This window comes from Lynx canadensis, chromosome B2 (assembly GCF_007474595.2).
Source record: "Lynx canadensis isolate LIC74 chromosome B2, mLynCan4.pri.v2, whole genome shotgun sequence".
NCBI classification, from domain to species: domain Eukaryota; kingdom Metazoa; phylum Chordata; class Mammalia; order Carnivora; family Felidae; genus Lynx; species Lynx canadensis.
Genome location: NC_044307.1, coordinates 38,523,908 through 38,812,265, shown reverse-complemented (window position 1 = coordinate 38,812,265; position 288,358 = coordinate 38,523,908). Strand labels below are relative to the sequence as shown.

The window sequence follows — 288,358 nt, the reverse complement described above, 5'->3', positions numbered from 1 at the left end:
TGGGAAAACCCAGAAGATCTCACTGTCAGATGGCTCTATATGCTCCCAAATCATACTTGGCTTTCCACATTGTGGACACAAGGCTACCAAAGGATAATATCTTATCTTTATCTAAAAGCCAATAGACATGTGACATTAGTGACAATGACAGAGTAAAGCCCTCCATGAAACTTACAAAAGCACTATCCTCCATAAACCAGAACAATAGGAAAAAACTTGTCAAATTTATTTCAGAACTCCAACTAACAAATCCTGCAGTGATTTGGGCGGGAGGGGGGGGGATCTCTAATGGCAATCTTTGTGTTATTTTAAAATGTCCTATTCCCATCCACTACCACCACCCTCAACCCCAGTTCTGTAGCAAACTTGAAAACCAGCAGCCTGTTTCTTTCAGTGAAAGACCCCATTCATAAGGCTGTCTTTATTTGACCTGCTTCCTTGATCACTTAGTGCATAACACTTTTTCCTGGGGGAATTTGTCAAATAATTAGAGGTAATACTTTAACATGGCAGCTGAGATGGTAGATAACATTTGGGGGAAACGCTAAGCTAACCAAAAAGCTTAAAAGGAAAAGCCAGAAATCAGGTGCAGAGAGGGCCTTTGAAAAATTCCAATATATTCCTGGGAACCTAAATGGGCCAATACATATGGCTGGCACATGCTAGGAAATACCTGAGAAGGCTCTAAGCTCTCCCCTCTCCTTGATCTTGAAGTTCTACACAAGCATGAAATTAAGGCTAAGGCAGTTTCCAACTGAGTGGATGAGTTCTGAAGGCATGTCCTAATACATGTACAGAGATTCTCAGCAAAGATGGGCAACTTATGGTCCCAGGTGTTTAAGGAAAATTGTCCTATCAGTAGCTAATCAGATAGCTGCATAGACTTCAGTGGTAACCTATGATAAAGTGTACTGACCTTACATAATTCAGTAAGGTTACTAATTAAGCAAACAACAAACTGATCTTTAGAGTTGCCACATTATATTGTCCAACTTTCAACAAAAGTTGACACATAAACAAAATATTCCTATCCACGAGAACAGCAGTTAACAGAAACTGTCCTGGAGAAGCCCAGATATTGAACTTCCTATACAGACTTTAAATCAGTTATCTTAAATATATTCAAAGAAATGTAACCATGCTATACAACTACAGGGAAATATAAGAGGGCTCATTGAATAGAAAATACAACAGACTTCCTAAAATACCCAACTAGTAATTCTCAATGTAAAGTGTAACTGAAAAAATATTAAATCTGCTGTTGAACCCCTCTCTGAACAATCAGTGAACTTGATCAATTTGAAGATAGGGCAAAATGTCCTAGAATTAGATAGGGGTTGTGGTTGAACAATCCTGTAAATACTAAATTGTATAGTTTAAAAGAGTGAATTCTATGGTAAGGTAAATTACCTCAACTTAAAAAATTAATGGTCCAGGGACCACCTACCTCACAAAGTTCAACAGGTAAAAAGACCTCTTCAACTTCATGAGAACAAATGTAAAACTTGAGCAAGCTATGGGTATCCAACCTGTGTGCTTGTACTTCACAATAGGATAGGCCCAAGTTCATAGGATACTTCTGAGAGGCAGATGGACAGTGTCAACCATCAGGTTTGTTCTCTTTATTAGCATCATAATTTTAACTCTAAAAGTAGAGTCCAAAAATACCAAATATTGGAGAAATCTATTTTTTAATGCACACATGGCTTGGGAAAATGCTGAGATACTAAATATTTAACCATGCATTTATTCAATAAACCATAGTACAGCCACTAGATAGGATACTGTACAGTCTAAGTAGCCATAGAAAAATGCTTGGTTGAAAACCATAATATAGAAATATATATAGCACCCATAATTGAACTTGTAATTACCTTGTATTTCCTAACTGCGTAATAAGTAGTACATAACTTCTAACTTCTCATGTTTTGTTTTTTTATGGACATACTTAGACTTTTAAAGAAAACCCAGGGATTTAGCATAAATGCCATAGTTATGGCATATTACTAATATCACAACTTATCTTGCTACTAAGCTAACTGTCCTATCCCTCTAAATCCTTTGTATATGAAATGTTAGGTCCTGGAGAATCCTAACTTAAGTGTTCTTACACTGATCTGAGACTTCCTCAGAAAAGCTATGCTGACAATGAGGAGTCCACGAACTTAAAATGTTGTGATGGCTTTCATAGTTTCTAAGTGACCTTACAAAGGCAGGTTTCATATATGACAAAACAGGTTCTCCATTCTAGTGGATTAGGCACCACCCAAATCAGTTGGATGAGGGGATTGTTTGAATGGATTTAGAGTCCAGCATCTTCAGCTTGCCCTGCAAATGGAGAAAAGACTAACATGGAAGCTGCAGTAATAGGTTCCATTACAGATCTTATTAACAAGAAGGCCAAGGTCTTTGGAATCCCAGAAGCAGATGTCCTAGGGAGGTAGTTTACTTGGCTATGTATTTGTTCATCTGAATCCTGGAAGTCTGGGTGGGAGGCAAATAGTTTTGTCACCCTTACCTTTGAATCAGGTTGTCCTGTGCTGCAAAAACCTATGCAGGATCTAGGCTCTGGTGTCCCCATATTTGCAGATGGTTATAGAGATCACCAGCTCTCCTGATCTCAGTGGCTAAAAGATTCATTTGGGGACAGGACTATTTGAAAAATTGTCTCACTGGCATATAACAGATGCTTGAGTAAGGATTTTCCCCCTAACCCTTCCTTTCCTGAGACCTAACCTCTTACACACTTCATGTGTGGAACTGCATTTGTGCTTTAAAAGTCCCTGGAGAGGTGTCCCTAAATACTGTGCTCCTATATCTTGATTAACCACCTCAGAGAAAATGGCTATCTCAAGTCACCAAATTCCAAAGCCTTTTCCCCTGTACTTGAAATAGTTGGAGTGCATCCTGTCCTTTAGGAGTTTGAGGCCTTTAGGGAGGTTTTTTTCAGGAGTAGCGTCTGTCTTTTCGAAGAGGAGTCTGATTTTTTTTTTTTTCTCCAGGGATAGTGCTACCTAGATCTACTGTAAGCAGAGATCAATGCCCTAGAAAACTGGTATTTGACAGGGAGACCCTAAGATCAAACAATGAATGGATACTTTTTTCCTAGACCTTTCCTAGAGAAAGTTGCCACTTTCTCTCCTTGGACCTAGCAGAAGGATGAAAGAGCCTCACAGGCTGGCATTTCAAATTTTCTTCAATCGAAGTCTACCTCTAGGTTCCCCCCTGCCCCCCCCCACACACACACCAACCACCACTTGGGAAACCAATATTTTCCTATTTTCAGGTTTCAGTGAGATGGTCTTCAATTTCTAGATGAGTGGAATGTGAGAGACCTTCCCCCCCAGGCAACACATCCATCAGTCTAGAGAACATTTGAGCCAAGCTATCAGGGTATCAAGCATGTATCAAGTATCCTAGTATGTATCCAACATATATCACTGTATACCCTATCACAAGCTGAGGCTCGAAAGATCACTGGAATGAACAGAATGTAATATACAAATGGAGAGGACAAGGGTCAGTCTGAGGGTTCATAAGTGAAGTGGATTTGGGTAGCCAAATAAAGACTTCAGACCAAAGAGTTACCAAGGCTTGCATCAAAAGAATTACATTAATCTAAGGCCCATGAGTTTGAGTCTGGAGATCAAATGGAAAAAGTAGCGCCATGATCTTGCCAAATGACTCAAGAACATACAAAGTGCAGGAGCGATAGACTGGCTTGGTAGTATCAGAAAACCTGGTTTCAGTCTCAAAGGATGCTGTGTACTCCAACCCTTTGTATCAGTCAGGGTCCAGCCAAGAAAATCTTCCAATGATCATACCTAATTCACAAGGTTATAATGAGGGAATTGTATCCAATTCATCATAGTAAAGATGTTAGACTAAAGGCCAAATGGGAAATTGAGGCACCCCAGAGTCTAGCAGGGGAAGCCTCTACCATCCCTGTGGCTTAAGGGTCAAGGAGTAGAGGTAGCATTATCAGAGCCACAACTCCAGTGGGAGCTGGAACCAGAGATCAGGGAGGCAGGCAGATGCCACCCAAAGCAAATGTAGAAGTGGAGAAATGTCATGGCTTCTTTCTCCCTTTCCCACCTACCCCAGTGCCTCCCATTAGACAAACCTTACCTAGAAGCCAGTTTACTAGGAACTTGAGAAATGTAGCCCACCAATAAGGGTCAACTCCTATTGAATGGAGAAAGGCAGAATAGCACAAGAATGGATCTGTACCCTTTATCCAGAAAACTTCTCATTAGGATGGACACAGGCAACCTTGTAAAGTCTTCCATCTTTATTAGGACTATGTTGCCTGCCAGACTAACACCTCTACTCCTATGTAGACTTTATTAACTGAGGTAGCATGCATGAAACAAGGCCTATCTAGTCTCCCAGTCTTTTCCAGCCTGTGACTAGTTTGGAGTTGGTCACCACAGAAGTGAACTGTTCATTTAACCCCAGAAATCAAGCCTATAGTGGGCTTTCTATAATGGGTTGATGTCCATGGTCAACCCAGTGAGGTATGAAGCTATGGATTCCCTTTGCCACTCCCCATCATTCTTCCCATCCCCTGACAGTCTCTGGCAGAGAATCCCATTGCTGATGTGGATCAGGGCTGGTACCTATCAAAATGTCATACAAAATTGTGACTTCTCACCTCACAAGACTTGTCTATCTGTCCTTTTATCTCCCTACTACTTCTCTGTCTGTAATATAGAATCCTACCTGAGTTGACCAACCATTAAAAATTCCATAGTAATAAGCCCTGGTAGCTTTATAAATGGGAAGGTTGTGGCCCAGTGAGTCAAATGATCTTGACTAAAAGAAACACAAGTATTAAGATTTTACCAAATACTTCTGAGCCTGCCTCTTTGGAAATCAACTAGATATTTTTTATTCCATTTATTGATATTTTTAAAACTTGAGATACCTATCAAATCTAGTTGAGAGCCATGTTGTGGGAGAGTAGACCCCATCTGTTTTTCCTCTACCCCTTCTCACCTTGGTGAGAGAAGGAAGAAATGACAACATGCCCTCCCCCAGACCTGCTTAAGCCCTATCTCAAATGGCCAATTTCCATCATAAGACCGTCTTAGATGTGACCCAGGTACTTGATTGGCAGTTCCAGTCAGTCTCTTGATATCCTGTGGTCAGTATTCAGGCACTGACAGGTCCCAGGAGTTGCTTTTCTATTGTGGATGACCTAATCTTGCTCAGAACCCAAGGGATCAGTGCTACAATTCTGTTACTTGGGCTTGCCAAAGGCCACACAATAGCATGCCCATATGCTCCTGAGGCCTCTATTACCACTGGGATTGTTTGTTAATATGGCGCAAGTTTGTATTAGACTGGATCTTCTGTAGTACTCCCTATTTCTCTGGGCTCCACTCAAAACTGGCACCTTCAGGAACCCAAGAAATAGGTTAAAATATTGCCAAGTGTGTAGTATATGCAAATCTGCATTCATGGGAATGGGGAGGAAAGCCAAGAATCATATATTAGTCTCCCAAATCTAAGAGCTGTGCTTCTTTCTTAGTAGTAGGTGGTCAAAATAGAATACTTTTACCTTAGAAAGGATCTTGTGGCATGCCCCCAGACTATTCTACCCCTGCAGACTTATGTGGAAATCTCCTATGTCTTTATAGTGCTTATCACCTACCTTCTGGCATGCATGTCTTGGAGCCTCAGCAAACTTATTACTCCTGGTCCAGTTAGCATGTCACCAAGATGGTAGACCAGTGTTCTGGAGAATATCAAAACTTCTGTCCCTCCAGACTGTTGGAACACCACGGAAGACCTTGCTTTGTGGCAAGACAAGCACTTTGCTTTATGGACAGAGTTGAGAAAAATGCATGTTATAGATTAATAGCTACATACAACAAGTGTCACAGCTAAGTTGGTATGTTTCCATAAACATCTGGCATAGCAGCTGTGATTAGATTTATCACTTAAGTTTAAAATGATCCATTGTCATCAGCCACATATACTTGGTTTTTGTAGGGATCAGAAAAACAAAATGATGGGGGTGATAACTGACCACTGTCCCTGCATCCTTTAGGTGTTTGGTGCTAATCTCTGCAATTCCTCCGGGGAAGCTATATTGCATTCGATAACCTATCCCAACCTCCAAATGTTTAAGGTGGTGATCAGTTTCAGGGGATTCTACTTGGCCTTCCCTATCTTCATATCTTTAATTCCACCAATCAATGAGCCAACATGAGTTAATAAGCTGCTAAGCATTCTGTCAAAAATCCCTTACTCAAGGAACTAGAAAAGCACAGGATGGATCTCCTCTGAGCAGCATCTGATTAGGATCATCTCCAGATATCCTAACCAGGATATTAGGTCCTGAGTCATGGAGAAGTGTTCTCATGTCACACACTCTTACCCAGTCTTATATTCCTCTCAACCCTGTAACTCAAACATCAAAGCGAAAGTTCTATGCATGTTCTCACAGGTACTACAGTATGAATTTATCCGGGTTTGCAACCCTTTCAGTGGGGAAGTTTTTCTTTCAGGGAAGAAACTGAATTCCGGACTTGGGGGACCTGAATCTATTCACTTCTCCTAAGATAACAAGCAGAAGAAAGGGATGGATTTTTAGGCATTTAATACGTTTCAAGGTATCTGCCTTGTGTGATCTTTTCATAATCTCTAGGCAACAGGAGACTGTTACTTCCCAGTAGAGAGGAGGAGAGGGTCACTCCAAGTTTGGAGGGCTTAGAGTATATCAGATTTTGAATCGCGGGCATTCACCCAAATACACCTATCCTGACATGTAGGTCCCACTTTTTGCCCTTCCAAGGGTTTGAATCTAGAAAAGGAGACCTCTCAAGTCCTCACATCAAATGTCTCTTGTATCCCTGCCACCTTTAGAGTCAATTCTTCATCCTGATTTTCCAATGTGCTCTATCATCCTGCTACAGGAAATGAAGATCTCCTTAAATGAAGTCTTTGAAGTTCTGTCTTCCAGCCTATTCTGAGTTGGTAGTAGTCTGTCATTCCATCCTCAGGGTTTCTAAATCAGTTAAAAAAAAAAAAAAAAAAACTTCTACAGTCCTTAATTTTCATTATGCAATACTGTTCTGGTACCAGAGTCTCTGCATTACCACGTGCTTCCCTTTCTATCTATACCTCCACTCAGGAAAGAGAAGTCTTAAATGGTGATGCTATATGATCTTGGTTCTGTTGAGATCCCTGAACAACACAAGGAAGGTCTTCCAAAATCATTTATGTGAAGGACAGGTATCTGGAATCATTTATCCACAACTTATTCCATGTTAGTGGAGCTATGCCCTGAAGTTAACAACCCTTACTTCCAAAATGTGCTTTCACATGTGCTGTACTAACTTTGGGGGCTTCTCCAAACAGCACAAAGACCCAAAGCTTACTTGTGGCCTGACGCTGTCAGCATAAGTTCAATCTCCTTTAGAAGTGTCCAAAGCATCTGCAGCCAAAATTAGAGGTGAGCCAGGGAAGTGGGACTCAGAAAAAGTACCTATTACAGTCAGGGAAAGGAGAGAAATAACAGTGCAACTGTCAGATCCTCCTCTGAGACTCTACATGATTTGTGTCCCTGACTGTTCACTCACAGAAGGGAAGTATTGATCTGCTGGTTTCTGTCTCCCATGAGTCAGAGGCTGGCTCCAGTTAGTATTACCTTTCCCTTCCACCCAATTCCACATACCTGGGCACTGTGCAAAGATCTGGGCCTTCCTATGTCCCCCATCTGAATAGGGAAACCCAGAAGGCAGAAGTTGAGGTATTGGCATGAAGGTGACATAATATGCTGTTAGGTTATATCACTGTGAAACCAGCTGCTAGAATGGAACAGGTGATAATGAAGGGATCTGAAGTGTATGCAACAGGTGTCCAATACATGCTATGTACATGCTATGTACATGCTATGTCAAATAGGCAAAAATAGGTAAGAATGTTGAAGACTGATTAGGTTCTGATCTGTGACATCGTGATCAGTGTGTTCTTTAGGACCTATCTGAAGTGTTTTTACTTTTGTTCAGACTACATGCAGTTTCAAGTACACAAAATGGCTGACACTAGGCCACAAAGTTTGAACAAACTCCAAGACAAACTCACTTTGTCTTGGTCTGGTTATCCCGGAAATTTTAAGCCTGAGAAAACAACTTGGGTGCAGGGGACTTATTTGGTAGGTGATCACTTAAAGCAGGAGTGGAGAGAGACAAGAAGAATAGGCAGCAAAGAGCATGATTTCAGGTGCCTGGGTGGCTCAGTTGGTTAAGTGACTAACTCTTGATCTCAGCTTGGGTCTTGATCTCAGGATCACTAGCTCAGGCCCGGAGTTGGGCTCTGCGCTGGGCATTAAACCTACTTAAAAATAAAGTAAAACCCATGTGATTTAGCTGGTTACTGCCATGGCAAATGGGGCTTGACCCTACTGGGGACCTCTGAGGAACCCTGGAGAAAGTGCTGCAGGTGTGCAGGATGGGAGGCCAGAGAATGTATCTGTTACCTCCAGCCTTGTTGAGGGCTGCCTCCAGGAGCATCAACTCCCTCACTCTGAGCTACCCTGTGTGTAGACCAAATGAGTTCGTGGGTTTCAGAGAAAACCCTGAGGAAGTGGAGAGCCCTTGAGACAGGACATGATTTGCATGAGATCAGGTGTGCCAGGAGGTTAGAGGTGAGCCACCAAAACTACCTGCTACACATGGATCACCTTCTTTGACTCAAATTTTGTTATCTTTGTTGATTTCAGTTTAACACCCCCCATGTTTGGAATTTAGGAAACATTGATAAACTCTTGGTCTAAGAACAAATCCTAATGTAAGGTAGATACTACAAATGAAAGATAAGTGCCATAAATCAAAACTTATGGGATACAGAAAACAACTTTAAAGAGATTTTAACTATTTTTAGCACTTTTTATGTTGGCGAACAAATGTCACTTCTACATTTTTGGATTTTCTATGTAAATACATCTATAAATACACATACATGTAAAAATAAAACTACATGCATACAATAGCAGAACCCAATGAAATGAAGTGATTCTGTGGAAAGGCCAAGAAAACAAACTTGGTGAAATGGGTATGGTGGGCTCTATTGGTGCCCGCCCATACCCCCTCGGGTCTTAACACATCAGTGTTTGACTGCCAGTGGCAGTTTGACTGCCAGTGTCGCATTACTGCCTCATGGCTTTCCCTTTCAAAGCCTTAGAAGACCCCTTTGCCTTTGCATAGGGCAGACCTAACATGCTGGGGGAATTAACACATCTCTGAAGTTAGTCTGTAAAAATGTCCCAGTGTGTTTACCTCTTATATGGGATACCTTCAGGTTTTCCCCCATGAGATTAACTTCAGTCATTCCCGGTGATAAGAGCCTTAGTAACAAAATCATGTATTGGCTACCTTCTGTTGTCTCCCTTCCCTACTCTGCCCACTGGTGTTTCCCAAATCTACTTGCACTTGAATTCTTAAGGTCTACTTTTGGGATAACTCAAAATAATTGGTCAAAAAGAGATGCTCCAAGTAAACATTTGGATTTTTGAAATGGAATGTAATTAGATACAGAATAAGAATTTTATGAGCCACTTTATGCCAATTTTGAAAACTTGGATGACATGAACATTTCTAGAAAAACAGTCTTCGCCATAATGAAATCAAGAAATAACTTCTCTGAATAGCTCTATAAATAAACTCAGGCCCAGACTGTTTCTTAATTAAGCTCTCTCAAACAGTTAACTCCAATCTTACAAAGTCTCCCAGAGAAAAGTGAAAAGGACATTTCTCAACTCATTTCAAAGCCTGAATAACATTTGTGAAACGAAGGATAGCATAAAAAGAAAATTGGGGATTGGTACTCCTGAACGATCTCAAATAACCAACTATAGTTAATTGAGCCTAGCAACACATACATATATAAAAACACTATAAAACGGACTTCTCAGGGATGTAAGTTTGGTTCAAAGTTGGTATATCCATCAAGGTCCAACCAGAAAAGCAAATTTCCTTTGCTTGAAATTCCCACAGTGCTTTCTAGTACAATTGACTTTAATGTGGGTGATAGAAAATGAGAAAAGCTTAACAGGGATATTGAAGAAATCCAGAGATTAGCAAGAGAATATACTTTATAATTCTGTTTAGTTTTGACTGTTATAGGACTCCATAAAATCTGACAGGTTATTTCCTGGGGTAGAAAGAAGATTTCTCAGGTAATAGGAATGTTCTATTTCTTGCCCAGGGAAGTCAGTAGGAGTAAACATGTCAAAACTCATTGTATACTTACAAGGTACACACAATAAATGCACATATTCTATATCAAAAACATTTTAAATAAAATAACAAATATTTAGTTGAAAAATGAAGTAAAAACCAGCAGCAATGGACTCCCAATTCATTGTGGCTCCAATACCCACCTCCTTGACTCCCTCTCCAGAATTGCTCATCAATTCCTTGTTTTCATATCTTTGAACCATAACAGTATATTCAACGTATTTGTGGTTTTTCAGGCTTTTAGATGTAAATGGCTAGAATTCTTCGGTTTATTCAGTCATTGTTTGTGATACTTACCCATGCATGTTCCCATAGTTTACTCACTTTTCATCAAACTATTCCAATAGAAAAGTTGTGAAGGTTCATGTATTTTCCTGTTGGTACACTTTGGGTTCAGATGCTTTTATGACTAGGGATGCATTGAAAATCCTTGGACAGTTCTTGTCCAGGTATATAGTATCTCTTTGTATGGGTAGAGCTCTCAAAGGTATATACTTGGAAGTGGATTTTAGAGCCTAGATATTTTAAAATTTATTTTTGAGGTTCCACCACTGAATAATGCATTCTTACCAACAGGATATAAAGATTTCCTTTTGTTCCACATCCTTGCCAACAACTCTGTATCATGACCTTGGTCAGTCACTGGCTGGAGGATGTCCAGAGAAGAGCTTGCCCTTATCTACTATTCTGGTCAAAGATCTAGCTATTCTGTCCATTTTGGACCTCCCCTCTAGAGCAAACTTTTCTCCATTGCTGACACTGCCAGTTCTAAACTGCAATCTGGCAGACTCTTATCTTCCCTCTATTCCTTTACAAGATTACTCCCTCAACCCTTTTGCATCCCCAACTCAACATATGCTTCCCAGAAAGCTTAAGCTGGCAAGTGATCTATGTCTATTCTCATGCCAGTATCACTATCTTGACTATTATAGCTTTTAGTCTCAAGTAGAAGTCCTGACTTTGTTCTATATTAGAATTACTTCAGCTATTCAATTTTTATTTCCATATGAATTAGTGTCAATACTACAGAAAAGTGCTGATATCTTGTTTGGTATTGTTAACTATATAGCTCAATGAGGAAAATAGGCATCTTAACACAAATTAGGTCCTATTTATGGACTGGATATCCTTCTTTTCTCAATAACATTTTAGATGTTATACTTCATGAATAACAAATCTATTGAAAGGGCCTTTTGTCAATAAACAATGGCTTATTTTTACTGGACTTTTATTTATTTTTATTTTTATTTTTTAATATGAAATTTATTGTCAAACTGGTTTCCATACAACAAACACTTCAAGAGAATTAGTTTCATGAGTATCCTAAAACAAAAGCAAAAAAAGGATCAGTGCAGTAACTCAAGTTGGCAACAGGCAGCCATTAGCACCCTAGGCTAAGGAGACAAAGGGAAGATGTAGTCCCAGAGCCCAGGAACCAGGGCCACTTGATGACTATCTGGCAGGGGCAGGCGATGCAGAGGGTACACATTCACTGCGGGCTGGTGCTCAAAGCTGAGGAAAGGTAATAAGTATCTGAGTTTCTATTTCTCTATTGTCCAGTATCCTGTTAACGTGCCATTTGCTGAACCAAGCCAGAAACTTGTCGACAGAGGTTTTAGCTATCTACTACATAAGAATATTACTGAAGCCTAAATCAACCTAAATCAACACACATCTATTATCTGTTTCTATGGATCAAGAGTCCACACACAGTTTAACTGGCTCTTCTTCATGGTCTCACAAAGCCATAATCAAAGTGTTGGTTGGACTGCATTCTTATCCAAAGGCTTGACTGGAAGAGAATATACTTCCAAACTCAGATGGTTGTTAGTAAAACTCAGTTTCTGGTGGTTTTGGTGTGAGAGATTGTTTCTTGCTGGCTTTTGGCTAGAGGCCATCCTGTTTCCAGACATTTCTGACTTCCTTGCCACATGGGTTCCCCAGATACCAATGTCTGCTTCATAAAAGCTAAAAGGGAAAGAGTATATCTACAAGATGAAGGTCCCAATCTTATGTAACCTAAGCATGGAAATGACACATTTTCAGTTTTGCTATATCCTATTGGTTAGACACAGGTCAGGTCCTGCCCATACTTGAGGATCTTCACAATGTGAATACCAGAGGCAGGGAACATGAGGGCTATCTTAGAGGTGATCCACTAGCAGGGGAACCTGGAAAGTGAAGAATAAATTTGGCAAAGGATCTGAGAACAAAACAACAGACTTACATGAGCCTGATATTTTTAGGTGCCAAATATCAAATGGTTTAAACCAGAACTATTTTAGCCATGTCTATTTTCTTCTCTGCTTATTGACTTCACTCCTATTCCAACCTCCCCCAGAGCCAATCTCTCTAATGTGTGTTAAATGTCTGAAAACATGCATTTATACTTGGGTAATATAAGATGTTATATGTATTCTTAATTTACATAAATGATATAGTGCTATAGATCTCCAATTTTCACTTAACACCTCAAGATTGGTGGTGGTTTTACTATGTGCAGTTTATGGCTTCTAACTTCTGTAATTTTATTTCTCATTTCCTGTAATAAACATCCAGATTCTTTGCCAACTCAACTCAAAAATGAATGTTCTAGAATATTCCCTTTATGAATCTGAGACTATGTGGGATAAATCTAGGAATGTGACTTGTTGGGTTACACTTCTTCATATACCTGACCTTATTAAAGTAGAAGAAAATCTGGAGCTCCATGCTAAACTGATAATTACACATTGAACTCTGTACCCTATTAACAGCATACATTTCCAAGCATCCATGAAAAACTGCTAGAAATCAATATTATAACAGGACAGATAATCCTAAATTTCAAAATGTAGAAATTACATTCACAAGAGAATCTTCTGCAGCAAAGAAAGAAAACATTTCCATACCCTTCCAATTTAAAGTGCTTTGCGTCATAACTACTGGATCAAAGAATAAATCAAATACTCAGACTTGAATGTTTTTTCAGATTTTTAAAAAACAGGTGTTTCAAACTTTACAGTTATAAGCTTATACCTAACCAAAGATTTAGCCAAATTCCATAAACACTTTTTTCTGTTTAAGTCACTAAAGAATAAGAAAATATTAATGTGTTGACACACAGCTGATAAATATAAGTTCCTCTTCAAGGAACTGGGATGGGTGGGGAATAGACTTCCACTAATATTCTTTGAGGTTATGAAGTAGATGTGTTTTAGATAAATGATGGGACATGGCCACTAACTGGTCACTTAGCTTTGGAAAAACTTTCTCTTCTGTTTAAACTTACCATCTCTAAGCAAAAATGAGATTGGGGAGAAGAATGGGAGAGCGGAAGGTTTGACAACATACAATGTAAGTAAATACTAGCACTAATTTTGACTTCAAAACTAATGAGCCGGTATATCTGAGCTCATGAAAATCAACAGACTGCCTGAGCACCTGAGTCTATCTGGTTCAGTGGAGATCTCTTTCCCACCCCCCACCATGAAGCTTGGACCATGGGATGTTGTTTGTACCCTTCCCTAGGGGGATGGAGGTAGGTGTCCATGGGTGGTGTTTTCTTTAAGCAGAAGATAGTCCTATTCACTTCTCACAACTAGAGTTAATGTGCCAGGGATCCTTCACAGAGCATTAGCTTAAGTCAAGCACTGCTCTTGACCTCCCATATCAAGCATGGCTATGTTGTAGTTTATGAACTTCTTTCTAAAACCTTGACAAATAAGGTAAGGAATAAGAATGTTTTCAGCATGTGCTCAGTTTACCACCTTGAACTTTGAAATATGATCATAGCTACAAATACTTTTCTAACATCAACATTACTTAACTTGCTAGGACATTACAGTGGTGAAAATCAGGGGTAGTAGTAATACCATTTTTCTAACTAAATTGGATGCTTCTAATGATCCATCATTAAATGAGTTTTGCTCTAAGCCTTTGGAGGATTCCCTGTATCAAGTTAGATGTTTCCTTCTATTCCTAGCTTGACAAAATCTACTCAAAGTTTGCAAATACTTTTTTGAAGTTTGAGATAATGTGGTTTATCTCCTTTGATATGTTAATGTAGTGAGTTATTGATATACACCCCCCATATTGATCTATCTATGCATTCTAAAACAATTTTGCTTGTTCCCTATATTAATTTAATACACTGCCATATTTGATTTTCAAATATTTTTAGATTCTTTGCATCTTTGTTAATGATGTTGACCTATAGCTTACTGTTCTCGTTTTCTATGGTATCAATTATGCTAGCTTTATAAAACTAAGCAATTTTTATTTTGGCATTTTCTTTGTGCATTGTATCCTTTTATCAGTCAGGGTCTAAACCAGGAAAACAAAACACTTCAAGTATTTACTACAAAAGGAATCTGATCCAGATAATGAGTTATTCTGAAGATGAACATGCTGGCAGCCAAACAGGGGACTGAGACAGTGAGAAAACTGAAAAATGAACAACTACAAGGATTTAATGGCCCCCCCCCCTAGGCTGGAGAGACGAGAAAAGCATGCCAGGAAGTCCAGGTTTGAGGTACCCAGAGAAAGAAAAGTCAAAGTGGGTCTAAGACACAGAGAAGCTGCTTGAGACAAAGGGGAAAGAATATTCTAGATTCCCTCCCAACTTAGAATCCCCCACCAGCCTTCTCACTTGGCAAAAGCATCTAAGCACCAGCAGGAAAAAACGCCTGGGAAATGCGGCCTGCGAGTACAAGGTCAGCCCTCCTGCAGTACACTGACCAGAACAGAAGGGCAAAGACTGAAACTGGGAACAAATGTCAATAGAACTTTGGATTCATTCCAGGTTCTTGCTATTGGAACAATGGTATGAACATCCTTGAATGTGTCTCCTGGTATACATATTTAAGATATTGTTCATGGTATAACAATATCCAGAAATCATTGGGCATATGGAGCTTCTGTTTTACTGGAAACCACAAAACTGTACTCCAGTGTACGTGTAGGTTTTCTGTTCCCAGCTATGTATTAAAGTTCTTTGTTCCTGTCCCTAACAACAATGCCGGAGTTTCAGGGATTCTATGTTTGCTTCTTCAGACTCCCTTCCTTTCTCCACCTTCTAAGCTCCCAGAGGCTGACTTGAACACTTGATCACTCAGGCTTCCAGCCCTCTAGCCTTCTGATCTCTGGTTTGGCCCTGCCAGTGAGGAACACTGCCAAGAGATCTGAAGGAAGGGAACTACTCTTCCACCTGGCCCCTCTGGGGTAGATAACTGCTTCTCCCCTTGGTTACTACACTATCCAATGTGTTCCCTCTACACACTGCCGACATCATTGTGAAGAATACCTTTGCAAATGGCCATATTTTAAGCTAGCAAGCCACTTGTCTCCTGTTGGGACTCAGAATGATAAAGCCAGGTACTCTTTACCTTTTGAATGGTTGCCAATCTGGTGCTTCTATAATCTTCTTTAACTTCCATCCCCAATCATTAGTGTCATTGGCCATCTTCACATTTTTCTGCTGACATGAAATTTATGTTCACAACTTGCTATAGTGTTTTTCTTCCTGAGTTACAGGAGTTCCTTTATATAATCTGGATATTAGCTGCTTCTTGGGTTTATATGGTACATATAATTTTTCACAACTTGATGTGTTTTTTTCTGATGCCTCAATTCTTTTATACAGCACAAATTAATATCTCTTAAATACCAAAGGATTTCTACTTTACCTCAGTCATAAAATAACTTTAGAAGACAATAGAGTAAGCTGACTTTTACACCTACATCTTCAATATATCTGGAATTGATATACTTTGTGCACATGGTGAGAGGTAAGGTCCATACTCTTGCTTTTCCATATGAATAACTTCCTGTCTTAGACTCATTTATGGAAGCATTCATTCCTGACTCACCCCCTCCCTGCTGAGGCAGCTGTGTCATTTTAGACTTCCGCATACTTGAGTCTATTCTGGGTTCTTCATTCTGTTCCGTTGGTCTTCATTACCACTTTTAAAGTCTTTTTCTAGTAGAACATGCCTCTACTTTGTTTTTCTTTAGCAGTGTTAGCTATTCTTGTCCCTTTGCTTTTTCATATAAATTTAGAACGAAATTGTCAATTACTAGAGAAAACAAAACTTTTGGAGTTTAATATAATCCTGTTAAATCTGATTATAGATGTATTTATTTTGGCATTCTGCTTGTGTTCTTAGAGCTTCTAGGATATGTGGTTTTGTTACTTTTTTTAAAGTTTGCAGCCTTTCTATCTTTTCCCCCTAGTTTTTAAAATAGATTATTTTAAAGCAGTTTTAGGTTCATAGCAAAATTGAGCAGAAGTTAGTGTTCACATGGTACCCCCTGGCCCTACCATTCTATCTAAAGATTTCTTCCCTCTTTACTCTCCTCTCTCTGGGACTTTCATAATGTTAAACCATGTGATACTGTTCTATAGATCTTGGATTCTGGTGGGGGCGGGGGGTTGTTTCAGTTTGGGTCATTTCTATTCAAATGGCCTCAAGTTCAGATTTTTTTTTTTTCAGCTAAGCTCAGTCTTCTGATGAGACCCATGGAGTCCATCTTTCTCTGATACTATGCCTTCTGCTAGCTTTTCCATTTAATGTTAGTTTCTATTTTTCTGATTCTCTATTCATGCATGTTGTTCACTAAATCTTTTTATCTAATGGTTAAAAGTCCCTGTCTGATATTCTAGCCTCTGAGGTGTCCCTGAGTTGTGTTGACTATTTCAATCTTTACAATAGGTGGTCCTTTCTGTTCTGAGTGCCAGCTACTTTGAACAGATAAAACTCCCACCTGGAAGTGGGCTACTACTTGTTAATATGGGTGGAGGGATGGGGTGGCGAGTCAATCTGGCCTGACTTGGGTTAGGGGTTTTGTCAGTGCTATTGCCGTTATGGATTTCAGTTTCTCTACTGCAGTCTGCTCTTCCCTTATGCTAATGGTGCCAGTTTTTTTGTGTTCCTACCCATCCCCCGCTTTTAGCTATCTCTCAATGCCTGAAAGACCCAGAAATGGTCTCTCTCCAAGGTCTTGCACTGCCCCTGTAATAGACTGCTTGGTTTGTTACAAGTGCTAGGCGTATGGTGGAGGCAGAACTGTCCTCTGTTCTCCTTGACCAGCCTTAGTCTCAAGCTGGTCCTGTGTGCTTGAGCCTCTAGGGGGATTTCTGAGCAACTCTGCTCCAACCCCATGGCAGCCACACTCCCCCTGGTCTTAGCAAGAAAGCAAACACATCCTACTCATCCCCCAGGTGTATCCTGCCTCTTTGTATTGGTGTAAGAAGGGGGTCAGACTATGGGATTTCCTGCTTTTTGTTTTTCTTCTCCCAGAAGCTATGGCTCTTGCCTTTAGTCCTGGAAATGGGGGAGAGAAAACGCTTTCTCTCTGACAAAGGCAGATGAGTTTTGCTTCTCCACTAGAAGCTTTGGGCCTTTGCCAGGCTCAGAGAAGAGCATTTCCCTCTCCTCTCCGAGTGGCATAAGGCCTCCCCTCTGAGAGAAGGTCCAGGAAATGGGAAGGTGTTGGTACCTGGCCTCCAGCAGGAGCCAATCCCATGCTGCATGCCTGTGCAACAAAGCACAACTCTCTGGTGTCTGCCCCAGTCTTTTCCATGAACAACCATAGGAGACCTTTGGCAAAGATCTTGCGAGTGAACTTCTCTTCTGTTTGGGGAACCCAAACATCTCAAACTTTGGCCTAACTTTTAAGAATTCCTAAACATTCCCCCTGATTTCTTCTTACCCATTTCTATGGGGGTCGCCATCCCTTCTGTGTTTGACCAGATGTAAGACTGTTCTGTTTCTCCTCAGAAGAGGTGGATACTCTGGAATGTAACTCCCTTGGTTGCTTTGCAACCTCAGCTCTCTGGGTTCAAGTTAAAATTTTGTACATCTGGCTTAAGGGAGGAATGTTCTCTCGAAGCTTCCTACATTCTGAATAGAAATAATACCTCATTCCCAAATTTCTGATCTGCACTGAGTTTTTGACCTGTGGATTACCTTACAAGTGACTCTTAATTCCCAAATACAGGATTTTGTCACTGTTAGTACCAATTTCTAGTCTATTTGCATTTAATTGGCACTCACTATAACTTGCCTTTGAAATTTATTTTGTAGAAATTCTGCATGTGCTTCAAAGTGTTTTGCATTTACTGGGTACAGTGTTTGTATGTGTTCCAGTTTATTAATTGTAGTGGCCAAATCTTTAATTTCCTTATTGATGTGTCTACTTTTCTATCAGTTACTAAGGGACTATATTAATATCCCAGTGTGTTTATGGATTTTTCATCTCAAAAGAACTATAAATTTTGGTTGACATATTTTGAGGCAGAAAAACCATTAGAGAGTCACTTCAAAATAGCATTCTGTTTGAGTACACATAATAACTTGATCTCCATGTGTTTTCTGACATGTTAATATAGCTTTTGAGTTTAATTGGTATCTTTCTCTCCTCTTCAACTTTCCTACATCCTTATGGCTTGTGTGGGGGTGTGTGTATAGCTAGATTTTTTTGAAGCCTGACATCTTAAGCATTTAGTCCTTTGTTACTAATACTTGAGATTTATTCCACAAGTTCTGATTCTTTTTCTCTCCCTGCTTTCTTCCTTTTGAATTGATTACACTTTTGTTCCATTATTTCCTTCTAATGAAGTTATTCTATAATTTTAGTAGTAATGAAGATTACAAAATGCATTAAAGGCTAATGATCAATACCTTAGCTCTCTACCTAGACAAACGTACACATTTGAGGTGTTTAATCTACTGAGGTTGTATTTATTCTATCTTTGGCCAGTGAAAGCCTCTGCTAAGAGTTAAGAGTTTAGAATTGTTCTCCTCTACCTTATGATAGGAAGACCACATTGCAGGTATTAGGGGAGTGGTAATAACTCCCAGCTTACTATACCAATGACACCTGAATTTTGGTGGGGATCAGAATTGCCTAGAAAACTTGGTGAAAATATTAAGGCCAGATACTTTCGTGCCTCAAAGAACCTTGGCCTTTATGCTTGACTAGCATTTCAGGGGATTCTGATGCTGAGTTTTAGTAAGTATGATGTTATAATACAGAGGTTCTCAGACTTCTCATCTGTGGTGAATGCAGATGACCTAGAGATCCAAAAGGTATACTGGCTTGTATAATTTCTCTAGCATTTGAGAGAGAGGAAGGCAATAGTGATTACCAGGATTGAGAAGTTGGTTGTTAATGACCATAGTAGCACTGGGAAAAGAAAAGGGAAGCTCAGTTCAGCTCAGCTAACTACAAACTATGGCATCATCTAAAAACTCTCATCTCCTATAGCTGAAGTACACACGTAGCTAAGAATCAGGCCCCAGCATATGATCAGGACAGTAGCAGGTTACAAGGGATGCTAGATTCTTACCTCTGGTATACTAAAGTCAGGTCCTGGTGAAGGAGCTAGGATACTGGTATAAGGACACCTGGGCAGATGCACTTCACATCCTGGAACTACTCATTTCCCTTAATCCTCTGGGCCTCTCTCCCTTTGCTGAAGGGTAATACAAAAGCTTCATCTGAGGCACATCTCACGGTAGCTGATATTTACTCCCTGTAAGGGATGCCCCACATCTCTCACAGCTTTAACCCAATTACTAGTGTCAAGTCCAGCATGGCCCAAGTGGGGCAGTGTTGAGACAAAGGATTATTCACCAAAGGATCTATAGGACCTGGCTACTCTGTCAGTAGGAACTCAGAACAGACTTATGAATGGATTTTTAAAGGTGCTGGAGCAGAGAGTATAGAAGGCCAGATATGGAGAGTTGATTATGAGGTGCCCTCACAGGACTAACGACTGTCCTAACAGACATGGAGCCAGTCTTAATATGCTGCTGGTATAGTGATCAGAAGCTCTGGATAAGGGTGGGGAGGTGGAAAATGGCCTATAGCAGCTGTCTTCAAACTTTGCTGTACATTCAAATCCTGTAGGGAGACTTTTTTTACTCTTGACTCTTAATGTTCCCATAATCTCTTACAAATGGATCAATCTCAATACATAAGGCATAAGCATCAGTGTTTTTAGAACTCCCCAGGTGATTTTTGATTGCAGCCAAGTTTGAAAGCCACTAACATAGAGCAAATAAGGAGGAGATGGTAGTTACATTGGCAAGGTTTTGAAAAGGGCTCAGAGGTGAGCCTGCTACAAGATTTTTAACAAGATACCAGGATGTTCCTGGGGTGCCCTGAGGTGGGGGGGGGTCTTTTCCCTAAAACAAATGTTCTACACTAGTGATAGAAGGCACAGCCTCACTGAGAAGCAGGGGTAACTATCATCTACAGGCCTGGATTGGTAGTGCTATAGGTTTATATTGAACTGGGCTCACTAGTGTCCATGAGAATAATAGGATTCAGAAATAGCAGAAGTCAGGCAGTAGCACTTAATCACATCTACATAAAGCCAGAATAGCAAGTATAAGTCTCGATCCACAAAGCAATTAGACCATGACAGATCTAATGCAAAAGATTGGCAGCCACCAAGGTATTGTTTGACATGTCCAAGGCAATCAACCAACAGCAGGTGAAAGGACTTAACCAGCTGCCCCAACATGAAGGAACTATCTTAGTTCTCGTACCTAAGCCAATCCTAGCTAACTCCTCTTAAGGGAAGAGCCTGTAATATTATAGCAAGTACATAGAGTAGTAATTTTCCAAAGTCCATCCCCTTTCTATGAGGAACTATATACAGAGGAAAAAAATACTAAGATCCTTCAGAAAGTGTTGGAGAAAGGGTTGTACATGTTAATGATATGAAGGATTGAAAAATGTTCAAGAATTTACAACTAGACTAAGGATGTATGGGGCCAGTTAGGCAAATCCTCCTGGTCTGAGGACTTAAGTCTCGGGAAGGAACCACTCCATCGTTGCCCAGTCCATGATGACTAAATGTGAAGGTATAGTTGGAAAATCCCTCATATACTTTTACTATTCTGGGGGCTATGTTGTAAAGCCTATGAGGTAGGTGGCCTGAATGTCTTGAATATTTGGTTAGGGAAGTCAAGTGCTGTCTGTTCCCTGGGATTCCCCAGTAGTCACTCCTTTCTCTAGAACTAAAGGAACACTAGTGAGGATGACACCAGCCACCATGAGACGCAGTGTTATGGAGATCCTCTGTAAGCCAAATTTGGTGGCAGGGCATATATAGAGCTAGGTTCCTTCGTGTCTATGGGGGTGGTAGGATTCGGAAAAGCAGAGGCCTGGCGGCGGCATGTAATCACATCCACATTGTTTCTAAGGGTTGCCATAAAAAAAAAAAAAAAACATGAATCCAGAGTGGCAAGGAGAAACCCTGACCCATAAGGCTACTAGACAAGGATCTATGGGGTTAATAAAGATGGACGGCCAACAGAAGTATCACTTGATTTACATAACCAAAAAGGATCAAGAGTGGATGAGCAGAAGATTAAGACTAGTTGCCCCAGTATAAAGTCCACTATCACTTGCCCAGTACTCACACCTTAGCTAGTACTGGCTAAATCCCCCTGAAGGAAGACCCCATAATAGCATGGCAAGTATACAGTAGTGACTCCCCAAGTCCTTCCCTGAAAGCATCTATGCTCACTTAATTTGAGGAACTCCACATCATGGTAATGAAACTACTCAGACCTATCAGAAGTTGTTGGATACAGGGTTAGATAGGTCGCTGATAGGAGGGGACCGAAACACTCGTGACTTTTCTGTTAAAAGGTATAAGAGGGTAGTTAGCCCCCACCCAAGTTGGTCTTTCTCAGTCCAGTGTTTCTCTGATCCTCTTTGTGGTCCTTTCCCATTACACTTGAAGGCCTGTAAGGGTTGGGCCCACCTGGCAGTTGGTAAAACCATGTTACTTCCTGTATGTGGACTAACGTTCTACAGGCAAGAAAGACCCACCTTTCAACCCTAACCCTTCAAGGGGGAAGCCTGTGAAACTAGACCCTGTCCAAAACAGAAAACTGAAATACTGTATGTTGGAATGTATACTAGAATGGTAGGTTCTACTGTTCCCTTGAAGTGTTAAAGGATGTGGGAGTCAATAGTTCTCCTCAATTATATCCCCACTCAGTGCTGTGTATGGTACCTGCAGCAATTGCATGGACTCATGGGAGATAATGAACAAGCCCAACATTAGACACAAAAAGGAACACAAACTGCTATTGTATATTACATCACCTAGAGGCTGCTGGCATGACCTGAGTATGGCCTCTTACCTAGAGTTGGCACATCAGCTTTGGTGCACATGACACTCTGCCATTCTGATAGATGAGTACATACTCTGTGCTGACAGCCACTTCTTGATGCCACCAATAGAAGACTTTCATGTTCTGCCACCAAAGGGTAGAGGTAGGAATGGCCACTCTCAAGACCCACTTACAAATTTCTTTCCCCTGACACAATCTTATGTTTTGTTGGGAGTTTCTGACATTTTTCAGTAGAAAAGTGGACTTTTCCCATCAAGGACACAAGAAGAAAATTACTTATAACTTTGGCTGTGGTAAGGAGCTAAGGCTACTATTAGATAATGATGGGAGGTAGGGACATATGTGGGAATTACTGAGCATCTCTTGGTGTTTCCAGAGCTATGGACAACCATGAATTTAAGTAGCTGAGAGGCTGAAGGCTAGACCAGTCAGGAATGAAGGCCTAGGTAATCCGTGGGGGAGTAGCATCTGAGAACAAGGGAAATCTAGAATGGGTGGTAGGCAAGGAATATCAGTTGTGACCTATTGCAAATTGGTCCTTCTGAAACAGATGCCAATACAATTTGGGGTATAAAATTTAATAGGGACCAGCATCTGTGAAAGGAACAGGAGGATGCAGATTAAACAGATGGAGAAGTCCAACTGAAGCATGCTTGAGAAAGCTTCACCAATGTGATGAGGTGCTCTGGTGTGAGTTGCCCATCAGTGTCCCATATTGTACTTTAAAATGAAATTACCCTACTCCCCTTATTTACTCAGTGTGCTGCCCCAGGAAGAACTTTACATTGGGTGGTGAGGCTCTGGTGCAGACCCTGAAGGGCTGGTGAACTGGCAGATTCCAATTACAGGCTGGGCAGCATGTGGAAACAGCTATGTTGGTCAGGCTAGGTTGCCATAGTGGCAGGTAGAGGGGAGCTGATGTCATGTGAATAGGCTGAAATATATGTAGATCACAGCAGCTTTGCCCATGTGCTTGTACTTCTAATTGCCTACCTTCCTGACAAGTGGGGCCTGGTCTCCCCTACATTACCAAGGCTGTCAACTTATAGCTGTCCATCTTTTGTGCGGCCTGGTAAGTATGAGGCTGCCATCTTGTTATTTGGTATGACCTTGGATCATACCAAGGTTGATTTTCTCCTCACCCAGTAGCAGTCCTATTCCTACCTTAGTGTATGGGCTCACTACAGGGCCCAGTGTTAGCAGAATTCTTTAGCCTGACTACATCAGGCCATTCTGATCACTGGAGTGGGTTGAGCTGGTAGGTGGCCTGGATGGTTTCTAATAGTAGAAACTAGAGTACCCAGCTTTTGGCCAGGAGCACCCAAAGTTGAGCAACTATCAATTGGGTGCCCTGATGTCTGGGAAAGCTGAGATCAATGTGAAAAGTATAAGATAGTCAGCATTGACAAAACTTACAATGAAGGATTTAACAAAATCTTGTGCCATAAAATGATTCTAGAAAAGAATCATCGTTAGAAAGACCCAACAAGATACTAGTGCCTTCTGATTGAAGTTCACAGCATGGCATTTCTGGATTTAGACATGTGCCATTCTGAACTTCACCTGACCTGAGCCTGGTTCCAGTGGCTCTTTAACACTGATTAGTACTTTTCCTGCAGTCTGGAAAGAAAGGTAGCTGCTGCCTCAGCTATTGCCACAAAACAAGATTTGTGAAGGCTGCATTGTGAGTCTTCAGGTTGCTCGTAGCCTTGCCTTACTGTGACTCACTTGGGGTGTGAGACCATTGGAGAACCTCTCAATGCACATCTGATGTGCAGGGGAATTAATAGTCCCTGGGGCAATTTTGACAGAGAAAGTAGCTGGTGAATATTCTCCATCACTTTAGAGGACTTGTAGGGAAAATAACTTCCTTGAACTCTATAAAGACTTTCAGGCAGACTGAGAAATCAGCTTTTTAGGAAGCAATGACCAACTCAAATACTTTGCCCTTTTGCCATCTTCCCCTCTCCCCCACCCTCTCCCCCCTCCACCCTTTCCCTCCTATTCTTAGGATGGTACTTCATTACAATGAAGTATCAGAAAAGAAAAATTGCTTCAGGCTCTGTCCTGGAATACATGGTCTAAAACTACCCCCTATTTTACTGTTCTTGCTAAAATACAAATTTGAATCTGAAGTGCCTAGATCTAGCTTTCAATTTATAGAAGACAGAAGGGACAGAACACAAATGACACCATGGGAATAAAATCTGCAAATCTAGATTCTGGAACCATTCACAGAGCAGATGATCCAGTTTTAAGGAACCGTAGAAAGAATCTAAATGGGTTTGGATTTGGATCTTGGTGGAAAATAGAGGCTTCAAGGGTATTGGTGAAACTTAATTTTTTGAGATGAATTGTTTATAAACATAGATGTTTACCAAGTCTTTAAAATTGCATAGGTCATAAATATTTCAACTAAAACAGTAGCTAAATTGCAGGGGTAGGGGAACAAAGTTGGAAATGACACAATGATTAGGTTTTTAGTTAGGATTCCAAGGCTTCAGTAGTTGGAAGAAATGTACCTCTAACCAATTCTATACAACGTTCATTAGTGACTTGTTGAGGGTTTGAGAAAATGGTCATCTTAAAGATCCCAAGACCTTCAGAAGTGCTTAACTCAGATGATGGTACCTCTTACCAAAACAAGAGGCAAGGTGAGAGGAAGAACTTTCATTCTGTTGGAGCTTGACTCCTACAGGTCATCCAGATAGAAAGACATTGGAAACTAGACTTGACAGAACCCTGGGTTGAATAGGGAACCTGCAGATGAGAAAGCACAAGATGGTTAGTGATTGAGCTTACCCCGTGTTTTTCTCTTGGACCCTATTTTGGGGGACACCCAAGCTGAGGATGAGTCCCAAAGTTAGTGGGAAATGAGAGACCACAAAGATGCATTGAGCTGGTCATCTCTACAGATGACCAATTGCTTCATCCACTGACTACCAGGGGAAGAAAGAAAAATTTATCCAGGAGGTTTCGTGGTCCCTATTGATCAAATATTGCCAAGTATAACTCCATGCTTTTCTGGGTCACATGTGCATAAGTGCTGAGCAGATTTTCACAGCCATCTATATGATAGTGTTAGAAGCTCCAGGACCAGGTGCCAGGTGGGTGACATGATATTGGGTTGCTCTCGGGTGAAACTGGTGTCTGTTGCAATGGCTTAAAGGATAGGTGAGGTTAGCATTTGAAGTGGTACACAAACATTTTCAACCCATTCCAGGGGAGTATACAGAGAAATAAACATAACTGAGTCCCTAGGCAATGCCAACTTTTAAGGGACAAGTAGAATAAGGTGACTTTAGGGGGACTTCAAGGGTTAATAGTGACGGAAAGAAGAAAATTTGCCACAGAAGTCAAGGGAAAAGAGTTTTCAAAAAAGATTAGAAAAATAGTATCAAACATAGCAAAAACCAAACAAGGTAGGTTGTGAATAATTCGGGAAATCATTATCTGTAGTCTAGTTCTGGAATGAAATTGATAAAAGGCTGCAACATACAAATGGATTGTGCTCTGGACCAAGGACAGTGGTATGTCTGTATACTTCTACCATATGTATACACTGTTGTAGTATGTACATTTTTAGACACTCAAAATCATAACATTTTTTAATACAAAGCCTCTTCACTATGAAAATATTAATTTGTCAGTGATGTGAATATAAGTACTCTATTTGCAAAAGCTTTTTTTTTTTTTTTTAACACCCTTTGATACAGCATTCTCAGGATCTAGGTTTAGCTTTGTTTTGATTGTTGATTTTTAAGGATTGTCATAGCTGAGAAAGATACTTTACAAAGATTGGTAGCTCCAAATGAAGGAACTACACCGTTGGTGGTTTATAATGAAACGCGGTGTTTAGTTCTATTTTCAATTATGCAAAACTTTTTTTTGTCATTTGTGGAAAACTCCCATCCTCCATGGCAATTGTTGCAAACTAATTGGAAGGTGTTGGATTTCTACATCTAACCAGTTAGCCCAAACCTGCTGAAACTGTTTGAAAACATAATCTTTTAATCTGTTGAACTCTTCCAGATTTCATATGCAGGCTCAAGAGACTTCAGATAACTTGTTTCCATTGTTGAGACTTTATACTGGGAAAAATGTCAAAATGTGCTTTTAAAATACTCTGTACATAACATGAATTTCTTCAAAAGAGGTTGTCCCTGTATCATTGCTATAACTTCACTTTTACCTCCTGTCAAGGTCTGCAAATGGTGAACATATAAAGGTTTTCAGACAAATGCATAACTTCTCAAGTACATCCTTTCCTATTTGAGATAAGGAGTGATTAATTTTTTCATACTAAGACATTTGGTTCATAGGGCAAAGTATCCTAAAGAGTTGACTATGCTTTAAGTCTTGTTTTCATGAAATTAGTTCCACCAGTGACCTCTTAGCACTATGTACATTGTTTTCAACTTCCTCCCGGCAACTCCGTCTGTAATGATGTGATGGATGCATTGCACGTGGTGTAATATCTGTACGCTTACTCTGGTATCAACAGCAGTTACTTATATTTTCTATGAAGGGGTCATTTAACGTTGAATGTGGCTTACAAAAGTAATTTTAGGTATATATCATTTTTGAAATAGAACCTGGCAGATACCACAATCTGAGACATGTTCAAAACATTTATACTTTCATCCAACAGTATAGCAACCTCTCCCACGCTATGTAATTTGTTCTAAACCTTGCTTTTTCAAATCTGCAGTATTTTCTGTGCATCTGCCAATAGTATTTGGTGATAACAAAATACATTTGGCTTATTCTATTGTTTTGGGGTATTCTAGCAATTTCTATAATGGTAGGAAGAGCCAAGTGTTTCCCCAGTGATAAATGGATTTTTAGCTTTCACTCTTAAACATTGATGGCTAAATTTAGTGAAATCTTGTGGAGTACTGGAAGCATTACATAACTCTACAGAGCACTGCTATCAGTGCAAGTTCCCGATGTTCTGCATGCTTAGTATAAATCTATCAGGATCAGCAAGACTTCAAAAATAACATTAACCTATCAAGTCACTGTATATACTTAGGAAATGGGACTTTTCTATTACTGATGAACATTGCCTTAATAGTCCTGGTAATTTTAATTCTTTTGGCAGATTTCTTGAACTGATTATACTCCTAACATGGTTACTAATTCGTAGTAGTAGAAATTATCAGCTTTTATGCTCTTAGGTGCTTGTATCCATCTCTTAAATCTAAAATTGTAGCAATCTGAATCCCATGCTGCCCATGTTGTGAGGATTGACTTAAATAATTTCCATTGTTCAGTGATGTTTTGCCCTAAGTGGATTGATGGATGAGCCATGCATGAGGGAGCCTTGGTCAGCATCTCCAGATTGGGGAGTTCCCTCTTGTGTCCCAGGTACCCTCTGACCAATTCACAGATGAATAGAGATCAACCTATGTATCTATTATCCTTATCAGAATTTAGACATCAATGTGAGAATCTGTATGCCCCAATAGGTTTACTGGGATAGGTTGTGGGTATATCCACCTCAATTTGGAGACTCCTGATACAATGAATATTTTAGGGAACTGATCTGTGAGGAATTCAGTTTAGGAAACAAATTGAGAATTCTTTTTCCTTTTCTTTTTTTTTTTTTTTTAATGCAGGTGACAGGATTATTACACTAAGGGAAAGAAACACTGGAAGAAAAGTTGAAGGTGCAAGAGAAGAAATAATGGAGTAAGTCAGAAATAAGGGAAAACCTGGGATTTAGGAAACATGAGGAAGGATTAGCTTTCTAGCTCAGAAAATGCCATTTCCTGATAAGTAAAGAAACTATATGGAGTGGAAGATCCTAAGTAGTCTCGAGAGGTGTGGGAGAGCTGAGGGAGTTCAGAGGCTAGGGGCAGACACAAGTGCTGGAAGCCAGGGGCATTAGAAGGTTTGTGGAGAGAAACAAAAATGTTGCAATAGCCACTATATGTAATGAGAATTAAGGAGGGGTGGATGTTAATTTTAGGATATTTACTTTGCTCTCCCTCAGAGAACTAACTCGTTTGTGAAAACAAACTACAGTTGGGGTAGCCAATGGATTGCACAACCAAAGGAGTGGCAGAGTAAGGCTCTGGGCTCCATACAGGCACACTAGTACCCTAAATACACAAATACAGAATAGTAATGAATGTAAGGCACTCCCACCCTCCACTGAGAAGATGCAAATGTTCTCTGGACACTTGAATATACAAATACTTGAAGCTGAAAGAAAACTATCAGATACTATATATATTTCAAATCCTCAAACATTTGTTAAACTATTGCTTTTTCTAGTCCTGTTACATAACAATTCACTCCTCATATGTAGCTTTAATAACCTTAGTGTTGTGATCACTAGCAACATACCGAGTCATCCAAATCTTCCAGAGCTCGTGCTCACATAACAATATGTGGAACAGACACAGCTTCAGGAGATTTGATGCCAGGTCACAAGAACTCCTTTACATAATGCAATCAGCCTTTTCCCTTAGTCTTTCAATGATCAGATTTAACAGAGTGTAACTTCCTCTGATGCTTTTAAAAGGGATCTCTAAAAGGCTTGTTTATAATTGACATCTAAAATTTGGTTGTGAGGATGCGGGGCATACCCAGAGGAACAACTAACTGGTATCACTGTGTATACACAACTACTCACTGCCTTTGCTAATTCCATCAAGTGACCTGTAGCACAGTTCTGAACCAGTATTGATTGGAGTATTGTGATTGATGCACCCCACACTTTGTATTCAAAATAAAACCACTGTGAGACTGCACCAAACATGAGTCTTTGTGAACTCCATTGCAAAGCTCAAAGTCAGTGTAAAGCCTCATAATCGGACCGTCTTTGCTGAGGGATGAGTTCTTGAGGGAAAATTCTGATATCCAGGCATACGCCATATGTTCTTCATAACCCACAGTCCTGGCAGCATACTGCATGACACATGGCTAACTTTTAACAAACAGTCACTAGTGTAATAGGGTCAAATGATGAATGTAAGAGCATTCTCTGCCTCCTCCCCTTCCTCCAGCATCTCTGCCATCATCTCTCAAGCTCCTGAGACTCATTCAGATTCAGGTAATCAGTTAGAGGAAAACATGAGAAGTGGGGAAGTTGTGTTTGTAATAGAAAGAGTCACTTTACTGCCAGGAGAGGAAAATTATTGCAGAAGTTAAAAAGGGAAAAACATCCTGGTATGAGTGGGAGTGATTCTGGAGGCTGAGCAGAGTTTAGAGCGCTGCCTCCTGTGGGGGATGGTGAAGGGCATCAGTGGGGAGAACGTTTAAGACGTCTCACTGCATAAAAGATTTCAGTTTACTTTTTGGGATTTTACTCCGTCACAACACATACTTTGCTCTTAAAGCTATGTTAGATTCTCTTCCTTTTGAAGAGACTCCAGGACCTCTAGTACCCAGGTTGTCTTTGGGGGCTGTGCTATGATTACCTGACAGTACGACCTCCTTGATAGGGATTCTTTCAATCTGCTGCAACACTGAGGCAGGTCTTCAGGTGAGAAATATGAGGGTCATCAGTTGACTTGCCCTAGATCCTGGTTATAAGCAGCAGTTCATAAGAGGCATGCCCAAGATTGTGAAGAGGAGGAAGGATTTGTCCCTTTCACTTTAGGTTCTGTGACTGGGCTTGATGATTAAACTGGCAAAAGACAGATTAACAGAAGCAAAGCACATAAACTTTATTTGATAATGCTTAAATGTACATGAGGGACATCATAAGAAATGCAAAGAAGCAGAGGGGCCCTATATACTATTTTAACAAAAAATAATAAACCGTGGAGACAAGGCAAAGGAAAGCAGGGCTTGGGTTAGGGGCAGTAAACTGTAGGAGAGTGATTGGAATATACATGGAGGAAGCTAATGAAAAGTAAAGGTTACTTTAGTGGGTTGGTTTGTACAGATTCTTCTTGATGTTGACTGCCTGTCTCTGGTGGTAAGAACCTTCTCTGCTTCCTGGAGCAGAAGGTACCTTTCTCACAGGTAACCTCATGCCCTGCTTTTAAATAGAAAGGGGGAGGTCTGCCCTTCCTGTATCTGCTTTTTCTCAAGTGCCTTCAGCTCCACTATCAGTATGTCAACTGGCATGTTTTGGGGGTGACCTATTCTGATCCCCTTTAGTTGTCTCAAACCATTGGGCCCTCTTTAACCATTTTCTAATTCTTCCTTTTATCTCAGGAACCACCACCAATGTAGCATGATACCATCTCAGGTAAATGATGGTAAATAACTCAATGTAAATGTCAGGGAGTAGAGGGAGAAGAGGCAGGGGTTAAAACTTAGAGCAAGATGGAATAGGTATCCAAGCTGTCCTGAGCTGGAGCCATGGCCAGATACAAGTTTAAAAAGGTTTAACTACAGAGGCTCTGCTAGAACTCAAGTTACATGGAAGGGGAAAGAGGCTAGTAGGTATGGGCTCAAAGGTTGATGGGCAGAGAATCCAGGGGAACATGATGTGCTAGAGCTTGGTGATAGTTGTGGAAAATGTTTTTATGGGGGTGTCAGAGTGGTGCCTGGACTCCAACAGGAAGGGGCTTAGTATCTTTCAGTGCTGGAGTTAAGCTTGTCTGATCAACCTGTGGTGGAACGGATTAGAATACTAATCACTGAAAATATATTTATCCTGTATTTTATTTGCTTGGGTCACTAAAATATATGACTGGTTTAGAGTTCCCTCTAATACTCATTTTTGTTCAAGAAATCTAATGTCTACCTCTTGAGGCTGGCTCCAAAGTTAATTGAGAGCTCTGGGAATAAGTGTAGCCCTATGAAGGAAGGTCAGTCCTGTTTGTTCCTGCTAGTTATTTCCACAGGGTGGAGCTCTTGAGGATGATTCTGTTCCAAATCCAGTCAATGCTGCAATGGGATCCTGTTCTATTACCAAAGTTACAGGTTCTTGAAAAATCATTCCTGTGTTCAACCATTGTTTCTAAAACACAAGGGATGTATCGAGGGAGCATCCAGCACCAGTCAAATGTTAGTCTGATCCCAGACTATCAATCTGAAATTTCCTCATACCCTGAGAGATCCTATTTCAGAGACCTCATTGTACTTTTCCAAGACCCTCCTTCTAATCTAGGGAAGGAGCAATAGGGACATTGAGAAGCCCAGGGACTTCCAAAGATATGTTCTCAGACTTTATGTCCCAATTATGCACACCAAAATAAAAGTGGCCCTTTGCAGAAGGTCCTGTAACAAGTAAAGCCCAGGGCAACAGGTGACTATCCTAAATTGTTAACTACAAAATCACAAAATGCCTTTCACAAGACTCTTCATAGGAAAAATTCTTAAGTATGGTGACACTCAGTGCTCCACCCAGATTCTCCATTCCTTTTATTAACTATAGCAAAAATACATAATATAAAACTTACCATCTTAGCCATTAAGTGTACAGTTCCATATGTGGTTTCACAACAATGAATATACTTATCTCCAGAACTCTTCATTTTGCAAAACATTCTATACCTGTTAAATGACCACACCACTCCTCATTCCTTTTCTCTTTGCCTCTTGTAACCACTATTCTTCCTGTCTCCATGATTTTGAGTATTCTAGGTGCCTCAACTAGAATCATCTTTTTGTGACTAACTTATTTCACTTAGTGTACTCAAATTTTGACATGTTGAAGCTTGTGAACTTGTCACTTGTCAATTTCCTTTAAGGCTGAACAAGATTCCATTGTGTATATATACCACATTATGCTGAGTCATTCATCTATTGGGTACTTGGGTTGCTTCTACCTTTTGACTATTATAAATAATGCTACTTTGAACATGGGTATACAAATAGCTCTCCAAAATCCTGATTTCAACTGTTGGGGGTATATACCCAGAAGTGAATTGCTGAATCATATGGTAATTCTATCTTTAATTTTTTGAAGAACCACTATACTGTTTCCTGTAGTGACTATGCCATTTTACACTTCCACCAACAATGCACAGGGGTTCCAATTTCTTCACATCCTCACCATCATTTGTTTTCTGGGTTTCGTTTTGCTAGTAACCATCCTAATAGGTGTAAAATGATCTTATTGTGGGTTTGAGTTGAATTTCCTTAATGATTAGTGATGTTAAGCATCTTTTCATGGGCTGTTGGCCGTTTGTATATTATCTTTGAAGAAATATCTATTCAAGTCCTTTGCCCATTTGTTAACTGGGTTGTCTGTTTTTGTTGTTCTTTATGTATTCTGGATATTAGCCCCTTATTAAATAAAGGATTTGGAAAATACTTTCTCCCTTTCTCCCTTTCTTCCTCAGTGAAGTCACCTCTTCACTGAGTTTGAGTCTTTTCCATACAAGTCTTAAATTTAGTAGTTCAACTTCTCTATTTTTGCTTTTGTCCTCTACAATAAATCATTACCAAATCCAGTGTTACAAAGCTTTCCCCTTATGTTTTCCCCTGAGCTTTACAGTTTTAGCTCTGAGGATGTTTAGGTCTTTGATTCATTTTGAGTTATTTATGCTGTAAGGAAAGGTTCCAACTACACTCATTTGCATGTGGATATCCAGTTTTTCCAGTACATTTGAAGAAACCGTTCTTTCCTCCATTGAATGGTTTTTGACATGGTTGCCAAAAATCATTTGACCATATATGTGAAGGTTTATTTCTGGGCTCTCTATTGGTCTGTAGGGCTCTTTATGCCAGTATCTTACTCTGGCTTTGTAATGTTTTGAAACTAGGAAGTGTAAGACCTCCAAATTTGTTTTCAAAAATTTCTTATTCAAGTATAATTAACATACAGTATTAGTCTCAGGTGTATAATGATTCAACAATCCTATACATTTCTCAGTGCTCCAGATAAGTGTACTTCTAATCTCCTTTATTTCACCCATCTCCTTACCCATTTCCCCTCTGACAACCACCAGTTCTGTATTTAAGAATGTTTCATCTTTTTGTTTATTAAATTCCACATAGGAGTGAAATCATCTGGTATTTGTCTCACTCTGACTTGTTTTTTCAAGTGGTTTTGGCAATTCAGAGTACTTTAACATTTCATATGAAGTTTTAAGTATTTTATTTCTATAAAAACACCATTGAGATAGGGATTGCATGAAACCTGTACATCAAATTATGAATATAATGTCTTCTAATTTATGAATGTGAGGTCTTATTTTTGTCTTTCATTTTGTTTTAGTATACAAATCTCTTGCCTCATGTTTCTATGTATTTTATTCTTGATGCTATTGTAAGTGGGATTGTTTTCTTTCTCAAATTGTTTATACATAGAAATACAACTGACTTTTTATCTTTTTATATCCTACAACTTTACTATTCTATCATGTTTTTGTGTGGAATCTTTAAGATTTTCTACATACATGATTATTTGCTAACAGATAATTTTCCTACTTCCAATTTGGATGCCTTTGACATTTTTTCTTTCCTAATCGCTCTAAGATTTCCAGTATGATAAATGGGAAGTGGTAAGTGCAGGCATCCTTCTGTTCCTAATTGTGCTTTTGTTATTTCTAATTCTATTTTGAGAGCACACATGAGTGGGGGAGGGTCAGAGAGCAGGAGAGAAAGAATCTTAAGTAGGCTCCACACCCAGTGCAGAGTCACATGCAGGGCTTGATCTCAAGACTGTGAGCTAACCTGAGCCACCAAGGTGCCCCTGTTCCTAATTTTAAAGGAAAAGCTTTCAGTTTTTCCACAATGGAGTATGTAGCTTTCATTATGTTGACAGTTCCCATTTATTTCTGGTGTGTTTTTATCATGAGAGGGTATTGAATAGTGTCAACTTGTTTGCATCAGTCAATGATTGTGTAATTTCTCCACTTTCATCCTGTTAATGTAGTATGATTTTTAAGATGCTGAACCATCCTCGAACTCCAAGAATAAATCCTGCTTGATCATAGCATAAAATTCTTTTAATGTGGTGTTGAATTGCTTGCTAATATTCTAAGGATTTTTACATCAATTTTCATCATATTGGTCTATAGTTTCTTTGCAGTCTTTATATGGTTTTGAAACCAAGGTAATCCTGGCCCCCTAGAATGAGTGTGGGCATTATCTCTCCTCTTCAATTGTTTTGGAAGAGTGTGAGGAGTATTGGTGTCAATATTTCTTTAAATGTTTGGTAGAATTCACCACTGAAGACATCTGGTTCTGGGATTTTCTTTGAGAGGTTTTTGATTACTGACTCCATCTCCTTGTAATTCATAAGTCTAATCAGATTTTCTATTTCTCCATGATTTAGTTTTGGTGGTTGTTTCTAGTAGCTTACCTATTTTATTTAGATTATCTATTCAGTATACAACCGTCATATTTTTCCAAACAATCTTACAGGTGTAAAGATTATAATATCCCCTCTTCTAGTTCTGAGTTTTAAAGTTCTTAAATTCCAGTCAACAGTTTAAAATTAGTTTCAGGTGTACAACATAGGAATTCACTACTTCCATACAGTGCTCATCACAACAGGTGTACTCCTTAACCCCCATTCACCTATTTAACCTGTCCTCCTACCCACTCCCTTCTGGTAGCCATCAGTTCTCTTAACTAAAAGAATCTATTTCTTGGTTTGTCTTTTGTCCCTTTACTCATCTGTTTTGTTTCTTGAATTCCACATGAGTGAAATCATGGTATTTGTCTTTCTGACTTTCATTTAGTACTCTCTAGTTCCATCCATGTCATTGCAAATGGAAAAATTTAATTCTTGCTGAATAATATTCCATTGTACATATATATACTGCATCTTTATCCATTCACCAGTTGATGGATACTTGAGCTGTTTCCATAACTTGGCTATTGTTGATAATGCTGTTATAGACATGGGGATGCATGTATCCCTTTGGATTAGCATATTTGTATTCTTTAGGTAAATACCTAGCAGTGCAATTGCTGGATTGTAGGGTAGTTCTATTTGTAACTTTTTGAGAAAACTCCCTACTATTTTCCAGAGTGGATGTACCAGTTTTCGTTCCCACCAACAGTGCAAGAGGATTCTCCTTTCTCCACACACTTACCAACACGTTTCTTGACTTTTATCATTCTGACACATGTAAGTGTAGTTTTGTATTTCCCTGATGATCAATGATGTTGAGCATCTTTTCATGTGTCTGTTGGCCATTTGTATGTTGTCTTGGGAAAAAGGTATATTCATGTTTTCTGCCCATTTTTAACTGAATTATTCATTTTTGGGGTGTTGAGTTTTTGTAAGTTCATCACATATTTTGGATACTAATCCTTTATCACGTTAGCTATTTGCAAATATCTTTTCCCATTCCACAGATTGACTTTTAGTTTTGTTGATTGTTTCCTTCACTGTGCAGAAAGATTCCACCAAAAACTGCTAAAACTGAAACAAATTCAGTAAAGTTACAGGATACAAAATCAAGGTACATAAATCTGTTGTATTTCTAAACAATAACACAGCATGAAAGAAAAATAATCACAGTTGCACCCAAAGCAATAATATAAGCTAGGAATAAATCTAATCAGAGGGGTAAAAGATGTGTACCCTGAAAACTATAAAATACTGATGAAAAAAAATTGAAGACAACACAAATGAGATTTCATGCTCAAGAACTGGAAAAAAATATTAATGTCTATACGACCCAAAGCAATCTACACATTTAATGCAATCTCTATCAAAATACCAACTGTATTTTTCTGAGCTAGAACAATCCTAAAATTTGTATGGAACCACAAAAACCCTGAATAGCCAAAGCAACCTTGAAAAGGAAAAGCTGGTGGCATCACTATTCCGGACTTGAAGTTATATTATAAAACTGTAGTAATCAAAACAGTATGATACTGGCACAAAAACCAATACAGATCAATAAACCAGACTCAAAAATCCAGAAATAAACCCACAACTATATGGTCAATCTTTGACAAAACAGGAAATGATATTCAATGGGAAAAAGTCTCTTCAACAAATGGCGTTGGGAAGGCTGGACCACTTTCTTCTCTCTGTCTCTCTCTCTGTCTCTCTCTCTGTCTCTCTCTCTGTCTCTCTCTCTGTCTCTCTCTCTGTCTCTCTGTCTCTCTCTCTGTCTCTCTCTCTGTCTCTCTCTCTGTCACACACACACACACACACACACACACACACACACACACACACTCAAAATAGATTAAGGGCCTAAATGTGAGACCTGAAACCATAAAAATCCTAGAAAAGAGCACAAGCATTAATTTCTGACATCAGCCATAGCAACATTTTTCTAGGTGTGTCTTCCGAGGCAAGGGAAACAAAAGCAAACATAAACTATTGGGACTTCATCAAAAACCATTTCTGACTTTAGCTGAATCTTTTTGCTTAATCAAAATTGACAAACCTTTAATTAGATTGACTATTTCAAAGAACCAACTTTTGGTTACATTGACTTTTCTATTTTCTTTTTCATTTATTTCTGTTTTTATTTTGAGAGCAAGAGAGCAGGGGAGGGGTAGAGAGAGAAGGGGAGAGAGAATCCAAAGCAGACTTCATGCTGTCAGTGCAGAGCTAAAACCCATGAACCATGAGATCATGTATGGCCTGAGCTGAAATCAAGAATTGAATGTTCAGCTGACTGAGCCACTCAGGCACTCCAATTTCTGCTTTAATCTTAAGGAACAAGAAAACAAATTATTTCCTTCCTTGTGCTAAACTTGTGAGGTTGTTTTGAAATGTTTTTAAAATATATTTACAGCTATGAATTCCCTTATCATTCCTTTCACTACATCTCATTAGTTTGGGCATATATTTTTTCCAGATATTTTCTGGGCACATATTTGTCTTCAGATATTTTCTAACTTCCCTTGTGATTTCTTTGAAATATTAAGATTGTGTTGTCTAACTTCCACATGTTTTTGGATTTCCAAGTTTTCCTTCTGTTATCACAAGGGAATGAAACTAGAAAATCTTAACATTTCAATCTCTTCAAGTTTATTAAGTCTTGTTTTGTGGCCTAACATATGGCCTATCATGGATTATGTTCCATGTGAGCTTGAGAAAAATGTGTTCTTGGATAGTGCCCTATAGATGTCTGTTAGGTACAATTGGTCTATAATGTTCAAGTACTCTACTTCCTTACTGTGGTCTTATTCTATCCATTATTGAAGTGAGGTATTGAAGTCTAGAGCTATTTCTCCCTTCAATTCTGTCCATGTTTACTTCATATATTTAGGATTTCTGATGTTTGATGCGTAAGTTTATCATTGTTAGTGAAGTGACCTATCATTCATTATACACTGTTGTTGGTTTCTTGTAACAGTGAGACTATCTTATATGATATTACTATAGGTATCCCTGCTCTTTTGTTCCTATTTGGATGGAATAGCTTTTTCCATCCCTTCACTTTTAACTCATGCATGTACTAGATCTAAAAGGAGTCTCAGGTGCTACATGTCAGGAGTTTAGAAGTCACTACTCTGTCCTTATAAGAAAAGTTGAACAGATGGGAAAAATTGACATTTTCTCTTAGATCTACAAGAGGGGGGAAGATACAAGGTAAACTGCCCCAAGATTGAAGAAAGCAGGAAAATACAGGCTGTCATGGTTTACCAGGGCCAATACAAGAAAAACTGTAAGAACCAGTGCTGGATAGGAAAATCTGAACTGTAATTCACAAATTTCTGGAGGCTTAGTGCAAACAACTCTGAAAGTTAAACTCTACAGGGGCACACTGCCATGAAATTTACCTCCTGAATTCAACCAGGTTTCCACAGGAAATACTGGAGACAAATTCCCTCAGGTTTCCTGCATGAAGAGGGGGAAGAGGCATCCTTTTGAAACATGCCAGAGAACTCTATTTACTAGCAAGGCCTACCCTCAGGGGAAACTAGTTAACTAGAGCCTAGCCTTCTGGAGTACTAGCAGAACCTAACTGACCTGGAGAAGGGAAATCTCCAACTCCACACATTCCAACCTGTTCTACCAAAGGGTGGAGAAAAACTGAGAAACATTTGAAATCTTGTCCAGAGGTTCACTAAAAGACTTAGACCTAATGATAGGACTATAGAATATTCCCTCATCTTCCCCCACATTTCACTACCATGTTACTAGAGTCCTATTTACTGTGCTTTTTACCTGGTACATCAGTACTTCCTATCAAAAAATTGCAGTGATCATTTCACAATATATATAAATATTGAATCCTTGTTTTGTTCACCTGACACTAATGTGTTATATGTCAACTATACTTCAATTGTTCCAAAAAAAAAAAAAAAAAGGTGGGGGAGGCCTGGGTGGCTTGGTTTGTTGGGCATCCAACTTCAGCTCAGATCATGATCTCATAGTTTGCGAGATGGAGCCCCATATCGGGCTCTATGCTGACAGCATGGAGCCACTTGGGATTCTCTCTCTTCCCCTCCCCTGCATGTTCCCTCTGAGAATAAATATTTTAAAAATTCAATAAATTACAAGGCCTATGAAAGGAAGAAAAACAGTTTGAAGAAACAGAGCAAGCATTAGAACCAGACATGGCAGGGATGTTGAACTGGGGATATCAGACTGGGTATCTAAAATAACTGATTGATATGCTAAGTGTCTAATAAATCAGGTAGCATGCAAGGACAGATAGACCGTGTAAGCAGAGCTAGAAGAACAAAGAACTGCTAGAGATGGGGCGCCTGGGTGGCTCAGTCGGTTAAGCGGCCGACTTCGGCTCAGGTCATGATCTCGCAGTCCATTGAGTTTGAGCCCCGAGTCGGGCTCTGTGCTGACAGCTCAGAGCCTGGAGCCTGTTTCAGATTCTGTGTCTCCCTCTCTCTGACCCTCCCCTGTTCATGCTGTCTCTGTCTCAATAATAAAAAGGTTAAAAAAAAGAAATGCTAGAGATATAAAAAAAATAACAAGTGAAAAATACCTTTGGGATTACTTATAGACTAGATACAGCTGAAGAAAGAATCTGAGCTATAGAATACATCAATATGATCTTTAAACCAAAAAGCAAACATAGACTTAAAGTCCAAGGACTGTGGGGCAACAACAAAACTACAACACATGTATAATGGGGCTATTAGAAGAAAAAGGAACAGAAGAAATGTTTAAAACAATAACTGAGAATTTCCCCCAAATTAAATTTCAGACATCAAACTACAGATCCAAGAACCTCTGAACGCAAAGCAGAATAAAATCTCAAAACTTACACCTAGGCATATTTACAAACTATAAAAAATCAGGGGCGCCTGGGTGGCGCAGTCGGTTAAGCGTCCGACTTCAGCCAGGTCACGATCTCCCGGTCCGTGAGTTCGAGCCCCGCGTCGGGCTCTGGGCTGATGGCTCAGAGCCTGGAGCCTGTTTCCGATTCTGTGTCTCCCTCTCTCTCTGCCCCTCCCCCGTTCATGCTCTGTCTCTCTCTGTCCCAAAAATGAATAAACGTTGAAAAAAAAAATTAAAAAAAAAAAATCAAAGATAAATCCTCAAGCCAAAGGAGGGGGGGAAAACCTTTACAGAGGAACAAAAAATTACACCTGACTTTTCCTTAAACTATTTAAGCAAGAAGAAAATGGAATGAAATATTTAGTGTTGAGAGAACCTATCAACCTAGAATCATGTACCCTCCAAATATCCCTCAGAAGTGCGGAAGAAAGAGTCTGACAAGTTAAGGGAATTCATTGCCAGTAGTTCTACCTTTTTGTAAGAAATGTTAAAAGTTCTTTAGATCCCAAAGTTTTCTCAACTGACTTAACAGTCAAAGTTTAGAACCCTAGTCCAAGGAGTTGGCTGGGATGGGGAAAAATCACCATTGCCCTTCTGTCATCCCAGAATTTTCAGGAATATATAAGCTCTTCATGTACCTGGATGGCCCTCAGTGATCCTGAAGGAGTCTGGAAATAGACGGCACAGATGAGACCAACCTGAAGTACTGGAAGCAAGGCCAGCCATATGACTTGCATGGGCTGGGTGAAGGTGAAGATGGCATTCTGATGACAAGTGAAATGACCTCTGCCAGAGGCCCTACCCTGAGTCTGAGGCTGGCCTGGGCAAGGCCAGCTAGGAGCGTTGGTCTACAGAAGCAGCTCAGCATTCAGCTGTGGAAATAGCAAGGATGGTAGAGGGGAGTCTTTCCCAGAGACCCCTTATAAGACCTCTGTGAGAGGAATAGCCCTGGGAGATTGAAGCACTATCATTAAAGATTTCTCTAACTTTAAAAAGACTACATAAAGTTCCTAAGGTTTCTTTTTTTTTTTTTTAGCTTTATTGAAGTATAATTGAAATAGAAAACCATAAGACTTTAAGTTCTTTAGAGAAGAAAAATATAGGTCAAACTCAAGTCTATATAAAAAGGGAAGAACATTAAGGAATAAGTGAAGGTAAAATAAAGTGAGTCACTTGTAGACAGCATATAGTCAGATCCTGTGTTTTCATTCATTCTAATCTTTCAACCAAGTAGTTTAATCGATCTACACTTAAATTATGGATTTTATTTTCTGTATGTCTTAGTTTTTCTGACTTCCATTTCCTTCCTGCCTTTGTGTGCCTTTGATTTTATTTTTTGTAGTGACATGTTCTGATTCCCTTCTCATTTCTTTTTGTGTATACTTATATAGATACTTCTGTGGCTACTATCAGGATTATATAAAACACCCTAAACTATAACCATCTATTTTAACTGATAACTTCAGTGGAATACAAAAAGTACTTTACAGTTCCATCTCCCATACTTGATTTTCTATCATAATGACCTCTAGATTATATACCAATTAACATAGGTTTAGTTCTTATGCTTTCATCACTTATATTTTATAAAACAAGAGTTATGAACCACATTTAAAATGGCACAGGCTTTTATATTTGTCCATATATTTACCTTTACCAGAGAACTTTATATTTTCATAGGGCTTTGAGTTCCTGCCTAGCATCCTTTCAATTTGAAGGACTCTCTTTAGCATTTCTATAGGGGCCAGTCATGAACTCTCTCAAGTTTGTTGTTGTTGTTGTTTTTATCTGAAAATGTATTCCTCATTTTTGAGGACAGACTTTCTGGATAAAGTATTCAATTTTTTTTCAGCACTTTGAATAAATCATCCCATTGACCCATTGACTTCTGGCCTATAAGTTTTCTGCTGAGAAATCCGTGATAAAGAAGCTCTTGTATGTGGGGAGTCACTCTTAAGATTCTTTGTCTTCCACTTTTGGCGGTTTGATTATGTCTCAGTGGAGAGTCTATCTGATTTTTTTTTAATTTTTTTTAACATTAATTTTTGAGACAGAGAGACAGGGCATGAACAGTGGAGGGGCAGAGAGAGAGGGAGACACAGAAACTGAAGCAGGATCCAGGCTCTGAGCTGTCAACACAGGGCCCGACACAGGCCTCAAACCCACAGATGACAAGATCATGACCTGAGCTGAAGTCAGAGGTTTAACTGAGCCATCCAGGCACCCCCAAAATCCAGTTTTCTACTGTTTGGAATATAGCTTTTTGTTCTTAGCTTGGTTGCTCAGCTTCTTAACTGGGTTCTAGAGTTCTTACAAAGAAACTTTGGCCTATATATTGTTTGTTCAGTGTGGTACTCCCGAATTCCTTTTTACCATTTCTGTGCATCTCTCTCCAGCTTCGAGATTTTGCCTCCAATAGCCTGCGTCTGTACCTCCTGTTTGGACAATTGCCCTCAAACTTGGAACCACCTCATCTGCAGGTGCAGAGAGCCAGAAGAAACTGAGTTTGTCTCCCTGGGGGCAGTCCTTAGCCAATGACTGTCCCTACCTGAGGCAAAGGAGCTGGGTTTTCAGATCTCTGCACCCATAAAACTTAGACCTAGCTTTTGCCCCAGAGTTCCCCTATAGGATCAGGCTGCAGCCTGCCCTCGGTGGGACTTTGCCTGAATCATATACCTGCTTTGATTTATTCCCTTTCTCTCTCCTGCTTTCCAGACTCCCTCATTATCTTCCTTGGAATTTTTCCTTAATAAACCATTCATCTCAGGGTCAGTTTCTGGGGAAGATCCAAAGTATATATTACATTTCTCCCTCAATAAATAGCAACTTTTAGCCTATCAAGATTAAAGAACAAAACAAACTGCATGCTACTCTGCATTAAACACCTCACTATAGATTTTAAAAGTAGGTTTTCCTAAACTCCTATCTAATTTGCAGAAGATCTTAGGTACTACACAGGAATTTGGGACCAAAGAAAACCAGCATGGAGGAGAAAATTCCTTGATTACTGGTCCAATCAGATCCTAGCAGGAAAGATAGGGTACATTTCATGGATTTAACTAAAGAGTAGTTAATAAAGGGACTACTTAAGGAGGCAGAAGTAAAGTTAAGGGAATTAAGAATAGTGAGGCACCAAGGGAACATCAACAGATTGAGCTGTTACTACTGCCTGGACCTGGAGGGGTATGAGGTTGGGGAGAGGGGTAGTTGTTACTGGAGCCCAGTACAAGCTGTAGCCATGGGAGAAATGACAGGAGTCATGGCTTTTGGTAAAGAAACATAGCTGCTGCTAAAAATGGCCTGTGAGGAAGGAAGCATGAGGAATCTACACTCCAACCTTGTGTTCCTCTCACCTTCTGAACTCCTATGGGTGCCTTCTGTTGGCTGAGTCTATTAAAGTCAGAAGACAAGTATGGAAGACAAATACATATTCCAAGGACCTGCTTGCTGCCCAGCTGCAGAGAGCCATACATTCAAGATCATGCCTGACTGGAAGCAGCCCACACCCAGTGGCTAAGCAAGGTGGGTTATAAAGGCCTAGCTGGGTCATCCCAGAGGACACTAAAATAGACAAGGCTTCAGAAGTCCCAGCCAAACTAGTCAAAAGCTGTTGGCCTGTGTTTCAACTTGGTTTCCCTCTGCTTTGTCCTGCTTCCTCCCCTCCCTTTCACAGGTGTTGATACCAAGTAAATATCTTGCATCCCAAATCCCATTTCAGTGTCTTCTCCAAGGGAAATCAACCCATGACAGCAAGGGGGATGGATGTTGCAATCCATATAGATCCACCTCCTGTGTACAGAGCAAGACAGAGAATAGCTCTGGAGATGTAAACACAGAATAACCAATAAATAACGAATAAGCTTATACGTACCTCCTGTGCTTTCAACTGCTTTATCCCTTCCCTTAAAATGTAAGTTAGTGAACCCAGTGCCCTTTGATCTGAGGGAGCCTAGGCAGTTTGAGGACATGTGCAGGGACTAGGGAGCTGTAATAAGGTATGCATACCCTTACATCCCATCTCCATCGCATACTCCCCACTGTGTGTGTGAGAATCTGTCTGTACACTGTCACCATGTCTCCAGTGGCATGCGTGCATGTCAACCCTGTGTGCAGCTCCCCGCTGTGTGCTGTCAGGGAAAACCCCACGATGATGCTAAATGATGCAGCTCTAAGTGAGGTGATTAAGCAGTTCAGTGACAGCACTCTCCCAGGGAGAGGAGGAATCTTCTGAGGGCATGTCTGAGTGCGTTGGAATGAGGTTCTAAGGCAGGGAGCTGGCTGACAGCCTGTGGGGGTGGTGAATGCCCCTTGTCCTGGGAGTGTGGCATCCTGGCCCACTCTGGGTCAGGAGAAAGCAGTGTTCAGACCTGAGGGGCAGTGAGAAGCCCCTGAGACAGATAGATGTTTGACTAAAGCAAGCTTAAGACAGAATCAGTTCTCACTACCATGTCATTTGTTCTCAGTCCCCTCTGATTTGAGTAATTCTGCATTTCATACAGACTTTCTCGCATTTGAACAGTTCTTGTTTGACTCTACTCTGAGCACATGGAGAGCTCCTTTAAGGATGGGACTACATCTCCTTTGCATCAAGTTTCTCCATGTTGCAGGGACATGCTGATGCAGACTTTGGGGTGCAAGTTGTTGATTAGGCATCAACACCTATGAAAGAGGAAGCAGGATGGGGCAGAGAAATAACAGACTGAAACTCGACAAAGTCTGGAGCAACACTGGACGGGGCAGCCACTGTGGAGCCCATCAGTACTAGGCTGGAATGACCAGGCCTCTTTACCCACACTCCTGTCCCTGGGCACAAACTTCCCCCAGGAAGACATGGCATCAGGTCCCTTCTTGATGGGAGTCTGTGATGCATCCCCATGTCTGACCTATTCCTGGATGAGGCTGTTCCTTGCCAATTCTGTGCTGACTCTAGGCTGTGGAGGAGAAGGATGATAACCCCTGAGGCCTTTGAGGAGGGGGAAGATGGGGCCCCACAAGGGATCACAGTAGGTACTATTAGACATGGGTTTCATGTGTTCTGGGTCTATGTGTAACTTGCAGTTGTCTTGAAAGGTTGGGCTGGAACCAGACTCACAGCCTCCTCTGGTACCTCTACCTCCTTCCTCCTTTCTTAAACAGCCAGATTCAGGGGTGCCTGGGTGGCGCAGTCGGTTAAGCATCCGACTTCAGCCAGGTCACGATCTCGCTGTCCGTGAGTTCGAGCCCCGCGTCGGGCTCTGGGCTGATGGCTCGGAGCCTGGAGCCTGTTTCCGATTCTGTGTCTCCCTCTCTCTCTGCCCCTCCCCCGTTCATGCTCTGTCTCTCTCTGTCCCAAAATAAATAAAAAAAAATAAAAAAAAAAACGTTGAAAAAAAAAAAAAAAAAAAAAAAGCCAGATTCAGACTGAAACAGCAGGACAGAGGCCTGTGGGAATCTAGCTGGGCAGAGCTAGTGATTACAGAAAAATAAATGCATTAAGGAACTAGATAATGAGGTATATACCAGTAATTCAGAGTTAGCAAGAATACAGTATTTCCTTGAGGAAAGAATGCTTTCCCTCTCTTGGTTACTTTTTCCCCTTTATGATCATCTAGAACAGTAGTTCTGCAGTTCTAGAGTACCTTTCTGTCCTTTATCCACAAGCATCTCCCAGCCCTCATGGATTCCCACACTTGTTTGAGTGTCAAGAGCAGTAGAACCCTTTTAGCCCAGTTGCCTGGTCCAGAAGTTGAGGAATGGCTCTAGAGCGGTTGCAGTCACTTTAGGATTCCCATAGACCTGCTCTCTTTCCACCTGTGTGTGGTTGGTTGAAGGCTGTGCTGTGGCAGGGATAGATGCCAGGGCCAATTTGCCTCTGTCTACTACATGACTTCAAATGTAGCCATTTGGCTGCCCTGACATTTGTCTTCCTGCGATGCTGTCTGAACAGGTGAGGCCCACCTTGCCACCTCCTTCTGCCCAGCTCTAGTTGGGAAGGCAGGAGTCTTGGGTGAAAAGACCCGCCCCCACAACACCCCTCAGGACTGAGATAAGCCCATTCCAATGGGCACTTCACCAACTCTTGGGATCCTACCTGGCTGGGGATGCCCAGGCTTTGGCCACAAGAACAAGTCTTTCCCAAGACCTGCACTTGGCCATGCCATATGCCACGTCTCTGAGTATGCCCTACTCTCAGGGGTTTCTTACATGGCCTAAAATAGTGCTTATCAGAATGGGATGGTGAAACAGAGGCTGGCAAACACCAAAGCTATTCCTGTTTCATTCTAGGCACCTACCAGTAGAAAAACCACCAGCTCCCCAAACCTGCCTCCTACAACCTCTATCAGAGAACAGACTGCCTGCTAGGTGGTGCTGCTGTTGCTAACAGAGCTTGCAGTACCTCAGCTCTCTGGATCTGTGCTAGTGGGGTCCCAGTAGGGAGCGAGAAGCTCACTCAAATTTGGATCATTTGGTGAGGGCTTATTTCCAAAGAACTCCTCAAAGCTATGGGTGAAGCATAGGGGGAACCACAGAAGTAGTCCATAATCAGCAAACTTATCATCCCTGGGCCCCAAAGTGAGGACAAGGGTAAAAGATTACCAGAATTCCAGGAGCAAGTCCTGAAGACAACATTGCCTTAAGAGGGGCAGTGCCTTTTGGCCCTCCTACAGCCAGCTGGAGTTGACCTCTCAGCAGGAATAAATCCTATTCTCCCTTTGTTCCCCTCCTCTACAATGATCTCCTGCTTGGCCTCCCCATGGACTGAACTCAACCCAGGGGCCCAGAGAGCAGCAGCAGAGCCTGTCCACCCAGTTCAGCCTCCCAGGGCAGTGAGAGGGTAGGGAATGGTGGAATGGAACACATGGAACCCATCTGGTAGAGTTTCCCTAACTTCCTTTGCATTTAGTAAGTATAGACTAGCATCAAAGCTCATTCCCAAGAGTTAGCTGAAAGGCTGGTTCTTCATGTGCTTGTATTTGATATCTGTTGTGGTGCAACAAATTAAAAGTTAGCAGCTTAACATTCTATCATAGCTTCTCTTGGTCAGGAATCTGAAGCAGCTATGCTGGGTGGTTCCAGCTTAGGGCATCTCGGGGGATTGCATCATCTGAAAGCTTTACTGGTGCTGAAGAGTCTGCTCCCAAGGTGACTGACTCACACCTCTGGCTATGGTGACCAACTCATCCTGGTTAACTCAACACTGTTTATATATTGTCTGTGGCTACTATGGTATTCTACAATGGAAGCATTGAATAGCCCAGAGACCAGATGGCCCTCAAATCCTAAAATATTTAGGATCTGGTGCTCTATAGAAAAGCTTACCAATACTTGACATGAGCCCGTGGTGAAAATCAACTCCAGAGGAGACACAAAACCTTTCAATATCCACATTTGTAGTAAACCAGGTAACTGGGTGACTAGACACCCCCAAACACCCCTCAGGACTGCATTAAGCCTTTCCTCATAGGTACTGGGGCTGGAGTCTGAGAGTCTCAAGTATGTTGGAACTAGGGATTCCAAAGTTCTGCAGCCTGGATATCTTAAATACATGATACAGTGTTTGGGGGGTTTTTTTGAGAGGGAGAGAATAGGGGGAGGAGGTGGGGTAGGGAGAGAGAGAGACAGACAGACAGACAGACACTCAAGTAGGTTCCACACCCAACTTGGCATTATAGATGAGAACCTCATTTAAGTCAGATTATGTTGGCTGTCCACACTTCCTTTCTTCTACCACTTCTGTGCCCTCAAGCTTGACTTCAACGGTACCTGTAATATTTCACCTCAGGATTTTCTCTGGCTGTTGAAATCTGGTACATGGTAGTCTTGTAGAGTCAGGGAATTAATGCCACTAGCAGCAGTCCTCTGTTAATGACTAAGGGGAAGTGATGTATGAATACCCCACCACCTTGAGGTGCATTGCTACACTGGCTCTCCAGATTCCCTGGTGAAACTGCTTCAGTTACCCACAGAGATAAGTTAGGTAACTTGTAATTTGTTGGATGCCTTTCCTCCTTTGTCTCCCTTCCCTTGTCCCTATGGGTGTTTTCCTGGGCTCACCTTCCAAATAATTTATTATCCAATCTTTATCTTGTGGATCCAGCCCAACCTAAGACACTGGGAATTTCAACTTGAGGTAGCCTGAACAAGTTTGACTTGGCCCAGACAGCTGATTCCAATGGCTTATTTTGCCATTTAGTTTCTCTGTCTTTGGCTTGAAAGCAGAATGATTTTGTCCAGTTTTCATCTATAAAATGGGACTGTCAAATCTTGACAGAACAGGAATAGTCAAAAATTCCCAAGAGTTCTTTGGTATGAATCCCCAAGTCTGGACTCCTAGCTGGAATCTTCTGCATTTGCCCCTGCTCTGGTCATAATAACCAACACATCTTTACCTTCTGTCGATGCTATGGTGAAGAGTACTGCCCTGAAACTGCTTAAGTAGATTGGTGAAGAAAGGACGATGATAGTCCTGGAGCATTTTATTCTGAGGATCCTGAGCCCTAGGCTTACCTCCTCTCTACCAGGACAAGTAGCTGGAACCTGTGGTATATATGGTGTTTCCTCTTGGATTCAAGATACCAATGGGCACAAATGAGGTTCTCTTGGTGCCCAAGCCTGGGGGCAACTCCATTTGTTAAATCTATCAGTTTTTGTTTTAATGTATGATGATGCTTAATCTAGTGGTTCTCTCTTTCTAAGGAAGAGGAATGGAGACAGGGTGTTTCAGGGGATTTTAGAAAACAATAGAGACAGATTATATGCCAGTGCACAGGAGATATCTGTCTGGAATATAATGTACCTTTAATGAATTATTGGATCTTAATTTCATTGTATCAAACAATCCATAATACACACTAATTTTCTTCTGATAGATGATCTAACATTGCTCCATGACTTTGAAGTCTAATGGGCCAAACTACATAATGTCTTTTCAGCACTGAGATTGTCATCTCATCCCAGGAGCTAGGGTGAGGGCTGGAGAGAAGGGAGTGGCAGAATAATAGCTCTAACATTTCCTACTATGTGAGACTAATTAGGGAGGCAGGATGGTACCAGATGAGAATTCAGGGTAGAATATAGTCTCAGAAGGATTTCTGGAGGTGAGGAATATTGAATAAGGCTGTGATAGAGAGGGGTGGGACTGTGGGAAAAAGAGTAGGCTGGCAGAAATAGTATGTCCAAAGGGTTTATAAAGAAGAGTTCAAGAACTTCAGGAATATTTTGGAAGAGAAGATTGGATGGCAGCATAAGGCACATGGCTTTTGAATCAGTCTTGGGTTTGAATCTGGCTCAACCACTTACTAAGAGAACTTCAGACATTTTCCTGATATCTACTGTAATCATCAGATTTTAAAACCTATAAAATGGGAATTCATAACTACCCCCTAGGGATGTTAGGCCTACAGTAGCTAACATGGTAGACAGTCCAGCATGGTGCCTGGAAAACAGCACATGATCAACAAGTGGTGGTCACTGCCATTATCATTCCATGTTTGAAGGCTGGCCTGCAGAAGAGGCACAATAGTTGCTCTACATGGCTTTGACAGAAGTTATAAGGAGACATATTTGTTTTGGCTTTAGAAGAAAGCTCCTAGCTCTTAAGGCTGTGTGAATAATAGAGTGGATCTCCAAGGAGTTAGGGAACCTTTTCCATTACGAGTACTTGAGTAGCAGGTGCTGCAGGCTTACTCCTTGGCTAAACTGCTAAAAGGGTTTTTGAGACCGTCTTTGGGTGGTCAAATGAGAGACTGAGGTCACTTCAAATTCTGTGACTGATGTGCACTAATCTTGTTTTCCAGACTTGGTATACTTCGGGGGGACCCTGTTCTGACCAAACAGTCTGGAAACAATTTTGTTTCTTAATCTTTCCTGTTTAAACCTTGCTGTATCTCCTTGCCTGATCAGGGACTTTTATTAGAAGTGAGGGAGATAATAGGTATGAAAAATGTTTTGACCTCCTTCTTTAAATCTAAGAAAAAATGAAATTACATTCCAGCAAACTTATTACAAATTGAGATTCTGCACATAGTCATGCCCACCCTAGACATGGTCTTGAACCTGTAAAAATTAAATCATTCTTAAATGCACCAGGAGAGAGCTTGCTATTTAACTCCCACTGGAGGATGGTTCTTATGGAAAAGGATTCATAATAAGATGGCTGGATCTATACGTATTAGATTTAAAGTGACTAGCAAAAACCATGTTCCAATTACTTATTATAAAACGAGAAATGTGTTATTGTGGGGGATTTCTAGGATCGTTGGCTAATAGTGGGAGAGGGAGTACAAAAACCAACATCAAGCCCTGTAGATCCTGCTTCTTCCATACAAGGTCATGCTATCCCTTCACAAGCAGTGTTGTCTGATTATGTATGCCTGACCTACAGCTGAGACAGAATCTGTGCCTTTCATTTCCCTAGGACTTTGAGAGTATCAGGGCTGACTTATGACTTCCAGTATCAGTCTCTGTGCCTGATAGCTTTTTCTCAGTTCGTAGGACAATGTACAGCAGACTGAAAACACTAGACAATTAACATTCTCTAAGAGCTGCCCTCAGTGACTAAGGGTATAAATATCCCAATGCTTCTCTCTCACACACACGCACGCACACACCCGGAGTGGGATAATTCTGAGGCATTTGTTTTGCACCATATCCAGGGTCGCCAAGTGGAATTAAGTTCCAGTTGCCTTCTGTGGTTTTATTGGCATCCTTCCTTTCCCCATATCCCTTCCTACACCCCTGTCAATTCCTCTGGATTTCTCAAATAAATCCTTGGTTTAGGGCCTGTTTCCAGAGGAATGTAAACTAAGACCTGAGCTTTGTAAATCTCTTGTATGTCATATATTGGATTATTGAATATGGGGTATATGTGTATACACACATTTTCTGACTCCAAAATTTGTGAGGAGAAGTGCAGCCTGGTCATTTTCCTACACCAGCCCTCAAGCTGAACATGGTGGAGTCATGAGAGCTGGGTCAGGCTGGAGGCTTCAGGGATCTGCACTCTGGTAGTAGTAAGGGGTCCATTTGACAATTCCTTGAAAGCTCACCTCTTAAGAACATAGAGAGGTGCAGGGGGACAAGGTCTTGATTCTTTGTCTCCTTACCCTGAAAAATACCTAATAATCAGCCCCAGAAAGTTATAAGGATTATTCTGACCTTTTAAGGTGACTCTTTAATGTCTGTGTTCTTGTGTAGTCCATCTGAGGAGGCCTACTGTATGGATGTCTGCCACTGCCTTCTTCGGGGAATTTTCTGGTTTCCTGCCTCTCACTATAACCACAGAACTGGGAGCAGTGAAGGGTGTTATTTGTTGTTGACTGAAGGATTAGCAAGTTATGCCTAGCTTTAAATGCATTGTTTCTCTCAAGGGAGGTCACCGCCTATTGGGAAGAATTGAGGGAAACTCAGGCAAACCCAGAAGGCGTATTGGCTACTCCATCTCCACAGAAGTAAAATTCAGTCAGTGGCAAATTAGTTTCTCCAGGATAGGGGTGAGGTTGAAGTTCAGGAAGAAGATCCTAGGACCTGGGCCTGGCTGAGGTTTCACATAGTATGGACGGATTCTTTTTACTTCGCTTGCCCCTCACACTCCCATCCATAGATCTGCTGTAAAATGCCTGGGGCATTTAGAATTTCACATTTTTGAAGAGGAGAAAGTGATGGACTCTCAGACAGTATAACAGGCCTGTTTTGTGGGCCCCTTCTCACCCTGTGTGTAATCACTGGTGTAGGCTCAGTGGTTTTGTGACACAGAACTAGTAAGAAGGAGCAGAGAAGAATCCGGTAAACTTCATGAGGCAAAAGTGAATTTTTGATTTGAAAATTGTGTCCAGTCCTTCATAAGTAAATATCATTTATAATTTGCTACCCGTGTATCAAGTTCTATCCAATGACACCAGATATATCAATCATTTCCCATTGGTTTTTTGGTTTTGGTTTTCATTGGCACTGGGAAGTGCCATTCTGCCTGCCTTGATTGGCATCTAGGGGATTTCTAATAGGTGGCATTTCAGACGGTCTTGTGCAGAAGGGAAAAATGGAGATACATGGCATAGAGAGAATGCAGAGGGTATAATAGGATTACATAAGCTTGGAAGCTTTCATTTAATTCAATTTCCCTACCTGTTCTTATTTCTCCCTAACAAAGACAACTTAGGGGCACCTGGGTGGCTCAGTTGGTTAAGTGTCCAACTTTGGCTCAGGTCATGATCTTGCGGTTCATGAGTTCGAGCCCTGCATTGGGCTCTGTGCTGAGAGCTTGGAGCCTGCTTCAGATTCTGTGTCTTTCTGTCTTCCCTTCCTCCGCTCATGCTTTCTCCCTTAAAAATGAATAAACATTAAGAAAAATGTTTTAAAAAGACAATTCATACCAAGAGTTGTGGGAGGGAAGGAAAGAAAAGATGAACTTTGCTGAAGGCATACCTCTCAGGACCTGGGAGCAAATTGTGCCAAATAAGTTTACCATTTGTCCCTAGAAAGATATATGAACCAGTTATATGTGACCAAGGTCACAGGCTTAATATTTAGCATCCATGCCATCATTGAGGGGGGCTCTGGTGAAGCTCTGTGGAGCTTAGACTGGATGACCAAGTCACCAAATCAACATCAGGAAGCTGGGGCAGGTTGCAAACTTTAGTGTGAGACTATAAGCTGCCTCAAGGAAGGCAAGACTGTCTCATCCATCTTTATTCCCTACTGATGAGCAAGACTTTTTGACAAATATGATACCAGTTTGTATTTATAAAATACATGTTTGATTGAGTAAAAGAGCTCCCAGGGACTATCTGGGGTATTGGAGGCAAGCTCAGAGCTGGGCTCCATAAATGTCAGGGTCCTCAGAAGGAAGAAGTAATTACAGTCCTGACATTTAGAACATTAAAGCTCATGAAAGTGCATGGCTCTGTGAACTATTTTGGAAGCTACCAAGTACCATGGGGAAAGGGGGAAGGTCTATTTCATCTTCCTGTTTTTTCTTTCTCTCCCAGCCTTCGCACCCACAGGTGTGCACACTCTTGGCTCTCATCATTCCAGACCTGCCTCAGTTGCAAAAGGAGCTTTCAGCTCAAAATGACTTGGAGTCTTCAGGGTACCCTAGCTGGATACATCTGGTTATTGGCATACCCCTGACTCTTGTGCTCAGTTTCTAAGCCAGTACTTCGCATCCTTTTTTATACAAAGTAACACACAGAAAACATTCATTGTACTGAGCTCACTGAAGGACAGTGGCCTGGGGGCTCTGGCTGCTCAGGCTCTTCCCAACTATCCCAAGAGCTGAGGGTATCTCTACTCCATTCATCTCCACTGGTTCCCACAACACCCCATTTCCACGGAAAAAGAGAGAAAAGGCAACTACTTCTGCAGACCATACCTGGATGAAATAACTTCAAAGCTCATTCATTCAGCAAACATATTAGGTGTCCTTAATGAGCCAGACACTATGCAGGAACTGGAGATTAACTGATGAAGTAGATGGAATGGCCCTCACAATGAATAAGCAGGCAATCACAATATAATGTGAATGATGGTGAAAAAGGAGCTTCCAAGGGAGCTGCATAGAGGGTGGGGGTTTAGAGTCTTAAGAGAAATTCATGTGTATGCAGAAGAAAAAAACCTCCTGAGTTTGTTCTACACCAGAGGTCAACATATCTTAAGGGGCCAGATGAACTCTATCACAAACATTCACTGCAGCTCAAAAGCGTCAAAAGACAACACAAAAGAATGGCTGTGGCCATGTTCTAATTTTTACACAAGTAGGTATCAGGTAGTGACTACATTTACACTGAAGGCCAGTTTGTCAACCTCTGCTCTAAAAGGAAGAATAATCCATCAATAGCTTGTGATTTAGGAACCACTAGAAGAAGGTATTCTGCTGGAGAATTTTATCTAACCCAAGTTTGGAAAAAATGATTTTTAAAGATTCCAGATGGCATAGCTGCAGATTTAGAGATGACTCAATCTACATTGTATTTTATATGCGTGAAAATTAACATTTTAATATATTGAGTGGCTGAGATTTCAGAGTTTGTGACTAATACAATAGGCTCGGTAGTGGTGCTTTGGGAAATAAAAAATATATATATATTCATGGGAAATTCAAGTTAAAGACAAGGATAGCCAAGGAAGTAAGATGTTGAGTCATCCATACATAATTAGAATATTTGGAGTTGAATACCATGTATTAGGCAGGATATGCTAGATTATGCCATAGTAACAAAGAGTCCCAAATTCCAAGCATCTCTAAACAATTTTTTTCATTCATACAAAACCCAGTTTGGGGCCCAGTGACTCTCTCCAGAACAGCTCTCTTGCATGTGATACTGTAGCTCCACATCAGCACTTGTTTCCACTATTAACTGAGGTATAGGGGAACAGAGTGTTGGGTGGTGAGTCAGTGATGGGCACGTAAACGCTTCTACCCAGAAGGGACACACATCATATTTCGTTGGCTATATCTCGTCACATGGTCACACTTAACATCAAAGGGATGAGAAAGTAAGAGTGTCCTTACAGATATCAGTGAATAGTGGTAATATCTGCTACACATTGCTTCACAAGCTTCCAACATTTTGGGTGGAACAGATTTCCCAGAAATCTAGAAAACTTAAGACCTGTAAGATGTAGCAGTAGGCCAAGGAAAGAGGGTTGGAGGGAAAATGAACGTGTAAAAAATGAATATATAAAGATCTGTAAGAATTCAAGGAATAAGACATTCAGTGTGGGTGGGGAAAGCAGTCTAAGAGTAGGAATATTAACCACACATTTGGACAACTGTGCAAGACCATTTAAGGCAAAGTTCTCTTCTGATGGTTTGGTAATATAGAGTGTCTGTGGCTATTTCATACGATCTTTTTTCCAACCTGTCATCTGTATCCATGTTGGAACCTGCTATAGTAAGGATGGAGAGCCTAGGCTGAGGAAGCCCAGGGCATTCAAGCCCCTGATTTTTCTGTTGGAAAGTGTGAGGATTTTCCAGTATCGCCCTCCAAAATCTTTTTTGATAACTTAATAGATCCCTGAGCTGACTGTAACTCTCTAAGGATTTAGTTCTCCAACCCTCAACGAGGGACAGCTAGGTAGGTCTTCACTATGACCTCATCTCCAGTGAGTTAGGTAGTATTGATTGCTATTTTTTTCTTGCCTGAACCAGTTGTACAACAGGATCAATGGGCTGAAGTCATAGCAGAAGGAAACAATACTTTAGAGCTGAACTCTCTGATTTGGGTTCAGAAAATAAGGCCAATGTTAAAATGACTGAAATTCTGACAACTTGAATTCCATGAGCTCACCCAATCTCTTAATGTCTGATCATACTTAGAGGACCCCTGAAATAATTTCAGTTGGAGCCCCATCTACAAGTTAAAACAATGGAATGGTCTAGATTTTATAAAAAAACATTAATATATGTTCAAATTCCATTTAGAAATCATAGGACAGGATGTACCCTTAAGATTTGTCTTCTGTGGTGCTTTTATCAAAATACACTTGTTTTTATTGGAGTGGGCATCAAATTATACTAACTAGGGCTTCACCCCAGCCATTTCTTAAATACCATGTAACTCCCAATATTTTGTGGTTGTCCTTGTCTTCATTTGTCCCATTCTATGTTTCTACTACTTCCAGCACTCCCATCTGGATTCTATGCCCAGATCATAACTTAAGGTAGAAATATTCCTCGAGGGTTAATTTATTAAGTACAACATCCTGGATATAAAGCTTTAGTTCATAGGAACAACTATAAAGTCAGGAAATGGGGCATGATCTGTGATGTGAATGTATGTATGTGGAGGACAGGCAGTCATTGAATTCTTTTTCCCTATGGACTCCTAGCTCCTGGAGTGTTGGAACAGTCTTTCTACCCTGTATCTAGCATATATGAACTCAAATAATTAAACATCTTACAATGTAACGGGTTGCCTGTCAGTTGCTTCTGACCATAAATAGAGCTGGTCAAAAGATGAATGAGCCCAAAGTACTTAACTGAACTTCCCACTTTCCTTTGCCCTCACTGCTTTGACCCACCTTGTGCCCATCGCCCGAATCCCCTGGACCAGATTAATCTTGCTAACCTCATTGAGGAGAAGGAGAGGAGTTACAGCTGTGACTGAGTCCACCAAAATACTACAGTCTATTAAAAGCATCAGTTCATCAAAGTCCATGATGTTAATTTGCCAGGAAAGAGTCCCACTGGATTAGACTTTTAATTGGTATGAAATGCAGCCCAGAATACGGGGGTCTTGGGGAAATTTCATTCTGTAGCCTGGCAGTAATTAATCGACCTCCTCCAGAGTTAGTGCCCCCTGGTGTACTGGAGTTGTTAAATTACCAGGCAGGGGAAAATTCTATTATCCAGAAGCTCAACTCTTACAAATTCCCAGTTCTCTCCTCTGTTCCTTCCCAGTCTTTCTCTGAAGGAAGTTGTAAATGAGCGACCTCTGACCTAAAGCTTCCAAAAACTTAGTCCCTCTAGAACTGTGTGTCCCTGAGCAAATCACCATCCCCTTGGGTGTTAGATCATCTCCAACTTATTTTCAGGGCCAAAGATGTGGGAGTCCTTTAGACCAGGATTTAAACATTTCCCTGTGTCTTCTCATAAATTGTAATTGTGGGGCAGTGATACAAATTGTGCTATAGTCCTACAGTATAATAAAAATATTAAATTAAAATATTATATTTTTCATGCAATGAAAACAGTACATAATAAAAATATACAAATTAACAAATAATACACAAGTTACCAGATAATATAAAAGCAATTTAAAAATGAACTGGAGTCACATGTGACAATATAGATGAATCTGAAAAACAGATCTGGTGAAAACCCAGACACGAAAGAGTAACTGTGAGCCCTATGAGCCCAAGTTCAAGAGCAGGCAAAACTAATCTATTGCAAAGGAAATCAAAGGTTTGCCTGAGGGTTGGGATAGGGATTGACAACTAAAAGGCATGAGGGAACTTTTTTAGGTTATAGAAATGGCTTATATCTTGAGTAGATGGTAGTTAAATAGGTGTATTCTTTTCTCAAAATTCAATGGATTGTACACTTGAGATCTATAAGTAATTTCACTCTGATAAAATAAAATTAGGCTTGAAACGGGAAGAAAAGACCTACCCCTTTTAACTTAGCAAATTTCACTTTGAGAATTTCTCATGTACTTAGACAAGTATAAAACAGGAGTTATTGCAATACTTATAATAGAAAAAAATAAAAATGTAATTTAAATACTCAGTAATGTGATTAAATTATAGTAGCTCTACAGAATAGAATGTTCCGCAGCCATGAAAAAAAACACCAAAACGTACTTTGACATGTAAAATACAAGACATGATGAATTAAAAACATTATAGAATGCAATCTCACTTGTGCAAACATTAAATGTAACAGTGGTTTTTTTTGGTTGGTTTTATTATAGGCAAAACTTATGCTTTTCTGAGTTCTATAGAGTATGTAGCAGTATATGGGTCTATAATCAATGTTTGTTACTTTAGAAACTCCTAATTTTGTTACGCATTTTTCACTTAGAGTTAGGATTGTACCCACCACAATGCCTAATGGCTAGATTGCCAATGCCCATGGCCTGTTCTTTCTCCATTTCTTTTTCTTCCATCCAGGCTATCAACCTTATACTCTTTCTCTCTGGACTAAACTCGGAGTCTTGTGTTTCCATCTCACTAATACACTGCCACCATTTATTCCAGAAGACAGTGACTGCGTACTTTTTTTGAGGCTTGAATTTTGAGCCTCCCATAAGTTCTAACCTGCCCACAGCTGTCCAGCCTATACTCCCAGGCCTGTGCATTCCATCTTCCATGAAGGTATAAGGTGGTCTGGATGGGATCTATTTACCCTGGACACTTTAAGGGACAGCTTATTTGGGGTCTCATTCCTGCTTGCAGGACTTGGCCTCAGGTTCTACATGAGGTGTCCCCATACCAGTCATATCTGGCTTCTCCCCAGCCTCTGATTTTGCCTATGTCTGTACACTGTACCACCTGGCTCTTCTCTCTCCAGCACTTTCTCTGGGCTCACATCTTTTCCTGGCCCACCTTCTATTCTAGTTTTTCAGAGCCTGAGATTCTAAGCTCAAGATGCCTGCATGTATACCTCCAAATCTTGTGCAGAGGGGTAGTATAGTAATTCAGTAGTGGGCCCCAAAAAGATAAGTCAAAGTTCTAGGACCTGTGAATGCTACCTTACTTGAAGATAGTCTTTGCAGGTGTAATTAAGTTAAAGATCTTTAATGAGGTCATCCTGGATTTAGAGTGGACCCTAAATACAATTACTGCTGTCATAAGAGAAATAAGAGGGGAGATAGGAGGACATGTGAAGGTGGAGGCAAGGTACTGTGAGCCCAGTAACATCTGAAGTCACCAAAAGCTAGAAGATATGGAAGATTTTTTCTCCCTAGAGCCTCCCGAGGGCACATGGCCCTGCTGACCCATGGATTTTGGACTTCTGGCCTCCATAACTGAGAATAAATTAGTTGTTCTAAGCCACTAGGTTTGTGGTAATTTGTTACAACAGCATCAGGAAACAACTACAGGTAGTAATTAGCAGACCATCTGTATCAGTCCTTCCCCTACCAGTTCCATCTGTCCTGGCAGAAGGAGGAGTCATGATGGTCTTAGCTTGAAAGACACCAATCAAAGCCTAAAACCAGAGCTTATATGTAGGCAATTCAGTTTGAGAAGAGAATCTGAGAAATTGAGAAAACAGATCAAGTGAAACAGGAAGGGAGACCCCAAAACAAGCTTGTGATTTCTATCAGGCCGGTCATCGCTGTGGGCAATGCAGGCATGTTCTCACTGGGACTCTGAGGAATAATGAGGGAGCAGAAGGCAAGCTGACACTCTGTAAACCCCTCCTCCCACTCCCTGCCCCTTACCCCCAAAACTGATTTGTCTGATATTCTGCAGGCATTCCTGGCTGCCCAAGAACAAAGGAAATGGTTAACTGATTGAGGTCAAGTCCTGCATGATTGTGATCTCTATCAGTTTACATATATCTTCGTAAGATTGCCTTTTTCTTATAATTTATCAATAGACTAATATCCAAAAACCTATATACTCAGTTTCCTGGAACTCCAACATCACCCTCCCCTCCATAGTGATGTGGGGAACAAGACAAGAAGGAATCGGTAGGTAAAGTTAAATTTCTTTACAACCTGTAGCCTATTGACCAATACAGTAAAACCTTGGATTGTGAATAATTTCTTCTGTGAGTGTTCCATAAAATGAGCAAATACTTCTAATTTTAACTTGATAAACGAGCAATGTCTAGCAATACCAGTAGTATGTGATGCCAAGTGTCACATCATAACTGAGCTAATGGTTCTCCTCTCCCCCTTCTCTCTCTCTCTCTCTCTCTCTCTCTCTCTCTCTCTCTCTCTCGTGCACACACACACACACCACGAGATTGTGGGTGATTGTCTCCCATGCTTGGATGCCTGGTCTCAGGCTGTGGTGACCATCAGTGAACTGATGGATCTGCATCACAAGCAACAGTAAGAGGTTATGGAGGAGATCTCTTCTGCAGAGTGATGTGGGAGCATAAGGCAAGCTGAGGGGAAAGTACAGGCTAACAGCATCCCACCCCCACCCCCGGTGGAATATGTGTTATATTCCTCAGACACTCCTGGCTACCCAAGAACAAAGGAAAGGGGTTTAACTACTTGCCATGGTGATGTGAGAAACTAAGGCAAATGAAAAATTAAATTCCCTTACTGCCTACAGCCCATTGACAAGTCCTTGAGGTTGGAAGAGTGACCTCAGTAAAGGAGCTCAGATGCCTCAATGATGACATTTTGCTAGGGGACAAAAGGGAATCTTGAATTAACATTATTCTGATCTCCAAGGATTCTATAGGTCTATAAAAATTCCTTTAGAAACTTTATCTCAACTCCCCCAAGATACATGCTGGCAACCATACTCCAAGCTTAATCCCCCCTGATCTACATCTGAAGGGTCTCATGACTGAGGTTTTACTAAATGGTAGTAAATGGCCCTTAACAATAGCCCCCTAAAGATCCTGGAAAACTTGCCTCCAAAATACCTTAGAGACTTACTCTATCTCTAACCCCCTCCCAATCTGAGGGTATATAATCAGTTACCCATCACAACCCCAGTGCAGCTCTTCCTGCCCATGGGTCCTGTCCCCATGCTTTAATAAAATCACCTTTTCGCACCAAAGACGTCTTCAAGAATTCTTGGCCATTAGGTCTGGACTTCCTGCCCATCACCCCAAAACTTCATCACAGAGGAAGAGGAGAAAAAGGTGGAAGAATCTTTCACTTCAAATGAGATTAGGGAGATGTGTAAAATGTGAGAAAGAGTGCATTATTTGTAGAAAAGCACCACCCGAATAAGACTGTAGCAGTGCGAGTGACGAATATGTTTAAGGACAATGCAATGTCACATTTCTGCGAAATCCTCAAAAGGAGGCAAAGCAAGTGTCATTGGATAGGTTCCTTGTTAAAGTTGCATGAAAAGAAAGATTCCATTGAGCCAATAGACAACAGTGATTCCGTTAGTGATGGTGAAAGTCATCCTACAAAATAACCCTTCTCTTGTGTCCCTCACACACCAGCTATGAAGGTAAGTGCAGGTTAACTTATTTTTCTTTATATTTTGTCTTTATTTTGTATTATATTACAGTATTGTAATCCTTTTTGTATGAATATTTTTGGGTTGTGGAACAAATCATCTGAGTTTCCATTATTATAGGGAAATTCGCTTTGATATACAAGTGCTTTGGATTACACGCATTTTTCCAGAATGAATTATGCTCGCAGACCAAGGTTTTACTAGAGACAAATACAGAGTATAACCTTTCTCCAGGAACTCCCTACTGTCTTAATGTTAATGCCTTAGTGGAGGGAAAACAACCTTATCTTGACAATAGCAAGGCCTTCGGTATCTTGAGTCTTCTTGAGCATATGAAAGTCCTTCTGGAGACCTCCCTTTTGCCTTTACCTCTCCCAACTCCATGGTATAACTAGCCACTCTTTACAACCCCAGTGAAGCTCTTTCTGCCCGAGGCTCCTGTCCCCAGACTTAAGTAAAATCACCTTTTTGCACGAAAAATGTCTCTCTTGGCCATCAGCTCTGGAGCCCACCACTCTAAAACCCTATCAGGAGCTTCCAGGGCCTCCCAGGATTGCCCATCCATGGGGCAAAAGAGGAGAGCATATATTTCCTGGCTCCTTCCTCCATCAGTCAAATTCTCCCTTTGGACATTAACTGCTCAGTGCCCATGCTTCCAGCTGTGCATGGAGGAGTCAGGAGTTGGAGAAACCTTGGCACGAATGATGACAGTTGAGCAGTGGCTGGAGTCTGAGGTGGGCCAGGAGAATGAGGCAGAGGGTCCCGGGTCATGGTCTAAGAAGTATCCTCAGACTTGGAGTACCAGCTCTGAGACTTTGGGGAAATGCTCTCAAAACTCTCATTTGATGTGTAATTAATAACCTGACCTTACAGGCCTGTTGAAGATCCAGTACAAATGAAGGTAAAAGTGTTTTTTAAACTGAAAAACACTAATAGACATCAACTACTATATCCCCAATTCTGTACAATCAGCCCGAATACAAAAACCTGTCTTTCCATATCTCCACCTCCATCCTCCACCTGCAAACAATGCCCTTTCTTGGCTGCCTTCCTCTAGTACATGGCCCTTCCCCTTCCCCCATCCATCTCCATCAGGCCCAAGAGCACATCCTGCAGCCAGTTCCCCTTCCCAAGCTACCAGTAGGTCCAGTCTGAGGGGGAAACCAGAGGCTCTGGAAGATGCTGCACTATGGAAGGGAGTACACAGTACCCCAGACACTTCTGAGTAGAGCTAGTTCTTCCCGTATCTTCTCTTGTGAAGTGTAGCTTCCCTCCTGATCCTGCAAATGAAGTTTAAACCTTTTAACAAAGATAACAGCACCATTTGGGTGGCCATGGTCCCCCGCAGATGAAACCTCAGAGGGAAGGAACCTGCCTGGGGCCTGTACAGTCCACAATCCAAACAGGCCTGCTCTTCTCATTCACATGCCCAAATGACCAAGCACTCAGAGCCAGTTACCTGGGTGGGGGCTGCTGCTCAGCAAACTTGCCACAGAGAAGAGCGTATGTAGGCTGCCTGTGTTGTTCTGGCCAGGTGATGGGCCATATGCCCCAGCAGGTGCCCAGCTCCTCCATCAAAGCAGAGAAACTGCAGGCACTCAGCCCTGTGCTCTGTGGGTTTTGGGGCAAGGTGATAACACTGCTGCTCACCACCCAAGAAACAGGGCTGTTTGTCCCTGGGGTGGGGTTAACACCCTATAAAAGGCCAATTGATTTTTCATCTTCTTTCTCCCAAATGCTATGCCTGATTATGCATCCCCTAATATGTTATTTTTCAGAAGAAATATTTTATAAACATAGTAATAAAATAGTAAATCAAATTTATAAGATAACTGTTTATAACTTAAACACAAAAGTATGTTTATAGAATTATAAACTTTGGAGGTTACAAACATCAACTGAAACAGATGGCTCACTCCTATTAGATTGGAAGGTTTATTTGTATGGGGGCTCTTTGCAAAGTGAGGGGGAGGTACAAGGCACTCGGGAAGGATACTGACCTAACTACCAGGACTGGGTGACTGTAAAGAGTATCTTCTCATTCTGCTTTGCTCTGAGAAGCACAGGGCAAAAGTTAACTGGGGTTTGTGGGTACCTGGAACACTCCACAGGAGAGGTGTTCCCTCTATGACCCCAGAACTCTTTGGGGCCAACATGGACTGGAGTTTGGCCTTTCTTATAAGCATGACTATCACAAGAGATGAAAGTTCCAGAAGAAAAGTTCATAGGTTAAAATAAGTTTGGGGAGCCAACTATTGAAACACACACACACACACACACACAGGATTACAAGTTTTATCAAGAGCAGAAAAATTAGGGGTGCCTGGGTGGCTCAGTCACTTAAGCATCAGACTTCAGCTCAGGTCCTGATCTCGCAATTCGTGAGTTCAAGCCCCATCATGGGCTCCATGCTGACAGCTCAGAGCCTGGATCCCGCTTTGGATTCTGTGTCTCCCTCTCTCCGTTCCTCCCCCACTCGCACTCATTGTCTCTGTCAAAAATAAAGAATGAGAAAATTTTTAAAGCAGAAAAATTAAAGATAAGCCAGGAATTAAAATTAGCCTAATAAACCTAATAAGAGATTTCACAATTTGAAAGCAGAACAAGAAAATGCCCAAAAGAGCAGGCAATGATGGTTCTGAAAAATATAACTGAGATAATAAACACACATAACAGAATAGATAAGGTAGCATTATGGGTAGAATTGAGAAATTATTTAGTAAATTGGAAGAACAGATTAAGAAAACATGAGAAATACAATTCTCAAATTTTTTTGGAAAATAGAAATAACATTCCAGAAAGAACTCAATGAAAAGGACAGTGGGGAAAATATTTGAAGAAATAAGAGAGAAATTTCTCCATGAGACCTCTCAGATGGAAAGGTCTATACAGTGCCAAAGAGAAGAGAGGAGGGAAAAAGGCATATCCAGACCCATTATAATGAAATACAAGGCTTTAAGAGACAATAGAAGATTCTAAAGTTTACAGAAATCTCTTGTATTTGTTGAAAAATTTGTTAAAATATTAGATGTCAAAATATTAAAAGAAAATAATTTGTATTCTAGAAACATATTTCAGTCAAACATTCAAACATTCTCAGGCAATTGAAAACCACTGAAACATAAAAATCCACTGAAAACAGTTTTGGACAAAGCACTTATATAAAAGATGAAACTAGGAATTGCAGGAGAGAAATAAAATTATCAGTTGCCTTTGGTCTTAGATTTTTTTTTTTTTTAATTAAGATAATAGCCTTACAAAGGAGAAAATATTTTGGAGTGTCTGAGTGGCTCAGTTGGTTAAACGTCTGACTTCAGCTCAGGTCATGATCTCACAGCTAGGGAGTTCAAGCCTCACATCAGGCTCTATGCTGACAGCTCAGAGCCTGGAGCCTGCTTTGGATTCTGTGTCTCCCTCTGTTTCTGCCTGCCTTTCTGTCTGTCTCTGTGTTTCTCAAATAAACATAAACATTAAAAAAAAATTTTTTTAATAAAATATTTAACCCAGAATTAAGTCTTTATGACATTAAAATGATACAGATTGTGTGAAGAGGGGGAGAAACAAGGGACATAAGATCATACTACAGCTGTCATGTTATAAAGAAGATGTAGATTAATTACATAAAAGTTGGGGTATAAAAGATACTGAAAAAAGATGGAAGAAATAATACAAAATGGTAGAAATCGGCATAAGTATCAATTACAAAATAATGTAAAAAATTCACCAGCCAAGGGAAATATTGACAGGATTAAAAAAAATAACAAAATCCAGGCGTAAGTTATTTACCAGAGATACATCTAATACCTAAGAATAAAGACTTGAAAGATTGAAGAAATGGGTCAAGCAAAAAACTACTATAGCTTATTGGTAGCAAAATAGACAAAATGTGTAATTAAGGATAGAAAAAGTTCTACATAGCCCTAAAGGATTAAATTGCAGCATTATTTATGATAGCCAAGATACGGAAACAACCCAAGTATCTGTACATCAATAGATGAATGGTTAAAGATGGGTGTGTGTGTACGTATATATATACATGTGTGTATATATGTGTATGTATACACACACACGATGGAATATCAGCCATTAAAAAAAGATCTGATTCATCACAACATGGGACAGAGTATTATGCGAAGTTAAGGGAAAGACAAATAACATACAATTATTTCACTTACGCATGGGATCTAAAAAAAATAACTCTAAAATAGAGAAAACTACCGATTGGGTAGCGGGATGGGAAAAATAAAGGAGATTAAGAGGTATAAACTTCCAGTTTATATTTTGGATTCTGTGTCTCCCTCTCTTCCCTGCTTGTGCTCTATCACTCTCCCAAAAATATTAAAATATTTTGTTAAAAAGCTGTTTTTTATGGAGATCATGGTGTCTGACCATAACAAGTTAGAGGCTAATTTAAAATATTTCTGCACATTTGAAGTTAAAAACACTAAAAACTTAAGCAAGAAATAAAAACTTTAATAGCTAGAACTAGTGATAAAACTACATATTACAACATGAGATTGAAGCTAATATTTATAAATACCTTTTTAAAAGGGGATGTTCAAAAGCAATCAGTCAAGAAGTTGGAAAATAATACACAAATTAAAAATATATTTAAAAACAGAAGTGAGTAAAATAGAAAACCTTCAATAAGAGAATCCAAGAAAGCCAAAATGGAATTGTTGAAATAACACAGTACGCACCTGTGCTATGAATGATAAAGATGAGGAAAGACACCAATAATATACAATAATATACATAAAATGGGGGACATAGCTACAGATAAAGTAGACACTCAAAAAATAAAATACCATCAATTATATGCCAAGAATTTTAAAAAACCTAATTGTATGTTTTAAGAATTTTCATTTTGGGGGTGCCTGGGTGGCTCGGCCAGTTGAGCGTCTGACTTCGGCTGAAGTCATGATCTCACTGCTCATGAGTTCAAGCCCCGCGTCGGGCTCTGTGCTGACGGCTCAGAGCCTGGAGCCTGCTGCAGATTGTGTCTCCCTCTCTCTCTGCCTCTCCCCCACTCGCGTGTGTGCTCTCTCTCTCTCAAAAATAAATATTAAGAAAACTTTTTTAAAAATTTTCATTTTGTCTAACCAGAAGGGACTTAAGAACTAAAAGTCTCAAATGGTCCTATCCAAGAAATTGAACAATTATTCAAAATAGCTATCCAAAGACAAGACCACCAATGGATGATTTACAGATAGAATGATCCGTCCCTTGACATTCTGATGTAATTTACTTAATATTAAACACAATAGAAAATGAGGTAGCATTTCCAAGCTCCTCCTAAGAGGTCAGCTTCTGTGCCAAACCTAGTGAAGATGTTATGAAAAAAATTACAAGCACATTACCCTTATAAGCATGATGCCAAAAATCCTAAAAAAAAAATTAGTAAACTCAGTGTATAAAAAGATACTATGTTCAAGTTGGGTGTATACAAAGACGGTTTAATATTAGAAAACTCAAATATACTCTGCCACATCAACTCAACAAAACATTTTTGAGAGACCGTTCTCCATGGGTCTCGTAGGTTTCTGCGTATCTTGTGAAAAGCTCCCATGACCTTTGTTCTAGACTATATTCTTAAAGATTATTGTATAGAAAATAGGCTTGAAAGATATTGTGCCACTTTCTAAAGTAGATGGCAAGTTTTTTACTGTCCAGTATAATAATTCACTTCAGGGAAAACGTTGGACAAGTCTGCCTATAGCCCATTTTAAAAGATTCAGTTTTTTTCAGCTATAATGCAAATCAGCTGTATGTACAGTATCCACCTGGGCTGCCCTGTGTTGCTCCCATGGGGCTTTAGAGGGGCAAGGGGAACTGATGTGAACAGGAAGATCATACTGTATGTACAGCATAAGTAATAATCCTTTACTTCTTACCCAAGAGTCTCCCGTCTTCTGCCAGAATCTATAAAACTATGTATGGCGGGCTGGGACACTTGGATGGCTCAGTTGATTAAGCACCTGACTTCTCGAGTCATGATCTTGCAGTTTGTGGGTTCAAGTCCCGTGTTGGGCTCTGTGCTGACAGCTTAGAGCCTGGAGCCTGCTTCAGATTCTGTGTCTTCCTCTCTCTCTACCCCTCCCCCTCTCACACTCCATCTCTGTCTCTCCTCTCTCAAAAATAAGCATTTAAAAAGTTAAAACTGGCAAGCTAACTTACTAGTTTACGAGGAAGGTAAAATCTGGAACTCTTCACAGTTCTTGACAATTATTTCAAAACATCACAATAAAGCAGGTGATAATATTTTGCAACCATTTATGATAAAACTCTTGAATGGAGGAACATTAGAAGCATTCATTTTAAAATTCTTTCAAATGAAAGAATTTTCACCATAACTAATTTATTCAATATGATATTGAAGGTCCTAGCCAGTGCAAGAAGAGGGAAAACAGTTGTAAGGATCAGAAAGGAGGAAGCTGTCATTGTCTATATAAGATAAACCTAAAAGAATATAGACAAGTTATTACAAATAACATGTATTAGGGTATCTGGGTATAAGAATGGTACACTTAAATTTGTTGTATTTCCATAAACCAGCAGTATGTCACTGAAGAGAAAATACCATTTACAGCAGTATCAGAATATTAAAGATTTAATAAACCTAAAATATGAAAAATCTTTATAGGCAAAATAAACTTTAAGACATATTTTTAAAGATCTAAACAAATGAATTACAGCATGTTTACTGTTTAATTATGGGATTTTATAGAACTCAAGATGATTATAAATCTTACATGGAATAATAAATGGCCAAGAATATTTTCCAAAAACAAAAAAAGGTTTAACTATTAAATATGCTATTTTAAAAAGCATGACATTGACAGAATTGATGAATTGGCAAATGGAATAGAATAGGGAGCCCCCAAAACAGAACATCATGGTGGAAGTTATGTCATGGGTGGAAAAAAATTTTTCAACAGTTATATTAGAAAATTTTAATGATAGCAGTTAAAATTTTATCACACAACTCACACATGCACATACATACATATATCCAATAACTTTGCATGAACTAAAGTGACTCCTATTTTGTACTGCATTTAGTTTTATTTTTTAAACCTGGAAGTTTGGAAAAGTTTAAGACACAAAAAGCATCAACCATGAAAGAGCTTATAAACTTGATTCTTACTGAATGACAATTCTTAATTTTAACAAAAAATATAAGTTATAAGCTGAAAAGATTTCTGGAATACATACTAATTTAAAAGATTAGTATTCAAACTATAGAAAAGAACACCTATAAGTAAATAAACAGAAAAAAAGGCAAAGACATAAATGGGCATTTTACAGTAGGTGAAACCTACGTAATCAATAAAATAGGGAGAAATACTTATCATTAATGATCATAATGAGATTCCATTTTGTACTCATTCAATTGGCAAAAAAATTAAATTCTGACAATAGTAAGAGTTGGAAAAGCTATGTGTCCACAAGATTTCTTTTATCTTGCAGGTAGAAGTATAAATTGGTACAATCATTGGAATATAGCATTGATAAATTCCACAATGCAAAATTCTTTGCATATATGTACAGGGAAGGAATTGCTGGGCTGTAAAGTATTTGGCACTATCTCTTAAAACCGAATATTCAAACTCTTCAAATATATCTGGTCTCCCCTCTTCTATGGAAATGTACATTTTGGCCCATTGTGGTTGGTTGGGGCCATAGGTTTAGTTTTTGGCCAATGAGTTATGAGTGGAAGTGATACATGTCACTTCTATGCCAGAGCACTGAAATGCTGATACCAGATCTTTCAAGGCTCTTTATTTCCCTCTGGCACAGCTACTGTTGACATTTGAGATGGTGACTATTTTGTTGGACTAGATCCTTGAGTGACTATAATAAGCAGAACCTTCTTCAACTGATTGCAAAGGACATACAGCATGAATGACAAATAAACTTTTGCAGTTTTGAACTGAGAATTTGAAGACTGTTACTGCAGCAGATTACTTTATTCTGACTGATACATGTACAACAGGAGACATGAAAAAGATTTTCATAACACACTATTCACAATGGCCTTGGAAATCAACCCAGATGCCTGTCCCTGGAAGAAGAATGAGCAAATTGTGGTATATTTACTAAATGGGAGGTTATTCAATGAGAGCAAAATAACTACATTGACCTATAACAATACATATAAGCTTTACCAATGTAAATAAAGTGAAAAGTAAATCCAAAAGATTTATAACATATGTAATTATATCAAGATGACTTTCCCATAAAATTAAAAACTAAAATGTAAACAAATGCTCCTTAAAAACATGGGTATACAAAATTTTCTAAAGAGGAAAACAGGAAAGTAAAAACCACAGGATTCAGGATGGTGGTTACCTGAAGCAGGAAGAGCCAGGACCATGGAATGGAGGAAACTGCATTGTTAGATGTAGGCTATTGTCAAGCTCCTAATTTTGGGAGGGGGGATGGAAAGTGAAGAACATAAGTGTTAAGAATAAGGGGCGCCTTGGTAGCTCAGTTGGTTAAGTGTCTGACTCTTGATTTCAGCTCAGGTCATGATCTCACAGTGCGTGGGATCAAGAGCTGCATGGGGTTTTGCACTGACATCCTGGAGCCTGCTTGGGATTCTCTCCCTCTCTCTCTGCCCCTCCCTGACTCATACTCTCTCTCAAACTTAAAAAAAAAAAAAAGGATAGCTAAATAAATTATGGCAGATTATTCATGGATTGATAATGCTTTATAAACCATAGTCACTAATTCATAATCTGATTCTATACACCTGAGATTTTTAAAAAAACATGATAAATGATTCTATTCTCCCTACTTTTATGAAAAAAAAAAGGGCTATACATGTGGAGTAATTCTTGGTCACCCAGCAGAGTTAAGTTAAAATATGGTTGTGCACCATCCATCATCAGTAAGCCCTGTAAGTAGGGTGATGTAGGACAAAAGGATCATTTTTCTTTTCTTTTTGATAGGATCCCAATCAGCCTGAGAGTTCATGTATCTATCATATTTCTTTGCCTATAAAGTTCTTAGTTATATACCACAGTTAAAGACTGAAAAGGAGATAATTTGTGCAAAAAACAAGAATGATGAACAAATGTCATGGCCACTGACCTGTTGGCCATCTTACTCATTTGTTCCTATTCCTGTGCCAGGCATGGTTTCCAGAACAGAGGATAGAATGGTGTACAAGAGCATTCTGGAAAACAGGGAAATCATAATTTGCTGGGATACGTATGCAAATAAAAAGGTACCAGTCCTAGTGTAGGCTGTCGATAAGGGAAGAGGTGACCTCCAAGCTGATGCCTAAGGTATAAGCAGGATCTATCCAGGTAAAAGGTTGGAGTTGTGGGAATCAGGGGTGGAAGACAAAGGAGGAAGAGGGCATGTTTCAGGCAGAAAGCGGTACATGTAAATGGTCAAGGGAAGGAGGCTTTCAGCAACTATAAAGTTCAGTCTGGACTGAAAAGAGCAACAAGGAGAATGAGAAGAGGAAATGTAAGAAAAAAGAGATGGGAGGAGGGGGAACTGGGAGGAGTTTGGACTTTGGCCTGAGGGCAATTAGTCATTTGGAGTATGTTAATCAGGGGAGTGACAGCCTATTTGCATTCTCAAAGAATGTGCAGAATGGATTACAGGGCCTACTACAGGGAGATCCTTTAGAGGCTGTATCAGGGTTCCCGCAGGAAACATATGGCACACTCACAGGGTTTTATTGAAGAAAGTCTAATGAAGGGTTATTTACAGAGGTGTGGGCAGATTAAGGCAACTCAAAAAGGACAAATTTGAGGATGAGCAAGGGTGAGAGAGCCTTTGCCACATCAATCCCATAGGGTCCTGGAGAAGGTCCGGAACCATGGGAGAGGGGCCATGGAACAGACCCCTTAGCTAACGACTGATGGGAGTAGGTGTTAGCCCCCTTGCCTTGTAAGTAGGATGATTCTGAGATACATTTCCTGCAATGGGTCCCAGCATTCCTCACCTGAATTAAAATTCAGGGCCCACAGTGGCAAGAAACACACCTTTCATCGGCTGAACAGTTAAGACTGGTTGCACCATTGCCAAAATCATGCCCAGTAAGTAGGGAGAAGGGGAGACCCTAACCCCTATCACCTCAGCCCATGATTCCTGGTAGCCTAACCTAACCAGAGCACAGATGGTATGGGAACCTGGGTGTGCAGTCTATAGAGGCAGCCTCCTGGTGCACAGAGAAGAAGGTGGAGTGGTTGTTCACACATGCTGCCGGTAACATGGACTTCTGACTGAACCTGCTAGAGGTTCACCATTCAACCAGCAAATGTCCTGCATATCAAAGAGAACTTTTAGATAGTAGTAAGTTGTCTTTCTACCCAAAAAGGAGAGCCACAGTAGAGCAACACCATCACTGGTGGTTCTCCCTCATCTTACAAAGTATATTGAAGGGAGATATATTCTAAATCACAGGGGTCTGTGGTAGCAAATTATGGATAGACTAGAATTATAAGAGTATAGTGGATGAATGCTCTGAACAATTACGTATTGTGTATATGTGGGGGCATATAAATAACCACTTGTATGTGCAAAGTTTACCTTACCTTCACTGCAGTAGCATATAACTTAGACCTGTATGGGGTATGGAAGAGCATGGGATGCAGACGAGAATCTGCAAATAATGCAGACCAGAGTGGCAAGGGAGAGGACCTGGATGGGATTCATCAATTTCCTAGCACAAAGGATCAGCAATATATATATAAAATATACAATATATATATATAAAATATACAATATAATATACAATATACATATATATACAATATATGTATATATATAGTGTATATACATACACTATATGTATATATACAATATAATATACAATATAATATATATATATATATATGTTGTAAACTAAGCTTAATTGGCCTACCAGCCACTTTAGATTTATTCATGCCTGCTTGTTCCAAAAATGATTGAGTGACTATGCATATCATAAAATATTTGCAGTTTATAAAACCATTCTCTTGTCTTTATATAAAGGCTAAAGTTCAACAACCCCTTTGAGTATTCTAGACGATTAAAGGTGTTTAGTTCAGATATTTGAGCACCAAAACCCTCTCTGTAACTGAAGATAATACGTATTTCTATCTGTGAACATCACATTTAAATATGCAGAAGTAGTTGAGCTATAGATGTGGGGGATTAGTTACAAGAAGCGGGCAATCCCAATGTCTTTGTCTCAGCATCTGTTTATGGAGGAACCCAAAGGAAGATTTGAGTGCAAGTAGTTTATTTTGGATGTGATCCCAGGAAACATGGAATGAGGAGGGAAGTGAAACAAGGAAAGGAAACAGCCGATGAAAGGTGTGTTTCTTGCCACTGTGGGCCCTGAATTTTAATTCAGGTGAGGAATGCTGGGACCCATTGCAGGAAATGTATCTCAGAATCATCCTACTTACAAGGCAAGGGGGCTAACACCTACTCCCATCAGTCGTTAGCTAAGGACTATGTGTGCATATTACTGTTTGAGGATAGAACAAGAGTAATGGTCATCAGGTAGAGAAGGGGGCTGGGAGATGAAAGTCAGGCCAGCATACATTGAAAAGGAAGGGGATAAAGGGACCTGGGCAGGGCACCAGAAGCATCTGTTATACCCAACCAAGCACCTTCGGTCCTTTCTACCATTATTTGGGCAGCCCAGATGGATCGAGTGTCCCAGATGACAGAGTAGGGCACTGGTGATTATGCTGACCAGACCACGAAAATACAGCTTGTTAATTTTCCTGATATGAGTCTACCCAAGCAAGGAATATGATGTTGTGCCATAGTTTACTGCAGGATGTTCCTGAGCACTTATGTCTAAAACTTTGAAAATCCAGAAATGAGTAGTTCTTTGTGAAAAAGAAGGGATGTCTTGAGCCCCAGATACTCTAGCCTATGGTGTGGTCTCCTGTGGCCATGTCTTAACTGTTCAGATCTGGACCTTTTGTTTTCACAGAAGATTTCTTGTAGTTGGAGGGATTTTCCCACTCTTGGCATATTGCCTTAACAATGTCCCTAATTTTCTTAAAGTAAATTTCAATGTATAATAATTGCAAAGAAGGACCCTTTGCCCAGTATTCTCACCCTCCCCCAATTTCCCAAAGCTAGAATCCAGTTTGGAGGAGCCGTTCTTTGAGGTTAGTCCCACTTATTTAAACCATAAGAGTGTACCCAAGAATTATCATCTAAAGCAGTGCTTCTCAAAGTGTGACTCTGAGAACCCCTGCATCAAACACTGGAGGAACTTGTTAAAAAGGTATTGTAATAGCGTTGCATGGTGACAGGTGGTAGCCACACTTGTGGTGAACATAGCATAACATATAATAGAGTTGTTGAGTCACTGTTGTATACCTGAAAATAATGTAATAATCATGTCAACCATACTCAAATATAGACTTATAGATATCAATGAAAGTTAAACTTTCTGGACTTCATCCTACACCCACTGAATCTGAATCTCTTGGCCTGAGCATAGCTATCTCATACCTTATTAGGAATAGTTGGGTTGCTTCTTGACATAACCTACAGCTACACATTAGAATCACCTGGGGAGCACCTCACCTCCACACCCCACCCACTTCCCATCCTTCCAGTGCTCAAGCCACACCCAAAACCAGTGAAATCCAGAGTCCAGGAGTAAGATCTGAACATGACATGATTTAAATCTTTCCAGCTAATTCCAGTGTGCAGCAACTTTTGAGAACCATGAACTGATCTATAGCTAATGGAGATTTAACTGTTCAATGGTTAAATGAGAAACTGGAAGCTCTAATCTTTAAAGAGTTTTTAAAAACAGTCTCTTCTGATCTGAGACTCAATTCACAAATGAGGGAACGGAGTCCTAAAAGGTGAAACTTTGGTGGCCAAACATCTGATTGAATTTACATTTCTTTCTCTTCAATAAAATAAACATTCTTGAATATTTAGTACCAATACCCAATCAGCATTTAAGAAACCATCTGATGAGAAATCAGATATGTGATCCACATATACTAGGCACCCTGTTGCCTGACATAAATTTTTTTATATGAACTTACTAGGCTTATTTCCTTAATTTCTAAAAACATTTCAATATTTCAATGTCCTGACCAGCCTCTTCATAAAATGAGCAAGAATAAAAGCAAGATTTGGAGGTAAAAAATGTGTGTTCATGTGTATCTTCAAACAAGAATTAAGTGTCCTCCAAACCACATATTTTTAAAATTTTTTTTAACATTTATTCATTTTTGAGAGTGAGAGAGACAGAGCATGAGCGGGGGAGGGGCAGAGAGAGAGGGAGACACAGAATCAGAAACAGGCTCCAGGTTCTGAGCTGTCAGCACAGGACCCGACGTGGGGCTCGAACCCAGTAACTGCGAGATCATGATCTGAGCCAAAGTTGGATGCTCAACCGACTAAGCCACCCAGGCGCCCCCAAACCACATATTAAAAGCCACAGTCTTTTAATCATGAGTAAGAGAATCACATGCAAAACTTTGCATACACACGAATAGTAGAAGATTGAAATACTTTTGACTTTTAATCTCAACATTCTCAAGTGTATGAACACATTACCAACTGTAAAACGTGCATTTTGGGACTTGTGAATATATATATATATAACCAAAGTTTTGTACATTTTCTCCTATATGGAAATAAAGAAGTAACTCCAGTTTATTGGTTTATTTTAATTTTTGAGCAGCTCATGTGAGGTAGAACACCACAGGGCAAATCTCAAGAACTGTTTTGTTTCCGTGACATTTTGCTTTGCAGAAAAACACTAAAGTAAGTGAAATGTTCAATGTTTCCCTTCACTTCAGCGCACCTTACATCATTTTCAAATGAAGACAGTCCCACTCCTAGGGAAGGATGAGACCAACTCTTCCCTACAGCAAACACAAACTTGGTTCTTTAGACGTACTATATATGCACATGAGAATCCCAATTAAATCTGTTTCATCCAATCAAATGTACTGAGGAACCATAAACGGGTTTTGGTATTAGCAATAGAGCTTTCAACTTAAGATTTCAATATATGCATATATAAGTATATGAGGGGGAAATAAAACCACCTTTTAAAATGAAAATTATAGGTTTCCTATAGGGGTACTTTCTAAATTATAAAGGTAATTCAGTTACACTGAAATCAAAGTATGCCTAGTCTGATTTTTCTTGGGGCCAAGAATCATTTTCTTCATGGGTTACACATTCTTTTTTTTTCTTTATGCTTCAAGACTGTGAAAATATTAAATATTCTAGGTAATAGAATCTGTTTTTGCCCTACCCTAGGTTTAGCCTAGCACAAAGGAAACTGTCACCTGGGACATTATTTGAAATAATCCCTAAGCAGGGAGTACAAGAAATTTTTTACAGTGTTCAGCTCTGCCTAAAGCGACTCCTTTCTAAAAACATTTCCCATTTCCCTCGCTCTTCCATGAGATGAGAGTTGATATGTGGGATATATCCTATAACCTAGAATAGCCCATTTTAGAGTCTTAAAACAGTGGACTCGAGTCCCAGCACTATAGCCTCTGTATGTATTCCTGGTGAGGTTCAAAAGTTGCCCCAATGCTTTTCCACTCTATTCTACAGTCTCAAAGTGTGGTATAACAAACATTTGATTGTCACAGATCCCTGGCTCAGAACTCCTAAAACCCTTGGAATTTGCTGGTTTTTTTGTTTTGTTTTTGTATGCTAATGAAATGACTCCTAAGTTAAGGGCTGGGTCACTACATAGCTTTTGGATGGGACTGGTTGCCACAAAAAACAACCACATAATTAGAAAGTTAAAGATTTAGTCCCACTCCTCAACCTCCAGGGATGGGTGAGGGGCTGGAGATCAAATTCAATCAGTGATGGCCAATAATCTAATCAATCATGCCTACATAACAGAACCACCATAAAAACCCCTAAATGATAAGTTCAAGGAACTTTTTGGTTGGTGAACACATTGAGGTGCTGGGAAGGTGGCAAACCTAGAGAAGGCATGGAAGTTCTAGACCACCCCCACCCCATACCTTGCCCTATGCATCTCTTCCATTTGGCTCTTAGTGCCAGAATTAAATTGTTGAACACCTAACTGATGTCAGAATTGGTGTGAAAAAAAAATGAGATACCCATGTTTGTTCTGTTTTTTTCCTCTTATGATTTCCTAGGCTATAGAGCCTGCATTAGTAAAGTTCCGGTTAAGAAAATGGAAACTATTCCAAGTATTTCAAAAGGGGGGACTTAAGTCAAGGTGAGTCTCAGCTGTTTGTTTTTAGTGATTTAATCCAGCCTGACCCTATCTCTGTGAAGGATACTGCCTGAGGTGTGCATAAAGGGCATGCATCCTGGGTTTTCCAACCTAGAGATACCTGAATTCCTAAGTTATAGCAGGAAGAGGGAGAAAAGTATCCCCTCCAACTCCAGAGTGACTGATACTCCATGGGCCCAGAGCCTCATTCTGTTGGGGCTAGACTAAATTCAGACCTCTACAACCTTTGTCGTTAGGCTTTCTCCAACCAAAACTGCTTCTCCAAATTCCAAAGCAAAATCTCTCATCTTGCATCTATGCACATAGTCAGGTACATTTGGCCGAGAGGGAGTATAGGTGTTGCCTGAACAATGAGCAAGGCCCAGTTCAGCTAACAATAAGAAATTAAACAGATAAGAAAAGCATCAGTATAGGTATGAGTAAAAATAAAATCTCCAACCTCCTTTCTCCAGGTGTTTATATACCCATTCCCTTCCTATTCCCTTGCCCCTCTGTTCCCAAAAGAATAAAGAGTTAAAAGGTAAGCCAGGTTTACTAGTGCCTAGGGCCATGTCCCTCAACCCCAAAATGCATAACCAAGAGGCTAAATGTTGCTTCAAGTTCCAGTACAAAGCAGGCCACCAGAAGTTTGGGAGGGTCCTATGATTCAGAGTCATTGATCTTTTATCTTTTGCTAGTTGTCTATCGATATGTAACAAATTACTCCAAAATCTATCCGATAAAAGAACAAACGTTGGTTCATGGTTTTAAGGGTCATGAATTCAGGACTTTGCTTGGTGGTTCTTGCTCACGAATGTGCAGTCAAGCTTTGTCTAGGGAACAAGGCATCTGGGGCTGAAGGATCCACTCCCAAGCTTGCTCACATGGGTATTGGCAGGCCTTGATTCCTCCCAGGCTGGTGGAATGAGGGCCTCATGGGCCTTTCCACAGGACTCCCTGAGTGTTCAGAACGCATGACAACTGGCTTCTCTCAGCCAAAAGGGAGATTCAAGTAACCCAAGAGTGGGAAGAACTCCCCCTGCCCGTGCCAAAAACAAAAAACAAAACAAAAAAACCTACTGGTATCTTAAAATCTAATTTTAGAAGTGGCAGGCCATCACTTCTGCATGCTATTGGTCACGCAGAACTATCCAGATACACAGAGGGAGGATACTGCACAAGGGTATAGATACCACTAGGTGAGGATCTTTGTAGGCCATGTTTGAAGCTGGCTACCATGCCATCTTAGACATCCTACTAGCTTTTTCAAAGAATAAGTATGGGAAAAAAGGTCCTAGTTCATCTAACAACCAGTATTTGCCTTTCAGTTCAGCTCCTTTTCCTTGTGCTTTTCTAAGACATGTTGTGAACTGGAGGGATGACTTCCATTCTGAAGGCCCATGGAAATACCATCTAATGCTATTAAGTTCCTCCTCCTTTATTTATAGCACTTAGGTAATCATGACAGTTCAAATGGCTACATTCACATAATTTGAGACTTAATCACTCTATTAGAAGGTTGAAGTCTCTGGTATATAGCTGGTTCAAGATCTTGAATAAGTTTGGGTCTTTTCTTTGCCTTCATTAGAAATGTCTTTCCTAGGGTCAAGGCAGACTCACTTGGAGCCTATTAGATTGTGGAAGTAGCTGCAATGTAATAAGTCTCTGCTGGCTAACCCCACTCCAAGTGTAGAGGGCAGGGCTCTTGCCTCGGCCAGAGTAAATGATATTCAAAACAAGCCCTTTAATCTCTGGTGCCTAGAATAGTTTTTGCTATTACAACTCTTCTTCCTCATCTAAAAAAAACTCATTCTCAAATGCTGCTGAAAGTTTTTCCTTTCCCAGAGAAACTGATGCTGTAGGCCAACTGGTAGAGGAAAGAGAATCAGGGGCTGCCTTTGAAATAATCAGCCAAGGCCTCGGTGATCCAAAGGCTAAAAAAAGTCAAGATTTTAGAGAGTCAGCGGCAAAGGCCCTAATGTATTTGATTTTGGTTTCTGAGCTATATGCTAGGGACAGTTTCTGTAATTGTTCAAGTTGGGCTGCTACAAGGCTTAGGAAAGAAGCAAGTGGTAAAGGTCATTGAGTTCACTGGGCTTCTTTGATAAAATATTTTGTAACCATCAGGAAAAGCTAGATTGTACTGTATTAACACACACCTCTCAAAATTTTGTGGCTCAAAGATTTTTCTCTTCATGCTCATAATGAGTTAACCTGGGTGTTCTGCTTATTACAGTCACTCAGGGACCTAGGCTGGTGAAGCATCCACCATTTTGAGCTCAGCAGGTCATAATGCTAGAAGGAATGAGTGCTCTAATAAGTCTCGCTCCAGGTATTAAATGCTCAGCCACAAATAGACACATATAATTTCCAGTCATTTCCAATCATAATTTATTGGTTGAATTAGTCTACAACCCCACTCAATGACAAGAGACCAGGAAGAACAGCCCTTTTCTGTGCCTGGAATAGGGAAGACGGGTGAGAATTTGATGAACAGCATTATTGATGACCACAACTGGTATTCCAGTGAAGCTGAAACCCAGATTTTCTCTTTTGCTTTCTTGTCTACCTTAATTCCCCCAGATAGAACTTTGCCTGTGTTAATGTTGACAGCTGGCAACAGCAATGTGGGTCTAGAGACTGCAATAAGCACTGTGTTCTGGAAACATCACGCTTGTTTAGGAAATGCTATTGTTGTAACTAAATAGTATGGTCTAGAATTGGTGTTATGACATCGGTACATCCTCTTATCCTTTGGAACTTTGGAAAAGTGGAACAGATGAGACTTCAAGTTGGAATTATTTCAACAGTGCAGGTGCTGAAATGACTCCATTCATGCTGGTGGAAGACATCCCAGAATGCTGCTATTGGAGAAGGGCCCACCCTACCCAGGCTGCCTTGTGCCACATATTTAAGTGAGAAGTCAAGGTCACAGCAGGAAACCAGATGTGAGTCCAGTGGTTCAAAGGAAGAGACCTTAATTAAAGGACTGTCAGAGGTATGGACAGAATTCAGGGCATCAACAGAGTTGTTGAGGAGCCCAAGACTGGCAATAGCAACCTGTTAATACCCTTAATAAGAAAGAAGTAGAAAAACTTAGCCCAGTGAGTGCTAGAACTGCAAAGAAAGAGTTACTGGACAGAATCTGTAGTTGTTCAAGCACACAATCACTGCCAGAAATGTGTCCCAAAGCAGGGAGGAAGCTAAAAGAAATATCACAACCATTCTCTTCCCACATGCCAATCTCCTATTAATGTCTGTTGTTGGCTAAACCTGATGAGAAGCTAGCTAGCAAGGGAGCTCCAATGATGCAGTTCCCAGGCACCAGCCTTCTGGATAGAGAGAAGGAAAGGAAAATATTGGAGGAAGGTGAGGGATGGGAGAGGGGCAAGCAGGGGAGTAAACAGTCAACACATTGAGGCTGTCTCTAGCTGGAATTGGACAAAATAAAGGAATTACGAGACTCCTGGCCTCTAATTTCTTTGGGACTTTAACTTCCCCAAAGGAAAAGAGATTTTATTTTCTCCATGGCAACAAAGAAAGGGAGAGTTTGTTACTAGAACTTAAATATCTCTGAGGGAATTTAATAAGGGAAGGGGATTCCTATAGTTTCAATTGGGGATATTTTTTATATCGTGGGTGCTATGCATGCTACTGTGCTGCTCAGGGGTGTAGTGTGCCTGTGAACCAGATTTTTCTATAAGGCTAGGAATTATTTGAGTTGAGAACTAAAGCCGGAGGTCATTGTTTGGTGAATCTACGTCCTTGGGCTAAATGTCTTATTCTATCCACTTCAGAAATTACTAGAGTCAACAGCAGAACTGCCCATTTCTCTGGTCCATATAAAAAGTAGTAGTAAATGCTGGGAGCAGCCCCAGAGGTTTCCCTTGATGACTGCTGGCGTCTCCCACTGAAGGGCGTTATCTCATTCCTAGTTGACCATAGACTTGAGTGAGGACCATAACCTTGAGCTCACTGAGCCAACAGAACACTAAGTGGATGAACGCAGGGGAAGAAAGATTTCTACCATTTCTATCAATCAACCCACCCCTTCCTAATTCCTACCCACCACCCAGGGATGACCTGTTATCTATCCAGATTGCTGAGATTTTGATTGGATCTCATTTACTATTTGGGGCACAGCTAGGATTCCTGCAGGTTCTAGATTCTGTCCTCTGGAATGAGAAAAGATTCCAGCAATCTTCATGGTCTTTATTGTGTGGGTGACTTCACCAAATACCTCCCTCCCTTTTCCTAAGCATGGTGACTACTGATATATGACTTCTGAGTTTAGGGGATAGGTAGCAAGCCCTGCTTTAATCTCAAACTCAAGCCTTGTGCATAATTCAGACCTCTGTGTTGAGGGCTACATGTCACTGACCTGGCTGGTAATAAAGCCACTTTCAGTTTATTCTTGCCCCAGTCATGCAGATGGAGCAGGAGGCTGTCAGTCATAAACCAAGGGTGGGCACATGACCCAAGAAGGACCAATCAGGGCTTCTGATCCCTTGATGACAGTAATGATTGGCCCTGCTTTGATCATATGCTCATTTTTGCAAGCATCATTCCTTGTTGTTTAACTGAACCTTGGTTGAGAAGAGCATTTTCCTTTCTGGTAGTGAGGTTGGCAAGAGATAGCATAAAGCAGTTAGGATCCATGTCCTCCACCAGTGGGAGAAAGTCAGTCTTCCACAGAAAGAACAAATTTGACATTTAAAGCAACAGAGAAAGCAAGAATATTCTAGAGAGAGAATGTAAACCCTTCTCCCAATCTTCCCAAGCTACACCTGCACCCTTTGTGAATCCAATATTTCTTTTTTTTGTCTAGGTTAGAACTTTCTTGGTTGTGACAGAAATCCAATTAAGTCCTGACTGATTTAGTAGGGGATTACTGGGGGAGGATGTGGGAACATTTCTGGGTTCCTGGCCATTATATGACCTCCAGCCTATAAGCTTAACACTACAGATTAGGTAAAGTAAAAGCACAAAGTCAACAGTGATCAGATCTCCTAAGTGGGCCAGGAGATGCTTCCCAAAGAAGCAATTCAACAGCTGTTAAAGGCGTAGGTTTCAGAACACAAAAAGTGCTATGCAGATTTTAAGGAGCTTCAAGTAACATAGACATTGTAGTAAAAGTGAGGAGGTTCTGTAGTAGGGGGAATATCTTACAAGCCAGGCTATAGCACTTGAACTTTATTCCACAGGCCAGGAGGAGCCACAGTGTAGCTGCCATCCAAGACCCCCAACCTCGCTTATTCAAAGCATTTCTTTTGTTAGGTGGTAAATAAAGAGTAGAGGTTAGATATTAAAAACAAACAAAAAAGCCCAGAAGCAGAACCTGAGATAATCACTGCATTGTTCCTAGAAGCGTGAGACAAGGAGAATGGAACAATGCTAGTTGTTAGTGTTCTTGGACCAAGTTGCCCTGCCTCTCTGATCCTCCATCTTCTCATCTGTGAAATGACATTCTCCATTCAGCCCAGGCTCTGATCTGAGAAACCTTTGTAGACTCATGTGCTGACTGGCACCGCCATCTAGTGGGCACCTTTGGAAATCTTCTCACAGGATCACCCCCTACTGCTAGTGTAACTCCTCAACCCTGGAGGCAAAGCACCCCATCCTCTCTTCCTGGTCCCTCAGGGATTGTCTCTCTCAAATTCAGGCTCTTTGCCCCTGGTCTTTCTACTACCATGCACATGAACACAACTGCCTTCATGGGAATATGGCCTTACACCCTGCAAGCTATACTCACCAGGCTGTGTAGAACTTCCTTAAAAACAGCACTGAGAAACATAGAATGGCAACACTGTCAAATAATGGCACTTCCCTGGATCCCTCACTGTCTGTCTTGAATGACTTCCAGCCCTCTCATATTCTTCCCAAAGATTTTGGAAATTGTCAATGCCAGTTGACAACTCCTGTCGTCTTGGTGATTGTAATATCTACCATGTTTGCTTAAAAAAAAAGAAAGAAAGAAAAGAAAAGAAATAAAACTCTATTCTCACTTACTTGGCTGATGTGTCCTTTGCAGTTCATTCATGAATAGCCTATCCCGCCCTATGTTTAATGAGATACCAAAGCCATATGAGATCTTGGGGGCACTGGTATCAATGCTGAAAAGAACACCATCACCAGATGTCCCCTAACAACTGGGCTACTAGTGCCATTGTCAGGGATATGGCTATGCCAAAGTGGCTATTACCAGGACAACACCCCCTTTCCTTGTCTCCCCACCACAGCTGTTGTCATCAATGGAACTCTGTACAACCAATGTTCTATAAAGACCTCAGAAGACAATGTTCCCGCTCTACAGCCAGAATTTTGGCAAGACAGTCCTAATGGAGAAAACTATGCTTATTTCCAGTTCTATTTGTTTCTGTACCCCAACTTCTCCCTTCTTTTCAACATTGGGACCAGAATAGCAATACCTCTGTTAGCAACCCCGGGGCACAGTTCCACCAAAGTAAGTTGTGATTTTTTTCATTCCCCAAAACTTAAATTGGAACAAGGTTAGAGACTGAGTAGGAGAACAACTGGAGGGCCATGCCTTAGTGGCCCTGTTCCTCACTGATATGGACTCCTGGAGCCATTATTTATGGATTTCTAGAACTAGGAAATTCCTTGAACAACATCTATTTCAACCTGGATCCCAGGTGAAGGAGGAGGGGAGAGAGGAGTTTGACAGAAGGGAGAAAGAGATAAAGAGGATATAATCAAAATTCCATGAAAAGAAAAGTAGAAAGTGTCCACATTTTCTGGTCATTTCGTATCTTTTAGTATGACTCCCATTTCTTTCATGTAATGTAGAATTAAAATTGTTTACTGACTTGGTCTCTATTCAACTCTGCCAAGGGTGAAACAGAGGGAAAGGGTGTTTTTGTTTTGTATCTATTTTTGGTAGTGTGTTTTGCAAGGTTGCTGTTGTCAGAGTAAATTCCAAGGATTGTTTATTCTCTTATGTCAGCTCAAGATTCTACCCTACTACTCTGTGAAGCTGGGCCTGTCTTCATCACGTGGGAAAGAATCTGGAGGGAGGAGAGGGAAGGCTGAAAGACTTTCCAGAGGTGGAACTTGAACTGTCCTGAGAGGAGGCAAATGGCTCAGGTACATGGAACAGAAGGCCTGGCTCTAGCTCTTCTCTTGAATTGCCATCCTGGTGTTGAATACTGTTCAATTCCATTTAGCAAACTCTCATTGCATCCCTACAGTATGGCAGGGCATGTGTTGGCATGCAAGGAATCTACAATTTAGCAGAGAATGTCATGGTTATGGAGAAATACCTAAAAATTAATCTGGATACAATATACAAGACCATAGGAGCAATAAAGGAGGAAGCTATTTGGTAGTTGAGAGGAGAGGTGGACTAAAACAGCAGAAGTTGGAAGGACAAATACAAAAAAAGGAAGTACTTCAGATGCATTTAAAACTAATGTGAGTCTGAAATCCTACAGTGTTGGAAACAGAATACGGGGAAGCTCACTGCCAATGAGGTAGCTGAGTCTTGATTCTGACACCAGTTTCTGAGCAACGTCAGACAAGTTTTTCTGCCTCTAACTCAAATGGCCTGATTTGCATTGCCCTAAGTTGCTGTAAGAAGGGAAGAGCCCACATGGCAATGAAGGAATTAGTTATTGTAAGACAAACATGGCATAAAAATATTCTCATTGTACAATTTGGACAATACAAGGAACCAGAATAAAAGTGTGCATTTGCAGAGTCTGGAAATTGGGTCCCCTCATTCACCAATGGATTGAGTGCCTGGTATATACTAAACTTTGTACTGAGAACGTAAGATAAAAGTGAGTAAAATGCAGCTCCTATTCTTAAAGATTTCATAATTAATCAATATAGTCATGCTTTGTTTTTCCAGAATATCCAACTCCAGCATCGCTTTTTTGACTAGAGCATCTTTCTTCCAGTCCTCCCAATGCACCCACTCATTAACGTCTAACCACCCCCACAGTTCACCCAACCTTCAGACCCCTTTTACCGCTGTATCTGCCTTGGGATCCATTCTCACCAACACCCTCAAATCCCTAGTACCCTTGGCTTTTGATTACTCTGCTAGTTTCTAGTTTTGATACAACTCTTGCTTCCTTCCATCTTTTTTTTTTTTTTAAGTTTATTTTGAGACAGAATCTCAAGCAGGCTCCACACTGCCTGCATGGAACTTGATGCGGGGCTCAAACTCACAAACCGTGAGCTAATGATCTGAGCTGAAATCAAGAGTTGGATGCTTAACCAGCTGAGCCACACAGGTGCCCCATTTTTTAAAGTTAATTCATTTATTTTGAGAGGGGGAGGGGAGAGAGAGAGAGAGAGAGAGAGAGAGAGAGAGAGAGAGAATCTTCCTCTATCTTTTGAATAAATGCTCATTAAGGTCATTAACCACCTACCTGGGGCCAGAAACTTTTCTAGACAGTTTCCCAGATTTTGAGGATATATTAGTAAGGAACACAATTCCTCATGGGGCTTAGTTTTTAGTTTTATTTTCACATAAGGAATAACTATATAATAAAAAGTAAATGTATAATGTCATATAGTGATAAGGGCTACACACACACATACACACGGTAATAAGGGTGGTCAGGGAAACTCTTTGACCTGAATGAAGTGACAGTGAGGAGCCAGGACATTATCTTGGATAAGAACATTCCTCAAAGAGGCCCTGAGGTGGGAAACATGAAGAACGTGCGCAAGAGACAGCAAAATGTTCGTGGCTGGTTGAGATGATTGATAGGAAGAGTGGTAGGAAGTAAAAGCCAGGGGCCAGCTCAGATAAGGCTTTGGAGGTCATGTTGGACTTCTATTCTAAATGTGATAGGAAACCATTGAGGGAATGTTTGAGTAGGACAGTGACAGAATCGGTGGAGAAGAACAGAGCTAGCCAGGTGCTATTGCAGGAATCCTGGGGAAAAGCATTGGTGGCTTATACCAGGATGGTGGCACTAATTAGAAATGATAAGTACTCAGGTGCAGGAAATAGATTCACAGGTAGAACTGACAAGATTCACTGACGGGCTGGACATGACTCATTAGGAAATGGTAACAAGACAGACTTGGAGATGACTCCAGGTGAAAAGAGTTGTCATTGAATGAGATAGGGAATTACAGGAGAAAGTGTGGGTTGGCAGAGGGTGAAGAGGGAATGAAAAGTTCTTTTTACATGTTTGAGATGTCTATTAGATATCCAAGTAAAGATATTAAGTAGGCAGTTTGACAGACATTATAAATATGAAATCATCAGATTACCAATGTTTAAAGCCAAGATGCTGGGTGAGATCATCTAAGGAGTGGGTGTACATAGAGAAGAGATCCAAGGACTGAGCCCTAGAGATACCCTGATATTTAGAGGGCTGGAAGAGTGGAAGAACCAACTAAGGAGATGAGAGAGGTAGCCAGAGAAGTAGAAGGAAAATCAGATGAACCCATTGTCCTGGAAGCAAAGAAGCAGCATGTCAGAAAGGAAAACTAATTTTCTGTACACCCACTTGCCAGCCACATATAGATCATATATCAACTCACAGAGCCAGGGAGATTGCTTGTCCCACATATTGGGATTTTCCTTCTTCAAGTGGGCCATAACCCTCGTGAGTTCTCCCCTTACTCTTCACTGGGTAGTGTTCTTGACCAGGCCACAAATTCCTTCCACTTTGCCCATACTCAACCCTTCACATCCTGCAGACAGTCTGTTCCTTCAGTAGAAAGGAAGAAGATCACCCAGTTTCCTTCACTTCTTTCCCCTTTTCTGTCAGAAGAACATATTGGTGTTTTCCTAGGTTTTTTTTTTTTTTCTCTTGGCCTTTCCCCATTTGCCACCTTGATCCTTGATTCTCAGTCTCCCTGTTTAGTAAAATCCTGGACAGAGTACCCCCTTGTCCTCAACCAGCTGCCCAGTCCCAGCCTTGGGCCAAGTTAATTCCTACACCTGAATTTTGCCATGAAGTCTTCAGATGTGAATCCAATCATCATCACTTTCAATGTTTTCTAGAACATCTCTCAAAATAAATCTCCAGCTCACTAGGTCCTGAAAAGGGGTGGGCATGGTAGGTTTCAAATACAGTGAATTTCCCTCATTGCACAATTACATTTTCTCATCTCTGTACACTTATAAAAGGTAATTTTTTTCTGAAACAAATAACCTATAACCACAAAGGGCTTTAGTGTGTTTTCAATTTCACAGTCTTACCTGGTGAGAACCCAAAGTTACACACACCTGGCCTGGTATCTGCTTTCCTGTGGTTCTCTTAGGGATTTCCCCCCCTCAGGAAAATCCTGTTCTGGTTCTACAACTTGGCCTGGGCTTCTCATATTCCTACAACCAACCACCACACACACACACACACAAATTAATAATAACTTAGATCTTTCTCCAAAACACACAGTTCTCAGGAGTTTAAAACTGAGGTAAGAGTTTTAATAGGAGTCTCAGAAAAACAGAGAAACTGAGGGTAAGACAAGAGGAAAGGAAATAACTAAGAAAATAATATCTAAGAATGTCTTTACATTGAAAGAGCCCATCAAGTATTAAGCAGGAAAAAATTCTAAAAATACACATACCTAGGTATGTACTAGTGACATTTCTGTATCTCAAGGATGAAGAGAGAATTTCAAAAGCTTTCAGGGATGAAAAAAAAATATTTTTATAAAGAGCAAGAATTTAAAAAAAAAAAAAAACATAAGACCTTGTCAGCAATTCTGGATGCTAACATACAATGGAGCTCAATGCCCTCAAAAATCAGAAAGAAAATGCCTGGGTATAGAATTCTAGGTGCAAAATACCAAATCAAATGTGAGGAAAAATAGAGTGCAAGTCCAGGCCCTGTGAGAAACATGACAAAATGGTATTGTGTGTACAAGAAATGTATTAGGGCAAATACTTGTAAGAGACCAGAGAAACTGAGAGGGTGGGTGAGGCTAATCTGACTCCAGATAAAGGAAAGAGGGAGGGAAGAAAGTGTAGATGGGAGTGTCTTAGACTTCAATTCAAATTTAGAAGAGTTCAAAGAGCTTTGAGGAAGTCCTCAAGCCCAAGCAGAGTCTTGGTCTCCCTGTTCATCTTTGTCTAGAGGCAGCCTCTGAGAAGATACACCATGAACTTGCGATGGATCTCAGAGGCTGCAGCAGGGGCTGCAACTTAGTGCCACTCTTTACAATCAGAAATGCAAGGAGTGCGCGCGCGCGCGCGCGCGCGCACACACACACACACACACACACACACACACACACACACAGCAGCCGTAGGTATGTTCCGAACGAGCAAGGATTACAAAAGCTTGCCACCCCATTCACCCTGTATGTTAAAAATGAAGGATATACTTTACAAAAAGGAATCCAAAAAGAAGTAAAATATGAGAAATAGTAGGAGCTGAGTACATCCCAGAACCAGCAAAGGAAGCTGAGCTGGATAATTATGAAAAGAAAGCCATGTAACCTCAGTGCCTGGTCCAGTATCCTTTCAGTAATCCAGATGATAAAGCATCGCACTTCCCTTTTACTAAGGGCTTAATACACTACGTGGGATTCTGCTACAAATAAAATCTAAGTGACCATAATTATATAAATAAATTGATTTCTGAAAACTGAATCCCAGTCAGAGCACAGAAGGAGTAATTTTAATTAAAGGACAGAACAAAAATGTTGTGAACCTTGACAAAGTGAAAAGGATCATAGCAAGTCAAAGAGGGGGGAGGGGAGAAGGGAAGTAGAAAGAAGTGTAAGCTCACTCATTTTCTCACCTTTCATAACATAAGTATGTCTAAATGTGAGCAGCCAGCAATACTTTATTACTTAAAATGACTTATAGGCAAGTATCAGAGGTAATATCAGAAGTTTAAGTGGTTCTCTTTGGGAAACAAGACAAGGGGGGGAGATTTTAATTTGTTTTCTGTCACTCTATATTGCTTGGGCTATACACATGGATGACTTTAAATCATTTTAAGATTTTAAGTATTTAAAGGACCCTCTAGATAAAAAAAAAAAATCCCTCTTATTTGAGAAAAAGTTTAAGAACAGAACCTTTAGTTACAACTCATCTATCATTCTTAGGTTAACAGTGACTTCTATTTTTTTTTTTTCTAAGTGCAAAAATTTTAGGCTAAGTCAGATGGTTAGTGGTCTGTTTAGTATTGTTGGTTGGGTTTAACTTTTTCTAGACTGTATACTTAGTATAATTAACTACTTATGAATAAGTTATCTGCCTCTCAACTGTTCTTGAAAGGTTTGCTTATGATTTCCTATAGGCAATTCCTGGAATACGCACACAGAAAATAGCCTAAAGGATCAGAAGGCATGTCTTTATCTCATGCAGTCAGCAAAGCCTACAAATAATCACAGGTGAAAGCCAAAGTTCATCCCTGGACTGAGGTTCCAAGTCCAGTGTTGTTAGAGAACATTACAGGAGTTTCTAATATTACTTTGTCTTGGGGATAGAGACATGATCAAACTATACGGAGAGGATATTGCTGTCAGTTATCTAAGGCTATAAAAGATGGAGAGGCTCTCTTTCTGTTTAATATTGGCATCCTTACTTCCAATCCATGAACATAGTATATCCCTCCATTTACTCAAATCTCCTTTGATTTTTGTTTTCATCACTGTTTTCCTAGTTTTCAGCAAACAAGTCCTATACATGGTTTGTTAGATTAATGGCTATTTCACCTTTTGAAGCAATGATTTTTTTAATTCTTATCACATGTTCATCGCTATTATACAGAAATACAATTGAATTTTTCATGTTTGTCTTATATCATATAACATTGCTAAATTCACTTATTCCAGGAGTTTTTCTTTTAGATTCCTTAGTATTTTCTACATAGACCATCACGTCAGATATAAATAAGAACAGCTTTATTTCTTCCTTTCATATCTGTTTGCATTTGATTTCCTTTTCTTTATTTCACTGACTAGAACTATAAACACTATACTAAGTAAGAGTAGTGGGAGAGGACATTTTGCCTTGGTTTTGATCGTGCAGAAAAAATCACTCTTTCACCAATTAAAACCTTAGCTATTGGTTTGGTTTTTTTCCCCATAGATATTGTTGAGGTTGAGAATGTTCCTTTTGTTTCCTATTTTTCTGAGAGTGTTCATAAAAAATATGAAAACTTTAGCATCTTTTATATCCTTTAATCTTCCCCATTTATAATTATCTTTTTTTATTAAAAAAATTTTTAATGTCTATTTATTTTTGAGAGAGCAAGAGAACATGAGCAGAGGAGAGGCAGAGAGAGAGGGAGACATGGAATCTGAAGCAGGCTCCAGGCTCTGAGCTGTCAGCACATAGCCTGATATGGGGCTCGAACCCATGAACCATGAGATCATGACCTGAGCCAAAGTTGGACGCTTAACCAACAGAGCCACCCAGGCGGCCCAATAACAAATTGTCTTAAATATTTTTTCTATATACATTTAGAACTCTATCAATGTTGTTATTTTTACTTCAAATAATTTAGAAAAATCGAGGGAGAATGTATTATATTTATTCACATTTTTATTGTTTTTTCCTCCTTCCTGATGCTCCAATATTTCTTCTTTTACCATTTGCTTTCTGTTTAGAAAACTTCCTTTAGCTATTCTTTTGGGTAGATCTGTTTGATAATAAACTTAATTTCCTCATTTAAGGATGTCTTGATTTCCCCTCCTGAAAAATATTTTTGCTGGATATAGGATTCCTATTAACTGTTTGGTTTTTTTTATACTTGAAAAATATTGTGCTACTTCCTGCTGGCTTCCATAGTTGTTAATGAGAATGTATCATTCAAATTGTTCTTCCCCTATAGGTAAGTATCTTTCTCTCTTGCTGCTTTCAAAGTTTTTTTTTTCTTTCTCTTTAGTTTTTCTTGTCTTTAGTTTTCTTTTAGTTGTCTTGGTGTGGATTTCTGTCCATTTGGGTTTGTCTGTTTAAGTTTGCTCAATTTTTTGAATCTGTAGCTTTATGTCTTTTGCCAAATTTGGAGATTTTTTCAGCCAATATTTTTTCACATGTTTCTAGCCTCATTTTATCCTCTCCTTTTGGGACACCAGTGATATAAATGTTATATATATATATATATATATATATATATATATATATATATATATATATATATTTTTTTTTTTTTTTTTTTTTTTGCATAGTCCCACAAGTCTGAGGCACTGTTCATTAGTTTCAGTCTATTCTCTGTTCAGATTGCATAATTTTATTATTCTACCTTAAAGTTTATGATTTTTTCCTTAATCCCCCCTTCCCCTATTTTGCTCTCAGGCCCACTTCTTGAGTTTTTTATTTAACTTCTTTATTTTTCAGTTCTAAAATTTCCATTTGATTTTTCTTTGTATCTTCTATTTCTTTGCCAAAACTTTTTCCATTTGTTTCAGAGATATTCATGATTGTTCATTGACCCTTTTTTCTTCTTCTGGCTTTTCTCATTTTTCATTTTGGTAAAGTACATAAAGCATAAAATACACCATGTTAACTTTTTTTTATTTTTTAATGTTTTACTTATTCTTAGACAGAGCATGAGCGGGTGAGGGGCTGAGCGAGAGGGACACAGAATCCATAGCAGGCTCCAGGCTCTGAGCTGTCAGCACAGAGCTTGATGTCAACACAGGGGCTCGAACTCACAAGCTGTGAGATCATGACCTGAGCCAAAGTCAGACGCTTAACCGACTGAGCCACCCAGGCGCCCCCATGTTAACTATTTTTAAGTGTACAGTTCAGTAATAAGTACATTCATATTTTTATACAAATATCACTACCATTCATCTCCAAAACACTTTTTATCTTGCAAAACTGAAGTTTTCTACTCATTAAAGACTAACTCTCCCTTACCCCCTCCCCTAGTTCCAGGCAACCATCATTCTAATTTCTGTGTCTATGATTTTAACAACTCTAGATACCTCATATAAGTGGAAGCATATAGAACTTGTTTTGTTGTTGTTACTGGCTGATTTCACATAGCATAATGTCCACAAGTTTCATCTGTTAGAGTGTGTGTCAGAATTTCCTTCCTTTTTAAGGCTGGATAATATTCTGTTGTGTGTGTTTATCACCTTTTGCTTATCCATTCATCTGTCAATGGACACTTGGGTTGCTTACACTTCTTGGCAGTTATGAATAATGCTGCTATAAACCTGGGTGTACAAATATATCTTTGAGATCCTGCTTTCAATTCTTTGAAACATGTATCCAAAAGTAGAATTGCTGGATCATATGGTAATTCTATCTTTAATTTTTTTTTGAAGAACCACCATAATGTTTTCAATAGCAGTTGTACTATTTTGTGTTTCTGTCAACAGTGCACAAGGATCCTAATATTTTCACACCTTGCAACTTGGTTTTTGTGTGTGTGTGTGTGTGTGTGTGTGTGTGTGTGTGTGTGTTTATAGTAACCATCCTAGTGGGTTTGAGGTGATATCTCACTGTGGTTTTGATTTACGTTTCTCTAATGATTAGTGATGTGGAGCATCTTTTTCATGTGCTTTTGGCCATTCATATATCTTCTTTGGAGAAATGTCTATTCAAGCCTTTTGTACATTTTTTAACCGGGTTGTTTTGTTTTTCTTTTTGTTTTTGATGATTCATCTTTACAATGACTACTTTAAGATTGTCAGGAACTCTAACAACTCTGTCATTCTGGCATCACATTTATTGTCTTTTTTCATTCAGTTTGAGATCTTGGTTCTTGATATGAGTGATTTTTTACTGTAACTTTGACATACTGGGTTTTGGGTCAGAATCTGGATCTTGTTCAGACCTTCTGTTCTAGCTGGTTTCCCTCCGAAAATGCTCTTGTAGGGGAAGGGGAATGCCATCTTTTTACTGCCAGGTGGGGGCAAAAGTCCAGGTTTCCCATTTGGCCTCCATTAACACTTGAGAGAGAGGGTTCCTTGTACTGTTAGGCAGAGATGGGAGTTCTGGCTCCCTATCAGGTCTCCCTGATTGCTTTTTTTTTTTTTAATGTTTATTTGTGAGAGACAGAGTGTGAGTGGGGGAAGGGCAGAGAGAGAGGGAGACACAGAATCCGAAGCAGGCTTCAGGCTTTGAGCTGTCAGCACAGAGCCTGACGTGGGGCTCCAACTCACAAACTGAGATCATGACCTGAGCTGAAATCGGACGCCCAACCCACTGAGCCACCTAGGTGCCCCTCCCTGATTGCTTTATGGGTGTTTCCCAAATGGTCTCCACTGACCCCATGGGGTAAAGGGTGGCTTCATTACTATTGAGCAGTGTTGTAAGCCCCAACTCTCCACTAAGCCTCTCCTGACAACAATATGGTAGGGAGGGGGATTTTTTATGCCTGGAAAGACTCCCCATTCAGGTTTTGCTAGCATGGGTGCGGTGAGGCCACAGTTTTTTCTGTAATGTTTGGCTGGGGTAGAGTGATTATTGACTAAAAGTTCTTCTTGCTAGGCTGCCCCTTTCCTGGTTCTGTGGCTACAGAAGGCATGATATTGGGACTCTTTTTCTTTTTGTCTGTACCCATTGGTTTTTTGGTTTCTAGAGTATTTAGCTTCAAATCTGGGAGAGATGCGTGCACACGCACACACACACAAATACACACATGCACTCCTTTCACCTTTCAGAGTCTTACGTTTGCTTTATATTTAATGTTCAGGGTTTTTAGTTGTATTTTAAGAATAGGGGAAAATGTATTTACCCCATCATCTACTCCATCAGAAGTCTAAATTACTAGTTCATTTAGAGAGTAGTTATAAGTCTATTCAGATTTTTTATTCTTCCTTCCCTTTCTCTCCCTCCTTCCCTCTCTCTTCCCCCTCTTCTCTCCCTCTCTCTTTTCTTTGTTTCTTCCTCTCTTCCCCCCCTCTGTCCCCATACTCTTCCCCCCATCCAAGTTAGTTAACATACAGTGTTATGTTAGCTTCAGGTATTATGTTTTCTTTTAGTTGATATGGATGAATTGCTTTTCTAGGGCGTTGTCTAAGTCTTCAAACTTGTTGGCATGAAATTGTTCATGGTATTCTTTCATTTCAAACTTCTCTGATATATCTGTGGTTACATTTCCTTTTCTGTTCATCATTTTGATCATTTGTTCCTTCCTCTCTTTCCCCCTGTCCCCATCTCATCCCCCACCCTCAACCTTCCATTATGTTTGGCAAAAGCTTGGGATAGTTGTCTTTTCAGAAGATCATATTTTAGGTTTGATAATGCTCTGCTGTATCTTTTGTTTTATAAGTGAATTACTTACTGCTGCAATAGTCCTTCATAACAAACAAAACTCAGCTTTTAAAAAACAAGCATTTATTTCTTACTAAAGAGTGTATGAGTCAGCTGCACAAACCTGGACTAGACTGCAATTCAGTCTCCAAATTGCAGGTTCTATTCAAGTCTTCTCCTTGGACCAGAAGCTGCCTGGGCATGTTCTTCTCGTGGTGAATGGCAGGCATACAAGAACTAAAACTAAGTTGGGCAAACATGTTTAGGAATAGGGGAAAATGTTGTGTCAAATTTACTAACATTCCTTTGGCTAAAGCAAATTGATGGTGAAGCCCCTTTTCAATGGGGGCAAGGAAGTATATTCTGCCTGGTAATGTGGTAGTATTCTCCCATTGTGTGTAAAGGGTGTGGATATATAATCCTAGTATAAGAGAATGAACAACAGAAACCAATAATTCAATCTAGCATAACTAATTGTTGGTCTTATCTTTATTAACCCCCATTTAATTACTATGGACTCTGTTCTCTAATTTCTTGAGTTAGATGATTAACTCAAATTGTCAGACTTCTTTAAGAATATGAGACTAAGTTTCTCTAAAGGTACTGCTTTAGCTGTACCCCATGAGTTTTGATATGTAGATTTTCATTATTATTCAGCTGAAATATTTCCTAACCCCCCTTAAAATATTGTCTTTGGCCCAAACTGCTTCACAGCATGGTTTTAAGCTTCCAAATATTTTTGTATAGTCTTTTTGTTATTCCTTTCTAACCTAATTGTACTATAGTCAGATAATGTAATCTATATGATATTGATTCTTTTAGCTTTTGGGGATTTGTGGCCTAATATGTGACTAATTTTCATAAATGTTCCATTTGACTTTGAGTAAAATTTTTATTAATTTGGGGGATAGGGCTCAATATATGCTCATTATATCACAGTTGTTACATTTTTAACATCTTCTGAACATTTATTAACTTTTCTTAATCTGTCAAAACTATGTTAAATGATGGGGCGCCTGGGTGGCGCAGTCGGTTGAGCGTCCGACTTCAGTCAGGTCACGATCTCGCGGTCCGTGAGTTTGAGCCCCGCGTCGGGCTCTGGGCTGATGGCTCGGAGCCTGGAGCCTGCTTCCGATTCTGTGTCTCCCTCTCTCTCTGCCCCTCCCCCGTTCATGCTCTGTCTCTCTCTGTCCCAAAAATAAATAAACGTTGAAAAAAAAAATTAAAAAAAAAAAAACTATGTTAAATGAAAAATCCCCTTCTATTGTAGATGATATTTTTCCTTGTAGTTCTCTAAATTTTTTGCATTGCGTATTTTGAGCCTATGTTTCAGGTATATAATATTTGGGAACATCCTATCTTCCTCATGAAATGAAATTTGATCATTATAAAGTGACCCTCAAAGCAAAGGGCATTTTTTAGAGATATAGTCTTTGTCTCATTTTGAGATACCTATACCAGCTTTGTTTTGGCTAGTATTTTCCTGGTATTATCTTTTTCAGTTATTTTTGGTGTGACCTTTGTATTCTTTATGCCTGAAGTAGGTCTCTTATCAACTGCCTACAGCTAATTTTTAAAAATATCTAATTAGACAATATGATCTTTTAAATGGTTTTAGCCCTTTCATCTTGTGGTAGTTTTGCACTACCAGATTTCATCAATTATAAAACACACATTTTCCCCATATTTTAACATCTTTGAAATTAAAATACTCTCAATTGATGTTGTAATTAGCAGCTTTTTTTTATTTCTTAGCAGCATGTAAAACCTAGGTGTATTTTACAGGTTATGTCAGCTTAGATTCTAAGAAATGATATTTTGTCTTTTATATCCTGTTTCTCTCCCCACCCCCATCCCTTTTCTATCTTTATCAACTTATTAAAAGTGTTTTTAAACTTCCTTTTTTTCACCTACATTTGTTTGGAAGTTACACATTCTATTTGTATCATTTCTGTAATTTCTCTTAAAATGTAACAGGCATACATTCTAAAGCTAACCAACATCTTAGGTTGGATTCTCCTAAAGGTTGCCCTTGAGAACAGAACTTGGGCTACAGGCATTTGGGAAGTGACATGAGGAAGACAAAAGAGGGAATGAAAAGTGAGGCAGGAAAAGAGAAAAGACGGTATGGGGAAAATACTCGCAAAAAGGTTATTTTTGTGGGTAAGAGGAGCTCAAACCCTCTGAACAACCAAATGAAACTTAGAATTATCCTGCTAGGAGATAAAAATTTATCTACCGACTCCCTCACTGGTTGAAAGTTATCTCTGAACTTCCAGATTAATACCTGCTTAAGTCAGAGAAAGGTCTGTGGTGCAGGATAAAGACATCAGGCATAGAAAAGAGATGTGCTTAAAAATGGTCTCCAACAGCTATCCATGAACTTGGGTAGGCAGAGAGGATATGGGTGGAATATCAATCAGTATTCCTAAACTCCTGCTCTCTGCAGCAACCTTGAACTTTTCCATTCCCATCATCTAGCCTACTTTACATATTCTCAGTATATATTCTAGTTACACTTCTGTATACCTCCAAAAATAATTATTACTTTATATAACCAATGATTACTTCAGTTTACCCATATATTTATCAATTTCCTCAACCATCATTTGTTCTTGAGCCTCATTTCTTTGTGGATTAATTTCTTCTTCCTTTAGTATAAATTTTCTTCACCATCTGAATCTTTAGGTTCCTAGATTTGGATAATAAATTTGGATATTGAGATTGAAAAGTATACTGTTATGCAAATCTTTTTTATTCCTGAGTTTTAGATAGCAAATAGCAAGAGATTTCACAGAGTAGTTCAGCAATGTTTTTCCATAATTGAATTTAGTTTTTTCTTTCTAAAAATGACTTTGATTTCCCCATTTCTGAATAAAATTCAGACTCATATAAAATTATAGGTTCATTATTACTTTCAGCATTATTACTTTGAGCAAAGATAATATTCAAGTGATGTTGATTAGAAATCTATCATTCTACTTTAGTAATGTTATTTTTCCATTGCTTTTTTAACATAATCTCAAGATTTTTTTTTTTATCTTCACAATAAAAAAGAGCTTAGGTCTGACCTCTTGCCCTTCTTTTTTTGTTTTGTTTTGTTTTGTTTTGTTTGTTTTTGAGAGAAAGTGTGCAAGTGGGGAAGGGGAAGGACAGAGGGAGAGAATCTCAAGCAGGCTCCATGCTCAGCACCTCAATGCAGAACCTGATGCAGTGCTCAATCCCATGACATGACCCAGCGACCATGACTTGAGCTGAAATTAGGAGTTGGACGCTCAACCGACTGAGCCACTCAGGTGCCCTGACCCTCTCTCTTCTTAAATCCTCTCATTTCAAAATCCTTGCATCTCTTAGTAGCAGAATTATCTTAGACCTGCAGTTGGGCTTAATGTATTCAAACCTCAGCATAATTTTCTTTTTGGCTTTCACTTGTTTCTGGAAAATGGCCTTAGTCTGCCCACCATAGCCACTCTGTTCCTTTCATAATGCTGCTTTCTCTGGGCATATGGAGAATCCTGCTCATCTTGTACCATGTCACTGTGGGGTTGATTCTTGCCACACTTCTTGCAGAAAGTCCGGTGTGTTTTAGGAACATTCACCATGTTTACAGGAATTCTATTGGCTCAGAAATCTCTGGTTGTTCTGAGATGTTCTCTTTGTGGTGTTCTTCTGCACCTCAATGTGTCTACATCTGTATGTACTTTATTTATGCCTTTTGAGATTGTTGTGATCATAGAGCCAAATAAAATAAGCAGAACATGCCTGGACTCTACCAAAACCTTGTGCCCCAAAGGCATAGGAAAAAAAAATGAAAATACAGAGTTTAGTTAGATAGTAATGAGATGAGTGAACAAAATCATCTGCAGCCTGGTTGGAGGTTCTGGAATTTAGATGATCAAATCAGGTAATTAAAACAGAAAGTTTACAAAAAATGTTGTATGATTGTGTATTTGAAACATGAGGTAATAATCCAACCTGAAGGATATAGACTGAAGGTCTCCTTTAATTTCAAGATTACTAAAACTGGACTCAGTATGTCAATCTGTGATGCAGGAAGAATCACACTGGACATAGGTAGCTCCAAGCTTGGCATCCCTGTACCAAATGTGTCTGTCCAATAAGTAACTCCAACTTACCTCAGGTGACCATTATTCTCATCATGAATCTAAAGTCACTGTAAAGCTTAGTGGATTGTGTCTCATAACTCCAGAAATGTGCAGAAATTATAAATATAGAAACTATAAAGTATATCAAACTCATGGCATTATTTTGTGTTACATTTCAACAAAATAATCTGGTATTTAAAATACTTGTAAACTATAATTGAATCTGGCATACTAACGTATATGACAAATTGGCCTGTGATTCCAAATTAAATGCTTGATTGAAGTTGAATGGCATAAGAGGAAGTGACTCCATTTATAAACAGTGTGGAGTGGTTAAGAGAACACGTATTAAAGAGTTGCTTAATAATGTGGGAAAGATTAACCTAGTGGGTCATGGGTTTGTTGAGTGCAGGCATTCTAAGTTCTTAAAGAAAATGAACATATAAAATTTATAAATATTATTTAAAGTATTTAAAGGTAATCAGTCTGTTAAACTCAAGTTTATTTAACATTAATCAAAATCAAATTCCCTTAAGTACTCTGTCCAGTTTAAGTTCAAGTTTCCATGAAAAGTACTTCTATTTTATATGAAGCTTACCAGATTTAAAATAGTTTAATAAAATGTATAAGCTAAATTCAGGGGGTTAGACAAACTAGGCTTTTAAATTTACAATTTTAATAGGTTTTAAAAATCAAACCCAAATAAATGAAAATAACCTTTTCTGTATGTAAAAGCTATCCTTAGACATCAAAAATCTCACATTGAAACTGAATGCAAGGATTCACCTTCTTAATGTAATCCTTGCTCCTTCTCTCTAATGGCACCTTGCAAAATTCCTATTGGGTAGTAATCGGACCTTTTACTTTGTCCTCCAAGTCTCTCTCCTTTTCCCGCCTTCTCTATCTCTTTGGCTTCTTTATCCAGAATATAGCACAAATGTAACTTTTTAGATTATCTCTTTCTAAAATCTACAATTTTAGCTTCGTCTGGATCTAGCATGCTCTTTATCCATTGGGAAGTGTTTAATTTCAATGACTCTATTTCTCATTCCACATCAGACACAAACCTTGTTAACCACCTTAGAGTCGCACTGCCTCACTTGCTTTCAAAGTTCTTCCAACTACCAGCAAGTCACTGGAGTGCACAGGCATTCTGCTACCTTTGCTAAACTCCCTGGGCTGGCCAGAGGCTTGGGATTACATGTCCCTCACGTTGCACATACCAGTGGTATCTGCACCAAGTTGCCCCTCTACTTCTAGACAGAGGATCTAGTTTCCTGAGTGGCATCAAAGGATGAATAATTCTGGTGCACCTGGCTGGTTCAGTCAGTGGAGCATGTGACTCTTGATCTGTGGTTGTGAGTTTGAACCCCACGTTGGGTGTAGAGATGGCTTAAAAATATAATCTTAAAAAAAAAAAGAATGAATGAATGATGCAACACTTGTGGGTTAGCTCTCCTTGGGGAGGAATGTGAGCAATGGGAAATAGGAAACAGGAAGGAGCTGGTCAGATAAAATCTTTCCTTCCAACCTGAGGTGGTGTTTCTTTTTGGAAACTCTCCAGAAAAGTCCTTGCACAAGGATACACAGCAAAACGTCTGCCAAGTGACCGTCTCTTCATGGCTTCTCAAAAAACAGTGGCAGCCCTGTGCTGCATTATATTACATTGCTTCACATGTTTCTTGACCCTGCTTCCTCTTTTATTTCTTGCCTTCACCTCAGTGGGCTTTATCTCCTGGACAAAGTACAGTATCAGCACCTGAATCCTTGCCTCAGGTATTGCTTTCTAGAAAACCTCAGCTAAGAGAATCTTTAAAACTTTTGGTTCTTTTCGAGAATCCCAATATTTCCTCATGCTTTTAAAAAGTCTCTTTATTATTAATATATCTAACAGCCAGAGATTATAAAATATGTTTAAAATAAGTGTATTAAATTGTTTTGAATAGAATTCTGCTCTTCATATTGCAACTCATGGTGGATTATTTCCTTGTTTGTTCTGTGATTTTTGGATAGTGAGTTTATCTTAGGGCTATATTGAACGGCACCCTGAGAATCCTTACCTGAGGGTTTGTCCCTCTGGAGAGGACTTGTATTAATTTTGTCACAGATATTATCAGGTTGGGAGTTCTCAGTCATGAGGGTCGTATAAATGCCAACTCTGCTGTTAGGGATTGCAGGGGCCTTGGGAGATCTTTCCCCCCTTATCCAGATACAAGCGAAGACAGATAAGCTTCCTTGATATCCCTCTTTGTTGATGGTTTGACTTTGTTTTTAGTTTCCATCCTTTTTCTGAAGGTTTAGTAGCTCTTTGACAGTTTTCAGCTTTACATGCAAAAGCTTCATCAAGCCCTCTGGGGACAGATGCAGTGTGAACTCAAGGCCACTGGTCTGGTGTTTACATTCCTTCATTTTTGCCCCTAGGGTTTATATTATTTTATTATAAGCTCAGCTATGCATTTAGAAGACTATTTTCTATATTTCATAATACTTTTATGGGATTTTATAATGGAAGGTTTTTGGGACTTAACTAATTTGCTACACTGCTAGAAATGTAAGGTGTGGTCTGTCTTTAACATAGTAACTAAAATGCAGTGAGTTATTACTATTTGTCAAGCACTGTTATAAACACATTAAATGAATTAACTTATTCATCTTCTCAACAACTAGATGAGGTAGGTACTGTTCTTCCCAGTTTGTGTCCACCAAGAAGAAGATGCCAGGACCAGAATAAATGTGAAAGAATTCTTTTAAGAAAATGCCTGTGTAAAACAAAATAGGGGTGGGGTGGGATAGAGCTGGTAAAGGCTGGGAGAGTCGTTAAACCATAGTCCAAGTCTAACCTTGGGTGAAAAAGAAAGAGGGAAGGTGGGCCAAAGGGTCTTAGCCTTCACAGAAGTCTGTAAGGTTTAGCAAAGCTGTTGGGGGTGTCTTTGAGCTGATACTGGCTGACAAAGAAGTCCCAAATCTCCCAGGAATGGATCCACTTACTGTTCCTGCCATTTTTCAGTCATTGCTAGAGAGAAGGCCATGAGAGATATGGCCTTATAACAGATGCCATGATAGATTCCAAAGTGCAGCAGCTGGGGCCCTCAGCCAGTCATACTCCAGGGACTAGAAGGTCTGCCAGGTGTATTTTCATGACCACCACACCCTCTTTATGGAGGAGAAAACAAAGAGACTAGCTGACAGCTAACTTGCACAAGGACACGCAGCTGGCACATAGTGGAACCAGGATTCAAACTTAGGGAGTTTAGCTGTAGGACATGACTAAGCTGCATATATAGAGAGGGGTAGAGCAAGAAAGAGTTTATTACATGGGATCTACATACAGAAAAAAAAAAGAGTTAAATAATTGTGCTTATAATTTATGCACATATTTTCAGAGAAAAAGTTCTGTTTTTAATCAAATTCTACAAGGGACTCTATGACATGGGTTGGAAACATACTTAGGGGCACCTGGGTGGCTCAGTTGGTTAAGTATCTGACTCTTGATTTTGGCTCAGGTCATGATCTCACAGTCTATGAGTTTGAGCCCTGCATTGGGCTCTGTGCTGACAATGTGGAGCCTGCTTAGGATTTTATGTCTCCTCTCTCTCTGCCCCCTCCCCAGCTCACTCTCTGTTTCAAAAATAAACATTTTAAAAACTAAACTAAAATAATAATAAAAATAAAACAAAAACCTTCAGGGGTGCCTGGTTGGCTCAGTCATTTGGGTGCCGGACTCTTGTTTTCAGCTCAGGTCATGATCCCACAGTCATGAAATCAGGCTCTGCACTGATCATGGAACCTGCCTAACATATTCTCCCTCTACCCCTTTCCCCAGCTCACGTGTTCACTCTTTCAAAACAAAACAAAACAAAACAAAAATAAAACTTTCAGCAGTTGGGAACTTCAAAGGCAGAGGCTTATGAATTTGACAGTGAAATTTAAAATGTGACTATTCCTAGAAATCCAATGACAGTTGATATATTTCTCTCCTCAGTCTGGTTAGTTACAAATTAATATTGTTTCTCACAAGACATCTTTATTTTTCCTTATATTTCCTCCTGTGACAGAGACCTCTAGCTGCCCACTCAGTATCCAATCTTCCTTCTTCATTACTAATTATTGCCCTCCCCCAAGCCAACAGTAAGCTACCTGTATATCCCTACCTCCCTATGTCACTATGGCCATCTGACTAATTTCTAATTGTAAGTAAAAATTGTTGGGTGAACTTTTCAAGAAGTCTTCTTAAAAGGGGCTAACTCAGCTGACCTGTGATTTATATCATTCAGGGTCCCAACAAAGAAACAGATGGTATCCTGGAATTAGAATAACTTGGGGAGGTTTTCTATGGATCGGGACTATTGCTAAAGGTGTTGGCAGAATGTATGGAAATCAGGAAGAACAGCATAGGAGTATGAGATTAGAATAAACTGAGCTGCTATCATCTCTGAACTGGTAAGGAGAGAGGTAGGGCAGACTTCCCTGAAAACAATGACCTTAAGGTAGAGAGATACAGCCAGCCAGATGTGACTGTAGGAAGGGAGTCAGAGGAAAATATCCTGAGCTCATTCTTTTCTCATACTCTATCTCCTGTCATGGATCCCTGTTGGCTGGACCCATTTAGGAAGCCAAGGACAAGGTGGTCTCTGACGTAGACCACATAAGCCAGCCTGCTGAAACAGAGTAGATCAAGCAGGAGAAGAGCAGAGAGTCGATATGAATTAGAATATATGGGCAAAAGCAAGCATATGCACTTTTGCCCCTCCTTTTTTCTTCTCCTTTGGTATATGCATGTGATGGCTGGAGCAGCACTGGCCATTTTGCAACTTTAAAGCAACCTTGGGGGCGCCTGGGTGGCGCAGTCGGTTAAGCGTCCGACTTCAGCCAGGTCACGATCTCGCGGTCCGGGAGTTCGAGCCCCGCGTCAGGCTCTGGGCTGATGGCTCAGAGCCTGGAGCCTGTTTCCGATTCTGTGTCTCCCTCTCTCTCTGCCCCTCCCCCGTTCATGCTCTGTCTCTCTCTGTCTTAAAAATAAATAAACGTTGGAAAAAAAATTAAAAAAAAAAAAAAAAAAAGCAACCTTGAAGATAGAAGCAACCTTCCAAGGATACTAGAACAGAAATATGGAAGAGGCCTGAGCATTAATAACATGGAACAACTACAATCAGCCCTGAAATGCCTACCCCAGATCTTGTTTTATATTAGAAAAATATAAACCTTTGTCTTAGGTCACTGTTTTTCAGATTGCTTATATTTGTAGCTAAATACAATACTCAATGATATACCTTCATAGGTATGTACTCAATACATGACTTTATTGACCCTCGACTATTGTCCTTGATTTTAGTTGACAAACGACATTTTGTTCCTCCTACTTCTCCTGGCTCTGCCTTGTTGCCAGAGTGACCTTCCTCAAATAGTTCTGACATAAGGGGCCCTAATAATGGTTCTCTCTTAGGTGGGGAACTTGGTGTCTGAGGGCCAGACATTGGAGGGAAACTTACTTTTTACTGTATTCTGTTTTGCATTTTGGATTTTGTATCCTATATACACATTACCTAAAGTAATTGTGGTTCACAATAATATAACTCAGAGTGTGGTTCTCTGGGGAAAAAAAAGTAAAGATTAATTTAAAATATTCCATCATGTCACTGTCCTCCACAAGATTTTCGAAGACTTTTTTTCTTTTTAAATTTAAATCCAAGTTAGTTAACATAATAATGATTTCAGGAATATAGTGATTCATCACTTACATATAACACCCAGTGCTCATCCCAACAAGTGCCCTCCTTACTGCCCCTCACCCATTTAGCCCTTCCCCCCACCCAACACCCCACCAGCAAACCTCATTTCGTTCTCTGTATTTAAGAGTCTCTTATGGTTTGTCTCCCTCTTTTTTATATTATTTTTGCTTCCCCTCCGTTATGTTCATCTGTTTTGTATCTTAAATTCCACATATGAGTTAAGTCATACGATTTCTTTTTCTGATTTATTTCACTTAGCATAATATACTCTAGTTCCATTCATATTGTTACAAATGGCAAGATTTCATTCTTTCTCATTGCCAAGTAGTATTCCATTGTATATATAAACCACATCTTCTTTATCCATTCATCAGTCCATGGACACTTGGGCTTTTTCCATACTTTGACTATTATTGATAGCGCTGCTATAAACATTGGGGTGCATGTGCCCCTTTGAAACACCACTCCTGTATCCCTTGGATAAATACCTTGCAGTGCAATTGTGGGGCCGTAGGGTAGTTCTATTTTTAATTTTTTGAGGAACCTCTATACTGTTTTCCAGAGTGGCTGTACCAGTTTGCATTCCCACCAAAAGGACTTTTGGAGTCCAACTTCTCTATGTACACTTTTTCCAGTAATAATGTGCCTTACCAATTTGAAGATGAACATTCTTCACATTTTAATACTTCTGAAGCTGACAGATTCTTATAATTGCTGTTATCCAGGTGGCAGCCATGACATTGTTGTCTGCCCATGCACAAACTTAGATGTCAGCCCTCATTCAAATTGTCATTAAATGGTTTGTTGACTAAAATGGAGAAGCATTGCAGTGGTCCAAGATGCCACCAAAAATGAGACCTGTTCTCCGCAAACCTTTTGTTGACATCTTTCAGCAAGATAAAAAAAAAATGTCAGCATCAAAACAATGAACACCAGCAACTTGGGAAAAAAATCCCAGAGACAATACTGGAGCACTCTTAAAAATATTACTAAGGCTCCTGGTCACCCAGTGGCTGACAAAGCATGGAAAAACTCTGACATCAACTCTCCATTGAAAGTAATTCAGAGGACTTGGATTCTAGGGAAAATATAATTTAATGATACTTTACCCAATTTTTAAAACTTTGTCAGATTTATTGAGGTAAAATTTACATAGAGTAAAATTTAAACTTTTTGAATTTTTTTAATGTTTATTTTTGAGAGAGAGTGTGTGTGAGCAGAGGAGGGGCAAAGAGAGAGGGAGACATAGAATCCAAAAACAGGCTCCAGGCTCTGAGCAGTTAGCACAGAGCCCGATGTGGGGCTCGAACCCACTGACCACAAGACCATGACCTGAGCCAAAGTCAGACGCTTAATCAACTGAGCCACTCAGGCACCCCAAAATTTACACTTTTTAGGTGTACAGTTCTATGCATTGGTTAAAAAATGTATGTCCTATAACTACCACTAAAATCAAGAGATAGAAAATTTTGAAAGTTTCTTATGCCTCTTCATAGTAAATCCTTCACCCATACCTCTAGTCCTGGAGGCTTCTTTCACTTAGATGACTGTTTTTGCATTTATCAGTAGTTGATTCCTTTTTATTACTGGGTAGTAAGTATTCCATTGTCTGATTATACCATAGTTTATCCATTCACAGAAGAATATCTGGATTGTTTCTAGTGTTTGGCAATTATGAATAAAGTTATAAATGTTCAGGTATCGGCTTTGGTATGGATATGTAGTATCATCTCTCATAGGTAAAAACCTTAGGAGTAGGGTTGCTGGTCATCTGGTAAGTACATGTTTAACTTTATAACAAGCTGATCAATTGTTTTCCAAAATGTCTGCACCATTATACATATATTCCCACCAGCAGTGAATCAAAGGGCTAGTTAAACTGCAACCTCACCAGCTCCTAGAATGATTAGCTGTCTAAAACTGTAGTCATTGTGTAAGTTTGTAGTGGTCTCTCACTATGGTTTTAATTGGCATTTCCCTAATGGTGTTGGGCATCCGTTCATAGGCCTATTTGCTGTCTATATATCTCCTTTGATAAAAATGCCTGTTCAAATCATTTTAATTGGATCATATTCTTATTGGGTTATGAGTGTCCTTTGTGTATTCTAGGCACCCTTTATCAGATATGTGTTTGGTAAATATCATCTTAGTCCGTGGCCTGTCTTTTCATTTTCTTACAGTGTCTTTCAAAGAGAAGACTATTTAATATTTATGAAGTCCAATTTGTCAAGTATTTTTCCTTTGTGGCTCATGCTTTTTGTATCCTAGGAAATCTTTGCCAAACCCAAGGTCACAAAGATTTTCTCTTGTTTTCCTGTAGAAGTTTTATAGGTTTTAGATTTTTACTAGTAGATAGTCTATTTCAGATTAGCTTTTGTATATGGTTCAAGACATGGATTAATGCCCAATTGTTTAATTATATTTCCAGAAAAACTTTCTCCATTTAATTGCTTTTCAACTTTTATTGAAAATAAATTGAACGTATGAGTCTATTTTCTGTTCTGTTCCACTGATTTATTTGTCTATCCTTTTGTCAATTCCAAACTATCCTGATGGTTGTAGCTTATAGTAAATCTTGAAATCAAATGTTTTAAGTCCTTTGTTCTTTTTTCAAAAATTATTTTGGCTACTGTCACTTTGTTCTTTATAAATTGTAGCCTCAGCATTTCAATTTCTATAAAAATAAACCTAAAATTTTGGGATTGGGAAATTGTGTTGAACTTAAGATATCAATTCTCCTCAAATTGATCTGTAACAATAATCTTCCAATCCATGAACACAGTATTTCCCTCCATTTTATTTAGGTCATCTTTTTATTTCTTTCCCTGCTGTCTTATAGTTTTAAGAATAAACCTTGCATATGTTTGATCTATCTCTAAATATTTCATGAGTTTTTGGTGCTATTATAAATATTTTTAAAGGTTTATATACTTTTGAGAGAGAGCGAGAGTGGGTTAGGGGCAGAGAGAGAGGGGGAGACACAGAATCTGAAGCAGGCTCTAGGCTCTGTGCTGTCAGCACAGAACCTGATGCGGGGCTCAAACCCACAAACACAAGATCATGACCTGAGCTGAAGTCAGACGCTTAACTGACTGAGCCACTCAGGTGTCTCTTTGGTGCTATTATAAATGGCATCTTTTTAAATTTCTAGTTCAATGGTAGTATATGGAAATAAAATTGATTTTTGTGTATTCACTTTGTATCTTCAAACCAGGATACATGCACTTGTAACTTGTTTTTAGATTCTTTGGGGTTTTCTATATAAACAACAATGGTGTCTACAAATAGTCTTATAATTCTTCCTTTCTAATTTTTATATCTTCTGTTTCTTTCTTGCCTTATTGCACTGGCCAGACCCTCCAGTGTAATGTTGAATAGAAATAGTGATTTTCCTCTCTATGTATATACAAGGTTGATAGATGATAAATGTAAGTATAAAAAAGCTCTTTTGATAAATACAGTAGGAAATTTTAAATGAGAGCATTTTGTCATGGTTTAATTGGCAGCATTTTGCTGTGCAATGTCACCTAATATGATGGTGTATCTTACCACAGATGATGTTAGATACAATGAAATTTTGTAATAGAGCAGCCATATTGCATATTCATAGACTATGATGTGAATAGTGCCTTGGAGTTGCACAATGTTGAGGCCCTGATATTAGGTTACATGTGCCTAGGGGCTTCATAGTTTATATTCTTCTGATACCATTTCATTTAACTGAGAATAGGGTGCTCATCTTAAGCCTGAGCCCGGTCTACTACTTAGTGTTTCTTAAGGCTACAGATGGTTGATGAGCAGAATGCATCTACTAGGTGTTAACTGTGATACATTTGATCAGGTAACTCTCAAAAACTGTGAAGGGTCTGAGATTTTACCTTACTTGCAAGCTAACGAATTAGTCTGGCACAGTTTGATGGATGCTTCCAGAAGGCACAGAATTCTTGGACAAGAGATTTTATTACTCATAGCACAAGAGCCCCGTGTTTGCCTTGGTTCTCCTTGCCCACCAAGTGCCATGGGACAATGCAGGGCTGGGCCCAGGTGAATGCTGAGCCCAAAATAGATTTGTGTTACCCTCCCACCTCCATTAAACCCCAAACTTAGGGAACTTCAGTCTTCAACTTCAGCTGCAAGCAAAATTGTTGAATCTTTGCCTTAAAAGGAGACATTATTTTTATTATCCTAGACACCAAACAAACGTGTGCTCTACTCTGGAGGGAGATACTATTCCCCTCTTCCAAGGATATTTGCAAGACACGAGTGAGAAAATAGCTCAGAGTGTTGTCAGTGCCTCTGCTCAGAAGACGTAACCTAGAGAGAATTGTGTCCCAACAGTAATTCAGTCTCAATTGTCAACTGGGAAAAGTATTTGAGTAGAGGGTAATGCTTCCACTTAGTTTGTCTCTAGGTGTTTGTCCCTAGCTTCCCATATGTTCAGCAAACCTTTCTTCTTTGTCTAGACCCACAGTTAGACTACATTTCCCAACTTGCTTTGCAGTTAAGTATGGCCCTATGAATGAGTGGCCAATGACACATAGATGGAAATGATGTTGCCATCTCCAGACATGGCCCATAAAATCTCCCCACACAATTCTCTATGCCCCCTCTTTTCCCACCCTCTTCCAGCATTTAATGCTGGTGGTGGTGAAAGGTGGTGAAGTCACATAATGGGAGGCATTTGGGTCCTCAAATAATTACATAGAGCAGAGATTCTCTTCTTCCTGCTCCAATATGCATCAAACTATGACATAACTGAAAAATCAGTGACTTTTGTGTGGATTGACAACAGAAGTTTATCAATTATCGTACCTAGCAATACATACTCTAGCTAAATACATCATCCTTTCCTTCATGCCATCCCCAACTTAAATTCCTCCCCATTACATCAGGACTAAGTGGGCACTAATTTATCTGATATTTCTTAAATAGCCCTCTATTAAGTGTTAACAACATTAGAGAGGCTTTCAACCCTGCTGGCTATTGTGTAATTTGGGGCAGCACATGGTACCGCTGTCCAGTGGTACAGGGTTGTACTGGGTACCAGGGTAGGGACATCTAAAGGGCAAAGGGTCTTTCACATCACAGAGCAAGTCTTGGTTACTAACATCATGAAGGTGGGAGTTGGGGAGATGATCAGGGGAAAATTAGTGTCTGCTGCATTTATTAGCATCTTTGTGATATCCATTGGGCCTCCCAGAAATAGCTAAGTGGGAGGCTGGTTCAGAGGTGACAAGTCCCCATTAGTGGTAAAAGGGACTCAAGGAACACAGGCTACATGTTCTTCTTCACAGCCCTTTTTAAACTTCAGAGGTCAAATCCTGCCTACCTGTTTTAAGATTCCTTTTTAAAGAGCAGCTTTAGTTCACAGCACAATGCAAGGGAAGGTACAAAGATTTCCCATATGCCCCCTGCAACTTTCCCTATTTCCATCTCCCATCAGGGAGGCACATTTGTTATAATTGATGAACCTACATGGGCACATCATAATTACCCCAAGTCCATCGTTTTAAGTTATGGCCCGCTCTTGGTGTTGTACATTACATGGATTTGGACAAATGTATAATGATATGTATCCATTATTATGGTATCCTACAGAGTATTTTCACTGCTTTAAAATTTTTTGTGCTCTATTCATCCCTCCCCAGCTCCTTCTCTGCCTCTCCCCCAACTCCTGGCAACCACTGATCTTTTTCCTGTCCCCATGGTTTTGATTTTTTTCAGAACATCATATAGTTAGAATTATACTATATGTAGCCTTCTCAGATGAGCTTCTTTCATTTAATAGTACTTATTTAGGGTTCCTCTATATCTTTTCATGGCATGATAATGCATTTATTTTTAGCAGTGAATAATAATCCATTGCATGGATATACCACAGTTTACCCATGCACATACTGAAAATTTTTGGTTGCTTCTAAGCTTTGACAATTATGAATAAAGCTGCCATAAACATTCACGTTCAGGTTTTTGTGTAGAAATAGGTTTTCAACCCCTTTGGGTAAGATAAGGAACATGATGGCTGGATTGTGCAGGAAGAATATGTTTAGTTTTGTAAGAAACTACCAAATGGCCTTCTAAAGTGGCTGTATCTTCGTGCATTCCTACCAGCAATGAATGAGTTTGTTTCTCTACATCCTCACCAGCATTTGGTGTTCAGTGTTTTAATTTTTGGCCATTATAATAGATGTGCAGTGATATTTCACTATAGTTTTAATTTGCACTTCTTTGATGACGTTAGATGTGGAACATCTTTCATATGTTTATTTGCCATCTGTGTATCTTCTTTGTGGATGTGTCTGTTAAGATTTTTGGCCATTTTTAAATTGGAGTGTGTGTTTTCTAATTGAGTTTTAAGAGTTCTCTGTATATTTTGGATGACTGTTCCTTATTAGATATTTCGTTTGCAAATATTTTCTCCCAGTCTATGGCTTTTCTTCTCATTCTTTTAACATTGATTTTTAGAGAGCAGCAGTTTTTAAATTTTAATGAAGTCTAGCTCATCAATTATTTCCTTCATGGATCATGCCTTTGGTGTTGTATCTAAGTCCTCATGGCAACCTTAGCCATACCCAAGGTCATCTAGGTTTTGTTCTATGTTATCTTTTAGAGTTTAGTTTTATATTTTAAACTTCAGTGTGTGACCACCTGTTTTTGTAAATAAATTTGTATTGAAACACAGTGACACTTATTCATTGATATATTTTCTATAGCTGCTTTCATGCTATGGTAGAGTTAGTAGTTGTATTAGACTGTATGACTCACCAAACCTAAAATAGTTATTCTCTGGCCCTTAACAGAAAAAGTTTGCTGATCCCTGGTATGAAGCCATAATTAAACTCATTGTATATATGTAGAAACTGAGGGTCTGTATATTTAATTAATTCCATTTAATTCAAAACATGTCCATGGTTGAGCCAATTGGTCAACTAGGACTTCAGATTCCATCCAAGTGTCCTTTTGCTTGTTCATTCTATAGAAATTCTGTGCAGATCTCCTTATCCAGAGAGTTTGACTTAAAAAAAAAAAAAGGCATACAATATGCTGGATCCCTAGCATCCTCCCTTTCCATTCTATCTGTCCCAAGAGCCAAGGTGGCCTAACCCATCTTTGGGAGATAAAAGACAAAATAACAAACCATATTCCAGAGCCCCTGGTTAAAGGAAAACTGTGAAGTGGTCTCAGAGTTGTATGGACTCTGATTTGAAGGCAAAGGAGATGGCCAATAGCCCTCAGTTGTCCTTCTGCCCAAAGAGCCCAGCTGGGCTGACAGGGAACATGACATCCAACGAGATGAAACCTCGAGGACATTTCTGATTTCTGAGGCTAGTGAGGGCTTTTAGCTTGTGTTGCCATCAAGCTCACTATAACTTGTTACATGTGTATTATGATGTGTTCAATTAGAAAATAGAACCCAGGAAACCCCTCGCATCACTTTCTCCCTCTGAATTTTAAATGTCAATATTTTACCCTCAACCTTTCTCATTATCTTCTATCTCTGGCTCACATATCTTGCTTGCTGTCTCCTGTTTGTGCCCCGCCCCCACTCCACTCTTCTATCCCTCCCCCTCTGAGTTCATCCGAACATTCAGTCCCTGAAGCACTCCATTTTATCCTAATCTATCAGCTCCCTTCCAAATTCCCTTCTTTCCCCATCCATCACTTCAACCACTCTATTACCCTCAACTCCGATCTTGCCCACTTGTCCTTACACGTACCTGGCAAGCATCCAATTTTGGATCAATCCCATTGTTCACTTTCTCCTCTCTCTCCTACCACAGCCTACTCTGAGCTGTTGCAGACAATTATAAAACCACAAGGTCTGAAGCCACTACAGATTTCTCTGCTCCACACTCCTTAGAATCCCACCTCAGCACAAACATACCTTCTTTCAACAGTTGCTTCTCACATTTCCTCAGAAACAAACTATAGTGGACATTTATTGGTTGACTTCCCAGCATCCACTCCCCCTTTTCCTCCCCAAAGCACCCAGATTTTCCTTTGAGGGAATTCCCTACCCCCATTCCCAATGATATTGTTTGGGTGGGTTTGACTTCATTTCCAGTTCTAGGAGTGGGCTCTGATGAGCTTAAGCTAATCAGCTCTCCTATTCTTCCTTCCAGAGTGATTGGTTCATCACAGATGAGCACACTACCCAGTGTGGGCCCATGGGCCATGAGGAGACCATCATAGGGGCTTCTGGGAAATAAGCTTTCTCTGCCTTCTGCGGGAGCCCTGAAGGAGACCTTCCCTGTCTGTGGGTTGTAGCGTGGATATGGTGTCTCTAACTTCTGAAACACAGGGGCAGGGTAGACAAGATGATCTCAGGAGCCAGATGGAATCCTGAGTGTCTGGGTCAAACTATGCCTGCATTCAGTTCTGCCTTTAGACTCAAGTTATATCGATCAGTCAGTAAATCTCCTCATTGTTTTTAAAGCCAGTTTGTGTTGAGCTTTTCATTATTTCCTTCTAATTCATGTCCCATTCCAAAATTTTACCTTTGCCTTCAAATCTCCTCCATTTCACTTCAAATAATCTTGCCTCCTGGTTCAAGGAAACAACAGAAGCCAACTCACAGGAAGGCCATCAACTTCTTTTCCTGTCACCTGCAAGCGTTTCTGAATCTGAATGTACCATCCTCCTTCCTTCTAGTGTTTCCCTCCACCTGCTCAGAAACTCAGCTTCTCCTTATCTTTGCCTTCTTTCTTTCCACTTGTTCCTTCTGCTTGCCTTTCCTCCAGTTTAGAGTGCTTTCCAATGTAAAAACAGGCATAGTCTTTCTCAACCCCACCTCTTCATGTCCCGCCTCTCTTCTATCCTTCTCTGCCAAATTTCTTGGGCGGGCAGGGAAATTTACTCCTATTTGGGGGCATGCCTAAATAGGGATAGTGTTCCCACCTAGTAGGCAGGTTTGCATAGAACAAAGAGGTGGCTCAACACAGAGGGCTGTGCGGCAGACCTAGATTGGAGCCTCACTGGCCTTTGTTATAGTGGAAGCCACTGAAGTTGTTGGGATCTCCCAGTGAGTATGAGGGGTAAGAACAGGAGGATTAAAGTAAAGCTTTGGGGGACACAGATGCTTAAGGAGGAAGTGGGAAAAGCCATCTTTGAATGAGACCATGGTAAATGCTCAATGGTAAGAGGAAAATGAGAAGGCTTCCAGAAGCCAATAGAGAAGCATGCTCCAAGGAAGAAATTTTTGGCTGACTGCTACCAAAAGGTCAAATATGATAGGACAGAATCACCAGATTTGGTAGTATCTAGAGTTTCAAAGTGGCAGGAGGAACAGAAACCAGCTTTCAGTTGGGTAGGAGAGTAAATGAGAAGTAAGAGGAGGAAAGTACACCTAAAAATGATGTTTTTCCCCTTTCCAACTGCCTTAGTTCAGATTTCTCCGAGAACAGACCCTGGATGAGTATTTAAGCACAAATAGCATACGTGGGATATTAACTCTGCAAGTGCAGTGAAGTAAGGGAAAAGAGACAAGGAAAGGAGAAAAGGCAGGAAATGTGGCACTGTTGGGCAAGGCTGTGCACCAGGCCTCAGAATGGTTCCCCTGAACATGTATCCACTGACTCCCATGCCCTGTTAGGAATGCCTCTGGAGGCCTCTTCCCTACCAACACTCAGACCCTCACACTTGCCAAGTGAGTTCTTATGGCATCTGAGAAAACCCTCCAGCTCCAGGTGGGAAGAATTCACTGTGCTGGACCTGAAAACCACAGCTGCTGTGAACACTGAAGGGTCCAGGGAGTGCAGGGTGGGACATCAGCCCATCGTCTGCCATACCAACCCCACCCATGACCCCTTTGCCAAGTCACCTAACTAAGGTAATAAAAGGGGCCTTTTGAAATGTAACTCAAGGAAGGCATGAGGTTGAGACTTAGCCTAACAGAGAAGATGAGAAATTCACTATGCCAGCAGGATATTACTCTTTGCAGAGGTTTGAGAAGTCTGATTGAGTTATAGATAAAAACGTTTCTCAGCCCCACGCTCTGTTATTGAAATGTGGGCCAGAATTAGGGGAAGGAGTAGGGAGAGGTAGAGATGGTATCACAATGTTCTTCTGCCCTTGGATTCTTTGTTGTAGAAAGGTGGGAAGGGACATAGCCAACCCCTGGTCAGGTCATCTTACTACATTGTTCCTCTGTGACTGAGCTCTATATTAAAATAGAAAGCCCAATGACTTGACCTTTCTCTTCTTGCATGTATCTGTACCATCATTGTTCCTCAACAATTACTGACCATGCACCATATGCTAGGTAGGACCTGGGGAAACAGTTTGCCTTAAAGGTGAGCAATGAACCTTAGACTGAGCCAACAAATGGCTGGCTATAGGACTGTGACCATGCAGTCTCAAAACAAGAATGGACGTAAGATGAACCAGCAGGCGAAGACTACTCCCACTCCACTCCCTCTCCACTCTCAGCCGTTTCTCCAAAGGTAAAGGGTGGAAGAAAAGCAAGGTGTTCTGGGGAAAGAATAAAACTGAGCGGGCTAGAAGAGACTGGCAGCGCTTAAAGCTGAGCTAAAGCTTGGTAGAGTTGTGGGCACCATGAACAATCTCCAACTACACAGTGTTAAGTCTCCCTTCTATTGTATTATAGAGGCAGAATTGTGAGGGTACATCCATGCCTCCTGAATCTGCAGCCTGGAGGGAGAGGAAACAGCCAAAGAATAAAAATCCAGGTGACCTAGGGGTAAACTCTTAGGAAGAGTGATCCCCGTGTTGGCCAAAGGGAAAGAACTGAACAACTGAACGCCTGTAATCTTGGGTCTTCTCTGGATGACATCACCTTTGGTGGCTTTGCCCCTCACACATTTCTGGGATTCTTCTTGTGTCTGGAAAAAAAAAAAAGACCCCATGGATAACAACACATGGGGAAGAAGCATGCATATTTACAAAGTTTTACATGCTGGGAAACAGGAAAGGGGAATCACGGGCATTTAGGACTCCTGAACAGTGGACTTGTTTTAAAAGTGGAAGATTATGCCAGGACTAAGTTCCATGGTTTGAGTTGGAGACATTTTGCTTATTGTCACACTCTCACACCCATGACTGGGATGGCACCACTCGCTGCTCTAGGACATACTCCTCTCCTTCCTTAAGCTTCTGGTTGAAGCCCCCTTCTGGCTCACCTTTCTTTCTCCAGGGAGCAGCCCTGCCCATTTGCTCAGGTATTGACTTTGCAGCTTTTCCAGCCTCAGTTTAGGCTCACGGTGTCTGTTCCCTCTAGTTTTCCAAGCTCTCTGCCTGTCTTCATGAAGAAACTCAAATCTCAGCTCTGAAATTTTCTTTAATGAGCCAGCAAAATGAGACAGGAATGTGGGAACTGTGTGTTGGTAAAGAGCAAATTCATTGTTGCTTCTCTCCACTCATTGTCCTTCAGAACTGAAGAACAGTCTCTACCCTCCCTGCAAGTTCTTTTGAGGTCTCTATATTATTATTTTTAATGTTTATTTTTGAGAGAGAGTGAGAGAGCACAAGTCGGGGAGGCGCAGAGAGAGAGGGAGACACAGAATCTGAAGCAGGCTCCAGGCTCCAAGCTGTGAGCACAGAGTCCAATGTGGGGCTCAAACCCACGAACTGTGGGATCATGACCTGAGCCAAAGTCAGACACTTAACCAAATGAGCCACCCTGGTGCCCCTATATTATTATTTTTTTAATATTCTTTCTGGTTTGTGCATCCCACATGGGAGATGCCCATTTTTATAACTACAGGGAACAAATTTCAGGGCTCTTCCTCAAGCAGCTGACTAGCCTGCTTATGTACTGGCTGCATGTTGTACAGATATCATGAAGTATAGCTGAAAGGAGTAGCTGAAAGGTCACCCTCAGAAGCACTTACTTAGGGAATTTAGAAGGAGCTAGCAGCCAAAATATGCCAGAGAGGTCAGCAACCAATTCCAATAAAGTAGCTAACAATCCTAAGTGTCCAAAGTGCCTCTAAGCCTAAGCTCTCTGTATTGAATCATTGGACCTTCACACATCCCAGAGAAGGTCCATCCTGTTGTTTGCTTCTAATTATGAAGAAATGGAGATATATACCACTAATTTGCTCAAAGTCAACTGGTAAGCAGTAGGAACAAGATCTGACCCAGGCACCCTGGCTCCAGAGCCCATGCTCATAATCCTTGCCTTTCTACCTTGGAAGGGTCTCAAGCTCCCTGTCCCTACAAAGCCTTGCCAAGAATAAGAGCATTCTCAGATCTTCTAGAAAAATAAATTGTTCCTTCTAAGGGCCAGTCTTACACACACCAGGTCAGGTTAGCCCTTACACACTTATAATCTGTACATGTGTTAGAGACCTACTCTCCTGGCCAAGTGTGCCTTATTTTTCTTGGGATGATATAAAGTATGTATGATTATTAAGGACACTGTACAGATAAGGCACCATACTCAGGCTCTGTATGACAGTACAGCCTGGTCCAAGCACTACTTTCCTGCAGTAAGAACTTTTGAAGCAGAACAAGGGTCAGTTTCCCAGATGTCTCCAGAGCCACCAACAAGCCCTTAAACCACAGTAGGGCTCATTGTACATCATGCCTCTATCCTACCTTGTACCAAAAGGATTTAAAACTAAAAAAGAATGAAATCTTGCCATTTGCAGCAATGTGGATAGAATCAGAGGGTATCATGCTAAGTGAAATATGCCAGTGAGAAAAAGACAGGTATCACATGTTTTCATTCATATGTGGAATTTGAAAAACTTAACAGAAGACCATAGGGGAAGGGAAGGAAAAATAAGTTACAAGAGGGACGCAAACCATAAGAGACTCTTAGATACAGAGAACAAACTGAGGGTTGATGGGGAGTAGGGGGTTGGAGGGGTGGGGAAAATGGGAGATGGGCATTAAGATGGGCCCTTTTTGGGATGAGCACTGGGTATGGTCTGTAAGTGATGAGTCACAGGAATCTACTCCCTAAGCCAAGACTACATTGTATACGCTATATGTTAGCCAACGTGACAATAACTTATTTTTAAAAAATAACAAAATAAAAATACTTTGCCATTAAAAAATTAAAAACAGACCATGCGTGAAGTCAATTTATTCTCCGGGGATAGTAACATAGGAAGGAGCTGAGGGACTAATAGACTCCATTCTTCTCCCCACTAAGATCTCCTGCCAGGGCTTCCTACTGGACAAATCCAGTCAGATGCCAGAGGGTGAGTGTCACCTCCATAGAGCAGCCTTCTGAGGCCCAGAGCAAGGTGGAGAAGATGGAAAAGGGGGTTTGGTGGTGCAAAAAGAAGGTATCCCCCAGCCAAAGCAAAAACTCTCATTTCTTTCTTATGGTCAGTATTACATTAACATGGACTTCTCCAGTCAACCAAACCTCAAGGGGGAAAAAAATAATATATTTGATCTTGACAAAGGGAGCTACAGCACTCTATCCTCTTCCCCAAGGAGGGAACTAGAATTAGAAGGGGAAAGTGTGTACTCTTCTCTCTGAAGAAAGATTATTAAGATAATTAAGTTACTCTTGTCCCAATTCTGTATTACCTCATGTCCACAATTCATTATCCATAGTTCCAAAATCCAAACCACATCTGGAAACTACGGGTTTTTTTTTTTCATACTTTGTCAGCAAAACACAACCCACTGACATGAACTCTTTATAACCATTATTCCTCTTAGCAGGAATGTCTGTTTTCTTGCAGGACAATTGTTTGATTACTAAAGACTTCCCTAGATCCTGTATTATGTAACATACCCATAAACTTTTATATACACATACAGTGTATATAATTTATATATAGTCTATGACTTCAAAACTCTGAAACATTTCTAAATTCCAAAATCTGTCTGGCCCCTGGGTCTTCAGATGAAAGATCCTGGACTTGTGTTCTCATTTACTTTAGCTCCATAATATTCTTTGGAAAAGAGAGAGGGAATTTTATATTCTTCATTTATAATTAATAGACTTTCCTTACTTGGACTTTGATATAAAGTTCTTTTAACTCAAAATTAGTTTATCTCCCTGCCCTTTTTGAATGTTACATAAAACTTTGGAAGACAGTAGATTATGGTACAGAATCATAGCAGGAGGGAGAGGAGAAGCTAGAGGGATGCTCAGAGAATTTACTGAATAGACTGAGGACTGTTAGTCAACATCAAGGGCACTAATGAAGTTCGTACTTAACAGCACAGATTCTAGAGTCAGACTCCCTGAGTACAAATCTCAGCTTCACCCCTTACCTGTCATGTGCCCTTGGGCTTGCCACTCAACCTCTTTGTGCTTCATCTTCTATTTTAATAATATAGCCAAATCCTATTAAAATGATTTTTCACAATCACCATCATGTGAAGTGTTTCCTTGGCCATGTGGGGATACCAGAGAATTTAAGTAATATACCCAAGGTCAGGGAGTGAACTTGAGGCAAGTGAGGACTGCCAGTCAGATCTCCTCCCCAATGTCAAGCTAGGGTTCTTTCCAATTTGTCACCTGCCTCATTCACAGAGGCTTGCCCCTGCCTGACCCCTGCAGGAGGGGAACATGTCACACAGTGTTCTTGGCCAGCCAATTCTCAAGCAGGAAAAACGTCTGAGATATTTCCAGAAATGTTAGCTTTTGATACTCTTTGTTTTACATCTCCACCCTGATGATTTAACAAATAGCAATTACATAATCCAGACAGTGCAACTTGACTTTGCTTGCAGAGGGATCAGGCCTGAATAAGTGGATTTGATTGTCTTAGGGGAATTAGAGGCTATTTTCTAGTTTAAAGGAGGAACGAAGAGCAAGTTGCTTTTCTTCTAAATGCATGGGCCTTAACACAGCAAACTTTAACTCCACAGGTGTGAGTAAAATAAAGTCAGGTGTAAGATCATCTTTTGCCTCCCTAGGCCTGGTGGGAAGGAAAGGAGAGTCAAAGGAGTAGATGTCCAGACCTCTCTCTCTCATCCTGCTCTCTGCTCCCCTACTGTGCTTTCCATAGATGGAAACAGATTGGAAGCCTGAGGGCAAGGGAGGCCATGGAATCAACCTCTTAGAACAGAGAGTGGGACAGAGAGAAGTGAAAAATGATCCCAAGCAAGAGTGGGCAAATGGACAACAAGCAACCCAGAATTCCACCAACCCAGATATCAAAGGGCATCCCTTTCCTGTAATGGGGACAGGCAATCTTTAAAGAAATAATAAATTATAGGAAGAATTCACACACTGTTTGAATTATCCATAACTGTGTAACAAGTTACCTCAAATATAGTGGCTTAAAACAATGAATATCCATTATCTCACACAGTTTTGAGGGTCAGGAATCTGGCCGTGGCCAACTGGGCAGCTCTGGCTTAGGTATCATGACAGTGCAGTCATTTGAAGCTTCTCCTGGGATTGGGGGGGCCTGTCTTCAGGATGGCTCCCTCACAGGGCTGTTGGCTGGAGGCCTTAGTTCCTCATGGTTATCAGAGGTATGTTTCAGTTGCGGGTCACATGGGCTGTTCAGAACATGGCAACTGGCTTCTCTGAGAGTGAGTGAGTCAAGAGAGAAAGCAAGGAGGGAACCACATTGTCTTTGATTACCCTAAGAAGGCTCATACCATCACTTTTGCCACATTCCCTTTGCTAGAGTTTTAAGTTCAGCCCACAGTTAAGGGGTAGGGAACTAGCCTCCGTCTTTTGAAGTGTGGAGTATTTAAGAATTTATGGGCCTATTTAAAATCACCATACACTCAGATGGAAGATAGAAGGAGATTAGAGGAGAATAGGGATTAGGGACCATGTACAGAAGATCTGGGAAGATCTCAGAAGAAAGCTCTCGATGCCCTCCCAGCCCTCCTCTTCCCCCACACCCCAGAGGTCTCAGGCTCCCTAGGAGTTGGGGCCCTGCCAGGATCCATCATTCTTGGCGATCCCTGTGCCTTCTCAATCTTCCCAACTCATTATTATACCTACTCCATTTCCTTTAATTGCTCTTGGTTACCCATTCTTGGAAAATAGTTAAACTAAATTGACCTGAGGTATTCATGGCTTATAATGGACCTACAAATCCCTTACAAGGTCTACCTCATTCTAATAAACACTCCCCTGGAGGCTTAATAAACCTAAAGGAATCAATCCCTACAATGTGTTTCATGTGGGGAAAGGATGGTTTCAGTGACACTAGTAAGACGCTCCTTGCTCCCAAACAATATTATAACAGAGCACTTGCTTACATGTTACGTGACTTAATTATCCCAACAAAAATGAAGACAAGTTTATGATCACTAAGTGACAAGGAACCTAAACCAGCAGAGAGAAAGTGACCAGATGGCAGAGGTTAAACATGAAGCATGGAGTTGATTCTCAGCATGGGGCTCCTGCCTTGAACCTGTTCTGTTAGGACCCCTGAAGGCGTCATCCTGCCACTATCCCCTTAGCAAGACACGTAGCCCATTCTAGGAGCCCAGGGAAATAAGGGAGTTGGCATGAGTTTATTTTACTTTCAATGGTCTAGGGAAGATGATGTGACCACAGAGCAATTATAAAGCACTACCAGGATGACTCTGGGTCTGCAAAAGATGAGGGAGTATATATTAAGGCAGCAATTCTGAGACTTCTTGCCAGGAACTACTTAAACTCTTAAAAAGTATCAAAGACCCCAAAGAATTTTTACTTATATATGTTATACCTCTTCAATATATATTCACCATGTCAATTTATTTAATTTATATTTATCATTAGAAATTAAAACAAAAATTTTAAATATTTAACTCATTTAAAATCAGTAATATGTATTATAGACTAGTATAACGTTTTTAATAAAATCATTTTCAAAAACGTTAGGGAGAAAAGTGGCATGGTGTTGCATTTTTGTAAACCTCTTTAATGTTGGGCTTAGCAGAATGCAGGATTCTCCTGTTCTTGTATTCAATCTGATTTGAAATCACAATCAGATAGGGTATAGAAATGCAAATGGAATGAATGGAAATGGCAGATAATATCTTAGTAGTATTATGAAAATAGCTGACCTCAGAAATCCATACTTTGAGAACCATTGAATTAAAGAGTTCTTACTGGGGCTCCTGGGTGGCTCAGTCGGTTAGGCGTCCGACTTGGGCTCAGGTCATGATCTCATGGCTTGTGAGTTCGAGCCCCACGTTGGGCTCTGTGCTGACAGCTCAGAGCCTGGAGCCTCTTCAGATTCTGTGTCTTTCTCTCTCTCTCTGCCCCTCTGTGTCTCTCTGTATCTCAAAAATAAATAAACATTTAAAAAATTTTAAGTTATTACAAATTCTTCTTTTTTTTAATTTTTTTTAATGTGTATTTATTTTTGAGAGAGACAGAGACAGAATGTGAGTGGGTTGGGACAGAGAGAGAGGGAGGCACAGAATCTGAAACAGGCTCCAGGCTCTGAGCTGTTAGCACAGAGCCCGACGCGGGGCTCGAACTCACGAGCTGCGAGATCATGACCTGAGCTGAAGTTGGACGCTCAACCAACTGAGCCACCCAGGCGCCCCCAGATTCTTCTCTTCTTAATTTTGTTGATGGCAGGCTCTAAACAAGACAGTGCTGGAGTCAGCACTTCATGGCTCTGGGACTATGACATGTGCAGACACATAAAGCCACCATGGCTGTCTTCAGTATACAACGGAAGTGACAGGGATGAATAAAGGGAAGAGTTGTCAGGAGGAATGGAAAAGCCTGGATGATACATTAGGGCACAAGGGAATTTTGTTCCTTGGTAAGATTTTTACTGTTCTCTGTGGGATGGATAAACTTCTTTTCCCTTTGAAATTAGATGTGGCCACATGACTTGCTTGAAGCAGAGTGACGTGTGGCATTTCCAGGCAGAAGCTCTAATGGTAGGAGTGTTCCCTTTACCACCCTCTTTCCCTCTTGGTAATCACCAGTGTTATGTGTGAATATTATCTGCCCCATAAGCCTAGAGCCAAGGGTGAGGACGGTACTGATGAGGAACAATCTCCAGCTAGCCCTTGCCGGACATGTAGCGCAAATGAGGAACATTTGTGGTTTTCAGCTACTGAGATGTTTGGGTTGTTTGTTATAACAGCACAATCTAGCCCATCATGACTGATACAGCTACTTCACTTGAAAGGCAAGTCAAAGATATGGAATGTACCATTTAGTGCTAATTTATTGGGAGTTTTCTGTGCATTAAACACTATGCCAGGTACTATGATTACGGCTGATTTAAATTTGGCACCAGCCGTCAAAGGGCTCATAGTGCAGAAGGGATGTAAGTAAACTATGCCACTCCACCGTAATTGCCACTGTTAACAAAGGTGAATCTAGGGTACTTTGGTAAAGAGAAGTCCTTGAATCCTGAATAAGTCATGGAATCAGCAAGAAGCAGCATACTTAGCTGGAATTTATGAAGGAACATTTAACCAAAGAGACCATTTGTTAGATATGTGTAGGGTTAAAGTGGCCAACAGAGATGTTGAGCATCCATGACCATCAACAATAAAGCCAGGCCTCCACCACCAAGCCTGAAGGAACAAGGGTTAGAAATGATGTTACTGGGCCTGGTGAGAGCTGGACTCATGGCATAGGGGCTGTATGACGCCAGCCAGAAAGACAGCAAATAGGAATAAATACTCTGACCTCTCTCCTTATGCTCTTCAACCTGCCTGTACCTCCTACAGATACTTCTGGAAACCAGAGACAAGGGTATGTGGGTGATGCTATCAAAGCAGTAGGTAGAGAACAGTCTCCTAGTAGTCAGAGCAGCATGGGGAGTGTCAGGGAGTGCGTCTGGAGAAGCAAATGGAGAATATCCTGAACAAGAACTCCCCCCCCCAAAGAAGTGTAACAATCATTTAGACAACATTTTCTCAAACTTTAATTTCATTGCTTAATTAAAATGTCTATAGCAAAGCGGGTCCATAGCTACTGATGGGATAGGGGAGGGATTTGAAGGAGTATAGAGGGCTGGATACTTGAGACTCCTTTTATGAGACAGGCAATGGACATATGGCCAAGAAATCCCATCTTGGATTTTTTGTTAAATAAAACTTATTTTTTCTGTGAACCTAAAACTGCTCTTAAATAAACAGGAAGGTATAGAGATTTTCCACATACTTCCTGCTCCCTCATATGCAAGCCTTCTCCATAATCAGCATCCTCCAGCAGAGTGGTACACTTGTTACAACTGATGAACCTGACACATAATCACCCAAAGTCTATAGTTTACAACATGATTCATTCTAATGTATAATGACGTGTATCCATCATTATAACACCATGCAGAATAGTTTCACTGGCCTAAACATCTTCTGCACTCTGCCTTTTCATTCCTCCTGCCCCTAACCCCTGGCACACTGATCTCTTTACTGTCTCCATAATTTTGTCTTTTCCAGAAAGTCATGTAGTTGGAATCACACAGTGTGTTGCCTTTTCAGATTGGCTTCTTTCACTAGGGTAATAGGCATTTAAGTTTCCTCCATGTCTTTTCATGGTTTGATAGCTCATTTCTTTTTTGTGCTGAATAATATGCCGTTCTCTGGATGTACCACAGTTTATTTATCAATTCATCTCCTGAGGGACTTATTGGTTGCTTCCGTGTTTTGTCTTGCATCTCTATGGGGGGCTGGGGGGGTGGAAGACAGGTGGGGAGAGAGGAGGAGAGGAGCTGGGAAGAAGTATCGCCCAGCCAGGCAGAGAGCTGATCACTAGAGGTAAATTGTAAATGGATGTTGCATCTTATTTTTCAAACTTAGCCTAAAAAGTCATGTGGCATCACTTCTGCCATATAGGTTGTAAGACCATTACAAACCTACCCAGATGCAAGCAGAGAATTAATTCCACTTCCTGATGAGCAAAGCAAAGTTCTAGAATGACACTGAGCAACACAGCAGCCACTAGTCACACGTGGCTGTTTACACTTAAATTAATGAAAACTAAAATTAGAAATGAAGTTCTACCCACATTTCAAGTTCTCAATAGCCATGTGAGGACCTGAAATGTTTCCATCATTACAGAAGGTCCTATTGGACAGCACTGCTGTGGACAAACATGTGAGACAGGAGATGTTATCATAGCTATCTTTCAAAGATACAATCTGCCATTGGACAGCACTTGGACAAACCAAATCGTATTTGGGAAGACAAACTAAAAATTGCACAATGACTCACATGATGTACACAAAGGTTGGCAGTAACTGCTGCTGTTTACCTGGAAGAGGGGATAACTTGAGTTAAGGCTCTCAAATGAGAGGGTAGATGCATAGCCCCAGGGGCTAAAAATAGGGCCAATAGGAAGATATCTCCAGAAGGGTGATTTCAAAACATGTATTCTCCATCTTTCTAGTGTCACGGGTCTCTTTAAGCACATGATGAAAGCCACCTCTCCCTAGAAAAATATGCATATGTACCATATGATACACTCAAGTTCAGAGGTCCCTCCCAAATCCATCCATGCACTCTCCAGATCAGAGCCATACTCTAGGCTGTGAGCTCCTGGAGGTATTTCCTTATCCACAGTGAGTAGCAGTGTGTGTGGCCTGGATGACACTTCATCACAGTATATCGACAGAAAGAGGCACATTTCTGCTCAATACAAGTAAGAATTTTAATGGGCAAAGAGGCTCTTAAGGGAAATAGGCAAAGTCAGGAAATCACAAAGTTTCCCAGCAGAAGTATCCATGTAGATTGCTGATTATGTAGAGAAGACTTCAGTGTGCAGGCTAAACTGAATAAGCCATAAGATCTTGCACAGTGCTGGAGTTCCAAGGTTCTATAAAGAGTGACCAGGCCCAAGCACAGGAACAGTCATCTACAATTTGGATGAAGAGGGCAAAATCCAGAAAAGTTTCATGCAACTGGTGGCAGTTCAGATGGGCTGAAAGAGTAGGATTACTGTATGAGGACACAAGATGATATTTCGTGGCTCACTTAAAAGATTTAAAATCCTTCAATTTAATTACCTCTAGCCAACTGCTAAACACTTCTCTGCCTGTCCTACCAGCCTTCTCTCTCCACTTGTCTTCTGTCCCTCACTCCCTCCCCCGCCCCAAGAAGGACCCACAATGAAACACTCATATGCATTATCCAGGTGACTTCTACATGTCCTTCTAAGAAGGAGGCAGAGGGAAATTTAAGGCAGAAGAGAAACAGGCCATGGCATGGAAGCAGAGTCACAGAGAGGATGCTATGCTGCTGGCTTTGAAGATAAAGAAATGGACTATGAGCCAAGAAATACTGGTCTAGATGCTGGAAAAGACAAAGGGAACAGATTCATTCCTAGAGCCTCCATAGGGAGAGTGACTGGCATCTAGAACTATAAGAGAATAGATTTTGCTTTAAGCTACCAAGTATGTGGTAGTTTGTCAAAGCAGTCATAAGAAACTAATAAAGCTGGGGACAGAGCTGATTAAGAGCTAACACATAGAATCTCTGCTTCCTCCAAATTCTGAGGACTTGCTACTGGATCAAGTTCATTATGTCAGATGACCTCTTGCCCAAGGTTGAGTCCTCGCCTGGAAGTTCTTCAGGCCTCATACAGGTAGAGGGTGGGGGAAGTGTCATCCTCACCTCCACACCCAGTTCCCCTGACAAAGACACACATCAAATTTAGTAGGGGACAGAACTTGAATAGTCCTCTGTGGGCCTCAGGCCCTTTGCAAAATAGACTTCTATCAGGTCTCTTTCAAACACACCCAGACACCCCCTCAGCCCTGCAATGTATTGTCTGAATTCTGAATAACATACGAAACTCACCCTGAGCCTGAGGCTAAAATCATCCCAGCTTTTCTGATAGTCTTGATGCATTTGTGCAAATCAGTAACAGTCAATTCTTCAAGACCAGGAGACTAAGACCCTCATTTTCTAATATATACTTGGCAGCTAGAATGTTCCAGTCGCTGTTTGATTCTTCTAATTCCACAGCCATGGGGTTTTGGATACAACAGATAGGCTAGTTTGAACATAATCATTCTCAGTATATATGTTCATTGTTGAGTGTGTTACCATGCAAAATCTTTTAAGACTATAGCTCTTTTTTTTTAATTTTTTTTTCAACATTTATTTATTTTTGGGACAGAGAGAGACAGAGCATGAACGGGGGAGGGGCAGAGAAAGAGGGAGACACAGAATCGGAAACAGGCTCCAGGCTCTGAGCCATCAGCCCAGAGCCGGACGCGGGGCTCAAACTCCCGGACCGCGAGATCGTGACCTGGCTGAAGTCGGACGCTTAACCGACTGCGCCACCCAGGCGCCCCTAGCTCTTTGTTTTTTGAGAGAGAAAGAGGTTCCCCCACAACTCACCCCATTCCTGATGTACATTGTATCTTGACTTTCAGAATGAGACTGTGCTGGGCTCAAACCCCAGTTTTTCCACCTATCAACTGTGTGCCTTTGGGAAAATTAACCTCTCTAAGCCTCACTTTCCTCAGTTGCAAAATCCACATTCTATTAATTGCAGGATTATTGTAAGTATTAAATGATGCCTGGAATAGTGCATGGTGTGTAAGGAAGCATTCCAAAATTGATATCCGCTCATTCTATGACTTCTTCCCATATACTCCTTTTTTTTTTTTTTTTTAAACAGAGAGGCCAAGATTGTTAATGTCGTTTGGGGGCACAACTGGAAAAGTGTATCTTTAAAGAGAGCAGACCAGCCTTCAACCAGGGCCTAGACTACCTTCAAGGGACTGAGATAAGTCATAAATCATAAATGTGCAGGGTCAGATCTTGTTTTTATATAAAATATTATTTTGTTCATCATGGAATTTTTTTTTTTTTTTTAGCATTGATTCTTTTAAAAAATACTGCATTAAATACTATTTATCTTGATAACTTACTTTTTTGGCATGTGCTTACATTTTGTGCCCAAGGCAATGCTTCATTCATCTGGCCCTAGTCCTGCCCTGCCTACAGCAGTTTGTGCTAGTCACACCACCACTTAGGTCCTGGACTGACTGGCGCAGGCCAAGAAGCCTGTAGAAAGACCCGGGGAACTTCTGCTGACTTTGAACTAGCGCTTTCCAAGCCCTAGAAGGCTTGCACAGGCCAGGAAAGGTGCGCAGGAGTGGACTACAACTCCCAGGAGGCCGCGCGGTGCGGCGCCCTCGGCCGATTGGCTGCGTGGGCCCCGCCCCCGCTCCGCCCCTGCCTCGAGGACCCCGGCAGCCAGCCCAGGGCTAGTGCGCTCTGAAGCCTACTACCCAGTGGAGACTCGCCCGGCCGACAGGCTTCATGGCGGCGAGGCCAGTGTCCCGGATGCTGCAGCGGGTGCTGAGGTCCAGCGTCCGGAGCTGCAGCTCGGGGGCTCCAGTGACGCAGCACCGCCCGGGGGAGCCCTCCCAAACTGCGGTGGAGGTGAGCCCGCCCGCATCCACACCTTCCCCGCGGAGGGCGCCCCGGCCAGCTGTCCCTTAGCCCGAGAAACACCCAGGCTGGGCCGCAGAGGCCGCTTCTGGGAGGGACCCCCTCAACGCTTAATTGGGGGTGGGGAGAGGAGCGGAGGAATGCTCTCTGAACTGCCTAGTCTCACCGGCTACCCCAGGGTGGGGGCGCTCCTTGGAGTGCTGTTTAACCACCTCCCTGCCCATCTAGCCATGGAACCCCCTTCCAGGTAAGCCAGAGATGAGGGAGCAGGCAGTTAGGGCTCTGCGTCCACTGAGTTGTTATGAGTGCCCTTCTCAGCCCTGCCTCACCCACCCTGTTTTTTGAACGTTTTGCTCGCTTCCCCTCAGTGGGGGTTGTCTGCGTGCGCTCAGGTGTTCTTGTGTGACACCCTGCTTCATAGTGTGACACTGGCTAAAAATGTCACCTTGGTGCCACCAGTAGTCAGTTGTCACTTCTGTAGTCACAGGGCTCTGTGACTTGTCCTTCACTGACTCTTTCAGTTTCATCCTCCTGTCCCTTAGGAGGGCTCAGCCTCGTTTTGGAGCCGAATGGAGCGAGATCCTCTTCCAGGCTGAGAATCCCAGTTTTCCTTAAGGTTTGGGAGCGGCCCCTGCAGTCATTCACATCACCCCACAGAATGATTCATGTCCTAACAAGTTTTAAGTCCGGTGTTGTTTTTTTGCCCATGTGCTCGGGGAATACTTTGGAGAGAAGCAGGTCTTTTTCATTTGGTGAAACCTCTTTTCTGGACTCATCCAGTCATTCTTTTCCCATCCCCTAGCGGGAGGCTTCATGTCCTGGGAATCATCAGCTCATGTCCCTCCACACCACTGCCCCTGTGGCTTAATGAGGGGGAGCGCCCCAGCCTAACTTGCTTTCCCCCAAGTCTGAGCCCTCCTGGAATCCTCAAATAATCAGGGCTTCTTGCTGGGAAGTGAAGTTTTTCAGTATCCTTGAACTCCCAGCTTCCCTGAGGGAAGAAGAGGAAAGCAAAGATTGCTGAGAAACCTTTAAAGAATTCAGGAAAAGGGAAGTTTCTTCTCCTTCTTGCCCTTAATTTCCTTGGTGCCCCTCAGAAGAGGACCCATGCTAAGTGACTTCATACTTGGTCTCTTTTAGTCCTCTCGGTAAACCATGTGAGGTCAGGAGTTTGCATTTTCAGGTGAGGGCTCCCTGAAGTTAACTTCCCTGGAGTCACAGAGCTGAAAAGTAAGGGGGCAGGAACTCAAACTCTAGCACCTGTGCCCTTGCCTCTTCCTTGCAGGGAGGGGAGGGTGAGAGGCTCTCCCACCCTTTCCTTTGCCCTATAAGGGGAGGTAGAATTAGCAGGTTAAGAACACGGACTCTGGAGCAGAATGCCAGGGCTGGAAGGAATCCCAGCTCTACCCCTTAGTAGGTATCTGAACTTCAGCAGGTCCTTTCACCTCTCAGTGTCTCAGCCTTATCATTTGTAAAATGGGAATAAGGGTCTACTTCCTAGGGTGGTTATAGTTAAAAAAATTAATATGTGTACTTAGAACAAAGCCTGACACACCTAAGTGTTGTGTTAGGTACGTATTTGTTTTAATTATTGTTAACCTTGCTGCCATTGGCTCATGCTGTGTCCCATTAGTCCCCTCCCACTGGACACTCAGGGTGGCCATTCTGTCCACTACTTGGTCGTAGACCTCCTATGCTGGACATTCCCCACTAGGGTTATTCTCAGCAGGCAGGTCGCTCCTCAAATGTTGGGTGCTCCCCTGCCTTTCTGCATGGTGCTTAACCCAGTAGTCTGCAGGCAGTAGAGTCAGATATTTTTGGCTGTTTGAAACCCAGCTAGTGAGGGGACATGTGGAATAGTAGAACACTGGACAGGGAGCCCCAGGTTTTCACCTTCACTCTGCCTCCAATTTCACTTGGCTTCTGGGGCTGTCCTTTCCCCTCTCTACACGTCTTTAAAGCCAGAGCATTGGGGCACCTGGGTGGCTCAGGCAGTTAAGCATTCGACTCTTGATTTTGGCTCAGGCCATGATCTCACAGTCATGGGATTGAGCCAATGTCAGGCTCTGCACTGACAGCGTGGAGCCTGCTTGGGATTCTCTCTCTGTGTCTCTCTCTAAATAAATAAATAAACATTAAAAAAAAAAAAAAGAAAACAGGGTTGGAGCAGCCCATCTTTACTCAGTGGGGAAGGGTACAGAATGTCTTTAAGAAAATCTCAGAGGTGAGGCAAGTCTGGAGATACATACCATCAGACTATTCACAGAGCTTGCCAGTTGGCAAGAGTAGGAGTGGGGCATTGGGAATCCCTGTCCCTGCGTCCCTTCCTGCAGGGCACCTTTCCCTGTACCCTGACCGGTGCCGGGAAAGACAGAGAGAAAGGCCACTGAGTGCTGTGTGCCAGGATGTGGGTGTGAGAGAGGGGTGAGGTGTGCAGTGGGAGCTGGCTGGGAGGACAGCAGAAAGTGGGCCTTCATCTTAGTCCCAGGACAGTCAATTGAACAGCATCTACAGGTGGAAAGGGGAGATGGTGGAGTGTGGGTAAAGTGGGCAGGTGGGTAGGGGAGACACAGCTACCTGCTGTCCTGATTGGGGTGGCCCAGACCACCTTCTCTACAGGGCTTACCCTGGCCTGGAAGCACTCCACCCCTCTTTCTTCCTCCCAGGCTCCTTGCAGACGTTGGGGCCACAAGGAGCTCGCCTCAGGTCCTGGGCCTGCTGCCTTGGGGCAGAAGCAGGGCAGAGGGTGAAGCAAGGCAGAGGCACCCCGCTTTTCAGAGGGCCAAAAAAGACCAAATGTTGGAGAGGGTGTTGTGCAGGAAGGAAGTGGGTGTAGGAGAAGATAGAAGGGGACAGCAGGGCCTGGGGCAGTGGCACACGAAGGAAAAGAACTTTAAGGGGTTATCTTGAGTTCCAGTCTTTCCTTCGGAAACTTTGTTTCAATGAAGTGTGACTATCTGAGCCAGGAGCCATAGGTGTAAAATCCTCACACTTAAGGGGGAGATGGAGGGAGGGGGGAGGATCCAGACCTGGGACTAGGCACCTTGCTAGGTCTTCTTGTCTTTTGGTTTTGGTTTTGGGTTGAGTTTGGTTGTTTGTTTGTTTCTTTGTTTTTGGGGGTTTTTTGTTTTTTTGTTTTTTTTTTGAAAAAAATTTTTTAAGTTTATTTTGGGAGAGACAGAGACAGTGTGAGTGGGGGAGGGGCAGAGAGAGGGAGCCAGAGAATCCCAAGCAGGCTCCGTACTACTGTCAGCACAGAGCCCTACTGGGGCTCGAACCCACAAAACCGTGAGATCATGACCTGAGCCGAAACCGAGAATTGGATGCTTAACTGACTGAGCCCCTCCCAGATGCCCCTAGGTTTTCTTGTTTAATAGAGATTAATTTTGAGGCACCCCTGGTATGCATCATCCCAAATAGCAGGGATCCCAAATCAGCGCCACTGATATTTGAGTTCTTTTTCTCCTGAATAACCCTGCATATTATATTCTAGAGCTATTTGGGGTCTGGCCTTTATCATTCAAACCAAATGCCCAAAGTTAGTGACTACCTCGAGGGCAGCCTCTGTCCCTTAACTAACTCCTTTGTACCATCCTTCTCCACCCCACCCCACCCCAATCTGCAGAGGGTAGGTGGACAAGATACAACCTATGGCAGGCTGCCTGGTGCGTGGTCACCTGCACTTGTATCCGTGGTCCAGGAGGAGCCTAGACCCCACTTGCCTTGCTTTGGATGATGGAACAACAGGTCTGAAACCCCAGCTTTGGCCCATCTGCCATTAAGTAGGGTGGACCCTTGCAGGACCAGGGAAGCTGACAAGAGCAAGAAAACTAGTCCCAGCACACACAGCTGGTGCTTCTCCACAAATATTTGTTTCATGGGTCAATATATGTAAGTAGGAATTATATTAAGAAAATGGTAGCGATCACTTATTGAATACCTGCTGTGTGCCAGGAACTCCTGCAACTGAGTTAGGTAGAATTATTTTGCACCCTTGATGGGAGAGGAAAGTAAGGCCTAAAGAATTTCGGTGATTTGCTCTATGGCTCGTTAGTAATAAAGCCAGTCTTGTAATTCAGGTTTATCTACTCCCAGAGCCTCTGCTCAGAACCAGCAAGTACCCCTGGATTAAAATAGCTCTCCATCCTGGTGTTGCTGGGCCAGTGGTTCTCAGCCAAACTACAAAGCAAAGAGCTGACACATGAAAAAAAATGAAAAGCCAGGGCCCCATCTCCAAGCAATTGAGTCGGGATCTTTGGAGTGGGGCTCTGGCATCCGTGCCTCTTAGATGCACTCCTGGCTGTTTAGATGTGCAGAGTTGAGAGCCGCTGTACTTGGCAAAAACCATTTTGACAGTAGAGACCAGCCTGGAAATCAATGACCCCAGCGTGACCGGCTTCACATACACCACCTTTCTCTTCTGATTAAGCACCAGCCTATTTGTTCATCGACACAGTGGCTTACTGTATAGATGCTGGGATACTGAATCAGGCAGGAGGGCTTCCCACACTGGGGAAGCAACCTGGTCCAGGCTGGGGTCCTGAGAAGATGAGCAGCTAAGGGCCTTCTGCTCCTTCTCACTTGTCCTGGGGGAGAGGCATCGCTGTCCGCCCTGCCCGGTAATGCCCTCTGGGTCCAGGGCTCCTCTGAGTGGTGCTGATGTTTTTTCCTCCAGGGGGTTTAAAGGAAAGGGAAAAACAGAAGATTGAAAGTAGGACATGCAGTGTTGCAGGAGAGAAGAGGCAGGGATGGGGCTTGTTAACATCAAAGAAAAGAGTTTGCAGGCCTGGCTGGGTGAGAGACTGTGGGGGGCAGTGGGGGGGGGGGGAGGGAGGTTGGTACTGGCAGTACAGAGTCTGAATGAATCTAGATAAAGTCACCCCAGGTCTCAGCAGTGAAATCTGGCTGCCCCTCCCAGGGCCACAACAGAGTGCCTGATTCCATTCTCCACTGCTCCTTGACTCTGCTTGCTCCCCAGTTTCCGCTGAGTCACGCTCCTTGGTCCTCTCACTTGCTTCCCAATTCCTTCCCTCACCCAGCCACCAAGCCCCAATATGTTAAGATTAGGGTGAGGGTGACTAGGGAGGGGGTGGCTTCTGGGTTGACGAACAGATTTCTGAATTGCAAATAGCTGTTGATGAAGAATTGGGTGCCAGACTTCCAGGCATCTGATCTCTTGGACTCAAGGCCTCTGGGGCTCTTGACTTTGTAGTGGCCTCTGCTCCACCCCCAAGGCTACTGGTGGAAAGGCAGGTGAGTAGGAAGTGAGTAGGTGAATAGGAAGGTAGGAAGTCTTGTTAGGATTGTAGCAGACAGCAGTTCAGAGAAGTGACTATTACTTGCTTGTCATGGGACCATGAGCAGGGTTTCTTGGAGGATGGGCGGCGGGGGGGTGGGGGGAGAGACACTGGCCTTGGGGTGGGCAGAGTGAGGTCACTTTTACAGACCCAGGAATGTCCTGGAAGCACCCTCACATACTTTCACTCAGGTGTAAGTATGTGAGTCAGTGGTCCTTGACCTTCTATCTCCTGGATTGGTGGCCCTTGACCCTGGCTATATGTTAGAACCACCTAGAGAGACTAAAAACAAGTGCTCAGAGATCCAAATTCAGTTGGTCTCCAGTGGAAGTTTTTTCTTAAGCTGCCAGGTGGTTCTAACGTGCAGCCAGGGCCCAGAAGGTCACTGAAGTAAATGTTCCTTCTTTTTTTTTTTTTTTTTTTAATTTTTTTTTTTTTTTCAACGTTTATTTATTTTTGGGACAGAGAGAGACAGAGCATGAACGGGGGAGGGGCAGAGAGAGAGGGAGACACAGAATCGGAAACAGGCTCCAGGCTCTGAGCAGACAGCACAGAGCCCGACGCGGGGCTCGAACTCACAGACCGCAAGATCGTGACCTGGCTGAAGTCGGACGCTTAACCGACTGCGCCACCCAGGCGCCCCAAATGTTCCTTCTTGCTGGGTGCCGGCGAATGGTTACCCTGGGCCTCAGGGGGGCCTGAGGCCTTCTGCTGTCTTAGGTTACAAGATCGTGATAATCCTAGGCATTTATCTGTCAGCTACCTGACCCCCCTCCCTTCGCTTACCTGAGCACATAGCTGTGTTCTTATTTTACAACTGGGAAAACAGGCTTGGAGAAGTTTGGGAGCTTTCTCAGGGTGTCAGGTCACACCTGGCCCAGAAACCAGGGGTGCTTGCTCCCCAGTGCAGATCCCTGTCCACAGACCTCATGAACGACCACCAGGGCCACGATTTCCTTGTTGTAAAGATTCTAAAGAAAGGACTTTTCCCCACCCTGTGCACCGTCCTGTGTGCCTTCCCGGATTCGCCCTTTGCACTCAGAGGGAAGAATTGAGAACTTGGACTCAAACGACCTGGATTTGAATCCTGGGCCTGCCAATGCTGTTCTTGAACTCCATCCCAGCTTCAGTTGTAGTAATCCCTTGTGGGGGTAGGTGTGGGAATTGAGCAGAGAGAGTTCTTTGGACACTTTGAGATCATTTGTAAATGTTCCTTCTATGGAGCAGCTATCTCATCAGCATCTGTCATGACCTAGGGTTGTGCTTTCAACGCAGGAGATAAGACCAAATCAGGCTTGGGAAAAGAGTGAGGTTGGCTGCCTCCTTTTCTCTCTCCAGGAGGATTTGGGCCTTGCAGGGAGCATCTAGCAATCTCCTCCCTCTTAGTTCCGAGCCGGTGGGTGCATAGTGGTTCCTCCCAGCAGTGGGTGGGGTAGAGGATGAAGACTGGAGTAATCTCTGCAGGGGGTTAGTGGGTGATCATCCCAGCCCCTCCATTGTGCCTTCCTAGAGGCTGGTGGCCTCATTGCTTCTGCAGGCCTCCTTGGTTGTGCTGTCTTTGCCCCAAAAGCCTTCTGCATGAGGGGAGACCTCCCCTCTCCAGCTGTCTGTAGTCCTCAGCTGCTCCCGGTGGCTTGGCCTGTTGGGCCCTCCTGGGCAGTGGCAAGGCCCCAGGGAGCCCAGCCGACAGGGGAGTGGTTATGGAGAAGCAACTCGTGTGACACCCACCCCTCAGAGTTAATGAGTTTGCTTTGAGCTCCTTCTGTCTCCCATTGCAGAGGTAAGGAATAGGAGGTCTGGGTTGCAGAAGTGGCTCCCCATGTCCCAGGCGGTGCAGTGGCAGCAGCCCAGGCCACCATCCCTCCTGGTTCCCCACCTCTTCTCCTCCGTTCTGGACATGCTTGCCAGTTGGCATTGTTGCCGGATACTGAGTGGCTCATTCTCTCCCGCTGGCTTGTCCAGGAAATACTGGGGATGTTTGTTCCTGGACAGGCCTCCTTTGAAGGAGGGCATGGGCTGTAAGGTGGTGACAGGGAGAGAAAGGGGGCAGGGCAGTTTTGTCCCTATAGAGTTCCCGTGCCCTAGGGCTGAGTTGGAGCCTGGGGGACAGGTCCTTCCCTGCAGGCCTGTTTCCCAATCTGTGAGTGAGGGGGAGAAACCCCACGCCCCCAGGACTGCAGGACCCACACAGATGTCAGAGATGAGGGTGGGGGAGGGAATGGCTGATGGGAGGGGGGCTTCTGTCCCCAGGCGGGCTCTCCTCTCCCCTCTCCCCTAGCCCGGTCAGAGGCCCACATTTCCTCTGGTCGGGCATTGCAGGAGCTGGCCAGACGGAGACAGTTCCTGAGAGAGCACGCGGCCCCCTTCTCCGCCTTCCTCACTGACAGCTTTGGCCGGCAACACAGCTACCTGCGAATCTCCCTCACCGAGAAGTGCAACCTCAGATGTGAGTCATCTTCCTGGGCTCCTGTCCCCTGCTGAGGCAGCTTCTGAACTCTCCCCAGGCCCAAGAATCCTCCTCAACCCTCCCCATTCCTCTTACCAGCCTCTCCGCCCACCCTCCTTCCCTGCTTGCTAGGTGGGGTTGCGGGACAATATGGGGGTCGGGTCAAGGTTGAGTTTTATGATCCTGGGAGCTGGCTTCTATTTGGGACTGGACTTGAGAACAGAATTATAATTGAGATTGGACCTAAATCTCACTCTTCAGGACTCTTTCCCCTTCCCTCCTGTTTCACATGTTCCTGAAGTTCAGGACGTGGCCAGGGGCAGGCGTGGGGCTCCTGGACACCATAAACACGTGAGGTACACAGCAATGCCCATGGCCAGCACTGCCAGCTATAGAGACACCCCAGTCCCATGACAGAAGTTGTCTGGGGCCAGGCGGATACACAGAGTATTCATTTCATAATTGTTTGCGGAGTGCTCTGGGGGTGTGGCCACTGCTGGGGGGACTTCCAAAGTTTGTTTGTCCTTCCCTCCCTCTCTCCCCCCTCCTGCTTTCCATGGTAGCTCCCAATACCAATGTTTTTATTTCATGGCCCAATAAATACATGTGTATACGTGTATAGTAAACGTTTAACCAAACAATACTCACTGCATGCAGTCTTGATGTTCTGATATTCTTTACCTGTTCTGTTCTATCTTAAAAGACCAATTCTGGACCCTTCACTAATTTGACTAAATGATTCTGTGACAGCTCTTGACCCAATCCTTGACAAAACTCCCACAGGAGCTGATGGGGGATGATGCACCCTTACCTGCCCCTGCTACCTCACCCTGAACAAGTAGTACCTCAGTTTTCCAACCTGTGTAATGGGGCTGATAACCTGAAATAGATAAGCTGGATATGCGAATGCCTGTCACTGTAGAGGAGAGTGACTTCTAACAGGTCAGAGAGTACCTCCCAGCCTGTTTCACCTCGTGACCCAAACATGAAGGGGTAACTGCCCAACCAGATGAAATGAAACAGGGTGAACAGCACCAGAAGGAATGGGCCCAGGGCCCTGGCCTTCCAGGCAGACCCTGCCCAGCCACCTCACACACTGAGAGAATCGTCATCTTGTCGTCCCCCACTTCAGGCCGGGCTCTGCTCTCTGCCTGCTTCATCCTCTTTAATCCATACCCTCAGCTTCTCCTCTGAGGGAAGAGGGGGTGTTGACATGTTACAGATAAGAAACATGAGGCCCAGAGAGAGTCTGTAGGGTCTTTACTAGCTCATATTTGGCAAGGTTGCTCCTCACCATCCAGGAGTGACTTCTGGTCTGGTCATGGAGTGGGGGTCTGGAGGCACCTCGGGCCCAACCTCTGTGGTCACATCCTACCTCCACGTCCCCTCCGTTCCCCTCAGGTCAGTACTGCATGCCTGAGGAGGGCGTCCCACTGACCCCCAAGGCTGACCTGCTGACCACAGAGGAGATCCTGACCCTTGCCCGGCTCTTTGTGAAAGAAGGCGTAGACAAGATCCGGCTTACTGGGGGAGAGCCGCTCATTCGGCCGGATGTGGTGGACATTGTGGGTGAGTTTTTCCAAAGCTGTGACCACTTCTTGCAACGCTTGCCTCATCTTGCTGGACTTCAGTATTCATAATCGGCAGCTGACATCCGTTCAAAGCATAATGCTCACTGAGCCCTACCACCTTCTGAGATGGCTACCTTTATGATTCCTATTTTCTTAGAAAATGAGGCACAGAAGTCCAGGCACAGAAGTCCAGTATTTGCTCAGTGTTACCAAGTGGGTAAGTGCCAGAACCAGTGACTTGCTGTCACATTTAGACTGAAGTCCTCACCAGGGCCCTGAGGCCCATGTGGTCTGGCTCCGGCTGACCTCTGAGACTTCTTGCTCACCCCTCGGCCTCTATTCCCACCACTGGGCCTTTGTCCTTGCTCTTTTTTGGGAGCACAGCGTTCACTGCTTGCCTCATTCATGTCTCTGCTCACATAGGATCTCCTTGGAGAGGACTCCTTGACCACTGTCTCTAAAATATGTCCCCACATACACACCCCAGCTACCCTCTGTCCCAGAAGTCAGTAAGCTAGAGCCCACAGGCCTAATCTGGGCTACCGCCTGTTTATGTATGGCCTGCAGGCTGAGAGTGAGGTTTTATATTTGAGTGCTTGAAAAAAAGTCAAAAGCAGAATAGCGTTTTGTGACACATGGAAATTACATGAAATCATAAGTTCACTGTTTCTTAATAAAGTTTTATTGGGACATAGCTGCTCATTTACATATCTCCCAGGGCTGCTTTTGCAGAGTTGAATAGGTGCTACAGAAGACCAGATGGCCAGCAAAGCCAGAAATATTTACTGTCAGGCCTTTTGCAGAAAAAGTGTGGCAACACCTACTCGATCCCCTCATCCTACCTTATTTTTTCTTAGCATTTGTCTCATCCAGTGTTATGTTACTTGGTTGTCTGTTTGTGTCTCCTTTGTATTGGCTCGCCCTCCCTTTAACCGACATGAGAGCTCTCAGGGAACTGAGGCAGGTTTTATGCCTAGCACCTGGGAACGTGCCTGACATGTAGCTGGTGCTGGCCGGTGCTTTTTGGTTTGGAGTATGATCTCTGAAGTAGGACATACCTGCGTGTAAGTGCTGGCTGTGCCTCTTACTAGCAGCATAGCTTTGGGCAGCTTGTAAAATCCATTCGAAGCCTCCAGGCGGGGATGAGGTTGACCTGAGGAGGAAGTGAGCAGGAAATGCCCAGCGCGTGGCAAGTACTCTGAAAGGGGTCACACTGGAGGCCCTCTTGCCATGTGCTACTTCTAAGCCCCGGCATCAGGCAGAGAGAGATCTTTGCTTATGTGCTTCTAGATGACCAAATCAGAGGAAAATAAGGTTCTGTGTTCTTGATTGCCGCACCCCCACTCTTGCTGCTCTGGATCGGGTCTCCCAGGCCTCCGTTCTCTGCCTTATTCACTGGTTCAGTGACTGTTCTCTGGAGCCTTATGTGCCCGATACTGTGCTGGGGGCACAAAGGTGAATGAACTGCAGGCCCTGCCACTGAGGACCCACAACCCGTTGGTGGAAACAGCCACTGGGGCCAACTTTCCGAGAAGGACAGAGCAAGGGGAGCCCAGGGGTTGTGGAAGCCCAAAGGAGGTGCCCCTGTCAGCCTTTTCTTCCCTCCTTCCCCATGGCCAGTTGACTTCAGCCTGTACTGGTCGCGTGACCTGGGATCCTGCCATCATTCCTCTGCTGGATGAGCTGGCCCAGGGAAGCTGACCCCCTGTTCCAGGTGGCTCCTCAGAGCTGAAAACAGACTGGGTTCCAGGAAAGGACTGAACCTGCTGAACCCAGCTGACTGCCAGGCCCAGCCCCCTCATTCGGGCCACATCATCTGCCCTCTGGCACGGGTTCCATCTTAAACCCCTGTGTTCCGTGCCAGGGCCTGTGGGAGAGCAGAGGGGGTGGGGATCCCTGCGGGTTGGAGAGGGATGACTGAGTACAGACATGGGGACACAGGTCCTTCCATGGAAGCCGCTGACCTGCGTGGAGGGAAGAATGGAAGCCAGGAAAGTTGAAAGCCCTGCTCCCACTCTGCCACTGCCCAGCCTTGTGAACTCATGCAGATTCCTTCCCCACCCTGGGCCTCAGTGTCCTTATCTGTGCACTGACCACTTCAGGGGTCTTTCCTGCTATAATGGCCCGTGGTTATTGGTCCTGCATGGGGTGGGTAAGAGTTGATCAGCACATGGACGCTAGGTAGGACAAGCCCTGGCTGCAGTGCCCTGCTGAGGAGGATTTACCTCCCACCCCCAAGGGTATGGGTGGCCGGGGAAAGACAGCTCTCTCCTTACCCCCCACAGTGCTCCAAAATATGGCAGCTGCAAGGCCTCGGATTGCTCTGGTGCTGCACTTGGTAACACTTTGACATCTCTCAGCCAAGCTCCTTCAGTCTTCCCCAGAGGTACTTCCTCAGACCACTGGGTGCTGGTGGGGAAGCAGGGCTGTAGGAGGGGAGGGAAGAGCAATCAGAGCAGGGTTGCTCACCAACACTTGTCCCCACGCTACCAGGCGAGAATATCAAGGGGCGCAGAGTGAAAGTGGTCGCGGGTTTGTCAGAGCCTGCTGCTGTCCTGACCACTTCAGACCCCTGCCCTGGGCCTGGTGCTGCAGAACTCCCCATGGGGAGATCGCCCAGCCCGCTCCGGCTCCCCATTTGCGATTGCCGTGATCCCCCGGTGCCAGCCCCGGACTGCCGGGTACTTCTCCCACCCGGCTTGTGTGGGAATGAGTTCTGCACGCTTTCTTTGCAGCTGAGCTGTTGTGAGCAGTACTGCCCAACAGAACTTCTCCAGACGATGCAAGTGTTAAATATCAATCAGAGTTGTGTGATGCGGTAGCTAGTACTCACACGGAGCCTTGGGCCCTTGGCGTGAAGCTCTTGTGACTCAGAAACTGAATTGGTAACTTTATTACACTTTAAGTAGTTGAAATAGCCACTCGTGGCCAGCAGCTACCATGTCAAAGCGAAGGTTGGGGATTTTTGTATCTATCATTCCCTATCTCATTTTGTTTTCAGTTTGTTTAGTTATTTAGGAGAGAGAGAGAGAGAGAGAGAGAGAGAGAGAGAGAGAATGAGTGCATGAGCAGGGGAGGGGCAGAGAGAGAGGAAGAATCTCAAGCAGGCTCTGCGCAGCCTGACACAGGGCTTGATCACAAACCTCAAGATCATAACCTGAGCCCAAAGCAAGAGTCAGACGCTCATCCAGCTGAGCCACCAGGCATCCCACCTAAATGAGATACAGTGTTTTTGGACTTTATAAGGATCCTGCAGATCATGTCTTTCAGGTCACACTCTTTCAGTGCAAACCACACTTCATACACATCATCCTGAGTTGCAGTTTGTTCCTATTCTCTGCTGTTCCATTGTGTGAATATAGCACACTTTATCCGGTTAGTAAGCATTTGGGCTGTCTCCAGGGTTTTGGTGTTCTAAACAGTGCTACTTTAAATATTTTTATTCTTGTTCACACGTCCCGGTATGTATTTCCTGTAGGAGTGGGATTGCAGCCTTGTAGAATGGGTAAATGGTTAACTTCGGAAAGCAATTTGTTCTTACCTTTCAAAGTAATTATATGCCAGTTTCCTCTCGACCTAAGAGAGCCTTTTGAACCACATCCTCCTCGGCACTCAGTGTGCCTATTCTGGATTTTTGCCAGTTGAATGAGGATGAAATGGTATTTTATTTGGTCTCCGTTTGTATTTCCCTGTTTAAGAATGAGGTCAGGCATCTCTTCATATGTTTATCAGCCAAAAATATCTTTTGTGTAATACCACATCTTGTCTTCTGCCCATATTTCTGTCTGGTTGTTTGTTCTTTTCATATTGGTTTGGTAAAAGTTCATTACATATGTTGCAAATGTCTTCTTCCAGCTTGAAAAAATAAGCAACATTTTTTGTGTGACAGTTCTGTTGATCAATCGGGGTTCCTAAATGGATCAGTGTTGTCCTTTATGGTTAGCGCTTTTTTTAGGTCTTTTTAATAAAACACCTTGACCGAGGTCAGAAAAATTATACCTTTGTTTCCACTAAAACAGTTGAAGTTTTGTCTTTTGCATTTAAGTCCTAAGTTCATCTGTGGTTGATTTTTGGGAAACCAATTTCATTTTTTTCCCATGTGATAACCATTCTCTCTTGTTCTTTTTTGTTGAAGCCTCTGCTTCCTCTATAAATCTAGCATGTGCGTCCTGGTGTGTTTTGGGTGCTGTTCTGTTGGTTAGGAACTCTACCTTTATGCCAGTATCATACAGTCTTAATCACTGTAGCTTCTTAATACATCCATTATCTGGTAGAGAAAGTTCTTTTTTTTTTTTTTTTTTTTTTTTTCTGCAGCAGTGCTTCAGCTATGCTTCTGTCCGTGGAAATTTTAGAATCAGCTCAGCAAATTCCATGGAGAATTCTGTTGGGACTTTTTTTTTCCCTTTTTTGTGTGTGAAAATACACATAACATAAAATGTATTATCATAACCGTTTTTAAGTGGACAGTTCAATGGCATTAAGTACATTCACACTGTTCTGCACCATCCCCACCATTCATCTCCAGAACTCTTTCATCTTGTAAGTCTGAAACTTGGTATCCATTAAACAATAACTCTCTCTTCTCCACTCCTCTCAGCCCTTGGCAACCACCATTATACTTTGTCTTTATGATCCAGGCTACCCTAAGAACTTCATTTAAGTGGGATCATGCCGTATTTGTCTTTTTGTGTGTCTGGCTTATTTCATTTAGCATAATGCCCCTCAAGGTTCATCTGTGTTATAGCATCTTGCAGAATTTCTTTTTATTTTAGAGAATGAGTGAGTTGGGAGAGGGGCCGAGGGGGAGAGAGAGAGAGAGAGGGGGAGAGAGAATCTTAAGCAGGCTCCACGCTCAACATGGAGCCCGATGTGGGGCTCGATCCCACAACCCTGAGATCATGACCTGAGCCAAAACCAAGAGTCGGATGTTCAATTGACTGAGCTACCCAGGCACCCTGCAGAATTTCTTTTTAAAGTTGAATAATATTTCACATATGTTATATACCATGTTTTGGTAATCCATTCATTGGTCAACTTGGTTTGTTTCCACCATAATGCTGCTATGAACGTGGGTGTAGAAATATCTCTTTGAAACTCTGCTTTTAATAAGATAGTGGAAGTGGAATTGCTGGGTCATATGGTAATTCTATATTTTTTAATGTTTGTATTTATTTATTTTAAGAGAGAGAGAGAGAGAGAGCGTGAGTGTGTGCAGAGGGAGGGGCAAAGACAGCAGGAGAGAGAATCCCAAGCAGGCTCTGCCCTGTTAGTGCAGAGCCTCACATGGGGCTTGATTCCATGAATTGCGAGATCATGATCTGAACTGAAATCAAGAGTCAGAAACTCAGCCAACTGAGCCACCCAGGCATCCTGGTAATTATATTTTTAATTTTGGGGGGGAATCCCCATACTGTTTTCCACAGAAGCGATACCATTTCACATTCCCACCAGTGGTGTACAGGGTTCTACTTTCTCCATATCCCCTCCAACACTTGTTTCTGGTTTTTTGTTTTTGTTTTTTTGATAGTAGCCATCCTAATGTGTGAGGTCATATCATTGTGATTTCGATTTGCATTTCCCTGAGGATTAGTGATGTTGAGCATCTTTTCAGGTGCTTATTGGCCATTCATATATCTGCTTTGAAGAAATGTCTATTCAAATCCTTTACCCATTATTGAATTGGGTTGTTTTATTGTTGCTAAACTATAGGAATCCTCTAATATTCTGGATATTAACCCTTTATCAGATACACGATTTAGAAACATTTTCTCACATTATGTGGCTTGCCTTTTTACTCTGTAGATAGTGTCTTTTGATGCACAAAACTTTTAAATGTTCCCGACATCCAGTTTGTCTATTTTTCTTTTGTTGCCCATGCCTTTGGTGTCATATCCAAGAAACCAATGCCAAATCCAGTGTCACAAATCTTTTATGCTATGATTTTTTCTAAAAGTTTTATTGTTTTAGGGCCTATATTTAGGTCCTTAAGCCATTTCAAGTTAATTTTTGTACATGGTATTTGGTAAGTGTCCAACTTCATTCTTTTGCGTATAAATATCCAATTTTCTTAGCACCATTTGCTGAAAAGACTGCGTCTCCCCTATTAAATGGTCTAGGCACCCTTAAAATCATTTGGCCATATATGCAGGGGTTTATTTCTGGACTCTTCCATTGGTGTATGTGTCTATGCCAATACCACCCTGTTTTGATTACTGTAGCTTCATAATAATAGGTTTTGAAACCAGGTGTGAATTCAAACAAGTGTGAATCCTCCATTTGTTCCTGTTTTTCAAAATTGTTTGGCTATTTGGGATTCCCTGAGATTCCATGTGAATTTTAGGGTGGGGTTTTCTATTTCTACAAAACATGTCATTGGATTTTGACAGAGAGTGCATTGCGTGTATAGATTTCTTTGGGTAGTATTGTCATGTTAACAGTATTATATCTCCCAATCCATGATGTGTTTCCATTTATCTTATATTTCTTTCAGCAATGTTTTATAGTTGTCATTGTACAAGTCTTTCCCTCCTTGGTTAATTCCTAAGTTTGGGGTTGTTTTTTTTTTTATCCTTTTTGATATTATAAATGGAATTATTTTTATAATTTTCTTTTCATAGGGTTCCTTGTTTGTGTATCTGTTGGGATTTTAATCTCATTAAATCTATATATCAAATTGGGGAGAATTGACATCACTTTTATTCATATTCCCATCTTCCCACAGCCATCTCCTTTCTTTTCCCTTCTCTGTGCTCTAGGTGGCTGACCCTTAGGGTCACCCAGGGTCTCTTGCCTGTTGGGTTTCTGCACTGGGTTTTTGACAGCAACTGAATTCCCTCCAGGACTAAGGCCCCCCCCCCCCGCCTCCCCCCAGGGCATCCTCTCCTCCATGGTGACTTAGTTGGATACCTAACTTAATTTTCTCTCCATTTGCCTTTGGCCCTATGCATGGTAATGGCTCCCCAGTGGTGCTAGTCTGAGTGCTATGTTGCTGTGTTATTCATTGTTGGAGCCCTTAATTCTACCCATATCTTTGCAAGTAGTCCTTTCACTAAAGTCTTTTATTTTAACCAACAGAATTAATTTTATTGTATGCTAGGCTCCTTAGTGATAGTGTCATTTTTTAAATTACATTTTCTAATTGTTTTTGATATATTATAGCACTGATTAGGAGAATATGTTTAGATTCTTTAGAATTTTCTATGCTAGCAACCATATCATCTGCAACTAAGGGAATTTTTTTTTTTTTACTTGTCTATTGCCTTTAATTTCCTTTTCTTGTTCTATTGCAATATCTAAGACCTCAAGTATAATTTGGAATAGTAGTAGTAATAGGATAATGTTCCTGATGTTTCTCCATTTAGAATATTTCTTATAATTTTTTTCACAAGTAGCTTTATCAAGTAATGAAGTTTCCTTACTAAAGTTTTTTGTTAAATTTAAGTTATATACTTTTTTATGTATGTTAGGATGATTTATGATTTTTTTTTTGAATGCTATTACTCTGAATGACAGTATGGCTTTTCTTACATTAATCCTGTAATACACCCAACGTCGTCATGGTACACTATGCTTTTATCTACTGTTAGGTTCAGTTTATTAATATTTTAGCCTTTTGCATTTATAGTCATGAGTGAAATGGGCATGTAATTTGCCATCCTTGTGCCTGCCTTAACTGATTGTGATATCAAATTTCAAAGAATGAGTTGGGTAGTGTATTAGTCCATTCAGGCTGCTCTAACAATAGGTTAGGTAGCTTATAAACAACAAACATTTCACAGTTGTGTAGGCTGAAAATCCAAAATCAAGGTGCCAGCATAGTCAGGTGAGGTCTCTCTTCTGCGTCACAGACTTCTCATTGTATCTTCACATAACAGAAGTAGCTCTGAGGGATCTCTTTTATCAGAGCACAAATCCCTCCACCCTCAAGACCTAATCACTTCCCAAAGGATACACCTTCTAATATTGAGTGTTAGGATTCAACATGTGAATTTGAGTGAGGCAGGGCACAAACATTTGACTGTAGCACACAGTGTTCCCTCTTATTCTTTCATGTGCGCGAGTTTGTGTTAATCTGTGGTAATAACTTCTTTGAAAATTTGATAGATCTCACCTGAAAAATTGTGCCTGGTACATTCTTTGCACAGAGATTTTTAACTGAATCTTCAGTTCCTTTGTGTTATTGCACTATTCAAAATCTTGACTTCTTTTAGAGTCAGTTTTGATAGTTCTTTTTTTTTTTTAAGACATTTGTCATTATTTCTGATTTTAAATTTATTGCTTTGAAATTGTCGGTAATATTTTCTTTTTAATCCATTTTATCTGCAATTTTATTTTATTTTAAATCTGACTGTTTTATTTCTACATCATCAACTTTTTTCCTTGATAAATCTTGCCAGAAGTTTGTCAATTGTGTCTTCAAGAAACCGACTTTTGGATTTGTTGAATCTTACTGTATTTTATTCTGCTTCCATCCTGGTGTAGCTTATTGCTTTCATAAATTTAGTTATAATAAGTATTTGTTAATTTTCATTTTGCTTTGTTCTTTTATCTATGAAATATTTATGTACTGTTTTTAATTTCTAAATATAAGGATTTTGCATTCATATTTTATTATAATTTAGTTATATAGTGGTCAGAGAATCTTAACTACATGATAATTATTCGTTAAAATTTACTGAAGCATGCTTTATGACCTAGTATATTGGCAGTTTTTATAAATGTTCTATGTGTGCTTGCAGAGAATGGTTATTTAATTATTGGATGGAGACATTTATATTTGTTCATTGGATCCAGCTTGTTAATTTTCTTTTTCAAACCTTTGGTTATCTCCATTTGCTGGCTTTCTATCTGTTTGGCCTGCCAATAATAAATAAGTGGGTAGATTTGTTAATTTCTCCCAGAGGTCCTATTTTTTTATTTTATCTTATATATAGCTGAGGTGATTTTATTAGGTTCATATGTGATCAGAATTGTTACGTCTTCCTCATAAATTGGATCTCTTATCACTATGTAGTGGCTCTCTCCATAATGATACTTGGGGTCTTTAAGCTCTATGTATTTTATTTTAACTAAAATTATAACAGCTTGCTTTTGGCTTTAGTAAGACCATTGTATCTGGTTGCACCTTTTTATTTTAAATCTTTTTATGTTCTTATACTTTAGATATGTCTGTTATAACAGCACATAGCTGTTAACTTTTCTTTCTCATCAAATTTGACAGTCTGACTTAACTACTGAGTTTATTCTAGGTATCTTTATTTTAATTATTGAAATATTTGCACTTGTTTCTATAATCCTTTGTCCTACTTTTTATTTTTCCTTTTCCTCTCTGTTGGCTTTTTAAATAAATGATCCCTCCTTCTTCTAACAAGAGACAAGAACTTGAGCATACTTGTAGGCCCTTGATTTTCTCAACCCTCCCCCCACCATTATTGGGTTTTTTGTTTGTTTGTTTATTTTTGAGAATGAGAGATACAGAGCGTAAGGGGATTACAGAGAGAGAGGGAGACACAGAATCTGAATCAGGTTCCAGGCTCCGAGCTGTCAGCACAGAACCTGACACGGGGCTCGAACCCACGAATCGAGAGACCATGTCCTGAGCTGAAGTTGGATGTTTAACTGACTGACCCTCCCAGGTGCTCTGTATTGTTAGTATTTTCTAGCATTGTATTTCTGGGTTACTAGAACTACTCTGCCCCTCTGTGTCTCTTGTAAGCACTCCCTGTCTTTTAAGATAACAACAAACTTCACCAAGGTATTTGATCACCCCGTATTCTCATAATTCTTGTTGCACCTCCTGAGTTTTTTTCTCATTTTGAGTATTCTAAAAGTTGTTTGATGTGTGTCTAATGGTGAATCTAATTAAATCTGGCAGGTAGTTTTTATAATGTTTTAAAGTAGTAGAATGGTAGTTTTAATGTCATTTGAATGCATATAAAACTTTAAATTCAAGGTCCATTCCTTAATTCTGTTAAAAATGTCCCTACATTGTCTGCTTATGGCCAGTTTGCTGTTGGAAAAAAGTCTGGTATCAGTCTGGTTCTTGCTGTTGGTAGATGATACATTCTTTCTCTCTGGAAGTTATTAGAGTGTTTGCTTTGCTGCTGATTTTCTTAAATTTTACTGTAATATCCCCAGGAGACTTTTCCTCCTTTGTCCTGTTGACATTCAGTGAAATTGCCCTTTCAGTATGAAGCCATTTGTTTTAAATTTGGGAAAAATTCTCTCCATTATTTCTTCAGATAGTTCCTTCTCGCCAGTTTAATTTTTTTCCTGAGACCTCTTATCTGGATGTTGCCCCTTCTACTTAGAGCCTCCACAGTTTTTAAATTACATTTTGATTTCTTACTCTCTTCCTCTTTTTCCTGGGAGAGCCCTAAATCTTATCTTCTAACTTAACCATGTTACTATATGTCTTCTTTCTTGTGTTTTATGCTTTTACTTACTACCTATGTCTTACCCCTTGTTCTTTTTTATAATGAAAATTTTTCTTTCATGTTTTTAATATCCTTCGTTATTTCTTTTACTGTATTTATCATGTTTATCTTACATTGGTCTGTTTTAATCATTTTCCTTCTCTTGGTATATATTTTACCGGGTTTTTTTATTTTTGGGGTTTTTTGGTGGGGCAGGGTGGGCAGGGAGCTCTAGTTGTCTTCCTCAAGGGTCTCCTTAATTTAGCTGGTAAATTTGTTCCCCTGAGGATATTAGCTCTTCTGTATGGGACTGTTTACTAGGAAAGGATTTAAGGCCAGATCTTAGTCTTTGATAGGCCCTGGGGGCTCACGAGCTGATAATATCACAGTTGTTCACTCATGTTTATAACCTTCCCACCAAACACCCAGCCTCACCATGCATGAGTTGTATACCACACAACTCCAGGAGGTGGTATTCATTTAGATTATGTGGAGAATGGCACCTCCTACCATTATGTAATATGGCAACCTTACAGGTCTTCACCTTCAAACCATGAGGGACAAGAAGATTTGAAAGGAGGCAGTTACCTTTGATTTTAACCCACCAGTTCTGGGGCTTTGGAGGGGGTGGATGGAGGAATGAATGTCTAAGGCTGTTGTCTTCAACCCCTCTTCCGGCAGGGCTATGGTGGATTCCCTGAGTTCACCTCTGGTGGATTCCCCAGCTAGTGCTCTGGGGTTACTGGTTTCTTCAGTAAGGGGACAAACGATGGTTGTTCTGAGGCATCAGTGGATGAGGGCAAGATTCGAGCTTGAACTACCTTGTTTCCCTTTAACTGCTCACCTTCTCTGCCAGTCGCCTTCAACCCCAGGCTACAAACTCCCTCCCAACACCAGTTCAAAAGAACTCTGCTTCTTCCAGTGTTGTTCCTTGAGATTTTCATTTCATAAGGTTCTGGATTCTTTGTTTCTTCAGAGTTGATTTGGTGGAGGGAGCCAACAACTACTGCTAAATTTCCATGTTTTACTTTCCCACAGTAAAGCTGTTTTGTTAACCTTGAAAATAAAAACGACCAAGTTATTTTACCAGCAGAAATGGGTTTATTCAGGAATAAAAGAGAATTGCAATCTGGGACAGACAAGTTGTGGCAAACCGGAGGCCAGTCTGGAGAACAAAAGGGAGAGGTAAGCTTTTTATGGAGAAAAGGGTAAGTCAGGAAGGCTGCTATAAAGGAAGAGTCCATTGGAGTAAACAGGGAGTTAGGTATAATGGCTTCTCATTGGCTGAGCTGTTGCCAGAGGGATAAGGAAAGTGTGTCTTTCTCCAACTGGGCCAAGGGCTAGTGTCAAGTCCCTTCTTCCAGTTGGGAAGCTGGAAGTGACTGAGTGGTAGAGAGAATTCCCCCTGCCAGAAACCTCCCACCTTCATGTGAGTGGGGTTGCCCATGATTAAAAATAAAAGTTGTTGTTTGGAAAAGTGTGAAAATTAAACTTTTATTTTCTTGTTACGAGAATAATACATGTTTATTTCAAAGAAGCAGAAGGAATATCATTACTGCCCATTTGCAACAAGTGTCACCATTTTGGTTTGGTGACCTGTTTTTTTCTTTGTATCTAGTTTCTGACTACTATTTTCAACCTTGACTTAACATAACCTTAGTATATTTCCCAACATCCGTATCATATTATTTTACAGTCATTTTTGGTTGCATAATATTCCACCATCCAGACAAAGCATAATTTAGCCAGTTTTCTGTTGTTGACTATCTGAATGATTTCCCTCTTTTCTTTATTATGTGTTGCTCTCTAATAAACATTCTTGTAGATAAAATATTATTCATGTCCTTAATTATTTACTTAGGTTAAATTCTTTTTTTATTTTTTAAGTTTTATTTATTTTGAGAGAGAGAAAGAGAGCACACGCATGTGTGCCTGGGCAGAGGAGGGGCAGAGAGAGGGGGAGAGAGTATCCCAAGCAGGCTCAGCACTGTCAGCATGGAGCCCAGTGCAGGGCTCAGTCTCACAAACCATGAGATTATGACCTGCGCTGAAACCAAGAGTTGGCTGTTTGTATGACTGAGGCACCCAGGCACCCCTCCATAGGTTAAATTCTTAAAAGGGAAATTTCAGGTCACAGGCTTTATAAAGTTCCACATACTTCTTATCCCCAGATACAGAGCTCATCTCCAGAAAAGTTATATAATGATAGTCTCACATCATCAACATGTATATTTCCGCACATCCCTACCTAAGCTGGGTGTTAATTTTGTGATTTTCTGTTACCTTTTTCTCAATCCAGCTTCACTTGGGCAATTTACTTCTGCTTTCTGCACTCATGTAGAGCTGAGCAGATTATTCACCAAGATTCATGCATTCAGGTAGTTTGAAATTTTACCTCTAGATAAGTGAATATAAAAATCACCCATAATCCTCCTGATCAAAGATAACTACTGTAGACATTTTTTACACAGTATCGGTTCTCTAGATTTAAATGTAAGAAGGTGGTTGGGTTTTTTTTTGTTTTTTGTTTTGTTTTGTTTTTTTATAAGTCCCATTCCTTTGTTATTTTGTATACAATTCTTGGAGAACTCTTTTACTCAATTCAGTGTTTACTCTTCCTAGGTGTCCATTCCATTTTGCCATCTAGTTTCTTTCTGTAACTATACTTTTTTTTTTCAGGAGTTCTAATTAATTCTTTTTCTTGTTTTCAGGATGTAATATTTATGTCCCTGAAGATACTAACTCTGATTTTTTTTTTTTTACATATAATTCACATATAATCTTGTTAGTTTCAGGTGTATAACACAATTATACAAAATTTGTATGTATTATAATATGAATACCACAATAAATCTGGTTAACATCCATCACTACACATAATTATAATTATTTTCCTTGTTATGAGAACCTTTGTGATCTGTCTTAGCAAGTTTCATATATACAATATGGTATTATTATTATTTTTTTTAATGTTTATTTTTGAGAGACAGAGACAGAGCATAAGTGGGGTAGGGGCAGAGAGGGAGACACAGAATCTGAAGCAGGCTCCAGGCTCCGAGCTGTCAGCACAGAGCCTGATGCGGGGCTTGAACCCACAAACCGTGAGATCATGACCTGAGCCGAAGTCGGAGGCTTAACCAACTGAACCACCCAGGCGCCCCTACAATATGGTATTATTAACTATAGTGACCATGCTGTGCATGCCACCCCCATGACTTATTTATTTTATAATTGATGTGTGTACCTTTTGACCACCATCGCCCATTTTGCTCACTCCCTATCCCTCACCTCTGGCAACCATCAGTCTGTTTTCTTCATCTGTAAATTTCGTTTTCTGTTGTTTTAGATTCCACACATAAATGAGATCATATGGTATTTGTCTTTCTCTATTTGACTTATTCCATGTAGCATAATGCCTTCAAGGTCTATCCATGTTGTTACAGATGGTAAGACTTGCTTTTTTATGGCTAAATAATATTCCATTGTATATATACACCACATTACTTTTTAACCATTCATCATCGGTGGACACTTCAGTTGTTTCCATGTCTTGGATTTTGTAAATAATGTTGCAGTGAACAATGGAGATGCATCTGTCTTTTGAAGTTAGTGTTTTGGTGTGGGTTTTTTTTTTTTTTTCCAGATAAATGCCCAGAAGTGGAATTGTTGAATCATATGGTAGTCCTAATTTTAAGTTTATGAGGAAAGTGTACCACTTGAGGAAAGTGGCCATATATATTTACATCTCCACCAATATTGTACAAGGGTTCTCTTTTCTCTACATCCTCACCAACACTTGTTATTTTTTGTCATTTTGATCATAGGCATTCTAAAAGGTGTGGTGTGATATCTCACTGTGGTTTTGATTTGCATTTCCCTGATGATTAGTGATGTTGATATATACCTGTTGGCCATCTTGTATATCTTTTTTGGAAATATATCTGTTCAGATTCTCTGCCCATTTTTTATTCAATGTTTTTAAAGTTTATTTGAGAGAGAGTGAGAGAGTGGGGGAGGGGTAGAGACAGAGGGAGAGAGAGAATCCCAAGCAAGCTCCACACCAGCGAGGAGCCCAATGTGGGGCTTGAACTCCCATACCACGATATCATGACCTGAGGTGAAGTCTGACACTTAAGTGACTGAGCCACCCAGCTGCCCCCATCTGCCCATTTTTTAATTGGATTGTTGGGTTTTTGCTGTCAAGTTGTATAAGTTCTTTATATGATTTACAGATATCTTCTCCCATTCAGGATATTGCCTTTTTATTTTGTTGATGGTTTACCTTTTAGTGCAGAAGGTTTGTTTGTTTGTTTGTTTGTTTGTTTGGTGCAGAAGCTTTTTAGTTTGATGTTTTCCTACTTAAATGTTTAGTTTTGCCTTTGCTTTTGGTGTCAGCTCTAAAAAACCATCACCAGTATTTATGTCAAGAAGCTTACCACCTCTGTTTTCTTCTAGGTATTTTGTAGTTTTAGATCAAGTCTTTAACCCATTTTGAGTTAATTTTTGTGCATGGTGTAAGATAGTGATCCATTTTCATTCTTTTGCATGTGGCTGTCCAATTTTCCCAATACCATTTATTGAAAAGACTGCCCGTATATTCTTGGCTCCTTTGTCATAAATTGATTGGCCATGTGTGCTTGGGTTTACTTATGGGCTCTCTATTCAGTTCCATTGATCTATGTGTCTGTTTTTATCCAGTATCATAGTGTTTTGATTACCATAGCTTTGTAAGATAGTTTGAAATCAGGGAGTATGATGCCTTCAACTTTGCTCTTTTTTTCTCAAGATTGCTTTGTCTGTTTAGAGCCTTTTGTGGTTCTATACATATTTTAGGATTGTTCTATTTCTGTGAAAAATGCTGTTGGAATTTTGATAGAGATTACACTGAATCTATAGATTGCTTTGGGTAGTATGAACATTTTAACAACATTAATTGAACACGGTCTTTCCATTTATTTGTCTCTTATTCAATTTCTTTTATTACTGTCTTAGAGTTTTCAGTGTATAGGTCTTGTACCTCCTTGGCTAAATTAATTCCTAGGTATTTTATTCTTTTTGATACAATTATAAACGGGATTGTTTTCTTTATTTCTCTTTCTGATAATTTGTTATTACTATATAGAAATGCAACACATTTCTAATATATTGATTTTGTATCTTGTAACTATACTGAATTTGTTTATTCTAACGGTTTTTTAGTAGATTCTTTGTGGTTTTCTATATATAAAATATGTCATCTGCAAATAGTGACAGTTTTACTTTTTCCCTTCTAATCTGATGCCTTCTCTCTCTCCCCTCCCCCGTCCCCACTAAGGTCTGGCTAAGACTTCTAATACCATGTTGAATAAAAGTGGCAGGAACAGATATCCTTGCCTTGTTCCTGTTCTTAGATGAAAAGCTTTTAGCTTTTCACCATTGACTAAGATGTGAGTTGTAGGCTTGTTGTATGGCTTCTATTATGTTAAGGAATGTTCCTTCTGTACCCACTTTTTTAAAAGAGTTTTTGTCACGAATGGATGTTGAATTTTGCCAGATGTTTTTCCTGCATCTGTTGAGATGGCCATATGATTTTTATCTTTCATTTTGTTTTTGTGGTCTGTATCATATAGATTTTGTGAATGTTGAACCATCCTTGCATCCCTGGAATGAATTTCAGGTGATCATTGATGTATAATCCTTTTGATATATTGTCGAGTGTGGTTCAGTAATATTTTATTGAGGGCTTTTTGCGTCTATGTTCATCTAACTTTGATTTTTTTTAAAGAATCATTCTCTGTTATCTCTGTCATGTTTCCTTCCTCTTTCATCCTTCTATTTGTGAAATTCATCTTTCTTCTGCAGCATTCTCCTTAAATGTGTGCTGACTCTTGGCTCGGTACTCATCCCGGTGCTCAAGGCTTCTGTTGACCTGGCTGTCAATGCTGTTTCTATTTATGCTGGTTGCCCCCACCCCCTTCAGCTAGCCTCAGTACTCTAGCCTTGGGGTAAAAGCTGCAGCCTTCCCCTTGCACACAGGGATGGAAGGAGAAAGCTTATCCAGCTCATGCAAATACAGTTCCCTAGACCGGCCACCTCCTTGACATGCCCAGTGACCTTCCTGCTCCCTGTGTAGGTGAGTGCTGACCTTGGGGTACCCAATCCCCCTCCTACTTTGTACAGAACCTTCTATATATGCTTGGGGCTGTGGTTTCCTCAATCCATGTAATCTCATCTGCTTTCTGTCTTTCAGTATTTCTCCACTTCTCTGGACCATTAAAAGCATTCTTTCTTGCCTTCCAGTGTTATTGTGGACTCTTTTTCATCCTTCTATTATTTCTAGGGATTTTGGGTGGAATGGAAGAGGCAGTTTAACACATCATCCAAACACTTCTTTGTTTCTCTTATCGAGAGCATTAGGACCTGTAAGTTGGTTAACTCACATAGTCTTTGAGTCAAGTACACAGGGATTTGAATCTCCACTGCTCTTACTAGCTGTGTGACTTTGAGCAATTTTCTTAAGGAAAGAGAGGCTTAGAGAGATTATCTGTTAAATGGGGATCATCCTTGTTGTGGGGCTTCAATGAGCTAAGGCATGCCAAGTCCTCAGCAGAGCCTCTAGCAGAGTGAACACTCAGTGTTTAATCTTTTGGTTATTTTTGTAAAGGTTTTAATTTTTGTTTCTTATTAAGCTAAGCCTAGTTAATAGAGGAGTGCAGCGAACCCCTTTTCCATCCATCTTATTTGGACCCAGAGTTTCTTCTTCCAGGCTTTTGCCCAGCCTCACCAGGAATGAGGGGGCTGATGCCCCCTCCTGTTCTCTCTGCAGCTCAGCTCCACCGGCTGGAAGGGCTGAGGACCATTGGCATCACCACCAATGGTATCAACCTTGCCCGGCTGCTGCCTCAACTTCAGAAAGCTGGGCTCAGTGCCATCAACATCAGCCTGGATACCCTGGTGCCAGCCAAGTTTGAGTTCATCGTCCGCAGGAAAGGTGAGCAGGTGTGGTTTGCAGTTGAGGGTAACCTTCCCAGGGCCCACATAGCTGAGGAACTGTGGCTGGTGCCAGGCAAGGGGCCTGGTTGCTCCTTTATTCTTCATCCCCCACCCTTACCAAATGTCCTCTGTCTCTGTAGCCGCACCCTTGGGAAATTTGGGGGATCAGGTGTTAGGATCTGTGGTGACCCGTCTCCCCCCTGCCCTGTCCTCAGTTTGCCTAGGACTAAGAAGGTTGCTAGTGTGAGGCCTTTCCATTTTTAAAACCAAGATAGTCCCTGGTAGACTGGGACAAGTTGGTTACCTTGTGATGAGCTCGAGGGAAAATGTGGGACAGCCCAGGGTAGAAGCAGCTGCCCTGGGCCGCCAGAGTCAAGGCCAGCACTGCCAGGTGGGGGTCCTGCAGAAGCGCACCCATGCCCCTCCCCCGCCCCCCACCAGGCTTCATCAGGGAGGGCGGAGGAGGTAGAGCAGTCCTGTGCCCCAGGTCTCATTAGGCCGACACCCGATGTCTCTTGGGCCATGGGCTTCAGTTTGGGATGGGAGGTACCCAGCGTTGGATGCTGTTTGATTTGAGAGGGTGGCACGTAACTGAGACTTCTCTGCACAATCAGAGACACAGCTGTCCTTCCCCTTCTCTGGAAACAGCTTCCAGCTCCCAGCCCCACCCTCTCTTTCCCCTGCTGCATCTGACTCCCTGTTTACACCATCCATCTGCTGAGGAAGTGCTCGTGGAGTCCTTGCCCTCTGTAAAGAGCTGCTCAGGTGCTGTGGAGGGGACTGAGACACACAGGACATTGCTGTGCCTCACAGGCCGCTAAGGGCCAAAATGTGTGATGCCACTAGACTACCTTTGCTTGTCTTGTGGAGTCGATTAAATTGTTACCAGAGGAGGAGAGGAAATTCCTAGCAGGGAAGACCTGGAGGGCTCCATGGAGGAGGCCTTTACTCTGGGCCTTGAAGAATAGGGGGTGGGGGGTGGAGTTGGATCAAGGGAGCTTACTCTGAAGGGGAACCTCAGTCGGGAACCTGCAAGAGCTCTGAGGTGGGAAAGTGGAAAGTGTATTTGTGGGTTTTCCCGACATCTGTGTATCCCCTGCCGCCTGATCTCCTTTCCCAGGATGAGGATCGGAGACAGTAGATCCTGACATCAGATCTGCCTTCCCATTCATACTCCTGTGTCCACCACCTCCTTTTGGAGCTACAGTGCTTTACAGAAGAAACTTCTAGATTATCGTAATGGCATTTTGTATGGAAGTTGTACTTTCTTCCCTATTCCCTCCCTCACTGGCCCATCCAGAAATGCTGCAGGGAAACCGTGGAGGTCATCACCAGGCTACCCTTCCCCAGGGTGATAGCCCAGCTGTGAATCACATCACCTGGCTGGGCGGGGTGGGGGAGGGGCCAGCATGCAGTAGGCGCTCAAATGTGTGGGGGCACGAGTGAGCTGGGCAGGGAGGAGAAGCCAGCCTGGGATCACAGGCTACACGCCCAGCAATCGCTCACCGGCCCTGGCACAGCGTCTGCGTATGGTAGGTGCTCAGCAAGAATACACACAGTGAATGAATGGACAGACTGTTGTCTGTCAAGGGAGACTGACACTGACAAGGGAGTCCGGAGACCTGCATTCTGCAGCCTGCAGTGTGAGGCCTGCCTCTTAGGGCACTGCCTCCTCTTAGGGCCTCAGTTTCCCCATCTAGACAATGAGAGGGGTCACCTAGATCAGGGTTGGCACACTACAGCTCACTAGCCAAATCCAGCCCCCTGCTTGTTTGTTTTATAGCCTGGGAGCCAAGAGTGGATTTTACAGATAATGTTTGTAATCAACTTAATGATAGGGAACATGAACTGTGAACCCCCCCCCAGTTAAGCAAAATATTATCCCAGCAAAACGACTTCTATTTCTCCATTATATTTGTCGAGCTGTGTTACAAAAAATTGTGCTCAGCTGTTGGACTGTATTAGTCAATACTGTCTTTATAGCTATACCTAAGAATATCCTCAATTTTATCTCTCAGCCTTTGGATCCTAAAACATTTACTATGTGGTCCCTGGCTCGGTGGTCCCTGAGGCTCCTTACAGCTCTGGTGCTTCCCCATGGGTGTAAGGGGGGCAGGGGAGAGGGAGAAAGTTCCTGGATCCTTCTCTCCCTCCTTGCAGGTTTCCACAAAGTCATGGAGGGCATCCACAAGGCCATCGAGCTGGGCTACAGCCCTGTGAAGGTGAGGGTCCGCTGCTGCTCTTGACCTCTGACATCTGCCCCTCTACCCTGGCTTGGCCTTCCACTGCCAGCATCTGGGCCCCTAGCAGCTCTCTGGCGTGGCCAGTGCAGCTATCCTGTGTCCCCCACCACTTCCTTGCCCGCTGCATCCAGCCTGTCCCTGACCCCCCTACAAGGGAGGGGAGAAAGCCAGTGACCCCCTTGGAATTCCCAACTTGAGGCCTGGGGTGGGGAGACAAGGAATGGGCCCCCCAGTGGAGAGCCTGGGCAGATGCCAGACCCCAAAGGTCATCCCTGAGATGGAATGCAGGGGAAACAGCCCTGTGGTCCCCTTGTCCCTGGCCAGGTGAACTGTGTGGTGATGCGAGGCCTAAATGAGGATGAGCTCCTGGACTTTGTGGCCTTGACCGAGGGCCTCCCCCTGGACGTGCGCTTCATAGAGTACATGCCCTTCGATGGTCAGTGACCTGTGGTGGGGAGGGAGGAGGAGGTTGGGCCTGGGGGGCAGAGCTGGACCAGCCCCATGCTGAGAGATGGGGGAGGGGGATACTGACGACCCTGGCAAGGGTTGAGTGGGATGGCCAAGATCTGGTCGGCCATGTGGGTGCTGCTGATCCCGGGTCCTGCTCTGTGTGTAGGAATTTCTCCAGGGATGATGGGGTGGGGCCTGGGCAGGTGCCAGGGCTAGGGCTATGATGGAGGCATCGGAGATATCGCAGAGTCAGGGGTGGGTTTGATTTGACCCACCTGTTTTAGGCAGGGCCTCCTGACCTCCCACCCAAGAGGCAGAACTAATTCCCGGGTGATGTGGAAGGAAGGACCTGAAGACCCCGGGTCCCCACAACCCTGTGACTCCATGGCTTCCAACCCCAATACAGGCAACAAGTGGAACTTCAAGAAGATGGTCAGCTACAAGGAGATGCTGGACACCCTCCGGCAGCAGTGGCCAGAGCTGGAGAAGCTGCCCGAGGAGGAATCCAGCACAGCCAAGGTTGGGGGCAGGAGGGTGGGGCAGGGTAGGGAGGGAGAGGTAGCCCTCAGGTCAGAATGCAGCAGTGGGGGTGGTACCGCGTAGCGGGAGGCATTGCCTCCTAGCCTCCTCCCTCCTCATGGACAAAGCAGCAGGCTGGGCATGGGGTGGCCACAGTACCTTGTCTCAGGCCGCATGCCATTAATGTGGTGGAGAGGGGCTCTGGCCGTGCTGCCCACAGGCCTCTAAATCCATAGTAGTGTGCTCTCAGGCAGGCCCAGTGCAAGCAAAGAGCTCATGGGTCGTCTGTCCTGTCAGAGTCTTCTGCCCGCTGGGGGCCTTGGGTACTCCTTTCCTGGGGCACCTCCGGAGAGGGCTGTGGAGTGGGGGCTCTGGTGCCAGGGAGTGAGACCCGGCCCTCCTCAGCCCATCCATCCTTGTCCCCTCCTCTGCCCTTCTTTCCCTCCTCACCCCAGGCCTTTAAAGTCCCTGGTTTCCGAGGCCAGGTCAGCTTCATCACGTCCATGTCTGAGCATTTCTGTGGAACCTGCAACCGGCTGCGAATCACAGCAGACGGGAACCTCAAGGTAAGTGTCCCCCTCCCCCACGAGAGCCCCTTGCCATTTCTGTGTGGTGAATATCGCTTCCCACTGGTGCCCCCATTTGGAGAGGAGACTAGCAGGGCACGAGGGGTGGTTGGGGAAATAGTGTAAGATATGGTGGGGGGGCTCCTGGAGGCAGAAGGTGAAAGTGAACTCATGACCTTCCTTCCTAGGGTCCCCAAAGTAGCTTTGGGTTGATTGGGAGCCACTTTCCAGGCCTCTGTGTTACCGGGGTGGACGGGGGAGAGGTGAAGAGTCAGTGTGCACTGGGCCCCGGCCCCCCACCCTGACTGGCCCCTTTCTGGGCCCGGGGCTCAGCTCCGAAACCATCATCTGTTACTCATATCCAGTCAGTACATCTGTGCCTTCAGCCCTGGGGAATGTCAGAGAGGCATAGACATACCCTTTCTCTTTAGAGGTAAAGTCTCAGAGCAAACAAAGAGCTGATGTGTGGCAATGTGTAATTCTTTGTCAGATGAGCAGTCACACAGGCCATAGGGTGGTGGACCTTGAGGAGGCACCTTATGGACGCTGGTGAGCCCCGAAGGATGAAGTGAGGGTGAGGGAGAACACTTGTCTGGGGTTCATGCTAACATGGCAGGGGCAGATTCATGCCAGGAAGAGAGACACTGCACGTTAGAGGGCTCGAATGCCCGGGGAAAGAGGTGCAGTGTGTGTTCTGTTGATAGTGGAGTGCTGTGCAGCTTCTGGACAAGGGGGTACATGACTCCCATTCATGTTTGTGGAAGAATCACCCGCTGGTTGAATTTGGAAATAGGGAGACTAGTCAGATGGCCGCTTCACTCTCGGTGTAGGTAAGAGTGTGAGGTGAGCACAGGAAGGGAGAATGAAGGAACTTGGTAACGCACGCGGAGGGCCAAGAGGAGGGCGTCCAGGGGCCAGGTCAGCTGTGGGACCTGGTTAGCACTGGGGAGGAGGGTGAGGGCGGTTTAGGTGCACTGAGTTTGACATCCTAAAGGGACCATCCAGTGCTTGTTCAAAAGTTAGGGTTTTTCTTTTTCTGGGCTGGAGATGTGGAATGGCCATCAAGTATGGACCTGCATCTGTATAGTCAGGGCCCCTGCCGGAGATGGGAGGTGCGGTTCTGAAGAGAATGTAATGGAGAGGCTATTCCTGGTTCAGGGTGAGGGGGGCTTGGCAGAGATGTCAGCAAACAGCTGCTCCCACCCCGGGGAGGAAGCCGTGTCATGGGGCCCAGGCAGAGCTGTGGCCTGGTAGAGGGGAGCAGTCACTGCCCGACATGGCAGAGCCGGGAAGAAGTGCCCAGTCTTTCCAGTGTCCCACGGGCCAACCCAGGTGGAAGCCAGCTGGAGGGCAGCCCAGAAGGTGGAGTCCGTGGGGGCCTCATGGTTGCACAGAGTGGAACCTGAGGCCTGGTGGGGGGACCGAGGGGTGGGAAATGAGAACAGCCCGGTGAATTGGGTGCACCTTACACTTAGAATTTGTTTGTATCTTCTCCAGCGCCCTCTGAGGCTTCTTGGACATTCCTCAGTGTCCACGGTGCCACTTTCTACAGAGCCGGCACGCAGTAGGCGCTTGATATGGTTTTGTGGGAGGGTGGTAGGCGTCTCACTTTGTGGGACTGCCTCGTCCATCCCAAGCCCCCAGAGCACCCAGCCTCCCTCAGGAGCTGGGGAGTATCGAGTCTGAATGGGCTCAGGATGCCACCTCCGCCAGGCCCGTGCTATTCAGCCATCAGTCAGGATCACAACCTGGAGTGGGCACAGGGGCAGGCAGGTAGTGTCTGTGACTTTGGGGACCAGGAAGGGACAGGGGTGAAATGGGATGTGCATGCCACGTCCAGGGTAACTGGCAGGACTCTTCTCTAGCTGATTGGCATCCATTCTCAAGGCAACGAAGAGGCTATTGTATGGAACATCTCAGGAGAAGGTATGGGTCACATTGGGTCACATTTTTGTGTGCCATCTCTGGTCACTGTTTAATTTTTTTTAGTATGCTCTACAAGCTGAAAGTAACATGGCCGTCAATCAGGTACAGGCCTTGGGGTATCTGACTTCCTGCCCTTCCAGCCTCTCTGACTTCACCATCCAGCACCTTCTGTCCTTCGTTGCAGAAGTCCTGCCTGGAGTGTGACCCAGCCACAGGAGGCCTGGGTGCTGACGCTCGGCCCATGGGGGACTCTAGGGATGGGGGCTGAGGCCCCAGGACCAGGGAGGCATGTTCTCTTACCCCCATGGTGACTGCCCACAGGTCTGCCTCTTCGGGAACTCAGAGGTGTCTCTACGGGATCACCTGCGGGCGGGGGCCTCCGAGGAAGAGTTGCTGCAAATCATCGGGGCCGCTGTGGGCAGGAAGAAGCGGCAGCATGCAGGTGAGGGGTGGGCACAGAGAAGGCCAGGCTGGCTGCTGAGTGGGCCAGGACGGGGGCTGAGAGGACAGAGCAGAGCTTGGCAGGGAGCCGGCAGGACTCTGTGCTGTCCTGGCCTCCAGTCCCTCCTGTGGCACCTGTAGACTGGGGGTGTGGTGATGGTTCCCCTCCCTCGGGGGCACTGGCACAGCAGAGCCTGTGCAGCAGAGGAGACCCTGAATTCTCTTGGGCCGTCTTATTGGGCAAGGGGGAAGAGGGGTGTCACTGTACGTCTCTGGAGGGCGGGGTCCGGCATCCACAGACTACTCTGGCTCTGTCATGGGTGACCTTGCAGCGTGCAGCGGGGGCTGTTTGTCAGGGTATGCCTAGGTGAGTGCATGACCCCTGGGTGTCCTACCACTATGTCCACTTTTGGTTTCAGTGAACTCTCCTTTCCCCGCCCTTCCCCTCCCCCTTTCCTGCTCTCCTCTCCCTCCCCATCTTTCCCTTACCCCAGGCATGTTCAGTATTGCCCAGATGAAGAACCGGCCCATGATCCTCATCGGTGGGTGACCCATCAGTACGTAACTGCTCACCCTTGTCACTGGGGGATCCTGTGGGGTGGGGCCCCTGCCATACAGAAGGCACCCCCAGGTCCTGCATTTCATCCTGATGTTCTCATCCTTGTTTTTCTCCTGTTCGACCTCCATCTTTTCTCACCCCTCAAGCTTTACTGGGTCTTCTCTTCCTCGTCCATTGCTCCCACTCCCTCTATATGCCACAGAGATCATCACTGTCTCACCAGAAATTGGGGCGGGGGTCCTCTAGACTTATGATCACTAAGTTATTTGTCCCCCGAAAATGGAGCTCCTGGCTAAGACAGAGACCTTGTCCTTGGCTCTAGAATCCCCCAGCTAGATACCATCACAGGCACCTGGGCAGATCTTGAGGCAGCAAGCTAAGAATGCTATTGATCTTTTCAGGGAGGGGGCAAGCAGGATCTCAACTGCCTAGTTCCTTAACTCCTGGAAACTTGTGTGCACAAGACAGTTCCAGTTTTTATAAAGTCATATGTGTTCTCTGGCTGGTCTGTGAGGAGCTTTAGAGAGGCTGCTACCCCTCTGGCAAATGCCCAGCCGAGATCAGGGGAGGCCTTGCCCCCTTGGCCACAGCCAGACCTGGGCTTCTGAATCGTACTGCTAGGCAAGAGGAAGCAGTGAGAACTAGGGGAAGGGATTCTTTTCTCTAGAGATTGGAGCCGAATGAGTGCAGGGGCCCAGAGGAAGGCAGGCTGGAGGGCCCAGAGACAGCCCAAGGACGACCTCCCCTACCAGCCACTCAAAGAAGGGCAGCTCGCCAAAGTGCTCCACTGGGAAGAGAACTTGACCATCTCTCTTCTTTCCTCACTGCCAGCATCATAGTTGTACAGTTGGGCTTTGACCCATGGTGACCACCTTGATGGCAAGGAGTGGGGGATGCCTTGGTGGCCTCCCTAGGGCATTGGCAAGGTGGGGGCCCAGAACATGATGGGAAGCTGGAAGTTGGGAGGCCCATTTGCTTCATAAAGTGTATTATTCCTCTCAAGGACATGGAGAAATAAGCTGGTCTGGTTTCTACAAAACCAAGAGTTGCCTAGAATAGGGCCTCTGACTTTCATGCACACGAACCACTTGGGGATCTTGTCATTTCAGATTTGGATTTGGGAGGTCGGGGCTGGAGTTCTTCCCTGGACCACGCTTTAAGTCACAAGAGCCTGCAAGGCTCCCAGGGCCCTTGGCACCACTTGGATTACCCTGTCACTTTGTGGGTACTTCCGGTGTCCTTGAGGGGGCTTAAAAGACATTGTTTAAATAGATAAAATATTTCCCTTGGTATCTTGCCTGTGTAAACTCTATAATTACAATCAACTCTTCATAGAGAATGGAAAGATGAGAGTAACTGTGGTTGGTAATTCAGGCTGAAACCTTGCTGTAGTTTTTAGAAAATGCAGGGACATGGAGAGGTCATGTGATAGGCTGTAGTCTTCAGATCTTAGGTGTTTCTTTTTTCTTTTTTTTTTTTTTTTTTTTTTTTAGAGTATGAATGGGGGAGAGGGGCAGAAGGAGAGAGAGAGAGAGAGAGAGAGAGAGAGAGAGAGAATATATGTTAATCAGGCTCTACGCTTAGTGCAGAGCCTGATGTGGGGCTCAATCCCACAACCCTGGGATCATGACCTGAGCCAAAATCAAGAGTCAGATGCTTAACCAACTGAGCCACCCAGGCACCCCATGACTTTGTGTTTCAGAAGAGAACTTGAGCGATGAGGAAGTGTTGGTGTGGAAGGGAGCCCAGGAATGCCCACACCACCACCGTGGGCCTGTAGACTTTGGGGAGGGCTGCACCCTGCATGCTGCCTGCTGAGAGGGGCTGCAGACCTATATTCCAGGACCCTCTGTCTGCGTACCTCCCGCTTTCCCTTTTCTCACTGTGCTCTTTGCTCTTCACCCCTCTCTCCCAGTGTGGAAGTGAGAACTCAAGGTGGGGCAGGGCAGGGTTTGGGAGAAGAGGTGGGAAAAGAAAATTTCCCTTCTGGACTTAGTCTCTCTTCTCTTTCCTTCTTGCTTTCCAGAGTTACTTTTGATGCTCCAAGATTCCCCACCAGCCATTCCAAGCATTTCCTCCCAGGACCCCTTTCGTGTTCAGGGTATAGGACACAGAGTGAGTTTCTCCAACCAGATGGCGACTTTGTGGAAAGGATGCCGGGACCCCCGGACCTCTCTCCTTGCCCAGCGGTGGCTGGGGTCCGGCCCCCCTCAGAGACACTGCAGTTCCCGCCTAGACTCAGATACCAACCCCAAGTGCCTTAGTGCAGTGTCCCGGGCTCCTGCCACCCCCTCAGGACCCCCGCCAACCTCGGACCAACTAACCCATGTGGACGCAGAAGGACGGGCAGCTATGGTAGATGTGGGCGGGAAGCCAGACACGGAGCGGGTGGCTGTGGCCTCGGCTGTGGTCCTTCTGGGGCCCGTGGCTTTCAAGCTTGTCCAGAAGAACCAGCTAAAGAAGGGAGATGCCCTGGTGGTGGCCCAGCTGGCCGGAGTCCAGGCCGCCAAGCAGACCAGCCAGCTGATTCCTCTGTGCCACCACGTGGCCCTGAGCCACGTCGAGGTACAACTGGAGCTGGACAGCACACGCCATGCCGTGGGGATCCAGGCGTCTTGCCGGGCTCGGGGCCCCACTGGGGTGGAGATGGAAGCCTTGACCGCGGCTGCTGTGGCCGCCCTCACCCTGTACGACATGTGTAAGGCTGTCAGCAGAGACATTGTGTTGGGAGAAATCAAGCTTATTAGCAAGACTGGGGGGCAGCGGGGGGACTTCCATCGGACTTAGAGAGCTCTTGCCCCTCCCCCCCGGGCCCAGCCAGGTCGAGATGGGATGCAGTTCCGGGCAAATCCTGCAACCCTGTCGCTGTTGACCTTCACTTCACCAGTAGGAACTCGAGGTCAGCCTACCCCCTCTACTGCTACATGATCGGTAGTGACCTGCAAGGTTTTCTACGTTCAGAGAGGAAACCAGCAGGCCCGTCAGCCTTCCTGGACACTACAGTCGTGGGAGGGGGTCACCACGAGCAGTGCCAACGAACAGAAAAATCACGTCATCTGAAATAGTCCCCAGATAACACATCTAGGTTCAGACAGTCCTGTCCGTGACTTCCGCTTCTCATTTTGGGTTTTCTCTTCTTCTCCTTCCTTGGGGAGAGAATAAGGGCTCACGAAGTAGAGGGAACCCGCTTTGAGGAGGGAAAAGTGCAGTTTGCATTAAGAATGTTCCACAGCTCCTCCAAAGCAGCTCTGCCTTCCAGAGTTTGTGGAGCCACAGCCCCACCCTTTCTTGCCTGTCACCCCTCTGAAAGGGCCAGTTAGCACCTCCTTTTACCCCAGTCTTTGTCCCATCAAACTTGCAGGGTTTGGGCTTAACAATTGCACTTGACCTGCCAGCTCCCTTTCCTGGGCCCCTTCCCCCTAGAACAGGACCCACACGGGCAGCAGCCCTGAGGACTCCTGACCGAGCACACATCTCACACCTGGCCCTGCACACTGCTGTTCCACCCACCACCCACACCCCTTTATTCTGGAACATATCAGGGAAAGAAGAGAGTTGAAGATTGCCTTCACCCTCGCAGCGCACAAAATAAAGCCATGATGCCAACTTTGGAGGTGCGAGAATGAGTATCTGTGCAGGGGGTACCCAGCTGTTAGGAATCCATGCCCACCCCCTCAGCCCTGTCCCAAAGCCCACCCCGGGCAGCAGGGAAGAGGAGCAGGAGGGACGTTAGAAAAGCCAAAGGGGCACGTTCTCTGTATAGCCTCTGTCTTCCCTGTGAGAGAAGGTAGGAGTGGAGTGGGCGGCATGAGCTGCACACCCTGCGGTGTCAGGTGGGGTGGGGGTGGTCCAAAGCACATCGCTGGCTTTGGCAGCTATTTGAGATCAAGGGGGTACACTTCGTGGTTCCTGGTATGCACATTCCCAAACACTGTTGGCTGGGTTTGCCTATGCAGATAGGCATTTTTGGGTCTGTCCTCAGTGCCCCCCCACCCCGCCTGCCTCCCCTCTACCCTACACTCAGGTGTGCTGGCGAATGTTTGACAACCAGCTCTTGGGAAGAGAAAAAGCCAAAGACCGTGGCTGATCTCAAGCTACTGTACAATGTGAACTGACTTGCCAAACTTTTGAAAATATAACAGTTGGTGCTCTCAGAGCTGATTCACTCCGGTTCCAACACCCCACTGGCTACGACTGCTCTCCCGCACACCTCAAGTCCCCGCACCGGAAGAAGGCCCAAGTGTCAAGGCAGCCTGGATGGGGATGGTATGGATTTAATATTTTTTAGTATTACAATATATTCTTATAAAAATGGTGCAGGTAAAAAGGATGCTGATTTTGTACATTAGCCTCGCTCGTCGTCTGAGACGGCTTGGTGAAAGCAGCCGTGGCTTGGAGGCATCCCTGGTAGAGGCTGGAGGAACAGTCATGGTGCCCCAGTTGGTAAAAATGGGATGGGGGTGGGGAGAGCCTGGACCAGACCCTTCCCCATCCACCTGGAGAATTTTTTCCTCCTGCTGCCCTAAGCACACCTGACCTCCCTCACCGGGGAGGAAGAGCTGGTGCTACTGCTGAGAAGGGGACAGGTTGCATTCGGTTAACTGAATTTTATATTGGACACAAAATTAGACAGCTGGAGAAATGTACCTGAAGGTGGCAGGAGGGGTGAGAAGGACACTGGGGAAAGACCAAGGAACAAATAGGCGTAAACGTTGAGCATATCAAGGACCAACTCAACCGTCTCCATGGGGCACCAGCCCCTTCTTGCTGAGTCAACTATGATGGTCTGTGGTCCAAGGCACTGTTGGAGATCTGGCTACTCTACTGGCCAGAGCTAGAAAATAATAAATAGAGAAGGAAAATTCTTTTGGGGTGAGAAGCCTGAGCCCTAGAACAAGGTATGTGTCCTCTGTAAACAGTTAAACCAAAGTGTGCTTTTCTGTGGCTCCAATGTCTTGAACCGCTCCTGTATTGTCTTTCCTGGTGTGTATCCAGTCTTCCATGGTGAGTGGGAATGCCACAATGTGGACATGCTGTTGGATAGAAGTGGAGCCCTCCCTTGTTCCCTGTTCCTGCAGGGTAGGTTGATCTCAGCCCAGTTTGGGAGAGGACCTTCAGAGACTGTGCCCACAACCTTCCCATCGTGCCAAGGCCAGCTGCTTGTGGCGGGGGGCTGCCGGGTATACAGATGGGTTTAGCAAAGCCCTCTGCAGCTGCTCTTCCTGGAAGCCTTCATCTTGCCTTCACCTGGACTCCAGGATGGCCTCTTCCAGTCTGTCCTGGCCAGGCTTGCATTTGCTCAGATCCCTTCCCCTCAAACCAACACACATGCTGGGCTCACCAACCCTATGTTTCTTCCCCCTGCCGACAGCTACTCTGGCCCTGCCCCAGGAATCTGATGTAGGGAAAAGCTAAGATAAGCAGCTGAAGAGTGGGCCTAGCCCACCAGGCAATAACCCTGAGCTGGAGGAGTAGGTTGGAAGGTGAGAACAAAGGGAAGGGCAGGAAGATAGAAAGGCAAGGAGCTGGTTGATGGAGGGTCTCAGAGGCTCTCAACTCTAGGAGGAAGAAATGTATGGGAAATAAAAGCCTTGATGGGGCTGATCTCTCCTCCCTTCTTTTAGAAGTCAGAAGTTTTGTTTCGACACAGAAATTGCCCCCCACCTCCAGGACAGCTCAAGATGGACAGAATGGAAGGTGGAAGTGGATGGGAGGACCAGTATGGACCTCTGAAGTCAGGCTGAAGAACTAAATTGAGAGGTTGGTCCCATCCAGCATCTCTGGTACCCAGCCTTCCAAACTTGGCTCGTTCAGGCAGCACACCCCCAGAGAAGCTGGCCTTTCTCCTCCATATCCCATCTCCCTAGCTTCCTCTGCCTGCTCTGGCTCCCAGTCTGAATGCTTCGGAGCTCACAGGTAAATGCAGAGGGCAGCTCTGGCCCTGCGGACCTTCTCAGAAACAAGACACCCCAGGGCCAGCCTTAGCCAGCTATACATGGTTTGGAGTGGTCTTTCACAGGTCAGAGGAGTGGGGGCGGGGGGGGGGGTCACCATGGCTTCTGCCCTGAGGCAGACATTAGACAAAGAGTTTGGGATCTGATGAACAGTTAAGTGGTAGACCAGGGAGCACTAGAGTGGAGCTTGGTGTTCAAGTGCTGCCCTCTAGTGAGAGGCTATCAGAATTCCCAGCCAACACCATGTGTGGTCCCACTTCACTTCAAGACAATGGTTGGGTTGTGCAGAGGAGGTGTGAGGAGAGTTTTGTTCCAGGGTCCCTATGCCCAAGGCACGAGGCGTGGTGATGAGCGGGATCTTTCTTGAACCCCTTCCCTTACCAGATTCATCAAGCGTCTGATAGCCATAGTCATGGGAACCCAAAGGTTCTGAGATTCAAGATTAGTAGATAGGATGGAGGTTGCAGTAGGAAGGAAGGGAGAGAGACTTAAGACATGCAAGAGAGGGGCCAAAGGACTTGTGATGTAGGCAACAGGCACTGCTACTCTGTGTCCTGAGGACTTGGTCCCTGCATCACGCTCCCCACACTTTTTGTGAAACATACCTAGGTAGATTACATAATGCCTCTTCCTTTTCCATCCAAGAGGAAATTTTTCCCCCAGATCAAGATTCCATGAAGCCTCCCCTTGGGGAATGGGGGCCTGCATTCTCTCACTCTGGCTCTCAGGGCACCCCCCGTCCATTAACTCCCTACCTCACATGACATCTGGACAAGGCCCATGGATCTGTCCAGTCTAGATCTAGAACGCTTGTGTGCCAACACGTGGGTGCCCTTCCTGGGGGACAGGGGGGCAAGCCTCCTTCAGGCCGGCCTGCCAGGGATGTCCAGGTCCACCTCAGAGGGACCCTGGGGGCCGGGATGCAGAAAGAATAATGGAACAGGAGAGGAGCCCCTTCAGGTAAGTGCGGGGACACCTGGTCCTGCCACACACATCCCCCCCCCCCCCACCCCAGGACCCAGCCCAGGGCTCGTTCAAACCGAGCACCAAATTGTTTAAGGATCACGGCCGCATGCCCTCAGCCCCTTGGTCCGTCCCTGTCTCCCGCCTCCTGCGGTGGCCAGTCCCCCGGGTCAATAATTTAGCCTGCTGATCGCCCGTTCCCGGGTGACTTCCGGGGCCTGGCTCCCCGACCGCTTGCGGCTGCGCTTGAGCTTGCATAAGTCCTTGTCAAAAACTTCCCCCGAGCGCAGGGCAGACACCAGGTCGTCAAACTCGCCTCCTTCCTCCAGCGTGCTGCCCGCGTGGACCTTCCGCTGCCGCTGCCACCGCTCCCGCTCCCTCTGCTCCTTCAGCTGGAGGATGAGGAAGAGCGAGGGGCCGTCAAACAGGTGGCTGTGCGCCTCACCGGCCCACTCCTGACACCTCCCTCCCTCCCTCTGCCCTCCCCAGCAGCACCCCACTCAGCCCAGCCCTCTCACCATGGCTTCCATGCGCGCCCGCCGCTCCTCCTCCTCCTTCCTCCTCCGCATGGTCTCCAGGTCCTGCCGGGCCTCCGAGAAGGCCTGCAGGAAGGTGTCAAAGATTCCAAAGAATTCGTCCGGCTGCATCTTGCTGTCCTGCTCCCCAAAGTGCATCAGAGCCTTGGAGAACTGTCAGGGGGAGAAGGGGTGGTGAGAGTCTCTCCCAAGCATGGTGGGCTCAGCCCACATGGTAAGCTGGGTTCCTGCCAGAGGCCAGAGCGGAGCCCAGCCCAAGGCTGGGGACGTTTGACACAGAGGAGCAGGGCTACAGCGCGGGGAGACACCCTCTATCATCAGGGCAGGGACAAGGCCGAAGGAAAAGCCTGAGGCTGACACCATGGGGTGGTGGGGGATCCAGGCTGGCTGACACCTGCCCAGAGCCACCACTGGGTCTCTTATGGTGTAGGTATGAGATCAGGAGCTGCAGATCTTGGGAAGTACCTCCTAAGGTCACAAATTGCCTGGTCAGAACTCAAAAGGACCTCAGAGATCATAGAGTTACTGGGCTAATTTAACCCCTTTGTGTCCCAGTTTCCTCATGTATAAAATGGGGACAATAGACCCTACTTCATAATGTTGTGAGGGGGAGGCGAGTTAATAGGTATAAAGCATTAACTGTAATTATACGTATCAGGCGCTGATTCTGATATTTATTGACAGCTACTATCTCTAATTCAAACCAGAGTATGCTCCATGGGCCAGCATGGGCATCTCAGGCCCATCCCAGACCTCCTGAGTGAGGGCCCACTATTAACAGGACCCTTCATAGATAGGGTCCATGTGGATGTTAGTGTGAGAAGCCGGGAAGAGGCATAGCAACTATGACCAAAGCTGAGCTCTGGAGTTAGGATTCTAACCCAGCTCTGTGCATTACTGCTGGGAAACCTTGGACAAGTTCCTTAACCTCTCTGGACGTCAGTGTACATGCTTGTCTGATGGGCTAATGACCTTTCCACAAGCCCATATGGTAGGTCATGAGACAAATCATGTAAAACAAGATGGTATCCATACCTGCTGAATGGATCATCTTTGCAACAAAGATGCTATTGCTTTTCTTACAGCAGTGAGGAAATTATTTTTCCTGAAAACTCTTGACTCTGGGTTTGTCCCTTCTGTGCCATGGGTGGTAGGAATGGGTAAGAAGTGGGGGTGGGGTGGGAGTCAGACTGGGACTTGGGGCACACTTACCTTGTCCCTGGCCTCATTGAGCTGGTCTTCCAGCTCTGAGAAACTAAAGCTGGAGACCGTGATGAAGTCACTCATGACTGGAACAAACTTGTCATTTGGTTCCCGTGCCTGACGCTTCTGATATTCTAGCTCCTGAAGAGGGAGAGTGAAGTGCTGGTTACATAAGTGCCAGCATAAAAGTCAAGAATTCTGGGGGTCACCACATCTCCCATCCTTCTTCCAATCACGGGACCACTGGGTCCTGCCTTTGGAAGAGGGAACACCCCGAGTCTCACAATTCTAAGGGTGGCAAAGGTTGTGAGAGTTCTCCCTCACGCACTACTGCCATCTTTGTTTCTCTAGATCCTTGCTACCCAATGTGGTCTGGGACTAGTAGCACCATCACCTGAGAAATTTTAGGAAATACAGACTCCCAGGCTCTACCCTAGACCTATGGAATCAGAATCTGAATTTTAACAAGACTCTCAGATGATGCATGTGCAGATTCAAGTATGAGATGTGTTTCTAAATCTCCTAGCTGATGTGAATGCTGCTGGTTATGGGCCACGCTTTGAGTAGCACTATCAAGGGCTATGAATTGGAAATCGCCCCCTGTCCCCACCATAGCAGCAATGAAAAGTTCTTTCTCATTCTCTAAGCTCATTCTCCCCTTATCTGCCTACTACCCCTTCCCCCAGTAAAGATAGGGTCTCCAGTTCCCAAATGTGGAAGACATAGGACTGGGGACATTGCCATATGGGGCCAGCCTAGCCTAGGGCCAGAGATGATATCATCTGAGAAGCCATCAGAGCATGAATGGTGATAATTAGACACCTGAGTCTCCAGAAAGGAATGCAGGCCCTGTGTCCTCTACTGGCCCAGGGAGAAGAGACAGAAGGCAGGAACTTCTGGGGACTGCTGTGCCTGGTGTCACACTATGTGCTACTGTCCCTAATTGGCTTCCCAGGGATACAGATACTCTTTCACATCCACTTGAATCAGACTTAAGCAAGTGCCTACTTATGGTTCTTTCTACTCCACTGCCCAATAGATATGCTGGGCATGATATGGCTAGTCTGATGTCCCTCTTTGAGAGTCTAAATTTAAGTCATCCAGTCATCCTTTCCTGAGGGCTAGCTCTTTTGCTGCCTATTACTTGATCAAATGATGGACCCCCCCCCCCCCAGGCAGTAGACCCCCAGACAGTAGGCTCTGGTGCATTTCGTGTCCCAAAGTTCCTGCCTGGGAACTGGCACAAGGTACAGCCTCCAGCACAGACACAGGCAGCCGGTGCAGATCTGCCTCTGAAAACACCCCCTCAAACCCAGGCAGGCATAGATGATGTACTTACCACCTCAACTGCTCTGAGGCCCCTCCTGAGGTTACCCACCTCCTTCTCCAACTCTGCCAGGCTGTAGGGAGACACAGGAAGGAAGAAGAGCTGAGGATGGGTCAGAGAGATAGCAGTACAAAGCATGATGGCCTTGGAATCAGTAGACCCATGCTCCAGGCCCTGCTTTGGCCACTAACATGTGGCCCTGACAAACCACCTCCCCTCTGTGCTCTGTCTGTGCTTCTACAAAATAACAGTGGTCAAAACTTATGTTCTAAAGATCCTTCCAGATCAGAAATGCTATGCTGAAATTAGAAGGTTTCCAACACATGGCCTCTGGCTTGAATTATTTTTAACACCACCAGCTAATACTTATAAGCTCTTAACATGGTATCTTGCATGCAGTAAGCATTTGATGCATATTAGTCATTTTTCACTGCATTTCTGCTTCTGTTGAGACACTCCTGTCAGTCTATGGCTGTTCAGGTCTGACTTCTTGCCTATATCAGATAACATTGGTGCCACATCCATATCCCCTTGAACCATCCATTTGTAGTGTACAATCCTGACTTCCAATGATGTGAGTGCTTTCTCTGGGGACTGGAGCTCCCTCTGCCTATACATGTGGCCAGAGTTATGACCTGCCCAGAGACCATCAGCCAGTGACTGACAGGAGATGGGGTATAATATCCTAGCTCCCTCACCATTTGGGGTGGGATAAGTAGAGTAAGTATCCTATTCTGTCTCCTAGACTTCTCTGGAGGGATTAAGCTCCAATTGCCCCAGGGGTAACTGGCTTAATAATACTTCCATTATTGGTATTCATCCCATCCCAGGCTCACTTCCCCACTGTGTTTCCTAGGAGCATCTCTGAAATAAGGATTTGAGAGCAAGTAGCCAGGCTTCATTTGGTTCTCCTAAAAGCAGACCCTGAGACACTGCCCATTCCTAGTCAGCCCAGAGCAGCAATGAAAGGAAATTTAGATAAGAGTGTTAAGATCACAGGGAGAAAGAAGCCTTGGAAGGGCCCCTCACTTGACTTTGGCGGCTTCTGGAAGATGCTGTAGCTCTGAGGGCATGTTCAGGATGTCCGGGAAGTGCTTCTCCAGGATCATGATCAGGTAATGGAGCAGAGAGATATTTCTGTGGATAAAAGATCAGGGGTAAAGGAATGAGTGCCAGGAAGAAACTAGATGGGGCCGGGGGTGGGGGGGGGTGGCTGGGAGGTCAGGGACAAAAGGCAAGAAATTTGGGTTGGAAATGGGAGGAGGAGGTGGAGAAAGGCCAAAGTGGTGAGATGGAAGATAAGGAAGCAGATAGAGTCCCACCTGTCAATGCTGGACTTGGTGTCTGCAATCTTGTTGAGGCTGGCCACCCGGAACCCATAGGCACCCCCACGCTGCCCTTTGTTCATGAAGTTGCCAATGGCCAGGACGACCTCTAGCATCCGCATTAGACGCTTGCTGCGGATCAGCTCCCGGGAGGCCAGCAGGATGGCTGGGGGAGGAGGGACAGGTCAGAGTCCTGCAGAGACTGGGCAGCCCCCTTGAACCACGGGATGATGCCACCACAAAGTCCAATCTTCAACTCTCAGAGGGGCAGAGGCTATACCCATACCACAACAGATTGATCTACTCCCCACCTGCCCACTTCCAAGGGAAGCAGGTAAATTTGCCAAAAGCGACTTCAACAAATAGCCCATTCTCAGAATGTGCTAACTCTTAATATATTTAAGACTATCTTTTCTTGTATATGTTTAAAGATTAGTAATATATTCTTTCTATGGTTACACACAAGAATATAATACTTTTACTTTTTTAAACTTAGTGATTAAACTTTTAAATTTCAGCATTTTACATATTATGGGACTGTTTCTGCCGCTTTTGAAATGCTGGAGGTTTTTTAGGGTTGGGGGGATCCCTGTCAAATTATAACATGTCACCAATAATATTCCCATATTTTTGTTCTATATGCTTTGTAGTTGGTGGTGTCTTTGATTTAATACTTTACTTAACATCTTGTTGAATATCATTTGAAATTTTTTCCAACTTTTAGGCATTTTAACAATTTCTCCCCAATTCCTTAAAAGATACATTTCCTAGAAATACAAACTAAGGTTAACAGTAACCAAAACTTCAGTATTTCATTCCAATGTGGATGCTCTAGCCCACCCTCAGCTATTATGCACTTATGGCAGATGTGCAAAACTGGGATACGAATCCTACACTGAAATGTTGGCTACTAGTTACGGAATATGCTTTTTGATTATTAAGTGTGGTGATAGGAACACCAAACCATCACATGATCTTCAGCTTATGCCAAACTGAACATTCCTAAAGATGCTGCTATGGAGATAAAATGAGAACCATCTGACTAAAAGTCTGCAGAAATCCTCAAAAGCAGTTAAAAATAAGTAATTGTAAAAAAGAAGCTGTGGAGATTCCCCAGGACCTCCCAGCTTGTACCCACTTCAGCTTCCTTCCAGGACACTTTCTGTGTCCTGGACACCACCTGGGCCCGCTCCCGCTTCAGGCCTAGCCATCCCACCAGGGCAACCCTAGTATAGAGCACTCTGGGATCCTCAGCCCATATCAGCCACAGCTCCAGCCAGCCAAAGTCACCAGACACGCATAGCCTACACAAGGAATGACCATAAGACCATTCCTTCAAGTTTAAGAGAAGTATCTTTTCTGCCTATTCATAGAAATAAAGACTGAAAGTCAAGCAAAATGGGGAGACAGAGGAATATGCTCCAAACAAAACAAAACAACTCAGAAAAAGAACCAAATGAAATGGAGATAAGCAATATGCCTGATGAAGCGTTTAAGGTAATGATCATAAAGTTGCTCACCAGACTGGAATGAAGAGTGGAAGTACTCAGTAAGAACGTCAACAAAGAGAAAATATGAAAAAAATCAGAGTTGAAGAATATATCTACACTAGTGGGAATAAACATATTAGCAGGTGAAGAGGAACAGAACAACAATTTGGAATACGGAGTAATGGAAAACACCCAAGCTGAACAGCAAAAAGAAAAAGCTTTTAAATGAGGGCAGGTTAAGGGATCTTTTGCATAGCATAAAGTGAACAAATGTTCATATATAGGGGTCTCAGAAAAAGAAAAAAGGGGTGCACAAAACTTACTTGAAGAAATAATAGTTGAAAACTTGCCTAATCTGGAGAAGGAAACAGACATCCAGGTTCAGGAAGCACAGAGAGTTCCAAATAAGATGAACCCATGGAGGTCTACACCGTAACATATAATAACTAAAATGTCAAAAATTAAAGATAGAGAATTTTAAAAGCACCAAGAAAGAAGGAAAATTACATACATGGGAACCCCCTGCCATAAGACTGTCAGATGATTTTTCAGCAGCAACTTTGCAGGCCAGAAGAGAATGGCAGGATATATTCAAAGTGCTGAAAGGAAAAAAAATCTACAACTAAGAATACTTTACCCAGCAAGACCATCACTCAGGATTGAGGGAGAGATAAGAGTTTCCCAGGCAAACAAAAGGTAAAAGAGTTCATCACCACTAAACCATTCTTAGAAGAAATGTTAAAGGGACTTCTTTAAGTAGAAAAGAAAAGGCTTTAATTAGAAGTAAAAAAAAAAAATTATGACTAAAAGATGTAAAATATGACACTATATACATAAAATGTGGAGGGTGGAGCAAAAAAAGTTCTTTTAGAATGTGTTCAAACTTAAGTGAACATTAATTTAATATAGAAATCCATATACTTAGGATGTTATATATGAACCCCATAGTAACTATAAACCCAAAACCTTTAACAGATACACAAAAAATAAAGATAAAGCCAAGCATAACACTAAAGTCACTGATCACAAGGAATGAGAGCAATAGAAGAAACAGAGAAGAACTACAAAAACAACCAGAAAACAATGAACAAAATGGCAATAAGTACATACCTATCAACAATTACTTTAATTGCTAATGGTCTAAATGCTCCAATCAAAAGACATAGAGTGGCATGATGGATTAAAAAGAAAGGCTCATCTATATGCTACCTATAAAAGATTCACTTTAGACCTTAAGACACGTACAGACTAAAAGTGAAAAGATAAAAAAAAAAAAAAAAAGATAGTCCATGCAAATAGAAGGAAAAAAAACAGGGTAGCAATACTTAGACGAAATGACCTTAAAAAACAAAGACTGCAACAAGAGACAAAGGCATTACATAATGATAAAGGGATCAATCCAACAAGATGATATAACAATTGCAAATATCTATGTACCCAACATTGGATCACCTAAACACACATAGCAAATATCAACAGACATAAGGGGGAGAAATTGATAGTAATACAATAATAGCAAGGGACTTTAACATCCCACTTACATCAATGAATAGATAAGTGAGGCAGAAAATCAATAAGGAAACCGTGTCTTTCAATGATACATCATAAATATTGACAGATATATACAGAATATTCTATCCAAAAACAACAGAATACACTTTACAAGTGCACATGATACAGTGCAAAAGTCTCCAGGATAGAACACGTGTTAGGCCACAAAACAGTCTCAAACTCAGGAAGACTGAAATCATACCATGCATCTTTTATGAACACAATGGTATGAAACTAGAAATCAATCGCAAGGAAAAAAACTGGAAAAAACATAAACATGTGAAGGCCAACAACATGTACCAAACAGCCAGTAGATCAATACGAAATGAGATGACATTAAGAAAATAGAAACAAGTGAAAATGAAAACACAATCATCCAAAATCTTTGGGACTCAGCAAAAGCAGTCCAAAGAGGGAAATTTATAGCAATACAGGTCTACCTCAAGAAATAAGAAAAATCTCAATCTAACATTATACCTAAAGAACTAGTGGGGAAAAAAAGCCAAAGGTGAATAGAAGGAAGGAATTGAAAGTCAAAGTAGAAATAAATGAAATCGAGCCTAAAAGAAACAATGGAAAAAATCAATGAAATCAAGAGCTGGTTATTTGAAAAGATAGACAATAAGCCTTTAGCCATATTCATCAAGAAAAAAAAAAAGGAGGCAAAAGTGAATAAAATCAGAAAGGAAAGAGAAGAGACAACAGTCGCTACAGAAATACAAAGGCATATGAGACTACTATGAAAAACTATGTGCCAACAAAAATGGACAACCTAAAATAAATGGATAAATCCCTAGAAACATACAATCTTCCAAAATTGAATCAGAAAGAAATAGAAAATACAAACAGACCAACTACTACTAATAAAACTGCATAAATAATCCAAAAACTCCTCAACAAACAAAAGCCCAGGAGCAGATAGATTTACAGGTGAATTCTACTAACCATTTAAAAAAGGGTTAATACCTATTCTCAAGTTACTTCATAAAGTAGAATAGAGAGGAAAGCTTCCAAATACATTCTATGAAGACAGAATTATTCTGATACCAAAACCAAAGACACTACAGAATAAACAACCCAAAACCTACAGGCCAATATCCCTGATGAACATAGACGCAAAACTTCTCAACAAAATAATAGCAAACTGTGATGATTTTTTTAATGTATCATTGAATGCAATCAAGTGGGATTCGTTTCAGAGATGCAAGGATGGTTCAATATTTGCAAATCAACATGATACCTCACATCAGCAAGAGAAAGGATAAAAATCATAGGACCATTTCAATACATGCAGAAAAAGCATTTGACAAAATTCAACATCTGTTCTTGATAAAACTCTCAACCAAGTAGATTTAGAGGGAACATGCCTGAACACAATAAATATCATGAAAAACCCACAACTATCATCATACTCAGTGGTGAAAAACAAAGTTTTTCCTTTAAGATCAAGAACAGACAAGGATGTCCACTCTCAATACTTTTATTCAACATAGTAGTGGAAGTCCTAATCACTGCAATCAGACAAGAAAGAAGAGGTAACCAAATTGATAAGGAAGAAGTTAAACTGTCACTACTTGCAGATGACATGACACTATACAGAGAAACCCTAAAGACTACAATAAAATTCTATTAGAGTAAATGAATTCAGTAAAGGCTCAGGATACAAAATACACAGAAGTTGGTTGCTTTTCTATACACTAACAATGAAGCAGAAAGAAAAATTAAGAAAATAATTCCATTTATAATTGTACCAAAAAGAATAAAATACCGAGGAATAAACTCTGAAAATTAGAAAACACTGATGAAAGAAATTGAAAATAAAATCAATGGGAAGATATTCCACACTCAAGGATTAGAAGAATTAAAATTATTAAAATTTCCATACTACCCAAAGCAATATACAGATTGCCCCTATGAAAATACCATCAGCATTTTTCACAGAACTAGAATGAATAACCCTAAAATTTGAATGGAACCACAAAAGACCCCAAATAGCCAAAACAATCTTGAGAAGAACATAGATGGAAATATCAGATACCCAGATTTCAAAATATACTCTAAAACTGTAGTAATCAATGGTACTGGCACATAGTTTATAGATGGCCATTATAGATGGCCATTAATAGATGACCATTATATAGTCAATTAATCAATGACAAAGGAGGCAAGAATTTACAATGGGGAGAAGAAAGTTTCTTCAATAAATGGTTCTGGAGAAGCTGGATGACTTCCTTACACCATACACAAAAATAAACTCAAAATGGATTAAAGACCTAAATATGAGAGCTGAAACCATAAAACTCCTAGAAGAAAACATGGGCAGTAATCTCTTTGACACTGACCTTAGCAATATTTTTCTCTACATATGTCTCCTCGGGCCAGGGAAACAAAAGCAAAAATAAACTACTGGGACAACACCAAAATAAAAAGCTTTTGCACAGCAAAAGAAACCAATAAAACAACTGGGCAACCTACTGAATGGGAGAAGATATTTGCAAATGATCTGATAAGGGGTTAATATCCAAAATACATAAAGAACTTATATAACTCAACACCAACAAAACCCAAACAATCTAATTTAAAAATGGGCAGAGGAGCTGACTAGACATTTTTCCAAAGAAGACATACAGATAGCCAACAGACACATGAAAAACATGCTTAACATCAGTGATCATCAGGGAAGTGCAAATCAAAACCACAGTGAGGGATAACCTCACACCTCTCAGAGTGGCTAGAATCAAAAACACAAGAGATAGCAGTGTTGATGAGGAACTGGAAAAAAAAAAAAAAAGGGAACTCTTGTGCACTGTTGGTAGAATGGAAATTGCTGCAGCCACTGCGGAAAACAGTATGGAGGTCCTTCAAAAACTAAAAATAGAAACACCACATGATCCAATAATTCCACTGCTGTGTATTTACCCAAAGAAAATGAAACATGAATTCAAAAAGATATCTGTGCCCCTATGTTTACTGCAACATTATTTACAACAGCCAAGATATGGAAGTAACCTGTTTCTACTGATGGATGAATGGATAAAGAAGATATGGTTGTGCAAAAGCTTTTTATTTTGGTGTAGTCGCAAGGTTTATTTTTGCTTTTGATCCCCTCGTCCAAGAAGATCTATGCAGAAAAATGTTGCTAAGATTGATGTCAAAGACATTACTGCCTAAGTTTTCTTCTAGGACTTTTATGGTGTCAGGTTTCACATTTAAGTCTTTAATATATTTTGAGTTTATTTTTGTGTATGGTGTAAGAAAGTGGCTAAGTTTCATTCTTTTGCATGTAGCTGTCCAGTTTTTCCAGCACCATTTGTTGAAGAGATTATCTTTTCTCCATTGTATATTCTTGCCCCCCTTGTGTAGGTTAATTGACCATACAAGTATAGATTTATTTCTGGGCTCTCTATTCTGTTCCATTGATCTACGTGTCTGTTTATGTGTCAGTACCATACAACAAAGGAAAAAAAGAGACCAAAAAAAAAAAAAAAAAAAAAACCCTCTTAAATATAGAGAACAAAAGGTGGGTGGGGGAACGGGTGAAATAGGTGAAGGGGATTAATAGTATACTTATTATAATGAGCATTATGAATGTACATAATTATAGAATTATTGAATCCCTATATTGTACACCTAAAACTTAATATAATACTGTATGTTAATTATACTGGAATTTAAAAAATAAAAATATATACAATTGTGAATCTTAAGTATATACACTTGTACACCTTAAATATACACAATTTTTGTTAATCATACCTCAATAAAGCTGGGGAAAATTCTCAAAACACCAACAAAGAAAGAAGATACACACAATGGAATATTATTCAGCCATAAAAAAGAATGAGATCTTAGCATTTGTGACAACATGGATGGACCTAAAGGTATTATGCTAAGTGAAATAAGTTAGAGAAAGACAAATACCATGTAATTTTACTTATATGTAGAATCTAAAAAATACACAAAAACCAGACACAGACCCATAAATACAGAGAACTGATGGCTGCCAGAAGGGAGAAGGGTAGGGGGTTAGGCAAAGTGGGTGAAGGGAAATGGTACATACAGGCTTCCTGTAATGGAATAAATCGTGGAGATAAAATGTACAGCATAGTGTATATAGCCAATGGTATAATAGCATTACACAGTGTAGCTACACTTGTCCAACCTCTATTGTACATCTGAAACTAATGTAACGTGTGTCAACTATACTTTATGTGCACACACATCATGAAGTTAGCAACAAAAGTATAAATTGAAAAAAAAAGCTATAAAAGTGAATACTAAGGTTTGTCAGTAGCTTCTAGCTTTGAACATGTTCATATTCTATGACCTAATAGCAGCATTACTCTTGATGGGTATTAGAGTGGTTTCTAGTTGTTTTTTTTTTTTTTTAATTCTTAACAAATAGACTGGTTAAACAAATTATGATATTCATACAATGGAATAAAATGCAGCACTGAAAATGAATAACTCACTGCTACATGTAACAACAGAGTAACTTACAACCACAGTGCTGAGCAAAAGAGACCAGCATAAAATTATTCACATTATATTATACCATCCACCTAAAGTTAAGAAAGATAAAACCTTTAGAGAAGACAGCGTAATGGTTGTAGGGGGTAATGTTTGGGAGGGCGACATGAGGCAGGGCTGTTTGGGGCTGGCAACATTCCATTTCTCAACACGGATGTTGATTTCACAGGTTACTTCATTTTATGATAATTCATCAAGTCAGACTCTTATGATTTGTGTACTTTTCTGTATCCATATTTGAATAAAAAGTTTACTTTAAAAAACTACTTATAAAAGTTTTTAGCAATTTATATTGGTTGGGATAGTTTTCCTAGGGCTGATACACTATTTGAGAAATTTGCAAAGGAATTCTAAAAATGCTAAAATGTTGGCAAAACAGAAATTGACAAGAGTTCAAAGAAAATCAGTGTAAATGAGGAAACATCCATTGCAATGCAGACATTTTAGATATATTCATAAGAATAATATATTCGTGACTATATTCATAAGAATGTTTACATTTGAAACCATATTCATCTTGACTATATTCAGTAAATGTATTCAAAATGAGAATCGGTAACTTTGGTATATTCAGCAATGAACATATTCATAAGAATACATTCAAGAAAAGTATGTTTCATGAATATATTCATAGAAGAATTGGTAAATCTGTCAAATTTGGTGAATTGGCTTTTGGCAAATTGACCCAGAGGCCTTGTTGGGAAGTGGTGGGTAGGGTGTCAATAGCTCATCACCAGCTGGGATTGGCCAAATCTTAGCTTTTCCAGGAATACTTCCTAGAACTGGAAGGAAAAATATGAATCCCAACTCCTGCACAATCCTCTTGTCTCCATTCCTAGTGAAGCCACTGACCTGATTCTGTAAGCTACAACTTCAGCCACCTCTTCCCAACTCTCAGGGAAGAGACCTCCAGACCATTCTAGAATAGCAGCCATTGCTATCACAGAGCGATTATTACCTTTGCCAGCAGGTTTTGCCATCCAAAACATGTCTTACTCAGCTTGGCTTAATATTAAAGGGAGACTCTCCTGAGCATTCAATGACTAACTCTTAGGAGTGGGCTCTGAGATTATCTGAGATTAACCCTACCCAGTGGCTAAATAACTCTGGTTCCACAAGTCCAAACGGTAATTGCTCACATTTGCTCCACTGACCCAAGACACACAAATGGTTGAGCATAGGTCTTGGACTGATTCCCTTATCTGTGCCTCATGCCCCAAAGGCAGTCTGCAGCAGGACAAAGAAGGCAGTCTGAAGGTAAGGATTTACTCATCACCAGGGCAGGAGGGACTGCCAGACCTTAGACCTACAGAATCACTGCTGATCTCAATCCTTCTCCCTCAGAATGATTATTTATGATTACAGCCAGCCTGCAGTTCCCTTGTGTGTGTGAATGCACACGTGTGTGTGTGTGTGTGTGTGTGTGTGTGTATGGTAGGGGGCAGATTGCAGAAGGTCTATGCCTCTAGCTCTGTCACACCCACCTACCCCCACCCCCAAACATCCCTGACGCAGCTCCAGGAAAGGCCATTCTCTGGACTCGGCATCATCAGGGGAATGCTTGCCAGCCTTGGTGTCCAGCAGAGGGGGCCCATGCTCTCTCTGCTCTGCCCCAGCCTGCCCCACCCCCCCCCCCCTCAGCATCCTGGACTCAGGCTCTCCTGTTCCACTCTGCTGTCCTGTCCTTCCCCCAGGTAGGCCTCACAGCCTCACCTGCTTCTCCACTGGTGGGTCTGCATGGGCCATCCTGACTTTTTTCCCCAAACTCTCTGCCCCTCCCCGTCCCCCCCTCCTTCCCGCCACAATCCTCTGCCATTGTCTGTGAAGTACTACCCAGCAAGAGTGAAGATGAATTCTGAAGAACATCTGTGTTCCAATCCTGGCTCCACCACTCACTGGTAACATGGCCTCAGACAGCATGTCCCCATTTTAGACATGAGAGAATGGATGTACCCATAGTGATTGTGAGGACCAATGAAGCCATCCACAAGGAATGTTTCATGCAATGCATGCTACATGGTTCCCATTGAATTACAAAGTGCCCATCTGGAAAAAGCCTGTGTAGGGGGGATTCCCTAACCTAGAAAACCTAGATGCCTCCAAGGGTTACCCAACCAGTTTCCTACTTTTCTGAACAGGGCACGCTTAAAATAATGTGCCAGAGGTCTTCTATGAACCTAGTAGCTCTCGAGGAGGGTAAAGACTGATGAGCTCAATACATGCCAGGCCCTGTTCTAGGTGCTTGCTATTATCATTGGTCAGCATTTCTGGCCCAGCTGGCGCAGATATCAACAGATCCCTCACCTTGGAGAGTTTGCAGGCTGAGGCACAGGAAATGTGTCGCATGTCTGGCACATGTGCTGATATAAACAAGCGCATATATTTACAGTAACCGTAGTTTTAAATTTTGTCCTTGGCTTTGGGTTTTTTTGGTGGGGGGAAGGGGCAGATTGAAAATGAGAAAGTTTTCCTCAGTCCCAGTTCACGGATTCCTGCCCATTGGCCCTCCCAGATGCCTCTCCACTCTAGGCCTCCCCATGCCCTCAAACATACCTTCCACTTTGGGTTTGGCCTCAGCCAGACGCTCCTGGAACTTCTTTTTGAAGAACAGGGCCTGTAGTCGCTGCTGGTAGTGGTCGATCCTGTGGATGGGGCGAGCCACATCATGAGGCAGCCCCTCCAGCTCCAGGAGCCAGATCCAGACCCTCTTTTGCCTGTGCACCCCCAACGCCCCCCCTCCATGCCCACTGCCCTGACCTGCTCATTTCATAGAGGAAGCGGTCAGCCCGGGCCATCCGCTCGATCTCATGCTTGTGCTCCTCGAGGAGGTCAATGTCGCTCTTCTCTGGGATGAACTTGAGGAGCTGCAAAGAGCAGATGGAGGTCACACAGGAAACTGCTGAGAAACTAATATGAGGGTGCTATGCGTGGATGCCCATACACTGCCCAGGCTCAAGATGGGGAGGGGTCCTTAAAAGAGAGAGGCATCTTCATATGGTAGGTTTACGCTTCATCTGCCCAAAGGGGACCACAGGACACCCAGCTCTAGACTTTTCTTTTTTCACTTTTTAAAACTGAGATGTAATTTATATAAAGTACACTATTCTTAAGTACACAGCTCAATGATTTTTTTCTTTTAAACCCAAGTTTATTGAGGTATAATTTACATAAAATGCATCTATCTTAAATGTTCAGTTCAATGAATTTTGACAAAACCACCCACTGAACTGCCATCTAGATTAAGATACAGAAGATTTCCATCCCCCAGAAAGTTCTTTCGTATCACTTCAGTAAGCCACACCTCCACCTTATAGCCTCTCAACTGAATTCTATCACCTTAGATTACATTTACCTAGTCTTGAACTTCGTATAAATGGACTCATGCTATGTGTTTTCTTTGGTGTCTGGCTTCATTTGCATAACACAATGTCTGAGACTCATCCATGCTGTAAGTATTGGTAGTTTGCTTTTTATACGTGTTGGACAGTATTCTATTATAGGAATATACCACAGTATATTTATGCAATTTCTCATTGATGGACAGTTGGATTGTAGACAGCTTGGGGGTTTCATGAATAAAAGTGTTATAAATATTCTTGCGTCTATCTCGTAGAGTCAATGTTTGCACTCATTTCTCTGCATCTAGCCACAGGATTGCTGGGCAGTAGGATAGATTTAGCCTTTGCATGGACTGCCAAATTGTTCCCCAAATTATTGTAGCCAGTGGGAATCCCAGTCGCTTCACATCCTTGTCAACATTTGGCATTGTCAGTATCTTTTCAATTTTAGCTATTCCAGTAGGGGGGTGTGGTGCTGCCTCACTGTGGTTTACTGTGTTTCTTGGATGCCTACAACTGTTGAGCCACTCGGAAATTCTCTTTCATTGAAGTACCTGTTCAAGTCTTCTGCTCATTTTCAAGTGGAGCTGTTTGTTATTTTCTCACTGATCGGTAGAGTTCTTTATTCTGAATATGAGATCTTTGCTAGATGTCCATAAAGCAAATGTCTTCTAAGGTCTGGCTTGTCTTTTCCCTCTAGCAATGGTGCCTTTTGATGAACAGAGTTCTTCATTCTAACGAGGTCCAACTGATGGTGGTTTTGTTTGGTGCTTTCTAGGTTTCTTTTGAAGGACCCAATAAATTGAGGTAGAAGAGATTTGGGGAAGATATGACTATAGGTCACTCTGACTTTGTCTTGGGCCCAGGGGGGATCATACCTCATATCTCCTTTCAGGGCCTCAGTCCGCTAGAAAAGATGCTGCCTTTCCTGGCCTCCTCTCAGAAAGGCTGGTCTAGGGAGTGTCTATAAACCTCCCCCCAATCCTCCGTCCTCCAGCCTGATTTCCCCTTTAACTAAAAGCGTTGGCCTCTCTGGGGGCCAGCTGCCCCCTAGTTTCAGCTCCCATCCCCTCCCCACTAGAGGCCTCACCTGCTCCAGCATGTCCTTTGCGAGGTCCTCCTGCTCGTCCATCTTCAAGACGGCCTGCCGGATCTCTTCGTTAGAAAGCTTCAGCCTGAAGGGAAACCCTGCCCCTTGAGAAGCCTGGCCGGGCCCCTCTGCTCAGGGCAGACCCCAGCCCTTCTCCTCTCCTGCTCTCTCTCTCTCCCTCATGTCAACATGGGAGTATATTCCACAGTGCTCCCTCTTTACCACCTTTGCAAAGCCTTCTCTAACTAAACTGATATGGTTCACTCTATAAACTCAATAATGATATGTTTTAGTCAAAGCATAGACTTGAGTCTTGCTTCAGTGTCTGTCATAAGTGATAGGGACATTTGGGAGTAAAAGGGGCCATCTTTAGTGTAGACAGAGAGACAGGAAAAAAAGGTTTCTGATCCTTCTCCTTCCTAAAATATCTAGTGCATCTCCATGGGAGGATGGGAATATCAGCAGGCCACAAAGGGGGCTGTTTCCTGCTTCCTTCAGTGTCGGAAGACAGAAGAGCCCTCAGTCTTCTGACAGCGCCTCAGCTCCCACACAGCTGCTCCCATATGTCTTGCTGTCTGGGTGAGGGACAAGCCACCCCCCTCCACACACACACACACACACACACACACACACACAGAGAGAGAGAGCCCTTCCCTATCCTTCCAGATGCATACCATTGGGAATCCTGGGGATAGAGAACTCTCCTCCACCATCAAGAGGGAGAAACTGAGGCCTGGGGTCTATGAGAAGAAAGGGGGATGGATGCCCTAGAGATGGCTGGGGCAGGGCTAAGAATAGTATGGGAGGCAGTGCCCTCTGACCCTGGCTCAGGCAGGAGGCCCCGCACAGAAGCTGTGCTGTTAGTGCAGATACTGCCTTGTTTGTTCTGTAGCCACGGGAAATGCTTGGGGGCTGAGATCATGCTGCTCTGTGGCCTAAGCCTAGCGGGGCCCTCCATGGGCTTAGAGCAACTCTGCTGCCAGATGCTGACCAGGGACAGTTTCCTGTCTTCAGAGCCCCACACTGCTGCAGAACATGAGCTCCCAAAGGCTCCCTAGAACCCTCCCAGGGAGGGTTCTAGATCAGTGGTCCCCTACCATTCCCAGGGGACTGCGGGGGGCAAGGGGAGCGCAGAGACTGCTGTCACACCATTCCTCTGTCGCTCCTGTCCCCAGGCATTCAGTTCCACTGTCGGCTTTTGCTCTAGCCCTCTCAAGGCCCTGCCTCCTGGGGTCTCATCCCTCCCACCAAGGGCTGAACAGGCTATGCAAGCACATACTTAGAGAGAAGGATGATGCAGTTCTGTGCCCGCCGGCCGTCAATGACCGACAACTCTTTGACCTTGCGGGAGGCCAGGTAGATGTCCTCTGTGGAGCCCAGCTCTTTCTGAAACCGACAAGCCAAGTAGAAAGGTTGAGGTATGTATGTTCCCCAATCCTTGCCTTGCCCACCCCCGGGAACCACTCCCACACCAACCAGGGGATACTCCTGGTGTGAAGGGAAGAAAAATGGAAAGAAAAAGACAGGAGAGAGAGACAAGGGTAGTTAATAATCAAGTAGACTGGGACTTTACCATGGGTTAGAATGGGTTGGGGGCAATGAAGACCCCCCTCCTTTTTAGAGATTGCCCTCTCTGGCAAACTAGAGCCCAGACGGACCCCTACGGCTTTGGGCAATGTGATATGATCCACAGCATCCCAGAGAATCAGCCCTACTCTACCACCCCACCCAGACAGTTTCCCCAAGCTTATGATGAGAAGCTGGTTCCAAGTTCCCATCAGGCCACAGTTCCTAGACTCCTGAAGACTTCAAGCACAGCCCAGTGTGCCCAGAGTAGAGGATGTTTCGAGTTCACAGGTGGGGAAACTGAGGCAGAATCCCATGAAGAATTCTCTTCACTGGAGTTCCAGCAGGCAGACTCACCCCAAAACAGATTCCCTTCCTTCTCTTGGGCCCTTGGTGACGTAGATAGGAAACTAGTTCTTATTCTGGGAGGTTGTTCCAAGCACATGCTTCATGTTGTATAATTCCAAGGGCCCCCACTCACATCTTTATCTTTGTGAATTGTGGCTTTGGGATTGTACAGTGCCCAGCCTGTGCAGTCTTCAGGATAGCCTCGCCTTGGGCCAGGTGGGTAATACAATAGACCTGGAAGTTTTCTCCTTACTACAGTAGACATTCACCTCCATTGTTGGTAGGAATCTGCTTGAATTACTTCCCTCCCCTACATTTCTGCTTTCTCTTTGGGGGCCCTTTCCCATGTTTCCCTGTTGGGATGGGTAATAAAGGTAGAAGGTAGAATGAATAAGCCCTCTGTTTGGGCCAGTACAGGCCAGCAGCCCAGGACAGTGGTTAGAAGTTAGAGTGTCCAGAGCCCCAAGAGTGACTCACCTGCTGAGGATTAGTTATCAGCTCCTAGGCAGGTAGCAGCCACAGCCAACAGAGAATTAAACATGCACAATGTTAGCCAAGAGGTTCAGGGACCCAGGGACAGTAGGAGAGACATGGGAACCCCTCAGCATCCACTCCGTCCTCCCAATCCCAAGGTGACCCATATGGCTGGAGATAGAGACTGGCAAATAGCTGTGGACAGGAGGTGATTCTAGCAGACATGCACTCACAGAGAAGCCACAAAGTGGGGAGCAGGTCTCCTGCCTGCTCTGGGCCCAGTGGCACCACCACTCCCTAGTCGGGCCAGGCCAAGCTCTCAAGCTCCCCAACCCAGGCCTTGGCTGCTATTTTTCCCTCTCCTCTGCTGGGACATTGCCCAGAGGGCAGAAAGCATTCCTCCACTGCTGGATGACTTCATCTTTCTAAACAGGAGAGGAGATACAACCAGAAGGGGCAAGAAACATGTGAAAGTTGTATTCATTGAGGCAGAGGAAAGCAGGTGTCCCTGAATTTTGCCTCTTGCCCTTTGTCTGTCTTTTGATCTCTAAGGGAGCTGAGGGGACATGGCCCACACCCGGTTCTCCCTTACTGACCCTGATGGAGTTTAAGTCACTAATTCAGGACCTGCATAAGACACAGAGGGAAGACCCCACAGCTCATAGGACCTCCTTCCCCAACAAGCCCATGCATCCTGGACCCCAAGACAGGGAAAGGAGGCCACTAGGGACCAGGGCCATGCATCCTCTGGGATCTCTCCAGCTCTGCTGCTGTGAATTCACCCCAAGTCTGAGCAACCACCAAGTGACAATTCACCCCAAGTCTGGGCAACCTCTGGGTGAGGTCAGTCCTGAAATAGGGGATTCAGAGAAGAAACAGAAGACAACTCTTCTCCAGTCACCAAACTGGGAGGCCCCAGACGCAGGTTGTTTCTAATTCCCATAGTCTCTCTCTCTCCCCACTGGTCCCCATCCTAGCCTGACCTCAGGGGCCCTGGAAACCGGATGGGCCAGGATGGAATCCTGGACACCAGGAAGACTCTCCAGTTAGGGGGAGTTGTGTGATTGACCATGCCTGATACACCCCTTGCACATGCTCCCTCTGTTCCACTCAGGAGCACCAATCCACAAGTGCTCAGAGGAACCCCTTCCCCCTCCTGCTAAGCCACAGCTGCTGCCTGAGGCCATGCCAGCCTGATATGGGTAGGGGCTAAAAATTCTGCCTGGAATTAGGGTAAAGAATCAGATGCCTTGAGCACATACATTTAAATTAAATACCAACTATCTGGTTTTTCCAGAACCCCAAGTCAAGGCCAGAGCCCCACCCCTACTCCATCCCTTTGGCTAGGCCCCTAAGAGGAGTCTTGTGTGCCCTCAGGAAGGGTTGTCCACAGGTCTGAACTTGGCAGAAAGCACTGGGGAGCCCGGCCACAACATGCAGCTGCTCCCCAGGGCCCAGGAGGGCACAGATCCCACTCGCTGGCACCTGGGGTGTCCTCAGGGCTGGCACCCTGGGCTCAGCAGAGGAGACAGGAGAAAGTGGCACAGCACAGAGAGGCAACAACCTTCAAAGGGAGGCCAGAGAGAACACACTCTAAAGCCTTGAGGCTGGGAATATCCAAACTGGGCTTGGGGGAAGGGCCCCCAGATGTGCCAGCTACAGTGCAGATTCCTGGGCCCAGACACACCTCCTGACTCACATTCCTGTGAGGACAAGGTCTGAGAACTGGCACTGCCTCAGGGATGCTCTGCATTCATCCACCCTCCCACCCTCTTACTGCTGCTAGAAGAGCAGGCGGACTGACCAGCCATCTGTAAGCAGTGTCTGCAGGGCTCCTCCAGCCCTGCCCAGACCCACCCTAACCCCCTAATGTGACCTGGAGAAGCTCCATCTTCCTTGAAACACTGACACCCGTGGCTAACTGACTCGTGGGGGTGGGTGTTGGGAGAGTACGGTGGAGAAAATGATTTGAAAGTTATCATGCCTGCTACGTATAGTGTCTAGATCCTGGGGCCAAAGAAAGAACAGGGGTCAAAAGTGGTCAGGGCCTGTGACTCCATCTCCAGTGCTCCAAGATGAAAGAGAGAAACAGACAAAATATGATTCCAGCACTTGATGTGTAAATACACACAACTGTGTGTCAGAACTGTAATACAATGGGATGTTTCTCCCTGCTGGACTTCACACCTCTAATTCGGATCCATGTCCCCCAGCAAAGAATGGTACCTAATCAGGAGTAAAATCATTCAGTATACATGAGAGGAAGGGAGGGAGAGAGGAGGGGTCGAGGGTTGGGTTCAAGAGGCATAGGTGAAGTCAAGACTGGAAGGCTAGACCCAAGCAGCTGAGGGGGCAGGGCAGGGTCTTACCTGGTGCCTCTGATAAGCTGAAAACATTTTTTCAAAGTCCTCTAGATCCAGAATCCGAAATACCCGCATGTCATCAACCTCATTCCATACGGTGCCAGGGACACGTTCCTAAGATTCAGCACAGGGAGAAGACCCAGTGGTTGACTCAACTCCTTCATTATGAAGAGGTCCAATGTCTCCCTAACCCTCCCTGTTCCCAGCTGCACAAAATACAATAGCCAGGCTTTCGGGCCTTCAGAAGGGAGTTGATTCATCTTCCCCCAAATCTTAAATACTCTGCTCCAAAGCAGAGGCCAGAGCCAACCCCCTCGTCCTCCTTTTCTTGTGGGACCACATGTAAGTATGTTCCAGAAATCAAACGGAGTGGAGTGATGGGTGGGCAAATATGAAAGAGGGTATGAAACTCTTTCCAGAAAAACCAAACTAAACCAGTGTTCTCAGGACACACTCCCTAAAGGTCAGTGTCGGCTGGAGTCACTGGACGGAATAGTGCCCACACATATTTGAGATCCTCAAATCCTCAGTGCCCACTATATTTCTCGTAACTGAGATGGTCATTTTCTCTCCCAGGGGTCTTCTTCCCACTTTCCCAGATTCCCAGGAAGTGGACAAATGCCAAAGCCTGAGATATCCTGGCCCCTATAGTGACTGTTCAGGCCAGCAAGACTCTGCCACAACTTCCTGTTGGTCAGACCCAGGAAAGTGGTCTATCCCTCACAGTTGGAATGCATCCAAGGGTTTACATTCCAAGGTCTCTCCACCTAGGAAATGTCCCACTTCTGTGTAGAACCCTGGCATTGAATCCCTTCCCTGGGGGGAGGCCCCATCAGCCAAGATGAGAGGGCCCCAGTGGTCTCACAGCACCCTGACAATGGCTCAGAGGGCAGAGAGCACAGCCCCTCCCAGGGTGCTCTGACTCTGTCCTCCCAGGGATCTTCGCCTCATCCCGAGCTTTGCTGTCCTTTAAAATGGAATCTCCCACCTTCCTCTGCCTGGAAGGCAGCTGGGGAACCTTTCTAAGGCCACTGCTGCCTCCTCCCTCCATCTCCCCCTCAGCAAGGCTTAGAGAGAGAAACATACCTTTCACTCACTTTTATTTTCTTAAACTCTGGAAAGGGGAGGCTAGGCCAGAGCAGGGGGGTGGGGACATTCCTGTGGCCTTCCTAAGGCCAGGGACCCTCTTGTGGAATGCCGGGCTGGGAAGCTCGGAGCAGCAAGGGATACAGGCAACTGGCCAAACCCAACACAGACACATTCTTTTCATGGCAGAAACAACCACTGCGTGTGTGTGTGTGTGTGTGTGTGTGTGTGTGTGTGTGTGTGTACACGTGTGCGTGCACAGGAGCATGCGTGGGGTAAGGGAAGGGGACTGGGGAAAGGAGCCAGGCCCCCAGAATGGGGTAGATGGGAGGCAGAGAGAAGATGGGAGGGGAAATTGAACCAAGAAAGCAAGGAAGGGAAACCTCTAACTGGTTCCCCATCTGAATCTAGGCCTGGAGTAGAGGTGGGTGGGCTCCATGGGAAAGCCCACACAGGTAAAACTTGCCATTGATCTTTATTCCTGGTGAGGCCATGGCAAGAAGAACCAGCTGGAGTGAGAGAGCTGGATGGTCAACCCCGGAAAGAGCTTCCCCTAAGAGAACAGGCTAAGCACCCAGCTCTCCCACCTTTCTTGCCACATGCCATCCCATCTCCATATGCAGCTCATCATGGAGGGGTAGCTGAGCTCTGGAGCCAGACAGAGGTCCCTCAATTCCTAGTATTCTCTACATGCTGCATTTTACCAAGTCGCCCTGATGTGCCCACTGTATAGAATAATGCCTGACTTTAATTTTTGCATCACTGTGGCCAAGACCTCATCATTTCCAGTCTAGTTCCTGGGGCTTCTGCCCTTCTAGAGACATCCTTTATATGCCAGGGAAATCTTTCTCCAAAACACTTTTCAGGGTGTTTCTCTCACTGAGCATCTGGGGTCAGACAGACCAAGCCAGCTTGCACTCCCAGCCTCACCGCTATGCAGGAGTGTTGGAAAGTAGAGGGGTACTATTCTCTTTTTATTTCACATAAAAGGAAGCACAGTCTCAATGATGCTTGCTGACTGAGTTGAAGTAAGGATTAAGTGAGATAACACACTTAAAGCATGCATGGTAGTGCCACTCATAACCTAAGATTATTTTTATTATTATGAATTTCTATGTGTCACTGTTCCAAGTACTTTATATATCAATTGATCCTCATAACAATCCTTTGATATAGATGTCATAATTACTCCCATTTTACAGATTAGGAACCTGAAGCCAAAATGATGAAATAACTCCTGGTCACATGATTAAAAGCTTGGAACTGGGATAATAGGTTCACAGATACTGTTCAATGCCCCTCCAGTCACCCCTGCTGAGAAATGTTGACAACTCCTGCAAATCCTTTCTATTCCTTATTCCATCAGACTTGTACTTTCCAGTCTAGGAATAAAACTCTGGACTACTTGGGGCCCCTGAGGAATTTATATAGACTTTATTATTACTGGACCCCAGAGAAAATCCTAAGTGCAAAGCTCTACTTGATGAAAATGTTGCAAAAATATTAGTTGCCTTGTCTGTCTTCCTTAATGGCTGAGGTGCCTAATCAACTTTTCATTACCTTTTTAAAATCTTATAATTATCTTATTTATAAGATATTTATAATCTTATAAAATCTTATCTAAAATTTTAAAATTATACCAAAAGGGAACCTACAGAATGGGAAAAGATATTTGCAAATGATACATTCAATAAAGGGTTAATATCTAAAATATATAAAGAACCTATACAACTCAACACCAAAAAAACTCCACAAGTAATACAACTAAAAAATGGGCAGAGGACCTGAATGGACATTTTTCCAAAGAAGACCTGTAGATGGTCAACAGACACATGGAAAGATGCTCAAACCCACTGATCATCAGGGAAATACAAATCAAAACTACAATGAGATATCACCTCACACCTGTCAGAATGGTTAGAATCAGAAAGACAAGAAGAAGCAAGGGTTGGTGAAGATGCAGAGAAAAAGGAACCCTCTTGCACTGTTGGTGGGAATGCAAACTGGCACAGCCACTGTGGGAACCAGTACGGAGGTTCCTGAGAACATTGAAAATAGATATATCATACCATAGCATAATGGACAGAGTTGTCAAACCACTACGTTGGACACCTGAAACTAATGTAATATTGTGTGTCAACTATACTTCAGTTAAAACATTTAAAAGGTTTTTTTTAAGGAAGCCAAAAAAAAAAAAACCCTTCAAATTATAATTCTAAGTACAGGAAACAACAAAAAAAATATTTTTTTACCCCCCCAAAAAGTATATATATTATTTCTGTTCATGAACACTGAACATTTCCACACAACCTGTGTATGGTCTTTGGTTCTTCATAGCTGTTTGTCTGCCTCATGACCATGGAGAAGTGCCCACAGGGCACAGCTGTGCGGTACAGTTGTCACAAACGTCAACCATGTGGCTTCAAAACTCTAACAGGTGTCTCTAAAATTTTACCAGCTTAGACTGGAGATGTTATCAGAGGCCCAGGAGACTATGAATGGGCTATATTCATGCTTTGTCTTTCCACCTCCATTATAAAACCAGAGGTAAAAGGAATCCTAGAAATCTCACAGACGAGCAAAACTGAGGTACAAAGTGAGTGATTTACACCGGTCGCAGTTAGTTAGAGCCACACTTGGTTTAGAGGTTAGAACCTCCCCTTCAATCCCTCTCTGGGATCTCTAGGTGTTTCTTTAAACAAAATTCCTACTTTTCCAGGTCCAAAGCTCTTACAGGGCAGTGTTTTTTCTCACCTTTTATTATTATCCATCATAGCCCCCTGCAAAAAGCTTTACACAAAGCAGTCCTCAGACTGACTGGCTAGCTGGTCTACCGTTAGGAGAGTCAGCTAACAAATAGCTGGCCACCTACTTCACAATCTCACATCTCTTCCCACTTGAGTCTCCATCTGAGCTCATTTAAGCTTGCATAGGAAGGTACAGTTATGAATTCTCCAAGAGTTAGACCAAAAGGCTGAGACAACAAGGCTAGAGGGCATACACTTGTCCCAGCTCTAAAATGATGTCTGCATGGCTGCTGCCGAAGTATGCATATGAGTCAGGCTAACTGAGCCCAGTTAAACCTCATGGACAAAGCCACAGGTCCTCTTAATAGCACTTAGTATAGAACCAGAGGCAGGGCTTGACCCAGGCTGGAACTGGCCTTAAATTACTAACTGTCTAATGCAACCAGGGCACCTCTCCTCCATGCTCATGTGAGTCCAACAGAGGAATCAACTCCCACACGTGATCTGGGATTGGTGATTATTGGTGGATAATATTCATGAGGGTCTCTCACTACTTAGAAGTCTAGAAAAGTACTCAGTATGTTTACCTTCCCCCATGAGGATGCCAAAATGGCTACATCTTGACATCAAACTGTTCATGGCAAGGGAGCTATCACTTCCCCTGCCATGGCCTCACAGTTTCAGTCCTTTGAACACACTGCCCTGATCTTTACCATCTCTAGACCTTGGCCCAAGATCTTTCCACCCTTTTCCTCAAATAGACCCTATCCTTAAAACTCTAGCCCAGCCATTGTGTTGTCTAGAAAGCAACCCTGGTTGGCCCATGCTCTGGTATCTATATCACTCCATTAACCCTCAGCACACACAAATTCCATCTGTAGATGGCTTTACCAACCTGAGCCTTAGCACATTCATGCCTCCTCATACCAGTGTAGATGTTCTTTCCAGTGGATGGTAAGCTGACTGCCATCAGCAATCCCATCTTCTGCATCCACTACCCCCTTATCCCCACCAAAAAAATGAACCCAGGACAGGGGATCTACAAACAACGGGAAGGCAATCCATGGGGCTGACTGGCATTGGCCATGGGAGAATGGGCCTACTGATCTCTTCTTTGTTGTTTACCTCATTAAGCTTGACCCAGTTGAAGGACTTCAGTGGATGAGAAGGCTGGGGGACACACTTCTTCCTGAGTGGGATATCACTGCTGGGGCAGGGGTCCGGAGGGAGAGGCAGGCCCATGCTGAAGCAAGGCGGGGCACCAGGGGGAGTGGGAGGCCCACCAGGTGGAAGAGGTGGTGGTGGCGGTGGGGGGCAGCAGGCGAAAGGTAGAGGGGGCGGGGGTGGAGGCAGGTCACTGGTTGTCATCGAGGAAGACAAGGTAAGTGGACCCCCAGGGGGTGGTGGGGAAGATACAGGTCCTGTCTGTGGGGAAACAGAAAAATAAAAAGGACACATTCATCAGCAATGATGCCTTTCAGGTCCCCACCACACTATTCCTCTCCTTATTCTTCATCTATAGCAGACCCCAATCCTGCTCTCACCTCCCACACACATTTTTCCCTCCCCCATTTCCTCTCTGTGACCCAAACATCCAACACACACATCACAAATACAGACACACACACATAGGTAAAACACATATACATGACACTGGAAAAAGTCACAGTTATCACAATGCAACAGCAAGAATAATGCATATAGTTGTGTAGGCTATTGCCTGCACAGGGGCATCCAGCTGCACGGGTTGGGGGTGGGGGCAAAATAGTACCTGCACTATGCGTTCTACTTCCTGGGACAAGGAAAGGGGAAATGCTCTTTTCACCCAGGGGATAAAGCATTTTTTTTCTAATTAATGCAAGTAGCCACCCTTATAGCCTCAGAGATCTACTCTGTCCTGACCCAGGGTCCTCCTCTCACTTCTTCATAATGGGATCCTTGGCCCTTCCTCACACCTGCTCTTCCCACAACATCCTGAAGTCCTCAGCTCAATATGTAAAAGGAGAGGAGGATGTCTACATACTGAGATTTCACTGAGTTGGGCCACCAGCTCTGCCACTTGTCCTCGAGCCTGGCGCAGCTCCTGGGACTCTCGGGCCAGTTTGTCCTTCATCTTGTTCAGTGTCCGCATCATCTCTTCCTTCTCCAATGTCTTTGTCTCACATTCTCGCTCCTTTCTCTCCAGCCTGCTCACCAGCTCCATGTGTTCTGGGATGGGGGTGGAACCAGAGAGGAAACGGAAGAGAGAATATGCATATGTGCGTGTCTGCCTCTAACAGCTCCTGGGCTGGGCAGGGAAGAGTTTCAGTGGAGCGTGCAGTGGCTTTAGGCAGAGCCCCTTACCTTTCCGGAACTTTTCTGCCTGATCTCGCCACTGTTTCACTTCATTCTCATTGATGAGCCTGGTGGGGAGTACAGGGAAGGGTCTGTTGACTGTTGGCTCACAAGTTCCCAGAAGACATACCATCTTCCTATTGCCCACACTGGTTCCCTGATCTCCAGTCTGTCCAGCCACATCAAGGAAGCTAGGATTTTGAATCTCCAGATGTTTCTCCAGGTCCCCAGCTTTCCCAGTGCTCATGTGTCTCTCCATGGATTGTGAAAACTGAAAGGCCCCTTAGATAACTTATGATTCAACCACTTCATGATACAGTTGAAGCTCTTGAGACCAGATATGAAGACAATAGCTTGACTAATGGTAGAACTGGGACTAAATCTCAGGCTTCCTTTAGTTTTCTAATGACTTGTATCTCTTTGTAAAAATAATTTTTTTGCACTGAGATAGATAAAAATGTTAGCCTTACCATGCTCCAGACTTCCAAAGACCAACCTGTAAGAACAAGAGAAATTGCCCATCCCAGCAACACAGGATGTATATGCTGAGGGTGAAGAGGGATGTATCGAAATCACAGATGCTCCTCACTCATGTCAAATTCTTGTAACAGGGGTTAAAGCTATTACCTGGACACCAAAGTGTAGTAGAGGTGAGATACCAATAATCATTTTTTTTGTAACTCTGAAAATATGAAAATCATGAATCTTGGCTTTCTTCACCAGATCAAGATCTAAGAGGGGGCAGAGTATGAAAAGGGACATAATTTGTGAAGAGATGTCTTTGGAAAAAGCCATTGCTGTCTTTCTTGGGGGTGCTACCTCCTTCACCACCATCCGGTGGCTTTTTTGGACCCACTCAGAGAGTTTGGGCTCACATTCCCTGACGTTGGGAGGCAGGTATGGTAGACTTGGGTATGACTTGGTGCCAGGCAGGTCCAAAGAATGAGGAAACATTAACCAGGAGAGTGGTGCTGTGCTGGGACCAGCCAGCACTCCTAGAGTTTTTTGGTACAGAGATTGCATGAGGGTTCCTCAAGGACCAAATGTGAGCATCATGGGGAAACTGGGCTGATGTCATTTTAAGTCCTGTCCAAGATGTCCATATAGCAGAAAATTGGATACTTCAACACTGTGCCATTGTGCATTGGATTGCCAGTGAATCAGGAGGTGACTGAAGGGATGGTACCAACCAGCCCCAGGGGGCAAAAAGAAAGAAACAAAAAACCTTAAATGGCCAGTGACCAGGGTTTTATAGTGAGAGGCATGCAGCAAAGAAGTAGAAGATCCAGAAATAATTCATGTCTTTACCCATGTTCTAAGGCCAGAGAATAGAAAGCCTGTTCACTTAGTTACCTGATCAAGAAAGACCTTGTGCCCTTCTGCTTCCTGCCCCCACACTGCCTTATCGAGGTTAGAAACTAGTTAGCTAACAGAAAAGTGGTGTGTGGAAAGGGTTATTAGAAGAGAAACAGAGAAAGAAAGCCAATCATCACACATATCCTTTCCACTGCAGCTTCCAGCCCCAGCTGGAAGGAAGAGAGAGGAAGAGAGAGGTTTAAGGCTAAAGGCTAAATCAAATCTAGAATTCACATGGTTCTTCACATCTGGGACCAGTTCTTCTAGGTGCAGATTGGAGACTATATTGGTGGCTTAAAATGATCTTAGGACTTCCACTGCCCAAGAAAAAGCAAAAACTTTATTGGAGCTGAGGCATTTTCATCCTCTGGCAGAGGAAAAGCTTCCCCCACTAAATAGTGTAAAGAATTAATAGAAAACAAAAACAAAAATAAGAATGAAGCTACATTTTGATTACTTTGCTAGTTGCATTTGTCCAGCATACCAGGTAGGATTAACCACATCAATATCCAACTACTTGTACAAAAGAAAACAGTAGCATGAATAGTTCAAAAATCATTTTCCACCTGGCCTTGGAATGTGATATAATGAATCCTTGAGAGCCGGTTTATCTCTTTAAAGGGCAACTGGCTCAGACTTTCATTTACAGCAGCATTATCTACAGTAGCCAAGATATAGAAGCAGCCCAGGTCCATCGATTGATGAACGGATAAAGATGTGAGATATATATGTATATGTATGCACACACATATTCCATTGTACAACTTAGCCATAAAATGAATGAAATCTTCCCATTTGCAATGACATGGATGGAGGTAGACAGTATCATGCTAAGGAAATAAGTCAGAGAAAGACAAATACCAGATGATTTCACTCATATATGAAATTTTAAAAACAAAGCAAATGAGCAAAAGGTAAAACAGAGAGTTAAGAGAGACTCTTAACTATAGAGTACAAACTGATGGTTACCAGAGGGGAGATGGGTGGGCGCATGTGTGAAACAGGTGATGGGGATTAAGGAGTGCACCTGTCACTCCTCACCTGTCTCACCTGTCATGAGAAGCACCAGGTGATGTATGGAAGTGTTGAATCACTACATTGCACACCTGAAACGAATATTACACTGCAGGTTAACTGGAAATTAAAATAAACACTTGAAAAAAGAAAGTAAAAGTTTAAAATGAAAAAAACTGTGTTAACATCACATCTGTCATTAATTGATGTGACTTTAAACTTGGTTCTCTGTGTTTATCTATACACAGCGTCAAAGATAAGCCAGATGACCTTAGGCTCTGACATCCTTGTCCAATAGCCTTAGTTAAATTGCCATGCTCTTAGTGGTCAGCAAACTTTCTCTAAAGGATCAGAATAAATATTTTAGGTTTTGCATACCAGGTACAGTCTCTGTCACATATTCTTGTTTGTTTTTAAAAACTTTTAAAATGTAAAAACCATTCTTAGCTCATGGGTCATACTGAAGGAAGCAGGAGGATTGGAGTTAGCCCATAGGCCATAGTTAATATGGTTGTTTATTAAAAATTTTTAATGTTTATTAATTTTTGAAAGACAGAGACACAGAGTACAAGTGGGGGATGGACAGGCAGAGAAGGAGACACAGAATCTGAGGCAGGCTCCAAGCTCCACGCTGTCAGCACAGGGCCCAATGTGGGATTCAAACCCACAAGCCATGAGATCATGACCTCAGCCGAAGCTGGACGCCTAACTGACTGAGCCACCCAGGCGCCCCATAGTTTATATGTTTAAATTCTTCCTCTATCCACTCCATGCAATGGATCATTAAAAGTTGAGCACACCCCTTATAAATCTGTGCTATTCAATGTGATAGTCTAACCATGTCATATGGCTATCCGAATTTAATTAAACCGAAATAAAAATTTTAATTCAGTTCCTCAGCCACACTATCCACATGGCAAGTGCTCAGTGGCCATGTTTGCACAGTGCCGATATAGAACATTTCCATTATCTCAGAGAGTTCTGTTGGACAATGCTGCTTAAGGAGCATTTGGAGGTATGTGGTTTGAGAGAGGGAGTAGAGGTTTCACTGGTGAGACTCCAAGCAGGAGAGAGATGGGGAAGGAGGAGGAAGACAGGTAGGAGCTGGTCACTGCTCACATGTTGACGATGTTCTTGACGTTGAAGTTCTCCAAGGGAGCCAGGTCAGGGTCCACACCCCTCTCATCCTGGAGGACAATCTGCTGAAGGATGCGGTCCAGGAGCTGCCACTGCTGGAAGTAGCCACCATTCCGCTTGTCTGAGGAACAATAGGCATCATATCTTTACTGAGCCTGGGAGCTCCCCTGAGGCCAGGCCCCAGAGTCACTGCCTGGGCCCGGGCTGGTGAGGCATGCCCTCTCCCTCCCTTGGCAAGCTCCCAGTCTGATGGGGGAGGCACTGATGCTGCTGATGCTGATGATGGAGACTCACAAATCTGGTCGTTTCTTGATGATCTGCAACTGACTATAAAAGTGTCAATGCTCTAGACATATTTTTCTACTCCCTGAAGTGCTACCTGGCTGCCTTCCTTCCCTGTAGGTACCCTGAGTAGCCTATGCCTTGGGAATGCAAATTGCCTTTTACATTATCTTAAAAAAGCACCTTTCAGAAAGTAAATCTGCTCCAAAATATTACCTGCTAAATAATGAAGTCTCCAGGGAAATTTAAAAAAAGAAAAGGTTTTAGGATTATCTGTGCTGTTGTTCTACAGTGAAAGATGAATGGAAACTAATTACAGGCATGCACTGAGAGACAGAGTGGGTTGGAACAGTGCTAATGGAATCCAGGCAGATTTCTTGGTGAAGGTGACCCTGAACTATGAAGGCAAAGGCTTGCACATGGTGCCTGATCTCACAGGGCCCCACTCCTATCCCCTGTCATCATGATCTGGTGGGACATGGCCTTTCTTTTCATGCGCTAGCCACAAGCCTCTCTTCCTCAGTTCTTGAGCCCAAGTACTTTGTCTCAACTGACCACCAAGGGAGATCAACCAGCATGATCCTGACCTCAAAGTCAAACCACAAGCTTACGAGTTAGAAGGTCATGTCTGCAAAGCCCCATTTGGAGGCAAAAGAGACCCTCTGCATTGCCCATGGAACACCACACACAAAAACTCGTGAGGAGAAGTTGGGTTTCTCAGGGACTTCCTATGTCTTCCACAAAGATCTCTCGACTGAGCTTTGGACAATGGATAGCTCCCTGGTCTAGGCCACTGTGGCCATTTTCCTTTCCATCACTTCACTGCCACAGGAATTGCAAAGTGGTATAGTTTTACATTGGCCTTTCACCCAGGAAAGCAGGGTAAAGCCAGGTTACTGGCTCAGAGAAGTAGAACATGTTTCATCTAAAGCTATGACCCCAAAGAAACAAAAATTCTGTCATATGCACAGACTCACCCAGCCTCAAGTTCATACACCGTGGATCGGATATAATAATGTACACTCCTTAAATCGTTTTGATGCTTAGAGACACTGTGCCAGAGAACCTCGCATCACACATGGCCCAGAGGTGGCACTTAGTAAGCTGTAGTTATTGCCACCATCACCATGAACACCAATGCCAGCATCATCAGCACTGGAGAGTCAGCCTAGATCATGAAGTTTGGCCACGCTAGCCTTCCAAATATTCAATTTTGTGAAGAGCTTAAATACCAAATGGTACAGTTATAGCTCATTTCAAATTTCATGCTGGGGTGGCTATTAGTGATTGTGTGTGATTTATTAAGTCACTGTGCACCCCTGGATCTTAAGAGCTTAGGATCTGCTAAGCTTAGATGCTGACATTTGATATTTGTAAAGAGAAGCAGGGACAAGTGTGGTAAAGTGGAGCTCACAACGCCTAGATGGAGGAGCTGATAAACCCTGAAAACAGGCATGCTCAGTGTATATCTGTGTTACTCCCCCAACCACAAAACTTCTTTTTTGGAGCTCCCCAAAAGGACTGACCGCTCACCTGCCGTTAGCTAACAGCCAGAGCTATTTGATTTTGCAACGATCAAGCTACTGCTTGCTAGACCAGGACGTTAGCATTGCTCAGGGCCAGACCCCAGCATCTCCCCTGGGTGACAGAGGATGTCCTGACCTCAAAGAGGGAGGCAAGAGAAAGGGCCTGAGTCCTGTGGCCAAGCCTCCCAGGGGCATGTGCGGAGGGAGACCCAGGCAGACTCACCAAGCCAAGGACGTCCTGACACCCTGTCTCAACCTGTCCCCAGCCAAGGCTCAGGCCGGCTGAGGAAGTGGCAAGTGTGGGCTACTCACAGGGCATCTGCAGGCAGTGGTGCAGGACAGACAGCAAGCAGGGATAGGCCTCCGTGTGCTTTAGCTTCTTGTGGATCAGCTCGAACATTTGAGAAGCACTCTTGGTGTCGATGTGGACCTGAGGGAGTGGAGGGAACAGTGAATGGGGAGGGGGCAAGCAGCAGAAGAGGGGAGAAAACCCTGCTTCTATCCACTGCACCCCATTCCCCAGGACAATGCTCCTTCTCCTGCTTCTGGCCCAGGCTTAAAAAGAGACGCATAGAGAGGTGCCTGGGTGGCTCAGGTGTCCAACTCTTGATTTTGGCTCAAGTCATGATCTCACGGTTCATGGGTTCAAGCCCCCTGTCAGACTCTGTGCTGGTAGCATGGAGCCTACTTGGGATTGCCCCCCCCCCCGCTCCCCTCTCTCAAAAATAAATAAACTTAAAAAAAATCGAGAGACTGGGGTACCTGGGTGTCTCAGTTGGTTAAGTGTCCCACTTTGGCTCAGGTCACGATCTCATGGTTTGTGAGTTCGAGCCCTGTGTCAGGCTCTGTGCTGACAGCTCAGAGCCTGGAGCCTGCTTCAGATTCTGTGTCTCCCTCTCTCTCTGCTCACTCCTGCTCTCTCTCTCTCTCTCTCTTTCTCAAAAATAAATAAATATTAAAGAGAGAGAGAGAGAGATTCAGCGAAAAGGAGGAGGAAGATGTCCTAATTATATGAAGCAGGATTTCTCAACCTCAGCACTATTGGCATCTTGAACTGGATCATTCTTTGTTGTAGGGAGCTGTCCTGTTCCCTGTAGGCTGTTCTGCAACATTCCTGGCCAAAACCTATCAAATGCCAGCGGCATCCACCTCACACCAGTCGCGATAACGAAAAATGTCTCCAGACGTTGCCAACGTCCACAGGGGGAGGAGGGAGCAAAGTCACTCCTGGCTGAGAACTATTAGTTAAACTAAGAGAAATGGGCATACACAATTCAAGAACCATGTAGAATAGCTGCACACAACTGGGGTTCAGATCCAAGATCTACTCTCTCACTGTGTGGCAGCAGGCAAGCTAATCTCAGTCTGCTTATCTGTGAATCAGGGCTTTTGTGACAATATAACGGGATGGGGCCTGGTGACTGCTGCACCACCAGAAGTAGGTTTCTATTTGGGTAGAGCTTTTCTAATACATTATTTAAGCAGCCAAACTGTGTATTTTCAGGATTACTGAGGCCTAAATAAAAAGTCAATTTGGTTGGTGAAGCATGATCTGGTTAGTGATGGGGAAAGGTGACTCAGGGAAGTTGCTGGAAGGCAGGGAGAAAAGCCCAGGAGAGGCATTTGAGACTAATCATGCGTAGGAACTGGCTCTCTTTCCTTTGGGGGTTGCGATCTCCCAGCAGGGGAGATGCCCTACCAGGTGAGGCCCCACAGAGCCAACACACTGCTGGGCTCCAGAAGTAGGACTTAGCCATGGGGGCCACTCACCAGGGAAGCCAGCCAACACTGGACCTATCACAGCACAGGATCCAGAGAAGATGCTTGTGGGGTCATCTGGGACCCCCCACCCTGCAGTCACCCCATCCCTTCAGGCTCCTCACCATGTCAAACCTTCTGGCTAGTTCCAAGTCATCCTCATTCCGGACCATCTCGAAGAAGTCTAAATGCCTAGATAGGATGGGGGGACAGAGAGACTAGATATTACCTCCATGACATCTGTGGTTGAGGGTTAAGTCCCATTGAGCCCCCAACCAAGTAAATCTGAAAGCTTCATTCAGTGAGGACAAGGAAAAACCAGACAGAAGCCACCTTTCTGTAGGCCAACACTCTCCTCTTTAATAGAATCCCATGTCCCTTCCTCAGGGAGGCCAGCCCAGGGTCCCATTACCCTAGGATCAATCTTGCTCAGTTTGGGCACTATTGACATCTGCGGCTAGATTATCCTTGGTTGTGGGAAGCTTATTTGTGAGATGTAGAAGGTTCAACAGCATTTCTGATCTCTACCCCCTAGACGCCAGTAGCAGCCCTCACCTTCAAAAATGTCTCCAGGCATAGCCAAATGTCCTCTGGGAGTAAAATTGCCCCTAGTCAAGGACCACTGCCCTGCCATCACCAGTGTTCTCATACTGTCCCCATGAGCTCTCAAAGCCAAACTCTCTCATTTTCTACCCCAACCACTCCCTAACTCCAATTCAAAAGGATCTATCCTGTTTCCCTTAAGACCCAGGACAACAAAATAGTCTATATCAATGGGACAGAACCAGAGGGGACAGAGTTCACTGGGAACATATAGGAATTTAATTGCACCCTTTCATCAACAAGGACCTTTATCTGGACTTTTATTTGGGCTGGGGCATTTCCTTGCTAAGCAGGAGTGCTCTACAGGATGTTTAGCACTCCTGGTTTCCAACAGCCAATACCAGTTAGTATCTCCCAACCAGCCAGTCTTAAAACCAAAGAACACCCCCACGTTTCCAAATGCCCCCTGGGAGGGAGGTACTGCCACGGTTGAGGACTACTGGGTTCACCTGCCTATAACATCAGAGCTGAGAAAGAGGGTCAGCAAAGAGAGGAGGCAGGGACACAGGTAGGATCTGGGACAAGGAGGTGGGATTGCTGTCCACCTCCCCCCCTCACCACAGAGCTGATTCTGCATTGATACTGGGTATGGCAGGTGGTCTCCAGTGGGAAGGTCAGCCTCCTTGAAAGTCCTGATCATCCCCAACTGAGGTACTGTTCCCATACATCTGCAGTGGGGACAGGTGGCTGAGCCTTACTTGTCCAGGATGGCATTCTCGTGCTGCCGGAGTTTGTCAATCACAGGCTGGATTCCCAGCATCAGGAACTCGTACCGTAGATGTAGGCGGAACTCCAGATTATCCTGGGGGTCCCCAAGGGAGGAACAGACTCATCAGCTTGTGTTTCTTCCACAAGAGTCCCCAGTGGCCCCCTCATCACTACTCCAGTCATCATCCCACACCACCTGCAACAACCCATCTGGAACTACTTCTAGTCCCAGAGTTTCAAGAAAGGGCGGGAGGAGACACCTTTGACCTTGTTATTTACTCCCATTAGGTTTCCTGCTTCACTTCTGTAAATCTCTTACCAATTTTCTCAGCCTTTGGCATCAAAGAGCATCACCGTAGAGTGATGTAGAATATAAACTTTGACATCAGATAAATCTTGGTTTAAATCCCTGCTCTGACACTCACTAGTTTTGTGACTTTGGGAGAGCCTTAGTTTCCTCATCTTTAAAATGGGAATGATACTACTTACCTACAGGGGTGATATTCATTAAAAATTACCTAATGAAGTATGGTCACCAACTAATCAGAACAAATGTTAGTCGTAACAGCTAGTATTGACCAAGGTGATATCAGCATCTTAGGGACAGATTATTCCCCCAACCCACCTCACCTAACTCAGCTCATCAGGACTGGATGCAAGAAAAGCATGCTAGCAAAAAAGAGGGAAAAGTAGAGATCATTAAGTTACCCCTTTTTGTCCTTCAACAAACTGACTTTGATCAGTGTATCTGATCCCCTTAGCATTTGGGGAGTTCACCTGCTTTTCAAGGTCTTCTTCAACTGTTGCTGTTTTTATGGCCTGAGAATCCCATTCTGACCCCAAAGGAAGGAAAATCAGGAGCCATACCCCCTAAAAGAAGGTGCCAGAGGGCATGACAAGCCAACTCGGAAAAGAGTCCAGAAGTAGGTCTTTAGAAAGCTCTAGAAAGAAGAACCAACACTTGCCCTCCTTCCATAAATGAGAAGCCAGCATCAGCCAGCCAAGCTTGAGGTTTGTCCAGACTACACATAATGCATGATGTTACCCATGTAAGAATCTCCCCAAGAACCCCTCATGACAGTAAGGTACATGACAAGCTATTCTTTCTCAGCCCCAAGTGAAGGAGGCAAGAGTTGATAAAGATAATCTGAAGACAATGCTGATAGTAGAAACCACACCAACCAGCGGTCTTGGCCCCTTTTCTCTGCCACTTGTCCAGGAGGCACTTGCACATACTACCCCGGGATCCAGAAAGTCCACAAACAGTAAGGGCAAGAGATGCCTCACCTCTCCAGCTCCAGCATTGAGGACAGCGTTGATGAAGGACATGATGGCTGTTTTCAGATTCACTTCATCCCGGTACCGGCCCAAACTTCGGTCTAGCTCATTCAGCAGTGTCTGGATGGAAAGGCAGGACCGAAGAGGAAAGGCAGGCTCAGGATCTTACAAGTCCTGCCTCTGCATGCGCGCCCCCGCCATTCTAGCTGCCTAGCATACCCCCTACACTCTCTCTACCCCATCTATCCAGCTTACCTCGGACCTTCCCAAAAGCTCAGCTTTTCCAAGAACCATCCTTTGCCTCTCCACACCTCTGTCTCAGTTCTGCCTTGCCTCCTCTCTACTCACCTCCGTGGCTTAGTTTATATTGTGGGGGCAGTGCCGAAGTGCTGCCTTGGCACTTTACAGCTGTTTACAGCTCTAGCTGTTTATGGTTCATAAATCTTCCTGCCCAGCTTCGTGACAGCACGGACACTGCCTTTTACCTCTTCGGCATCTTCTGCAAAAGGTCAGGGCCCAATTTCTGCACAAAGTAGGTGCTTAAAAATGTTTGATGACAGAATAAACGAATAGCCTATACTGGCAGATAAACCATGGAGTTTGTACTACAGTGACATTTCAGACCTGTTGATACTTAGTCTACATAAGACACTTTATACTTACTATCTCATTAGTTTTCTGGGGCAGGCCAGGGAGAAGAAAAAAGCACGGCATGAGCTTCTAGCACTCTTCCTGGGGTGCCCACAGTAAGCACTGGCCCAGGCAGAGGACCTAAAATCTTAGCCCCTGTAACTGCATTCGGTTCAACTTTGATGAGCCCCTATGATTAGCCAGGCACGGGGCTCAGAGATGTAGAGCCACAGACCAATAGTCCAGCCTCAAAGAACCCACAGTCCAGTGAGGAGCCCATTTTCTCAGCCAAACCTATATCTCTTAGGGGCCCTTAAGTCTTTCTAAGGAAGCCCCCACTAGGGGCTAGCCCCTCACCTGAAAGCGTGTCCGCTCAGCTGCATACACCTGGTAGTGTAGCATGGCCTGAAGCACCTTCTTGTGGCCTCCAGGCACCAAGCACACAGCACCCAGGATCTCCAGCACGGCCACCTTAGTCTTGCTGTTCTCTGTGCGCAGGCTCTGTGCAATGGTGCTGATGGCCTCCGGCTGCGCCAGCACATGTGCCCGCCCCTGGGAGTTGTTCATCAGAGCCTTGATGCAACCGATGAGGGAGGTGTGGATGCGACTTTCACAAGTAGCGTGATCCATGCTCCGGAGGAAATTCAGCAGACAAGTCAAACCCTCCAGTTCAATGAAGCGTGTCACAAACCTGTCCAGGCCAGAGCCATCAGCACAACCGATATCCTGAATTTGCATATTATTCTGTAACATTTGCCAATAGTTACCCTGTTACCTGCGACCACAGTGTCCTACCTACAGTAGCCACTTGGTTCACTTATAGAGTTTTCCTAAAGCACTGAAATCCTATCACCCTCACAGCAGACTCATGCCTTATTTGCACCTTAAATACCATGAATTTGCAGGTCATTAACTGACAGTTGCATAGCTACGATGGGGTATACGTGAAGGGAATGACCGTAGTAATTATCACTGTAATTATCATGGCTGTTAAACCTGAAAATTCATCTCCAGTGAGGATGGGAATTAACACAAATACAGTCAGAAGACAAAGAGGACTTCCAGATGGGGGCAGGTGGGGGATGCATCAGAGTCACTGAGTCACAGGACCGAGGCTAAGAAAGGTGCTCTTCAAGAGGTCCTTAAGAAAATAGCTAAGTTATCTTGAATGGTAACAGAAAGCATTAAAAACCATTTAGTTCAGGGGTTCTTAACCTGGAGTCTGTGTCCTCCTAAGGGGTCTATGGCTAACATGCAGGGGTCTATGAACTTGGATGGAGAAAAAAAAAAGTTAGACTTTTATTTTTGGTAACCTCTATGTGAAATGTACCATTTCCTTTGCTGATGAATGCATACACTGTGGTATTATCAGAATCTGTGACTTTGTCACTCAAAGAAATCAGCTATTTTCATATCAAATTATAATTGTTATACGTATCAGCACTTCGAAATTATGGCAGCTGCTAGTTCTTGCTCTTTAAGGCATAAAGCAGCACATATATCGCTACCTCACAAATGTTTAATATTTGGTTAACTGTGTTTCCATTTAATTGGTTTATTTTTAATCTTATCTATTTTTATCTACTTTATTATTTAAAAACATCATTCTGATAAGCAGTCATTAGGTTTCATCCAGTGCCAGAGCCATTCGTGGCACACGTGTGCACACGCACACATACACAAGAGGCTTTGAACACTTGATTTAGTGGAAGAATAATGATCTAAGGAAAGGTCATAAATGGAACTGAGGGAGACGTTTTATCTAATTAATATGTTTGATCCCAAGTGTATTTGTTGTACTCCCATATTATTATATAGATATGCCTACAAAATAGAATATACTCTCAAAATAAGTTGTTAAAATGGGTATATTTGTTTCTATTATATGTTTTCTGTATACCACAGAATTTCCACCATGACTGTGTGTAACTTAATCAGAATTTTATTAAAGGAAAGAAAAATAAATTGAAGTGGAAGACAAACCTGGAAGCCTTCTCTCAACCGCTCTCCTTCCCCATGTCCTCATCCTTCCTGCGTCCCCTTCCCATACCAGCCTCCCACCCACACCTGAGCAGCCAGAAAGATTAAGGCACTCCCATTCTCCTGAGGCTTTAGTTTCAGGCTCCGGAAGTAGGAAGCTCAGCCCAGACCACTCACTCACTCACTCACTCACTCACTCACTCACTCACTGAGGCAGACCCACTGGTAAACATTTAACAACTGGCTCTCTGAAGAAAGGAAGAAAAGGCCCGATTGTAGTGTTTTCCAATTTCCATGGTATAAATACTGCTAGCATAGCTGATTTCAAAGATATCAATGTGACATCTTTGAATGTGGAGTTGGGAAGTTGGAAAGAGATGCCTGCCTTCCAAGAGATGTTTATTGTACTGTTGACCCTTGAGTAACACGGGTTTGAATGGTATAGGTCCACTTCTACGGGGAATTTTTTTCAACAAACACAGTACAATACTATAAATGTATTTTCCTTAAGATTTTCTTAACATTTTCTTCTCTCTAGCTTACCTTATTATAAGAATACTGTATATAATACATATAACTTATAAATATGTGTTGATCAACTGTTTATGTTATTGGTAAGGCTGCTGGTCAATGGTAGACTATTAGTAGTTGAGTTTGGTGAGAGTCAAAAGTTGTATGTGGATTTTTGACTGTGTGGGAGTCAACGCCCCTAACACCTGCCTTGTTCAGGGTCAACAGTATTTCCAGAACCATGCTTATACAATGGGTATAAACTCAAGAGTATATACAAGAGTAAAGAGCATACATAAAACTAAACTGTAGTACGATCACTGGGTAATTACAGAGTAATAAGTTTCAAGTACTTAATTACTTTTGTTTTTGATATTTATTTAGTTGTAAGTTTATATGTTATATTCTAACTATAGTTATGTTTAACAAACAGCTTGCAAAACTGCTGAAAATTTAAGAGTCAGCTCCCACAAGCAGGTGCAAGCCAGCTCCCAGGCACAAAGAGAATCTATGGCTCTTTGCCCACTTTGGACCTTTACACAGTGTGGTCCTGGAAAGGGGAAGGGTCCTTCTTCTTAGCATTTGAGAAATCATTCCCTTTTCCTGGACTGTATCACACCTCCTCTACATGGCGGATTCTTGTCCACAGACACCACATCTCCCCCTAGGTTGGGGCACTCATGCGCAGAGCTCTTTCTTCTACACCTTGTCCATAAGGCCACCACCCTATGTCCCATTCTGTTTTTCCAAGACAAAAAAGCACCTGCCCTAAGTTTCTGCTCAGATAGCTCTTCAGGACCTAAGTTTATGCCACATTCACATGCTCTTTGCCCTGGCTCCCCGCATGCCTGTCCTCTGGCAGCTTCCCAGCTCCTCAGAGGGAGGAAGAGTGGGAGGTTGCAAGTACAGCTGAGTGGGGGGAACTCTAGGCGATGCCCAGGGGTGGAGCCTGTAAGGGGACTGAGTTGGGAGCAGAGCATTGGGTGAAGCTTCAGGAAATTGAGGGGAACCACCAAGGGAAGGGAACCACCAAAGGAAGTAGGAAGAGGAAACACAATGGGTCACCTCATGGGCTGTGTCCGAAGAGCCGTCTTCAGGTCTTCCACAACTTGGTTCCTCATCTCTGTCTCCTCCTCATCAAAAGCGTACAGACTCTGCATCTGAGGCAGGTGGAAGGGGGCAGAGGTCCTGCTGGGCTGCCTGAGCCCCAGCTCCCTGAACCACCCCACCCCCCCACACCCAGGTGTGACACAGGAGCCACCCTCGCCTCAGGAAGGGCAAGGCCTCCAGGAATGGTTCGTTCACTAAGAACAGCAGACTCTGAGAAGAGCCAAGCTCCAGTCCTAGACTTCACTTTCCTCATCTGTGAGATAGGGAGAATTATTGGCTCAGCTTGTTTCCCAAGACTGTGTGAAATACAAATGGTTAATAGATGTTTTTGTTTTAATGTTTATTTATTTTGAGAGAAAGAGAGAGAGAGAGAGAGAGTGTGTGTGTGTGTGAGAGAGAGAGAGAGAGAGACAGAGAGAGACAGAGAGAGACAGAGCAGGGATGGGGGGGGGGAGAGAGAGAGAATCCCAAGCAGGCTCTGTGCTGTCAGCACAGAGCCTGATGTGGGGCTCGATCTCACAAACCATGAGATCATGACCTGAGCTGAAACCAAGAGTCATACACTTAACCGACTGAGCCATCCTGGCACCCTGGTTAATGGGTGTTTAAATGGTTGGGGGACTCTAGAGTCACACAAGAGAGGGAGGGATTATGATAAAATCTCGGGAATAACTGGAAAGCTGCTGATCCTCAGTGAGTGGGGTGTGAAGTGCAGGGAGAAAACTGGGAAGATCACTCTCCTCCATAGCTTTTCCAGGGGGGGTCCAGGGCAAGGGAGGAGCCATTGCTCACCGCAGCCATGGAGTTGATGCGGTCGATGTAATAGTCAGGCCAGCTGGTCGCCAGCTTGTTGGGGTCCTCCTGTTCCTGGAACAAGAAGAAAGACTGTCTGACCAACTGGCAAGACAGGCCCATGGCCTGAGTTCCTGAGTTTCATTCCCTGTCAGCAGATTCATTTTTCAGTGCCACCTAGATGCAGAGAAGTTTGAGGAAGTTACAAAATCTCTCCAGGCTTCCATTTCTTCCTTGGTAGAGTGCAGATAATGAACACTGAATGGAGTGACCAGCCAAAGACATGGGCATAAACCACACAGGTGTATATACTTTCAATGAACAACATATGTATGTATGTATGTGTATGTGTGTATATATATATATATATATATATATATATATACACACACACACACACACACACACACACACACACATATATGTGTATATATATAAATTAAAAATACATTCTTTTTTTATTATATTGGTTCTCTTTTTAAATGTGATCTTTTTATTTTTTTAACATTTATTTATTTTTGAGAGACAGAGCATGAGCAGGGGAGGGGCAGAGAAAGAGGGAGACACAGAATCCAAAGCAGGCTCCAGGTTCTGAGCTGTCAGCACAGAGCCCAACGTGAGGCTCAAACTCATAAACCATGAGATCATGACCTGAGCCGAAGTCGGACGTTTAACCAACTGAGCCACCCATGTGCCCCTATCTCTTTTTAATAAAATATAATTTTATGTCTGTTGAACCGAATAAAAATCTGTGCTTATAGCTTGTACATCTGGGTTTTCAAATTTTACTGTTCTAATAAGATCATTCTTACTGTATTTTACAAAAGTATTGGTTTGTGACAGTTCGGAAATTTAAAAACTTGGTCTTTCTCTGAGACCATTGGAGAAGCACAGATACAAAGCATTTGGTGCAGTGCCTGGCACATGGTAGGTGCTAAGTAAATAGCAAGTTTAGGAAAAGAAGGAAAGAGGTTTCCAAGGCCCTGGGTTTGGGAGAGACTCAGGAAGGGTCAGTGTAGCTGTGAGGCAGAACCCAGGGCAGAGGCCTTTGGCCCAGCCCTCAGGTTCCAAGGGAAAGCCTCAACTCCTCTCCAAGGATGGGCAAGAACAATGAAAGCTAAATAAATATTAATGCTCATTGAAAATCTAGCCCTCTCCTCTATCCAAAGAATCTGCTTCTGGGCATTACACACACCCTGCTCCTTCCTATCCCCATCCCATTTGGACGTTCCCCCTCACCTGCCTTCTGCTAATTCCCTGCTTTCAAATCTGCACCAAAACTTACCTCCTCCTCCAAAACCTCTCTGATATACCACCTGTCTGCCAGCTGACCTGGACTTTACCATGCATCCTCAGCTACATCTACTCAGGCTTTACAATTTTCTCTCATAAAATCCAAGTTACAGACCAGTGAGAAAGCTGCCTTGATTTGGTCTTTGTGACTTCACATGGCTATGTGTTAACTCTTCATGCCTGAAGCCCCCAAATTCTATCTTCTGACCTTGGGGAGGGGATCACAGAAACAAAAACAAATGTACCATAAAAACATACTTTCTTGCCTTTGCCAGCTCATCATGTAACCCCTCCATATGCATTAAATGAACACCTACTACATGCCAATCACTGTACTGAGCCCTTAAAGTACTGAGCAAAATGTCAGTCCCTGCCCTCCATATGTCAGTCTAGTGCCAGAGGCAGAGTGATAAATGCTCTATGGTAGAACTGTCTATAGTGGGTCGTGGAAACCCAGGTTGGGGACATCTAACACAGAAGGCTCATGAAGGGGACTCTAAAAGGACAGAGTTATTAAAGATTACTAAACCTAGGGCAGGTGGGGAGGGTATTACAGACAGAGGAAGTGTCACTTCAGGGGTGTGTGAAAGTGTGGGGGAAGATTACTTGTAATTTGGTTTGGAAGGTAGAACAAGAGGTCCTTACATTTCGGTAATTTTTTTTTTTTATTTTAGTTGTGTAAGAGATCAACTGACAGGAACTTCATGGTAAATCAATTTGGAGAGTGGAGAAGCACCAGACATGATTAGCTACTCCTGAAGTTAATTTTCTCCTCCATCCCTCCTTCCCTCCCATGACTTGAGCTTTTTTTTCAACGTTTATTTATTTTTGGGACAGAGAGAGACAGAGCATGAACGGGGGAGGGGCAGAGAGAGAGGGAGACACAGAATCGGAAACAGGCTCCAGGCTCTGAGCCATCAGCCCAGAGCCTGACGCGGGGCTCGAACTCACGGACCGCGAGATCGTGACCTGGCTGAAGTCAGACGCTTAACCGACTGCGCCACCCAGGCGCCCCGACTTGAGCTTTTTTAAGACCTTCTTTCTCACAATGAGATTCCTGGACACAGCATATGGTATTGTCCAGGTGCCTAATAAATGTGCATCAAGTATACTAGACTGCTGTGTGCACAGCCTCTACATCTTGCCACAGGCTCTTGGACTCCAGCCAGTCTGGATTTTAGCAATGGTGCAACCACTGGCCGTAACTGGCTGGGACCTTTGGGCAAGTCCACTGCCTCCCTAGGCTGTCCCTTCTTCATACGCAGCCTCCCTAGGCTGTCCTTTCTTCATATGCAGAAGAAAGGACTAGACTGAATTGTTTCTGACCTCCTTTCAATTCCAGGATGGTGTAGCATTCTAATTCCTCCAATTTTATAAGGTCATGGAGCCTCAGATGGGACAAATATCGTGGGCAAGAGAATAAGAGCCATGAACAAATGGGCTCAGGGAACACGAAGGGGCAATAGCTCAGAACTGCCCTAGACCTGCCTGTTTTCTCCCAGGAGGGAGCAGGTCTGTGCTTCAGGCACAGGAATAACTGGGTCCTAACTCCCAAATTCCTATACTCTGACATCAAAGGAACAACTGCAAGTCTGAAAAATGGGAGGGTGGAGGGGAGATGAAGAAGATGGGCCAAGAAAAACAGAATGAAAGAAAAAGACTAAAATAGAAAGGGGGCAAGAGGGATAGAGAGAGAAAGAGATGAGCAAGAGAGAGAAATGGAGGAGGACCAAGAGAGAAAAAAGCACCACTGCTGGGAAGCAGAGGGGAGGAGATAAGAGCTAAAGAAGCCAGACTGGAGCCTGGCACTCCTTACTCAGGAGACCAATGGCATCTTTTAGTGAAGGAGAAGAGAGCAAGGAGAGGGTGGGGGAGAATGGGGACTGATGTGTGACCCTGTGAGGCTGAGCCTGGGACAGGGTGGGGGGGCAAAGATCCAGAAGAGGCCACCCTCACCTCCAACTCAGTCCTTACAACAAAGTGTCCCTCGGGTATGGCACAAGGCAGCACGCCCTCCAAGCGGGCGTGGGAAGGGAGTGAGACTGTCATCTCTGAGACTGTCATCTCCTTGACCCAGCCCCACTCCTGGAACCCAGTAGGCACCTGCATCAAGGGTTTTTGAAAAACAGAATCCCATTTCCCTGAGTATAAGCTCCATAAGAGCAGGGAATTTTTTATCCTGATTTATTCATGGTTGTTCCTCCAACACCTAGAATGGTGCCGGGGTATCATATCTGTTGAATGAGCGAGCAAAGCATGGGGGCAAGAGCTGCCCCGTGCTGGGGACCCTGATGTGGCAGCAGAAGGGGTCAGCCATGGCACCTTCTTCTTGCTGCAGTAGATCTGCCATTTCTTCTCCGGAGGCAGTGCGAACACAGCCTCCCGGTTTTTGTCTGTGAGATCCAATTCATCCTGAAAAGACAAGAGAGAGGTCTGAGATGGCTGACATTAGAATATGCAGTGCTACAGGAAATCGCAATTCCCCCCAAACCTATCCCTCAGCCTACTACCTTCCTCCAGAGAACAGCAAAAGTATGATAGGGCAATTCTTCTGCTAGAATTGTAGCCCTACCCCATTCCCATTCCCTTGCACCCAACCAAGGCTGGGCTGCTTCTATCCACTTTTCCCTTACTTCCTGTCCACTCCCACTTGTCTCTACAAATATGTCCTCCTCCTCCAGGCCCCCCGCTCCCTGCCATCTCCTTTCTGCATTGCTCTGCTTGCTCCTGACCCTCTTGCCCCAGGTCTCTGGTCTTCCTTCTCTTGTCCTTCTTAAACTTGTCAACATCATAAGTCAAAGCCTGACAAAGAGAGCAGTCAGTCTACATGTCTGGGTTTTGCCCCCATCCTGCAAGTCTCTCAGGCCTTTGAGTTTCTCCCCCAGAAATTCTCTGGCTCTCCAAACTTCAGCATGGTCCCAGCACAGGCTGAGGAGAGCTGGTGACGACAAGAAGCTGACCAATTCTCCTGGCAGTAAGACTTTGCCATGGCCAGGGAGGCACTGATCTGCTTCCTGTGGACATGTGCTTATCAGAGGCAGCCCGTCCACCCACATAAGGCTGGGAGCTCTGCCAGGCTAGCCCACACTTTTTGAGAAGTAGAATTGGGTAGTTTCTGATGTCATCAAATTTGGGTGATGCCATCCAATTCTATAGGTACTTCAGAGGGACACCATAGATTTGGTTGTGCTACAGGGCCTCTAAAAAGCTCTCTTATTGAAGATTTTTCTCCTGTGATTCATGAGCTATGCCAAAGCTCATCAAAGAAACAGTTAATGGTCCATGGGGAACATAGTGTGCTTTTCAACTCAATTATTGTGAGGTTTTTTTTTTTTTAATCAAAAGCAATTCTTGCATTAAGACAATAAAGCACACTATTAATAATCTTTATACTTTCAAAAATGATAAACAGTGAAAGTAATATCTAAGAAGGTATGAAAGTCTAAAATATCAAAAATCTCTTTTCCCTATACTTTTATTCAAGGGAGACAATTGAAGACTTTCCTTTCTATAGATCAGAACTGTGCAATAGAATTATAATGTGAGCCACATGTATTTTTTAAATTTTCTAGTCACAGTAAAGATAAAGAAATAAAAGGTGAAGTTAAATTTTAATTATAATTCATTTAATCCAAAATATCTAAAATATAATCATTTCAACATGTAATTAATAGAAAATGATCAGTGAGTTTGAAAAAAAAAAGAACATAAAGTATCTAAGTTATCAAAATCTGGTGTGTATTTCATTATTCTAGATCCTCTCAGTTCAGACCAGCCACATCTCAAGTACGTAGCAGCCCCAAGTGACCAGTGGCTGCCATCTTGGGCAGCACATGCAAAGATAATTTGAGACAATGTCCATCAGTTCACCTGCCTTTGGAACTAAAGACTCTGGCAGATCTAATGCTAAACAAAGGTTCTTCCCTAGAATTATTCTCGACATATCCCAGTAACATCCGTCAAGATTCCCAGAGTCCTGCTTAAAGTTTCTGGTGAATTTCCTTTCCATGGTCAGAATCAGAAATCAAAGAAAAAGTAAAGATATGTGCACCTTACACGTCCCAGTGTAAACTGCATTTCTTCTTTTGCTTACACAGTGACCACCCACCCCATGGACCTGGTCTAATCTACCCAGGCTCATGGTCAGCCTCTTCCAGCGATCCTTTCATGGCCATTCCCAGGTAAGACCACCTCTCCCTTCCTGAACTTCAGAACAGTTACATTCAGCCTTGGATTCTAGTTATTTATACACCTGTCTTCTTTCGCCAGTGGTCTCTGTAATTAAATCAATGGATATTTCTTGGCGATCTGGCTCAGCCCAGATAACCTATGACTGACTACAGACCATTCATTCCTTATTGAATCTCCCCTGGTTTCTGCAATGACAGCCACACTCTCTGGCAATCCCTCCTGCTTTGCTCTATGTTCGTCTTGGGCTCCCTTGATGACTTGTCTTCTCTCCTGCCATCAAATGTTGAATTCCCTCAGGGTACCATCCTGGATCCTGGGGTCTCCTTCCTATATGCTTCCCCAGGTGATGACTTCTCAGTCATTCCCAAGGACTGTTACTACCCTAAACTCTCTTAAACAGTCCACTAGTCTCCTGAGCTCCAGCCCCTGGGACCCAACTGCCTCCTGTGCCTATTTTGATGTCCCTCAAGCACCTCATGCATTTATGTAGTGTCACTACATGTCACGCACTGTTCTAAGTGCTTAATGTTTACTCATTAACTTACACCAACCCATTTTACAGATGTGGAAAATTGATGCACAGAGTTCATCATCCCAGTCCCCTAAACTTGAGTTTCCTCTGGCATCTCCTGTCCTTTACAGGGCCCCAACATCCACCCAGTTCCTCATGTCAGAAACTTGGGTGTTCCCTGATTCCTACTCACTCCCCAAGCCCAACAAGTGCTATTATATTTCCTCCGAAATAGCTCTTTATCCTCACTGATGACACTTTAGTCTAAACCACCATTCTCCCTAGCTTGAATTGCATCAATGCCCTCCTAATGGTCTGCCCATATAACCTTTCCTCAACAGAGTACTCTGGTCTTTTAGAAGGCCATCCTGCCTCAGTGGCTTTCTAACACCTTTAGGATTGAATCTGAAATCCTGTTATTCAGAATCCTGTTATAAGGACCAAGCTCCTTTCTGACTGGAGATTCTCACATATGCTGCTTCTTCTGTTGGGGATGACCCTCTGTCATTGCTCTGCAACCCCCATTCACTTCTCTAGCCATCACTCTGCTTTCAGATCTCAGTGTAACTGTCATTGCTTCAGGGGACCATCGTGACCCCCTGTTGAGAATTAAACTCCCTACTAGACATTGCCGTGGGCCCATGAACATTCCCCTTCTAAACACTCACCACACTTGCCATTACTATTCAAGATCAGTCTTCCCCATTTTTTTTGGAGGCAGGGACTGTACCTGCTGGTTCATCACTAAATCCTTGGGGCCTTCATAGGGCCCAGCACACAGCAGGCTCTCAAGGAACATTTTTCATTTGTTTGCTCAATGCTAGTCTCAATGCTAGCTCAGCACTCAAAACTGGTTCAACGCTAGTTTGCTCAGTTTGTTGCTGATGCTAGCCTCCTTGCAGACAAGACTTGGATGACTCATCCTTGCTTTTGTCAAAGTACTTTGTAAGGAGTCCTGCCCGCTGAAGATGCTCAATAAATACTTGCTGAATAAAAGGGCCAAAGAAATGAACATCTCTCATCCCACCCTTCTTTCAAAATTCATGTGCTCTGTTCAGGAAAATGTCCCTGCTGTGATAATGTAAGAAATATATTTATCTTTGTTCCAGTTCATAGCATAAAGTTCCCAAATCCCCTTGGAATTTTATGAGTGATACAACTGATATGAGCATCTTTTGTTCCTAACACAGAACTCCTAAATCCCTTGGAATTTCCTGGGTGGCAGGGACCTCTGTTTTTCTAGTGGAGCAACTCTTGATGGGACCCTAAAGACCTTCAAGGGGATGGTCACCAGAAAAATCAAGCCTTGATTAGAAACCTATAATTTTCGGCCCCACTTCTCAAACTCTGGAGAGAGAAGGGAGACTGAAGGCAAAGTTAGAAACCTATCAGACCTACATGACGAAACCACCATTAAAGCTTCTAAATGATGAGGCTCAGAGGGCCTCTGGGCTGGTGACCACATTCGCATGCTGGAGGGATAGTGCACTCAAACTCTACAAAGACAGATGCACCTGTGCTCCAGACAGGAGCCTTACCCTCCTTACCCTTCTGGGCCTTACCTGATATACCCCCTCCATCTGGCTATTCATCTGTATTCTTCATAATATCCTTTATAATCAACTGGTAGTAGTAAGTGAAGTGTTTCCCTGCATTTTGTGAGCCCTTCTAGCAAATTATAGAACCTGAGGAGAGCATCATGGGAACTTCCAACTTATAGCCAAGTCCCTCAGAAGTGTGGGTAACATGGGGATCTATTAATTGTAACTGGTGTCTGGGTGGGGGGCTGTCTGGTGGATCTGAGCCCTTCATCTGTGAGGTCTGTGTTAACTCTGGGTAGTTAGCGTCAGCATGGAGTTAAGTTGTAGACACCAGTTGGTGTCCGCAATGAGTTAGGGAATTGCCTGGTGTGGAAAACCCACACATTTGGTGTCAGCAGTATTCTGAGTTAAAAAAACAAAAACAAATGCAAAAACAGATCTTAGTAGTACTAACACTGATCGGATTCCAAATGTCATTCTATTCTAGTAAACGCTTTGTTCTTTCCCATCTATGCTCCATCCTGAGGAAAGCCATACATGAGGACAACAATGAGTTTCCTTGACTCTGATCTGATGAGGAGGGTGGATAACTTTTTCGTGTAACCTGCATATTCTTATCTTATAGTGGTCCAGTTATTTGAAGACCTAGATTGCCTTAATCAGATACACCTATTATCAAATCCAATTATGAAATCCCACTTCAAATAACATAGCATTGTTTCTCTACTGGCTTGACTACTGGCCAACCACAAGAATGAATGACCAAGAGCTAATGGTAGATGAGCATGTGTTTATTGCTCTCTGACAGGGTTCAGGCCTGAGTCTTGGACATGGCTCCTGCATCCCTGATCTTGGCATCTCCTTGGCTTTATCTCACCACTGGACCTCCAAGAAGAGGAATCATGCTTCTTTTCCTGTTCTGTCTCTTTGAGGTCAGAATATAAATTTTCGCAAACCCACTTCGTGAGTGGTTCACCCAAAGGTGTACTGCTGCTCTAGTCTGAATGGGTAGCACAGAGTCAGAAAGAGCTACCACTAGTGTGAAAGACAGAGCCTCCACCTGCCATAGGCCAGACATGGGTTAGAATCACCTAGCCCCGAACCAGGTCTGAACCGGGTGCAAGATAGGCATCACTAACTTCATATTTCTAGTCAACCATCCCCTGCTTTGAGGGGGATCCCCTGCTTTATCCCACTCTGTCCCTTGTTCCTATATCTGAGTTGAAAGGATCTCAGGGAAGTTTCAGAGACCAAGAGAAAGAAAGGTGTCAAGTGTTCTGGTATTCTTTGAAGCTCCTCACTGCCTTATTTCACAAAACCCTGGACCTGCTCCTTTCATGGTAGCCTAACTGCTATACCATGAGGTCTAGAATCCCTTGGAGATACGAGGTAGGTCCATTCTTCCAGGGACATAGTTCACGGTATCCACACTAGGCAGTGACTCGTTTCTCCCTAGCTGAGGTGTCCTGGGGGCCCACCCCAACCCCAAGCAGAGTTTCATAGTTAGAGATCCCAGCACATGGGCCCCCACCCTCTGTCCGCTCCAGAGTGCCCCTCTCCATTGTAAACACCCTCCCTTCCCTGTCCCCTCACTGACCACCAGCTCTGCAAAGCGGACGTTAAGCTCCTCTGGGTTCGGGATAGGACTTGAGAACTCCATGTACTGCAGAGGGTGGTTGTCTCGGAGGTTGATCTCAGGGAGGCCGCTGCCCCCAAAGCAGCACAGGAAGCCCAGGCCATGGCGACTCCTCTTGCGGGGGGCCATGGTCACTACAGGCCAGGGGTATAGTCAGCAGGCAGATGCCCTAGGTCCTCATCGTGATCTGGGTAGGAGAACAGACACCACAAAGTGGTCAGGTAACAGCAGCCAGGTAGGCAGGGACAGTGATCGCTGTGCCACCACAACTTCTTTGCCCAACTGTTAGAAGCCCTCAACCCAATAACCAAGCCTTCCTCCCTTCTCTCAGAGCTTCTTTCTGTTCCCTCCAGCTCCTTCCACTTGGAGGCATTTCCTCCCCATCATGGTCTCCAGTGTTTTCTGCCACAAACACTTTCAGATTCTCCTTCCGTGCCCCCAGAGAACAGAGGAGGGCTGTAGTCACAGAACACGAATTCTGCCCTCTATGTGATTGTGCAGATGGGTATCCTATTCCCTGTCCTTTGGCAGAGCCATTTTTAGCAGAGCTCATTCACTCACTAGATTCATTTTAAGGTGTTCAGATTCCTGGTTTAAAGGTTTCATCCAGTGGGGAGGGAAAGGTTCAAGAAGGCTGGCAAGGGAGAAAGAAAGCTAATTATATGGCATGGCCCCTGGGGAGTAGGGGATAGAAGGCTTAAGAGACTTGTGGGGTTTTCTGCCCAGTCTGTTGTACCCAGTCATGTTTTAATAAATGTGAAATATCAACAGGGCATGGGTTCATCCATCTATCCAGAAGGAGAGGTAACCTGGGGGACTCAGGGAGTAAGGAAACAGGGCTGATCATCAGAATGATGTTCAGCCAATACTGAAGGAAATCTGGCCAGATCTGTTTTCCATACCAACCAAGAATAGAAGACACCACTTTGGCCAGAAACCCAAACTTATAAACAACCAACAGTGGAGCGGTGTTTGTAACAGAAAGGGTTAAGTCTTTACCCTGCCACTGGGAAAGCCTAGTTCATAGGCGCCCCAGCTTGAGGAGAAACACTGGCCCTAGTCATTGATGCCATACAGCTTCCAGATAGATTAAGCCCAACTAGCTGCACGTAGGGTTCCCAAAAGGGTTAAAACCACCCTTGACCACTACTGGTTCCTCAACACGCTTTCAGATAACGTGGATGGGTTCAGGAGAGCTTACCCACCACACTGCTGTCCAGCCATGTTCTCATCCAGTATTTGTATATCTTTTTTTTTTTTTTAATATAAAAAGGTGTCTGCCTTTTTTCCTATTGTTATTACAGGTCTGGGGGCAGGATTTGTTTACAAAATATACATAACACAAAGTTTATCATTTTAAACATTTTTATGTGTACAATTCAGTGGTATTAAATGCATTCATTCACATTGTTGTGCAACCATCTCCACCATCCATCTCCATGCATTTTTCATCTTGCAAAACAGAAAGTTTGTACCCCATGAACTTCTCATTTCCCTCTCCCCCAAGACCCTTGCGACCACCACTTTACTTTCTGTCTCTATGAATGTGACTACTCTAAGTAGCAGTATGAGTAGAACCATAGTAGTAGAATCATGCAGAATTTGTCCTTTTGTGACTGGCTTATTTCACTTAGAATAATGGCTTCAAGGTACATACATGCTATAGCATGTGTCAGAATGTGCTTTCTTTTTAAGGCTGAATATCATTCCTCTGTATGTATAGACCACATTTGATTTATTTACCTGTCAATGGACATGTGGGTTGCTTACCCCTCTGGGTTATTATGAACAATGCCACCGTGAACATGAGTGTACAAATATCTGTTTATGTCCCTGCTTTCAGTGCTTTGGAGTACATACCTACAAGAGGTCAAGATAGTTTTGGGTCTTGACATTAAGCTGTTTCTCCTCAATTTGGTCATCAACAGAATGATCAGAATATCCTCATGGTCTTTACCCATACCACTGCTAAAAATGTTGATCACAACAAATATGTAGACAGACCTACATCAGCTGGGAATGCCAAAGAACTAGTCATCAACACTCTTAGAGGACAGTCCTTGAACCAGCTCGGAATCCATGAACCCATATCTTATCTAGCCCTCTTTTCTATAAAGATACCATACGAGATTTTTCCTAAGGTCTTGTGGAACTCAAGATATGCCAAATCTAAGGCATTCCTTAGAATGAAGTTCGAGAACCTTATCAGAAAAAAGATAAATGTGTTTTTCACTTGTTTGTAGTGAATCCAAGGTAAATTCTGGAGAACATTGCTTTATTTTCTAAACCCTAACAATCTAGCTAGTAACAGCCTAATCTGATCAAGACTCGCCTGTAAATCATGATGTATTTTAATTGTCATTCTAGAACTTTTTACCAGCTGTTTTATCTTTCTTTGTAAACTCTGTGACAGGCTTTTCAACAGACCCAGGAGAGCCTCAAATAACACACTGAGGTTACCTTGTATTACTGGTTATCTTTTCTGTGTTTACATACTGGCTCTCCACAGTTATAGTGAAGACTGCTTAAGGGCAGGAGACACGCTTCCTGCCTTTTGATAACCCCATTTCTATAGCTAATAAAATGCCTTGCACTCGGTGGTGCTCAATAAATATTTCTTGGTCAGTTGGGAAATGGCCTATCCTCATAGAAAAGACAGGACCTCATCAATAGCCAAGAACTATAAATTGAAATCTCTGACTCCTAGCAGTTGATAAGCAATCAGGAACCCTTATAGGGAATAAGGGGACAATCCTGGGGCTAGGGATAGGGGAATAAGCCAGTGGGATAACTCAGCAATAATAGTACATGATGGCAAAGACCCAAAATCAGCTGGCATCTGAGAAAAACAGAAGAGGAAAGGAGGCTTTGGGGTTTTCCGTGGGACTTGGCAGACAGTACTCAAGACTGGGTAAGACCAAGTCCTGATCTCTGACTGTCAGGCTTAGTAAAGCACCAATTCTGCAGGCAGATTGGGGTCAACCACCCGGGGGATCACCTGACCACTGTCAAGCTTGATATAATGCTGCAGAATACAGACCAGGTCCCCTTTGTTTCATCAGCCTCCAATATGCAGCTGCAGGTGGTGGAAAGCTGTTCTTTCAGGGCACAAAGCATGAGAAGGACATTCCCAGAAGCCACAGTGAGGCTGAGGGGATGGCATGATGGGGTTTGAGGGAGGGATAGGGTGATGTTTAGGAAACCTGTGAACTCGCTTCCTGACTTCACCGCCTCAACTGTTTGCTCCTGAGTCTACCTCTTTATCTATCTTTGCTCTTCAGCTCCTGAGCCAGACTTTCACAGAAACAATCAGGAGTAGGGGCAGGATTGGCATACAGTTGGCACACCCTTTATAGTCTCACACCAGCTATCTACAGCCATGACTGCTCTGATTGGTCAGTGTCATGCCATACTTGTCATTATACATATTTTAACAGTTTCCCTGAGTATGGAGAGTGAGGTAGCATGGCCTCAGGAGGAAGATGGGAGATGGAGACAATGACCTTCCAAACAGGAAGTACTGTCCCCACAGAGAAGGGGGTGAGCACCAGGGAGTCCTACATATTTGCCCTTTTAAGGGGCAGCCTGTTTGATACTATGCTGATACTCCTGAGGATGCCCTCCTCCCAATGACCCCCCCTTAGGTCTGGCAGGTCCCCACTTGAACATCCAAGACTAAAACCAGAGGCTCTCAGCTGAAATGCATGTAGCTTTCCAGTACAGATCAGAAAACTGAGGTCAAAAAAGTAAATGTCTTAGGTTGCCTGGGTGGCTCAGTTGGTTAAGCATCTGGCTTTGGCTCAGGTCACGATCTCATGATTCATGAGTTCGAGCCCCACATCGGGCTCTGTGCTGACAGCTCAGAACCTGGAGCCTGCTTTGGATTCCGTGTCTCCCTCTCTCTGCCCCTCCCCTGTTCACACTCTGTCTCTCTTTCTCTCTCTCAAAAGTAAATAAACATTAATTTAAAAAAAGAAAAAAAAGAGGAAATGTCTTATCTGAGGTCACACAGCTAGAGACAGAACTCAGACTGAAACCCAAGATACCAGCGGTCAAGCTGCGGTCTACAGAGCTCATCTTCCCACCTCAGCGGCCCCTTTCCCCATCTTGCCCCAGCTCCCAGATAACTTCTCTCCACCAGAGAAGACCAATGTCTGCAGCTGCATTTAGAAGTAGCTCCAGCCCAGGGGCTCCTGGGTGGCGCAGTCGGTTAAGCGTCCGACTTCAGCCAGGTCACGATCTCGCAGTCCGGGAGTTCGAGCCCCGCGTCAGGCTCTGGGCTGATGGCTCAGAGCCTGGAGCCTGTTTCCGATTCTGTGTCTCCCTCTCTCTCTGCTCCTCCCCCGTTCATGCTCTGTCTCTCTCTGTCCCAAAAATAAAATAAAAAAAAACGTTGAAAAAAAAATTAAAAAAAAAAAAAAAAAAAAAAGAAGTAGCTCCAGCCCCGAAGATGTCTTTGCCAGAAGAGGGTTACAGAAGTCCTGAGGCTTCCATCTGATCCCCCACCTCCCACTGCCCCCATCTTGCCCCCCTCCCCCACTCTAAGGTTTCCTTCACTCCAGCAATCTTCCAAGTGACATGACTGGGATTTGACTCTTGGCTTTGCCTTCCCAGGTGGATGATCCTAAGCATGTTTCATAAGGTCTTACTCTCTCAGAGCTCAGGTTCTGTAACACCAAGATAATCACAGCACCTTCCTCAATGGGTTTTGGTGAAGACACAATGCAGTGATGTAGATACAATGCCTGGACCACACTGGGCACTCTCTAAGAAGGCCAGCACTGCTGCTGTGGCTTCGTTATCATTGTTGCCAGCAAGGCAACACTTGCCCTGCCCAGAGCCTGCAACCACAAGCCCTATTCAGCCACAGCCAGGACCACCAACGCCTGGCATTGTAGGAATCTGCCCAGCCTGATTTAAGAACCCACCCAGCACTGCCTTTGGCCACTAGGAAGTCTGGACCAGAGGAGCTGGGCTTTTCCATACTCTAAAATAGCTCTAGTTGGACAGGAAAACTCTCATCCCTGAGCCTGGGCAGGGAATGGAAAGGTGAGGGGGGCCAGAGTGTTCTTTTCTGCAAGACCACTTCACAAAGAGCAATGGAGGTGCCCATATCAGAGGACAATTGAAGAACAATATGGAAAAAGGAGAAACAAGAACAGAACAGAACCCAATGGACTTGAACTCTGGCAGAGGGATTTAACCTGCCCTACCACTACCCACCTTTCTCTCCATGGAAATTCGTCCAACACCAACACCTCCACACCCTCCACATCCTGTCTCCTTGCCCCCTCCTCTACTCCCTGTGGAGTCAAGGTCTTCCCATGCCTCTGGGTCCCTAAACACGGACCAACTGGCCTAAAAGAGCAAACCATCAGAGCATGATGAACTAGCCCTCCTGTAAGGCACCCCTCATGGGTCTCTTACAGCCCTCTGGCTCCTGGTTCCCATTCTCTGCCTCCTCCTTATTGTCCTATCCTTCCACATAGTGGAGAAAACATAACTAACTCAGGAGACTAATCACAGCTCTGCAGGTATGGGTCAAAAGGCCATGGTATTAGCATCTCTGAGACTTGATTTCCTCTCTGTGCAATGGCAGGATCTGACTGAAAATCCAAGGGCCTGGTCAGCCATACTATTTAGCTCCATCCTGTTCCCAAAGATTTTCCAAGGACTCTCCTCATCTGTGCTCATTTTTCCTCCCACATTTCACCCCAAGCCAAGAAGTACTTCCTATCACTTGAGTGCAGCACTCCCCTTTGGTTTGCAAAGATGGAAACCCTAGTCCTTAGCCCCAAACCATGGCCCTCTATATACACCAGTTTTTATACTAACTAGGACTTCAAAAGCCCTACATCAAACAGTGCTTGTTCCTAAGTCATAAGTAAAGGCAGAATAATATTAATACTTGAGAGACCAAGCTCTAGCCACATTTCATCCCCATAACAACTCTCTGAGATAGGCGGCATCATTTTAAATTTTTTTTTAATGTTTATTTATTTTTGAGACAGAGAGAGACAGAGCATGAACGGGGGAGGGTCAGAGAGAGAGGGAGACACAGAATCTGAAGCAGGCTCCAGGCTCTGAGCTGTCAGCACAGAGCCCGACGCGGGGCTCGAACTCACGGACCATGAGATCATGACCTGAGCCGAAGTCGGACGCTTGACCGACTGAGCCACCCAGGCGCCCCCCAGAGGCAGCATCATTTTAAAGAAGTTACTAAAAAAAACAAACTGTGGTTCAGAAAGGTTAAGTAACTTGCCTATGGACACACAGCTGGTTAGTAGCATAGCTAGGATTCAAACCCATGACTGCGTGACTCAAAAGCTGTAAACCACTGAGCCATACACTGTATGCCCAAGGAACACCCTAAGTTGAGCCCTGCTCAGAGCTTTCTCAAGCATTCTATAGATTCAGACTCCATAATTCATGATCAAGCATTCCCTGGGAGCTGAGCCAAGTGTTTTCATAGCTCTGCAATCTCATGTCAGCCTCACAAGGACTTTGTGAGGTCATTATTATTATCCCCTTTACAGATAATAACATTGAGGTTTATAACAATCTTAACAGCTGTTACATGGTTTGTCAATGATGCCCCTTGCTGCTAAGAGGCAGAGCTGGAACTCACAACTAAATACGGACCCCAAGCTCAGTTCTCTTGTTGCAGAAGCAAAGCTGAGTCATAAACCCCACCTTTAGCCCTTGGGGCCAATGCTGTGGCTTTGGAATGTTCAAACTGCCTTCTCCTATCCCTTTCCCTTCCCTCTCCGCATGGGGGGCACAGGGCAAGGATATGGTATGGCCACTTCCAAAGTGCTTCCTAAGAGCCAGTCACTCTGCTGGCAACTTTCTGCTTTAGCTCATTTATTTGCCCTACCCCTCCAATCACATCACTGTCCCTTCTTACTGATGATCACATTAAGACTCCCAAAATACAGGCAACTTGCCCAAGGGTCACGTCTTGTAGAGGAAGAGGCATGCCTTTGAGGACAGCGATGTCACAGTCAAACAACATGCTTTTAACCACTTTCTAGTCCCTGGAAGCCATGCTGGACACTGGGGGTCACCTTGGTGGTGAGGACACAAGAGCAAATAAGGCATGGTCCCTTCCCTTGAGGAGGTGCCCTTTTGGTGGGGAAGCCAGAAGGGTTAGGGAGACAGGTACTTTGGCAGCTCTAGGAAGGGGGACCTAGCATAGCCTGAGGTGTGAAATGAAAGTCAGAAAAGGCTTCCAGGAGGTGACACTGAGCCAGTATTGAAGGAGGTGAGAGAAGTAAGGAAAGGTACAAGAGGTCAGGAAAGGCTATCCAGGCAAGGGGATCAGCATAAGGAGAAAACCTGGTGTGCATGAGGCCAGAGTCCTGACCAGTGGTATATTAATTAGTGGCTAAATTAACAGGCAAAGGGAATCAACAAGGTATACAACGACCTTGGTCTGATGGTAGAGCTCAGGCATCCTGGGGAGCCGGCCCCTTTGCCCTCCTTTCTCTACCAAGTCCCCTGGGGCCCAGGTCTGGGAATGGGGCCCAGAACTCCCCAGAGATGCTGCATGGAACATAAGGAATGTAAACAATTTCCTGCTCTGCGGCCAGAGATTCCTCCCTATATACTGACCCTTCACGTGTCACTAGGGGTCACCTAGGAAACGGCCCCAGACACAGGGCCATGACCCAGGGCCTCGCTCCCCAAAGAAGAGTCTGTGCTTTTCCATCTCAGGCCCTCTGCCCACCCATCTCCTCAATGCCCACCTCTAGCATGCCTGCTGCCACTTTAAGGCTCTGAAGACCATCCCCTCATACTCTGTGGGCAGCAAACAGGCTTGGAGTCCCTGATAACCCTATCTACACCCGCTTCCAACCTGAAGCCGCCTGAACTACTGACACCGGACTTGACCCTACACACTCAGTTGGGTTTGTTCAGTTACTATCTACTCTAATTCTGGGACTTCACACAAGTTACTTACCCTCTCTGAGCCTCAGCTTCCTCATCCATAAAATGAGGCAACAGTAACAGCAGAGGGCTGTCACAAGGATTAAATTAGTAAAATTTCTAAAATTTTAGAACAGGGTCTAGTAGGGGTGCCTGGGTGGCTCAGTCAGTTAAGTGTCTGACTCTTGATTTTGGCTCAGGTCATGATCTCACAGTAGTGAGATCAAGCCCCACATCAGGCCCAGCGTGGAGCGTGGAACCTGCTTAGGATTCTTCTCTCTCCCTCTCTCTCTGCCCCTTGCCTCTCTTTCTCTCTAAACAAACAAACAAACTTTTAAAAAAAAGAACAGGGTCTAGTAATAATAACCACCATCAATAACTCTACAGATAAGTTGCTGCTATAATTAGGAAGATGGGGGCGCCTGGGTGGCGCAGTCGGTTAAGCGTCCGACTTCAGCCAGGTCACGATCTCGCGGTCCGTGAGTTCGAGCCCCACGTCGGGCTCTGGGCTGATGGCTCAGAGCCTGGAGCCTGTTTCCGATTCTGTGTCTCCCTCTCTCTCTGCCCCTCGCCCGTTCGTGCTCTGTCTCTCTCTGTCCCAAAAATAAATAAACGTTGAAAAAAAAAATTTAAAAAAAAAATTAGGAAGATGGCTGAATACTGATTGCATGAATCAAAAAAGTTCACTCTGTGTAAGAATGAGTCTGACACATTAATACAGGAGTTGGCAAATATTACAGGGGCCAAATTCAGCCCATTTTTTGTAAATAATGGTTTTACTGGAACACAGCTACACCCATTCATTTAAATGTTGTGTACGAAACTGAGACCCTGTGACCCACAAAGCCAAAAATATTTACCACCTGGTCCTTGACAGAAAATTTGATTTCTGTGTTATTAGGCTGAATCGTGTACAAGTGACAGCATTCAATTATGTCATCTACAAAATCATCAATTTCACACGGTTCAAGTTAGTGGATGGTACAGGCTTATCACATGTCCCACTGCCTTGCCCATTAACACAGAGGGCTGCGCTCTAAATCCAGTGATTCTAATCATGACAAAGTTAGAGTCATCATCTATTGAGGACCTACCACGTTCAAGGTTTACCTCAGATTTTCACCACACCCCTGCAAGGTAAATATGACCACCACCACCACCACCTCCCATATAGATGAGGAAATCTGAGGCTTGGAAAGATGAAAAGCACCAAGCCTAGGACTTAACCCAGGTCTCCAGACCCCGCTTCTGGTACAATGTCCCCGCATGGTGCTCCCTGAGAGGCTGCTGGGAGTGAGACCCATCTGATGAGGACAGAAAATGGAGAACATGAAGACCCCTCATCTCCCCACTCCTCTGCTGGTCCATCTCTCAGACAGTGCTCGGGGCTATAGGACTGAAGGGGCCCCAGTCCTGCGACTTTCCTGCCAGCCTCAGGACAGCCCACAGAACAGTCTGACTTATAGTGTGAGCCTCAGGCAAGGCTGGGGAGGGGGCGGGGAGCACTTTCAAAAATAAGCAAGCTCTCTTTCCAGGACTGGGGGAGCTATTTTTAGCAGCCTCCTAAATTACGGTTTCCCCCTCTGCTCTGGGAAAGGCAAAGAAAGCAAAAGTAAATTGTCTTAGCCCCAGGCTGAGGGGTGGGAGATACAGACACAGGGGAAAAGGGGAAGGGGAGAAAGAGGGGTCTTTCTGGGAAAGTGAAACTGAAAATTCCCCAAAGGGACATTTCTCTGACTTGGGGGTGTTGTGGGGCAGTTGCGGAATTTCCAATCAGCTTTTTCTCATTTTGAGAAATGATAAAGAGAACATAGGTTTCTTTGTGTCCCTGGGGGTAGAAACCAAGGAGATAATAGCTCTCCTAACGTCACAGTCAAGCATGCATTCATTTATTGGTCCATCTATGCCCTGAGCAACTGTCACGGATAAAGCAATTTTCTGGGTGTTTAAGATGAACCAAGCATCAAATCCTAGCCTCACAGCACTTACAGTCTTGCTGGGAAGGTACAGGCATAAACAGGCTCGTGCTTAAGCACCCAGGATACACGGGAGGGGAGAAGGTGCCGGCCCTGGGACAGGAGGGAGGGAAAAGTGACTTGCAGCTGGGGTAATCTGCAATATTCACCACAGGAAGTAGCACTGAAGCTGAGTCTTGGAGGGAGGAAAGATGTTGCTTGGCACATGTCACGGGCGTCCAAGAAATCCTTCACAACGAAAGGTGTACCAGAGTGAGGACCTGGTGTCCAGAAACACCCCAAGGTGAGCAAGAGGCGAAGAGAAGTACCTTGGAGAAGCAGACCTTTGAACAACACAGGTGTTAGGGACACAGACCACCCCCCCGCCAGTAGAAAATCCACGTAGAACTTTTGGCTCCCCAGAACCTAATCACTAATAGTGAGAACCACAAGATCACTTTTTCCTGCTGTTCACAATTTACTGAAGAGGCAAACTGTTCATGTGGAGATGATTAGTGTCACAGGGTGTTTGAAGCGGATACAACACTGGAGCTCACCCCAACAGCAACAAGAGATGGCTCGGAAATGATCACAGCAGCACAACACATGCTACAGTGAATGTGAGGCACTTGTGATTTAATATGGCATCTTTATGTTTGTTTACTTCTCTCTCAATTGTGAATGGCACAATGTATGATCTGTGCTGGTGCAAGCTTTGAGAAATTTTAACTTTTTATGATACATTTGCTACATTTCATGGTAGCGTATGATAAAATAGACTAGCGTCTACAAAACTTTTGTGCCTTTGTGACATACCTTTTTAATTTTTTCAATACTTCCATACGTGAACTATGTAGTTCATGTGCGTTTATTTTCAAATTGCTGCAAATCTCCAAAACATGTCCTTGTATACATACATACATATATACATGTATATATACATATGTACACGTACATATATATGTATATATGTATATACACATATGTATATACTTATATATGTGTATATACATATATACACATACATACATAAATGTACATACATATATATATACATAAATGTACATACATATATATGTGTATATATATGTTATTTATTTTTGAGAGAGAGAGACAGAGTGTGAGCGGGGGAGGGGCAGAGAGAGAGGGCAACACAGAATCTGAAGCAGGCTCCAGGCCCTGAGCTGTCAGCACAGAGCCCTACGCAGGGCTCGAACTCACTAACTGCGAGATCATGACCTGAGTGGAAGTCCCTCACTTCACCGACTGAGCCACCCAGGTGCCCCTCCAACATATTTATTGAAAAACATCCACCTATAAACAGACCTGAACTGTTCTGACGCATGTTGTTTCAAGGTTAACTATAATTACCAGGCCGAAATATAGGACTTAAAGAGGTGCAGTGGGAAACAAGATTGGGGCCAGATAAAGGAAGGCTTTGAATGCCAAGTTAAAGAAGAGGAATCTGCTGAAGGATAGGTGGCTGGCTTATAGTGAGGAGAGTCTGAGATGAGATTTGGATCGGAGCTGGGATTTAGACAGGCAATTCTGGTGGCCCTGATGGTGGAAGGAATGACAGGGGACAGGGAAAGAAGAGGGAAGATCTAGGCAGCAGCTCTCCGAGTAAGAGTTAATGAGGCCCTGAACTCCCAAGAACGGAGACGAGGGAGATGGATGCCAGAGATGTCACGGAGGGGTGTGCACGCCAGCACGTGTGTGAGCCGGCAAGGGGGCTTTGGCAACACATGTACTGGGCACAGAAAACAAGGGCTTGGGCAGAGATCGAGTGGGAGTGGCGGGGAGCTCTTTGGGCAACAGCTGTGAAGTAAAAGAGAAGAAGGAATTTCAACACCCAAGTCTCTGCTACCCATTAGAGCCAGAGGTCTGGGGCTCCGCGCCAAAGGGAAACCACCCTACACGTGACATGGGGCGCCTCACCCCCTCCCGCTTCCGGGAAGCCAAGCCCCTCCCCCAGGTCACACAGAACACAGATGACGCTGTCTTTACTGAAAGGGTGCCCGGAAAACGGCCTATGGCTTCTTCCCGTGCGCTCCAGAGCAGCCCAACGTGCTAAGAGCACACACCCTTCTGGGCAGCCCAGGGCTGGGGGGAAGCGCCCTTGCTGACCACTCCTCCTGCTCCTCTTCTCCTGGGTCCCCAGGACAAAAGCATTCTGTCACTCATGAGGGCAGAACCCCAGGTGCCGTAGGGGCCACCAGCCCTGGAGCCCCAGCTGGGCTGGGCACACGGTCACACTCTGGACCCCAGGCAGAGCCTTCCTCAGACGCGGTGCCCTCCTTCCCATCCTGCTAGGCCCTCTCGGACTCCTGCATTCACACCAGGAAAGGCCCTGCCTGTGCCTCAGGGCTTCTTCGCTGGACATAAATCCTGGACCACAGGCACATTCCGTCTCTCCAGGGCAGGTGGCAGGGGGACACCGACTGGGGGAGGGGAGAAGGGGAACTGAGCAGACCCCTCGATGGCAAATGTGGTTGAAACGTAGGCCCAGGTGACCCCTCACCTGCCCCTCACTCTTCACTGTTCCTTCATTCTAACAGATGCTTGTGGCGCACCTAAGTACCACACTAAGGGCTGGAAAAATACCATAGAAAACAAGAGCTCGGTTTGGTGGCGGAAGGGAAAGAATCAAGCCAATAAACATAATGAAGTGTGGACATGGTTAGGACGGAAGTACAAATGTTTGGGTGTGAGGAACGTTTGTGGAGCTCCATCCCAATGGGGGTCCTCTTCCACCCTGTTCATACACATGGTCTAGCGGGCACATCCTATATATTACAATAAGCACTGGGAATAATCAGCCATCCAAGATCCAGGACCAGACGTCCATCCCAGGGTTCACGATATAATAAAAGACCCAAAACACCCAAAATACTAAAATGTAAGGTATTGATTAAACATATATAAACACAAGAGCACGCACGCGCACACACATACACACACACACACACACACACACGGCAGGCTAAAGTAATTTTATTTGTGTTGGAGTTTGGGGTTATTTTTCTTACTTTTCTAGATTTTTCCAAATTTCCCATTACAAGCATTTATTATTTTCATCAGAAAAAAATAAGGTTGTTTTTAAAGTTTATTTATTTGGAGGGGGGGGTGTGGAGAAAACACACGCAGGGGAGGGGCAGAGAGAGAGGGAGAGAAGAATCCCAAGCAGGTTTTCAGCTGTCAGTGCAGAGCCCGGGGCTCAAACCCACGAACTGTGAGATCATGACCTCAAACCAAAGAGTCAAACACTTAACCGACTGAGCTATGCAGGAGCCCCAATGTTATTTTTAAAAGAAGATGAACTTTAGGCTACAAATGAGGATGCTTAGGATTGAATCCCATCTCTACCTTTGCAGGCTACCTGGGACAAGAGAGTATAATTTCTTTGAACCTTGTCGGTAAATGAGCAGGGCGAATCACAGGCTCTCCAGAGCTTCTCCCGCCCCTGACACTAGGCTCTGTGCCAGACTACATGAAGTGCTAAATGATGCGGGTTGACTGGATCCTATCCCCTGGGCTCCCATTAGTTCATCATTCACTCATTTGCTCATTCATTCAACCACCACTGTTGTTAGCACTCCCTCTGTGCCTGGCACTGCTCTTGGTGCTGGGGACATAGAGGCAACTAACTGAACAGGCGCAGCTCCTGCCCTCACACAGCTAGGTCCCCAAAGCTCAGGGTCTCTTTCCACTGCTCTTTTTTCTTCCATTCCGAATGCCCTATCCTGTTACCAATTCTTGCCACCACTTTTCCAAAATGCCTCGGGTGTGTGGGTTTCATTCCCAAACCCCATGCTCCAGACCTGGTCCAACCCCACACAGTCTCATGATGGGACCAGCGCTGACCCCTCATTTCTCCCTGTTCTCAGCATCCTGCAGTTTTTGACTCATTTCTCTAGGAGCACGTGATTCCGCATCCCTCAGTTCTGCATCCCTCAGAGTCCCCAGTCCCAATGGAGAGCCACCTGCTTTAATTGTTCAGTTTGGCCATTTGGTGGAGCTCGCAAATTCCATACCAGCCAAGCCTTGAAATCAGATCTACATCCTACACGCCAGTGAGGACCTGGAAGAAATGGCACTCCTGGGAACACAAAATGGCATCTCCAATATGGAAAACAGTTTGGCCATTGCTTAGAAAGTTAAACACACACCTCCGTATGATCCGGTTGCTCCAATCCTAGGTATTTATCCAAGAGAAATGCCAGCACATGCCCATACAGAGTCCTATTCCTGAATGTTCACAGAAGCTTGATCTGGAGTAGCTCCAAACTAGAGGCAACCCAAACGCCCATCAACAGGTGAATCAATAATCTAATTGTATAGTTATCCACAGAGCAGAATACTATTCAGCAATAAAAAGGAATGAACTATCAATACATGCTACATGTGGACAGAGCTCAAAATGATTATGCTAAAGAAAAAAAACTCCAGAGGCAAAAATGATTAGTATGGTACAATTCTGTTTATCTGAAGCTTGAGAAAATGAAACTAACCTATAGTGATTAAAACCAGGTGGGTGGTTGCCTGTGGAGGCAGGGGAGGGTAGGCAGGGAGGGGGTGGATTTTGAAAGGACATAAGGGAACTTTGGGGATAATGGACATGTTCACAATCTTGATTGGGGTAGGGATTCAGAGGTGTATACCTATGTTAAAATGTATCAAGCCAAGTACCTTAATTACATATGGTTTATTGCACATCAATTATACTTCAATAATGTAGCAAAAAAACAAAACAGGTCTATTTATAGCCTCACACTATCAAACCGTCAAGGCCATTAGAGAGTGGCCACTCTGGCCACTGCAGCTGGTTACTCTCTAGAAGGTTACCAATATTATAAATAATATTACCTACATTACATTATATTATAATACTATAGAGATTCCAGGAAAAACCTGAGAAGTAGGGAATGGGAATAAGGAATTACCCCTCCTACCTGGGCCCAGGGCCCAAACCTGGCAAGAATCAGCTGATCTGGCCTCATCTTCCAGGAGGCAGGTTCCTGGTACACTGAAAGAATACATGTTTTTATTAGCCTGTGGCTAGGTTATTTAGTATCTAAGAGCCTCATTTCCTTTGTGGGCACACAGATGACCAAGCCCACCTCCCAGGGCTACTGTGAGCACATTATCAGGTGGCCAGCACAGCACTGAGCACATCACAGGCCCTCAAACTCCATTCCCTCCTCCTCTCCAGGCTCCAGACTCCTCATAGTGGTGGCTAAGGTTCAGAGCTCAGCCCACGAAAGTGGGAGAAGCTAAGAGGCTGCCAGGAGCAGAGTAAGGAGGGGGTTGGAAGCCCAGTGAAACATAAACAGTCACAAACCTGGTTCCATCTGGAAGTCTCTGGGGGTAGGGCCGGGGTGACAGCAGCCCAGGGCTTCTGGGTAGATAAAAATAGGGCTCTCTAAGCCTGGGTTACAGTCCTGGAATTTGTCAGAGGCAGAAGAGATGGGGAGGGGGGCTGAGAACAGTGGCTATGACAAGGAGTTTTCAGGACAAGGCATAAGGAGGGATGTGAATTGGGCAGGATAGGAAGTTGGGCGGGGGGGGGGGGGGGTACCTGACCTTGTACACTACACAAACAAGTATAGGAAAGGCTCAGAACTGACCGAAGAAGAAAGAGAAGAAATGAATGCGTGAGAGGGTTTGACTCTGTGATGCAGAGGTAGATGTGTGGGATGGTTATGTGTGATATGTATAGTGTGTCTTTATCTGTGTATGTGTATTTCTGGTGTGTGTATATGTGTCGGCAAATACACAGGATTCTACTGACTTTCAAGTCTCAGCAGAGAGAAGACCCAGTTTGCCTCCCAAAGTACATAAGCAGAGGAAACAGGAATGTCACTGAAAATCAGCCCCCTTAGTTTGTAAGGAGCTACCTGAGCTTAATAGTCAGGAAATGTTACTGTGGGGAATTCTGTGTCTTGTCTTCAGCACCACCTTATGGCCCAGCAGGAGAGACCCATTCAAAAGATGCTCGCACCTGCCATGGACCAGAGACGGGACATTCCCATTCATCATCTCATTTAATCTCAAGACAACTCAGTGAGATCACGATTTTTGACTGAGGAGGATGCCGAGGTTCAAAGCCAAGAGGGGAGGATACCCAAACGGGGGCTCTTTCCTATTATACAAACCACCTCATTCCAACCCAGTTTCAATTCAGCTCCAGATGTGTGTGTACACGTGTACGTGTGTGTGTGTGTTCCTCTGTGTATACATGCATGCCCAGCAGATATAACTGGGTTTCCTCTGGGGATATATTATAATAGGGCATACACTCCCTCTCCCTCTGCTATCTGAAATGTGTCCCTAAACCTCTGCGTGCTCCACACTTTTACAAGATAGATACTCAATACATTTCTAGAAAGGATACTAACGTTTACTATAAACTGGGCTGGGCTCAAACTTTAACATCCATTTGTGATTTTATGATCTGAATTTTTATATATAGGGAAGTTAAGGCTTAGAGAATGTAAGCAAGTTGCCCAAGTTAATACCGTGTTCATAAAACATGTGAGTCTCAGTTTGGCCAATTCTAAAGCTCAGACGTAGCCTTCCCGCTGCATAGAGATGGCAGGGTGTCAATGGCAGCATCGTGTAAAACGGTCAGTGCCCCACAGCCACGGCAGCCTCCTGTGGTACCCCGTCCCTTCCCCCATCACCCATGCCACTCTTAGGGGAGAACCCAGCACTAGTACAGAGAAACCTTGACCCCAACCACAGACAGCAACCCAGCCCATCATCTTACCACACACACAGAGTCACAGAGAGGTCCGGGCTGTTCCCTCCTCTGGACCAGCCTCTTGGGCATGTGAGCTGGGCACTCTCAGCTCTGCTTGCCTTAAGGCTCTCCTGTCGTTGTCCTGAATCTTTCCTAATTTTTGAACAAGGAGCCTTGCTTTTCCATTTTGCACAGGGTCCCGCAAATCATGCAGCTGGTCCTGCCCGTCTTCTAGGGCAGCCAGCTCAGGGAGTCTTTCCCAGGAAGAGCAGCCCAGCCAGCCACTCCCTGCATGTTTCCAAAAATGTTACCCACAGTCCCTGAATGGTCAGGACGGAACAGAGACAAGTTACTTTAATCTGGGGTGGCTTCCTGCCCAAATGGCCTTGATGGGCAACTCAGTAACTGCTAGACTGCTCTCCGCCCCGTCTCTCCTCTGTATCCCACCTCACCCCTCCACTCCACCACGTCCCCTGGTTTCCAACCTCATTGTCTTCCTCCTCCCTAAATGCACATCACTCGTGGGATTGAAATTCCCAGAGGACACGGACATTTCCGCTTGTACCCCCAAGTCCCCTCATGGGGCTCCTTCAGCACGCACAGCAGGAACTTGCTAAGAGCAGCAGAATTTAAATACATTGTAGTATTTCCTGAATTCTTGGCCCTATCATAAAACATATCAGTGTGCTATTACATTACACGTACGCAAAGACGGTTGATCCTGCGGCTGGATAAATACCAAACGCGAGACACTGTGTTATCTTTGAAATACAGTGAAGACCCACTCTGCTTGTTCCACCTTTGGGCTCACATTATTTCCCCCATGCCCACCTCTGCCTCCTCTCCCTCCCTCTACCCCTCCGCAGATCCTACCTTCCCCGGGCAGCCTTCCTGACCATCCCAACCCACCTGAATTCTCCAAAATACACTCCGAGCACTCTGTCCGCTCTGTCTACAGGACACTTCATCAGAGACCACTTTGTGGCACCCCATGCTATTTCATTTCTTGCATTAATTTATATTTTTCACACCAATGCACTTTTTTCTTTCTCTAGACTCTGAGCCCCAGAGGAGTGGTTCATGGCACAGTGCCTCGCATACTGCAAGCTCACTTCCCGATCGAAAGACATCTCATGGCAGTGGGTGGAGGTGGGGTAGAAAAAGAGGAGAAAGTTATTAATCGCCCAGAAGTAAATCTTCATGGCAAACCCAAAAAACGTAGGTACTCAGACCTTTTCTCTTCTGGAATCCACTGGAGGTCAAAGGCATCCAGACCTTGGCCAGACACCCTCAAGAGGTGTCTCAAGTGACATTCAGCGAGAGGCAAAGGCATGCTCCTTTATAAACCTGCACAGTTCAGTCAGATCCCGGCATTCCCAGACAAAACACAGGACATCTCCATCTCTGTTTGGGTCTATTTTCTCCCCTCTTTCCTGCAAGCGAAAGGCATCTCGCATAAACCGTGTAAGAGACAGCTTTCCTCTCTGCGCTTCGAGAAAGGGGATGTTTCCTCCAAGGGAGTCCAGGCCCTGGCTCCAGGACTTCAGGCTACAGAAGCCAGGCCGTGCCGCCACCAGCTACAAGCCCTGGGAGCAGTCTCTGTGTGGACTCTCCATTGCTAAACCACCTTTCTTTGACTCCGACATCCCTGCAAACTCTGCCCCAATTCTCTCCACCAAAGCGGCTTTACCGACCCAGCAGGGCACCTCGTCCGTCCCTCAGGGCCCAGTAATGGAGGCCCATTATCCACCTCCCCCTGGAACTGCACTTTCTGGGTATCCCCTCCTTCCATCCTGTCCCCTCTGCCTTTAACCAGTGCTCCCTCATTTCACAGAACACTGTGAAATGCTTCTTCACAATTCACCCCGTCTTTCCCGATCAAGTCCTTCAGGATCTCACACCTCACCGCACAGCAGAAGTGCAGGGCACAGTGGGAAATGTCGATGCCTGAATCCCAGCGAGAACCAAGGAAACCAGAATCACCGGGTGAGTGTGGGGGAGACAGCAGGGCGAGCTGCTCTTCCGGGTTTGCCCAAGATTGTCCTGGTTTTAGTACTGAAAGTCCCACATCGCAGGGGACCTCTCCGTCCTGGGAAACCTGGGCCAGTATTGAGCCTATTGGGCTCTGGTAGTTGTTAAGTTTCAGCAGGTGATTCTTTTTTGTTTTTAGTTCAAGTTAGTTAACATACAGTTAATATACAGTTAACATAACATAACATACAGTCTTGGCTTCAAGAGTAGAACCCAGTGATTCATCTCTTACATATAACACCCAGTGCTCATCCCTAAAAGTGCCCTCCTTACTGCCCATCACCCGTTTAACCCATCCCCCCACTTACCTCCCTCCAGCAACCCTCAATTTGTTCTCTGTATTTAAGAGTTTGCCTCTCTCTCTGTTTTGATATTATTTTTCTTCCCTTCCCCCATGTTCATCTGTTGAGTTTCTCAAATTCCACATGAGTAAAATCAGATGATCTCTTTCTCTGACTTATTTCGCTTAGCATAATACCCTCTAGTTCCATCCATGTTGTTGCAAATAGCAGGAGTTCATAGTCTCAGGTGATTCAAATTTGCACCCAGACTTGCAAAACACTGGACCACATCCAGGTCAAGAACTCTCTCTCCCACCTCAGCCAACTGCCCCGGGGCAATCCCTAAAGCCAGAGTTCACCTGCCTTTTGTTTTCATTTAAGTCAGGTGATCTCAGAAAGTGTCCCTAGCCCAGCACAATCAGCATTACCTGGGAACTTGTTCATAAAAAGGCGGAGCCAATTCTAAATCATTTGCTCTTCTCTCAACTACAGCTAGATCCTTGGCAAACCCCTACTAAGAGCGAGTGGCACTGTTTCCAGTAAAGGGTTTAAGGAGTTAACTGTCAGATACCAAGGGCTTGGTGGTGGAGGTGGTTTGAGGCTGGGAGGTCAGACCCCAGGGAGGTGTAGTGGTGATCAGAGGGGGCCTTGGCGTTCATGCAGATACGACAAATGTTTACTGACCACTAACTAACCAGCTGGCTTGTTCATGCCAGCTCATTAAATTCAATACTAACTCTGTCAAGCACATGGTGTCGGGGAAAACCTGCCTCGACCTGCTCGAGCTCAGGACCATTTGAGGAACTGATGCATGAAGCTGACAGATGGAGGTCACAATATCAGCCCCGCTCTGATAAAGCTGTCCAAGTGCGTGGCTTTATGTCTCTGGCCAAACGGACTGCTTCATATTCCATTCAGTGAGGCCCGCCCACGTGTCTAATCACCAGCCTAGGAGGGTGACTGTGGACCTCCCACAGGAGTGGGCTCCTGACCTCATCTCCCAGAACTGGCCGGAAGCAGCCACCCTGCAGGCAACAGATCCCAGAAAGGGGAGGAAGTATTGGCAGGCCCAGCTCATTACTTCTCCTAGAATTACTGCTTAGAGATGCCTCACCTCTTCCCTTGAGGAAGTGATGGAGAGGATGAGGCCTGAGAGTGAACAGCCTGGGCTGTCCCCCACCTTCTCCCCACGCATGTTAGAGCCACTCATGGCCTCGCCCCACCCCCAGCGACACTGGCCTGGTCTGGGGAGGGAGCCAGACACTGACTGATGTTTTGTCCAAGTTCCCCAAGTGATGCTAAGGTGCCATCAGTATCAAGTAACCACCCTTGGGAGATCCTCTCCTGAAAACGGGATGGCAGGGATGTCCTCCCTAAGGGTTGGAGTGTTCCTATCTCACAAGCAGGGAAACAAGCGCTCAGGAACACCTCGCCCCAGGGCCAGAGCCAGCAGACAGACTTGTAAGGATGAGGAATGGCCGCGAATGGACCAGCTCTCTCCAAATATTGGTGGACTTGTGGGTTGTCAGCCAGCTTGGAGCCAGATCGGCGAAAGCAGCAGTCCTAGAGTCTCCTGGGCGGGGGGCTTGTTGAAATGCGGCTCACTGAGCCCCACCCCCAGAGTTTCTGATTCAGAGGGAGGGCTGGGTAGCCGTGGGAAGAGAAGACAGGCCAATTTGGTTTCTAGCCACGGCTTTGCGACCTACTAGCAGGATAACCTTGCCTGGCTCACTCACCCTCTCTGAGGCTCAGCTTCTTTGTTTGTCAAATCCAGATCACAGGAGGAATGACTCATGTGTTTCGGATGACCTGGACGGGGACACACGAAGCTCCTAGTGCGGTGCGTGGCACACAAGAGGAATGGGGATAAACTATGTTAATTATCATTTGTAGATATTGCTAGCTAGGGATGGCTCCTTTGAAAAGACTGGGAAGAGGTTTTGGATTCAGGCAAGAATACCCAGAGGCAGAACACCAAGGAGAGAATGAGCCAAGCCTTAAAGGAGGCAGGGAGGGGAGCCAGAAACAGAGCATAAGCCAGTGCACACAAGTGGCAGAGGGTGGGGGTCTGTTGCAGATCTGGCTGAGAGAGGGGCTGGGATTCAAAGGCACCCAAAATAGAACTTCCTCCTCCCCAAGTTCACAACTCACTCTGCCCGCCCCCCCTTCTCTCTGGGCCATATTCCACATGCCTCTGTCCGGGCTCATTTGTTAGAACTGCCCCCCCTCAAGGCACCCCCACCCCTGCCCTAGGGACTCAAGGAATCTGAGCAATGTGTCCAATTCTTGTGCTGGAGGAAAAGAAGCAAAATTAAAGGGGGAAAATGCTCTCTCTATGCCTGTGTCTTTGCATGACTTCCCACAGCCCCCCTGGTCCTCCTCTCCCCCACAAGATGGCCATTCCGAGTCAGCATCTGGTTAGAAGTATCCAAACCAACAGGGACACCAACGGCCCGCTTCCCCTCATCCAACGACAAAGCTGCTGTCTCTGCCAACCCAGGCCCCTTCCCTGTTTCCTAACTAGACTCAGTGCTCATCTCCCTGAACTGAACTTCCCTTGATAACAAGAGTTTCTCCCCCCATGTGCACACCCATCCATCCATCCATCCATCCATCCATCCATCCATCCATCCCGCGAGCCTTCACCACATACCTACTCCGTGCCTAGGCACTGTGCCAGACAGCAGGGTTTGCAGCATGAAGAAGGCACAGCCCCTGACCCCCCCTGTGGGCTAAGGAAGAAGCACAGGATCTGGAGCTCATACTGTGCAAAGGAGAACACGAGGCCCCTTGTCATGCTCTTCAAGTTCTGGCTCATGCTCTTTAACCCCCTCTTCTAATGTGAGAAGAGACCTCACAGCCACTGGTGGGATACACCAGATCTTCCTTCTCTCTCTCCCTCGCACACGCACAAAACACACCAAAGAAAACATGTCCATATCAGACGCAGGTAACACACTCCGTGGTTCCATGTCGCTTGCCATTCTGCAGATTTTAGAATTTGAGCGTCAGCACGCACGTCTTCTTCAGTGACTGTCTTGACCCCTCTATCGGACATCTTTTTAAAAAAAATTTTTTTTACATTTATTTTTGAGAGACAGAGACAGAGCACAAGTAGGGGAGAGGCAGAGAGAGAGAGACACACACAGAATCCAAAGCAGGCTCCAGGCACTGAGCTGTCAGCACAGAGCCCGATGCAGGACCCGAACCCACAAACTGCAAGACCATGACCTGAGCCGAGGTCGGAAGTTTAACCAACTGAGCCACCCAGGAGCCCCTCTCTATTTGGCATCTTAACTTTGACTTGCTTGGATCTCCCAGGCACTGGAGATACAGAGAAGAATAAGATATTCCTGCTAACTCCTGGAGATCCGAGTCTAGTGGGAGAGCCAGGCACTTAACCAGGTAATCATAATACAATATGGGACACACAAGCCAGACATCGTGATGTGAGCAGAAAGCGGCATCTCATATGTCCCAGTCGTTGACAAGGAGGATACCAGGGGAGGCTTCCTGGAGAAGGCAATGAAGAGAAGCAGTAAGTCTGAAGTGGAGCCTGTGCGTTGGCTTAGTGCCTGCCATTCCAGGTCACCTTAATCACTTCCTGCTGACTTGCTCCTTTCCCTCCCTTGCCCCTCCATCTCAGAATGCCCAGGACATTGGGGCTTTTGGAAAAATGAATCCATGTGCATGTGGTGTGACTGTAGGTGGATTTTTTCCCCTACTTTTATTTAGAGTTAACGTTATAATACCAATAACTACTTATGTAATAAAAGCTAAATTTATAAAGCGAGAAGCTATTTCCCCTGGCTATTTTTAGCTGGTGCCCAGATACCCGCCTTGGCCTTTAGACTCCACCACAAACGAAGGCCAGAGTGGAGTTTTCAAATGCAGCACCACCACTCCTTGGTAGCTGAAAAAATAGCTCCTGGCACCCCAAAGAGGGCAGGGCTTCAGCAGACTGGAGAGCAGAGAGTCAGAGCTGCACCGGGCTCTGCGAAGAAGGCGGAAGAAGGCACCTAGCTGCGAGTCAAGGGCCTCGGGAAGCAGGGTGGGGACGAGGTTGTCACACTATGCTTTCATCCGGCACGCTCATCCAAACAGCTCGTGAAAATCATTGTTCAGGTCAAGACTGAAGGCGAAGAGAAAGATGCAGGTTTTCACGTGCACAGGAGCTGGGGAGAGCTGGAAACCCTACCAGCCCTTGCTAATGTGACCTGAGATTTCCTCTGCCATGAGCAGTCTGCCCTGATATTTACGCCTGGTTGAACCAACTGAAGCCAACCCCGCTTTCTCTGGAGATTTGATGAATTCTTCAAGGGGCTACATTTTATTTCGCTGAGTGCTAGCTCAAGAACCCTGGCCCCGAGGCTCCTTTCTGAGAAGAAGCAAAGACCTCAGGGAGAGGATGGGGTTGAGACTCTAGAAGTTTAGCTTCTGAACTTGGCTCTGCCTCTGACTCACTATAGGACCTTGGGAAAGTTACCTTCTTTGAGCCTCACCTTTCTCGTCTGTACAAAGAGAATATGACAGGGCATACCCCATCATGGAGTCATGAGGAGTAAGTGATAATTCAGGAATAATACTGTATGTCTGATAACAGGGTATTGTACAAGGAATATATTTAAAATATCTCGTAATATATTTTGCCCCTGGGAAATCCAAGTGCTTCATTTTTTTTTCCCTTTCCTTTCTCTCGAACCTTCTAATATCAGAACAAAGCCATGACATTATTTTCCCCAGGCAAATAACACCGAGGACCCCCCCCCACCCCCACCCCCGGAACACAAAGGTCAACAGAGTTGGGAACGGCCGCAAAGAGGTAACGCTGTTTTCTCCAGTCAGGAATAAAGAAAAAGCCTTTCTAGGACTAGGAGGGAAATGAAGTAAATGGCCAGGATTTCACTCCCTTCCCCACCTGGGGGCTGAGGAGGGAGACATCATTAGAAATGACCCAATTATGGATGCCTGGGAGGCTCAAGTCAGTTAAGCATCCAGATTCTTGGTTTCAGCTCAGGTCATGATCTCATGTTTTGTGAGTTCAAGCCCTGTATTAGGCTCTGAGCTGACAGCACTGAGCCTACTTAGGATTCTCTCTCTCTCTGTCTCTCTCTCTCTCTCTCTCTCTCTCTCCCTCCCTCTCTCTCTCTCTCCCTCTCTCTCTGCCCCTCCCCACTCATGCTCTCTTTCTCTCACTCAAAATTAAAAAAAAAAAAAAAAAAAAGAAATGACCCAATGACTTAGAGAATTCCAGAACAGGGAAATGCCATGTCCCTTGGAGAAGCCCCACCTTCAGCGGGGCTCAGAGAAACATGGCTCTGCCGCAGGAAGGTTAGCAAGCACCAGGGGCTGCCCTCAGGCCCACCCATTTACAGTCCTCACATCCAGACAACAGCTGGACACCGGAATCCTCCAGGGACAGGCGGGTGTCCCAGGAGAGCCAAGGGGCCTGAGGAAGCCAAAGCTTGAGCAGCGGGTGCCAGGTTTCCCTTCAAAAGCCCTGGGACAAGACCAGACATGGCCCCTTCAGTGGATTTTAGCACAGGGGCTCCAGAAGCCGAGGGAACACAGAACAAGTCAGTGGATATCACAGGGACCCTGTGGCCCCAAGGTCCCCATGGGAAGACACCCTCACAGGGAGCCTGAATTGGGACTTCACTGAACCAGGAGCCATTGTCTCGCATCAGAACAGGCTGAAGCACCTTTATTTATCAAGCTAAGATTTGTCTTGCAAGTTACCAATTCAGGACATAATTGTTTTTTCCCGCACATGGGAGTTGGATATATTTTCACTTCCTATTTCTGTAAGGCTTCAGTAAACATTAGCTGCTATCATCCTCATCATCGTTAACAAAATAAGCTGTTCTCAGATTGACACGGAGGGAGACCAGAGCAAAAACAGCCCCACTTCTTTCGGAGCTGATTCCTAGGAGGGCTGAGGGTGGCTGGCTGGAGGCGAGGGGCAGGGAGGGGAGGAGAAGGGTGAGGGGCAGCCTTTGGGCTTGACCCCTTACCACAGTATTTACCCTGTCCCGTTCTTATCGATGAATTCTTCAAGGGGCTACATTTTATCTCGCTGAGTGCTAGCTCAAGAACCCTGGCCCGGAGACTCCTTTCTGAGAAGCAGCAAAGACCTCAGGGAGAGGATGGGGTTGAGATGCTAGAATTTTAGCTTCTAAACTTGGCTTCTAATTTTAGCTTCTAAAGCCTCCCCTTTCACCCAGGTTTGCTGCTAACTCATCCTGTCCGCTCCTCTGCATCTGCCTGGCCTGTGAGGTGGGGGCTGCTGGGCTCCTGCCCTCCCTACTGGCTCCCTGGCCACGGTTATGAGCCAGAGCTGGGGAGTTCGGCTGCCTGAGCACAGATCCAAGCACCGCTTCCATCCGCTGTCCTCTCTGGCAAGTGACTTTACCTCCCTGTGCCTCAGTGTCCCCATCTGAGAATGGGAATCAGAGCAATCTGCCTCATAAGGTTAACTGGGTGGGGGAGGGGGTTAAATAGTGGGCTTGTATATGGTGACGAGGGCATGCCTAGCAAGCCCGGCATGGACATTAACAATTGTACACTTTCTCAACGAGTTTTTCCACGACCATTTTAAACAACCCCTCTCCCTCCCATTTTCCACATGGACTTACTACCATATGAGACAATATCCACTTTTGCATTCTCTCTCTCCTTGAGATGTCTTTGTCCATCACTCAGTGCTGTATCCACAGGGCCTAGAATCATTCCCTAGCACACAATGGGCCTTTGTAATGAAGAATGAATTCCTACGAAACTTTACTAACTTAGAACCTTAGGCAGATTATGGAACACCACATGCCTCAGTTTACTCATCTGGAAAATGGGGTTTGTGCCTCTATCCCCAAATTGATGTCAGGATTAAATCCGATACCATTTGTGAACATGCCCATTCCAACCCTCAGTACACGATGGATGGATGGGCGTACAAGGCTTGGCCTGACTCAGGCAGGGCCTGCAATGGTTAATTCCAGACTCTCTTCCCATCCCCCACGCAAGGCAAGGCTGGACCGCAGGACCACTGGCAGCTGTCCAGGTAGAGGATAAATGTCAGAGGTGGGTGCCTGCGGGGCTGCCCTGGTCCTGATACGGGGTCTCGACCCAGGCAGCTGGAGTCTCTCCCCACCCCCTCCTGCTGAGAGGCACTGCCTAGGCCTGCAGCATTTGGGAGAGAGCGCAGGAGCTGAGCGGTGGGAAACTCCACCCGCCTGGGTCCCACGCCACATCCTGGCCTTGGGGGAGGTGGGCCCGAGGCCTGGACTTGCCTCCCAGCCATTCCCGGGCGGCCTGCTCTCTGGCCGGCCCAGCTGTGCTGACTGAACCCGAGGGCTGTAGGGGCAGCTCTGTCCCTCAGCACTGCCCTGTCCCCACACACACGAGGAGGAAGACGCTGGCCTCAGCACAAGGAGGGTGTGGGATCTAGAGCCCAGCTCTGTGAGCCCTGAAGCCCACCTGCCTTCCCAGCCTGCGGGAGGGAATGTGTTCAAAGGCAAATGAGCCTCCTGCGGCCAAGTCACAGAGGGGACACAGTCAAGAGCAGATTCCAAGCAGGGGTTTCCTCCTCCTTCTCCAATTTCTCACAACTCCCCAGCTTTCCAGCAATTTCCCCTAGCATCCATCCCGCTGACGACTGACCCAGAAAGAGATGAAAACAGATAGACACCCAAGCCTAGCACGGATGGCGAAGATGAGTAAGTGAGACCCAGTGTCTGTCCTGTGGATTCATTCATTCCACAGTTATGTACAGAACCTCCACTCTGAGCCAGGCACCGCATGCCGTAGGCATGTGGTGGTGAATAAAACACTCATTAAAACTACTCTCAGTCGGGGAAGAGGGGAAAACTGGTGAGAAGGTCAGGGAGGGACAGAGTGCTGGGCAATTGCTGCACAGGGCACAGTGGGCGTATAGGTGAGGGGTCTGTAACACAGGCTGGGGAAGGAGGCAGAGCCAGGAATCCGGGAAGGGTGATACCACTGTGGACAATACAACATCTGGGGGGAGAGTGCAGGCGCCGAAGAATGGAGAAATGATATCCCTCACCTGGAGATTGCTGTCTCCAGGGTGACAGTGGCCTTAACTCCCATCGTGTCAGTCTTCAGGGATTTTCATTAGAAAGTAAGCCCTCCGGGGCACCTGGGTGGCTCAGTCAGTTAAGCGTCTGACTTCAGCTCAGGTCATGATCTCACAGTCCATGAGTTTGAGCCCCGCATCAGACTCTGTGCTGACAGCTCGGAGCCTGGAGCCTACTTCGGATTCTGTGTCTCCCTCTCTCTCTCTGCCCCTCCCCCGCTCACACTCTGTCTCTCTCTCAAAAAAAAAAATAAATAAACATAAAAAAAATTAAAAAAAAAAAAAGAAAGTAAGCCCTCCGAGGGCAGGGACATGGTCAGTCTGCATGCTCAGGACTTAGAATAATGACGGACACATGTGAATATACCAGTGCGCATATGAACTCCCCGAAGGGAAGGTCACTATTGACCCCAAAGAGCACATGCTCCCTTCTGATCTCACTGGCATTCACGAAAATTCTCTTGCCCAATTTCTCACATGTTACAACTCTCTACGGTACCTTCTCAGCCTCCAACACAGGTGTCTTTCCCAGGCACAGACAGTGAGGTCTGTCTGTCCCCCAAAGTGCCACCAGCTTCCCCACAAGGTCACACTCCTTCCAAAAGCCCTGGGCACGGCGATGAGAATCGCATGCCAATGAGGACAAAGGCCAGAAAGAAGAGGAAGTTGGCAGCAATGTCCACACCTGGGTCTCTGCAGAGGAACACGGTGCTGCTACCACAGCCAGCCGTGGGCACACTGCTGGCCCATGCACACACTGTGCCCCAGCCCTGCCACGGAAGGCATACACACAGGAGGCACCAATTAGAGCGCTCGGTTCAGATACTACCACGGAGCTGGCCCCTGGGCCAACTGCCCAAACACCAGCCGCTCTTGTTTCCTTCTCAGCAGGAGACTGCAGAGAGCCCAGGTTCCCCTCAGTTTTCACTCGGACAATACTTAATGAGGGCCTACTATGCGCTAAACCCAGTCTCTGGAACTAGGAATGCACAATGGGCCTTGTCTGAGTCCCTGCATTCTGGAAGCTCATAGTTTAATGAAAGACAGGGAGAACAGTGGTTTTCAAACACTGTGCTACATGCTACATCCGGGGTGGGTCTTCGGGGCCATCAATGAGGGAGAATCTCACCTCCCTGAAACTGGGGGAAAGAGGGGCTAGAGAGATGACAGAAGTGGTGGTGCTTGAACTGAGTCTTGAAGGAGGACTAGGTTTTCCCCAGGTACCATTCTTCAGGCAGAGAGAGGGCAAGAGCTTAAACATAGGATGTGAGAGGTGGGGTGCACAGATGTGGTTCAGAGCTTGGTCATGAAGGGGACCACCCTACTTGGATTCTGCAATTGACCAGGATTTTCCAAATTTCCCTTCGGTCCATCAAAAGAATCCATTTTCAGACCAAGGAGGTTAAGGGGAAGCATGCTTCACACAGAGACGGAGGCAGTTGGGCAGCCCAGGTGCAACCCCCACATGCCATCAGGCACAGGGGTGTCTTGACAGACCCCCACGCAGAGAGCCAAGGTGCGGGGGGCCACTGTTTCCCAGAGCAATCGTGTGCTACTCCATAAGCTCAGATGCAAAAATAGGACTCTGGGGAAGATTACCCCACTCTGCTCCAGAATGTCCATACCCTTCCATCTTGGGATGTCACTCCTGCTGTCTTTGTGTGAACGAACTCTGCTCCAACTTCCTCTGACATGCCCCACAGGGGACTCCCACACTGCTGTTGGGAGGCACAGGATACCAACAGTGGGGGCTGGCTATCCTTATCGTGACCATTTTACAGAGGAGAAAACTGAGGTTCAAGAAGCAAGGCCACTTGCCCCAGGACAAACTGACGACAGACCATGTCTAGAACCCCAACCCCAAATTCTCGGCACAGAACTCTCCTTTCCCGCGAGAGAACAGCAGCAGACACACCCTGCTTTCGTTCTTGGTTTCCCATAAGTGCTTTCTCCTGAAGGCAGTATTGACAGAAACGACAACTACAAAAAACGTAATTAAAACAAAACAAAACCTCCAAAAACTCTTAGCTAAGATTCATTAGTGAAGATTTCCCTAAATATTGTGAGTTTTGCAAAGGCTCAGGCTAAACCACCTCTGTTTTTGGATGATGTTCCCTAATACTCCAGAAACAAATTCACGACTTCTGGTCTTTGCCTCAGATTTTCCATCTGATGCCTGGAGAATACTTAGAAATGCTGTTTGAAAAAGAGAAGGTGCTTCCAACCGTCAGTCAGAAAGGTTCTGATCTGCCAAGTAAGGTCTAAGAAACTGAGTGTGTGGACAAAATCACTATCTACCTGCCATCAGTAGGCTCTTTCCTGAGACCCACTGAGAAAAATCAGCAGCCGTGGCAAAAACAAACAAACAAACAAACAAACAAACCTGCTGGTGTCCAGGGATTTGGGAATTTTAGGAGGATCGGGTGGTATTTCTGGATGTCCTCCCGGAAGGAAGAGCTATCAGCCATGTCAGCTCTACAACTTGAGGATTCTGTTGGAAATGCAAAAAGAGACGGAGAGATTTGAAACTCCCCCCAACCCCGCAAATGACATCTCTCCACTGAGATGCTCACCCTTGGAGGCACCTGCTTTTCCGACATGGTCCTAACTTGTCACAGAACGGGGCCTGTCTTGTAAGTTACGGAGCCATGACTTACAGAAGGCAGGGAGCCCAGAAACTCCCAAGGGCACAAGACGAAGGCTCTCAAAAGTCAAAAAACATGTGTACCAACTGTTGGTTATTTGGCTAAGTTATAACCAGACACCGAGGGCTGGCCCTACAACCACCTCCTCCCACTGCTGACCAGACACCTGGCCAGCAGGCAGAAGCTGGATCAAGACACATGTCTGATGGGGGAAGGAAACCAGGCGCCTTGAGCCAGGTCTGGTATACACCTCCAATATTCGCCAACACACTCAGGCCTTCGGGACACACATAAAATGTGAGCCCATTAGAAACCGGAGGTTCGCAAAGAGAAATAACTTGCCCTGGACCATTCAGTGGCCGTAGAGCAAGACCAGGTCTCTCTCTCACCGCATTCTGCCCAAGAAGGGCCGTGACTGCTGAATGTGGTGCTCGGCTGTGAGATGAAAGGGGTGCACAGACCCACCCCGGCTGCGGGGCACGCACACCTGTCAGAGAACGTGCCAGCTGGACACTCGGCACCAACGCTACGTGCACCCATGTTCCTGCAACTCCCAGAGGCCCAAGTCCAGCCCCACATGCCAAATGACACCCATGTCAGGGCTGGGTGTTGGTGTAGGTCCAGCATCTGCTGACGCCACACTCAGTGTGGACAGGGGAGAGGAAAGCTGGCTGCTTCTACAGCCCCCCCTAAGGAACAACGCCCGTTTTAAATTCACACCGAGGCTCTGCGTGGGTAAGCAGCATCCCTGACCAGAACTTTCCCTTGGCAGGTCAGCCACCTGGGCTCCACCCGAAGCCATGCCCAGGCCCCCTCTCACCACTGCCCCCTACCGGCCAGGCAGTGGAATAACCTGGTTCTGGAGAAAAAGAGTGGCAAATCCCAGTTTCTTGTATCTTCCGCTCCTACTCTTGCCCAGCTGGCCTGCCTCCATAGTCCAACCGTTTGGAAAACGCCCTGGTAGGAGAAATGTGTGTCTGGGCCCTGCCTGGAGCTGGCTCCCCATGACCCGCCTTCCATGGCACCTTCTCTTGCTGAGAAGGCCTCGGCGGGTCCTCTCTGGCTCACGCGTTCCTCTCTTCCAGCTCATCCTGCCTGCAGGAGCTGGGAGGCCTCTCCTGCGTGCGGACATGAACCCTCTGTCCTGAATCTGCAGAACCACCTCTGTCAGGGATTTGGGGCTTGTTTTCTTAATTAACTGAAAATGCTAACACGGGAGCCCGGGCGCTGGCAGGAGCCTGGCCTTCAGCGGCTGCTGGAGAAAATTCTTGCTTTGAAATCTGGATCCCTCACATCTCCCCTCATGCCCCGCACAGGATGTCAAAACAAACTGGGCCACCCGATCGTGGGGCACAGGGAACGAGCAGGATCGGATTTCAGGGCCAGTGACGGATTTAGCTACAGGCGGCTTCAGTGTCCAACTCATGAGGAGATCTTGATTTCCCAAAATGGCTCAGCTAAACCCCAAAAAAGCCACCTGCTGCGGCAGAGGCTCTCTGGGGGAAGAAAGGAGAGGTCACGGGGTTTATGCCAGTGCTGTGTCCTGAGTGCTTGCCGCCTGCCTGGCCGGCACAGAGCTGGGACTGGTGAAGATAGCCAAGTCCTACTGATTCCTGCCCTTGAAGAGATAAGGCAGGAACAAATTGCTAAAGTGTAGCACAGGGAGGGTCTCTAGCAGGGCAAGTACAAAGTGACAGGGTCACAGAAAAGAAGGGCAACTCCCCATATTGTAGAGGGCTGGGGGTGCAAGGTCATGGCCGGACACAAGGAGAAGCACCTGATCCGCGCAAGGAGTCGAAGTCTAAGGATCATATAGGATGCATGAAGGGGGGAGGTGGAGGGAGGCGGAGGGGACCCACGGGGAAAGGCTGGGAGGCATAAAGAGAGAGCATGTTGAGGAAGGGCAGGCAGGGCAGGATGGCTAGAGAATGGGGCTTCTGGGGGCACCAGAAGGACTCTGGAGATGAAGAACAGGGCAGGCCCATCATGTCAGGGGGAACATGGCAGGACATGGGGAACCAGCAAATGTTTTTCAGCAGGAACGAACTCCATCTGGGGCAGGGGTGGCCTAATCTAGCCCACTGCCAGTTTTTGTAACTGTGGTTTCTTTGGCACACCCACACATTTATATATTGTCCAAGGCTGCTTTGGTACTTAAGTGATTGCAACAGAGACCGTGTGGCCCCCAAAGCCAAAATATTTGCTCTCGGCACCTTCACAGAAAATGTTTGACGACTCCTAATGCAGACGAATGACAGGGCAGAGAGTTCCAGAGAAAGGAAGACGGATGGCCGCTCAGGGTCCAAGAGACTGAAGATACACAGTGGCGTCACTCATCCAAAGTAGGTGTGACCGCAGGCTGCCTCACAGCAAGACCCCAAACCTCAGCAGCAGGAGGAAGAGGAAATGGAAGAAGAAGAGGTCTGGTCCCTGGGTCTCTTGTCCCCAGCTACCTGCATTGGTGGGACGTGTGATCCTCAGAGTGTGCTCGTCACCCAGCCCCGTCCAGGAGCCAAGGCACCAGGCCAGCGGCGTGTGCCTGTGGGCTGTCGGGGTAGCAAGCCCTGAGTCACAGGGACCCTGCTTCAGCTTTCTCACCTAACAGCTGGACCCTGGGAAAGGTCTGAAATTCTGGAAAGACCAGAGAACACCCCTCTGTGAGAGGAGATCACACGGTGGTCCCAGGAGGCGCCACACTCACCCTTCTCAGGCTTGGCGCTTGTCCCATCTGCAGAGGCTGACAGAGGAGCATCCTTGAGCTGCGGGTCAGAGACACTGTGTTGGAAGTGGGGGTCCCAGCTCCTAATTCAGGGTCTTTCCTCTTTCCTGACTTGCACATCTGCACTGGGCCCTCAATGATCCTGTACATCGGGGGGCTGGAAGATCGGCACCCCTACTCTGCTCTGCCTGTGGCAGAGTCTGGCTCACTCTGCCCGGAAGAGAGGGGGATGGCTGAACCATCTCCTCCTGGGTCACCCTCCCCGCACCTCTTCCTTTTCACTCTAGATCAATGTAGCCTTTCTTCATCTTTGGTACTTTGGGCCTTCCAAGCTCACCATGCAGAGCCCAGCTTCAGAAACAAAGCATTAAAAGTTGAACACTATCATTTGAGGAAACCGCTTCGTGCCAACTTGCACAGAAACATAAACTCAGGACTAAACTCTCAGGCCAGTCGTAGGTTATGGGATAGCCATTCAGACAATTCAGAATGAATGCATTCAGCTTTTAGGTTATCATTCAAATGGAAACAGAAGGGAACCATTCTTAAGAACAAGAAGTTTCTCAAATAGTGTTCTCAACACTCTCCCGTCAAGGGTCTCTGGGCCCATCTGAAAGACTCTGCAGGGGTTGAGGACCCAGGTTGTGCAGTGATGTTGGCCGGCACCTTTCCCAGTCCTATGTCCCACCAGAAGAATTGGCAAATAGGAGGCAATTAGCTCAACTTGGTTGAGCAAAACACATGAATGAATGAATGAATGAATGAATGAATGAATGAATGAAGTGAATGAATGAATTGAATCGAATCAAGACGTTCAAGTCCTGGTTCCACAGTTTACAGCCCTGTGTCCTCAGGCAAGGTCCTGCACCTCGCTGAGCCTCGGTTTCCTCATTTGTAAAAATCTCCCAAATTACAGGCATACCTCAGAGTATTGCAGGTTGGGTACCAGACCACTGCAGCAAAGCAAATACCACAATACAGCGAGTCAAATGAGTTTCTTGGTTTCCCAGCGCCTATGAAAGCTATGTTTACACTACACTGTAGTCCATTAAATGTACCATAGCATTATGTCTAAAAAAACAATGTACACACCTTAATTAAAAAATATTTTATTGCTAAAAACTGCCACCCATCATCTGAGCTTTCAGGGAATCATAATAACCGCCTGCAGATCACCATGACAAACATAATCATAAAAGTCTGAAGCATTGTTGACAATTAAATGTGAAATTTTTTCAAACGTGACACAGAGACACGAAGCGAACAAATGCTGCTGGGAAAATGGCACCGATAGATCTGCTCTGCGCAGGATTGCCACGAACCTTCCATTTGTTAAAAAAGAAAAATGCAATTATCTGCAAGGGGCAATAAAATGCGGTATGCCTATGTTCACGACTCAAAATATTACAGCAAGAACTACACAAGATGGTCCCCATAAAGCCCTTGGCACAGTGATTGGCACATTCAAGATACAGAATAAATGGCAACAGTTTTTGTTACTTTTCAAAAGCGGCTTTAATCCCAGATTTAAAACATCTTTCCCGATCCTCACAGGCTCCCAATTCCGTCATTCCATTTTTGTATCAATAACCCCCCAGTTAGAGCCTGGCACAAGCCGGGGAGCAGGAAGGAGCCGTTGGAGCAGACTTCAGCAGAGAGCTTCTGGCATCCAGAACTCACTCATGGCCCCGGGGAAGTGTGGCGACTGAGGCTGCTACTATATCCTGCCTCTTCCCTGGGAGGCCACCCTTGGGCACAGACCCCAGTTTGCCAAACTGCACCTGATATTCAAGGCCAGGGAGCTCACCTGTGCCCATGCCGAGGCAGGGGCGTCATTTGCTCTGCAGAGGTGGGGTGCCAGTTCAGACCCATTCTGCCCACTGCACAGACCTCTCCTCACATTCCTTCTTGCACTAAGCCCGGGGCCGCGTGAGCCTCCGCCCAGGGTGGCGTTCCCAGGCTCCAGAACAACAGGCCTCCATTCTTCCCTGCCCTTGGCAGACCTGCCTCCTCCCACTATGGCACTGCCTGCTGCTGCTCACGACAGCTGCCCCAGTCCAAGGGGCCAACACAGACCTCTTTGGGGCCTGGAGAACAAGCCCAGGGCCTGGTGTGTCCCCTCAGCCCAGGAGGAAGAGGAATTGGCCTGAATGTCCTGCTGAGATAGAATCCCAGGGTCACTCACTCCATTCACCCTCAGGCTGCAAGTACCATTTGGCCTCAGGCAACTTTGCATACAGCCTTGGCTGGCCTCGCTTTGTTTTCTCCAAATGAGAGAGAAGTCTGACATCAGCCCCTTCCTGATCTTCACTACCCCAACCCATCCCTCTCCGGACCAGGCTCCAGATACTTCTAGATGTCAACCCTCAGTTCCTCACCTCAACGGTGACAAACAGTGGGAGGAGAGGCTGGAGGCCATCCCCCACCCAAGACTCACTACCCACCGGGAATCCCAGCCCCACTTCTGCCTCCTCCTTCCCACATTTGCCTATCAGATTCCATCCGGCAACAATCACCAAACTCAACCCCAAATCAGCAGTCCGCAAAGACGAGGAGGATGAAACGTGGGTTTCTTTCACTTACCAAGTTTATCCAGCTATTTTTCCAACTTTCTTTTTAGGGATCCTGAGCTCAGCCCTTAAGAATGATTCTTGTATGTCCCAGAGCCAGGGCTGGGGGGTGGGAGGCAGGGGCCACAATGGGGGGCTGATGACAGAGAGTCCTTTCTCCGGCATGGATTCCTGGGGGATGTGCACTTGATTCAAAGCAGTCTCCCTCCTCCAGAGGGTCCAGCACTCAAATCCAACCCAGGAGGGTCCCAGCTGCAGCCCAGCAAGGCACCCAGCAGGGGAGGCAGGGCCCCATAGTTTGTGGCTGCCTTTCTTAAAGGGACAGCCTGCCCCTGAGAGCCTGTAGGGAAAAGCTAGACAGGAAGGAATGAGCAAGGACCAGTCAGCTTTCTCCAGGGAACAGCTGTGAACAAGCACCAGGATCCTGGCTTGGTGCTTGCATAATCCTGACGACTTGACAGGCTTGTCCCCTCTCCTGATGTGTGGGACACCGAGGCAGAAAGACCCTTCTCCAGGGTAAGGCTTCCCCCCAAAAGGTCCTCCCTCAGGGCTGAACTCACCCATAGAACAGTGTAATAACCAATAACAAATAATAGTCACTATGTGCAAGGCATTTGCCTAAGTGCTTTGCCCAAAGGAACTCTGGTCCCCAAACTTTAGGATGTAGCTATTGTTACCGGTCCCATTTACATCTACATATCGTTCCCATTTACATTCCTCCCATTTCCCGGAGGAAACCGGGACCTAGAGAGACTAAGTCACTGAGGTCTCACAGGTAATGAATGGAAACATCAGGCTTTGAACTTAAGTGGTTCTACCAGCACTCAATCACCAAGCTTTCTCTAGAAGGAACTATGGGAGCACCACTACAACAATCAATTGCAGGTGGAGCACCTGCCAGAGTCAGGTTCATGCCACAGAAAAGGCATCATGAAAGACAAGGTGTCTGCCTTCTAAATGCTCCCTGGAAGGAATTACCCAAACAGTAACCTCAAATTTGTCTGGAGGGTGGTATCACTGTGCTTGTTCTTGCCTTTATGGGTTTCTTTATTTTCCACACTTTCTGAAAGCAGCTATTCCTTTTATAAACAGAAAACAAAGATTCCACCTCCTACCTCCTGCTCAAATATTTCAAGTGACCAAGACTCTATAGAGCAGGATGACTTAAGTATTCTACATGGATTCTAGAAGAAAGGAGAACAGCAAAATTAACAGGATGGTGCAGCAATGCCGTGAGTAAATTGAAGTTCAGTATTGCCCATTACAAATCTATAGGCTGGTTTTTGATATAATTAAAGCAATAGCTTTTTCTTTCAGCCAAAACTAAAAATAAAAAGTGGGTTTTTTTTTTTCTTCAAACCTGGTAATTTACAAAACTCAGTTAAGAACCAACACCTCACATGTTATTCCAGACCTTTCCTCATTTGATCACCAACCCCCCCACCCCTCTTCAGCTCCCCTTCACTTTGTCCCACCCACCCCACCCAGCAGCCAGGCCAGAATTCTAGGGCTTTCCCGAAGCCTATCCAGTACTCTGAGACTTGCTCATGCAATGCCTTCTGATTAGCACTTCCTTTTCATTTTCCCATAAAGTCTTTGACACCCTTCAAGACCCAGCTCACTTGTTACCGCTCCTATGGAGCCTTCCACCCCCACAAGCAGAACTGACTGCATCTTTCTCTGAGCTCTCATAAGCTTTGCTCCTGCGGAACATGCTATTAGAGCTGGCACCACACTGTATTCAACTAAGTTAGTGTCTTTGTTCACTTTTCCTTCCCTAGAACCTAGCTCTAAAATATCTGTGGAATAAGGCAGTACATGATAATAATAATTATTTTGTTTGAAGGGCATGTACAGTTTCCCAGGTACTTCCTCCAACATATTTCATTTGGCTTCAAAACAATTGGTTGGGATGGGTATTAGAAGTGTCAAATGTGGTCACTGAAGGAAGCATGCAGTGCTTGAGGTCCTTGACACTCTGCCTTTTGGAGGTTAGGTTTGCCCGGATGGCCTTGAGGGGCTGGCCTGGCCCCTCAGCCTCACTTTCAGCTCAGCCAGACTGTATCCATCTCCTGGCCCTGCCCTCTGCAAGCTTACCAGTACTCCATCCCAACATCTCCTTGTCCTAGGCTCCCCCACCAGCCAGGCAGGGGGACACCAGAGGGCCATGGGCCTGGAGATGATGCTTCCCAGCTGGTGTGTACCATGCATTCTCTCCAGGTGAGTGAATGCAGCATGGCCAGGGCACTAATGAGGCCATAGCTTCAAGTGAGAACCAAGAATGATCTTGACAGTTTTATGGAAGAAAACTCTGTCATGCAGCCCTCCTGTACCCAGCCATGTAGCCAGTCCACCAACTGGGATCCCTGGGAGAGGGTGTGCACAGAATGTTAGAGCCAGAAGGAAACTTAGAGATCCCCTTGCCCAACCCCCTTCCAGATAGCCAGGAAAATCGGGCACAGACTGGGGAGGGACTTGTCAGAGGCACAGAGAGAGATGGTGGCAAAGTGAGGGCTGACATCTGAGCCCTTTCTGATCCAACCAAGGAAAACACAACTTCGTACTAAAAGGAAGCCACAGAGGCCAAATTATTTTGCAGGATGTTCTTCAAGCACACACCACACAAATGATTCTTGGATGCAACGGCACACACAGAAAACATTTAATAAAGAAAACAGAGGAAAGTGTTCAGTAACCATCTTAAAATTTAGTACCTCTGGACACCAGGCCATGTCTTAACCCACCCATCTCCATAACCTCCCTTATGAGCAAAGGGGGCATCTGGGTCTAAGTCTAAAACTATTTCTGCATTGACTTAGCAGAATGAATTGAAGTAGGGATACCACGAATGATGCTTTATTTCATCCGCAGGTAACACTGTTTACAGTTGTGACAGCTATTGGTACTTAGTCAAATACCATTGGTCCCCACCCCTCACTCCAGGCACAAAACAGATCGTACTTCCTGGCCACTTGTACTTGAGTGGAGCCACAGGTCTAATTTTGGCCCATGAGCTGCAAGTAGAAGCTGAGTATCATGATGGTTAATTTTATGTGTCAAGTTGGTTAGACCATGGTATCAGATATTTGGTCAAACTTGATTTCACTGTGAAGGTATTTTTTAGATGACATAAACATTTAAATTAGTAGACTTGGAGTAAAGCAGATTACCCACCATCATGTGGGTGGGATGCATCTAATCATTTGAAAGCCTTAAAGAAAAGACTGGCATCCCCAAGGAAGAGGAAATTCTGCCTCCAGACTGACTTTGAACTTGAGCTGCAACATCTACTCTTCCTTGGGTCTCCAGCCTGCAGGGCTGCCCTGCAGATTTTGGACTTGCCAGTCCCACAGCCAAATGAGCTAATTCCTTAAAACAAATCTAGATAGACAGATAGATAAAGTAGATAGAATAGAGAGACAGGTAGATAGGTAAGTAGATAGAACAGATAAGTAGACAGATAAGTAGACAGATGGATAGACAGATGGTAAGTAGAAAGATAGATGATAAGTAGATAGGTGGATAGATAGGTAAATAGGTTAGATTGGATGGATGGATGGATGGATGGATGGATAGATAGATAGATAGATAGATAGATAGATAGATAGACAAAGTAGATAGGTAAGTAGATAGATGGATAGATAGATAAATAAGTAGGTAGGTGGGTAGGTAGGTAGATAGATAAGTAGGTAGGTAGGTAGACAGGCAGGCAGATAGATAAGTAGAAAGATAGAGGATGGATAAGTAGGTAGGTAGATAGATAACTAGACAGATGATAGATAGATCGATAATACACACATACATACATATATCCTGTTGGTTCTGTCTCGGGAGAACCCTAATAGAAGTGTAATTAGTGGTCTAGAACATTGAATTGGCAGGACACAACCCCCTTTCTGGTTGGCACTGTGATCATCAACATTTAATGAGGTGCCTGTTCTGCCAGCCTGGGTTCCTGAGTGACTATAATGAGTAGAGGTCTGCATTAACCCACGACAAACAGTAGCATGAGTAAGAAATAAACCTCTCTTGTTTTAAGTGGCTGAAACTTGGGAACTATGTGTTACCACAGCATAATTTAACTTATACTGACTGAAGCACTGGCTGTTTGTCTTAGATCTGAGGTTCTGGTGTGTGAGGGAAGAAATCCGAAAAAGTAATGGAACCATAAAAGGATTTTGATCCTGGCTGGCCACTGAGTCCCAGAACACATGGCTCCTCCCCTGCTTCCTTTAGTCTATCTTGGGATCCTGGGACGTCTTACCACACAATCCAAATACAGTTGTATAAACGCATCAAAGGTACAATCTCACTGGTGAAAGAAACTTCCCTAGAAAATGTTCAGAGTTCCGCTGAGGAATCTGACCCTGGGCCTGGAATGGGAAATTCTCCAAGGAACAAAAGTTTCCACTACGGCAACAAGAATGTTAAACACGATTTAAAAAAAAAGAAAAAAAATCTTTTCTCAGTAAGAAAAATGAGACCATGAGTATTTATAAGCCAAAACCCAAAGGCCATCCCCTGGTTCCTGTGAGGTTTCCTGCTGTACGGGGAGAGTCAAGTGCATTAAAGAAGGTATTAGAAGGGAGCGGGATGTCCTTGGCTCAATGCAGGTGGGTTAAGTGTGGAACCTTTGAGGAAATGCCATTACAGAGTGCTGGTGATTCTCCTTAGGAATCAAGGGTGACCTAGAGGCTCCTGGGACCCTGCATCTTTCTTCTCAATGAATAAACCCAGTTTCCTAACCTTAAATACACTAAAGAGATAAATTCTAGGACACAATAAGATATAACAAACTTAAACTAGTATAGGAAGAATTTAACTTATTCCAGTGGCTCTCCACTGGGACAGTTTACAGGGACATTTGGCAACGTCCGGAGAGCTTTTTGGTTGTCACGACCAGGCAATACTACTGGCATCAAATGGGTGGAGACCAGGTGTGCTACTCAATATCCTATAATGCCCAGGACAGCCCCCCACCCCCAACAAAGAATTATTCAGGCTAATACGAAGGTTGACAAACCCTGGCCCAGACTAAGTCCCTAGTTATTAGGGTGTGAAGGTTTAGAACAGAGAGAGAGAAAGAAATGCTCCAGAGTGAAATACTCCAATGTGGGGAAAAGATGACATACATATACATATTCATATCCGTATCTACATTCATATACATATATAAACCAAAATTGACTGTACCACAGAAGCAATCTGAAAGGTAGCACAGTGCACATTGGTAGGGAAGTAACTTCCACGCTATCTCTCCCCTCCTCTGCTACTCTCCTGGAGTAGCAGCTCCATTATTTAGAAGTTGTCCTGAGATCTGCAAAGTGAGATAAGGAGCAAAGATTAGGGGTGAGGCTGGAGAATAAAGACAGCTGAACTAGTCAGCATCACAGACAGGGTGAGTTGCTGTGAGCACCAAGAGGGAAGAGAGAAGGAAGGTCAAACAGCAGGACTTCTGGTCAAGCAATCAACCTCTTTCAGAACAAGGGCTGTCCAATCTTAAATTTCAGATTGTTTGTGTTGTGATGTGAATGCCGTTGGTCTAGTTAACATCTGCTTCAGGCCTACTATGTGCCAGGCAGTGTTGGGAGTACATGACATGCAGTCTCACCAGATGCCCACAGCTGCCCTATGGGGGACACTGCTGTTACCCCACATTAGGGGTAAGAAGTCTGAGGCGCAGGGACTTTAAGCCACTCACTCAGAGATGCACCACGAAACAGCAGTAGAGACGGAACTCAGAAGCAAGTGGTCTGGCTCCAGATTCCGTGCTCTTCACTTCTGGGGTGCTCTGCTTGTGACCCGCAGTAGCTAATAATCGTAACTAATTAGATGGGAATAGGGACTCCGAACTGGAGGTGGCAGGAAATGTATGAGCCACGACCTCTCACTTTGGAATCTCTACACCAGCGGTTCTCAGACTTGAGTGTGGCCAGGATCATCTGGCAATCCTGATAAAACACCAACAGCTGTGCTACACCTCCCAGAGTTTGATTTAGCGGGTCTGGGGCCGGGCCCAAGGATTTGCATGCCTAACAAGTTCCAGGTGATGCTGATTCTGCTGGCCCAAGGACCCCTCCTTGAGAACCTCTGTTCCCTTGGAAGGATATGGGGCTTCCTCCACTTGCGGAGGCTGGATTTGGCTAATTGAGGCTGCATCTCAAAGACAACGCGGCACCTGGTCACAATATAGCTGTGACTTGGAGAAGGCTAATACTGAAGAGAATGGCGGGAAGGGAAGAGTGAGTGTCAAGTAGATTTCAACCTGTAAGACTTCCTGGAGGAAGAGCCAAGAGGAGAGAAGAAGGAACAGTAGGATTATTGATTTGATAAGCACTCCAGATAGCAGGGCTCAAGCATCTGAAGTCCCTCCCTAGGGGAAACTCGATCAATTTCAATTACCTGTGTTCCCCATAACTGCTGGGAGGGTGCCCCCTTTGTTGTTTGGTGAGTCCATCCATTAAGTCTGAGCAGCAAATTGTAACCAGCAGACACCCTCTTTCATGGAATGGGAAGCCGTGCAGAACAGGGGTTAGAAGAAAGATGAACAAGTTCAAATTCAAGCTGTAAGGCTGTGTGGTATGGACACTCCTTAAGGTTCTTAACCACTCTAAGCCTTAGTTTCCAAATCTGTAAAACAGAGCAACTAATAACCTAAAATTCAGAGTCGCAAACACCGATTGTATGTAACATGCTTGTTACAGTGTTTGCTCTACACCAAACCTCAATTAGAGCTCTATCAGTGGCCAGGGAATCCAGCCACAGTCAAAGGTAGACGTGCTCTGGGCTGCTCATTGCTCCTGCAGGAGCTGGGAGGTTGAACTTCGGAGCCCCCTCACCGTCCGTTGTTTAAAAGATCTCCCATCCCAGTGAGCACCATCTGGTGTTTCAGGGCCCTTCCCCATCTTCTGAGCTTGCTATCAAACTGTGTCTAACGTCTCGCTCAACACTTCTTTCATTTACAAAGTTGGTAACACTAAGGAAAGGGGACAAAATAAAAATACCAAACTGCCTAACGTCCGCACACACAATATGGACTCAACTTTGCTTTGAAGCTGTACACAGAGAGGAAATACTGACACGTGAATTACCAAAATGCTAACTCAACTAGAAGGCAAGTTCCCTAAGTGTGGTTTGTGACAAGGTGGGAAACTGGGGGACAAGGGTGGAGGGGCAGACATTTCCAGGAGGTTTTCAGCCTTCTAGTGATGGATTTAGAGGCTAATTTTATTTTTGTTTTCCTGCTTTACGTATTTTCTACATTTTCTGTAATGAACCTGCATTGCTTTTATAATCAAGGAGGGAAAGTTGCTTTGTTTTTTACCTTCATATCCTTCCAAAATTTTTCTTAATTATAACTCACTCCATAGCTATTCTGTCCCCTCTGCTCACATGCTGCCTCTTGGCTCTCATCTTCTATTTCTAGCCTGTCAGTTTGCACTTGAGAAGGTTCTTGTTCAATATTCTTGACCAGATTTCCTACGCAGTGGCCCAAGAACCTCTGGTCAATGGAGCTTTCCCAAAGTGGAAGGAGATGTTTCCTCCCGTGGAAGAGTAGTGGGCTTACTGCCTGCCATTCCCTGTCCTGGGATCCACTCCCAGCCCCAACAAGCTCACTAGAAGGTTCTTCATGAAGCAAGTGGTTTATCCCATGAGGAACAACACAGGAAGAAACCTGCAGGTGAGGAGAACTGGATATACACGCGCACGCACACACACTTGTGTGCACACACACATTCACATACTCACACACCCCCATCTGCCTCTGCGTTCCTTCTGTATCTGGAGGAAAATGTCATCTGGTTAGTGCCCTCAGATGAACCAGGAAGGCAAGTCCCTCAGTTGTGGCTTGTGGGGGGCGGAGGTAGGGAGCTGGGAGGGGGGTGTCACAGCCAATCAGCTTCCATCTGGCTCTGAAACCCAAACTTACTTCCCCGGACTGGACTAGGCTCCCATTTCTCAATGTGAGGAGCCTTGCTCTCTCTTGGTGACACACACTTTCCCCAAGAATGCTGGACTTCTCAATGAGGAATTCTTGTATATTTGGGATTCTTGGAATCCGGACAAAGACTAATGAATTGCTGGCTCTACCCTAGGTTTGGAAACCCTCTAGAACTCACAGGCATGGGGGGAAGGAGTGAGGCAGGGAAAGAGGGTGTGGGTGTGTTTGCAGCTGAGAGGAGGACGCGGGACTGAGATATAGGACCACAGTATCCACACTGCAGCCACTCCCGAAGCTACCCACTGACACCCAAATCAGAAGTCACCTTCTATTCTGTGACTAGAAGGCTGACACAGACAAGCTGGCCGTGCGGGACACAGCACAGTATTTCTATAACACAATGAGCTATACCACAATGGAAGTCAGGTAGTTGGTTGCTCAGTTCATCACAGAGGGAGGTGGTTGCAACCTATCGGGACGCAGTACAGACAGCCTGGGTCTTAGGTTCAGGCACACCTTATTTGGAATCTCCTCTGTGCTTTTGACTAGCTTTGTGACTTCAGGCAAGGTGCCTAAACTCTCAGAACCTTGGTTTTTCTCTTCCGTAAAATGTGGTAACAGCCACTTTGCAGGTCTACCGTGAGACAGGGTTGTGCTGAAGTGTGCAAGTGCTGAACCCAGTGCCTGGCCCATACAGTGGGCCTTCAGTAAATGGTAGGTATCATTTTATGAGTTTAAAGAGTAGACGTTCATAAAGCTCTTTGTGTAGTGGGCTGGCTGCCCTGGGGATGGCCAGGCAGTGAGAAGGCATAGCTCCCTGGAATAATGGCAGCTAAACTTAAGTTCCTTCCTTCACACGCTCCTCAGGAGTCTTCATGTGTTGTGGCAGGTTTGGGCCATGCCACCCTACTCCACACCCTAGCTGTGTGAATGTGTGTGTTCTAGATCACCAGAATGAAATGGTAGAGGGTCCACAGGAAGCCTGGGACCCTTGTCTCCTCAACTTGAAGCGGTCAGGAAGCACGCTGGCCCCTCAGTAAAGACTGGGCAAACCACCCCAACCTTGCTGTCTAGAGAACTCCATGAGTTCTTAAGGCGTCCTGAAGAACACAGTGGCCTGGGTTCCTGCCCCCCTACCCTCACCTCCCCACACACCCCCTGCCAAGAGCTCCAGTAACCTGGGCAAACAGACCAGGCCCCCAGGGTGTTCTCGGTCTAACTGAGAAGGCAAAACACAGACATAAAAGACTTAAGAATACAGAAAAACAAGGGGGAAAGAAAATAATTTTCTTTCAAAGGAACTCATATATGCAGAGGGATCATGAGGTGATCTAAGGAATCCACATTCCACAGGGTTAATCTGGGGAGACTTTCTAGAGAGAGTGGTGATGGGTAGGGCTGCCATTTAGTGTCCCCACGAGTTCTCCCCAAAAGAACCCCCCTCGGACCCTGTGGCCTGACTGACTGGAGAACAGGCATTTTTGCCTGAAACAGTAAATTTACATAACCTCACCATCAGAGCGATGCTCAGTGCAGCTCTGGTTACAACAACAAGGGTTTAAGAACTGGAGAGTCTGCAATGGCAAAGGCAGAGGGGGAAAACAAAACAAAATCCACATGAGGTTTTAATTTTCTTTAGCCACGTGAGAATGGCCCGTAGATCCAGCTATAAATACCCGGCTGCCATTGCCACAAGATGGAAAATCACACACACACACACACACACACACACACACACACACACACACAGACAAGTCCCTTCCAACAGTTCATGGGCTCAAGAACACAAATCAATGTTTCTAAGACGATCTGTCTTGGGAAGATGTAGTATTAGACTCCCCCTTGCTAAGTGTCTTGCACTGAGGTCTCCCCAAATACAGCCGACAGGGCTTGGAAGGAAGTTATCCAACAGCCAACACCAGAGTAGAACACGGAGCTGTCCCCACAACCCCAAGACCAAGTCAAAGCCACAAACAGGACTGAGGGAAAGGGTGTTAGGTATAATTGCTTAGAAGGAAGTAAAGAGCACCCTGCTTGACCCAGGACACCTTGCGTAGGGTTTCCTAAAATCAGGGCCTGAGACAGACTTGTAATGTATGTCATATATTGAAGCTGTGGTCTTAGGAGAAACCAGGAATGGAAGGAGGAAAAGAGAAGAGGGCAGAGGAATGACCTGGCACGAATGTGGTTTTTGGAGAGATCTAGCTTCATCTCTGTCCTATGGGGAGCTCTGCAGGGGAACCCCACTGCCACATTGCCCCCCCACCTGGGGGCGAGGGCATGGGGTTTTTGTACCTTTCTCCCTGGTAGTCATTGGCCACAGAATGCGGGGGAAGGGCAGGGCAAGCAGGGTGTAACTCCTCGTGTAGGAACCACTGCACAAAGGGGTTCAGTAAGTCAAGGGCAACCCACATAGGTGCAAGCCATTAGCTGAGCTCCCACAGCAGCTGGGGGACCTGTGAAGGACACCAACAGCATCTTCTATATAGGGTCTGTGAGCCCAAGGGCCTTGCTGCTTAGAGGTCATATTTTCTATTGATTGCAAAGGTTGATTTGGTTGGCTGGTTTTATTTTCTTTTGCTTGGGATGCTTTTAAGAATCATCCTGTGGGGGTGCCTGGGTGGCGCAGTCGGTTAAGCGTCCGACTTCAGCCAGGTCACGATCTCGCGGTTCGTGAGTTCGAGCCCCGCGTCAGGCTCTGGGCTGATGGCTCGGAGCCTGGAGCCTGTTTCCGATTCTGTGTCTCCCTCTCTGCTCCTCCCCCGTTCATGCTCTGTCTCTCTCTGTCCCAAAAATAAATAAACGTTGAAAAAAAAAATTTTTAAAAAAAAAAAAAAGAATCATCCTGTGGAAGAGAGAGCAAAGGTGTGACCAATGCAGCACACAATGTGAACTTCCCACCTAATACCTCTTCTCGCCTTCTCCCATACTAGTAGGTCCCTGCTTTTTTTTGAGGCAGCAGCATTCGCAATTAAAAATTGTTCGGCTCCCCCCAGACTCCATTGCAGCTTGAGGTCACTACTTCACAGAGTTTTGGCCGGTTTCTGGAGGAAGCTTTCAGAAAAGCTTGTTAAAGAGAGCTTGGCATTCACTCGCATGCACTTTTTGTACCTTGTCTTTCTCTTTCTTCCTGCCTGGAATGCAGATGTGAAGCTAGAAGCAAGGCAGCCATCTCGTAACCACGAGGCAACGAGCACAAAGACAAAAGTCTCATTCGAAAGAAGGCTGATGTAGAGAGACAGAGGGAGCCTGGGTCTGTGATGACACTGTGGTATCACTCTGCCAGCTCTGGACTATGCTGGACTCGTATAAGAAAAATAAGAACCCTACTTGATGGAGCCACTTAAGTCAGCTTTCTATCCCACGTAGTCGAACACAAATTCTAACTGATACATGCTTCAAAACACCAGTTCTATGGGGTATCCCAGGGAAAAAGCCTTCTCCAGATAAATAAATTGAGAGACTACTAGTTTAAACAATGGGAAACCTGTCTTCTGGCTGCACTGCTTCTCTGAATGCATGGCCCTGTGTGGGCGAGGGCAGGGACAATGCAGGAACACTGCTTGCATTTCTTGAATCACAGAACTTCTCTCCCTAGGGCCACTGTGTGAGAATCTGGTGTTTTGTCAAATGCAGTTTGGGAAATGCTAGACTACATGACTTCTGATTTCCTTCCTTCTGAACATTTCATGATTCCCCACCTGGAGGTGACCAAGTTGATGGTCAGCCCTACAGTGGCCTTGGCGTTCACCCTCCATGGGACATAAGTGCTCATCAAAGAATTGAGGCCTGTGGAGTTGGTTGGAAAAGGGCAATGAAATAGATAAACTAAAAGACTCAAGGAGAGGACGTCTTTTAGAATTTTGAGTACTCATTCCTCTTTCCAAGCAGCAATTAGCACTTGCCTCCAGGAATAATAATAATAATAATAATAATAATAATAATAAATGATGTTGAGACAGCCAGCATTTATTGAGCATTTATTACACACCAGGCACCGTATTTCACATGGATGCTCCCATGCAACCGTCACAATTGCCTAGTGAGAAAAACACCTTTAGTTTGCCTACTTTGCAGATGAAAAACCTAAAGCCTCTCAAGAGATATCAAATGTTTATCTGGAGTCACTCAGCTACTACCTGACAGAACAGAGACTCTCGACCCCCAAAGCCCACCAACTTCAATGACTCTAGTTCCTCCACCTTCCTTTGCCAAGCACACATTTTGTTTATATACTGCGAACTTCTGCATGATACTTCTGCAGGTGTCCCTGTGAATTGGGTGCGTACATCCTGATTGACAGACCGGACTGGGAATTCTCAAGGGCAGGCCCTGTACCCCCATGGGCTCGGATATGTTCTTTTCTCCTTTCTCTGTACGTTGCCACAGAATTTTGAGACCATGTCTCCACCATACTGGGCCACCCAGTCAAAGATGCCTCTCTGACATTTATCACGGACTTCATGGGAGGTAAGATGTACTCAAGTGAGCCTGAGGGTGAGGGTAATGAATGGCGCAGGTGGAGGCGGAACCAAGAGGCAAACTCTGGGATGGTTAGCTCCAGCTAAGTGCATCCTCGGTTCCACATGCGTATCCGTCAGGGTGTTTAAGACCAGTATCGTGTGTCGTATGGATTGGGTTCACACCAGGTCTCAAGTCCCCAGCCTGCCACCTGAGACCACCAAGCTCAATCACATCTTCCATTCTCTGGACTGGAAAGTATTCAGAACATGATAAATAGCCAATCCTCAAGCCTCATTCAAAACATCATCCTTTTTACAGCACAGAATAAAATACCTGATCCATAACCACAAATATCAGTTCCTTTCCTCCCAGACCCCTTTCCTGGCTTACCCACATAAGCCTCCTGGAGTCGACCAGTCCAAAAACAGCCCAAACTGCCCCAAAGCTTGGATCACAGGGGACTCCCCATCATTCCTGGTCTGTCTAGTTACACAAGAATGCCCACGACACATCCAAGGCTCTGTCTCTTCTCGGTTTTCCCCTTGACCTCCACTCCCTGTCCTTCTCTGCCATGCTCCTGCCCAGGGGGCCAACCTCCCCAGAATGCATCACCCAGATTCCTGGGCTTCAGTGCTCAGTGGGATTTGACCCACGGACAGCAACTGCAGGGGACTGGAGGGTGGAAGGAGAGAGACCTTGGGCGCTTATTCCAGTATTCCCTTTCTGCTGTCAGTGGTGGTGCTCCTCTAGGGCCACAACTGTCAAGGGGCCCTAACCCTTGAGCTTCAGCTGGCACAGGGCTCTGATAACACATTTCTCCCCCTGGCCCCGTCAGGCACAGGACTGTTAACATCTTCCTGCTGTTGCTCATCCCTGGGTGTCTCATCATCTCCTCTAGAACCTTCTCTCTCTGAAGATAGTCCTCTCATTACATTCATATCAATTAAACCAATTTGGGAGTGCCAACTGTTTCCTGCCCAGAGCCCGACTGATACAGACTCCCATGTACATTCTCAGAGCCACCATCTACCCAGGACTTGCTCCCAAGAGTCCCAATTTTGTGTGATTTTCTTCCTTTTAATTAAGGTGAATTATACGATGTATAAATAAACAAGAGGCAGGGAAGAAAGCCATCCCCAGCCTTAGGTCCATAGCAAGCACCACAGCAGCCAGATGAGGGGCTCACTGTTGCAGAACTGAGCACCGAGGTTCATGAACCTGGTCAAGGACAGAGGGCTGCACAATACGGGACAGGGCACTCAAGGCCAGCACAGTCTGTGTCACTTGGATTGGGCTCGGACCAGATTCCAAGGGAGAGGGGGCTGGAACAAAGAGCAAGGCACATAAAAGAGCTGAATCAACTGGGTTTCAATAAGCACCCAGAGAAGAGGCCAGTGTGGCTTCATTGTCCAGTAAAAGAAAGGGAAGCAATTCCTGGCGGTGGGCACTTTCCCACTTTGGGGAAGGATGTTTGCAAGAGGAACAGAGCAGTGGCTGTATTTAACCAAAATCAGAGGGATGGCAAATTTCACTGAAACCAGGCAGCTATGATGGGAGAGACAGATCCTTTCACCCTGGGGCAATGAGAAATACTAGAGACTGTTGGTCCCATGTCCTTATCACAAGGATGTCAGGATGACAGTTGTGGCCACTTGCCAGCACATGTAAGAAATCCCAGGAACTCTCGAGGAAGGGGTGGGATGAGAGAAGGCTCTAGTGATTTTCTATATGGAAAATCAGCCAGAGAGTTGATGTTTGGTTTCTTTTAGCATGACCCCATTTTGCATTTTACTAATATATCAAAATATGATCCCAACAAAGCCACATATCAGAAAAAAAAAATGGGTCATGATCTGTAACTCAAAACCAGGGATTACCACAGGGCCCAGGGTAGATGTCCGGAGAACAGCCCCTTTGAAGATGATCACATCTACGTAAAATTTCCCAGAAGAACCTGGAGCAAACAGGAAGCACCCTCGCATTCTCTCTTCAAAGTGTCTATTTGCCAACAGGCAGAGGAGACAGGGTAGGAGTCTGTGCCCATTTTAAAAAATTAACCCTTTTAATTAAAAAATATTTTAGCTATCTAAAGATATAGATAGTAATAAATATTCGTGTAGCCATTACTCAGTATAAGAGAGAAAATATTCCGCATATAAATGGAGCCCCTTCTTACCCCTCCCTGGTCTTCCTGTCTGACTTCCCTGGAGGGAGCTACTTTTCTGAATTTACTGGTTATTCCAAACATGTGGGGTTTTTTTAATGTTTATTTATTTATTTATTTTGAGAGTAAGAGAGAGCATGAGTGGGGCTGGGGCAGAGAGAGAGAGAGAGAGAGAGAATGAGAATATCCCAAGCAGGCTCTACACTGTCAGCACAGAGCCCAACAACGGGTGTCAATCCCAGAAACCATGAGATCATGATCAAAGTGGAAATCAAGAGTGGGACACTTAACCTACTGAGCCACGCAGGCACCCCACCAAACAAGTTTTTATACTTAATTATACATGTAAATATTTGTAAGTAAAAGATTATTTTGTATGATATTAAATTCAATACGAATGACACCCTTCCGTAATTTGCTTTTGCATTCAACATTACTTCCACTTAATATTATATCTCACTAGCACATCCGTTCATCTTCTCACTGTAATGCATAGTATTCCATTATATGTACATATCAAACTCTAAAGAGTTGGTCTTCTGGTTGACAGAAGTTTGAGTTGCTTTCTAACTCTTAAAAACCATGCTGTGCTCTTTTCCTCCCTGGCTGCCTAAAGCTCAACCGCCATCATGAATGACACAGTAAGTATCCAGACCAGGAAGTTCATGACCAACCGACTACTTCAGCGGAAACAGATGGTCATCGATGTTCTTCACCCCGGAAAGGCAACAGTACCTAAGACAGAAATTCGGGAAAAACTAGCCAAAATGTACAAGACCACACCAGATGTCATCTTTGTATTTGGATTCAGAACCCATTTTGGAGGTGGCAAGACAACTGGCTTTGGCATGATTTATGATTCCTTAGATGATGCAAAGAAAAATGAACCCAAACATAGACTTGCAAGACATGGCCTGTATGAGAAGAAAAAGACGTCAAGAAAACAGTGAAAGGAATGCAAGAACCGAATGAAGAAAGTCAGGGGAACTGCAAAAGCAAATGTTGGTGCTGGCAAAAAGAAGTGAGCTGGAGATTGGACAACAGAAGGAGTAAAGATGCTGCAGGAACTATCTGGTGATTGTGCAGATTTTTCATGAGAGGATTAATAAACTAAGAACTTAAAAAAAAAAAAAAACATGCTGTAGAGAATATTCCTGAACACAGCTCCTTTTCATAGGTATTAGACTTCCTCTAGATTTACCTAAGAATGAAACTTCTGGGTCATAGGGCAAGTACATCTTTAATTTTACTAGATAGTACCTAATTGCTCTCCAAAGTATACACAACAACGTAACCCCCACCATTAGTGAATGGGTGTTATCTCTGGTTCTAGATCCAACACGAAGAGTATAATTCGGAGGAGGGGAGGATCTGGTAAGTGTGAAATGATGTCTCCCTGTGATTTCAATATATGGTAGGCCTTTGATTCCCAGCAAGGTTGAACATCTTCTCCTATGCTCATTATTCTATAGCATCACTGTACTGTTAGAACTACACTTGCATGCTTTGAAAAACCAAAGAAAATTTTCTTTTAATTTATAAAAGTTTGAACAAGTTGAAGTTCATCACTTCCTCATTGGAAATCTCGGGAGAGGCAGGAGGAGCTGTGGATGTAGGCAGAGGGAAGACTGCCTTTTGCATACTGGCTTTGAGGCCGGGATTTTTCAAATGAGCCCTAACTTCAGAGATAAAGCACATGAAGCAGAACTCCAGAAATCCCTGGGCAAGTTGGAGAACACGTCTTTTTAGACCTTGTCAACGTTGTCCAGGAAAAGTTTAGCATGCTTTCACGGTGCCCTTCGCCCGTAAGAGGCACACTAGGTGGACACCACAAATGAACTGAAGGAACCAGAGGAACCATCGGTCCATCTTTCTGCTGCAGGAAGTACCATGTACTTACCATCCCAACAGATCAAATCACTCCTCTAATAACAGAGGCCTGGAAGGAGATTTCACAACTTCCTGACACTCCCAAACACTCTTAAATGGAATCTGAGTTAATCCACTTTGAACACCTCCCTCTCATAGCATTGATGTCATGGAATAGTACTCTTCGCTTCTGGATCTTTCCTTGACAACACTGTTAGTACGTTGAGGACTCCTCTTAATACCTCCTGTCCCTGGCACAAGGATGGATGAAGTAGTTTGGAAATGCAGGAGGGCAGGGACTGTATCTTATTCAACTTCAAAGTTTCAGAAGGCATTTGATTATGTTTCTTAAGGGAAAGCGTTTCTTCCACACTAAATCTTTTCCAAGCCCGAAGACCAGAGTAAACATGGAAATAAGCCCTCTTGCTCAGAGCACAGAACTCTAGAAAATACCTTGGGATGCTTCTTCTCCATGAAGCCTTCCCTGACGTCCCCCACCTCAAAACAATCCCGCCTCCTCTGTGACTGCATTGGTACCACACTGTGCCTAGTATTCCCATGGAAAGCAAATTATCTGGCAAACAGCAATAATAAAGAGGGACAGAGTACACACCGTGTTCCAGGAACTATTCTAAGTACCTTACGAGTACTAATTTTGTCCTTCTTTGGGGTAAATACTATGACTGTCCCCGTTTTACTCAGTTTTGAGGAAGCTGAGTCTCAGGGAGGATATAGTTCTGGAAGTGGTGGAATTTAAATTTGGACGCTAGCAATTTGACCCCAGAATCTACACTAGGAGCCACTAGGCTACACCAAAGCCACTCCTGGCTAGACGTACATAAGCGAGTCAGTGCTTCTCGCTGTTGTTCTTGGTGAAAATGCAGCTGTGCACTTCATGAGAAATTAATTACCCTTTGCGTCCTTATCTCTGACACCCACATCAAATCCCCAAGGCCTTGAAGAATTTGCTGATCCCATCCTTGTTTATTAACGAAAGCTCCAGGTCACATGGGCTTGCCATACACGCACCGTCTGCCTCACTTGAAAAGACGGAGGCCCCGGCGGCGAGCGAACCTTGCTCACAGCACCCCCTCAGCACGCGGTGACTTACACCAGTGCTTCTCAGATGATTGTTGAGCCACCGCCACCACTGATAACTATGAGTCACCAGGCGCTTTGTACTTGTCGTATCCCCTATGCCACAGACCCCCTTCACTCCTATGCCACAGGTATTACTGGCATTTTCATTTCACACATGATGAAAACCCCAGGCTCAGAAAGGCCAAATTGCTAAATCCCTTCTCTAAGGAAGTTCTGCTAATTAGTGGATGCTATCAGAATAGATTAGACATTCAAACCTAGACTCCCCACAACACAACATATTTTGCTACTCATTAAGTTGGTACCTTTTATTTTTCTTCTTTGCCTGTATGCCCATCCGTACACACAACTAACTTCTCTTCCTGGACCAGTGGACTAGGGGTCAGATCAAAAAAAAAGAGGGAAGAGGGCACCTGGATGGCTCCGTCGGTTAAGCATCGGACTCTGGATTTCGGCTCAGGTCATGATCTCACAGTCGTGAGATCCCGCCCCACGTCAGGCTCCATGCTGAGCCTTGGGATTCATTCTCTCTCTCTCTCTCTCTCTCTCTCTCTCTCTCTCTCTCTCTCCCCCTCCCCACTCTCAAAATAAACAAAGATTTTTTTTTTAAATATGTTCCATGAACTGTGAATGAATGAAAGAATGAATGAGCACATGGAGTAATGATATAAGTATTCCCTTGGTGCTAACTCTGTGCCCGTCACCCAGCTAGGTGCCACAAATACCACAGTGACTAAAGCACAGCCTTAGCCTTCTGGGAGCTTCTAGTCTGTTAGCACATGCATCTCAGCGATAACTAGATCTGTCAAAAAATTCACCTTGTCAGAGCCTAGTCTGAGCAAGGAATGGTATGCAGAAGGGAAGAAAGCCAGGCGCTGTTTTAACATCAACAGAGGAGACTAGAAGCACATCGCATGGGGGCAATCTCCAGACACACAGTGTTCTGAAAGAGTTAAAGAGAACCTGTAGGCCCCACTGATCAGGACAGCAATGCCCACTCAGGTTCCCAGAGGGTGAGCCTATGTCCCAGTTGACCGGGGACATTTACCCAGACAGCGCCAATGGATGCCTGCCTCCCCAGTGTCCCCTCCAGTGACCCTTTCACTCTTGAACAGGCCCTGGTTTAGACAGTAAATTACATGGTCGTCCTTGCCTTCCAGGAAATTTATGACCTTTTCCAACAGCCCCTGGGCAGGAAAACAATTTGGCTTCTCAAGGTCATTGAGTTGGCTTCTTTCTGCTCCTTTGTTACAGAGTGTCTCCTTACAGCCACCACCCTGCAACTGGCCCAGGCTCAAGGGTGACAGGCCCCACATCGGTGCCCATGTCTCTGTCCAGTGTTCGCACTGAAGCCCAAACTATTCACCATCAGATCCCAAAACGTAGGAACCTTAGGTCCAAGGACATCTGTCTTATATCCTGGCTCTGAAAATTTCTTCCTGTGTGATCTTAGACAAGCCACTCCACCCCTCCGAGCCTCAGTTTCCTCATCTATAAGAGAGGGTAACAGCACTCATCTCATCTCATGGGACTATTGCAGGAAGTAGAATGAGTGAAAAAACCCAGCACAGTGCCTCGTATACAGGACACACCTGCCTGCAGCAGGCTTTCTGGAACACGTGAGCTCTTGGACATAAAGGGCACGGATAATATGAACACCTCAGGAACCCCAGTAAATGACTGGGCCTCAGGCCCCGGCCTTACCAAGCTGGAACTGCTTCTTCCTCTTTACAGAACATGGAAAACATGGCACAACCACTTTGTAAAACTGACGGTACCTCCTGAAGCTGACCACAGGCATTCCCTGAGATCCAGCATCTCCACTCCCCGGACGTACCAACGGGAATGCACCCATGGGTTGACCCAAGGACAAGTGCACAAATGCTCACAGTGACACTGTCCGCTAACCGCCTCAAACTTGGCAACCAGCCATATGCCCATCAACAGAAGGGTGGATGCATCAAGTGCGTGACGGTCACATAACGGAATGCTACACGACAGTGACAATGAGTGGTCTACACAACAACACTGCGCTGAGCAAAAAGAGCCAGACCCCAATGAGTACACACCGTATGATTGCATTTATAGGACGTTCAAGAACAGGCAAAACAAGGGGCGCCTGGGAGGCTCAGTTGGTTAAGCGTCCGACTTCAGCTCAGGTCATGATCTCATGGTTTGTGGGTTCGAGCCCCGCGTCGGGCTCTGTGCTGACAGCTCAGAGACTGCAGCCTGCTTCGGATTCTGTGTCTCCCTCTCTCTCTGCCCCTCCCCTGCTCATACTCTCTGTCTTTCTCAAAAATAAACATTAAAAAAAAGAAGAACAGGCAAAACTAATCAACTGCGTTGGAAGTCAGGATTACGGAAGGGGAGTGGCCAGGAGGAGGCATGGGGGCTTCTTAGCCCAGAGACAGTTGGGAGGCAGGGGCTTTAGAATATTCTGTTTCTTGGGGCATCTGGGTGGCTCAGTTGGTTAAGCCGCTGACTTCGGCTCAGGTCACGATCTTCCACTCCGTGAGTTCGAGCCCCACGTCGGGCTCTGTGCTGACAGCTCAGAGCCTGGATGCTGCTTCGGATTCTGTGTGTGTCTCTCTCTCTGCCCCTCTGCCTCTCATGCTCTCTCTCTGTCTCTCTCAAAAATAAATAAACACTAAAAAAATTTTTAAAAAAAGAATATGCTGTTTCTTGAACTGGATACTTGCTACACAGGTATGCTTAGTGGGTGAAAATCCATTGGGCTACATACTTATAAACTGCATTTTTCAGTCATGTTGAACTTCAACAAAAAGTTTTAAAAACTTTAAAATGTAAAATGTATTTCTTTTTGTGGTACAGAGTAGATCAGACTAAGTAGCACACTGAGCAAAGCCAGTCAGATATTTTACTTAATAATATAAGTAAAGTGTTGCTCCCCCCAACCCTACAGCTCTGTGCCGGGCACCGTGCAGGGTGCTGGGTGAACAGGGCTAATGAGACTTGGTGGCTGTCCTCCATCATCATCATCGCTAACATTTCTTAGTGTTCCCTATGTGTCAGCCCTGGTGTCATGGCTTCTTTTCTTCTTTCTTTTTTTTTTTTTTCTTTACCAAATCATGCATGAACTTTATCTTTATCACAACCTATTTTACAGATGAGGAAACTGAGGCCCAGAGAGGTAAAGTAACTCACGCACGGCGTCACAGCTAGCAAGAACTGGAACCTGAATCTGAACCCAGGGGCTGTGCCCATAAATCCGGTCTATCAGCTCTGGTAGCCCCAGCTTTCACTTAGACAGGCACAGACATCAATAACATGACCCATTCAGGGCAGCAGTGATGGGGAATCATCATCTGTGTGTCTAGAAAAGGCAGTTCCTAACTCTGGGCAGCTCCTAGCCCAGTGCCACATGACAGGTAACAGACTGATAAATATGTTGACAGAGATTAAAAAGAAAAGAAGGGTTAAAATGGCCTGGCCCTACTACTGCCCCAAGTCCACAGAAACTCTGAGTTTGCTTCAAGCTAACTTCAAAGCCACCTTTGGCGGTGTGGGAATACTGACCCATCTTCCTGCTGACATGGCGTTTACTCCCTTCCCTTGCCACCTGGTCCTGGGACCTTGAGGCTGGGGAACGCGGTGTCTGGGAGGAAGTGAGGGAGGGTTGACACTGCCCTCCAGGAATGTGGTCAGACATTGAGCCGTAAGTCTAGGTCCCTGAGTCTGGCACACGGTGCATCCATCACACAGGCAAGCTTTGCTTTGGCTCGCGGGCAGGCCATCAGTATCTGTGACCCGAAAGGCTGAATATTCAACACAGCACCAAAGGCTGCCCCCATGCTTAGGACAAAGCAGAAAGAAACAAACACTCCCTAAGGGCAAATCAGATCTGGCAGAGACCCATGCCGGCATGACGTGAATACCTATGTGATATGGGGGCAGGAAGGCAGCCTCCCAGTGGACCAGCAGGGTTCTTGAGACTGCGCCCCTCTGTATTACAGAAACACTGGCAAGATGCAAAGGAATTCCCAAAGGTCAACTTGCCCAGTGCCCCCCATCTCCAGACAGGATGGCAACAAAGCCATCTGGTTGAGCTTCTACACAGATACACCTACACCCATCAGCCTAGCATGGGGAGGCGGGGGCAAATGAAAATTTGGCAGTAAAAATTAAAACATTTGCTCAGTCTATCCAGTTAGGACACCACCTTATTTGTAAGGAAACCTAGTTGGGTCTCACCTAGAAAACACACAGAATAGAGCACAAGAAAAGAATGCACTGTGTCATATTCTAGAAATAATGGACTAGAAAATAATGGACTGCTCCAGTGTGGAATTTAAGATACAAAACAGATGATCATAAGGGAAGGGAAGCAAAAATAATATAAAAACAGAGAGGGAGGCAAACCATAAGAGACCCTTAAATACAGAGAACAAAGTGAGGGTTACTGGAGGAGTGTTGGGTGGGGGATGGGCTAAATGGGTGAAGGGCATTAAGGAGGATGCTTGTTGGGTTGAGCACTGGGTGTTATATGTAGGGGATGAATCACTAAATTCTAGTCCTTAAATCATTATTATGCTAGATGTTAACTAACTTGGATTTACGTTAAAAAATGCAAAATACAAAAATACAAAAAAGAAAGAGAAAAGAAAAAAGAAAAAAGAATGGGCTGTTCCAAAACAAGTTCATATGAAGTAGTCAATATTTCTGGAGCAGGCAGGGGGTTCTCTGGAAGGGCTCTTGAGGTCATCATCTCACCACGCAGCCTCAGTCAACCCCATGTGGAGCCCTGAAGCTGGGATGCCTATTTAGAATCTTCCCACATTGGTCTAGAGGGGCCAGGCCTTCATCACGCCCATCAATCATTGGATGCAGGTGACCCAAGAGAGGAGTGTGGGCAGGAGTGATGATAGGCAGGGCAACTCTCTTCAGTGGGCTGACCACTGCCAGCGCCACCTGCCACTGCAGTCAGGCCAGAGCGAGGGTCAGGGTGGCACGGTATATGCCCGCTACTCGGAGATTTGGCCCCAGGTGATCTGAGTGTAGAGTCTTCACGCCTGACCATTAAATTACACTGCCTGATTTGTTCCATCGGGACGGTTCTCCCATCTAATGGATCAGTCTTTGACATTTTCTACTGCCTTCCTGCATGGGCAGTGATGGAGGAGAACCAAGCAGGGAAGGCTAAACTGATGAGAAGGGCGGGGGGGGGGCGGCCACAGGGCCTGATACCCAATAGCTTTCCCAGGGGACAAACGAGGCCCACACAAAACGTGCACTCATATCCCAGATGGTCGCCAGGGCTAGGTACATCAATCACTCAGCCTGAGTGCCAGAATGCAGCTCTCCTGGGTGATGGATGCTTGATATGTCAGACGCAAGGACCCAAACTGGTGATCATCAGGATGAAACCATGTTTAATAACTGACTGATGTTAAAATAAATAACCCCACAAGAATGGCATGATCTCAAATATATACAGCCGTGGGTGTCTCGGCCTAAAGAAATCAGACAAAATAAAAAGAAGTTTGATGCATTGCAGGGATAACCTTGATAGATGCTCAAGGGGAAGAAAAGTATGCTGCAGAGTAATGTGCAGTTAGACTCAGTTTCATGAAAAACATTCAAACAACAGCCGCTATGCCTGAATACACACCTGCAGGTATTTGTATGAACAAGGGAAAAGACAAATATAATCCTAGGCTATTGACATTAATTGCGAGGGTGTGGAGAGGGGGTATTCACTTTCCACTTGTCTTTTTGTATTTCTAGATGATGCCCATTCACTTAAGTAAAAATTATTCATAATTTGGAAAAATCAAAGAATATGCTTTCTAAAAGTATCAGCATCGTGTCATGTGCATAGTGGGGTCCCACATAAAAGTATTATTTCATTTTCTCTCCCCCCTCACCTCCATCAGGGCAGCTCCTAATTGTCCACGAGGGGTTGATCAAAAGGCCAAGATTTTTCTGCGCCCTCCCCTTAATCATTAGAAGAGAATTTTATCTTAATATTCTTCCACACACAATATGCATCTGCCATCAAAATAAATCTGCCACTGGGGCGCCTGGGTGGCGCAGTCGGTTAAGCGTCCGACTTCAGCCAGGTCACGATCTCGCGGTCCGGGAGTTCGAGCCCCGCGTCGGGCTCTGGGCTGATGGCTCAGAGCCTGGAGCCTGTTTCCGATTCTGTGTCTCCCTCTCTCTCTGCCCTTCCCCCGTTCATGCTCTGTCTCTCTCTGTCCCAAAAACAAATAAACGTTGAAAAAAAAAAAATTTAAAAATAAATAAATAAATAAATAAATCTGCCACTAAAATCTATAAAAATTATGCAACATGTTCTGTAGTCAAATGGCAATGCTGACCATAGCAAGCCAACTCCCAATTATCTTGGCACATATACATGGAAAGCCCAGAGAAGCCAAAACCCAACTTTTCACCACATCTGCCGACAAGAAGCCAAAGGCTTGGTTTTATGTTTCTCTCATCTTTCCCTGTCCCTGGCTACTCCTCAGGAGAGGTGTTCCAGAGGGCAAGAACCAACAGAGAGTACAGAGATGGTCCACAAAGGGTCCACATAGTCTATAAACTGGGTGGTTCTATATGGTTGACTATGGGGATTTGTTCTTGCAATCCCATTAGTACCTGGGCAAAGCCCTACTCTTTCCTCAAGAGTTAATTCAGAAATCACGGAGTTGAACCAAGGGTCTAATTGACATTGTTGGGCTACCAGGTGTGGATTCAACAAGGCAATTTGACTTTCATGAGCTCCAAACATGTAGAAGGCATGAAGGAGACTCAGTTCTTCCTTGCCTGCTAATGCAATGTGTTAAATGTTATGACAGAGCTGTGCGCCATGTCTGTGGGAGTGAGGAAGAAGGAGTGATTGGGGCAGGCGGGGAAAGCCTTGCAAAGGGCATTACAGGGGGAAGCAGACACCTGAGCAAGCCTGGCAGGACAAGTGGACCAGGAAGACAAGGACTGAGGAAGGTCCTTTCAGGTAGACAGAACTATGAACAAGGATACAGAGGTAGGATATGCTTGTGACCAGGTTAAGTGCAATAAAACCAAAATTATCCCCTGGAGGAATGATGGGACTTGCTGGTCGACACAGCAGCCAGACATTCAGGAGCATCGCACTAACACACCCGGGGGGCCTGGCCTGACCTGTGCCATCTTAAAAGGACACCCGTTACCTCTGAAACCAGTTTTTCTTCATCACCCCAGCTCATTATCTTTGCCTACCACATCCCTTACTCTGCCTGTAATACTGGCTTTGGATTTTGACTTTAATCTAGTTTGTTTCCTTTCACTTGGTTAATTGCCAGAAACTACAACCATTACAGCGAGAGCTAACATTTGTTGAGTGCTTCCACGAGGCCAGGGGCTGACGATCCTCTCAACCATCCTGCGAGGGCCGTATTATTTATTATCATCCCCCTTTTTCAGGTGAGAAAACAGACTCGGAGAGGTAAATAATATGCAAGGTCTTACAACAGGTAAGGGGGGCGCACCAGGATGCAAGCACGGGTTTGTCTGATTCTAGAACCCACATTCTGGACCACCATGCCATCATGTCCCTCCCTAAGATATACTCTCTGTTCATGTCTGAGATTCAGAGCAGGAGCCATCAAACTTCTTCTGTTAAAGGGCCAGACAGTAAATATTTTTGAGCCATACAGTCTCTTTCACAACATTCAACTCTTGCCCTTTTAGCATGACAGCAGCCAGAGAGAATACATAAACAAATGTCATGGCTGCATTCCAATAAAACTTTACTTATAAAACAAGGCCAGCAGTCTGGATTTGGCTGTTGAAACTCCTGGCTCCTAATCTACAGTAGTTTGTTCATTCTTTCATTCAATTAGCCAACAATTACTGAGTGTCTACCTTGTACCCGGCACGACCCCAGGTTAGGGGGATACAGGGAACACCACACAAGTGCCTGCCCTCATGAAGTGTAATCTAAGCAAAGAGTTGGCTGTGTGTGTGTGTGTGTGTGTGTGTGTGTGTGTGTGTGTGGAGGGGGGGGTTCACCCATGCCTGCTACCCTGAATATTAACCTTGGGACCCTTCACTCTTTCCTTAGACCTTAGGCTCTCTCACTCACACTTCAGATCACTTGGGGAGCTTACAAAACTGTCAATGCCTGGGCCCCACTCCCCAGAGATTCTAATTTAATTGGCCTGGGGTGGGCCCAGGTTTTGACATGTTTACAAGCTTCCCAGATGATTCTAAGGTGCAGCCAGGGATGCAACAGAACTGCTTGGGCAGCTATTGCCTTCCCGTTTCTTCCACTCACTTATGGTGTGAAAGAGGGAAAGTCCTTTAAGCTCTCAGATTCTGAGCTGTAAAACAGGGTGCAGGCCAATCTCATAGGATTATTCTAAGGATGAAATGAGGCCACATGCCTTTCAAACTGTAGGCCGTTACATAAATGTAAGGTACTATTGTTACCGTGTCATTATTATTCCGTTTTAATGGTAGGTACTGCCTCAACGACTTCTCTCCCCAGTTTTGACTTTGATTCTTTGAACCAAGACAGCGTTTGGGATTTCTAAAACAAGCTGTATGGAGGGTTCGCTAATAGCCCGGGTTCATGGGTCAGTGAGCTGGTGGCCTTTCCTTTCTTCCAGGAGAGGATCACATGGGGCTATTTGTTTGACATGGGGAACACTGATCTGTGCCGCCCCACTTTTGTATTAAAGGTCTCCATCTCCAGGCTGAGATAGCTGACCTTTGAGCACTGATGTTAAGCCCTGAATAAGTAGCTTATTTGCTTTGACTCATGGACAAATGTCCAAAGCCATGCACTTTCTTAAGCTTAGAACCAGAGAGGGAGAAGGCACTAACATTTTGCTAAGCTCCGAGCACTTGGCTAGATCTTTCCCATATATATTTCATTTTCAGTACAACCCTGGGAAGTAAAAAGAGTCATTGTTTTCATTTGACAGATGAAAAAGGATCAGAAACAATGCATCGCTTGGAACCTGAGGATTCCAGAACTCAAACCTGGGTCTACTTGATTCAGAAGCTCCTTCCACCGCATGGCGAGGCATCCTACGAATAACTCAGCTCCCCTCTGGCCAGGACTCAGAGATAGAAAACTGCCTAAAGTTTATTTTTTCTAGGTGTTTTTTTTTTCCCTTTGCTCTGCTTTTTTTTTCTGTGGGCAGGAGACCCTGAAAGAACCCCACGACACCTGTTAACACCCATAGTCTGATAAACCTTGCACATTACTAGCATAACGACACATACAAATCCAAAGAAAAAGCAATCCCCCTCTGCACAGCATCTTGACAGTGCAGTTTTATAACCTCATAATGAAACAAAAAACAAACAAACCAAAAAATGTGAGAAGGGAGCTGGAGAAACAGATACTGCCAGGAGCGAGGAATTCACTGATCCCCCGATCTGGGCCATCTCAAGAGAAGTTGGCCACTGGCTGAGCCTCTGAAAAGTCATCCCAGGCCACAGTTAAAGAGAGAGCTTGAACAAAACAGAAACAAATGTGATCTTCAACATCTTAAATGTCAACTTGAAGGATAACTTAGAAGCTCTGCGATGGGCCATGAGAACCTGCAGCTGCCCTCTCCAGTACTGTCCGATGGACTAGCCAACTCCCCAAGACAGTGTATCAACCGGGGGCAGCCGCCCCACCCCATATGCCCCAGAGATGCTTACGGATAGCTGAACGTCCATACTTTACAACCCATCGGAGTTGGCTGCTTAATCAACCTCCGACCTCAGGCTGGTTCTACAAGACTCACCTGGTTCTCGAGCTTCCTGCCCCGCCCCCGCCACACACATACAACCTTCTCCCTCCTGAGAGATCTCCACCACAGAAGTGGTTTCCAGACCAGATACTCAGGATGCCTGCTACCTTCTCCCACATGCTCACGCATGCTCACTCTACTGGTCACCTTCTCTAGAGGGCAGAAATACGGGTAACCTGGGCCCTAGGACTGCCACCCACTGGCCCTCAATAATGGAAAACAGGTGGCTAGAGCTGGGGAAAGGTCCTTTCCCCAAAACCTAGACTCCCGATGGCTGAAAAATGAAGAGATAAAATTATGCTATCCCCTTTATCAAGGATCTACAACATCACTAGCTCTGTTCTTAGTTCTTTTCCATAAATATCATTTTTGTAATAACCTTGTGGGGTAATTATCCTCCTTTCACAGATGAGGAAGCTAAAACGCAGAAGGAAAAAGTAACCTATATGCCAGGTTCCTAATTCTCTCCCAGGGCAATTTTCTCTGAGGTCTGCACTCTTTCCATCTTGCCGGGGTATACCTCAAGTCCAGCGCCAAAGGACACAGGATCCCCAAAGGACACAGAGGCTCTGGCTGTGGAGACCTCCTCTGCTATCAAAGCCCAAGTTGTTCTTCCTGCCAGGTGTGTTTGCCCTTCGGACCTTCAGGGGAGCCTGAGAATGCATCCTCTCTAAATATTCTCATCTCAGAGACGACCCAAGAGCAGGCCAGAAGCTGGAGCTGACAGAAGAAGCAGGGAGATCAGTGGCCTGGGAATTCGACCTGGGTCTGAAGTTGTTGAAATGTCTCCCACAGCAATCCCAGAAAGGTTAGAATCCCACCAACGCTCCAGAGAAACCCCACGCGATGAAAGAGTTGAAAGCCCTCGACTGGCCTGAAGGAGTCTTCTGATGGGACAAGAGTATTTCTGAGAGTCTGTCTCCTCTGGGTCCCCCCTGCCCCTGGGTCTTCAGCCTTCTATTTGCAAATATTGGGAATGAGTGGCGATGTTTAAAATTGGTACTTCCACTGACTCCACTAAAATCAAAGAAGCCTGTGCCTCATTAATGATTTTGCTGCCTCCCAGCCACCTGCAGGTAGGCATGCCCTTGCCTTTACCCCTGGATCCCAGGCTCTTCAGGAAGGGGCAGAGTCTAACCTGTTTAGTTTCAAAAACTCCGGGGGCGGGGGGTTGGGAAAGCAGACCCGGGAGAGAACATGTTCCCACAGAAAGCAGTAGGCTTTCCACCTCCCCCACACTCACCAAAAGAAAACACATTCACAGGCCTCCCTACTGGTCCTGCCCTCTCCGCCTCCCGCTTCCTGAACTCCTGACTTTTTTTCAGAGTTCTAATGCCCAGGACAAGTTTCTCTCCTCTTCTTGTCCTGATGGGGGCACAAGTATTCACTCAGCATCCCAGGATGTGGAGGAACAGTTCTGAAAACTCAGGAGTGAGCGTGCAACTAGCGGGCAGCAAGACCATAATAGCCTAGTTGTTTTTTGTAAAGGAAGAACCATCGGGAGTCGGATGCAGCTCCCAGCACAGAGGAGAAATGGGCTGTGTGTGCTGTCACGGTAGAGGCCAGGACCATCCCCGCACAGTGACAAACGAATAAACATGAGCCTGCACGTGCATGCCTCGGTACCCAGCTACCCGTTTACGTGCACTTTTGTTTACACGGCCCTTGGGATGGTTTCCTTCTTCTTCATCACATTGAAGGCAAAGACATAACTCCTGAAGCGAAAACGAGTCTATTTCTGACACTGCTGTCTGCTTCCCTAAGGGTCAATTTGTGTAATTTCTAAAATCCACCCCAAATCTCGAACTTCCTGTGGGTCCGTTTTTACATCTAGATTTCCTCCCTGTCCTGTACATTCTCTCATTTTTTTTCCTAGGACACAGGGAGGGTCCAGCAACCTTCCTCCCACCCAAACGTTGTAGGCTGGCTCTGTTGCAAAATATAAAACCAGAGACCAGGCTAGGGCAGAGCTGAAAAGTCTCTCGTTGTGGTCACTGGTTCTTGGACCCAACACTGACATCCAGCGATGTGCAGTGGGCCATTCAGGGCTGGTGGACCCACACGGTCTGCACCCCAGCCTCCTATCTGAGAGCACAATCTCCCTCTACTTCCTAGGGAAAATCCATCCCCTCCAGTAGCCCACTTTTCAGAGAAATCCAAGAAACTGACACCAAACCCGGAAGAGGGAGAAGCACTAAACTAAACTTTCCAAAGATGGGAAGTTGCTTTCTTTGCCCCGTAGACTTCAAGGAAAGCCCTCCAGGGAGTGTTCCCTGGAGAGGCGTAATCTGCCTTCCTACCTTCCCAGGAACTTTGCAAATCCACCACAGAGCTGTGGAAAAGTAGCCAAGGCAGAGAGAGAAGAGTTAAATCAAGCCCAGACCTCAGCAATCTGTGTTCAATTTTGATAAAAATCTCTCTCCCTCTCCCCCACCACCCCCCTTCCTCCAACCCCACGGTTCAGACATGTCTCTTTATGTTAGGAGCTTGCATCTTGTTTGGGGTACCGCGGCGCTCGCTCCCCGAGAACCAGGCGCTTCCCTCACCTTGGGCACATGTGACAGACGCATCCATCCCTCTCCCGGGGCAGGACCCGACCCAGAACCTCAGTGTCCTGGCCCCACCGCCGCCTCCTCCTCATCCTCCTTACAATTAATTACCTGCCTCCAGACCGGATCCTGCCTTCCTCGGTTAAGTCAAAGTCTCATTGCCTGATGTCAGGGCCACAGCAGGAGGCTGGGCGGCCGCCACAGGTGCCGAGGTCCCTGGAGTCAGGACCCCCTTTCTGGGATGCTCCTTCTCTCGCCCAAGGTTCCCCACTGCGGCTGAGAGCAAGAACCTCCCGCTCCCCCTGCCCTGCCTGCTGGCCAGAGGCCAAGCTTGCAAGTGGGAGCTGGGGCTTGGGAAGAGTTAAATCACCCGAATAAAGGCACAAGGCTGAGCCCCGGGAAGAGCCACCACCACAAAGTTGTCAGTTTGGGGGGTACCGGCTAACGTTCGTTGGTCCACTTGTGACAACAAGGAATCCGATTTCAAAGCCACACACAAAAAAAGCATTTCTTTAAAAAAAAAAAAAAAAGTTTTCCAAAGACACTTCCTGCGTCCAGACGTGCCAAGACCGACAGACAGACACACACGCAAATCACGCCCCGTACACACACAGACACGCACACAGGCCCCGGGAGCCCCCTCGAGGGCCGCTGGCTCCCGCAAACACTTTGCAGAAACACAACAGGCAGCCCGCGGAGGGGCCGCCTTTGCAGTCCCCTCTCGGCGGTGCAGAGAAAGCAAGGGCGGGGGGAGAAGCGTGGAGGTGCCGGCAGAAAGCGCCCCGCCGCCCCGCCCGGCCCGGCGCGAAGCGGAGCAGAGGCAGGGCCGCGCACTTACTCCGAGGACCCCATGGCGCGGCCGCCGCTCCCCGCAGCCCCGAAGCCGCCGCCGCCGCCGGCCGCCGCTCGCCCCGGCTCCTCTGGGCGCCCCCGGGCTCCGAGAGCGGGCGGCGCGGCTCCCCGCCCGGCCGGCCCGCGCCCCCGCCCGCCCCGCTCTGACGTCAGGCGTCTTGGAGCGGGATATTTATGGCAAGGATACTCTGAACGTTCCCTAGGTAGAGTTCTGATTGCAGTTCCTTGGGATTTGTAATTTTCACACTTTCAGACAGAGAGGAGGGGAGGGAGGCAGGGCGAGCGCGGCCGGCAGGGCGAGGCAGACAATGAGGGTAGCTGTTTCCAACTTTGGCAAGAAGCCTTCCCAGGGCTCCCTCTGTTTGGGAAACAAGTAAGGGTCAAGGAGGCCAGAGTGGCGACCTGGGCGGGGGGGGGGGGGGGGGGGGGGGGGGGGGTTCTGCCCGCTCCTCCCCTGGGGAAGGGGCTGGAAGACCTGGTCTGAGCCGGCCGCGGGGTCAGGTGCTGGGGGATGCCTCTGTTCCCCAAAGTGTGCTCCCGTGGGAGAAGGAGTCCCAGGAAGGTGCTAGGGCCGGGATAGAGATAAATCAGGCAGACCAGAACAGCTAATTAGAAGCCCTGGTCCACACCCTAACAACTTTTCCATTTCTTCTTTGGGAGTGTGTACGTATAAAAAAAAAAAAAAAAGTTTATTTTTATTAAATTACGTTCCACACTCCCTGCCTCTGTATAGCTTTTCCAACTCAGTGCCAGTCAATTCATCTTACTTTACTGCTTATATAGAGAGTTTGAGCCGTTTACAATAGCTCTTATTCATGCTTTTAAAAAATTGCTTTTAATTTTTTTTTTCTTCAATGTGATTGTGATCCACCTCCGTGACTGGGACTGGAAATTGCCTCAGTCAAGAGCAACGGTCTCTTCCATGATTGGCACCATCCTCAGGGTGAGCATTCGACCTCTGACACCCCCCACAGTCCCAGGAGTGTGCAGACTGATGGTGCCCACACCAGATGATGACCCATGCAGTTTTCTAAGCGTTTAAGACCCAGAACCAGTGATCGTCTGTCCCTCCACCTAGCTAAAGGGGCTTAGGGAAATGGCTTGGCTTAAGGGCCATCTTTCAAGAGTGGAGAAAAAGAGGTCTAATGCTTTATCCTTCGTGATTCCCGAGGATTGGAGAATAAACGTAATTGCTCATGCAGTTCGATAACATAAATGTGTAGGTATCCAACTCCCCTTAAACGGAAAGGAGCACGGATAACCGCAAAGCATCACTAAAAAAACACAACTTTAGTGAACTTTCCATTAGCCCAGATGGGGTAGAGGTGGGGGGGGGTGTCTTAACCACAGTTACCGTGCAGCAGGGATTCAAGGAGTTGGAATGTGTTTACCCCTTTGGCAGGAGCTGGTTAGGGCTGATTGCCAGAAGGAGCCAAGTCTTGGGCCTGGGCCTCTTGGTGGGGGACAGCCAAAATGTTTTGGTCCAAGCCACAGAGGGCCCACAGCCCTGCTGTTTGGTCACTGTCAGTTTACCCTCCTGAGCATAATAGCTCACTGCCACCTCCCTCCATCCCCTTCCTCCCATCAAGGCTCCACTGGCAGGATGAATCCTGCTCTGTAGTAGACATTAAAAATCGGCTTCCAAAAGCCAGTGACGGACCCCTTCTGTAAGGGGTCTACACTAAGGAACTCAGGAAACTGAAGTCTACGATATTCACTGCTCCGGGCTCCCTGGTGCTAGGGATAGCTAAGAAACTCGGTTCTGGCCAGTGAGGCTGGCATGCAGAAGACAAGGGTCAGCTTCCATGAAAACTCTTTAAGAGAAGGTCAGATTCAGGAGGGCATGCCCCCTCAACCCCTTGGCACTCCCTATTCCTCTTTCTGCCACTTTTGCCCTTTTGGAACATGGATATGATGCCTGGAGAGACAGCAGCCATCCTATAACCTTGAGAACAGAAGTCACTCACTTGAGGAGGATGGAGCAGGAAGATAGGAGTTCCCCTGACTTCTTTTTAGGTGAGAAAAATAAATTTCTATGTGTTTAGATGATTGTTTGAGTCTTCTGTTGTTTACAGCCAAATATAACCTTACTCGACACACTCCCAATCAATTCACCAAGATATGATATAGTGTTGGGACAATTCCTGACCATTAAATTATAAGTATCATGATTATTTTTAATGTGATACTTTGTGTTGGCATAATTCTTTATAGTTTTCAAAGCCTATTCGCATATATCTCCTCTGAACCTCACAATTTTGGGAGCTATCACTATAACTTCCCTTTTCTGTATATAAGAGAAGCCAGATTTGGTAAATATCCTGCCCAAGATCACACAGTCAGCAAATAAGTTACCTTGAATGCTACCCTAGTTCCTCTGACTCCAATTCTGTGGATTTTCTGCAACATTTTTAATAACACAACAAAAAAAAAAAAATCCAGTGAAGAATCTTTATTCCTACTAAACGGATGTGAATTCTAGTTACTTCAACCAAGATGAAGCAGTTTGCAAATAAATTCTGGAACTGGAATGTGCCGCAGTCCAATTGGGAATTAAGTCCAGTCTTCTGTCTCCCGGGATCCGCATGACCTTCCAGCTACCCTCTGACATCCTGTCCTGAATCCCTGCAATTGCTCTTTCTAAGGTCAGTGACCTTTTGTATGAATCTGTCTTGTCTCTCTTCATTCTCACATCCTTTAAAATGCTTACACCACCCCTTTCTTGAAGCTCCCCTTTCTCAGGGACATCTTCCCGTCACTACAACCTCCTTGTGTGGTTTCTCTTCTCGGTTCTTCCTTCACCTACATGTTGATGCTCCCAGGGAATCTGTCAGTGGCTGTCCTCCTGAGAGTCATGGACTGTCCTTTGAGTTCATCTTCTCTCACGAATTCCACCACAAGCTCTTGGGGAAAGTCAACCATTGTCTCTACAACCAAATGTATATGCCAACCGCCACTTCCTCTCAACTTTAATCCCACTTTTCCAACTCTTTATTGTCTATATTGCCCAGCATGTGGCAATCCTTAAATAAATGGTATGTATTTTTAATTATTATTGTTTAAACAAAAGATGTAGGAACGTTACTAAGGCATAAGAGAATTTTATGACTGACCCATTTCTAGTTATCGGGAAATAGGATGTGACTATTCTCCTTTGAAAATCATGCCACAGGCTAATCTAATTGTCCATGGTCATAAGGAGTTATAGTGTAATTTATAGAAATTAGCAACATCCAGAGGCATTTGGCTGGCTCAGTCGGTTAAGCGTCTGACTTCAGCTCAGGCCATGATCTCACAGTTCATGGGTTCAAGCCCCACATTTGGCTCTGTGCTTACAGCTCAGAGCCTGGAGCCTGCTTTGGATTCTGTGTCTCGTTCTCTCTCTTCCCCTCCCCTATTCATGCTCTGTCTCTGTCTCTCAAAAATGAATAAACAGGGGCGCCTGGGTGGCGCAGTCGGTTGAGCATCCGACTTCAGCCAGGTCACGATCTCGCGGTCCGTGAGTTCGAGCCCCGCGTCAGGCTCTGGGCTGATGGCTCTGGGCTGATGGCTCGGAGCCTGGAGCCTGTTTCCGATTCTGTGTCTCCCTCTCTCTCTGCCCCTCCCCCGTTCATGCTGTGTCTCTCTCTGTCCCAAAAATAAATAAACGTTGAAAAAAAATTTTAAAAAAAATGAATAAACATTAAAAAAAAAAGAAAGAAATTAGCAGCATCAGTCCAAACAGAAATGCAATGGCAGACCTAATGAGAAATAGAATATCCTCATTAACTCCTTTTAGAATTAACTCCATTTACAATATCCTTCATTAACTCATTCCAGGCAAAGTGAGAGAAAGGAAAGAATTCAAGATGAGGTGGGAAAGGGCCAGAGACTTAGGGGTGGTGTGTGGGGAGCATGAAAGGGATAGGAACAAGGGAAGTGAGGCTGTGCAAGGGAATATTCCAGGTCTGTGAGAGGGGAGTCCATCCCTGCCCAGGTGAGCTTTTCAGGTTCCGTTGAGAAAGGAAGCAGGAGAAGCTCATGGAAACCTGTGGATTTCACTGCTAACGAGATGTTTTTGAGGCCAATGAGCCCTGAAGAATCCATAAAGTGGGAGAGGCCTTTCCGGGTCATGTGATTTACCCTCTACACCCCTTCCTCCAACCCACAGGTTCTAATGTAGGGAGGCGCCTCCTATTCTCAAGACTGCTGGGGAGGAGGCTCCCTCTCCATCTGTCAGTCATTGGCGTGTTCCAGACATGTCCCCTGATCACACAGTGAGACTCTGTGTAGCACACTGCTCATCTAGAAAAGCCTGCTTCTTCACTGAGAGATCCCCAAATAGTTCACCAAGTTTGTCCTGGCTTCCAGTCGACCATGTACTTCCAAGGCTCAGCCTATTCACGGGGAGAAGCAGGCTTCACAAAGGTCTCTCCTTGCTCACTCCCGAGGGGTACAGTTCCTGGTCTATACTGCATGGACCTCGGCAGCACTCACTGAAGACCTTTTGGAGACTGAATGAGAATCCCATGAATACACCATCTAATCGAGATGAGACTCTCCGTGTATAACATACCCCTTTCCCTGATTTACTGACATGGGCTATAGAATCATGAAGAGAACTCGTTAGAATCAGAGACCTTAGTAAAATCCCCAGCCTTGCTTCTCAGTGCTGTGTGATCTCAGCATTTCTGAAGCTTAGTGTTTGTGACAGTTAATTTTGTCAACTTGGCTCAGCCACAGTGCCCAGATATTTGGTCAGCCATTATTCCAGGTGTTCTATAATGATATTTTAGGGTGAGATTGGCTGTTAAATTGGAGAACCTCCATGATGTGGGTGGGCCTTATCCAATCAGTAGAAGGCTTAATAGAACAAAGATTGGTCTCCAGGATTCTGTCAGCAAATGGCCTTCAGACTTGAACTGCAACTCTTCCCTGGGTCTCCAGCCTGTCAGCCTACCCCACATCAGATTTCGTACTTATCAACCCTCCACAATTGCATGAGCCAACTCCTTAAAATAAATGTATCTATCTACCTACACACACATGTGTGCACACACACACACAAATCCTGAGGGTTTTGTTTCTCTGGAGAACCCTAGTACAATGTTTCTCTTCAATAGCAGGGGATGTAGGGGCACCTGGGCGGCTCAGTAGGTCAAGCGTCTGACTCTTGATCTCAGCTCAGGTCATGATCATGGGATCGAGCCCCGTGTTGGGCTCTGCTCTGAGCATGTAGCCTCCTTGGGATTCTCTCTTTCTCTCCATTTGCCCCTCCTCTATTCACACACTTGCGGTCTCTCTTTCTCTCTCTCTCTCTCTGTCTCTCAAAAATAAATAAAAATAAATAACATAGGAGGAAGATTATTCCATCCCAGATCACTGTTGAAATGGTCAAATTAAGGAAAAAAGGTTTCTCTCATCCCACCGTGTAAGCCCTCGTCAGAATTACTCCACGGACCCCCAGGTTCTGCTCAGGAAAGTGCCAGACTCTGTACCAAGGGTACTGTTAGTGCCCAGAAGGCAGAAGAAGCTTGTTCTAAACTGGACCCAGTTCAGCAGGGACATGTCACCCCTCAGGCATTTTGATCATAGGCCCCATCCTGCTTCTCCTACTGATAATAAGAGATGCAATCTTCATTGTTTAGAACAGGCCTCCTGGCCTCCTATTGTCAAGACATAACTTCCAACCGTACAACTAAAGACAGAAAAAGTCC

At 44.3% G+C, this 288,358-nt stretch overlaps 3 protein-coding genes across 10 annotated transcripts; 2 read left to right on the top strand and 1 right to left on the bottom strand.

Annotated features, from left to right (window-relative positions):
- Window positions 1-125,299: 125,299 nt before the first annotated feature.
- On the top strand, window positions 125,300-162,538 carry MOCS1 (molybdenum cofactor synthesis 1). Of its 3 annotated transcripts, none has more exons than XM_030315440.2 (11): window positions 125,300-125,513; window positions 133,139-133,265; window positions 134,667-134,834; window positions 152,057-152,221; window positions 154,384-154,445; window positions 154,791-154,902; window positions 155,323-155,435; window positions 155,891-156,001; window positions 158,249-158,369; window positions 158,863-158,925; window positions 160,954-162,538. In XM_030315440.2, exons 1-10 carry the CDS (start codon window positions 125,391-125,393, stop codon window positions 158,916-158,918), a joined length of 1,158 nt encoding a protein of 385 aa, XP_030171300.1. In that variant the 5' UTR covers window positions 125,300-125,390; the 3' UTR covers window positions 158,919-158,925; window positions 160,954-162,538. The 3 variants fall into 3 exon arrangements, with proteins under 3 accessions (XP_030171300.1, XP_030171298.1, XP_030171299.1); XM_030315438.1 differs by having other exon boundaries at window positions 125,360-125,513; window positions 158,863-158,910; XM_030315439.1 differs by lacking the exon at window positions 158,863-158,925 and having other exon boundaries at window positions 125,360-125,513.
- Window positions 162,539-162,845: 307 nt separating this feature from the next.
- On the bottom strand, window positions 162,846-282,699 carry DAAM2 (dishevelled associated activator of morphogenesis 2). Of its 6 annotated transcripts, none has more exons than XM_030315432.1 (27): window positions 282,649-282,697; window positions 246,422-246,529; window positions 216,970-217,195; window positions 211,452-211,541; window positions 207,837-207,911; window positions 207,000-207,094; window positions 203,802-204,135; window positions 202,824-202,934; window positions 201,527-201,630; window positions 200,351-200,417; window positions 198,780-198,897; window positions 196,642-196,780; window positions 193,162-193,220; window positions 192,842-193,026; window positions 191,944-192,243; window positions 186,992-187,099; window positions 184,626-184,649; window positions 183,514-183,620; window positions 182,235-182,319; window positions 180,564-180,670; window positions 180,360-180,448; window positions 170,233-170,401; window positions 169,940-170,047; window positions 168,923-168,983; window positions 167,593-167,724; window positions 166,363-166,533; window positions 162,846-166,236 (listed from the first exon to the last, which is right to left on the bottom strand). In XM_030315432.1, exons 3-27 carry the CDS (start codon window positions 217,135-217,137, stop codon window positions 166,015-166,017), a joined length of 3,228 nt encoding a protein of 1,075 aa, XP_030171292.1. In that variant the 5' UTR covers window positions 217,138-217,195; window positions 246,422-246,529; window positions 282,649-282,697; the 3' UTR covers window positions 162,846-166,014. The 6 variants fall into 6 exon arrangements, with proteins under 6 accessions (XP_030171292.1, XP_030171293.1, XP_030171294.1 ...); XM_030315433.1 differs by lacking the exon at window positions 282,649-282,697 and adding an exon at window positions 281,922-282,159; XM_030315434.1 differs by lacking the exon at window positions 246,422-246,529 and having other exon boundaries at window positions 282,649-282,699.
- Window positions 267,128-267,662, top strand: LOC115513912 (40S ribosomal protein S24-like). Its single transcript, XM_032593158.1, has one exon. The coding sequence runs from the start codon at window positions 267,172-267,174 to the stop codon at window positions 267,490-267,492; it is 321 nt and encodes a 106-aa protein (XP_032449049.1). The 5' UTR covers window positions 267,128-267,171; the 3' UTR covers window positions 267,493-267,662.
- Window positions 282,700-288,358: the final 5,659 nt, after the last annotated feature.

Excerpts from the sequence above, each read along its gene's own strand:
- DAAM2 (XM_030315434.1), bottom strand. The coding sequence starts at position 217,137 with ATGGCCCCCCGCAAGAGGAGTCGCCATGGCCTGGGCTTCCTGTGCTGC. Across the intron at positions 198,898-200,350 it reads TAGCCAGAAGGTTTGACATG|GTCCACATCGACACCAAGAG; the intron begins GTGAGGAGCCTG and ends CCACTCCCTCAG. Across the intron at positions 170,048-170,232 it reads ACCAAGTCCAGCATTGACAG|AAATATCTCTCTGCTCCATT; the intron begins GTGGGACTCTAT and ends TTTTATCCACAG.
- MOCS1 (XM_030315438.1), top strand. The coding sequence starts at position 125,391 with ATGGCGGCGAGGCCAGTGTCCCGGATGCTGCAGCGGGTGCTGAGGTCC. Across the intron at positions 125,514-133,138 it reads CCTCCCAAACTGCGGTGGAG|GAGCTGGCCAGACGGAGACA; the intron begins GTGAGCCCGCCC and ends CGGGCATTGCAG. Across the intron at positions 152,222-154,383 it reads GTTCATCGTCCGCAGGAAAG|GTTTCCACAAAGTCATGGAG; the intron begins GTGAGCAGGTGT and ends CCCTCCTTGCAG.
- LOC115513912 (XM_032593158.1), top strand. The coding sequence starts at position 267,172 with ATGAATGACACAGTAAGTATCCAGACCAGGAAGTTCATGACCAACCGA.